Source organism: Motacilla alba, chromosome 12 (assembly GCF_015832195.1).
Source record: "Motacilla alba alba isolate MOTALB_02 chromosome 12, Motacilla_alba_V1.0_pri, whole genome shotgun sequence".
NCBI lineage: Eukaryota > Metazoa > Chordata > Aves > Passeriformes > Motacillidae > Motacilla > Motacilla alba.
The window spans coordinates 11181336-11445016 of record NC_052027.1 but is presented as its reverse complement, the minus strand read 5'-3'; the positions used below and the strand labels follow the sequence as shown (position 1 = coordinate 11445016).

Below are 263681 nucleotides of genomic sequence, written 5' to 3'. Positions count from 1 at the left end.
AGGTCAAGTTTGGATCATTTACTCTCCTTACGCTTAATACATTCGAGGCTTGCATAATTAATTTTCCTGTAAAGGGATATTTAAGTTAGGTAAAATGCTGCTTTAAAAATCATATCCTTAATGAATTAAGAATCCAAGATCATTAACAGTGGTGAACAGATCTGGTAACCACCGCTACCACCACCAAAACAGACAAGTAGATGAACACTGGGGAAGCGTGAGGGCAACAGACAAGTAGATGAACACTGGAGAAGCGTGAGGGCATTTCAGAGGCTAAGGGTGTGATTCCTTCACTGATTTAAGTCACTTCGCTTTACAGATTACCCAGGGAGATAAATGCTCTACAGGATAAAGCTTAACTGTGCTCAGCATTTCAACAGTGACTAAGGAGCCCAGAGTAACTCTTCAAATGATTACAGCTCTTTACAAGCCAAGAAACCAAGACTGTGTCATGGACTTGGACTTCCCACAGGTGTCAAAGTAGACTAGGCTTGTTACTTGTTCTATATTCTACTTATTTTATTTTTTTGAGGGCAGTGCAGTTGCTTTTCTGCTCACTCTGTGCAGTAGTACATATTGCTCATAGTAATAACATTCACATCTGAATAACTAATGAATGAGCTGGAAGTGTAAAATGGCTTGCCTGAGGCTATTGTCAACATCATGGATTTGGTTTTTAGGCTTTGACTCCAAACTCCAGGCTTTTTCCTATCCTACAAAGAAATTTGCTTTATTTACCTATACTTCCAATATAAAAGAGTTTGGGTTAAAGCTGGATGCAAATTACTCCTCCTTCCTAAACATGTGGAAGTCAAGATGACAGAATCAATGACTCAAATGAAAAAGGGGGGGAAATTTGCATTTCTTCCTAGCCCTCAGTGCTATTTGAGAGACAACTGTCTCCCTGAAGGAAAGACATGAACTCACAAGGAATACTGAGCTAGCTTAGCTAATCAGCTTCTTGAGCAGAATAGTTCAGCCTGATGGAATCTCTGTCATGGGAGCCAAATTAAGCATAATGTGACTTTTCAGACCAAGTTCCCAGGCTTTGAATAGTTTCCTGTTAAATCATAAGGCTCATATACACTTCCTTGTGCTAAATATGTTATATCAATATGCACTTGCAAAGGGAAGGGAAAGTTTACATCAATTCCCATAAGGCCCTAAAAAGTTAGAATCCACACAGATATCCCTGTATCATATAACCTGCCCTTTGATTCTTTTCTTTTAGCATTATTAGATGAGTTCAGAAGGAAGAGGTGGGAAAAGGTCTGATTCTCAACCAGAAAAGGTAGTATCCAGAAGTCCTCTCAAACCATCTAAAATAACAGCTATTTTTCAACAAGCCTTGACAATGTAGAAAGGTCTAAAACTTTCTACAACTCTTGAGAAAACTGGCAATGAGGTCAAAGAGGTCCCATTTCAATACTTATAGTGCAAGAGGCCACAGCAGGCCTCACCTGAGATCCACTTTGGTCTGCCAGCTTAACAAAGAGATGCATTTTGCTCAGCCAGAATTTAGAGGGATACTGGATAGAACTTATGGGATGAAAAAAATATATAATTCTTTCTGTTAAGGATAGCTAAGGAAGGAAGATAAAAATCCACAGGAAAATGGTTTTCATTCCACTCCTCACATAACAATATTGGCCCTTCTTTTACTCCTGAGTGACCTGCAAGAAGGAGGAATAGAAATGGAGGTTTAATTTTATTCCTTTAGACACAGAAAAGTTTGCAACTTTATAGATAGGGAAGCAGTTGCTTTTCTGTGGAGGGAAGGAAAAAATCTCAGTGCCTACACCTTTGTTGTTACCACTGAGATCATACCTCCTTCTCCAGCGTTTTAGAGCCTGGGGATCTGATTTTGCCACACATCACCTGAGGACATATTAGAGTGCACATTGTACCTGTGAAACGAATAACTTCAATCACCAATATCAAAGAAGAAATCTGATAAAGACAGACATGAGCACTTTTATTCAGCATTTAGAAAGGTCCATTCTGCTAGCTTACAGAGTTTTAGAATTAGTTACAAATTTGGAAATTAGGGTGTGGCATTCGGTATTCACATCACTCCTATTCCTTTGAAGAGTAGAAAAAGAATCAGTTTCTTTTGCAGGGAACAAAACAAGACATGACCACCATCCCCACCACTCCCTACCCCTACGCAAAGGTCTTGGTATTACTAAGAAGGAGAGGGGAACCTGGCAAAATGAGAGAATCCAAACTTCTCCAGATGTTTCTGTATCCCTCCCAAAATTTGTAGCATTTAGCTGTTTTCCTTGCTTTCCCATAAATAAACCATTCTCCATCCCAGTTGTTCTCTCCTGAATGGAATTTCTTCCTTAAAAATGTTCGCTTTAATGCTAAAGTTTATGGACTCGTGGGAGAAAGGGCAGGAAGTCAGACTTGGGATAGGGTAAAAATGTAAAGGTCATTCACACACACACACACATACTCTCTCTCACTCCAAAAATAATACACTCTTTGACAGTTTCAGGATTCAGCATGTCCCACTGAAATTTGAAAGCTTATGTGAAACTAGGCTACGTCCTGTAACCTCAAACATTTAGTCTAGGAAAACAGCTCTCAAGTCTCCAGCTCCCAGCTCGGGTATCGCATGACGTCTGTGCCAAACAGAAGACCTCAAACCAGGGGGCAAAAGAAACGTTGCTAAAATGATGGTTAAAGCTGAGGAATTACAGTTCAGACTGTTAGTGATAGGTATTATTTTTTCTGGTTAGCTGGCTAGTGAAATATTGAATTATACTCAAAGCATCCATTGAATGAGCTGGGCAGGATGGTTGTACAACTGACCTATGTTCCATCTGGTGGCCTGGACAAAGGAGGAAGAAGACTCATGCTTTACAATTGAATTATTTTATCCTCCCTCTCTAATATGTTAACTAGTTTAAAAAAAAATCACAGAAAATGATGTAAAAGTTGAGGTTTTCTATTTCCTCATACTGATGCATCACAACACAAGACACCAGCTATAAAAGATGATACACAATGTGGAAGTTTAGTTCTAAACTTCCCAGTAGTTCCACTTGTACTCTGCTCTTCCTGGGGAATAAACAATTAATCCTGTGTGGTCTAAAGGATTATTGTTTATTTTCCCTCATCTGAATATCCTCTTTTGCCCCTCTTTAACTGCAGCTTCAGGACAACGCTCAAAGAGCATATGGAATGAGTAAAACAGTCAATACAATGAGCAATGCCCAACCTGGCACTGTTAAATAATACCTGTGAGCAAATAAGAAGGAGAATCCAGACTTACATTTATCCAGCAAACTGTTTTTACTTTTATTTCTACTGAGGTATCCTCTTTTACTATAAACACAAACCCAAATAATTTTAATCACGTGGCAGGAGATTTTATTTACTGAACAGCAATCGTCACTAGCAGACAGAAGTTTTAGGCTGTAAATTCTGAGTTTGAGACATCTTATTGCTGTAGACAAACAATTAACACTCTTTTTCTTATCCACTTTAAGCAGGAAAAATCCCTAATTAGTATTTCCAGAGTTAAAGAACCTTATGCAGCATATATGATTTTTATAGACATAGAATATTTCTATCCTTCCTCCAAGGTACAGTGAAGATTAACAGCAATTCTCTATTCCTACCATCTACATTCCTGTATATTGAATTTCACCAAAAATAAATAAGCAAGTATTATTAAATAGACTTTGAAATGCCATAATCTCAAAAACAGGTCTTGTTGCAACTTCAAACGAGATAACATGGACCATATGGACAAGTTTCAGTCTAAGTTAACAAATTATTATGTATTTCACCCTTTTGAGAAGGAGGGTCACACCTAGCCTGAACCCCTTGATAGCAACACCACTGCCTTCAGAGCCCTTACCAGACTTGCTAATTATTCTTCCAGAACTGGCAGAAACTTGAACTCTGACCAGACTTACCCACAGCACTTGCAGCAGTTTAATGCACTGGAGAAATCAAAGTTGTATATTTGCTCTTTTACAAAGGAAAAAGTCTGCAGCTCACTACCATTAGGTGTTTGTATTCTGCGACTAATATGACCCCGAGAGGATGTAGAGAGTCTAATGACATACACACTTTTCTAATTATTTAAAGAATAGCTCATATTTGTTAGTCAAAAATTCTTAGCTGAACAGTTGTATAGCAGGATAGCCTTACAAAGGTGCTGAACCACACATGTGTGCAATTATACGGTAATTACAAATTTAAACTAGAGTATGTAAATACAAACTGACAGAACAATTAACAGAAAAAGCAAGCAACAATAAGCAAAGTCTTTTCTTTGCCAAATTACATTTATAACAAAACTAATGGAAGCTCTTGAACAAAGAGGGAATGAATAGCATGTATATGGTTCACTAACTTTTGCAAATTGAACCATAACTCCCATCCTCTCTAAAACTGTTCTCTGAGTTTGTGCTGTCACAGGACTGCTTGTGCAACTCCCCTGGCAGTGCACAGGAAAGCCATGATGGCACCAGACATCAGTCCTGCCTCATACCACATTAATCCACTGGTTTTCAACACTGCAGACACAGACATGGTTTTATAATCACAGAAAACTCTCTATATCTATGGGAAGAGTCTCCTGGGTTTTTTTTGTGGGAGAGATCACAACATCTACAAAGAGAACTCACTGGAACTGCAGGCTCCCAGATACCATCTACAATTTCACTGTGAGTGATCTCCATATGAAGCTTTTAAACCCCTCGCAGAAGGTGCAGCAGAGTCACCACCAAGCCCCCGTCAGGAGCTGGGACAGGCTGGAAGCTGTAGCATCACAGCCTCAGAAACACGGCTGCTTCTGCCAGGCCATGAGACCTGCTGGGAAGCTGGAGTGGTTTCACCCATTTCAATTGCTCGAACCTCATAAGGAATATGTGCTTTCAAGATGTGGAATAGAATTATTCTGCAGTTTCACTGAACACTAGAAATAGTGACCAACCGAGCAGGTAAGAGATCACCCCCGCTTTCCATGGCAGGGGAGTTGAACTAGGTGGTCTCCGGTGGTCCTTTCCGACCTTAACGATTCTGTGAATCTTTGACAAAGTTTTATAAAACGCCCTTGGAAAGCCTCAGCTTATTTTTGTGAGCTAAAGCCAGCCGAGGTTTTGATAAGGCTCAGGGCTCCTAGCGCACTGTCAGCGGCTGTGGGCGGGCAAGCGACAAGACATCGAGCAGGGACACGCAGCGCTGCCCCAGCCCCGGCAGCAGGACAAACGCTGGCTCCAGCGCCACATCGGATTGTCGAAAGAAAGAAGGAAAGTGCTCCTGGCGCTGCAGGGCCAAGAAACCTGCGAGCAAGAAGGAGCCGGTTCCGCCTCCACGAGGGCTCCGCTCGCTTCTCCCCAGACCGCCCTTGCCGATTCAGAGAATCGCAGCACCGCTTAGTTTGGAAAAGACCTCCGAGATCACAGGGTCCAGCCCGTGACGTGTCACCACCTTCTGAACCAGACCCTGGCACCGAGTGCCACGTCCAGCGTCTCCCTGAGCGACCCCGGGGACAGCCACCCCGCCTCCTCCCTCCTTCCCGGCCCTACTCCTCCGCAGCGCCCGCGCCCGCCCGGACCGGCCGCGCGCGCCGCACGCGGAAACGGGCGGGCGGACCCTAAAACCCTGAGCCCCCGCGGCTGACGGGCAGGCCCCGCGCCCAATGAGCGCCGAGAGCGCCGTGGCGGGGGCCAATGGCGGGGCGGGGGCGGGGCGCGCCGGCGCGCGCTGGGAGCCCCGGTAACGCGCGGGCCGCGTGCGAGGAGCGCGGGGCGGCCGGGCCGGAGCTGCCGCTGCCCGTGCTGAGCCGTGCCGTGCCGTGCCGTGCCGTGCCGTGCCGTGCCGTGCCGTGCCGTGCCGTGCCGTGCCGCGCCGTGCCGTGCCGAGCCGTGCCGTGCCGTGCCGTGCCGTGCCGAGCCGAGCCCCGCCATGAAGATCGAGGAGGTGAAGAGCACCTCGAAGACCCAGCGCATCGCCGCGCACAGCCATGTCAAGGGGCTGGGGCTGGACGAGAGCGGCGCCGCCAAGCCGGCGGGGGCCGGGCTCGTGGGGCAGGAGAACGCGCGGGAGGTGAGCGCGGGGCCGGGCCGGGCCGTGTGGCGTGACGAGTCCCCGGCAGCGAGTGAGAGTCGTGCCCGGGGTCCTCCGTGTGGCTGCTGCCGAGTGAGGCGCGATGGGGGCGGTCGGGGCTGTGCTCGCTCTGCTCCTGCTGGGCGCAGGGACGGTGGCGGTCTCCGGGTGTCGGCGTAGGAATCGGGGTGTTAGAGGCAACGGAACCGACCAAAAGGCAACAGGTTTGGTGCAGATGGGGATTGGAGCATCCGCTTCAATGCGGGGGCCGAATAAAACCATCATAGAGTGCCCGATTGGTTTGGTTTGGAAGGGATCTTAAGCATCATCTCTCGTTCCAGCCCCCCGCCGTGGGCAGGACACCTCCACTGGACCAGGTTGTTCAGAGCCTCATCCAGCCTGGCCGTGAGAGATCTGTAGAGGATCTGCGGCTCAGGCAGCGAAGAATAATTTCTTGCTTTATTTTCAAACCTCTCTCTGTGCTTGGGACTGCGAGAGGGAAAAGGAGTCGGGGCTCACAGACTGAGTTGCGTTTTTGTGGTTTTCAATGTCTGTGTCAGAGAAAATGATTGTAGAAAGTACGTTTTCCTGATCTTGTCTTTCTTTTTGTGTGCATGAAATCGAAGTTTTACTTTTTGTTAAACCTGTTATTTCTAAACACTTTAGGTAACATTGAAACAAAAGATACTGTAGCAATACTTGTGTTAGGAGTATAAATATTTATTTAACTTACAGGCATGTGGGGTTATAGTGGAGCTAATCAAGAGCAAAAAAATGGCTGGCAGAGCAGTGCTGTTGGCAGGCCCTCCTGGAACTGGCAAGGTATTATTTTTCTATTTTGTTACATAATGAAGTATTTCCAAATATATTTTAATTTGTTGTCAAAACCGTTTTAGGGTAGCAGTTACAAAATGTTTTCATATACCAGAATTTGTTTTCAGTCAATGTATTGATGTAGTTTTCGACTTGATATTTTTACTTTTGTGGTGTCCTTGACACTGCCAGTACCCAGTGGTGTGTTCAGCATCTTTAATGTGAACCCACCTCTTGTAGGTTGCTAAACACATAGGTAACAAGGGCTCTGAAAAAGTTTTAGAAGTTACTTTTCTATTAAAAGCCAGAATAGTTTTTGCTGAGTTTACTTCCCCCCCCCCATGCTATTTATGTATTTTTCACATCTGTATCAGCTGTCACATTCAAATGCCCAGTTTTGTGTTTTTAGGGTTTTTTTGAAGTCTTTGTCCAAGGTCACCTGTGTTGGAGAAGGGTTGTTATATGTGAGAAATACACGTCAGACAGAATAGTCTTACTATTAAATTGTTTGTTGATGTGTAGAAGGTGATACAATGATAAGTTAACTTTGTGCAAAAAGAATAGTTTCTTAATTCTCTCCAAAATTAATGTCTGGGTTTTGGGGTTTTTTTCCATTTAAAGACTGCTTTGGCTTTAGCTATTGCTCAGGAACTGGGAAGCAAAGTTCCTTTTTGTCCTATGGTTGGAAGTGAGGTCTACTCCACTGAGATCAAGAAAACAGAAGTTCTAATGGAAAACTTCCGACGTGCAATTGGTAAGTTTCAGGAAAAGAAGAATTAAGTATTTGCATGATACTTACTTTGCTTTTTCCCAGTCATCTAAAAAGGAAAAACTTTTCAGTGGTAAAGCCATTTTCAGGTTTTTTATGCTTATTTTCTTCAGTACTGATCTTTAGTGAATCGCTTTCACATTTAGTGGAGTCAAGTTTTCTGTTTACAAACTAATTTAATTATTGTATTTTGGTTAATACTTCACCAAATTCTTCTCTCATCCTCCACATTCACCTCTCTGTTTTGCCTGTGACAGAATAAAGCTGAAAGAAAAAATAATTTTTAGTTTCTTACGTTAGCAGAAATACTTTTAGACAGAAAAATGCTCCTCCTGTTTTTTGATTTTGTGACTTCACCCTACTAAATAAACCGACTGAATGAGGGGCTCCCAAACAGCAGCATTAGCCTGACTTACTGTTCCAGTGAGCACAGAGAAAGTTCTGTGCCAACTGAATAAACCCTGTAACTTAATGTCATCCTCAATTCTACAGTGCATTTACAAGTTTGATGTAAATTGGTTTAATTTGTAACACAGCCTCAGTGACTATCTAAAATCTCTTACACAGCTAAGATAAATGGAGATAGAAGTGGCCCTTGTTTGTGTGAGGATTTGCTAAAGAGAGCTCAGTTGATTTTAGCCCTGAACATATTAATTTTCCTGGTTCACTACCATGTTTCCTCTCGGGCTTCATCTGGCAGCAGCAGGGTGAGGAAGTCTCTCAGTTCTTCAGTGAAACAAAAGTATTCCATTGACTTTTGGAAGAAAGCAACTCTCAATAGTCTCTGGTCTTCTGGTTACCAAGAAACTGGCAGGACCTGGGGGAGGGAAGGCTCAGTAGTCTGCAAAATTTCCTTGATGTGATGAAGTTCCCTGTCAGAGGTTTGGAAACCTGAACCAGCAGGTGGAACTTAGGCCATCCATGTTGTCAGTTCTAGAGATAGCAGAGATTTAACAGCCAGTTACATTGTTAGTTCCCTGCATTCCCTGAATGTCAGTAGAGAGACACTTCCAAACAAATATCAGTGTTAATGAAAGATGGAGCTTCTTTTATTCCTTTCTGTTGAATTCCATGTCACATTTTTGTAACACAGCCTTTATTGAATATTGAATATTTATGTGTTTCAGAAAAATTCTCTAAATTATTTTAAAGGACTAGTAACCACCATTTCTTATAATGAAACACTTTCCAGTTGAGTTTTAATCTCAGGTTTTAGCTTCCCTGCTTGGTAAAGAAATATTTTACAAGGGTACATTTAAAAAAAATTATTCTGTGCAGTGTGGTTGGGTTTGGATGCAAGGGAAGCTTCAGCTCGCACATCTATCAGTACTTGAAAGTATTCATTTAGGTTTTATTAAGTTTTGTTTGTTTGTATGTCTCCTTGGTAGCAGGTTCTGTGTACATCATCATTGCTCATATGCATTTTGCTTTCAAGGGGTTTAGCCACCTGAATTTTTTAAATTATCAGAGATATTAACATCAATTTTTTTACTTAATGGTTGGGTTTTTTTTCTTGGAAACTACAGTCTGACTGGTTTGGATCACTTTATAAGAAAGTAAGAAGTACTCAGAGTTTACAGAATTTTTATTGTTGAGAGTCTTTTAATAACAGACTTGACAGAGTCTCATGGCCAAGTAATGTTTGGGATGCAGTCGAGAGATTATAATATGTAAGAAATCTAAAAGGACAGAGTGGAAATGTGGAGATTAATTTGTTGTATGGGTTAAAAGAAATTTAACCTGGGAGAGATTAATCCAGTATAGAGCTCATTAGCAGCTGGTCAGGATGATGATAGCAGCTAATGTTAGGAGCTCAGGTGCAGTAAGAAATAACTGCTGCAGTAGCCACTTCAGTGGTGTAACTCTTCCTTGTGTTGCCAAACTGTGCCTGCCAGTGGGTCGAGCAAGCCCTGTTCAGCTCCATGGAGTGCTGTTGAACCAAAGCATCAAACAGCCCACAAGTGCTGCCTTGGATTTGTGTCTGATTTGGAAGTTGGAGATCTCTCTCTAAGAACTCTTCTGAGAATGAAGGTTGTAGTTGACACATACATATTTGTTTGAAATCAAAGGATTATCAGCAGCGAGTTCAAAGCTTTGATTACTTTTGTTCAGAGCATGTTCATCTGTAAATATTTTCTACAGACACCTCTCTAAGAGCACATTAGTCTGGATTAGAGGAAGGCTTCTGAAGCAAATCCCTGGGTTTGCCCTCGGTGACTTGGCTTTGACTTGTGTTGTGGAACAGAATGAGCACATGAACTGGATTCTTTCCAGATGAAATGGAACTGGAAGATTCATTGCATGCTTCAGCAGCATACAAATCATACCCCAAACACAAACAGGCTGCCACATTTTCAGAGCAGGGTAGAGTTTGTGCTGGACATTTAAAGCAAAACAAAGAGGACAAGCAAACCTAGTCCAGTTTGTGGCAATAGCAGTTTCAGTGTGCAGATTCCCATGTTGCCTCACGCTCGTTGCTCATGAGCCAGTGTGGTGCAGCCTTGTCTAGGTCAGTTTTTTAACTCAGAGGTTCATTAATTTCTCTCTGGTGTTTTGGCATACCTGAAGAGCATTTTAAAAATTACTGAAATTAACTTTATACACAACGTTTTATCTTAAGTAAGAGAAAGCAAACATTTCTTACCAAGAACTTGTCATGTTATTCACAGTTAGGCTGTCTCTCACATTTCAGATCCTGGTCTGAATTCGGGCCCAGTAGAGGGAGACAGACTCATATTTGTCAGTTCTTTATAGCCTCTATCAGCAGCTCAAAATTACTGGTGAAGTGTCTGATCTATTTCAAAGCAAAATGAAAAGTTAGGGAACAAGCAAAGGTTTATAAAGTCACAATACCCTCAGACTGGGCAGGATGACTTTCTTATATCTTGTTACAGCCCATTCATTATTTTTGGTATGGCATGTGTGTCTCATAAAGTACTTCATGGAGTTTCTTTAGATGTGGATTCTTTGAACTTCTGTGTAGTTAGAACATCCATAATTGTAGTGGTGGTGATGATAGTGGGTTTGCTTTGAAACAGTCTGCCTGTAAATGTCTTCAGCTCTATTTTATTTATCAATTTAAAATAACCTAGTTAATTACAGAAATTGTGACTGGAACAGAACATAGCCAGATACTCTGATGATTGCTTGGCTGTCTGAAAATTAACAAAGTAAGGACGTAATTTTCAGCTATTTTGGAATAGTTGTAAATTTGCATTTTAGCAGTTTCAGCTAAATTTTATCTAGCTCACCTTTTGCTATTAACTTGAGAAATATTTTAAATTGTACATAAACCCTTTAGTAATTTTATTATGTTCTAGCACAATACCTGTTAATCAATTGATGTTATATTTTTAATTCAGTTGCTAAAGTACAAATTTTTTATGTCATTTTTTTTTTCTTCTATCTTTTTGTTAACTTTGCGGGGCTTTTTTGATGGTCCAAAAACTGTAAATCTCTTTTTTATATTAATGTCAGTAGTTTCAGAAGGTGGTCTGTGTTTCTGGCATTAGCATAGGGAGAAATCAAGCAAATTCCCTCTTTGTGGGAGAGAAAAGAGACAGAGGAGCCTGACATTTGCTTCAAGAACTAATAATAATGAATAGAAGAAAGTAATCTCTAAAAGTTTAATAAACTTTTTAACAGGCCAGAACTTGGGCTGAGCTTTCATTTTGGGGCACAAGATTAACATTCTCACTTAATATTGAAGAAGAGAACAATAATTCATCTTTCTGCCTTTAAAATTAAAACATTACCATGAAATGTAACACACTCTGACAATATATTACATTTTGTTGACAGTAAAGCAGCAGACTCGTAAGTGTATACTGAAGCTATTTAAAACAATTTCTTGCAGGGTTGAGGATTAAAGAGACCAAGGAGGTTTATGAAGGAGAAGTCACGGAACTGACTCCCTGTGAGACTGAGAATCCTATGGGGGGATATGGCAAAACCATCAGCCACGTAATTATAGGACTCAAAACTGCAAAGGGAACCAAACAGTTGAAGGTATGTGTGGTAGAGTCTCAGAGATTTTCTTAAGTATTTTGGGTTTGCAGCTTCTATTTTTAGCACTTCTTATTTCCATTGCAAGCTCTTGATCCACTCTGTCAAGTGGGGCTGCCAGGAGGCTGCTTTCTTTGGCTAGACAACTTTATCCTGACTGTTTATCTGCTTTATGTAGAATATTTAGATATTGGTCTTGTGTCCTACTAATTGAAATAGGAGATAAACCCGTCGCCACTTGGTTAGCAGCTGCTGTTTCTGTGTTTGGCAGCACTCACCTGTGTGTCTTCAAGGAGTTAAGAGTGAGTTATAATAGGAAGAGATCCTGATGCAATTTTGTAAATGACAAGTACCACAAAAAATGGGCTGAGTTGGCAATCTGAGCTTCATTCTGTCTCAGTCTGTGATACACTCTGACCCTGGCTGTAAATTAATGTTCATTGTAATAAACATATGAGAAAGGCCTTGTTTGGCTTTGTTTTCATGATTGTCAGGAACCAAATTTTTGAGGATGGCTTGGGAAATATTGCCTGTTTAAATATAAATTATTCTTTCTGTCACATCTTTTATTTCTACGTGGGGTGTCATGCTCTAGTGAATATTTGATAGAGAACTGGAAATTGAGCTGGTGTGTTGCCAGCTCAGGCCCACTTTCCTTTTGTTTCCTTGTCTCCATTCAATTTCCCTGTCAGACTTGGAGAGAACTAAAAGCTGTCTCTGTTGTTAAGTATCATCTTTCATTTGTTCACTCTGAAAACAAGGAAATGAAGAGCAAAAGTGAATAAACATGTACCGGGAGAAACAAAGGCATCTAGTATATTCCACACCCGCTCTCCCTCACAGAGCTCCACAGAGGATAAGGACTCAAGAAATCAAGGAACATTGATTCATATATTCATGTATTCAATGCTATAGCCAGATTTTTTATAAAAGTTTTCCCGGAAAGCTAGAGAACTACTGTTTCTTAGGTATAAATACATTACTCAGAGGTACATTTTGTAGCTGGTACCATTATGTTTCTGGCACTGTCACTTCCTTTTGGATAGCAGATTTTTTGTAAGACAGTAAGTCCTGTGCATCTTCCAGATTTATTCGCTATCCCTACTCCAAACGTTACAGCTTTATAAAATCCTAGAGGTATTGTCAGGGTGAGTTGCAGTTTAATTTCGTCTGATGGGAGTGAGCTTCAAACTGAATTTCTTTACCTTGATTACCATAACAATATGGAGCTGTTTTGATCAACTGTGCTGTTTGCTTGTCTCCAGCTGGACCCGAGCATTTTTGAGAGCTTGCAGAAGGAGCGAGTGGAAACTGGTGACGTTATTTATATTGAAGCAAACAGTGGAGCTGTCAAGGTAAAAAAAAAGTTCTGTACTTTTATGCAGTTGTATGTTTTTTGCAGACCTTTCCCTGCCTTTGTCAGAAGGCTCTCTGATTTATTAACCTTAACTGACGTGGTATGGTTACATGGAAATTTTAAAAAGAGCCCAGTGCTTTCCTTATCAGAAGAGAAAAGTCTCTTTTGCACCCAAAGGATGTGGAGATCTGGTTCACAATTAAGGTCATCTGGCAAGGAAGCTATCAGTGATGCTGTCTGGATGAGTTTTCTTTTCTGTAAGATCAAGGCACCTCTAAGGGAAGAGGGGAAGAACCAAACAACTTTAGTCATTTTCAGGCTGACATGTGCAGCGTATTTAATCTTTCTTTTATCGCTCTGATATTTTCTCCACAAGATATATACATGTAGAAGGGAATACTGCATTAGTTAGCATTCTTTTCATATCTGATTTAGAAAGTGTATAGTGATACTTGCTGTTTAATGGATGAGCATAATATTTTCTATCATAATAAATCACCCACCTACAAAGGAGGTTCTCCCGATCTCTGGTTTATCTGCTGGATTTGTCCTTTAGCAGGAATTGTGTACGGTAAAAGAAGGGGAGAGAGGAGTAGAATATTGTTGCCACTGAAAATATCAGGTGTTTCTCAACAGAGTTTTTGAGCTTTGATCAGCAGATAGGGTATGCCTGTTGCTAAGCTAGGAGTGGGATGTCTGAATTGTCAGCTGAAGCTTGTCAGAACTGGAATTGTGAACTAACCATGCTATCAAATTCATGTCACTCAAGGTTTTGGCACTGAAATTAATTCTATACCTGGGTTTCTCTTTTTTGTTCCTCAGAGGCAAGGCAGGTGTGATATCTATGCTACAGAATTTGACCTTGAAGCTGAAGAGTATGTTCCCTTGCCGAAAGGTGATGTGCACAAGAAAAAGGAAATTATTCAGGATGTCACCCTGCATGACTTGGATGTGGCCAATGCTCGGCCTCAGGTATCTGACTTCACAGATGAAGTCTTTACAGAAAAATAATTTGAAATAGATGTGATATTACCAGAAAAATTGAGATGGAGGAAGTTGAGCTAACTCACCCTCAAAGATTCTACTGTAGGAAAAGCAGTAGGTGTTACACCTGGCAGGCCAGTCTGGCTCTCCTCAGGGAGGTCATGCTGCAGCTGGCTGCCTCAGGGCCCTGCCATGGAGGTTCAAGAGGTTCAAGCAGTTGCTTCCTTGGAATTCACGCACCTGGTCATGGAATACTGGTCAGGATAACACTCCTGGCACTACAGGGAACGGTCTGGGAGTTGTAGATCAGCTTTCACACAGGTATTTGGGATCCACCACCTTCACAGTTAATGCAAAATCTAGACCCTGCTCTCTTTCCCTCCACCACTGTGCCCCGTCACTTGCAGAAAAAGAGCATTGTGGGCTGTTGCCTCTGACCAGAAAAAGGAATTACTGCTTTCTCTCTAGAAGGAAAGCTGCCTAGAGGTGTGAAGTAGCAGCAGCCAGACCTGCATAATTTCATTTAATGGAAGTTCTGAATGCAGATTAATATATTCTGCTCTGTTTATGGTTTTATAACCACGAAATGGAAACTGCAAGGACTGTGATAAAAGGTGTTTTAAGTATTGTTGATATTCTTACTTATTCCAGTAATGTTTCATAACCATTTGTTAAACTGCTTTGTGAATTTCAGTAGGGCTCTGCATGTATTGCAGCAAAAGAAACCCCAGAAAATAGAAGAATTACTCCTTGCTGTGTCTTAACATAAATCCACTCTTGAGGGAATTCTATCTGTGTCAAAACCAAAAGTTACTAACAAGTTTAAAGGCTGGAATTCCTACAGTAAAACAATACAACGCTTTAATTAACTAAATTTTAAAATAATTTGCAAAAAAATTATAAAAAATCACGATATTAAAAAGTTATAAAATTCAGAATCATTCTTCCTGTGTTGACAGGCTGAACACCTACTGTGCATGCAGGCAATCCAAGCCTCTGTGTTCCCTGACAATTTCATTCCTTAAGAGCCCCTCTGTGACAGGTTTTTCAAGAGAGAATATATCATTTTTATTTTTTTATGCTCTCCAAATGATGCAAGGATGAGGGGGTAGCTAGGTGATAATGTTTAGAATACTGCTGTGGTGAGGTGGCCTAAACTTTGACAGATTATCAAAGACTGCTGTTACAAAGTATTAAGCTAACTCTAAGAAATAACTTCTTTAACCAGTCCCTGATCTCTCTATAAAATTCCCAAGGTGTGTGCTTATTACGTGACCTGAAAGCTGATCTATCACTTTCTTTTCCTAGGGAGGACAAGACATCCTTTCTATGATGGGACAGTTGATGAAACCTAAGAAAACTGAAATAACTGGTATGAAACCTGTATGGCATTTTGAGATTATATAATCTGTGTGTTTTTCCAGTTCAACCCTTTTCCAGTTCAATCCTTAGAAAAGGATTGAAAATAGAGTTACTATATTTAAAGGAATGCATATGTAATACATAGTCATAAATACTCAGATTTCCAAAAGCAGTGATACAGTTGCTAGAAGTGCAATGGCTGGAGACAATACAAGTTACAAGTTACTGGTTCATGTATGTAGAGGTAAAATGTATCCAGGGCTCTGCACCCGTCTTCCTGGGAAGAGATCAGAATGCCAGTGCCCATCCTATAACATTCCTGCCAGTGTGATGTTCAGGCTTTCAGCAAAGAGCCAAACTGAATACAGCAGTAATACACAAATTCTAGAAAGTGATGTAGCAATCATACTGAATTTTGGTGGAGTAGAAGATGGCACCTCTGCAACAGCTGTCTAAGGACCTGATGCTCCACATGCACTGCTGCTCTTCCCACCTGCAGGTCTTTGGAGAAAACAGTATCTACAGACATATCTGCTCTCCTTTTTGCTTTGAAAGAAATGATGCTTCACTAAGTTACTATATAAATTTAAATCAAAATCTGTTTCAATACCTAACTGAATGGTTGTCTTTTGAAGTATTTTGTCTGTCCCAGAGGTTGCTTTGCTTATTCTAATACCAGCTGTATTGATGTAACATCTGGGATAGCTTTGAGAGCAGTAGGTTCACAGAAACCTATATAGCCTTTTTCTTTTTTGGTTAAAAGCAACATATTTGCTAAAATAAAGTAGCAAGATTTCATTCTTTCAGTCATGTTCTTTTCAGCCATGCTTGGAAACTTCAGTAAGTTTTGTGTTTAAAATGAGGTTTGACTTGACTTCGCCACCCCTACAAACTCCACCAACCTACAAAAATTAATTTTTTGAATGTGAGTATTTCAGTTAGAAGTACTTTGTTGCACAGATATCTCCCCAACACAGTATGAAATGTCACAGAATTTTAGACTGATAGGTATTTTCCTTGTGGCAGTAAGATACCAAACCATGGAAAAGTTCAAGAAGAATTTTCCTTGCTTCAAGCCTTACCCTCTGGCCTGCAGTTCACTAGCAGAACAATCAACAGTTTCTTTTTGTTCTCAGACAAACTTCGAGGAGAGATAAATAAGGTGGTGAACAAATACATTGATCAAGGCATTGCAGAGCTCGTGCCAGGTGTGCTCTTTGTGGATGAGGTTCACATGCTGGACATTGAGTGTTTCACATACCTACACCGAGCACTGGAATCTTCCATTTCCCCCATTGTCATCTTTGCTTCCAACCGAGGAAACTGCATTATCAGGTATGATGTCTAAACTTGAATTTGCCAGTTTGCATTGTTCCAAAAGCCATGGAATTAGCTGTGCCAGTAGAGTTACAATCTTTGAAGGCTTTTGTCTCTGACACTGACACCTGTGATAATCCTTTGCATGAGTTTCAAGCTGCATTGGCGCTCAAGAACTGCTCATGAGCTTTGTGATGGGACAAGCATTTAACACCAGGCTGACTGGAATTCCTCCTTTACCCTAACACATCTCTCCTTCTCTAACAGTCTCTGAATTGTTTCACTTTTGGGTGAACTGTGACATTACCATTCTCATTGGTACATCTGTTACCTGCACATTAGGGACATCAAAAGCACCAGAGCTATGAACCTCTAATACCATTGTTTCCTGCTTCTGGATTATTTTGCTGGTTGCAATCCTAATTCTGTTAGACTTCAGCTTCTTGTTCGTACTGGTAAAGTGTGTCACAGTTCAGCCTCTGGCTTTTCCTGCTGTATTTGTCTGGCGTTTTGTGATTCTTCAGTCTTGCCAACCAACTTGTTTTTCATTTCCACTTCACTTTGATATTTTGCACCCACAAAATGCATTCTTTGCATGTTCAGTAAAAGTTCTCTCCTCTGATTTCAGAGTCCTCTGTAAGTTCTACTGGTAGTTTGTGGTCTAGGTCTAATTATGTCTAAACAAGCTGTCATTAGCAATGATTGCTATTCTTTGGATAGATTTAATTCAGCTGTATAACCAGCTTTTCCTTTCCCTCTTGGTGGCTCATCTGGTATTAATCTTTCACTGTTTGCATTGCTTAGAAGTGAGAATGATAAGCCCTTCAAAAATGTTTAAGATGGACATTACTGCACTGTCTTTGCAAAGATATAAAAAAGCTGTCTTGTAAAAGTAAAGGAAGTAGAGATCTGTCAGCATGCAGATCTTGTTATGAAAAAGCTGTGATTTAAGAAATGAAATTTTCCATATAATAGTGACACCTAATATTGGAGAACCATGGCCAGAGCTGCAGCTACCTAAATACTAGCACTGAACTTAAAAATGTAATTCTTTACCAGCACTTCACTGTTTTGACTGCAATCTGTGTAATTCTCCTAAATTAAATCTGGGTATCTTTCAACTTCACAGTGAATGGCAGTGGTCCTGGGAAACCAAGAGTGCATGAGTCTGCAGGCTCTGCTCTTGGGTGTTGTATGTCAAACAAATAAGATGGTTGAGGCTCTAGATCCTGCCCTATCCTTCATACAGAGACCTAAACTTCTCAGTTTGCTGGATTGCAGGCATGGAATGTAAACCACCAAAGTATTCACTGGAGGGACTAGAGAGAATGGCTTGCTCAGCAGTGGAGGATATTCTCCAAATGGATGATAGTATATATAATTTCTGCTGATACTGCTAAACAACTTAGTAAGAATGATTTGTTCCTTGCTGGAGGATTCCTTGGAACATTAGATAAGGCTGTATTGTGAGATACAATACAAGAAAGCACCTCTCACTATATTTGAGAGGCATGTTTAAGGGCTCCAGTAATAGTGTTTGTTTCCCTGGGGCTGTCTGGAATGAACCTTAGACCAGAATGTTTCCTGTCTCTGACCCAGGGGGATGCGTCTCTGTGGACACACAACAGTTGTATACTAGTGTAGTCACTCTTTACTGATTTTAACCAAATCAATGTACTCACCTCCCAGTAGTGTCTGATTCTTTTCTGTTTGGTTTCTCTTCTAGAGGCACAGAGGATATTGTGTCTCCTCATGGAATACCATTGGACCTGCTGGATCGAGTCATGATTATCAGAACCATGCTCTATACACCCCAAGAAATGAAGCAGGTATGCACAGGATTTTAAAGAGCTTGTTACAAGTCCCCAAAGTTATGCACAGCTTCTGCCTGTTCTGTTAGTGAAGAGATGTTTGACTCTGGTCACCAGGGCTTGTACCAGAAAGCTTCCTGCTTGTTAAAAGCCTTTTCTGGGAGTCAATACAGAGAGCTGGTTAAAGCTGTGCACACAACTTCTCTGACTCCCAGCCACTGAGGAGTTGCTAAGCACATGTGGAGCTGAAGTGGCACCTCACTTGCAGGAAGGGATGAATTGTTAACTGAAGCAATCTCTTGCACAGATGCACTTTCCATAGTTTGCAGATTTCAGCAGGTAGTGCTTTTTCAGTGGGTGTGAGATGAAGTGTAACTTCATGGGACCTTTAGTCCCAGACCTCAGGCCTTCCCTCACATGAGAGGGATTGAGGAGTACAACCTCATGTGCTGCATTTTTGCCTTTGTACCCTGTACTGTAGCTTTAACCTACTGGGTCTGTCTCCTGAAATGGGGAGAATTTAATGCTCCTAGTTAAGTTTGCAAATGTAAGCACAGAAAGTGTGGCAGACATATCCTTCCAAATGCCTGGAAGTTTTCCTGTGGGGCCATCACAGTGTATTGTGTATTGATTATAATGCTGGGTGCCATTATGATGCATTGTGTCAAAGATCCCCCCTCATTAGCCGCTCAGTGCTGGGAAGTGACACAATGCAGAAGACATTAGGGTTTACCATGTCAATTCTTTGTATTATTTAAGAGATAGTGTCAGTGGAGGAGAGTGTTATGCCAGATAATGGTCTCCTGCTGCTGGAAAAGTGCCAAGGTGTTGTGGATGCATTTATGGAACAGAGGCAAAGCTTCATTTCACTTGGTTTGAGGAGCTTTTCATTGATGGTGTCCTGAGCTGTTCTCAGGGTGATTTTTTTTTGTACCTAAAGGACACTTTGAAGCATTGTGGTGTAGATTGCAGTAGAAGCAGCCTAGTGATTTAACAATACAATTAGGTTTAGTCTACAAAACAAACTTTCATGTGTGAGTTTTACTCAACCTGGAAGTATTAAAGACTGTCTGGATTTCCCTGTAGTGTGAGTGAATTCTGTGTAGTTAGTGCTGTATTACCGTGCAGGTAAGACACTTTCTGAATGCTGATGTTCAGAAGAGCTGGGTATGTGCTGGGATTTCTACCCTCCCCAGGGCTGAAGGAAAGGAAGTGTTCAGAGTAGCATTTCCTAAAGGTGAAAATAAAGTTCAGACATTTGGCCTCATAGATCATGTTCCCATAGTCAGATAGCCTCATTGTCCCTTAAATTTGAATGGCAGCTTCTCATGGGAGAGCAGGAGGAGCTGTTACACTTAACTGTGGCTTCTAACTAAGTACAGTTGGGATGGGGGTAAAAACAAGGCATAAGTAAGTTAGTTCTCTATTTTTGCTTTCATTTGTCTTTCATGTTAGGAGGAAGTTTCTGCTGCTGATGTTTCTGTGTGAGACTCTTTGCCTTCACAATTGATTCCTTTATCAGCACAGAATTTGGTCATGTATCTACTGAAAGTTTGTTCATAACCAGTTCAAAATATTTTTTTGTGCATGTTGATAAAGTAGAAATCCCATTGTGAAGTGCTGCTCTGAGACAAGACACACAGTAACCTTAGTGCAGCCAGAATAGGGAAAAAAATTCACTTTTATGCTTATTCTAGTCAGGTCGTGTTGTAATCAAACTTTTTTGCATATGTGCCTCCTCTTGGATATTAAAGATTATAACTGAGATGTTTTGTTCCTAATGTATCTCACCCGATAAACACTTGTTTTCCTATTCCATAGTAAATGTGTATGTAAGCAAGTGGTGGATTAATGGCTTGGGCCCTAGTAACCATCCTTGGGTAATGTTCTAGCAGGTTACTAGCTAAAAAGTTATTCTAAAAACATTGTTGAAGATGTGACATTCAAAACCTTGTTTGTAGCAGAGGAAGAACAAAGTAGAAGTGTTTGAATGAAGGGAAGGGGGGATGTCTAGGTGATCTACAGGTAAAAAAAAAATCTTCAACCCGAAATTGCAATTGGCAGCAGCATTGCCAATATTCAGTGCACATATCTTAGCACCAACTTTCTGCCATTTCAGGCCCCTCTCTTCCTCTGCTCCCTGAGCGCATTTTTATGGCTTTAATTTAAACGAGTGCTTCTTGATATCTTGTTTACAAAGCTGCCAAAGTGAAAAATACCTGTATTATATGAGGCTTGCAGTTCCAGAGTTATCTCTGCACTACAACACAACATCATTATCCAGTCTGCCCCTTATCACTCAGCTGGTAATACAGACTACCGAGAGACTTGTGCCACTTCTGTTACAGCTTTATATGCTCGGGCTTATTGGTGATATCTTCCTCTCCAACTTTGTAAAGATCTTCAAACTGGTACAAGCCTGAGACTGTTCTTGAAAGATTAGATTCTTCTTAGTGATTTTTTTTTCCTTCTTGAAGGAATAGGTGAATCATAGAAAGTAACTTTTTGATTTATTTTACTATCGTCTTGTCAGTTGAATAAAAAGTGTGTTGTGAGCTGCTAAGGAAAGGGTGTAGTTTTCTGTAGGGCTTTTTGGAGGGCTCCACTGTACAGCACCAGTGATACACTGCAGAATTCAGTAACTGGTGTGGCTATCCAGAAGCCTCCAGCTGCCACTAACTTCTAACATACATTTTCCAATGTTTTTTATAAGTTCTCATATTCTGCTCCTTATTAGTAGATAGGCTTTGCTAAGTGTGCAGAGTTACCATGAAGGGTTAGCAGTCCATATGTGTTACTTTACCTTCCTCATGTGATAACAGTTTTTTTAACATCATATTTGCCTGTTCAAAGGCTTAGAATTCTACAAACTCTGGTTTAGTGATAAGTCACGCCAGGGTAACTCTCCACCATCTTGTTTTGTAGTCTGTCTCTTCTCTAAGCTGATAGTTTACAGATACTAGGTAATTTGGCATGTTAATTGTTTGGGCACTTGCCTCACTCTTCCCAACAGATCACAAAACTTCGTGCTCAGACAGAAGGGATCAATATCAGTGAAGAAGCTCTAAACCACTTAGGGGAAATCGGTACCAAGACAACCCTAAGGTAAGATGGCCAGTTTTCTATTCAGCATGACTGGGTCTAAAGCCACTGTAGAGTAACTCACTGCTGGAAGCAGACAGACCTCTCCTTTACAGTGTCATGGTCTGTTAACAATCATTAAAAAGAGAGTGGTAGTGCTCCTCTTTTCTTCTTTAAAGAATGAATGTGCTGGAGTGCTTGCTGTCTCATACTGCTGGTAGAGCTGTGTTTCCTAGCAAATGTCCCAGCTCTGTGTATCATCAGTTCCCTGGGATGCACTGAATTGTAATTACTCATCTGCCTCTGTTTGATCACAGGTATGCTGTGCAGTTGCTGACCCCAGCTAACCTGCTTGCCAAGATTAATGGGAAAGACAGCATTGAGAAAGAGCATATTGAAGAAATAAATGAACTTTTCTATGATGCTAAATCTTCAGCAAAAATCTTGGCTGATCAACAGGAGAAGTACATGAAATGAAAAGCTTATCATGTTCCATGCTTTGAAGTAGCTTTAACCCTTAGCCAGGGCTGGCTTAGTTATTGAATGAGAAATGTTAATGGTTTGTCTCTTTTGGGACTGAAGAATATTTAAATGTTGGACTGCTTTGTCAGGCCAGAATTAACTATTGAGTGTTCTATTTCATTATCAACAATAAGATGCTCCATGGTTTGTGTGTAACATCTTAGTCTCCCTTTCATCAGTATATGTTACATTAGTAGCTCTTGGCCCATCAGTTTTGTCTTTAGATTTCATTGAGAAGAGCTCCAACTGAAGTTGATGCTTAAGAACAGTCTATTTTCTTTATGAATCCTGTTTTAAAATAGTTTCCTTTTACAGATAACTTTTTGGTTTTGAATCAAGGTTTGTGTGAAGTGCTTTATAATAAAACATGTCAAGAATATTGGAAGTGTGTGTGTGTTCGCTCTGGATGTTGACCTGTGTAAGAAATGGTCAAAATAAATTCAAATTAACAAAGCCAAATATGAGTGAAATGGATCTGCAACACAAAAATAGATTGCAGCCAAGGGAAAGATAGATTGGGACCTTTTGAAAGTGTTTACTTCTTTGTAACATTTGGGTCTTATTTTCTGAACACTTCCTTAGAGAATGCAGAAATACATAATCATTATCTTAGCCCTATTTAAAGCCTTTCCCCCAGAGAAACTTAAATTTTTCTTGAGTTTTCCTAAAGCAGATTTTTAAAAAATCATTTCCATTGTGATTAGCTATTTTTTGCACTATCCCCACTTTCTTGATCACTCAGGAAAAATTTTCAAACTAAAACTGAAATCCCTCTCTGCACAGTTTGGAAGAACTTCAGCTTAATCTTATGTTCACAGTTGTGTGGAGCATGGATACCTGATTGCTTCACAGCACTTTGAGGTTAAATGATTAATGATTTAGATCCTTGTAACACTGAAATACAAATCTGTAACCATGTAAATGGATGTATTGGAGAAAAAATGTAGAAGCCTTATCAAGTTACTAACCTCACATTACTTATTAGACCCTTTGGGGATTTGGAACTCTCTATGTATGTTACTTAAATAAGCATTTCTTGGGGTAGGGTGGGAAAAATAATAACTTATCACAGGAGGCAAGGTGTAAATGTCCTTTTTAGCATATGCAAAGTGACATTGAAGAGAATGACTTCAATTAACTCATCTAAATTTTAATCTCTGTTCCTGAATGAGACGCTGCCTCACAAGCACTGAACATACTCAGCCTTCCATGAGTCCTTCCCAGGAAGTCAGTGGTTCCTCGTGTGGGGAGAACCCCAGTAATGGCAAATTAGACACACTTTGGAGGGGTTTTTGTTGTTTTGTTCTTAAAGGTGAAATCTACCTCTGTTATTCATTTTGCTTTCCTAAGAGGTTTTCTGAGCCTTTGTGGTAGTTAAAGAAGCTAAAATTATCACAAAGCCATCGCATGCACATTTGTATAAAATCATTTACATGGGTTAATTGATACATACCAAATGTTACAAAGCTCCCTTGTTAAATCGGGGAATTCTGCCTCCTAAAACACGCAGGAGCTCAGTCATCATCTCCTTGGGGAAGGAGTCCAACTGCTAAAAATCTCTGTCCTCACCCCTTCATGCTCTAGAGGCTTGTCTTTTCCTTGTGCTGAAGTGCTGTTAGTAGAAATTGCTAATGATTTTTCAGCTCCGGTAACCGTGGACTGGACAGCAGAGTCAGCTGGGGAGAAAAAAAATAGAGCTGCAAGGAAGCTGGGTGGTTTGGATTAAATAATGTTTTGATCATATTCTACCAGCTCGGTCATGTAAAAACCTGTCCCATTCTTCAAAGTAAAATTCAGTACTCTTGTCAGCCAGCCCTAATTAGCTTTTGTACTTTAAATAATCTACCTAGTCCTTTCTCTACATCTGCAAATAAACAATAATGACAGATAGATTTAATGAATTATTTTCGGTTTATCTGTGAATGTTTTTGGCCAAGGAGCATTCCTGCTTTCAAACCTAAAAGTCCACTCTCTTACTAACTCCAAATGAATAAAGATTGCAATTAGACCAGCAGAATAATTTTCACAGTGCTTCTAAAATTTCTTTTTACTGTGGCTGGGTGGCACGTTCTGTTTTAGTGCTATGGCAGCACAGAAAGAGCCACGGTGAATTAAGCTGCTGCATGATCAGAATTGAACCTTCTTTTTTTCTCTTGCAGTTTGAAAGTCCTTCTTGGCAATGATGAATGTAGTTATTTAAGAATAAAAGTACCATTTTTCTTTGAGTTTTCTGAAATATCTAACTGATCAATTTAGAAAGAAGTTTGAATAAGCCCTAAATAATTCTGAATGCCAGAGCAGTTCAAAAGCCCAATCAACATTTGATGGCATTGGCTTTTTAGTGATAAATTTGTCTCTGTTCACTCAGCAGCAAAAGACCTACTGGGGCAGTGAAGGGTGGATTTCCTGTGATACTGAAATCTTTAGACCACTGTTGCCACTTACCATCAGCAGGAAGGGGCAGAAACTCTTGTTTCTACTTTAGCAAGCCAGTTTCTTTTCTTACAAAATGTTCTTTATAAAAATTCAAGCTCTGTAAAACTGGGGAGAAATATCTGTTCTCACAACAACAAAAGAAGTGATTCTCTGTAAAACTCAAGCTGGGTAGCCTGCCAGACCCCAGATACAAGCAAAGACCTGGGAAGAAGTGAGCTGTGTGCCACACACTGCAAAGAAGCAGCTCCATCTGACCCTGGTTTCACAGCAGACTCCATGACTGATGGTAGCTGTCACTTGGGACTGACTGCAGGTACAAGGGTACCTCAGGAAGAAAACAAGATCTCAAAATACACCCGAGGGGAGAGAGCAGCAATCAAACCAAATTGGTTTTCCCAAACCTTGAGCAATTAAAAAAATAAATCATTACATCATCATGTAAGACCATCCTCACATCTGCCAAGTCCGTGGCAGAGCAGTGGCTGGCCCCAAAGAATCCCCAGGAAGGAGCAAGGACCCCTCTAACAGGCAGATCTTGGTGCAGAGTGTGCTCAGGAGGGGCTGCTGTTACCCACAGGGTTTGCTCCTAGAAGGGCCCCACTTTTCCCTTCTGCACCTTCATGTCTGCACAGCACACAAGCCCTGGCCCTGTAGGACCCTGTCCCCCGGGTGCCACCTCCCTGATGGCCATTAAGTGCCTAGGGAAGATGTAGAGCTGTGCTACAAAGGGAAAATCCTTCCACTCTGAATGGTGAGCCAATGTTTATCTAGCCTATTAAGGGACGTCCAGCAGACTTACTGCTGTCAAAGCTTTGCCCATGAAAGAAGGTCTTTCATATTACTGATAAAAATAGTTCTGTTGAAAGAATCACTGCACCATGTACAATAGGTGCTGCTGAAAGATCTTCAAAAAAAGTAGAAATACTCTTGACACAAAGCTGCCCCTTGAAGGAGGAAGGCACAGGCAGCAAGGAACATTCCCACCTAATAAGTTTGGTTATTAATATTAAACATGAAAGAACAAACTATTATTTTAATTCTTTTCTTTCTATTTTCCACAAAGGTTGCACTTGATGCATTAATCTTCTCAGGGAAGTTTTTACGACCGATTGCCTACACACTATGAGAAGTTTCTCCATCCATTACTTGCAGGGAAACAGGTCCTGCTGTATAGGAAAATATTTGTTACATCTTATCAGGGTGACACATAATCTAACAACAATTACAGCAAGCCCATATTTTGTACTATTTCGTTTTCAACGTGAAAAATCGTTCTAATATTAAACCTGGGGTGGGTGGGGGTTCTAGTAACCAGTTGAATATTATAAGCTGTGATTTCCTTTCACTGTGGAGCGATGCCACGCTTGGATCCTGCTCTGAGACCATGGATACCATATATCCAGTGTACGTGCCTCCTGTGCAGATGCCATGGTCTGGTGGTACCTGAAAGGTGATTCCTCCTGTTTATACACGCTGAGGGCAGAAATTGTCCTGTCTTTAGTTTTTATGTGGCCAAAAGCATTTAAAACAAAATTAACCTTTAGGGGGAAAACGGGAGATAGTCTGAAAGCTGACCCAGCCAGGAAACCACCACTGTCAAGAAAACTCAGGACTGTACACATCCTGAAAACTTCCCATCTCAAAAATTGGTCCAGATGCCCTCAGTGGAAAAAGCTTCTTTTCCCTTGTTGGATTGGCTTTTACCATTTGAAATTGGGGTACCCACAAACAGCACCAGGGCGAATGCAGCAGCTCAGAGCATGGCAAGAGTTTTGCTGTGGGTCAGCAGACAGGTACATCCTTTCCTCAGGCTGCAGGATGGCCAGAGGACCTGCTGGTGTCACACCAGTGACCTGTTTTACAACCTGCAGGGCCAGCAAAACACTTCCCAAAACATTTGGGAACCCTTCCTCTGTACCAATGCCTGCACTCTCAGCTGGAGTGAGAGATGTTCCTCAGTCTGGGAAGCACTTCAGAGAGGTGAAGATGATGATGCTTTCTATTTCTTTTGACAGAAGACACCCTGGTATTCAAGAGTCATTACCAGCAGGAGATTATTTTAAACTCCACTGTTCTCATCCAGCCTCATAATGCCCTGAAGCAAACAGGAGCTTTCCCTACCTAACATTTTGGTTTCTTTGAAAGGAATGAACAAGTGCCATGCTCTGCACCAGCTCTGGGAGCTGGGTGTAAGCACACTTGGGGCTCTCAGTTCACAATTTGTAGCTCTTCTGCCAATTAATAGCTTTGGAGCCTGTGCATCCACATCCATTTTTAATTGTGCATGTTGAACTGAGTCATTGACACCAGCAAAGCAACAGCACTGATATCCTGGGAGTTACAGCCACAAAATCTATTTAGTGACAATATTTTGATAAAGCGAGCAGGCCAGGGAAAGAGCAGACTTTTTTTCCCTTTAAACAACAAAATTAAGAATAATTTTTATTACAAATCAGTCTAAACAACCTTCACTTGGGTTTTTATTTTGGGTGCCAATTAAGGATTTCCAAACAGAAGAGGACACTTGACCTTGTGACTGTGCAGCCTGTACAGCGCTGCTGGGCTCCCAGCCCTGGTCTCCAGCCCTGGAACCAGCCTCCCAACTCTGCCCCTCTCCACTGGCTGCTGGCCACATGACTCTGCCAGTAGCCAGGGGAGCTTGTGATGGTTTTCTGGTGTAAAACCAGGCAAACAAGGGTAAAGAGGAGAGAGCTGAGCACGTTTCAGATTGGAAACCAGGCATAGGAAGGGGCGCAGGAATAGCAAAGCAGCAAAGAGCACGCTCACATCTGCAGCTGATTCTTGCTTTCTTTCCCAAAGAAAGTTCAAATTCCTGAGTCTGCAATTGAAAGTGGGGAAATAGCACAACTTGAGGTTTTACTGCCAGCTCAACACGGCCTCTGATTCCACTGATTGTGCAGATCCTGTCTCCTGTGGGAAGCTGGAATCCACAGGGACTTTGGAGGCAGCTGCCATGAAAACAACATCCAGGCTGAGTTCAAGCAGCACAGGAGAGAGTCAGCGAGGGCAGCTGTGGCCCCTGGGCTTTGGAACACAGGGTGCCAAGACCATCGGGTCTGCCCTCCCCCAGCCCTGGGCAGAGCTCCTGGCAGAGGCTGCTGCCATGGACAAAAGCAGCATACCCAGCACATACCTGATCCCCTAGAACTGGGACACTGTCCCTGCAATTGTCACCCTCCCAGGGCACCGAACTCCCCTGGCCAGGACAAGCTCTGCCTTGCAGGGTGCTCAGCACACTTGATGTGTTCTGGGTCAGTGATTCATCCCCTTGCTGCCTGGCTTGCTGTTTTCTGCCCTGGGGTATTATTCCCCCTCAAAGGTGGTAGCCTTCAGGGATCAGCATGGGACAAAGCAGATTTTGCTTTCAGACAAATCTGTGGCTTCCAGGGAGCCCAGCTGAAGCCACTGCTGCAGTGCAGAACAGCAAGACCAGCACTGCCAGATCCCACAGACCACAAAACACTCTGGATTCGCTTGTGGGAGTGGAGGACTTGCCCAAGGACAGCAGCAACTGCCCACAAAACCCCAACACTCAATCACAGGCCCCCACATACACCCAGTGTGCCCCTGCAGAGGCTGTTCCACCTGTCAGAGCTGCTGTGGGGTCCTGTGACACACACCTCACCCCAGGGGTGCTCAGGAAACTGAGCTGAGCCCCAGAGCATTGCAACAAAGATGAGGCAAAGCAGAAAAGTTTAAAAAAACTGCCTAGTAACATTGTATGTGTCCTAATGGGACATCTGCTGTTCAGTTTTCAAAATCATCTTGAGCACTTGAGTAAAAGGTCCCTGCTCTTACAGTTTCAGGACTGCAGAAAATGTTACCAGACAAAAGCATTATTTACTCATTTTAGCTCCAGCAAAACATATCTAAGTCATCTCTGCGGAGTATATATGAAGGGTTCATCCCTTTAAGCATCCTCTGAGGCTCCTGCATGGCCAGACCAAACCAACAGTGCAGGACCTATTTCCTCTCCTCAGTAACATCTGCATGGAGACCAGAGCTCTGCTTCCCTGCGTGAGCTGTGCGTATCCATTCTGGGTCCAACAGCTCCCTTTGCATGAGGGAAGCATTCCCCGAGGACTGTTCTCACCACTCCTTGTTACCAGCATGAGGGAAACATTCCCCGAGGACTGTTCTCACCACTCCTTGTTACCAGCATTTATCCCATCCATATGGCTCCCACACCCACCAAGCACTGTCTGCAGAAGTTAGCTGCTTCCATGGAGAAGGCAGGGAGTAATCACCACTGAATTTTTGGAGACCAGATAGAACAAACTGCTTCTTTTGGAGATGCTGCCTAACCCTCCCTGCTTTCCTTCTGATCCTGTGGGATTTAAGACTGCAGACCACAGAGACCAGCACCTCTGATTTTACAGGCAACCTGTTTGATACAAATCTTCATGTAATCCCCACTTTCATAGGGAGAAAAACAAAACCAGATGCAGATTAGCAAATCATTTGTAGGGACAAGAGAGCACAGAATGAGAGAAGACTGCCAAATGCTAATGCTAAAGAATTCAAGCCCAGGGGCTTCATACCAGGGAGGGACTGACAACTGCAGAGCAGAGCTGGGCAGCCAGGAAAGCTGCTAAAAACCACAGGAGATAACTGCATTTGAGGACATTGCTGCTTATTCCTTAAATTAAAATAGACACAATCCCTAAATACAACAAAATGAGCTCCCTCAGTGCCTTTCACAGATTTGGGCACCTGCTGCTCTCCCCAGCCCCCCAGAACAGGGCTGACAGTGTCTCTTTTACACCTCATGTGGAATACACACCCATAAACTTCCCCAGATACCTCCCCCCCACAGTATTGCTTGGAGGAGCTGCTGGGTGTGCAGGGCTGGGCACCTGCAGCGGGATCCCTGGGCACCTCCTGCAAGGGCCCTGTGTCACAGCATCACCACAGCCCAGTTAATACAGCCACAACACACAGAGTGGCACCACACACTCCCAGAAGGCTTTCAGCATGCACCCATACACAGTAACACCTCACCTCATCAGAAGGCTTTGGATGTCTGCCCATGCAGAATAACACCACTCCAGAAGGCTGCAAGCCCTTCTTGTTCTTCAGCCCAACCTTTTATACCCTCATGTTCCTGCACTGCCCCTGTGTGCCCTCTGCTCCCTTTGGGGGTTGCTCAGTGCCCCTGGGCACTCCATGGCTCATTGCTGTCAGTGCTGCTCACCTGCTGCTCACAGCTGTGCCCACTGGGGTGAGCCTGGGCCCAGCCCCACTCCCAGTCACCACAAACTGTGTGCCTGCAGAACATGTGGGCAGTGCTCCAGGGAGAGCAATGCTGCAGCTTGGTCTGTAATCAGGGCTCCAGAGAAGCTTTGGGCCAATGAACAAGGAAGACCCAGAGCACCTGAGCCAGGGGCAGCCACGCTGCATCCTGGAGACAAGGGCGTCCTGCCCTGGAAGGCAGAACTCCTCTGGGGAGTGCAGGTTCTGCACGGTGCTGCTGCTGATGGCACTGGGGATTGAGTCTGGCTGGAACCAAAGGATGGACCAGAGTGGGATGTGAGCGGGGCCCTGCTGCAGGGAGAGTCACAGGACCTATAACCACACATTTCTTCCTCCAAGCTGCAGTGGTGAAGAGAGATCCCTGCCCAGCATAAATCCCCACACAATGGAGTCATTCCAGTCCATACCAAGGACTCCCAGCACACGGGGCTGCTTGCCAGTCCCTCCCACCAGCTCTGCCATGCAGGAGGATGGTGGCTTTCAAAGTTGCTCCTGTTCAAGGCTGGGCCAAAGATCCCTCTCCCTTCGCAGAGGGCCAGGAAACAGGACACAGCTTCAAATCTGCCGCTGGCTCCCCACTGGAGGCACAGGCACCTCAAGCAGCCAGCATCACCTCCAACTTCACTTTTAGATTAATGTTCTTCCAAACTTTCCTTGGCTCCCCGTGCTCCCACTTTCTGTCACCCTTCTCATTACAGATGTATCTTTGCATCAAGGAAAGCGGGAGGAAAAATTGTTCTTTCAGGGTGACAGCTGAGCGAGGGCTATATTATTAAAGGTACCAATCATAGGTGCCGAGCTATCATCGCACGATGAATGCACTTGTCAGGAGCCCGCGGCGCCCGGGGGAGAGGGAGGGAGGGAGGGAGAGAGGTGCTGGGACAGCGGCTCTCGCTTCCCCGCTCCTCTCCTCCCGCCCCCCGCTCTCCCTCTCCTTTAATGTTGGCCACCTCCGCTCGCCTGAACTTGGACCTTCAGCAGCGACAATTTCTCTGGCCTCGACAGCAGGATTAATTTCTCCTGCCCTCGGCGGGGCCTCTGAGTGCGGTGGAAGTCCAGCTGGCCTGCTGCTGATAAGATGTACCTTTTGATTTGTTTTGTCTTTGATTGCCTTTTCTGTCACCTACAATGGCTGGCCGCCTGGAGACCTCCACATCGCCTGACTGACGGATCTATTTATCTATAGGCTGCTCCCGGCTTCTCCTCCCCCTCGCTCCCCTCCTCCCCAAACCACCACCTTGTACCACTGAAGTCCCGGTCTAATAGAAGCCGTGAAGGCTCATCCACCATAAAATACATCTGCCATCCTCCTTCTCTCCAAGATAAAAGCCTGTCAGTGTTACTTTCCAATTCCAGGCAGCTTGATTAATGGTGAAAAGCCACTGCAAGATCGACTTCTGGTTTTTACAAGCGCTGTCAGCCAGCCCAGGGTTATGCGAAACACACTCTTAGAAAACAAAACAAAATGAGAAAAGGTTGGGTGGGGAGGGAGAAGAGAGATGGGAAGGAGGGAGCGAGAGTAACCAAATCATATTAGGCTGAAGACTAAATAAAATAGGAACCTGGAGCCATCAAATACCTGTCAGTCGGGAGCAGAAATACACTCCGCAGCTCATTGTACCAAGGCAAATTATGGCAATAATAAATCATTGTTGAAGGAAGATTGTTGATAATTTTTTTTTTGGATGGTGGCATTCAATAGGGGCTCTGGGACACCTGCCACTGGGCTTGGAGCGAGAGCCAGAGCAGGTTATTAGCCTGTCACTCAGCCCTCCTCCTCACACCCCGCAGGAATCACAGGCACTGGGACCGGAATAAAAAGTCTGGAAAGAGAGATATTAAAAAAAAATTAATTACATAGCTGAAATGTACTCGTACAGGAAAAAATAAAAAAAAGAGAGGGGGTCAAAAGAATTCCAGCCCTCTTTGCAGGGCTCATTTTTGATAAAGAATATTTTACAGTGGCCCAGCCTAGTAGTGCTTCAATCACTCCACTTCATCCGCCATGAAGAGACAACCATCTCTAGGGTGAAATATGACTGATGGAGCGAGGTAGTGCCACACTGGAAAAGTCTGGGAAAATATACAGCCCGGAAAAGAAAGTATAGAATGCTCCTGAACCACTAAGACTGGGCTTGAATGGTCAGGAGTGGGGATTCTTCAGGCTCAATCCTATGACAAGCAACACCATGAAGTGTGGAGGTGTGGGCTGTGAGGGTGGATCTCAACTGACCCACAGTACCTCTCCCAGCACAGAACTCTCTCTGTTATATGGGATTGTCACCCACATCCCACAGGAACCAGACCATCCTCAGATAAATCATTCACTGCAACATCTCTGCATCGGAGGCAAGTTTCCCATCTGAGCTGATTTATTCCAATATTTCTTGGGTGATGAGGTTCGACTGGATCACGGGTCAAGGTGCACATTGCCTAACAAAAAAAATCCCATGTCCCTGCTTTCACCAAGGGTGGGCAGGGCTCAACATCACTTTTTCCAAAGTGGAAGGTCAGGCTGATCAGCAGACATGACCTATCCTCTGCCAGTGAGAGGGGGAGCTGGGGGAGCTGGCAGGGTAGATGTAATTTCCAATGACCTCAGACAGATAAACTCCTCTGTTCATTCGTAGGATCCTATTTGCCCATCACACTGGACAGAACCTCTGGCCTGGCCGTGGGACTTCATTTTATTGCCTGTTGAGACACCCAGCAGAACACAGAACAGACTGAAGGAAAGGGCTGATAAAGAAGGAGCAGACGCTGCTAGGGAGGATGGCAAACCTGAGAGATACAAGGGAGAACGGAAAATAAAATTCCCCAAAACAGGAGAGAAAGTGTGAGGAAGAAGAAAGAAAATCTAGAGAATGAGGAAAGAAAAAGAAAAAGAGAAAGGCAGAACTATGCTAAGAAAGGCAAGAGAAAGTACAACCAGAGGGGAGGAATAAACCCTCTGTATAGCAGATGCAATCCCAGAGAAAGCAGGAGGAGAAGCACAAGTGAAATGGGATGTTTCAAAGAAGGTTGTGCATCACAAGACAAGAGAAAGGGAGAGGAAGAGTAGAAAGGTGAAATGGAGAAAGCAAGAGAAAGAGGAATCCCCTGGAAATGCAGCAGGCTCTCTGGCAACCTTCTTCCCAGGAAGCTAATGCAAATAAACAAATAAAGGGAAGGGGTGGGAAAGAGTGTTGAGTAGAGAAGCAAATCCACCCAAACCCCAGGCAGAGGTTTTACTTCAAGTTATGAAACAAATCATGTATTCAATTAGTATTAGAGACACTTTCTCGGACTCATGACTGCCAAATCTGTGTGCACGGGGGACCTCAAATCCTGCACCCCTTTCATCATTCTGCTCAAAACACTCCGTTCCCCTCAGTTATCTCACCAGCCAAAAGCAGTCACAATTCACTCCCCGCAAAGTTCTTTCCGCACATCTGCGGCATCAGTCCCGCGCCATCGGGCTCGTGCCCTGCCGGCCGTGGGGACACGGGGCTGTCGCTGTGCGGACAGGCTGGCTGCCCCAGGCAGGGCACCGGAACCGGGGTACAGTGTCCCCATGTCCGAGCGCTCCTCGATCTCCCCGGGGCACCGCTGATGTGAGAGACGGCAGACGAGGGGAGACGGCGGGGACGGGCCGAGGGGGCACAGGGGGACAGGAGGAAGCAGCCCCGAGGCGGGGGGTGCCGGGCAGGGCCAGCGCCCCCCCGAGCGCTCGCCCCGCGGGGAAGCCACCGCAGCTGCGGCACATGGGGGGAGGCACAGGACGATTCCTCCATGCGGGTGAAGCGAATGACTTCCACACTTCAGCTCTCCTCATCAGTCAGCCCGGAGCCTGCCGAGATGCCGGGACACAGGGGCTCCTGTCCCCGCTGCTGCCCTTCCCGACAGCAGCCGTGGGGCCGCAGCTAGGCTTGTCCCGGGGCTCCGTGCTCTGCCTCCATCTCTTTATGGCCCCATTGCCATATGGCCCCATTGCCCCATCTCCCCCTGGCCCCACGGCCCCACAGCCCCATGGCCCCATTGCCACATGGCCCCATGGCCCCATTGCCACATGGCCCCATGGCCCCACAGCCCCACGGCCCCATGGCCCCATGGCCCCATTGCCCCATGGCCCCATTGCCCCATCTCCCCGTTGTCCCACGGCCCCATCTCCCCATGGCCCCACCGCCCCATGGCCCCACAGCCCCATGGCCCCACAGCCCCATTGCCACATGGCCCCCATGCCCCATCACCCATGGGCCCACCAAGCCATGGCCCATCAACCCCATGGCCCCCTGGCCCCATGGCCCCATCACCCCACGGCCCCAGGGCCCCAGGCCCCAGCTCCTGCCTGTCTGTGCTCCACAGGCACCACCCGCCGGGCTTCTGAAATCCTCCCAGCCCCAGCACTGCCAGAGCTGTGCTGTGCTGTGCCCTGGGTCAGCCAGGTGGCACCGACCCCCACCTTTCACAGCAGCAGCATCGGGATCAGGAGGTGTCAGAAACAGGGAAGGCTCAACTGAGATAAACAAAAAGAAATTAGCAACACATGGTAATGTATAAAAATATATTAATTTTCAAAGTGATACTGTTACTTCTGTACTCTACTGTTTGAAAAGAAAGCCTACTATAAAGTGAATAAATACTTCAATTTGAGTTACTACGTTAAAACAGGTAACTACAGCTCCCACTTATTGTTGGCCAACTTTACTGTCAGTCCTTAATTTTGGACTCTCTTAACTACATTGAAAGGAATCTATACTGAAATCTCACATTGTTTTTCAGCTAGTTCCTCAAAACAGAAGTTTTTATGTATCTGCATTATTATGTCTGGAGGTAAGATCCACCTCAGAGCCACGAGATAAAACCATCTTTTCTTGTATATACATTAGCAATATTGATGCCTTTTATTTTCAATATCTTATTCACTCATATTTTAAGAATAAAAGCATTTAATTTCTCTGTCAATGCAAGAATCGTTGCATGAGATGCAATTTCGTTTCTAACATGGCCTGTATTTTGACAAGTATTCCAGAAATATGATTGTTTCCATGTGTTATCTAATTGCACCACACACCATTTTTCATCATTAGACAAGCAGACAAAGTTTAGCTCAAACAATAACTACAGGAAATATTTCACTTTTCCTAAGAAACTCAGGGGTTTTCCTCCAGTCACAAGAGTTTCTCCACTCAATAGTTGACTTCATAAAAAAAAAAAAGTATAAAATTCAGAGCTTTTTTCTGCGATAAGCCCTCTGCTCTGTGGGGCTTGACTGTCATGAGCATCCAAACCTGACAGACTATTCCTTACTAAACCAGACCATGGGAACACGATCATCATGAGCTTTGAACCAGGCTCAGAGCCCGTCACACATCGCTCTGTGATCACACAGAGATTCTGGTGTGCATGTGGGGAGAAGGGCAAAGGGGTCTGTGGTGCCATCACCCCTTTGCCCTCCCAGGGAGCACAGCTCTGTGCCAGGCTGGTGCAGAGCAGTGCCTCAGCAGCATCACTGCCACCACAGCCCGGCTGTCTGGGGAGCAGACAGAGATGGATGGCCAGGACTGCCTGATCAATAGACCTTTTGTCCAAGCCTTTATCACAAACAATAGCAGCTGCAGCAATCCAAAATATATTTAGGTAAATACTGGGAACAAGCAAGCCAAGTGGTGCCACAGAGGCCAAAAACAATTCCCCAGCACCACCTTTGCTGGGTCCCAGGTGGGGACTGTCAGGATCCTCAGCCCTGCTTCAGCCTGCCTGTTCTTTTATCATGCCCAAAGCTCTCCAGGTCTGAGAGCTGCACGTGGTTTTCCAGAGCAGTGACCGCAGGAGTGATGTGTTCAAACTCAGTATTAATGTAAGGAACTATTGCAGCAGCTTTATTGAATGGCTCCAGCCCCTCTGGACATCTGTATTGTACAACTTGGATGCAGGTGATAGGCACCTAAGATTACAGAGACTGATAACTATATGTTCCTAAAGGGTCCTGTCCCTCTGGATAGATTTTTTCAGAGGATGAATTTGCTTTGTCCAATCCAGAAAGCAGGATCGTGCCAGGGCTATCCACACATATCATCAGCAGTCCTCAGAAAAACCAGTCACCTTCCCTCACACAGAATCAGGGCAGGCAACCCCACCCAAACAGTGCCAGGGCAGCACTCATCCAATGGCATTTAGAGATCAATGGAACACATGCATAGGAACAAGTGAGAAAATTTAAAAAAAAAATAAAAATCCAGGAATTGCTAAGCCTTTTAGATAGAAATACAGCAAAATAGTTTTACATGGTCAAGTGCTCTTGCTGTTGCTGTAAGATGAAAACAAATTGTGTGAAGCTCATCTCACACCCTTTGAAAGGTCGTGTTGGATAAGGTCACAAAGCCCCCGTGCCCCATCTGATTTGGCAGCCAATGGCACGAGGCTCTTGTGCCCTCCAGCAGACAGATGTGTGTGCACAAAGCTCTGATGAGCAGGGAAGAAAAGCCACCTCTGATCTCTGCTGCCCACCCCTCTGGGCATTCTCCTGCTCCTCAAACCCCTTGGCTCTTCCTACCCCTGACAGAATTTGGCAAGAGCCACATCGTGCTGCTGCCAGAGGATTTACAAGAGAAAGGCAAAGCTGCACTTTATTGCTGCAGAAATAGCTCTGCACGGTAATGGAACACAACAGCACCTATTCAGATGACAGAGGTACCTGCTGAGGGGGCTCCAGGCAGGGGAACAGAGTGCTCCCCAGTGTGTTTGCATTTGCAGCACCACATTATTATGGGAAATGTGAGGTTTGGACTCTCTAAGGGTCACTTCCACAGAAGGACTGAAGCTCTGACATGAGAAATACCTGTTTTGTGCGAGAACTTCCCAGCACAGATCCACCTGGGGAACGCAAGAGAATAAAGTGGAGGATTTTGTTCAGGTCTTTCAAGTTGTAGGTTGGCGCCTGGGCTAAATGAAGATGTTTTTTCCCGATGATTAGAGGGTGCAGCTTCATTATGCTCACACAGAGCTCCCTGAGCTGAAGCAAAGTAACAGCCTGCAGGAAACTTCATTATGTCTCCAGTAACACCTTCTAGAATCCCAGCAGCATCAATCTGTCACCTCTGCTTAGGTGAAAGATCTAGATTGAGTTGATTTTATAGCTATTATGTTTAACAACCAAAACCATAGAGAAATAGTTTGGTTTCTCTTAAAGTGTTAAACTTGATGAATTGCAGGCACTCAAAGCTCTGATCATCATTTAATGGATTATGCATAAGGGAAACACTCTCTGGAGAAGCAGAAATATTCTGCAAAGGTGAAATAATATCAAGACGGTGATGCAACAGCAATTCTGCATGAACAAAGGAAAACATGACCATGGTGGCCCATGGACCACTCAGTTCTCTGACCCCCATTCTCCTACAGGTATGAGCTCACCAGTCACACACTGATTTTGGGATTAAGTACACATTTAAGGGTATTATTTCATTAATTAAGTGTTGATAGTTATGTTTTAAAGACAGCTGTTTTATATACATACATGTGTGCAGTTTGGATCTGTATTTCAGTCATTACAGAGTTAACACTTCTTCTGGTGCTTTAAGAAGAGGCAACATCAGTGGAAGAGGCAAGTAAAGAGGTGGCAGACATTGTTTGAGCCAGGACTCCTGTAATGATCAGCTGTAGGACTGGGGACAGGTCCTGTCCTGCTCTGCAGCTTTTTTTTTCTTTTTAAAAGTGGGAGGTTTTTCCAGAGTGCACAATTTTTTGGAACCAAAAAATCTCCATGATATTGTAATTACAGCCAGCACCCACAAAAATGAGAGCTCACATGGAGAAGAAACAACTTCTGCAACACAAACAACAGATGAGAACCCACTTCATAAAAATGGAAACACTTTTAGTCTATTTGCTCTGCAACTAGAAGTCTTCTCTTTTCACATGCCGTATCCCCGTCACCATTCCAGTTCAATGGATCCTGTGAGCTCCTTTACAAAAAGGTGGATACCTGTGTTTAAACCTAAATAAAAATGATTTGATGTACCTCAGTTGCAGAAAGTAGTGTCAGCCTCCCTGGCTTGTGCTACCGTGTTCCATCACTAAATTAGATAAGTCTTATCCCAAATGTTGGCTTGTTTCCGCCAGCCTGCACTGCTTAAGAAATGGGAAGCTCTGAGATAGGAGACAGCTCTTTTCTACCTGCTTGAGGAAATTAACATGTCCCCCCAATAAATCTCTCCTCCTTTCAAGAGTCACTCAAAGCAAGGGGGATAGGTTTAAAAAATGCTCTTCTAATAACTTAAAAATCAACAGTTAAAGCTTTATCCTCAAACATCCAAGATAAAAGTGCTTAGAAAAGGAATTATTTTAGCAAACAGACTTTTGTATCTTATAAGTTTCTACATCTGCATAGCACAAAAAAACTTTGGACAGTGCTAAGGAAACATGAGGTCAGTCTGGGATACCAAGGTTAAACAAATCATTGATTTCTATAGCACACAGGTATTCTGGGCTTGTCTGGCAGGGGAGATCCAGCAGGCAGCTGCCCCTCTGCATTTTAATCACCATCCACAGCCACACAAGGCTCTTACAATTTGTTGTCGGTGCTCTTCAGAATCCTGGAGCTCAAGAGCATTTTCAGATGCACTGATTTTAGGCACAGGCACATCATACCACCACATCCCAGCTCCACAAGGGTACATCCCCTGACTGCCCCTTGGCTCCTGCACTGCTTCTTCCCACAATTCCTTCATGGCCTCTCTCCACACAGCCTCTGGTTACTTCCTGCAGCTGAGCTCTGTAATCCCAAATCCTTGAGTAAGTGGCCACATTTGTGGTCACAGGGAGCCCTTGCTCCACCTGCATTAGGCATAGTTCTGCAGCCCTAGGGAAGCCAGCAGCAACAATTTCATGCTCTTGCACTGCCAAAAGACAAAGCTATTTAAACAAAAATAAAAAAATCACACTTACATGGCGAAGTTAATCAGGCAGAATGTTCTGCTCACTGTTCCCTGTTCCTATATTCCTGGAGCTGCCTTCTTCTTTCATAAATCTTCACACCACAGGTATAAAGAAGAGACACATTAGAGCAGTAAGAACATCAGAGAGCTTCAGACACGCTGAAGATTAAAGTGTGTAATACTTGCCTGAGATTTCAGATAGCTAATATTCCTCAGCAGTGCTCACACCATTTTTGGAACCATCCACTTTAGCCTTAATATCTAAGAAGGGAAATCTGGGATTTTATATATGTGCCATGTATCCTGATTTTCTTCAAAGCAATATAAAAATATCTGAAACAGTTTCTTAAAAATATGTAACCTTGCTGTTCTGTTTGTTCTCTCTGTTTCAGGCTCCCAGGTATTCCTATTTCTGAGATATTGGCCTAGTCTTCTTGTTCTTCAGCAAGAAATATCTCAGAGCCAGCATCCTGTCTCTGACCTTGACAGCCCCCTGTGCGATGACAAAGTGTATCATGTCTGTGCTCCTTCAGTCTCCAGCCTGTGTGACACAGCTGCCAAAGGAGGTGCCAATTGTCAGGGTATTTCCTTTCTGCCAAACGCTGCCAGCTTGGCTGGGACCACGCTGGCAATGGCCAGAGGATTGCTAGAACCTGGCCCAGAGAAGAGTTTCAATTTTAGCAGATCCATCCAGGAGCACATTATAAATCAGCAGCTTAAAGTCTAGCTGACTAATTAGGTCCCCAGCTTAGAATATTGATTTTGGTTTTAAATGCTTCTTTTCTTGTCTTCTTTCCAATCCCACAGACTGTCTCAGTCTAGGATTAAGTGGCAGAAGAAGACAACTGCCCCTTGGTACCCAGCATGCTTGAAATATAGTACAAAATATTATAAACGTTATAAACGCTATAAAATATTATTTTAAGCGTTTAATCTTAAAACAACCTCAATCCTGGCCGCAGCTCCAGGAAGCTTAAATAAATATTGGCAAACTCTGCTCCGAACTTTTTACATTGCACGACGCCCACCGGCATAGCAGCGAAGGAAAGGAAAGGACACGTTTGGGACCTGTGGGATCCGCCTTTCCCTGATCCCGAGCGCCGTGCTTGACTCGCAGGGTAACATTGCCACCCGGCGGGCAGAGGCTCCGGGCCGGGCTCGCAGCTGCGGGAGGCTCGGCGGAGCTGAGGAGCCGCTCCGGGACCGAGGAGCCGCTCTGGGGCTCAGGATCCGCTCCGGGACCGAGGAGCCGCTCTGGGGCTCAGGATCCGCTCCGGGACCGAGGAGCCGCTCTGGGGCTCAGGATCCGCTCCGGGACCGAGGAGCCGTTCTGGGGCTCAGGATCCGCTCCGGGACCGAGGAGCCGTTCCGGAGCCGCAGCCCCCGGAGCCGCCGGCGCTGTCCCGGCGCTATCCCGGCCGCTCTGTCCCAGCCCCGCACCCCCTTCAGGGGCAGGGGCCGCCCAAGGCCGGGGGGCACGGCAGACACCTGGCAGAGGAGCGGCGGGGAAAGGAGGTGAAGGACAGGCAAGGAGCACACCGGGTACAGCAGAGATGCCACCAGTGTCCCTCCCTGCCCAGAGGGACGCTGTCCCTGTCCTGTCCTTTCTCCACTGGCGGAAACAGCCTGCGCGGACCCGCAGGGAGGCAGCGGGGCCCGGGAAGGGCTGGAGTGCGCAGCCAGCAGCACCGGGAGCAGGTCTGGGATCCAGGCAGGGGTGCTGGCAGCTCTGGGATCCAGGCAGGGGTGCCGGCAGCTCTGGGATCCAGGCAGGGGTGCCGGCAGCTCTGGGATCCAGGCAGGGGTGCCGGCAGCTCTGGGATCCAGGCAGGGGTGCTGGCCCAGGACCCGGCAGTGTCACAGCACATCCGTGAGCACGCAGCTGCCAGGAGCCTCGGAGGCTCCCCACAGCAGTGGGGAAACGGAGAGCCACCTAAAGCTTGTTATTCCTCCTTGCAAGAGAGGGCAGTTAGGACAAGCAGTTACTGGGCCACTTGGGCTCCTCCTTTATCAAAAGCTGGCTAAAAAACCTAAATCATAAATTCCACAAATCAGTCTGTTTACAGTATGCGACAGAGTTATCCCCAGAAAAAATCAAGGGAGCACAGCCATGAAACATTTAAACTAAAGCAACAACCTTTACAGTTGCAGCCAAAAGGAATTAATTTAAATATAAAAACCCAACAACAAAACATTTGAGAAATTAAAAAAAATGTTCATTTGTTTGCCACCTCAAAGTTACACGGCTCTAGGAATAAGTGAACTAGAATAAACCAGATGATTTTTAAGGCTTCATGAATAACGACAAAACTTAAATAGTCAGCACTTAAATGCTAAAGAAACTTTCACCTCAAACCTGCAGTGCAGAAGGACATGTCAAGAATTTTGCACAAAGTAACCCCAGGAGAAAGATGTCATATGTTGCCCTGCTGTTGGTTCTCATCCAGTTCTTGCACATAACTCATCACACCTACAGTGACCTCAATTATTTCTGTGATCATATGTGTGTTGACATAATATTCCCACAGCAACCATGGTCACCAATGCAACTCTCCTGATGAAAAATAAAACAGCAAGAGAGAAATCAGGCTGCTGTTTAGAGCGACTTAAACGTGACCAAAATCGTGGCTGACTTCCTGCATCCAGTAATAGTATTTTAACTAAATTTGCTTTCAAGTACTGGGATATTTCTATTCAGGCAGAGGGCAAAATCTTCCCTTACTCTAAGTTTAAAAACTCAAAGGGCAAAACAATATTGGGAATAGCATCAGCTTTGAGTTTTGTTGTCTCAATTATCATACTACAAAAAGACTGGCACTGTATCTCTAATGGAAACAGCTTTTGTTAAAGTGATGCATCATTACCCCACTCACCCTCTATTTACTTGTGCAGTGCTTTTAGAATTGCAACTCAAAAAAAGGAAAAAGCCCAAAGGAATGGTCAAGATCCAGTTATTTTGGCAACCCACTATTGAGAGACCTTGGAGCAAATACAAATTGTCTTTATTTCACACTGACACGCTGATCAGGAGTTTTGAGGGTACCACTTTTTGTCAGTCTCATAGGTGGGTACCCTTATTCTACAAGTGTTAAAATTTAACAGTATCCAAGCACCAAAAGCCAAGCACTAGCTCCAAAGATGTACTTTATTTCATTATAAAGCAGATTTTATAGGCATTATTTCTTTTTGTGAACATCCATTGTATGGCCAGCAGGTTCTGCTTTGAGGACACAGCTGTTTGATAACAAAGATTCACCACTAGACCACAAAAATACAGATGCACAGAACAAGTGCTGCTTAGATACCAAAGAGCAAATGGACTAAACTGCAACCAGCCCAAACAGATATGGCCAAAATGACAAGAACAGCTCCAGCCCAGCCAGAGCAGCATGCACAGAAGTGGAGTCCTTTATAGTAAAATAAAGTTTGTATTGGGCTTCCTGGAAAAACAACAACAAAAAAATCCCCAAAGCAGAATTGTATCAGAACCCTTTCCCTCTCCTTATAATGCCACTTTTTAACTGTCCCCATTTCACATCACAGTTGTGTTGTGGTGCATTAGTACTTCATAAAAACCAGAAAAATTATTGAACATAACGCGACATCATAGTGAATGGCTGACAGTGACCATTTCATGGATACTTCATTCCAATTCTTTTATTCCTTTTCCAATTGTGATCCTCATCCCAGGCATTTGACTTTCATTGACAGGTGCATCTCATTCCACTTTTGCAGATTTCCCACGTGTTTGGTATCTGAGCTCAGGGTATTAACAAGGGTTTCTGGATGTCATCTGTGCTCCTTGGGTGTGTAACAGAGTCCCACCACTCCAGCAGGAACAGTGACTCACAGACTGTCTGCCCAACATGCAAAATGCACAGAAGGCATGTTGATGCAGTGTAAAGAAAAGTTCCAGCAGCCACAACTCCTCCTTCTGGTTTCCATGTTGTCCAATACTGATTGAGGAGAAGTGTATTTACAAGACTCATACACTATATAATATTTGCATTTGGTCCTAGGCACCTGATTAGTACTGACAACCTAAATTAAAATGGAAAATTAAGTTTTATTCTGGTCCATTACAGCCTTAACTGTAAACTCTCCATTTTGAGGGTGTGATGTTCAAAAAAGGAATCCCAATACCTTCTGAAAGAGTACTTTCCTATGTACCACTCAAATCCATGAGATTACAGGATGGAAAAGCCTTCTACATAAGCCCCTTAGTGGAATTATCTGACAAGGGTTTCGTATCTAGATCTACAGAAACAGACAAGCAGCATCCATTCTTTCCACTCTTTTGTGGTAATGAGACTCAAAATTCACTAGATATGAGTAATCAGATAACATCCTGATTGCTACGAGACCAGAATGCATTATCAAGGAGAGAAACTTCACTCTAGCAAGGAGCACAAGCAGATTTGCATCTAAGCAGCCATAACACTCATTCCTTCAGCTGGCATCAGAACTAGAAGCACAGCCACGAATGGCAATAAAGACTAATCAGAAGGCTTTACAAAGTCGGTTTAACCAAGTTTCAAAGTAGCAACTCTTAGGCACAGGTTCTGGCAGAATCTAGATTTACCTGAGTTTTCTGCTTGTGGAGGAGAGGTGGTGGGAAAGGACACATTCCTTTCTTACACAGAAACTTGAAAACAGTCTCAAGCCAACACTCAACAGCTGACAAAGTCTAGTGTAGTAATTACAAGACAAAACATTTGGAATTATAGATATTGTATTGTAGTAAAAAGAAAAAACTGCCTTTCAAATCTGCCACACTGGAAAAAAACCCCTAACACATGAAACACCATTTGTGCTTACAACCGTAATTATGGAACTTGAGCATCAGATGGAGAGATTTTTTTCACCATTACTGCAAAGGAGCTGCAAAAACAAGTTAAATGGAAAAAAAATCCCTTCCAAATATTCATTTAACAAATATTAATTAAAACCTGTAAAGGCTTCAGGTTACTAAATGTGAAAGGGGCTCAAAAAATTTTCAGGAGTCATTGAACTAAATCCAAGTCAGAAAGCTGACTCTCCTAACACATAATTAAAAAACAATTTTCTTAAAAAAATTTTTTGCACATCTTCCTCATCAATTTATAAAATGCAAAACTGTATGCTAGAAAAGTTTGAACATAAGGGAATGTGCTTTGGAAACATTATTAAAATATGTGTTTCTATAGAATGACACTATCAAGTTTATGATACTTCTTTTCCCCTGACTGGCTACACTTTGAGAATGTCCCTCCTCTCTTTCCTGGGTCCATGAGAAACTAGGTTTAGAAAAGAAGAGCTCCCATACTGCCAACTTCACTCTGTTCCTTTACAAAAATTTCAAAGTACTGATAAATGATGGTGACAGCGAGCAGAATTCCAGTTCCAGAGCCAATTGCTCCAAGGAAGTCTGCCAGCACAGAGAGGGCACCGATACAGAGCCCACCAAAGGCAGCAGCTGTAGGGATGTACCTGGAAAAGATGAAATGAGAATAGAAAAGGGGCCATTAGAGTTTGCTTAGATAGTAACAAAAAAATCAATGGCAAAATACTCTCTACCCTTGTGGGTCTGCAATCTGGATAAAAACATAAAATGCTCAACCTGACTGGAGAAGAAAAAAATGCTACACTAAGAAAAGGTACTACAGTCCACCATGCAATTATGCACAAATATTAAACTTTTGGCTACTGGCTCTTCAAATTGTCAGTAGGTGACTGAAATCCAAAGTTACAATAACATTACCATAACACAAAGGGTACATAGGTCCTGCCCTGAAATCTGAAAACCTAAAGACATCAACCCCTGCCCACCTCTGCACCTAGGAGATTTAAGTAACTACTTGTTTTAGAAGCAAGGTCTGCATGAAAACAGTCCTCAAGACTAAGAACACACGAAAAATTACAGTAAGAAAATACTTCTAGGTCAGCTTGAAGTAGTAAAGTACACTGAAATGCTCATTATTAGCTACCCTAAGAAGAGTGCATAAATCAAAAAAATAAAACAGAAAATAAAAGGTCCAGAATTTGAGGCAAATTCTTTAAATGCAAGGCAGAAATAAACCGTACTGCACAAGCCTTCCATTAATGAGATAATGTTCTATGCCATATGCATGTGACATCAAAGCTGAAATAATATCTGCGTTCTAGGATCTAGAAAATGGAAGTCAAAGCAAACTTTGCCCTTTGTTTGCCCATAACACTTTGCATGAAGAGCCAGTGAATATGCAGCTCACCTGTTGAGTTCATGTACCATTGAAGTTTCTCTGTGACCTCGCATTACCATTTGCTGTTCTTTCAATTGCTTGGCAACCTGTATTGAATCAAGGAATGGAGCAAGTAAGTTTAGTGTGATTTCCCAAGGCCATGGAATGTAGTAGTGTGGGAAAACAGAAGTAAATGATGGTGGGGTTGGGCATTCTTTGTATTGTTTTGTGTTTTGGATTGTGTTTTACATTATTCATCCGAGTTCAAAATATCCAGTATTTTAACTTCAGATGAATTATAGTCACAGGCACTTTTCTACCTGTCAATTATACAAAGCTTTCTGGATAATTCTAGTCCTATTGAGAAAAGGAAAATTTGGATACTGGTAGGCTCTCATACATGTAATTCAATCCCTGTTTTGCATCTACCCGTCCCCTGATGAAGGTTTCAGAGATGTTCCAAAACCATTCCTTGAAGTGTTCATTCTGTTTCAGTTTCCTGCATTCAGTTGAGTCAACTATTTATTTGTGGAGCCACACTAGAAACTAGACTTAGAATCCCTTCTTGGAGTATTATTCTTAAACTGGATTTCTGCAATTGAGCAGAGCTCTGCAACACTTTACTAACAACTGTGGGTAAGAAACTCTAGCAGGGGAACATGAAGGTGCTCATCACTGACTCCAGGCACTGAGAAAACACACTTTTAGATGAGTAAGCTGCCAGCTTTCCACTACACAGCGAACACTTAAGTAATAACTTATCAACTTTCTTTTCTGACCTTTTTTGCATGAACCTAAAATTATTTCACTTAGTATCAGGAAAAAATACTAAAGTGTTAAAAACTGTCTACTCTGAATACTGGATCGGTTTACTCTGAAATAAGAACCTGACTGTACACGGCTGTGAGTGCCTCCCTGCATGCCAGAGAAGCAGTAAGATGCAGGTGCAAAACAAGAGAGTGCCCACACTGTTACAGTAACTGGGCAATTACTTATTTGTTAAGGGAATGGATTAAACCATTCCATATGGCTGCCAGGCTTCACCTCCTACCCAGAACAACACAATACAAATATATGACAAAAAAAAAAAAAAGACAGCTATTTTCCATTTTGTTTTCCAACTCCAATTTCAGGATGATATAGATCCTGAATGTTAAATATCCTGTAGCAAATGGAAATTTTGAGAAGCTAGCCTCAGATACATCAATGCACTGCACTATATTCTCTATTGTCAGTGCACTCTAGTTGAAAATAACAACCTTTAGTTAGTTTTCCCACAAAGGAAGTTCAGAACTCTCTGTGTCAGGAATGACTGTCTGAGCTTTACCTGCAAATTTTTAAGTGGCAACTGCCTTGCACATTGTGCACCTGTCCTGTGGCACTGAAAGAGTTTCTACCTCTCCTGTTACCTTTCCTGCTCCCACACTGATCACATGTTTCTATGTTATAAATTTCCTAACTCAAATCAAAGCAATTTAAGTTTTGATGTTGTTTTGAAAAAGCAGTAAACAAGAAAAAATGACCCCCATTCTGTCTTAATCTTTCTCAACTAAAAAATTACACAGTCCCCTGTTTACACAAACAATTAATATTACCAACAATATTACCAGCAGAACAGCTTTTTCAGAAGAAAGTCAGTCTCATTCTTACAACTGCTCATCTGTTTGCATCATGTAAGCTCACATAATTTGTCATTTTAAACTTACATCTTTGGCAGAGGAGCCAGAGACTTCAATCCATGTCTTAGAGAAGAAAGCACAGGAGCCCAGCATAAATACAATATAAACAACTGCATGTACAGGGTCTTCCAACACCGAAGAAAAGGACTCTGGAGGTGACAGGTAGTAACAGAGTCCACCAACTGGATAAGCACGAGCAGGGCCTCCAGATGATGTGTCCTGGAAGAAGAAAGCAAGCAGTCAGTCACCAATCTTCTCACTATTTCTTAGCCATTAAACCAAGTCTTAGAAAAGTTACTATCACCTTTGTGTCACTTTGCATCATTACTACTGCAGCAGCACAAAAATTTACATTCATCACAGCAAGCCTCATATGCTACCATTAATTCAAACTAATTACTAATTTAGGAGTTTCAGTGTGTATGACCACCTATCAAAGTGTGTCTTACTTCATATTGAGAGACCATCTCTTCAACCCCACATTTCAATGGTGCCCTTGTAAAGATGTATGCAAGATGAGAAGGAATACTCACAGACCAGGTGCCCAGCAGGCTGACCAGCAAGTTGCCACTGAAGCGGGCAGAAAGCATCTGGGAGATGACATACAGGTTTGACACCAGGGCAGACTGGAGAATAATGGGAATGTTGGAAGTGTAGAACAACTTGATGGGGTAGGTGTTGTACTGGCCCCGGTAGCGAGCAGATTTGATAGGAAGATCCACTCTGAAGCCCTGAAAAGTATTCAAAAGAAAGTCCCCCATTACACCTGGATGTGAACCCATAGAAGGGATCATACATTGCAAGTGCAAGGCCTTGACAGCAAGAGAAGAAACCTGCAATCATTTTGTGCAAGTACAAATAATCTGTCCAGAGAGCTCTCCTCTCCATGAGAACCCTTCTGCAAAGGGTCTACAAAACTGCATGGCTGTTGAAACACACCGCCACACACAAGAAGGCATGAAAGAGTCAGACATCAGAAGAAATCTGAACAAAAAGCATCCAGAAAAAGAAACATTACAACTTCATATAATCTTCAGCAACAAACAGGCCTAAAAACTTCAAAGTGTTTCCCAGTAAAAAGCAATAGCATTTGTGCTAGACAATATCATATGCACACATGCATCTGGGGTATTTTTATTTCGTTCTTTGTTTCTTTTTTTCAGAGATCAAACTAAATCTCAAGCCTTCTGTGTGACTATTGTAAGTGTAGAAACTGATCAGGAGAAGGCAATGTATAAAGAACATCCAGATGCTGCATGTACAAAAATGAGCGTTGTGAATATATAATTTCTTGTAGAAGGAAGCAAATTTCAGACCTACTTCCATACAGTTTTGCAACCCTCATTATTCCAACTGACCTGGAAGTAAATGACAATTGCAAAGACAAAGATGGTGGCAATCAGATTCATGAGGTTGGGAAGGTTCTGACGGTAAAAGGCCTCACGAAGAGCTCGGACTTTGTCTGTGCGAGTAGCCAGAAGATGGAACAGAGCAATGATGGCTCCCTCAAACTCCATGCCTTGGAAAGGAAAAGAAAAAAGTTGGTTGAGCTGTGATTATCTCCAAGTTTCAGTGTTTTGTCCCATTAAGCATACTTCTGAACCACAGGATGCAGAATGGGATTGTTCTGAGTCTTTTGCATCTTGAGCATGTTCTCAGGCTTTTATATTGTCACCCTCTATGTCAGCTATGTTATTTCCAAGATTTTTTAAAAAATCCCTTTGTAGTGGCCCAGAAACTAAATCATAACCCAGCACAGGATAATTCTATTGGTCTCTAGAAACATTGACAAGCACCAAGTTCTTTCTTTCCTCCTGATCAAACAAAAAAGTAAACTTACAGGGAAGCATCAGGCTTTCTAGTGTCTGTTGTGGTAAGACACAAGTTATTGCCTGGATTACAGCAAATGGCATAACCTCACTTCTGTTTTCTACTATACAGCAGCAAACAGGATCATCTCCAGTGCAGTTTGGAGAATAAGCTCTTTAGGACAGAGTGTAAAAAAGGCAAGGAGCAGAAAGAAACAGCTAATATTTGGTCAGTAAGTTGGACAGCAACCATAATATAATGGCAGTCTACTACTGCTGACTTCTAATGAAGGCACTGTGAGAAACTCAACTTCAATAAATATCCTGTGAGATACTACAAATTGAGAAAATATGTCTTTGTGCTTGCACTTTGCACAGCAGCACCTGCTGCATTAGCAAGATTCACTACACAGCCAAGATGGTAGTAACAGCATCTGGCATTAACACTAAAAAAAAAAGTTGCCTTTTTTTACAAACTATTGGTAAAGAAAGCAGACTGTGCCATATTACCTCGCCCAGTGTTCACTGTGGTGGGGCTGAATGCTTTCCACACAATGGTCTCACAAATATTGGTAGCAATGAAGAGAGAGATGCCAGAACCAAGACCATATCCTTTCTGAAGCAGCTCATCCAAGAGCAGAACTATCAAACCAGCAACAAAAAGCTACAGTAAAAAAAAAGAAATACAGCATTAGTTCCATCTTTTTTTCATTTTGTTAGAAAAATAATGTCTATTAAAAGATTAGACTATATGTGAAGAAGCAGCTACACTTGGGCCTTTTTGCTCTGCATGTGGGACAGCCTGTCCATAAGGCTGATTTTTGGACCCTTTCAGGGGAAGAGTAAGTAGAGAAGACAAGAAATTACCTGGATTGTGATAAGCAAGCAGATACCAGCACCCATCTCAGATGGGTCTCCGTACATTCCAGTCATTACATACACAATGGACTGTCCAATGGTAATGATCATTCCAAACACTACAGAATAAAAAGAAAAAGGATGTATTTGTGCTGGATGCCCATGTCAGTGGGCAATTAGAGAAACAGAAATCACTTTTTTGTAGAGTATCTTGGTTTCAGCTGAGATAGAAATAATTTTCCTTGTAGTAGCTGGTAGAGTGCTGTGGTTTGGATTTTCCATGAGAATAATGCTGATAACAGGCTGATGTGCTGCTGTTTTAGTTGTTGCTCAGCAGTGCTTACCCAAGGACTTCTCAGAGTCCCCTGCTCTGCCAGCCAGCAGGTGCACAAGAAGCTGGCAGGGAGCATGACCAGGACACTGACCTTAAGTGGCCACAGGGAATATTCCATACCCTGGAACACCAGGCTCAGCAGGGAGGATTGGCCAGGAGGGGCCGATCTCTGCTCAGGAACTGGCTGGGCATCCATCAGCAGGTGGTGAGCATTGCTTTGTACATCACTTGTTTCTCTGAGGTTTTACTTCTCTCTCTCCTTTTTGTTACAGTTGTTGTTATTGTTATTATACTTTGTATCAACTATGGAACTGCTCTTATTAAACCCAAGAGTTTTTTTGGTTTTGTTTTTTTTATTCTCATTCTCCTCTCCTTCCCACAGGAGAGTGAGCAAGTGTCCCATGTGATACTTAGTTGCCAGATGGGGTTAAACCACAACATCTGGGAAGGAATACATAAATCACAGGGTGTTTAAATTCAAGAGCAAGTTAACTTTGTTGTCTGAAATTTGGCACTGAAATAGAATTACACCCAGACAGTGCAAATGCACTTAGCAGCAAGTGGGTCTGGTTACCAAAGGCTGCTTTAGATACTGAAAACTCTGAGAGGGTTAAGATATTACTGTAGCAATTTATTATTTTTTCCAGTACACATATCAGTAAATAGTGTACAGCATCAAATATCTACAAAACACCCTATTTTTTTTTCTGGAAGTAATTATCAACTGACCACAGAGAGCCCTTATTGACGAGGAAGACCCATGCATGGAGCTGCAAGGTATAAACAGCTACAACCAACATCTTAATCACTATGAAACACTCAGATTAGCACTGACCATCACAGTTCAAAAGCTGAGTCTCCAGAGTCTCTATTACAGCAGCAATGCCAATGGCACTGACACTTTTACTTTTCACATCTTTCTGAAGCTTAACAGCCAACAAGGCAGAGAGCTGTCAGTAAGAGAACAATGACATGCAGGTATCTGCAGCAGAACAGGACACACAGCACGACACAAACCCGAAAGCCCAGCTGCACCACTCATCCCAAGGTAAATTCACTTTCCACTGTCAGGGTGAGATACTCTCAACCACCAGTGCTCAACAGGAGCTGTTACTCACATTTCTGAGCTCCATTGAAGAGAGCTCTGTCCTTTGGGGTGTCACCAACCTCAATTATCTTAGCACCTGCCAAGAGTTGCATGATGAGCCCTGAGGTGACAATGGGTGAAATGCCCAGCTCCATCAATGTTCCTGCCAGACACAGGAAGAACAGTGAAGTTTTAGGTTAGTTTTTACCAACCTTTACATCACAATGAGAAGATCTAAAACTCCAACTTTCCATAAATGTAAAAATTACCAATGATAACAAAAGTTTGTTAGAAGTCAGTTTGATATGTACTACTCCTCAGTACCTCAGAAATACTGTGTTCCCTGAAAAAGACTTTTGCTGTCAAGAACAGATTTACTCTACATAAAACAAAGTATGATATAAACTGATAGATCAAATGATATAAAATGATAAAGAGCATTCAAGAAACTGTCATCATTCTTAATTCATAGCTGCATTAGAAAGCCTCCCCAAGAAACAGGAATTTATATCAACTATCATGAATTTTAACCTTCACACCTGCATTAAAAAGCTTCTACAAGAAACTGAAATTTATATAAACTACTATGCATTTCAATCTGTGTGGCAGACTCAAAGAACTCACCCAGGAAACCACAGCACTCAAGGAAACACAAATCACAAATCTTGAAGATTGCAACAGCAGCAATGCAGGTAATTAGGAACTGTCTCTTCCCTAACCATTTCCCTCCAAAAAACCCCTCCATTTTTGTACATATAATAGATTGCACACAGTCAACCATAAACTCATTTTGTCCAGAAAGTTGTGCCTTTCCCAATGCCACACTGATTTATGACTTTAAATAATACAGAGAAATTACTTTTCACTCTCCACTTCATTTTTATATTCATTACAATGGAGCAGAATGCAAGTCCAAAACCATTTTGATTTAAGCTAAAAAGATGCCCTCCTGGAAGTCTGGCCATACCTCTATTTGATGCCAAAATCACTCTCATCCAGTAGAAAGGATCTGCAGAGTCTGATGACATAATGCCAAACAAGGGAATCTGCATTTCCAACCAAGAGATTAAATCAGAGACTTCATAGCATGCTTTAAACATTTCAGCCCTTCCTTTAAAAGGGAAGGAAACATACCTGGCAGCATACTAAGAAGATGAAGAGTGTGATAGCTGTCCATAGTACCTTTTCCTTAAACTGAATCTAAAGAGAAAAACACAAAACCAAAAACCAACAAGAGATGATAAAGGTGTCAAGACAATAAGACCTAGTCCATCAAGCAAACTTTTATGGCAGCACATTTGTTTTTTTTTGTGGAGGGACAAAGCACAGAACACCCAAAAGAAAGTAACATACTGTTCATCCCTTTCATCCCACATAAGACCAAGGAAAGCTACAAAGCTTTATTCAACATTTAATCCAAATAAACAAGCTTATGTCAATACAAGATAATTCTGGTACTTCCACAGAAATGAGTCTTACATTTTCATAAGTAAGAGCTTATGATGAGAAAAAAAACAGTAATAGGGAGCAGCTTATCTCAGCAAATAATCTTAGATTAGAGCTCATGAAGCAAAGATTTTCATGTTGTTGCTTTAACTTACTCTAGTTTACACTTCAATCTGTACTGCCTTCAACATCTCACCATGCACTGCTGTGACATGAACAAATCTGCCCAACCCCATTTATTCTTGTTCAACCTCATCCTCATGAGTGCACCACACATGCACTCCACCAAAACTGCCATTCTCCCATCGGGGAAGAAACCCCAAATCCCACAGATGCAAACTCTGATTTTGTATCACACAAATACAAACCTAGGTTTTATCAACCTACCTTCCGTTCTGGCTTTTGAATTTCAGGCAAGATAACACAGAAGGGCTTGATCACTTCAAGAAATTTTACTGTACAGAAATAAGTTAAAAGAAAGTGAACACACAGACACAATAAAAACTAAAAAAAGCTCAAGCTGAACTGAATTTGGACACGTACTCTACATAATAAAAGTCCCAAATCTGGGGAAATTTTGGTTGGTTAGTTTGGGGCAGAGTGTATGTTTGTATTATTAAATATTTATCTGTTCTAATTACACAGAGATTCAGCTAACATGTTTTAAGTACAGTATGGACTAGGAACAGAATTAAAGAAAGTCAAGCGTTTTCCCATTTCACCAAGTAGACTAACAGCACCAAAAAATCTCTGTCATTGCTTTATATGAGTTTATCAACACCCTAGAACTTTTACTTCATAGTAGCTTCTCCTCAGCCAAATATCAGAGAAAAAAGTGCCTTGGATATATATATATATATATATATATATATATATATATATATATATATATATATTACTTTTGAGCCATACAGTTTAAGAATTTCTACACACTTTTGGGCCATCCAGCTTAACCGTTCCTACCAATGCAATTAAGAAACATCAATCCGAGTTAGTCTACAGAACATCCCATGCCATGATCCCCTCCTAGCCAAAAAGACACATCCTTAGGTCAGAAGTCTATCTTAAAATAACCATATCTTGAAGAGGGGGTTTGCAAAGTCACAAGTTCTCCCATAAGCAGTGCACTCTGAATTTGAACAGTTAATTCTAAATCCGCTAAGACAAATTTAGGGTTGCATCCGTATTTTGGACTGATTTGAACTAAGAAGAGTACAACAGTGCAGAACTGAAATTACTGGTGCCTTTCCACCTTCTCATGGATGGCTGCAACTTCAGCGGCAACTTAGGACCGGCCCACTAAAGATATTTTCTTAATTTCAAACGATTATGTCTGAAAAGCTACACTGGACCGCGACATTCAATTGAATTCAAATCAAGCTCTCTCCAGCATCCACAGTAACACAGCAATCGACTACGACGCTTTCCAAGCAGCTTTCCCTCGCACGGATCGGATCGCTGCGGGATGCGGACACAGTCTGCACCTCCCTGTGACACTGTCCCTGGGGGGTCATGCCCGAGGTGACACCGGCCCCCCCCCCCACCCCGGCACCCTCAGCCTGGCGCGGCCGGGCGCAGCGCCCGGCACGGGGCACACGCGATGAGCTGCCACCCCCGGGAACGGCGCTTTGGCGGCCGGAGGGGAGCAGCCAGAGCCCAGCGGGGCCGCGGGCTGGGGTGCCCGGTACTCACTGCCCATGGCGGCGCCGGGCGAGCAGCAGCGAGCGGCGGCCGCGGCGGGAGGGACACGTCAGGCTCCGAGCGCCGCCGCCCCCTTCCGCTTCCTGCCACGCGCCGCGTCCGCCGCCGCCGCGCATGCGCCGGGCCCTGGCCGCCCCGCCCTCCGCCTACAAATCCCATCGTGCTCTGCGGCCAGGGAGCACGATGACTCCCATGCTGCGGATGACGTCTGCAGCGGCGCGCGGCTTGCCGGGAGTTGTAGTCCTGCACCTCCCGCCATCTTGATGTGGTGTGGGGCTGGCTTGTGTGTCAAGTGTGTCGAGGAGCGCGTGTTTTAGCTACCACAAAGCGTAGCGCTGGTTTAAGAGGTTTCAACAGATAAATACATAAATAATAAATACATTTATCAACAGATGAATACATAAATAAGCAATGAAATTGGTTTCCTGGTTATGTGTTTTTGTAGCAGGATGTTGTAGGCCTTGCTCTGCACCTCCTTGCAGCGGGCACAACAAGTGTTGCATGTTGTGTGGTAGAAAGAGCAGCTGTGTGTAAATGCCTCAGCTGCCTCTGGCCATGCAGAAGTGATCTGTGTAGGTGGTCCTCCGGACTCTGTGGTCAATGGAGATACGAGTGGAGAAATACTCTGCTTGCCTTACATCTCTGGAGAAATCACTCTGCTTATCTCACACACGTTTTCCGATGTGAAAAATGCCTATCTGATGATTGGCTTTTTGCAAATATTAAAATGAATATTATATGTGTTATGTAAGAAAGTTATGCTGTATTAATTTTCTTAAGTAGTATGTTAAATATAGTTTTAGGTTATAACATACTGTTATAATAGAAACTATGCTATGTAAGATACTTTTTTTAAAGAGAGGAATGAGGTACTCACACCGAGACAGCAACCACAGGACATCTAAATCTTTCAGAGAAAAAGAATTTATTGCTCCCTTATCAGAAGAAACTAACTTCTTCCTGCCTTGCTCAGCCCTGAAGATGCCATCAGAATTCAGAGGAAGAAGTTGACACTGACCAGACAGAATCCTTTGATTGAATGGAATTTATGCATCATGTATGAGATGTATGAATATGCAACAGGCTTTTGCTTTTAAGGGTTAATCTTCTGTTAACATGTGTCCTTTTTCGGGCTTATTTTGCCCAGAAAAAGGTACACAGACTGTCCATAACTCTTTGTTTTAATTGTCTCGTATTATCCTAATCGTCCAAAATTTTATTACTCTAATTTTATTACTATTTTTATAACCATTTTATCACTGTTAAACTTTAAAAATTTTAAAACCAAGCGGTTGGCATTTTTCACATCAGATGAGATGAAACATCCTCCAGAGGTATTTATCTCCGTCATAGAGGGAACTCAGGTGACAACTTCACCCCGTATGTTGGGCGTCCGATGTCAGACAGCTCCAGGTGCCAGTGTCCCACAGCCCCTGCCTGCCCGGGCCCGTGTGTAACACACCCGGATCCAGCTGGGCTTTAATAAAATGGGAAACATTGGTGGAAATGTAAAGCTTTGGGCTGCGTGTCAAGGAAGTCACGGGCCAGCCACATGTCACTGTCACCCGGCAGCAGCGGCAAGGGACACGTGCTCCCAGGATTGTCTGAGGTGCTTCTTGCTGAGGAGCACTCAATGTCCTGTGTGTTTCCCAGGCCTCTGCAGGGGCAGTTATCAGCGGTCTGAAAGGGAAGGTAAACAGAAGTCAAGGGAAAGATTAAAACAAATAGTGGTGCTAATACAAAGCAATGAAAGTCTCTATGCACTCTATAAAATGCGTAATTGCTTCCACAAAATCTCCCTGATATTTTCTGAGCACTTAGGTATGCTTTGTTTGGTTATTTCATCCCTGCTTTTCTGAGATTTAAAAGACCAGCCCTAATTCCCATGTAATTTTTTTTCTTTTAATGTTTCTTTATTGTTGGATTGTATATTTGCCCTTCTTCAGTTTTCTGAAACCATGCACTTCATCTGTGAGTTATCGAAGACATTGCCAATGGCCGTGAGAATGTTTTAGTTCTTGTCCCGGGTTCCTTATTTCAAAATCTCCAGTTTATTGAAACTTGTTTCAATCCACCCATTTCTAATTAGAGATAAAGCACTGCTTTCCAACTAACATGCTGTGTTGCAGAGTTGATTTGATAAGATGGTTTTGATTTAGTAATGTGGACACTGTGCTGGTTTATCAGAGCTGGTAAGTGGAAAAGGGAGAGCCAGCAGTGGTTCTGTGAAGGTCTGGGTAGGGAAGCACAGCAGTGATCAGGAGATTGATGGTAGAAGCATGCAATGAGCTGCCAGAATTTGCACAGTCACACATGCTTTTTGTGCAGGTAAACTTTGTCTGTGCCATAAAAATAGGCAAAAAATATTTAATAGGCTGTTATTTGCATGCATGTATCACCTGTCAGACTTTTTGTGTTTCTGTTTTTATTTTTTAAAATAATTTTAGACAATAAGATAATTTGGTTCTCTACTGGAAAAAAAAAGTATAATTACTCAGAATTGTCTACTTTGGGAGGACGAAAACTCAATAGATTTTGCCTGCCTCTGTATTTTGTCCATCCTGGGCCTAAACAGCTTCACGTTTTGGGTGAAGAGGGTACAGTCCTTCAAGTGAAATTTGCCATTGAAGTTCAGTTCTAGGTAGAACAAATGGTTGCTGAAAGAAATCTTTCCTTGAATCTTACAGTGAGAAAACTGCTTTGCCAACTGAAGTAAAAAATACACAGAGAGGAGACAAGCTCAACTGCTTTGTATAATCAAGTGTCACTCTGCAGAAGTGAAAAGCAAAAGAAACTGAAGATTCAGTTCTTGGGGCACTATTACAGTAAAGCCATGTGAGACACTGAGTCAAATTTTGGCCTGGTATGACTCCCTGACCTTGACAGTTTAGCCTGGGGAACTATTTTGGCAGCCACAGTGTGACAAAAATGGAATTTTATACTCGAGGGCTGATTTTTACCCAGTTTTGGAAGCACCTACGCCTGCAAGAAGACTCAGTGTGGAGTGGTGCCAGCTGGTACAACTGGAATGATGATGATGATGAAGAGGGGAAGGATACCATGTAATTAATAAACTGCTCTGTAGAGAACAGCAGTATCTGAGAAAGGGATGTAGACTTAAAACAGCTTGTTCTTTCCATGTTTTGCTATTCTTCTTCAAACCAAATCAGTCTCTCTTATATAACCAAGGTAATCCTGCTTCAGAAATAATGTAATTTAGGACCATTAAAAACAGTAGTATTCACTTAGTGGCACTGAAGTTTGTTAGCCAGTGTCACAGAGTGCAAATCTTCAGCCTTTACTGCAAAACTATGTATCTCACTATACCTCTATTGCATTAGTGCAAAATTGACATTTAATCACTGCTTTGCCAATCAAGCTTTGCTCTGTGGTGACTGACTGCAGGTGCTGAATTATACCCTGATGCAAACAGCAAAGACTACACAATTGCTTCAATAGCCAGAGGTAGAAAGCAGAAAATGGGGGCAGAGAGCAGAAATGGGGAGACCAGCATAGATGAATTTGTGTCTGCCTTTAAATGGTTCCTTTTTGTTCTAGCCATTTCTTGCAGAAACCAGCTACAACCTCTCCTTGAAGAAATCACATTTTTCACGTCTGTGACTTGCTCACACTCTGTTCCCACACCAGCACATTTTGTCAGTGTGCCAAGGATTGCCTGTTGTGCTGGGTGAAGACCTTTCCTCAGCAGGGAGGATGAAGGAGTCCTTCCAGCTGTTGGGGTCCTGCTCTCAGAGCACCTGTAGGCTGGGATGGCCAGAGGGCATTGCAAAGCTGTTGTTTGTACACACGTGTGAGTGCACACACACACACACACGGATGTTCACCTTGCAAAACAAGGCTAGCTCGTATTTGTAGCATCAGTCTACAAGAGAGGTCCTGGACAGCAAGCTGGCCTGTGTCTGTTTAACTGCAGTGTTTGTATCCAGCTCCCTGCCAGTAGTTGTACGTGTAACCACAAGGTGGAAGAGCTGCTTTATTTATGGTGCCTTCCCAGCTTGCATGAAATGCACACAACTGTGTGGGCAAGTTTTATTGGTGTCATTATTTGATTGTTACAGTACATCAATGCCCAAGGGCCACTTTCAGGACCAGAAGTCCTTGTGTTAAGTGTGATGTGATCCAGCTCACAGTCCTGCACGGAGCTTCCTGCAGGCAGATCCCTGGGCCCTGCAGGGTGCTTCAGGAGATCACTGAGACCTCTCTGCAGGGTACAGCTGTACTGTGAGTCCCCTTAAAGATCCTCACGTGGGGAGCTCCATGAGATCCTGCTCAGATGGAGCAGCTGCAGCTCCAGTGCTCTGACAGCCTGTTCTGGAGACCAACCACAATGTGACATACTTGACATCCCCTTTGCCTGCCACCCCCATGCTGTCTCTCAGGCTGTTTGACAGGTGCTTGTTAGATGTCTCTAAAGATTTATTTATGCAGGTAGATGGGCTCTAGGGGTGGTAGCATGTGTGAAACAAGATCACTAAGTGGAAGCTCATGATCTGAATGACAACGGAGCACAGACATAAGGATGACCTTCAGGAAACCCTGAGTAGACAACATTCCTAAAGTAAATTGTTTGCTACTGACCTAAAAGAGACTTAGCTGCTGGCTCCTTTAATCCAATAGCCAGGCTCCATTGATTCCATAGAGCTAGAATCTTCCTTGTAGTCTGTAATCAGGAGAAAATCTCCCAATCTGAGGAGTCCCAAGCAGCAGCCAGTTACAAGTGGTGCTCCCCAGGGCTCCACACTGGGGCCAATTCTGTTAAATATCTTCATCAAAGATATCATCTGGTCCAGGGAGTGGAGGGCACCCTCCGGAAGTTGCAGGTGACTACAGATGGTGGGAATATTGATTTGCCGGAGAAGACACTACAGAGGGGTCTGGGCAGGCTGGGCTGATGGGCCAAGGCCAGTTGCATGAGGTTCAATGATAGTGAACTGCTGCGCCCTGCACTTGGTTGTTTCACACTTGTGTCCGTTTGGAAAAAATTCCAATTTCAATATCTAAATTGACATATCCAAACCATTGATTAAATAGAATGCATCAAAAGAAGTGAGCTTAACTTCTCTTCCAGACATAAGACCAAAATTGCAATGCACAAAAGCATTTCCAATATCATTATCAGGATATGAGAATTTAACTCAATATCTGCTACTGCTTTGCACGAAGTGTTTTGGGTCCTGAACTCTGTTATGAGTCACACCCCTATTTCTCAAATTTGTTCACCCAGGTGCTCCTAGAACGTCATTTTATTCCATGTATTTAGGGCAATGCTTTATAAGGTATCTAAAATACTGTACAACACTGTACCTTTAACGAGCTGTGCTCCCAGCTGGCAGCAGTACAGCAGTGCTTGCTCAATAATGAGCATCCTGATTTCTGGTTCTGATAAAAGAGACCTTCTACATAACACACACTTTGTGTAGCCCAAAGAGTCGGTGGCTAAACCCTGATCTTGTCAAAGAACAACAACAAAACTGCAATAGGAGCACTGTTTCATCCTGCATCTTCATGTGAAACCTCAATGTTTCAAGTGGAAACAAAAGATAATGTGTAGTTTTGCAATGAGAGCAGCACTATTGATTCAGAAAAAGCTCTGTTATAAAGCTACCTTCTGTTTGCTAAACCGTGCCACGAAGGGGACAAATTATGACAAATTATGGTAAAATTACGGAGATCAGCCAGCAAGGTCAGACAGATACTTAGCACCACCAGCTCATGCAATATGGGCAGTTGAAATATATGCAAGAGGAATGAAATGGTTTTACACCCTTCCCTGGGGGATGCAGTGTTGGTGACTGCTGGCCACAGAACTCCAGACTAGATTGATAATGGCTGGTTCCCAGCTGACAGCCTGCAAACTGTGCCTGCTCATGGTGAGCCAACAGGTGAGCATTTCAGCAGGACTGAAAGGCCTACAGTTAATACAAGGTTAAACTCTCTGTGCCATCTAAATGCTTCCCATGTGTTCTCTTCTGGCTTCTTCAAGGTTTCAGAAGCCTTCAGCTTGTTTTTATTTATGTTAAAACCCTCCTCTCCCCCATAGATTGGCTATTTTTCATGCCCTACTTTTTTTTTCCTGTGGCTTATCTAACTAGTTTCTGTAAAAAATGCTAATAGAGCTAACTAAAGCAAACGTTTTCGTATTTATAGGGATTAAGAACTAGCTTTTACTTATATGATTTGTTTTTCAGTCATCAAACTATTGACCTGGAACCATTGTTTAAAAAACCCCAACAAACAACAGTGTTTGGAACATTAAGGGAAAAAGTGCTTGTCTTGCAAATACTGATGCCAATTTCCCTTAAGGGCCTATAGACTAGTAACCAGATACATATAGCTCTGATAATGGACTAACTTACATAAAAATCACTGCCAGCTTGATTGTAACGTTCCCCATGTGCAAATTGGCCAGGGCTGGAAATCACCACTATTAACCTGAGAGCCTTTACACCTTTGCAGAGACAGCTTTTGGCACAGGACCTTAATTTCATCTAGAATTTTATGGAGCATTAGCAAAAATACTTTTTGTGCTGCAACCGCATTGGACCTGTATTTGGGAATGGAAACTACCGACGGAGGAGGTGTTTGGTTTTTAAGTCAGCAAATGTTACCTGACACTGGGTCCCTCTAGTCCAGCTGGGAAGTTCTGACAGTGGTCAAATAACAACGTGAACGTTGGACTTCTGCATCAGCTGTTGTTTTTCAAATCAGTGTTTGGACATTGAATTTGAATAACCTCATGCACACAGTTACATTCCCCTCTTGCACACAAAGCTGGACTGGTGGGGTGCACACAGAGTGGGGCTGAGCTCTGCCTGTAGCTGCATGGCTTTTTCATGCAAATTCAACCTGTAATACACTGACATTTCTGCATGCAGTAATTATCATGTGCATACTTGAAAAGAAAATGCTGTACATGTAAAATTCTGCTTTTGATCCTGGAATAGAACTGATTTCTGTTTATTTTATGGATATTTGAAATTCTTGCTGAATAATTCTGTGATTCTTTCAATTTTGATCTCTTGACAACATCATCTTTTAAATCCAAAGTCTTTGTAAACCACCTTTTGAGCAACTGTCTTTTTCTTTCTTCTGGAATTCTGAGCAGCAGCAGAAATTCATCAAGTAAATTGTCTTCCTGGCTTTAAAACCAAATCTGAAACCTAAGCTGTTCTCTTTGGTACATAGTGAATGGGCTTTGATTTGATTTTTATTGTATTTCATTCAAACTTTATTATAAAAATCTCCCAGGGACACTTGCATGAGAAACATTTTGCAAGTAAAACAGCATTGTATTTCCAGTCTTCCATTTTTAAAGTCTCTCCATCATTGTAGCATTTTTGTCATGCTTGCTTATCTCCATAATAATCCACTGTACGGCAGACAACTGCAGCTGTTAGGTCATAGAGCTAGATGTCTCTGTAGGTTTTTTTAATGGATTTTTTTTTTCCCCGTACTACAAAAGGGTTTCAATGTGTCATTAACCCAGTGACCAGCACTTCTGCAGTCAGCCTGTGGGCTGTCCCCAGGCTGCTATATTTCCAGTGTTCTTTGACTCCGGTTTTGTCTCAGCTGATTTACTGACATGGAATTTGGTGTAGATTTGAGATCCCTCAAAAAACCATTATGGTTTAAATTGAGCAGATGATCTTTATGGGTGGTTCAACAGTGAGTTTTATGTTGATCCTAATAGTTGGTCCCTTTAGAATTTATCCACCCATATTTTTCAGTGGAACGACGGTGACTTTTGGCAGATGGATAATTTCAGGTTTGGATTCAGGTTGGGCATACAAAATACATGTATTCTTGATATCTCTTGTAAAAATTGCAGTTTAAATCCAGACTAGATGTAAATTACAATATATCACTTCTTTTTATTTACTTTTGATTACTATTTATCTCTCAATCTCAGAAAAAGCTTTTTTAAATGCTAACAGTTAACAGGCTTGGTTTGATCTGGCTTCTATTTCCATCACTGGCCAAAAATCCTGCTGGGTCACATCCTCTGAGTAGACACCCCTGTGGATCTCCTAATGCACTTTATAAAATGCATCCAGTAAATCCAATAACAACAGAAATATGATTAAATACACAGTGAACACATGGCTCCAAAAAAAGCAGGTTATAGCTTCACTTTGAATTTTTACTTACAGAGATTTACTTTCCTTGTGAAAGTAGTCCATATAAATCTTTATCAATATTTACTTAGCTCAGCTAGGGAAATAAAACAGTAACTACACCCTGATCTGTGCAATATCAGAGAAGTACAAACACATTAAAGTCCTCCTTAAATGCAGTGGGCAGGATGCTGGCCAACTAGGCAGAGCGAGAGAATTGCTAACACGCCTGAGTTTTACAGACATGCCAAGAGGCTTAGCAGCCTTCAGTGAACATTGCTGTTACAGCAGCTTGCCTGAAATAAGAAACAAAGAAATCAGATTAAAGACTGAGCTGCTTAGGGCAGCAGCATTAGTATGGCAAATTTCCTGGCAAGAGACCTGTGATTTTGGGCATCAGATGGCTGCTTTATGCTGCAGTGCGGGGTAGCAGTGGATTCCTCATCCCTTCTGAAAAACACAGAACAATAACTGTCAGGAAGGTTTTATCATCTGTGAATACTGGAAAGAGGGTAAATTTCCTGTTCCTGTGGTTTTGTTCATCTGCTATTTGGCATCTTTGTGTAAGAGCCCAAGAAGCCATCAAGCAGTAAGCTATTAATGCACCAGCTATGACAAGGCTTTGGAGCAATTTCAGTCTTTGTATAGCCTTTGACTGTTACCTCTGAGCACTCCAAAGAGCTGGCTTTACAGTGGGCTGGCTCCAGAGCTGAGGTGAATGCTGGTGCATCAAGGCAGGCTTTGATGAGTGAATTTTCAAGTGGCAGTGCTGGCACAAGCAGCTGCTGTGCCACACACCCCTCAGTGAGCATTTGTTCTCAGCGCCTCTCTCTGCGCAGTGCTGGTGTAAGCAATTTGTAGCTTCATGGCAACAGGGGCTACAAAATGATCTGACTGCAAAATGCTTTTTCAAATCCTGCAGATGAACTACAGATTTAGTGTTTTTTATACTCATTTAGGAGTTCTGACTGCAGCATGAGTGAATACCTTAGTTAGCTTCAGCTGAGCCTGATAATTAATGAGAGCAGTGAGCATGTACAGCTTGGGTTCAGCATGGACTGTCCAAGCCAGCTAGAGATCACTCTGAATTGCTCTGACATCTGGCACCTGCACTATTGAATCTTCACTGGTAATCATTACATCTGGCTTGGAGACATCTATTCAGTTAAAAATCACATCTCACAGCAGCAAGATGGCCATAGCTTTGCCTAAATGGAGGTGTGCTCCTTCTGACAGACAAAGGGAGATGGAATCAGACACCTTTGAAAGTCACTTTTCTTCTTACTTTTTTATCTTCTTACCTTTCCCTATAAACTTTATAGTGTACCTGTGGACTATTCAAGTAGTTAAGTGGGCAACAAAACCGTAAACATGTCATTACTGAAGGATGCTCAAGGAATAAGCAAATTAAGAACCCCTTAAGTTTTACTTAGTTTTATTTAATCCAGTAGCTAAGCAAGTAGATGTCACACTGTTTCAGCAATATTGTAAAACCCTTTAATGCATATTCTGTAGGTGATTTCTTGGATACAGCAGGGCCTTTTAGTGGCTACTTAAATCAGTCACAGATTTGTTGCAGAACTCCCCAGAGAGCTGAATCTTTCCTATAAAACACGTGGTAGATCATCTAGATTCAGGTCTCAGTTACCCAGTAAATCTACTACAGTTCTGCAAAGCACCTTCTCTTTTTTTGCTTCACTGCAACTGTGTCTAAGTGGAGTGTTTTATTGAATCAGATCTGCTTTGAGAAAAAGACGTTCATTCATCCTTCTAATTACTACTGTTCAAATTTAGCCTCAATTAGTGACCACTCAATTTGCTGAGATTAGTTCTGCCTGTGTCCAAGTGAGACTGGCTATGAAGGTACATGTAATAAGCCCTACATTCCTCCTTCTACCTAACACATCAGCAATTAGATATGTGGTGTTGCTTTTCTATGAAGGAGTAAACAAAATGCCCTTGTGGGCTGCAAAGACCCAATCTCTCCTTTCCCAGAAAAGCTTAGTTTCTGAGTGCTAGGGACAAATATGTTACCAAAAATCTAGGAGGCGAGAGCAGTGCAACAGTGTTATTGTTCTACCTCTGTATAACTCTTTCTGATATGTGGATCTCAATATAAGGTTGCAGAGATGTGAGCCTCTCCCTCTAAACACACAAGGCAGCCCCCCAAAATGCTAGGGGATGTGTTCTGTTTCACATGGGTGAACCTGGGCAGAGAGACCAGATGCCCAAGACTAGCAAATGGAGTAATTGAACTGAAAACACACCCAGAGGTTCAAACTTCTGATCAGTGCTCTAGTTAGAAGACATCTCCCTGTGATCCTCCTCCTCATACTGGGGAGCCTGCAAAAGCCTATTGAATGGGTATTATAGCTTTTTATGTTTGGATTCAGCAGTTGTTTCAGCCGCATTTGAAAGGAATGAGTCAGGAATTTGTGTATGTGGGAAGTGGTTTCCTCTCACATTACTGCATGTATGGATGAAATACATTTCTTCTACTATGAAGCTGCTGAATGGGAAAATAAAGTAGTGCAGCTGACTGGCACTTTAGTGGCTGTACTTGGACCCTGATAATGAAAAGCCAGCGGCCTTGGGAGGCTGGTTTGGACAATGTATTCCCCAGAAAAGCTGGTGAAATCACTTGTATTATTATAAAGAATGACTAGAAAAGGACAAAGTGGAGAGAAAAATACCAATATTAAAACCTGAAAAATTAGAGACCCAGTTCTTTAGTGAAAGCTGGCCTGGCTGAAAATGCAGGAGGAAATCTGGCTTTCAGACATGAGCTACAAAGCAATAATGAAGATGCCTCCCTCTGTGCTTCAGGCAGTTTTTGTAGCATCCAGTGTTCAGGAATCAGAGATAATGATAATGGCTTGTGCCTGCAGCCATTACAGCCATGGCACACACAGTGTGTGAGACGTTGAACAGCAAACCCCGGGCACCGTGCAGCGAGGGCAGGGCAGGGCTGGCTGGAATGCAGGTCACCTGCCAGCCTGCTCATGGCCACAGCAGCTGTGACATTTCAGAGCAGGCAGAGTTCATCTGGTGAATGAACAGCAGAATTTGGGCTGGGGCTAGAAACTGCCCAAAAATGAGTGTCCACAAATCCAGGGAGCTGGTGTGAGCTTCCTTTTGTCCTTCAAAGCTGATGTGATGCTGGAGCTACAGGCTTCTGTAAGGTCTGGAGCCAGTCTGGACCACCCCAGTGGCTGTTCCCAACTCTGGGGAACTGGAGGAAAAACACGGGAGTTAAAGGACTGGTCAGAGAAGTGGGCTGAGGAAGAAATGGGATTAGGGGAAGAGAAACACAAGAGAGTCACATAAAGCTTTTGGGAAAACTCTGAGGAGAAAACTTTGAGAAAACTTCTGAGGAGAATGCTACAGCCAGCAAAAAATTGGAGAAGGATGAAGACATAGGGAAGTACTAAAATATTTCCCCATTTGTTCCTTAGCTCATCAAGGAATTTAAGGATGTTTTTGACTTGAAGCCCAGCATAGTTCCAATTATTTAAAGACCAATATATTTTTTAAGTACTTTGATGAGTTAGGCAGAAGACAGAGTTGCCAGGTATGCTTTATAAACAGAATCTTACTGCTGTCAGTAAAGGACTTCTGAAAATAATGTTATACATATGTATATAAAATACATAGGACATTGTGGAACACTTAAAGATAAGGTTTGAAGGTAATTCCTTAGGCAGGGCAGGGCAGCCTGTCAGGATCCACAGCTCCACATCATGCTGGATCCCTCCAGGAATGCCAACACGCAGCCCCAGCCTGGCCTGTGCCATGGATGCAGCCAGGGGTGATGAGAGAATCACTCCAGGAAACACCAGGCAGGGCTGTATACACTGAAACATTCACTGAGAGAGAAGGAAAGTGTACTTCTGCTTACTTTCTATGTGTATTTTTGCCATTTCCAAATATTTCCTTTGCTTTCAACCTCTACACATCAAATGATAGTAAATTGCAAATGTACTAGTTCCAGCTGAGCACAACTGGGGGTGAAATAGCTTTTCTTTGAAGCTGGAGCTAGAGTTCCCTTGAAAAGCTGCAGGGAGAGCTACAGACATTTGCAAATGAGAACTGAATTTCTGACCAGGGGATTCAAAGCATTGTGATTCATGAAACTTATTTTCAGAGGAGGTGCATAATCCATTAAGAGAGAAGCCAGTGAAAGGGACCACCCCCGTAGCTAGGACAGCAATCACTAGGTATACAGCTTATTAAAAGAATGCCATTATCTTCCAAATCAGCAGAAAAGCAACATAGATCTTTATGAATGTATCTTAACATTAAAAAAAAAATCTAGCTTTTAAAATTTTTTTTACTGATTGACACATGATCATGAATCTCAGTACACATCTCAAGTAGAGGGAAAAAAAAGCCAGGATCAGGATCCAGGGCCAAATCCACCACATATTGTAACACTCTGGGAGCACTTCCCACCTCTGTTGTCACCCTCTTGTATAGATGTTCACTCAGCCTCTTACCTGGAGCATATTTGGGAGTGCTGGTAGAAGAGCTGACAGCTCTGTGTGCACCAAGGCAATATTTTTTTGGCAAATCAAGGCTTTCTGAGTGGCAATGTGTGTCTGCTGGAACACAATACAGACGCTGCCCCATAAATTTCAGTACTGCACACATGCAAAATGTGTGTGTGTGTGTGTGTGTGCCTGTTGTGGGCAGGGACTGAGACCCAGGCAAGCAGCCCCAGCAGTGCTGTGTGATGGTGAGGAGTCAGGTGCCTGATGGTTTCCTTTTTGACCACATGTATGAAAACAGACATGAGAAATCTGCAGGGATCTTTATGAAGTCAGTTATCTGTGGACAATTTCAAAATAAAACATTAGCTGGGGTTAAAAATTGAGAGCTTCAGTTAGCTTTTTGTAGCATTTCACTTTTTTGCTTTATTCCCTGTATGCCACATGGCCAGCTACCATTCCAACATTTTATTTCATGTATGGGAACTAGTGAAGTACTTCAACACTTCAAGAGAAAGTGTGGTGTATGCTTTTGCTTCATAAACCCCCCACCCATTCAAACAGCTGGTAGCTTCCAGCACTTCTTGCCTTTTGGAGTAATGGATGATGTAAATTCAGCCTTGGTGGAACACTAAGCTAACTGCTGCTCAGATGGAAAGGGGCTGCAGTAAAATATTATTTCAGTGAAACCCACACTTGGTGGAGGTTGGAGAATGCATGCTCTGTAATATTTTTTTTTTTTTGTATCAGATTTTGTCATAGAAGAAATTAAGACTCTTAAGGACTTTCACAGCAATGTGAGATTACCCATGGACATAGCAGAGCTGCAGATTCTTATACTCTCAGAGGGATGTTGTGGATGATCTGTACCTCTCAAGAAGCATGCTTTCTGCTTCTGCCTTCCTCAGACAAGCTGCACTTTCAAATACTGGTTTGGAAATTTTAGTCATCCCAAGGGCAACCCAGGAACTGCACAGGGCCCACATAAAATTAAGTTAGTGCTGCAATTCTAGATTTTTAATCCAGAAAAAACCCCAAACATTCTTCTGCTTGATAAATAGTGCTAGACACTCTGGCTTGGGCAGAAACAGAGACAGACACATGGGGGTCCCCACTGGCAGTCAGACCCGTGGGCAGCAGGAAAGGTGATGCTCAGGGCATGTGAGGGAAGGTCACTTGGCCCTGCTGCATGAAAAAACCCTGTTAACTGCCCAGTGCAGCTCAAGCTCACTGATTGCAGGGCCAATATATAAAATGTGTGCCATTACTCTCCTCAGTTATCAAGAAAGACCTTCTCAGAGTATACACTTTCCTTCCATACAGCTCATTAAATATCAGTCTTAAAATCAAAACATATATAGTGAGAAAGAAACAGCCAGCTCACTACTGAAAAAAAAAGTTTAATTGAAGAGTGCCAGCTGAGTTTCACACACATGGTCAAATATTACTCATGAAAGGTTGCAAATATCTCCCTTCTTCTCTTGAAATATTCCAAATAGACTGTCTTTTAGGGAGTGAAATCCAGTAGATTAGCCCAGGCTTTAAACCACAAGGACTGTAAGGAATAGACCACAGAGCAGAGACCAAAGATCAAAAAATCCCTTTAAAGCAATCTTCCTTAAAGAAAAAAAAAAAAAAAAAAAAAAAAAAAAAGAAAGAAAAAAAAAAAAAGAAAAGAAAAAAGAAAAATCTGTAGGTACACTTGCAGAATTTGGAGTTTTACAAGGAAACCCTTAATGGATGCTCAAGAGCATTGCTTCCAGCTGCTCTAAGAGCCTTGTAGAGAAATTAAAACAAAATAACCTTTATTTCACAGTAACAACAAAAGTCAAAGAGTTTTCAGTATTGAATGGTTATTGACTGGTAGAATTTTCTACTGATTTTGTTTAAAAACCTATTAAAGCAGAGTTTGCCATTACACCTACAACTGCACTTGATGACCAGAGGGGCTGAGATTTTAGGAACTGGTTGCTGATTTGTACTGCTGAATTCATGCTTGTCACAACTCTGTTCTAGGCAGATGATAACCTATATGAGCAATGGCAAGAAAAAAGGATGGCTGAATAATGCAGAAATTATGCAAACACAAGAGTACATGTTTAGGCTGTGACACACATCCTGCTTGGGAAATGCAAAGGGAGAAAAGCAATTAGCTGTAAGGCTCATGGATTTACTGCTTTTCTATGTGTTTTCCTTCATTCCTTCCCCTCAAATCCCTTTTTGTCTGAGCATTCCTCAGTGTCCTACAAGAGTTATCAGGAAAAATGAGTCCTCTTCCTTCTTAAAGTTTTTACATGACAGCTTAATGTTCCCACTGGATATTTATAGAATAATTAATGAATAACACAAGTCGAAATTGGGAAAAGGCTTTTGGATCATCCTCTCCATCTCTCTCTGCTATAAGCAGAGCACTGCAGTCAAAAAAGCAACACAAAAAGCTGGCATTTTTGTGCCTAAAACATGATTGAAAGAGAAAATCGAGATGCTCTAAAATATAAATCCTGGAAGTAACTGTGGGTAAACTACCTGATGGACTCCCTCATTTCTTTGCCTTTTTTTTTTTTGTTCCACTTTTGTTGCTGCTTTTTGGTTATCAAAAGCCACTTCTTGCTGGCAATGATTATTCTCACACAATATCATAGTTTAGTCTTCTGTTTGCCTCTGGCATGCAGTCTGCATTGCAGCATGCTGCCCCTTACAGCTGTGGCCCAAGAGCACCATGAGATTTCCAGTTCTCTGGTCTGCACTGCCCAGGCAGTGACAGATACACTGCCAGGCAGGCAGCAGAGAACTGATGAATAGTTATTGGTAATTCAAATGGGATAGCAATTTTCACTCTAACCTGCTGTCTTCAAGCTCTACAAAGGCTAACACTGCCTTCAGAAGCACTGTTTGAATTGTTCCTCTTCCCTGTGATTATAGCCAATTCTGTGGGTAGAGAATTAGCCTTATTAGCCTCCATTAAAGCTATTATATAAACATTTATTGTTTAGCACATCTCTCCTTTCCCTGTAGCTGCAATGCTGATATGCAGATAATACTGGTCTCATTTGTTACTTTTTAGTTTGCAAACCCTTATTCATCTCTCAAGGGAAGTTTCCTAACTGAGCTCTAAGATCCTGGTCATACCAGACTTTGTAATAAATAGGATTTATGTGAAAATTTAAGATTCTTCTTGTCTTTGGTAGAGATTGCCTACCAGCCCTACTTGAAAGACTCATTTGTGATTTGCTGCCAAAGGATTCGTTTTCGACTAGCACAGGTTCAGGTCTATTAGCAAAGACAGGATGTCTTGACTGTAGTGTCTGTGCTTTAGATAGTGTTTGCAGGAGCTGGTGTTCTTGGCTAATGGACCTTGGCTAATGGGATTTTGTTTCAAATAAAGGCTTTTCTATGTTTTACCTCTGCATCAGTCAATTACAGTCTGGCACTTGCTTTTCATCAGCTGGCTTACTCTATTTCTTAGCTTCCTGGGTAGCTAGTCAATCCAAGTGGGATGAACAGCAAAGGAGGGATTTCCCTGCCTAGAGCTTTCTGTCATGTGTCTGCTGTGAGCTGAGCTGAGCCCTGGGCTGCCTCTGTGCCTGTCAGGCAGAGTCCCAGCAGCCCAGGCTTCACCCAGCACTGGAGCTTGCTCAGCCAGGCTGAAGATGTAGAGCCGCACGCAAAGGCTGGACAGCCTTGGCTTTCAAGCACAGAAGTCCAGAGCACCACCAGTACTATCAAATTAAGCATCATCAGAGAAGCACAGCTCAAAGGCAATTATATGCTTAAGCACGTGTTGCCCTTTCCTCTCGGTGGGACTCAGCTGTGATCCAGAGCCAATGCAGCACTTGTCTCCCCAAATTCTTCAGTCTCTGCAGAATCTGAGAAGTCTGAGAAGCACTGAGAGTCCCTGAACTTCTATTGGCTCACTAAATCTGGAGGAGGAGGGATGAGATCCCGTGGGTTCAGCCGAGCCACAAGACACACATCGTAACTGTCGTGCATGAGGACGTTGGTGGCCACCACGTTCCACTGGTTCTCCCACGTGTCCAGCTCCAGGATCTCTTTGGTGATCACTTCATGACGAGCTGAAAAACAAAGGCAACAGCAGCAGGCATCAGAGGGCAAGTCAAACAGGATCCAAGAGGTTTGGGCAGTTGTTATCATGAGCCTTCTGAAAGGGGAAAAAAAAAAGGTAATTTCTGTGGTACTGTCAATGTACAGCAAATTAAATAGTGCAGATGGAAATCTCCACAGTGCATTCAGTCCTCAGACTCTGGGTGCCAGGTGCAGCTGCAGAGACAAAAGCATCAAGTGCTCCATCTTTGTACAAGTATGCAGGTGGCATTTTATCCTGCAGTCAATTGTCACATGCTCATCTTTTAGAGAGAGAGTATTGCCTCTTGTTCACAAGCATGCCTGCATGCAGTGTGTTCTTTTCTTTGCCCCACCAAGATGCAATTCTCAGGCTGCAGGAAGCACTCCATTACTATGGCTTTTCTTGGATGCACAGTCTGGACATCCTGTGATTTAGGGAGAAATAAAGGCAGAAAAAACCCCCAAGGCTCTAGATGCACTTCAGATGTTCTGAAATGCTGAGGAATTTGTCATGGACAGGCAGGTTAGAAGAATGCCATTAAATCACAGCCAATCTCCAGACAAGAAGCTTTTTACAAAGACAAACAAAACATGAAAGAATCACCATGAAGCAGAGAACCAGCAGTGCTATATTAAAATTCTTACAAGACTGCAAACCCTTCCTTTGCTAACAACAGCCCTGAGCTCTGCAACAATTGTTACTCAAAGCCAATCTTTCCTAAAAATAAAACCATCTTTCGTTTCTGCTCACTTTTTCTTTTCATCTTAAAGTTGCTTTCTCACAGCAAGTAACTTTAGCCTAAACTTTCCTTACTTTGAGCTGAGGACATGCGTGTGCTTTGCTGCCAGATGAGCCTCAGGAGAGATGTTTTAAAAGCCAGGTCTCAGACTTCCAAGAACAGGCGCTTCACAGGTACCAGGATAAGAACCATCACAGCAAGAAACATTGAATACTCAATGCTGTTTTACCACTCTAAGACTGGTGACAGGATAAAATATGCAGGCTCCGGAGTGAGATTCCCATTCAGCTATCCCTTATGGGAATTTTTTAATACAAACAAACCCCCAGCAACAGCCCTATCTCACATCTATCAATTGCACCTCATGGTTTGGGCACTGCCCTTATGTGTAACTGACACTAAAGGATTGAAGAAGGGCAAAAGAATGAAAGCAGAAGAGCACCCAGAGACACAGATTGTTTCTCATGTTGGAAACAGACCATACTTCTCCAGAGGACAGCAGCTCTGGGGGTTGAGAACCCCCAAGACTGTGCTGTCATGGTTTAGGTTCCGTGCAAAATTGGTGTTGATGTTATAATGGTGTAGTGTGGTGGGAGTTAAAATACCCCCCAGGCTCCCCTGCAAGGAGATGTGGGGAGGTCAGATGGAAACAAGACTTCTCCTCCCAGGGGTGGCTTCCTTGCCGAGTGGGTACAGGACAGTTCTGTTCTCAGCAGGTCCTGAACACGCACAAGATCTGTGGATGTTGCGCAAGTTTTGTGGACGTTTCTGCACATTTTTCTTGTGCTTGTCTGAGGAATCCACTCACCACCCATTCACCATTGCCCTCTTTCATCTGGATACAGGAGGGCAGCACGGCTTTTCTGCCCCAGCTTCCATAACCTGTTCTCATTTCCCCACCGTGGTGCCACAATTTATTGTGGTATATTTTTTGTTGGTCCAAAGCCAGACCTCTGGGACTCTCATAGATCTCCACAAGCTTACTCTCCAGGAGCTTTGAGTAAGATTTCAGGATACAGTCTCATCTGAACAGTCTTTCTTCCATTCCTTTTGTGAAATAGGTTGTGATGTTTTGCTTTTTGAACCTGGACTTTATAGGAGGATAATGAGACATTGGAAGACTGCAGCCATTCAAGACAGAAGACAGCAAACTGCTAAAAAAGCCATTTACATGTGAAGAGAGAAGACACAACTGAAAAACAGCAAACAAATAACATGTGCCAGTACCAGCAGACTCCTGCATAACCCTGCAAGAGTGAAGAGGTTCTTCCTGAGGCAAATACAGGAACACAAACAGACCAAAGCTGTGACAGAGGAGGCTCCTGTCTCTGCGGTTTTTATTAGATCATCTCTTTTATGCAATAAATTTTTATGCCTGGATTTTCTTTGGCATGGATAATGACAAAAATGAGACAAACACAGGAAAAATAATCAAATGCTGGAACCAAGACCTTCTGTGAGTGATTGCAACACTTCAGAAAAAGAATTCATAATTAAAACATCAAAGGCAGATTCAGCAACCCTTCCTTACAAGCCTTGCTGTGTTTTTTCCTGACCCGGGTGACTCTCAACCTTTATGTCCCTTGTTTCCCTTTTCTGTGGGTTATTCTGACTGGTTTTGTTCCACACTAGAAATTCTGCTTTGCAGCACAAGGAGTGTTAGTTAACTCTTAACCTTTGGAAGATAAAAAGAGTCAAGGGAAGCAGTAATTTCTCTAGTCTTATCTTGTTTAAAAGAAATTAAGCAGCACCCTTTAGATGAGAAAGTTCATGTGAGGCAAAGCACTGCTCAAAATAGCCATACTTCAGAAAAAATTTACACCTTTTCTATTTAAAAGAGAAATGAGTTGACAAACTTCACTTCTCAAGCCTTCTTTTATATTTATTTTTTCTTCTGATTTTTCTTGGTAAGAACAACAGAAAAGGTGGTGCTTTTCAATGAGCACCTTTGATTCCAGGCTGTGATGCTGGATTTGGGCTTTAATCCCAATAAACAGCTTGAAGGTACAAATAATTCCTGATTCTTCTTCATTGATATGCCTTATTTAATTGCAATTTTAAAAAGGCAATATCATGGCAGCCTATTTTGCTCACAGGAGAATCATGTGACACCTACAAAATGAAATTGGCTGTGTTACAGATGTTACCTTCTTAAAAAGCCACCCCACACAACTCTCTGTCCTCATAGCATTATTCTGCCTCACCAGACCCACTACCTCACCTAATGAAAGGGTTTCACTCATTTTATTTCTACAAAAGGAGGCATTGTTTTTCTGCATGTTCTTGTTTAACCATGAGAAGTTTTAAGAAACTTTCTTATACTGTGTTTTTCTGCACAGGATTTAAACCACTTTATATTAGAATTGTTCCAATTGTACTAACCTAACCCTGATGCAGATCCTTTTCTAGCAGTAAAACAGTGATTTATTCATACTCAGGAAAGAAAGAGGGTAAACCAGCAAAGGGATCATTAATCCCAGTGTAACTTAATCCCCACCAGAAATTGTGGTGTGTTAAAAAGAGTCAGAACTCTTTTGGTACAGTTTTGCCTTCTTGATGTACAAGTCCAGACTGAAGGTTAACAGTGAGCCTACAAATCCATCTCTTCCCAGTGACAAGACTTAAATTTCACCTGAAAATGTTCAATTTATGAGTGTTAAAATTGTATTTTATATATGCAAATACAGTAGTCAAAGCAAAATAAGTCTTATCTTAAGATTAACTTTTATATTCTGGTCTGCAAACAAAACACTTTTTCACATTATTTTTTTCTTTAAATGCGCAGAAAGAAAAAGAACGAAAATATTAATTTTCAGTGAGTGATTGCCTGCACTCCATACACACAATCATGTTTTTTCTTGGAAAGGTTTGTGATTCATTCTCCAAATATGGCCAGACTTCATTTTATGCCATTCTTATGAAAACTTCATGCCAACTTATGAAAACTTCATAAGTTTTCTCATGCCATTTGAATAAGGATTGAACATAAATCAGGATGAACGATTCTTGGAAAGACACACAGTATGACTGCAGGCAACATAAATATTTCATCTGCTTTTTCATCTGTTTCTTTGTTGTTGTTGTTGGTTTTTTGTTTTGTCTTTAGGTTTTGTTTTTTGGTGGTTTTTTTTTTTTTTTTTTGCTTTGTTGGGTTTTTGTTTCTTTGTGGGTGTTTTGATGGATTTTTTTATTTTGTTTTGTTTTTTAACCACATTCCAATTCTGATTTGGAGGCTGGGAAGGAAGGAACAACTTCCCATATGACAATAGTATTTATTACCACTTTTTTTGACCTTTCTTTCTCATTTTTAACTGAAAATTCAGGTACAATTATTAGGTTTTTGAGTTGGGAGGGTTAAAGGGGAGCAGATGTAGGAGAATTAAGCAATATGCTTAGGAGGTAGAAAATCCATACTTCATCCAGGACTGCTGACCACACAACTATTACATTTGTAAGCCAAAATAAATAAATTCACTCTGCTGTAGCCTGCTCATTGTCCAGAGGATTGAACTAAAAAAAAATAAAAATCAAATCACTCTGAATTTCCATTCAGTGGAGTGAAATCTATGGCAAGTTTGCTGAAATGTGGTTGATATTTCATTGTTTCTTGCAGAAGCCCATTGACATCAGCTGGGAGGTTTGCTCCAGCACAGGGATGAGGAAGCAGAGTGGTGGAGAGCAGGTGCCAAATCACAAGTCGCGATGCCTCTGCATCTGTGAAGGGCAGAGACATCCAAAGTATTCTGGGACAAGTTCACCTGCCTTCTAGCAGTGACAGAGCCACACTGACACACTGTTAGATGGCCAGCAGCACCTCAGCAGCTTTATCCAGAGCAGGACCACCTTGTGTGCTGGGAAAAGCCTCAGTGTCACATCTGTCCTGGAGCTCTGTGCCCTAGGACATCCTCACACAGGCCACTGGTCTGAGCTCCTCCTGATGTTGGTTCTCAGGCTGATACATTTTTTCCTTTCCAGTTTGAAGGTTCCTAATATGCTCTGTATTTTTTTAGCCATAGATCAATTTACAGAAATCATTTTTTAAAAAATACTCCAAAACCTGTAGCAGTTGGACTGCTGTCTGCTCTGCTCTCGTCATGGAAAAAAAGCACCTGAATATCACAAGGTGCTTGCCAATTCAACAGTCCTTGAAATATTTACTCAGGTGTTTCTTTCACTTGTTTGCCCAGTTCTTGACACCAAACAGCCACCCAGAGCTGCCTTGGAGCAGTTCAGCCTCCACTGCTGGTTTGTACCTGTTTTTTATGCCATTATCTGTACCAGAGAATGATTTCAAACACATGGGACTAGCCTCTGCTACTTATCTTCCTCACCACTAATAGCTGCCTTCATAATTACGTGAGGTGGAGTTAGGTGACCTGGGAATTCATATTTGTGTTGCAATGGGATAGAAGTGCATTTAGATCATTACTACCAGATGTCCTGGCTCCTCATTTGCAGTAGGATAAATAATAAGTTCATCAAGTCTGTGGCCTTCAATCCCATTTGTGTGTGTGAGCTGCTCTCTAACTCCACCAGCGAGACACAGGCAGCACGCTCAGGAGGTCAAGGCCATCCATCATCTGTGCCTGTGGGCAGGAGCAGGCAGAGAATCCACAGGAGAGGGAACTTGGCTGGGCTGTTTAAGGCTGGCCAGGCTTCATGGTGTGAGGTACCAAGGCAGTGCATCCCACCAGACACACCCAAAGCTGGGAGGAAGGTGGGGGCTTGAATTTACCACTGTGGCAGCTTGCTGTTTTCCCAGCACCTGCATGGAGTAAGGTAAGACATTCATTTTCTTAGACAGGTCCCTCTCTCATCCTGATCTGCTGTGTAATTCTTCAGGACCAGTTTCATGAGCCCCCCATTCACTCACAAATCAATGGATACTAAAATTAAATATATATATAAAGAATGGGCTGATCTGCAGAAGGGAACTCCTAATTCAGTTGCTTCAACTGTTATCCTTGGGATAGACCTGGCTGCTTAAGCTTTTAAAATCTTCCTAGATTTTGCCTGCTCTTCATGGCCAAGGTCTCTTTCAGGCACAGTCTCACAAGCAGCTGATAGCAGGATCACAGGTTACAGAGGCAGCGAGTCAACGCAATATGAATTTATATGGGTAAAAACAGCAAATCAGTGAGAGCTATTTGGCTCAGCCTATCCTGAAATACTGTTTCTAAATGCCTTACAATAGGTTCATATATAATTTATAGAAGATACAAAACATGTTTAGACTGTGCACGACAGGCAGTTTTGAACACAGATGTCATACATGGCTACAAGCCATGTTTCTAAACAACCTATTGACCTTTTCAGCAATTAATTAAAATGCATTAAAATATCTATTAATCATTCATTAACCCTTTATAAACAATAAATGAGCCTCAGTAAGAAGCAGGACTGAATAGCTAATACCAATTCCAGAGAGTGAGAAGGTCAAATTTAGATGTGAAATGAGCAGGTGCTGCTGGCCAGCAATTCCCCTGACCTGATTTGGCCTCATTTATGGCAGCACATTTCCAGCTAATGAGCAGGGTAGATGAGCAGCTCACTGGGCAGGCAGCATTTGCAGAGGTCTCTCCCAGTGCCAGCAGCTCATGCTGGTGCTGGGGGAGAATTTGGTGAAAGGTCAAGCTGCATTTTTTGGGGTGGATGTGGCTTGTGAGCTGCAGAGCCATGGCAGTGCCTGCAGCCCTGAGCAGAGCAAAATACAAGAGCCCTGAATCCCCTCCGTTGGTGGGAATATTTATTCTAATGGCAACAACTGTGGGCAGGAGAACTTTAATTATTCATCTGCGCACACTAAATTTTAACAGAGGGAAACAAACAGTGCTGCAGATAAGCAGCCCGGGGTTTGAACCTCTGCTTTATTTAGCTGGGAACATGGGAAGGTGCTGGAGAACCAGGTTTTGTTCCAATCTCTCAACCCCCAAGCTTCACAAGTGCAGTATTTACTGTGCCAGACTCCTTAATATGTCTATATTTAATTCCAGTAATGTTCCATAACCACTATAATAAAAAAACAAGCACTAGAATGATTCTCCATCTAAATCACATAATGGAGGAGACTAAGGGGAACAACTTCCACTGAAGATTAGTCAAAATAAATAACTATTAAGTTAGTCCACTATTAGGAGTAGGCAGTGTGGAGATAAAAACTCATTAGCTCAGCTGGAATATAGTAATTGCTACACAGTTCTGCACTGCTGCAAGCAGAGCTGCTTCTATTCTAATGCATGGATTGCAGATTATGTAAATGAGGAATAGACTAGAAAATTAATCCATTGTTAATTTTTGTTGGTTTTTTTTTTAAGAATCAAAATTAGCACAGGTAGTAGGACTCTGTATCACTATCCCCTATCCTGGGTAACAGTTGCAAGCACAAAATATTTTAGATTCTTGCACATCCGTTTCATAAATATTTATTCCCTTTTCCCTTTCTCTGGCTGTAACACTATTCAAGGGAAAAATTTATTTCTACTTGATATGAGTAAGTAAATAACAAGACTGGATTAAGCAGCTCTGGTCCCACATGAAACTGCACACATTACAGAAATTTTCAACATACATGTTAGGGAAGTACATTCACCTCCTCTGCTCTAAGCTACACAGGAGGGAGATGGCAAAACTGCCACTTCAGAGACAGACAGTTCCACAAAAAACCCCATTACCTGATGAAATTATAAGACCTTTTAGGGGATATGTGCTGCTAAGAGCAGATCTGTTAAACATTTCATAATTTGCATTGAGGTGCTTGTACCTGTACTTTGCATGCCAGCTGATGTGACATGGATGACAGAATCACAGTAAAGGTGGCATTTTAATTAACATCACAGAGTCATTTAGGTTGGAAAAGGCCTCTAAGGTCACCAAGTCCAACCATTAGCCCATCACTGCCAAACCACCACTAACTCACATCCCTCAGTGCCACAACTACATGGCTTTTAAACACCTCTGGGGATGGTGATTCCACCACTGACCTAGGCAGCCCGTTCTGATGCTTGACAGTGCTTTTGGTGAAGAAATTTTCCTTAATATCCAGTCTAAACCTTCCCAGGTGCAACTTGAGGCTGCTTTCTCTTGTCCTGTCACTTGTTAGACCTGGGAGAAGAGACTGACCTCCACCTGGCTACAATCTCCTTTCAGGTGCTGTAGATCCATAAGGTTCCCCCGAGCCTCCTTTTCCCCAGGCCAAACACCCCCAGCTAGTCCCAAGGAGACTTGTGCTCCAGCCCCTTCCCCAGCTCCCTTGCCCCTCTCTGGACACGCTCCAGCACCTCAATGTCTTTGTGTAGTGAGGGGCCCAAAACTGAGCCCAGGATTTGAGCTGTGGCCTCAGCAGTGCCCAGTACAGGGGGACAAGCACTGCCCTGCTCCTGCTGGCCACACTATTGCTGACACAGCCAGGATGTTTTGAGTTAAAAAAAAACAAACCAACAACTCAGCTCAGGATTTCAGTTTCCAGACCGCTAGACCAACACCTATAGCCTGAAACTAAAGCTACAATCCCCAGCCACCAGATACAGGCTACAAGTGACAATGACAGCAGATGACATGGTCCCAGTAAGCAGGCACACACCTTTTCTTTCATTACTTTCACCAGAAAAATATTTATAATGCTCAGAAGCAGTCAAAAAGAAAGGGAACCTGATCTGGCAGGCATTGTACAAGGGTGTAATCCTGCATACCTGAAGAGCTGCTCCCCCCTCCATCGGGGAGCCACACTAATGAGTCTGCTTCTGCTGGGCACAGGCTGATGTCAGTAGCTGTCAACCTGTGCAGCTTGACAGGCTTTTGTTCAATGAAAAGAAAACAAAACATGTCAACAAGAATACTGTACAGTCAGGCTGTAAATGCTGGCTTAAAATCCTGAGTTACAGCAGGAGATGTGGCAGTATTTTAGCAGAAATCTGCCTGGCTGTTGCACACTGAGCCCTGCTGAGCATTCATACTCGGGGTAATGTTTTTGCTCTCTGCTGAACTATAAACTAATGGAAAAAAAATTAAAGCATGTGTGATTATCCTGATGAATGCTACAACAGGGCTAGAAAATGACATTTGTGACGCAAGGCTTCATGAGCTCAAGCTGAGACAAGCAGGTTAATGGCTCCTGTTTACCATAGAAGTTTTAGTAGAAAATGAGGTAATTTGTATAAACAACTAGACAACAGATTAAGTTTTGCAAGTCTCACTAAGGAGGAAACAGATTCAAAACAAGAAGTGTGTTTTTGCGTACTTATGACTGTAAAGACATACAACATTAATCAGCTAGTGATAACAATACAGAGGTCTCTCAGGTGTTTGCACCATCAAACCAGACATCAAGTTCTGATGTGTTTGCCCTAGGTAAGCCAAGTTAGAACCCCTCACATCCTGATTTAAACATGAAGCTTTAAGAGAAGGAGAGCTCCTCTGAATTCTGAGTTTCTTTCTGCTCCTTCAGAGCAGATATAAAGCACCAAGGATCTGAATCTCCCTCTGAGGTGTCTGTGCTTCTCCATCTGCTGCAGGGAGCCCAGGGTCACCAAGGTCTCAGTGTAGGCACTGCAGAGAAGTGTCTAAGCTTCAGCTGAATTATTCCCCTTTCCTCTTGCATGGCCAGCTTTGAACAAGCTTCTAACTTGAGCAAGCCTCAGCAGGGGAAGCCTTACAAGCTTTACCAACATACCTCAACACTGAGAAATATTCCTTGTAGTACAGAGGGAGCTTGAATACACTTAGGAGTTCACTCATCTTCTAGAAGGACTCCTATTGCTACTGTCACCTGGCCATGCTGACTTCCCTCTTGAGTAGCTGCAGTTTCTCTTCCTTTTCTCCTGGGGATGATGTTAGGGCTGCACCATTTGTCTTCCCTTCAGGCAGACAAGGACTTGTGACAGGCAGTACATATGGAACAGGAATCCTGCTATCACAAAACTTCAGTTGTCACATGGGACTCAGAAAAGGTGGTAGGTGAGCAGTACTCATCCTTTCTTCCAAATTTAGGGCCCTTTAAGCAGTTAACAACTGCTTTTCAGCTTTGGCTACAGCATCTCTGGGCTCTGATGATCCACTTAGGTCTATACACATGCAGGCAGGCACATGGAGCACAACACATACTAGTCAAAAATTAACATGCAACAATGTCTTTACTAGGTCAGCTTCCTGCTGGATCAAGAGTGGGCTTAAGCAAATGCAAAGGCAAGTGAAGGCTGAAGAGACTGGGACAGATCTATACTCTACAGGGGGTTAGTTTCAACCCTATAGGCTAAGACTTCAATTGCAGCAGTGATTTTGGCTTATTTTCCTTTTTTTTCTTTGCTATGATTGTTCTTGAATGATCACAGCAGTCCTTTGGCATTCAGCAGGCAGAAAACCCAAAGACTACAGCTGTGCTTCCAGCTTGTTCCAAGAACTCCAACTGGATGAAAATAAATTACAATGTTTTGTAAAATTGGAATATCCTCTTTTGGTCACATCCCTCACAAAAACCAAAGTGACATGCCAAGAAGCCCAAAGACCAAAACCAAACAAACACATCCTAAAATAATACTATCTTCTACTAAACCAGCAGAAGCACATGCTGTTCTGTACCTTGAAGCTGCTGAGCAGCTGTAATTGTGAAAGTGCAGGGTCAAGTCACCCTCTCCAAGCTCCCACGTGGCAGTAATAATCCTCTCTCACTCCAAAGAGTACCTCAGGCAAGAGCCCTTTCCAGCACGCAGAGAGCACGTGGCCAGGGAGAGAGGCCAGCCAGGTGACATCTCCACTTTCAGCTCATGGCCTCTGCCCATCCTTGTCTTGATGATGGCAGCCAGAAGCTGTTATTGTTGTGACCATTTAGAAAGCCCCTTTCCTGTACTAACTTGAAAGTCACTTTAAGAAGTCTGTGTTTAAGGCACAGGTTCCTCTCAACTCCTAAACTATGTGGTTACACTTGATTTGACAGCGAGACTCTTATTTTAGCTGCCTTGTTAATAACTGCCTAACAGCCCTACACACTACTTCTTTACTGGTGTACAGAATGCACATGTAGGGGGTCAGAATTCAGGTTGCACAGGTAACTGCAAAACTGGCATTTTCTAGCTTTGACTTCTTGTTTTCCAATCTAAATAACACTATCAGTACAGAGGAGTTCTATACATAATGATATAGACTGCAATAGTAGAGGCTGGAATCAGGACCCCATTGAGCTGGCATTATACAAATATATAAAAGACAGCCTTCTTGAAATCCACAGGAGGACTTTCAGCCTCTCCCAGAACAACCACTCTTTCTATATGACTCAGTGACAGAATGCGGTGATATTGTACAGAAAGTGTTTTTATGGCTCTGAAGTTACACTAGTCAGAAAATCTCATATTAATCTGTTAGTCATCTGGAAAAAAAATGCTTCATTTTTCACTGTTAATGATCACAGAGTCATCAAATTGTTTAGGGTGGAAAAGACCTTTAAGATAATCCAGTCCAACCATTAGCCCAGCACTGCCAAGCCCACCACTAAAGCATGTACCCAAATTCCTCATCTACACATCTTTTATATCCCTCCAGGGATGGTGACTCAACCACTTCCCATGATTAGCCTTTTGAAATTTTTACCCACTAACTTTAGGCTCTTTCATAATGTTGCTGAGAAAAAAACGCAACTAGAAAGGCACAAGGTTTGCTATGGAAACACAGTGATTTTTGATAAGCAAAATTTCTCTGACATCACAGAACTTCCATCAGAGATGACATGAGAACGTGCCAAACAATTGTTTTCAGGGAGCAGCTTCCTCAAACAGTAGCAAATGAAAGCAGAAGGCAAGTTGTGAACTAGCTGATGAAAATCATCATTCCAAAATAACAGCAGCTTTAAGTTTGGAGGCTGTTATACAAGTAAAACTGTAATGAGAAGGACATATCCTTAAGTGACACCATGTGACCATTCCTGGTCAACAGTGAGAATGACATGGTATTTATTAGCAGTGGATAACTGCTATTGCTATCTGAGCCATTGCTTTCTCCTAGAAAGGAATTTGGGGTGGCAGCTGTATGTAGCAGAATCATTTAAGTGTGCTTGTTTTGCAGTCCTTTGCATTTATAATGAAAAAAAAAAAATAGGTTATGTGCACTGGAGATCTAGATAAAGCTAAGCAAAGCTGGAAGGAAGAAGACTTCAAAGAAGAAAGGTGTCCCTGGGGCTAAGATTATTTAAAATCACCAGATCTGGAACTTCAGTCTTTTTGTATCTCAGTTCCCTACCCTGGGTCCTCATTAAGTACACAAGCTTTTTCAACACTGATTACAAAAAGCATGAGAGTAAGCAAGCAGAGTGAGATAATATGGCTGAGGACTGATGGACAGGGCCTTAATCTTCAACAAATATGCCCAAGTTCTTTAATGTCCATAAAACACTAAGTTCCTAATTTCTGTGACTCTAAATGTAAATCCAGAATAATTCTGCAGAGGTTTTAGATTTGGACAAGTTTAGAAACAGATCAGAAACATACTTAATTTTTTGTGTTTTGTTAAGGAAAAAAGCAAAAGTCAAACAGAACCCATTTCATATTGACATTAGGGGCTGGCAGTCCAAAGGGCAGAATCAGGTCTGTGACTCCAGGGCATGCCAGTGCCACCTGATAGGGCTGATCACTCATCAGGTCAGTCTGTGTCCAGTGGAACTGATTTTTAACTACTCAGAGAATGTTGGACTCATTTTAGTACCTGCTCCATGAAATCCTCCACAGAGGTACAGCTTCCCTTCCACGCAGCCTGCGCTGGTGGAGTTGGTTCGTAAGGAGAGGAGGGGAGAAGGCATAGGGGGTCCATCCCTCCAGAAGTCTCCATCAGGGTTATAAATCTCCACTGCATCAAGACATTTCCGTGTCTGTCCTCTGTCATAACCAAGGCACCCAATTCCTCCTGCAAAAGATACATAGGTGAAATGTAGCAGTCCCACGTTCTGCTGTAAAATACATTGGTGGGTGCATTTGCTGTTTGCATCTTCTCATTTCCGCTCTTTCCTCTTTGCAGCTTCAGAAGTTTGTGAGAGAACACAAAGCAGAAGCTACAGCACGTTATCCACAGACACCAAAGCAAGATCCCTTCTGAAGTCTTATATCAAAGGAAGGACAAGCAGAATGTCTTCAAAACACAAAGGTATTTTGTTTTGTTTTCTTCCCATATGGTAGAAATTGTCATAATTATTTGTTCTATTTGCTGGACAAATTCTAATGGATCAAAACCCATTTTTCAAACACCGTTGTTGGATTTGACCCTCGCACGTTACCAACAATTATTTGCATTTCTTGGTTAGTTTTCTTAAATAAAAGAAAAATAATTTTACCTATCTCTTATGGCAAATTACACTTATTTCTTAAAGCAAATAAAATTCCAGTAACAAACCTATCCAAGACACAGGAGAGCCAGCTGAGTTATTAGCAACAAGCCCTGCTGTTGAGTGGTTAATTAGGGTGCTTGAAGTCAGTATGCAGGATTGAAACAGATCCCAGTCTCCTCTTGCTGGGACAGCCTGCAGGTGTACCTGAGACCCCTATGCACACTGGAAACAGTGAGAGTACTTTGCAAACTCTGCCTTTCCAAATCCCTTCCAGTGATCAAATCCACATTTTGAATTTGCAGCCTTTAGTTCTCAGGAATTAATAAGCTGACGTCCCCGTGCAGGTTTTCCATCTGTGCCAGTGGACACAATACCCTGTAATGAGCACTGATGGTGTTCTTTTGTGCGTGTGTGTTTGTGACTGCTGTTAAACATAAAAAGGCTGCAATAGACAAGCTCTTTCCACTTGGAGGCTGGCATTCCAGATACACGTGTAGGGCTGCTCAATTGTGCAAGTCCAAAATGCATTGTAAGCATGTAATTATCCCTTGCATATGCAAAGGGAACGGACTTCAAGTGCGACCTGTGCTGGTTCAGCTGCTTTTAAAAAATGTTGACCCTAGTGCTGTTAAGCTGGTCTGTCAGAGAAATGAGCCCCGAGTGCTCCAAGTTTTACTTGCATATGATTTCCCACCTACCCCTTAAAATGGACAGTGTTATTTTTTAAGTCTTGTGTGCATTCCCCAAAAGAGTTTGGAAGAGGAAGCTCCCTATAAATGGGGAATGCAATGCTCCAAATTTGCTAGCACTGTATTCCTGATTTGCATTTTAAAGTCAGGCAAAGACAAAATCAGTTAAACCTGCATCAGAGCAGCAAAATCAGAATAAAATTAGTGTCCATTATCATCAGCAGGAAGTTTTCCTCTGGCTGAAATTAACAGGATTTTGTTCTGTTTAATATTTGAAATTGAAAACCTTCATCCTGTGCTTTTCCAGCACAGAGAATCTTTACTTGCCTCAATACCCACCAGCAAGGTCCTTGCAGTTTGTACTGGATACCCCTTAGTGTGTGCTTACACAGGGCTGGCATCGAGATGTGTTCAGTGTTAACACCCTCAAATAAAGCAGCTTTGCTCTCATGGGCTCCTCCTCTGAGGCTTGACTCACCTAAGAGAGCTGAGGTAGAGATTAACTGTGGTCGTGGGATTTTGCTAATCATTTCCTTGTCAAAAAGGGAAGCATCACCCTGCTGAGCCTTTCTCATGATGGAGTCTCACTGAGCTACTCTTTGGGGTATTTCAGAATCCAGACATTTACTTACTGTATTGTTCTTTACACCAGAAGCATTATCCTCTCCTGTGCAGACTTTTCCTCCACTCCTTAATGCCTCGTTAAAGAGGTGCCACTCTTAGGACAGGACAATATTCCCCGAAATTTATCAAGAAAAATTTTAAGACCTAATCAATTTTTTTTTAACTGCTAAGGCTATTTAATTGCTTGCTTATCTCATTTGGTTTCTGATTGTACAGCTTCTGCTGGCAGGTTCATAGAATACAGCATGCAAGACAATTTGCCACCAGTTTATGTACAGTCCACAGACTGCAGTGCAATGCAGAGACATTCTCAAGGCAGTTTTAACTGGGAACCAATAATATTAAAACTCCCCACAGACTAAATTGACCCTTTCAAAATACATCTTTGTGGTGCCAAAGACAGATGGCTGCTGGTTGTCGAGCTAGATATTTTTAAATTAGCCCAGTTGTTACTGTACCCCACTGCAGAATATGCACTCACCCAAAAGAAAAGTCTTCATGTGACAAATGAAAGAGGTGCTTGTTCAATCAGAGGAATAAATGGTACCAGTTAGGGAACGCATGCAGCATGTCAGAAGCCAATAACTCAGCTGATTGCCTTATTATTTCAAGCAGAGAGGGGGAGGTGAACAAAATGGCCCTGAACTTGTCTAGAAGCATAATAGCTGTTTATTTCCTACTGTGTTGTTATTGACATTTCCTAAATAGAGTAACTGTGGGGCAAGGTAACTTCAGAAAGAACACAAATCAGGTACAAAACTGACAAAGCAGTCAGTGACTTTTTGCAAAAAAACCTCAAACCATTACCTGCTAATGAAGACATTCAGCTGCCAGTCCAGGGGATCTCCCACCAAATATTTTTTCCTGTGTAGTTATTAGAAAAGTAGTTTTCCAGGACCTCTTGGTACATCTTTTCAAAAATTTCAAAGCTACTACATGTTTTCAAGCATTTATGAACCCTTTATGGGGTGGTTTAAGCAACTTGTATTTAACTCCTTTTAATCCTGTCTTTATCAGAGACAGTCCTGAAAGTACAAAACGTTTCCCTTTTTATTTAAACCCTGCACAGCTATTTCAGCTGAATCAAATTTCATATTCAATTTACAATAGCAAAACTAAGTTCTCAGCAAATAGAAAGGAAGAAGGAAAAATCAGAGGGGAGTAAAATTTAATTTTCAAGCTTAGAAGAAGAGCATTATGGAAAACAAATCATGAACTTCAACCTCCTCTCTTAAAGCAATGCTAACACTGACAGGTTGCTAACAGAGGAACTGAGGATATCAGACTCTCTGAGCACTGTTTTTCTGTGTTTCCAGATGCAGTAGTTGAGAATTACTCCTCTGAGAAAGTGTATTTTTCCCTCTATGGAAATGGATGCTCAGGACTGTTTCCAAAGAACTGAATACAAAAACTAACAACAACAAAAAAAAGTCTCAAATTTAAATCAATTCACATCTACAGCCAAGTGGAGGAATCTCACATTAATCAGGCTATTCATAACCTACAATGTATATACCATGCGAGGTTTCAAATTGGCAGAAAAAGCCCCCTTGCTGTGTCAGACAGCTCTCACCACTTTGTGCTCCATCACTCAAGAATCCAGATCATCCTGTCCCTTTGGCTTCTTGATTCATTTTTATGAAACCATCAGGAATTCAAGTGGAGTCACAGGGAACTATAGTTAAGACCACAAAGACTGTCTTTATCTCAGGTTCCCTGGATAGAGCAGCTGAAAAACTGAGCTCATGCTCTGCTCCTACAGGAGGCTCTCCATAAAATGGGCGTGACATTTAGGGAGCTAAGGCAGGCTGCAGAAGAGGTAGGGCATAGGGGTTTAGGTCATTAGGCCCGTGTTTAACTGATGCTCCTGGACCTGTGGGCAATAGGGGTGTGTGGAGGCCCCAGGTGATGCTGCTCAGGATGATCAGGAGTTGTTAGTGCCCTCAGGGTACTGACAGTGTTATTCTTTATCCTATAACTGAGTCCTCAGATCACAACAGCAAGCAACACGTGCTCTTAGTAGTGCCTCTTGGAATTTTTATCAAAGGAACCTGGGAAATGGGTAAAAAAAAAAAGGAGCTCTTCAACAATCAAATGAAATCCAAGATTTGTCTCCTGTAAAGTAATTTATTATTAAATTGATCTCTGGCATGCACAATGAATTTAATAGTGCTAATCTCTTATGTAACGTTTCCCTTCATTACAGCACTCAAGCTGAGTCTCAGCAGTTCTATTTCTCTCTCATTCTCTGCTAAGCAGGGCTGGATGGCAGAGAAATGAGGGAGCTATAAAGCAGCCCTGGCAGGCACTCCCAAAGATGAAACCAAGCCCTGTCATCCTTTGCTAACCCAGAGCATAGCAGATGAGGTAATGCAGCTTGTAGAAGACACAAGGGCATAAGATTGATTAGAAGCGGGGCTGAAAAACCAGATTATTGTCATCCTAAGCATGGTCAATGTTTCAGTTTCAGCTCCGTTTCTCATAGAATGCCTTTTCTAACTTCCTTTGAAAATAATTAAGTGTGTAGAAAGCAGTTTCAATCTCATCTATCAGACCAATTTATCTGCCTATTTTTGTTCCTTCCTGCACATGGACACTTTGGAGGCTGTTGCTCAGGTATAAAAGCTCAGAATCAGACCCATAAGCTGCTACTTGTCAGACATCCAAAGCATATTTATAAATAGACATGTTTATTTTAAAATAAAGTGTTTTTCAAATGCACAGTTAATACTCAAGCATGAAAGCTAAAATGTCTCCTTCCAGCTCCTCCTACACACACTTTCTTTTCCAGAGAGACCCCAAAGTACACGTTCAAATAAGTATTTTATGATCAAGACATTCTGTATTTAATTGAACCTCATTTAACTGTTTAAAACTTTAAAAGAAGCTTTCAGCAAGAACCCAAGGGGGAAAAACCCAAATTGTAAGAGGTAGGATGCCAGCCTGAGGAGGATAAACAAAAATTCTTTGGTTCCTAAATCTTCCCTAATAGGATTTCTCATCTAAGTCCTTCAATACATTATTATTTATAAAGCAGGAATTATACAGCATAAAAGCAACACATGGTTGAAGCTGTCATAGTGATACAGCTTTTTTTTACCAGTGACCTGTATTTCACTAGCTTTACTGAGTGTGTTTTAACAGAAGTAATGAATAGATTCAAATAGATTCATTTGGATAAATTTTCCTGATCTGTATGTTGGCTGTGATAAGTTTTCAGGGAAGTAGCTGGAAAGGATATTTTTTTAAGTGAGAGATTAAAATGCATGACCTTAAATAGAGCCCTCCCATCTGGTTTTCTTCCAAAAGTGTCTCAATTGCCTCTGTCATTAAGAACACAATACTGCTCTTTCTTGGGCTTTCCAACAAATATAGTTATGCTCCTGGGAAAATATGGAGAGAAAGAGCTGAGACCAGTGAAAAGAGATGAATAGGAGAAAGGATTTTGAGCCTTAGGAAACGCTGTTCATTTACTTATGAGGATTATGTATGGTGTATAAATAGCATGAGAGTCCCTAGGAACATGGCACAACAAACAGACAATTATGGTGCAGGACTGCTGATTAAGACACACGGTACAGGTTCTGGAACAATGCTATTACTCAGACCAAAAACTCTGATCTACTTTCTCATTTTTCTTCCATCAGCTTGACTCTAAAACAATTCCATTTAAGTCATTAGGGTTTCACATGCTGGAGATGGTAATTAGTCTGGGAAGGGTTTTTGGACAGTGACTACATACTCTGCTGTGCCAATAGGACTTTTCAGAAATTAACACTTCAAAGGCTAAGCAATCAGATTCTGATCTGGGTGAGAATAAAATGATCTTAACACAACTGCCATCAGCAGATTACGTACTACAGATTTACACCTACACGGATGAGAACAAAAATTAGTAGTCTATCAATGAGACTGCTACTTCAGCTTATTCAAAGCTAGTACTCAATCAATTCTTTCTACTTCATATTTATGATAGAAATTGCATTTATACATCACAGACATTAGAGAGGATCAACTTTCTTTGCAATGATTTTTCATCTGTGCTCCAGAGTCCCTCAATGGGCTGACACCTGTGTAAGAGATCCTGCTGGAAAGAGCTCACAACCTTACTTCATTTAAGGACTTTGTTTTCAAGACTTGCTTGAAAGAAGTCTTATCTCTCTGTATCACTATGTGCCCAGCTAGAACTATCTCTTTATTTCATGCTTTTATTCCTGGGAAGCAGGGTGTGGTCCTCCAGGCACACAGAAGATATCTTGCATTTACCTATTTCCACCTTGCCTTCTTTCCTTTCCCTGCTCTGTCTCCAGCAGCCCCCAGTGGATCTCCTTAGCTGACTGCAGGATGCCCATGGAGATGATGCACCCCAAAAGGAACAAGAACAGTAGAAGCAGAGGATCCCTGTGGCAATCCAAGCAGTGCCATTCCATGCCCCTTCACAGAGTGTCCCCTGACTGGGGCTACACAGGAGCCTGTAGATGTCCAGGTTCTGTGCACACACGCTTCACCATGAGAAATTCCCATTAGCATTAGGGAGGGTATCAATAGCAGAGACTCAACAAAAGCCTCTCTCTCACCTACAGCACAAAAACTTAGACATTATGCCTGAGCTATCTCTGAGGCCACTTCATGAGAACAACCCATGGTCTATCACAGCTGAGACAGCCACCATACACACAGCAGCACCACGCAATTTGAGAAGGCTTCAACCCATACACAGGAACACCATACCACATCAGAAAGCATCAGGCATCTGCCCATACAGAACAATATCATGGCACTTCAGAAGACCACAAGTATCTGCTCTTTCTTGTTCTTCAGCCCCACCTTTCATACCCCTCATGTCCATGCACTGCCCCTGTGTGCCCTCTGCTCCCTTTGGTGGTTGCTCAGTGCCCCTGGGCACTCCATGGCTCATTGCTGTCAGTGCTGCTCACCTGCTGCTCACAGCTGTGCCCACTGGGGATGAGGCTGGCCCAGCCCCACTCCCAATCACCACAAACTGTGTGCCTACAATGATGCTCTTCAGAATGTGTCTTTTTGCACAAATCACCCTTGACAGCATCTTTCTAGACTCCCAGAGTGCCTGACACTCATGAAGCAGGGTGATGTCCAAGGGATCCACAGCTTTGGGGAGCCTGCAGTGGTTTTACCGCCTTCATGACAGTTGCTACTCTTTGCTCAGTCACTGTCAACCCCTATTCTTTCCATCCCCATTCTCTCCTGAACATCATCTCCATGACCAAGTGCCACATCAGCCAGATTAGGAGCACTTTCTCTTCCTCTCAATGCCATGAGCTGCCCGTTCCCCCAGCTGGAGTTACCATCGCAATTGTGTCCGAAGGGGAGCTGGACCCACCTCACAGCCAGCAGCCTGAGAACTCACGAGGTAACATGAACCTATCACCACAGATAAACCATGGAATGAAGCTTTTCTGTGTGAGGTTCAATTACAATTGGTGAGGTTTAATTACAGCTGGTGAGTGTGAGTTTACAGCTGGAGCTGAGGCCTCCTGCGGTGTCTGCAGAGTAAGATGCCAGGATCATGTCTGTATCACTGTTTCCAGCCAGAGTTCATTTGGAAATTGCTTCATCACTTTGAGAGGTCTTGGAAAATGCTTTAATCTCTCCACAGAGTTTTCAGACTGATGACTAACATATAGCAAGCATGTTGTCTTCTTAATTTTAACAGATAAATCTCTCTTTCCACCCATTCTCTTGCAGGTGGATTTAAACCAGCATATTCAAAGGCAGAATGTGTTGACCAATCACTTTTGGCTCAGAATTTTATTTCAATTAAAAAATTACTTGTAAGATTATTTAACTTCCCAAGAAAACAAGACTTATTCTATTATACATGTGGTCTCTATCTACATTTACATTATTTTCTATACCTTACATAGCTTTTGTGCCTGTTGGCCAGTTTCAACTAAATTTTGCAGATTTATGAACATTGAAGTTTTTACAAGGTTTATGAAAAAATGGCAATGGGGAGGTTGTGAAAGCAGCCCAGACCTCAGTCAAAATGTCTTCTCTGCAACTGATATTCCTGCTACCTGATGGTAACTGATCTGTGTCCACACTTGCTGCGGTTACACCTTGGGTGGGCAGAGCATCAGAAGGGAGGCAGGCTCAGAAATGTGATGGTAAAAATAGCCCAATCTTTCTCAAAAATCTGCTGCTTGGAGCAGCATGTGAGCTTAGGTACCCTTGGTATAAATCACAAGCAAGTTTGTCCACTACAGTGAAATTACCCCAGGTTTACACTGTTAAAACTGAGAACAAACACTGCATTTATGAATGTTTAGTTAGACTTAGTGGCAAGAGTGAAGGGTCCAATGCAACAAACTGTTCACCTAAGCACTAAGTGCATTGGTTCTTTCAGGAATAGGCTCCAATAAAGACTACCATGGGAAGGCATGTGAACCAGCAAAATGATGGAGACAGAGCAAAACCCTGTTACCATCCATGTGCAGATCAGATTGTAGCAAAGTTTTTCTCTCTCACACACACAGAATTATTGGTATGGGCCAGCAGGCAAGAAAGAATCGAAGCTAGTGTTCACCTCCCTGAGTACTGCAGCACTGACTGCTACAGGTACAAAACCGAGCCTTTTTATTTTTTTTAATTAGCAAAATGCTTCTGAAGGTCCATGAGACCATGAAATTTCCTGAATGTCATTTAAACAGGCATTTTTTTTTATTTAAAGCTGTGTTTTGTGTTTAATCTGTACATTTCATTACTGTAATCGCTCACATGTGCTTCTTGATTTGTGAGATTTTGAGAGGAGAAAATGGATGCTGTTTTCCCCATTAGCCACTCCTTTTCCCTGTGCCAGTGTCAGGCTTGCTGGGAAGAAGACTGTCAATTTGTTTTATCACATGCATCCCAAGGCAGCTGCTTTTTTTTGCTCCCTGACTCCCTGTGTCATCACAGCCTTCAAGGTCTTGATCTGGGAGCACTTCTTACCAAGACACATGAATGCTGCTGTTCTCTTCCCAGCTATTCCAGCTGCTTCTGCTGCCCCATTAGAGCATCAGTGTCAGTATAAATAATTATATGTATTTAACCTTTTACAAAGCACAAAGTCTCCATGTTTTCAAAGCACCTTTGAACCTGGGCAGCCAACACTCTCATTATTTAACAGCACACTGACAATCTCTATCACTAACCTTTGACAATAATGACCCAACTTTCTGCTTGCAAAACTCACTTTTCCATATGAGCTTCTTTCACCCTTCCTCCTGGTTGTGCCTATGGGCGTCTCTCAAATCACTTAAGAGAAAGAAGTTTCTCTAAAAGAAGACAAATGTAGCATTAAAGCCACTTTCCTCTTCTGCTTCAAAGACACCTTTCCTGCGCACCTCCCTTTCTGTATGATGAGCTAGGAACAAAATGCTTTATCTCTGGTATGTAACAACCGAGACAAAGCCAGAACACCCTGATATAGGAGGTGTATTAAGCTGATAACACTGTATTTTTGTTCAGCTTGTAAGCAGGAGTAGTTTGAAGCAGAGGGGATTGAAAAGTCTTGAGATGCTGATAAAATTTCTGTTTTTTTGAAGCAGAGGGAATTGAAATGTCCTGAGGTAATGATGGAATTGCTGTTTTTGTTATACCTAAAGCTGCCCAGGAGACCTTGGGAGCATGGAAGGGCACGAATCACTCACAGCTCGCCTGTAGATTGACTGGATGAACTTTATTCCTTGCTTCCCCAAGAACTTTCCAGTCATAGATCTATCTACAATAAGATTTCGGGGCAAAAGATTTTGGGGTAGATAGGAGATTACTGAACTCATTTGCACAATTTGTGAAACTTTTGGTCGAAGTACTGTTTTGAAAAAAAACCTGAAAGGATCCAATGAAAAATTGACAAAAAGATTTTTTTTTTTAAATGCTCTCTGTTGAGGTAGGTGGAAGAAAGGTATTCACTGAGTTTTGTCAGGAGACACTCATGGTGTTGATTTTGGGAAATCAAAGTTTTTTTTATCCTTATGCCTTTCCTTCAGGATGCTGCATATATTCCTTAGCATTTCACTGCTCACCTGTGAAATCGTGCTTCAAGGCTTCTCTACTCACCTTTTAAAATTCATTGTTTATGTCACACACACTGACACCCCAAAGAAAAGTATCTTAAAAAGTGAAGTATCTTTGTTGCATGAATCCAAAACACTGCACAGTCACATAATTTAATCCACATAAATTACAGAAGTAAGAAATAATGTGGGGAACAAATAACTTTAGAAAAATACTCCCCATTTAGTATGAGGTACTTTGCCCTACAGTACGTAACAAAGGGTGAGATATTTCACTTCACAAAGGCAAATTGCTGGAAAGTAGAAAAAGTCATGGTGCTATCTGTTAAAAATCTGTTTCCTCTTACCCAAGACATAAATCTCCCCATTGACCACGGCTGTGCTGAAGCGGTACTTGGAGAACTTCATTGGGGCTCTTTCCACCCATTTGTCTTGGGCCGGGTCGTAGCGAAACGTTCTGTTACTTAATCGATCCGGCTCCTCGTCAGGAAGATCCATCTGCATGAAATATGACAGCCATGTAATAACACAACATTTGGAGCCCTCCACACATGCCTGCAGGCAGTTAATCACGGCAGACAGCTCGGCAGATAAATAGCACAAACACATCAATTACAGCTGGAGGGGATTGTACTCCCCAGGGTTTACCAGCACCCATGGCTGGTGGCTGAGACTCTGCTGGAGAAGGAAAGGAATAAGTGGATATCTATATCCTGCAGCAGTAAAGCCAAGGATTTGGGTCCTAACAATACATTCAGGATTAGGGTTAAGGTTCCCAGCTCTGGAAGAACATACCCCCTTCCACAAGGCTGCTGTACAGTCCTAATAATAATGAGGGAAAACCAGTCTGTCTTTTTTTTCCTGATAAATGTTGAAATCTCTTTCCACTGTTACTCAGACTGTACCATGAGTCTCAGTCAGGTACTTTGCTGGCCTTTCTCAGTCATGTATATGTATATGTATATGTACATATATATATATATATATATGTGTGTGTGTGTGTGTGTGTGTGTGTGTGTTTATATTTATTTATATATATTTATATATCCTATCCTAATAAAAAATTGCATATTTATTTAGTCAGTCTAACCACTGTAATGTTGTTGTTCAACAGCTGTAACTTCAATAGTTTTCATAATAAGCTCCTAACCCCCTCGCTATATCTTTGCTGCCATAACACTTTTTATACTCACTCCTACTCCTCTTGTTCTCTCTAATCTTCTTCCCCCTTCTCTGCCTGTCTTATACAATGCAGGGAATTCAGATGCTGTTTTCTGGGTATGACACCCTTGAATGTTAGAAGTGGGATGTGGAGGGAGGATTCTGAAATATTTTGGGAGGAAAGTTTTCACATAGAGACAGTGAGAAGGAGAGAAATACTTTGCTTACTTGTGATGGCGTTACATGTGTCCTTGTTTCCTTGTTACTTTTCTTTCCCAAAAGACCTTTCCAACACTAATGTCGTGGACAAGACAGTAGGAGGCAAACTAGAGAGTAAATATAAAGCCCCTTGGTTATTCCCTGTAAGTGCCCGGGGCATGTTCTTTCTCCGTGGTAAGTGTGAAACGCTAATTTATTCACTGAAAGAGGGGTATTTGAAAGCTGAGTATTTTCAGCACAGACTAAACATGTACTTCAGAGAAGACACCACTTGACATGCTGTAAATTCACATCCAACCTCATTTTTGTGGTAACGTTCTCCTTGGAGTGCACCCTGTTCTTTCTGTGTACAGAAAACATAACTTCCAGCAGCCCTTCTCTGTGTCTCAGGGGTCTGAAATCTTGCTCTCAGCCTCACCAAATACTTTCTGCCATTTTAACAGCCCCCAGTTAGCAAGGCTGGAGTCACTCTGGATTTTAATTGTGCTGGCATCAGGGGCCAGCCCGGTGCTGAGCAGAGCAGCGCTGCTATGAGTGAGTCCTTGCCCTCCTAAGCTGTTATTTTATGTCCTGGCTTGACTTTGTCTTGTCTTATTTCAATTACAAAGCCTGAGTGGGAAGGGCATTTTTCTCTGTCCTGTAATGGACACAGGCATTTAGGGCACTCTGTCAATGCTGTTGTTGGTGTTTGCTCAGGATTGACAGAACATTCAGTGCTGCTTCAGCTCAGGGACAGCCCCTGGCTTGGCCAGCTCATTTGCTTTCCCAGTGCAGCTGTGGTAACCCCACATATGCAATCACTGCATCTGACAGGGGGAAGATAGATGGTACCAGAAAAATTCAGCAGACTGTAGTGCTGGTCTTGAAGCACTTTTTTGAGTACTTTAGCTAATTTATTCTGGTCTGTGCAGGTACACCAGAATCTTACACAGCTGTGGGTTTTGATCAATTGCTGTTAGTCTACTCATCTCAAACCTATTTCTATATAAACTCAGACACCCATGCATTGTTACTGAAAGTACTGGAAGGCAGGTATCCACTTTAGGTGGGTTTTAAAAAAATTATTCTTGGCTCAATATTCCTGACTTGTGCTTCTAAGCCACTCTTCCCTCTCACAATCTGTTCTGGAAAAAAGCTTAACAAAGCTGGTTGTCTGACTTCAACATCTATCTTTGTTATATGACAGATCTTTCAGTTCAAGTCTTTTTTACAGACAGATTGTTTCTGCATTAAGTGTTTTCATATTTTAGTTCTTTACATATGAGATACAGAAACAACTGTGCAAGGATATCAGAAATACTCTCTGATCTTTCTGTTGCCTCCTTAGGGACTCCCGCACTCAAAATAGTCAAAGAGGTGGAAGACTTGTTAGCTGAATGCATCTCACTTTTAAATACTTTGAACAGTAATTTATCTCAAGGGGACAGAAACCATTGGGTTGTGATGACAGTCTGAACTTATTGCAACCAAGATTACAGATGCTCCACTTCATTGTCAAGTGAATGTGGGGCTTTTTCCTGAGCACTCAAATTTGAAATTCACCAAGCAGTAAATAAAAGTGGGCTATACTCTTAAAAAAGGATATTTTGCACTGGGAGCAACTGGAGAAAGTGAGCACTGCCCTTGACATCCATCTTCCTTGTAGCATAGCTCTGTATAGTCTCTGTATTACTGAACATGTATCTGTGGCCCTGTTGAAAATCCCTGTAAAAACTTTACATGGCCAAGCAGTGCAACAGAAATAAAGAAATGGATTGGTTAAAGGACTCTGTTTCCCAGAAAATGCTTTGACTTTTCATTTAAAATGTAATGTAATGAAAATGAAATGAATTAACTTCAGTTAACCAAGAAAGCTTCCTGAGAAATCAAGGTGAACTTTAAATGTCATGTAGAAATCTGTCCCTGAAGTGTCCTTGTGTACACACTTTTTGAAGACAGGGCATAGTTAGGGTCCCTGTACGATTAAATGCCATTATTTATTATACATAGAAAAACTAAGAGGATGGTAAATAAGGAATAGAAAGGATGGAACCTATAATGACAAAGGAGATGTATTTTAAACTCTTGCCCACTGTCCACATCTCTATGAATAAAAACTGCCCTTCCTGAAGTTGGTATTTACAGTGAGGATGGCATAGAAGGATGTTATTCTTCTTCACCATGTTTGGTTTTCCTACCCAGAATATGTTTAATCAGAGGAATGTGAGCAACTTATTCTTCTGTTATCACTGATGCATTTTCCCATGCAAGAAGCACTGTAAAATTACACAACAGTTCCTGTTAGTGCACAAAGCAAACAAAGTAAATGGGCACAATGCTCAACCTGTGGTGTCCATCCACCCAGCACGTACAGCTTGTCCTTCACTGTCACCACCACGTGGCAGGCCAGCGGTACTGGCAGGGGTGCCGTGCTTCTCCAGGTGCCTTGCTCCATGGAATACTTCTCCACACAGTTTGTGACCAGATACTGATTTTTCACTTTCATTTGCCCTCCTATTACATAGAGGTCGTTGTGGGCAGTGCCCAGTGCGTAGAGCTCACGGAGCTGAGTGGTGCACAGACTGTGCCAAAAGTGGTTTCCTCGCTGGTGGTATCTGTAGGAAAACCCAGAGCTGTGAATGCCCTGGTTCACCCAGGTCCCATCAGCCTGTTTGGAAATGTTACCCCCTTTAATTGTCAGTGTTTACTCAGTACAATGAAAAGAGGAGCTCTCTCCTTCACAGAGAAGTTATAAAATCGAGCTCAATGTTTGCAAGATCAAGCATGTTTACTATGAGGAATCCTAGGTGTCCTTTCAAAGGTATTTTACCCTAATTAAGATAAGAAGACGCTTATTTCTGCATGTGCTGCTCAATCACAGTTTCTGCTGAAACTAATGGGAGCAGTGAGAACTCAACCCTGCTGAAAAGAAAGGCACTTCACCTGCCTCACTATGAATTTATTTCCTCAAATTTAGGCCTTTGCATTTGAAAATGCTGTCACCATTTTAAAATTTGATCTTTAATCCAGGAAATGTGTGGTTTTCTTTAAATGCGTGCATCTCAAAAGGATATGAGTAAAAACAGAATGAGGTTTTTGATCTATCAATCATTATATTTAATCTATGAAGCATTATCATCAACATCAACAGAGAAGCATGTTTTCTCTGTGTTACTGGGCTCATTGGATCATCACTTGGCTCATTTCCCCCTGCTAATGACCTAGAAAAGAAATAGTCAAGGAAAATACTGAGATTTGGGTAAAGAGAATATAAAATCGACATGCATTGATCTAATTGAGCTCATTTACTCAGAGATACTACAAGAGTAACTCCTCATTCTTTCAGGAGAATTTGGTTGTATGTATATAAATCAGAGCTGTGAAAGTAGGTTGTAACAAATTGATTAAAGTAGTCAAAATCTCTAAGAAAAAAAAATCAAGTAAAAAATGCTTTGTGCAATGGTCTTTTTTTCTTTTTTGTCCCCAGGGACATTATTTAAAATTTTTAACTAATTAGGGGATTTCTGACAGAGGGTACACACCTATAAATTTCAATGTTCCTGGTCCTTTGTCTAGACATTTTGACGGCGCTTGCCTCGCCTGCCACAATGATATCATTTTTCTCAGTGACAACACCAGTGCAAACACATCCCAAGCCCTCTCCATACTTCGGGGAGGAAATGAAGTACGTCTTTCCTGTCGCAGGGGCATAACAAAAGCTGGCATCTGCATAGCTGCCATGCCTGGACCTGATGCCGAGGGAGTTGTTGCCGATGCAGAGCAGGAGATCCGTAGTCTCCATGCCGTATCGCAGGCTGAGGGAAGGGTGCCTGGACAGTTGGATGGTTTTCAGTGCTTCCTCGAACATATCATTGCATTCTGAATTGCACAGAATAATTGTGTTCCTCTTCCGGGCTTCCACAAGGAAAGAGGGGCTGACAAGTACCAGTCTCACTTGCTTGAGGAGCTCAACAAGGTGTTCTGAACGTGACTCTCTGCTGTGCTTGACCCATCTAATGACGAGGTCCAGAATGCTCTCCTCCCTGGAAATGTTCAGATCATCTGATTTGATGAGAGTCAGCAGCTGCTGGAATTCAATCTCTAGTATTTCTTCCTGCAAGCTCACCTCAGCAAAATGCTGATACATGTATTTCCTCGCTTGGTCACATAAATCATCTGCCCCGATGTGGTTTGCAAAGTAATAGATGCCCACGCAGTTGGAAGCATCCATATGGTCCATCATGTACTTCTGACACATGTTGCAAACCTCTTCCATCTGCATGAAGTAGGCAGCGAGGGCGACAGTCTGCACGTTGAGGCTGGTGAGGCGCAGCTCGGCGCTGTACACGTAGTGCAGGATCACGGACACGCTCTTGGCAGAGATGTCGTGCAGCACCACCTCCCTCTGCGTGCACTCTGCCAGGCCACACGTGAACATGGCTCTGAAATAGGCGCTGAAGGCAGCCAGCACCACCTTATGGCAGGGGAACTTCTCCCCTTCTGCGACCAGCACCACATCGATTATCTGTGTTGATTCCCTCATGCTCTTTACTTGCTCCAATAGAGTCAAGCTGTGGCGCTGCTTTCTCTTCTCCTCAGCCTTGTGATCCATGGTGGGTCTCCAAACTTCCTCTCTTTAAATATCCTCAGAACTAAAAGTCTTCATTGGGAATGTTTCTAGGGGTAGAAGCACAATACTGTCTGATAAGAACAAACTATTGGGCAAATGAATATTGCTGTAATTACCTAAAGTTAATAATCTGTATGGTGTGATATGAATCATGTCTAAAAATCGTGCAAAATTATGGTGAGGCCTCAGGTTCAAGGCCTCTAAGACAAAATATAAGAAAAATCAACACTTCAAATGACCTTCAGTATTCAATACCTACCCCCCAATTCTGTGATTATTTGAAGACAATTACAGACTTCCCTTCAAAGCAGCCTTTTCCACCTGCCTTTTCCCTCTTTTCCCTGATCCTGACACAGAGCCTATAAAAACTGAGCTGAGAGAGTCAACACAGTGTTGTGGGTAGAGGCAGCTTTTACCCCCAAAGACTGGTACTGAAGTTGCAGGAAGCAGCTTGGTCCAACTGGACAGATTCTTTTCTCTCTCACACCAAAGCATAGGTCACTGGTTTCTACAGAGTTGCTACCAGATTCCTTTGGAATAAGTAAAGTAAATAGAGTAAATAAATTCAGTAAATAGAGGCCAGCCTTCAAAATGTCCTCCTTCTTCTCAGCAGGATGTTTATGTGCTGCAGAGTCACAGTTTTGGTTCCACTCACTGTAAGCTCAAGGGACATTTTAAATTTAATTGTAATTATTAACATGCTCCCTCCAGTTTTATTTATGGGGGGAGAAAAGGGAAATTCGTGGTCTCATTTCTGTTTGGTTTTTGAGGGTTTTTTTCTTTTTTTTTTTTTTTTTTGAAGGCAGATCCTTTAGTGAATCTCTGTCTTTCTGCAGAATGTGAGGTACAGGTGTAGAATTTCAGTGGGAGAATGACATTTACCATCACTTGAGGGATACCAGTCCTTATCACAGTTTTTGACTGTAATATGGTAATGAGACAGTTCTGTTTTAGAAATGCATTAAGGACTCATGTCATGAGTCACCAGTACACGAACAAGTCCTAAAGCTGTGGTATAACCATGTTTGAAACAAATTGTAAACATGGTACAAAGTGCTTAGTGAGACTGTTCAAAGGAGTAGCATTCCTCAGCAGCTTAAATACTTGCAGGATCAAGGGCTTGTATCACTGATTGAATTGGTTTTCTTAAATCCTGGCAGCACAAAGAGAAGTCTTACTTTCATTAAAGAAACATGCATCAACATAAAAAAATGAATATATGAAATTCTTTGAAATTCCTCTAAAGGTATTTTTGCAAACAGTCCAGATTTTTCTACAGATTTAGATAGATAGATCTTTAAAAATATTACAGTTATTTCCCAGGTGGAAAGGAAACTTACAGCTATATCACCAAACTCAAACCCACTCTTTTAGCTGTTCAGTTGTTTTTGGAACTAGTCCTCATTCTACAGTTAGGTAGATGCCTCACTTTGAGTGCTAATTTAAAAGCCAAGCATGCTTGAAGATTGGCATTTCCTTGATTTGATTGAGTATTTCCATATTCTAAATATGGAACCAGAAGCAACAAATCTAAGAAATGAAACTGGGTTATTACCAGATTTAAAAAAATGAATTTGGAAGACTAAACATTAACATCTGGATGTGGGCCAGGCTCTGAGCTCTTCTTGTGATATCTCTAAAATTCAATCAAAACAGCAAGTTTAGTATAAAAAAGACAGAGATGGTGTTTCAAAATCAAGATTTTTTTTCTGTCTCCTTTGAAATTAAATACTACATTTGAGAAAACATGGGTCTTAATCCTGTATTGACTACCTCTGGAGCAGTCTTTACAGTCAGTAGAAGCCTTTAATGAGATAAGAAATGTTCTTTTTTTTTTAATCCTACATTATAATTAGACCATTTATTGTTTTCCCCTTGTGCTATTTCATAATTTTGTGATATTTGATCTTCACTGCGTTTTGATAAAGGAAGCTCCCTATATCTCAGAAGTTATGCTTCCCATCTCAAAGACCATAAGCACAGACCTCTTAAAGAAGATGAGCTGTAGTGCCCTGAACCAGGCTGTTCATCTCCAGCTGAAATCCTTAGTAAGCACCAACAAGCCCCAATCCTGTTTCACCTTCTGACTAATCATGACTTTTCCTCCAAAATTATCAACTTCTCTCCTTTCTCTTTTATGATGTCAAAACTTCATGCATCCCCCAGCTTTTCCATAATGGTCAAAATGTGTATTTTTAATGTAAAGAACAAGTGAGATAATTAATCCCTGTCATTTCCCCCAGACTTTTGTACAGATCAGGAAGAAGCTGCCTGTAGAACTGAGTTGTGATTTCATTTCCTTTGCTGGTCACCTTTAAGTTTTCTTTCACTGTTAATTTAGCTTTCTTAAGAGCAACACTTCATCAGTGATTACACTGTTCATTAGATTTGTGAATTTTAAAGTGTTCATGCCAGCAATCAGCACATCTGGCACAACAGTCTGGCAGCCATCTCTTCTGCTCTTTCATCTGTAGGGCCTCAGCAACAGGAATGTTGAGGAAAAACACAGCTCATGCCATTAGTGTGCTACTTGAGGCATTAATAATCTGATGGACAAGTCCCACAGCCACTGCCCAGGCAATGAAGGGCAGTGTCCATCTGCACCCAGGGCAGGTGGTCTCCTCTGCCACCCCAAAGCTGCTGGCTCTGCTCTGGACGCCCTCCCCAGGAGCAGCAGCAGGACTGCCCACAGCCCAGCAGCAGGAGATGGGCTGGGCCCCTTCTCCTGGACCTGCTCCATACCCACCATCACCTCATCCTGGGCAAAGAGCCTGCGCCTTCCAGGAGGAGCACTGCAGCCCTCCAAGCTGTCTTCACCCAGCTCACTAAGCTCTGCAGAGCTGCACTGCTTCCCCAGGCAGAGCTGCAGGCAGAGTGTGGCTGCCTCACTCTTGCAAGAGGACAATATTCCCTTTTTCTTGCCAGAACACACCTTCCTTATCTCTGTGTTTTGGCAGCACAGCCAGCTCCTGACAGAACTGTACTCAACAAAATCATGCTGTTGACTTGCATGTGAGTCTGCTTTCTCCATTCTACAGCTGAGGAAACTGAAGCTAAAAGGTTAAAAAGAAAACAGGATTAAAACCCAGGGGTGAAATCCTTTCATTAACTTCAGAAATTCATCCCTGTGCTTTAGGTGCAAACTTGTCACTTTCCTCCTGGCTTTTAGCAGTGTTTAGGTGAGGTCATTGGAAGGATATTAATATTCTCCTTTATATCACTGGAAAGACTATTAAAGGGCAATAATGAAACAGTGTTGCTTTGATTTCCCTCTGGGTTACAGAGGGAAAAAGATGGTAAGTTGACAGTAAAAGAGAGGATAAGTGTGATACAAATATAATTTGCAGTGAGACACTGCTCTGAGATTTTGTCAGAGGCTGAATTGTCATTATAAAACTTCCAGTGCAAGGTTCAAATTCTTTATAATGTCACCAGGAGCTGAAATCAGAGCTAATGCCTCATTCAGAATTTTGGGATACTTTTTTCTTCTACTGTTGAAAATGGATTCAGGTGCAAACCTCCACTGGATGTTTCTTTATTTGAGAGCTGGGCTATTAATTTTTCTCCAGTTCTCTCTGCTACTTTAATTTTTATATCAACCATTTAGTTAGTCTAATTTCATCTTTTTTTTCCCCTTTTGTGCCATGAACCTTATGAAGAGCCATATATAATGGTATGCAGGAGCTCCAGCATACACTTTGCGAGGCAGTAGCGTGCTGCATGAGCAGTTTAAAACATAAATAAGCACACTGCTGTGAGCTCAGCTCTCCAGCTTTTATGAGGCTATCAAACTATAAATAAATGCTGTCCTCAATTCTCAGTTACACTGCAGGCTCTTTGAACTGCCCCAGTGCAAAGGGACTTAAACCAGATGGAAGAAGCTCATCAGGAATGTCCCTCAACCTCTGGGGGGCAAAAAAAGCTACCCTGTAATAAGAGACATTATTTTGTCTGTATTTTTTGTCTGGGACATAGATTTTTTTTATCTTTTCCAGAGGAATCTCCTGTTTCCATGTCATGGTGGGAGGGTGGGAGCTGCAGGACCTGGCCCAGCAGAGGTCACAGCACCCAGCGTGGGGGGCACCTCCTGCATCCTCCTCTTCTCCCTCTGCTTTTTTTTTTTCTTTTTCTTTGCCTTAATGAGGCTGCCCTGCCTTCAGCTGGCCTCCCTTCAGGTGCTGAAAGGATCAGAGTTCAATCACATCAAAGAACCAGTGCCTCTGCCCATTAATTATTTGTGCTTCCTTTGTTATCAGTAAGCTGAGAAGCAAATCTGTTAATTGTATGCATTATGACATTTGGCTGACAGCCACAGTGAGGCAGAAATCAGCACCCAGATGATAATAATGTTATAATCTCAGAGTTCAATTATGAAGGCTGTGCTGGCATTTAAAATCAAGATTTTAAACTGTGAAAAAGATCCCACAGTGCTCAAAAAGGGCAAATAATAATGCTAATCTTGATACAAGGAACAGGTATAATAAGATATATAAAGGAAGCTTCCAATGAATTATAGATGTTCCTGTATCTATAGGATAATAGGAATCATTCTCTTAATTCTGACACCTGGAATGATGCCAGAAGAAATTATTATGTGATTGAATTATAAGGATTTAGAGGGTAACAAGGTGATAAAAGCAGTTATGGCGCCTATTTATCAAGAACAAATTGTGTCAATCCAAGCTAATTTTCTTCATTTTTTTCAGGGATAATAGGGGATAAATTAGATACTTTGTCTTAAGACTACTGATATGGTCATATGTGACAAATTGTGATGAAATCCACAGACTAAATCAAGATCAGTTAGGTGCCCAGCTGGTTGCAAAAGCCAATTCAAATGATAGTTATTGGTGGTCAGACTGGGAAGCATCTCTAATCTGTGGCTGGAGATCTGTGCTGAAAAGGCCACTCACAGTTTCAGGGAATGCTTACTTTCTTGCTTTGATTCAGATACAATTTCTTGAATTAATTTCATCCATTCTGTCCAGATAAAATATACAGACTTGTGGCAGAACATTAAGAATCTCCAATTAGAATTGGAGAACAACCAATTATTTTAGGATATTTATGTTCATATAGGCATACAGGTAAGTGTCACTAAAAGATGGTTCTCTGTAACAATGATACATTTAGTGCATAGATGTGTTTCAAGAATCACTGTAGCTACCAGCAGCCAGGGTACCTTTCTGGAAGTTTTCCATATTAAGGCAGTTGCCAGTTACTTAGAGAATTAGGATTTTCAGGCTTTCAGAGACATCTAATTAAGTTAAAAGCCCAGCTCCTGCTTCAGCTTGCAATGCAGGAACTGAAGTGTCCTCATCACTTTTAAAGGTGAAACTTCAGCCTTAAATAGCTTAGGGAGTTCTAAAAGATTTGCCAGATGATGGGGTCGCCTTGTATTAAAGTCATTGAAAGAACCCTCCCTGCTCAGCCCTCTCGTTCTCTCAGGATCACTGTAGCAGTGGGGAACAAAGCGACACAGACCCTCTTATGCATCCAAAGGAGATTGCTTTATTGTAACATTTGGTCCCTTTTTATACCTTTAATTTTGACCTGACGTAACTGAAACCAAGCTGAGACCTAACAGAAATTAGCAGAAAGAAGGCGCCCATTGGCTGGCCCAGCTGCAGTGCTGCTGTCCACGCGTCCTACCATCCAATCAGCTTCCTGCTCATACACTATCCACGCGTCCTACCATCCAATCAGCTTCCTGCTCATACACTGTCCGCGCACTCCTCGAGCCAATGAGCTTCCCGCTCCTACACTGTCCGCGCACTCCTCCAGCCAATCAGGTTCCTGATAATAGGCTGTCAGCATGTTCCTCCAGCCAATCAGCTTCCTGCTCATACACTGTCTGCGGGTTCCTTCAGCCAATCACAATCTCAGTTGCAGCTGTCACTCAAGTGGCTCTCACCCCTCAGCCCGCTCCCGCCCATCCAGCCTGTAGCTGTGCCTTTCCATGGGGCCTTGCGGTGACCATGAGCCTTACAGCTCTAGCAATTGTAACCCCATTTCCTACAGCTCCCCCCTCTCTTTTTATTAGCAACAAAAACCAACGAGTAAGAAACCTGAACAAGTCCTAAGACATTAATAACCGTGACAACAATAATAACTATAACAACTTTTCAAAACCTGTAACGTGCTTATAACACAGTAGTGACGGAATCCACTTCCCACGATGGCCTGTGGACATGCAGACATAGCCTCTTCCCCATGTCAACAAGTCCAGTGTCCTTGCCATTTTACAGTCAGTAAATCCTTTACGATCACCAGAAGGTCCCAGATGAGCCTTCATGTCAAAAGAATGCTGCCTTTCACAGTTTGTCCCGTCTCATCATGATTTAAAAAATTAAGGACATATAAGGCTTCAGCTCCTGAGGGCGCCTCAACTCCCACCCTTTTTGTTTTTAAATACAAAGGCAGCGCCTGTCATCCCTTCTGTGGGGCCCCTTGCAGCCAGGACAACAAACACAGTAAAATGTATAGAATAATTATAGTGATACAAATTTGCCTTGTGAGAGAGTGGGTAACTCTGGTACTGTGAGAAACACCCCATTGCTACAGGAAGTTACAAACTCCTGGCGCTGCGGGCCACCTGCAATGAGCTGAGCACTGCCAATGTGGCTGCCAGGACCGTCCCGACCCCCACTCACCCCGATCCCCATCCCAGGGCTGGGCCTGCCCTGACCCCCACCCATGTGTCTGGAATCCAGAAATGTGTGGCTAAAGCCGTGCCAGAAAGTTAGTGTTATAAGCAGTAGTTCCCACATTTTGGCATGCTCTAACCATATCTGCTATGTTACAAGTGTGTGGGCTATGAACAGCGAGCAGTGCTCTTCTACAATTTTCATTTGTGTTAGTAAAAGCAAGCTGCCACAACAGGATAACCCTGCCCTCATCATTGTCCACCTGTCAGGAGAGTATGGCTTGCAGTCTGTCCAGGAGCTGCACGAACTACTCCACTGGACCCTGTGAGATCTTAGCAGGGTTAAAAGACAGGTTAGAATCGATACCCGTCCCCGGGAGTCACCACAGGGCCTGCAGGGCTAGGCGAGTGATGATATCATATTCATCACACGGGTAGCCTGCCTGGGCTGCAGGGACTGCAAAGGCACCCTCTCTGCACAACGGCAGTCAGCTGCAAGGTCAGCTGCACCATGGTGACTGGTGGATTGCTGTCCTGCAGCGCTGTCCCCCAGCCTGGGCTGTACACAGCTCTCCATAATCGGTGAGCCAGACTACAAACTGTGTTGCTGTTAGAATAGTTCTCATTGTGCTCTTCCAGTCATGGGATATAAGGACGTACACAGTGCGGATGGGTTCCAGGTAGCTTAGGGCGTGAAGGGAGGATAAGCTGCTTTGTTTTATTATTGCTCTCAGTTCTTTAATTACTTTATAATCTAGCTCTGGGTACTCTGCCTGTTGGTTTAGCACCTATATTACTGGGCAGGCCATAATGACCATCAAGTCGCCCTCCTTCATGGCGGCTTTCCAGCATTTGTGCCAATACTGAAGTAGTGCATCACCATCTTGGGCAAGAAATGAGTCCACTGCCCGCTCGCGATGTGGGAATTCTGCGCTGAGGGGTCCTGACAAGCAGGGATTTTTATCTGGGTGAGGCAGGCCCACGGAGCCTGGGTTGATCTCAGGGTAAGGCAATTCTATGGGGTTTGGGTCAGTCTTGGGGTCGTATACAGGTTCTGGTGGCACTGAGGATTCAGTGGAATTAACTTACGAAGCCACAGAGTGGCTGACATTCACATGACTTCCTTTAATGGCCGCCATTATTGTCCCCCATGGAGCCAGGTGCCCATAAACTTTGGCATCACCATCCCTGGCGATATCAAGAAGTCTCTGGCCTACTGTTTGCCAGGCTTCTAATCAAAGGGGCCCACTAAAGAGAAAACCTTTAACTTGATTAGACACCTAGTCCAGCACAGTGCTTAGTTTCACATCAGCCATGTTAATGGACTGTTGATGTAGGAGCTGTCTGACTTGGCCCATGCTCCTGCTTTGTTCCTGGGATATTCCACCTCCCACATTTTCTCCCACTGGTCTACTCAACCTCCCGGTGAGGTTTGCACACTTTAAATTCCCAAGTTCCTTCCCAAACTCTTCCCAGATCCTCTTCTTGAATCCTTCCCCGGATCCTTTCCGGCTGGTTCCATAACCTAGTGAGAGCTGCCACCAGAGGGGACTGCACACCCTGCACCGCCTTTATAGGTCCCTGTTCGGGCACCCTTTGTAGCAGCGGGGAACAAAGTGACACAGACCCTCTTGTGCATCTGAAGGAGATTACTTTATTGTAAAAATCAGCCCCTTTTTATATCTTTAATTTTAACCTGGTGTAACTGAAACTAAACCGAGACCTAACAGAACTTAACAGAAAGAAGGCACCCATTGGCTGGCTCAGCTGCAGTGCTGATGTCCGTACGCCCTACCATCCAATCAGCTTCCTGCTCATACGCTCTCCGTGTGTCCTTCAGCCAATGAGCTTCCTGCTCATTCACTGTCCGTGCGTTCCTTCAGCCAATCACAACCTCAGTTGCAGCTGTCCCTCAGCTGCCTCTGACTCCTCCATGGACTCCCGCCCATCCAGCCTGCAGCTGTGCCTTTCCCATGAGGGGAAAGGCTTCTGGTGAGCGTGAGCCTTACAGCTCTAACAACCATAACCCTATATCCTCCACAGCCCCATGGCAGGAACAGTTCAGGTGATGGGAACTGATTTATTCCTGGCAGGGAAGGAGGAATTTTGAGGTTTTGAAACTACTAACACTGCAAATCCAATGATGTCATTGGCCCATATGAGATGAAATCTGACATTCCTTCTGAGAGAGATTTTAACTCTTTTTCTCCCTCCATCCCTGTGGCACCTTGTTTCTGTTACTGAGAAGCCTGGGTCAGGGCACTCTGAGGTCTCACTAGATCCAAGCATAGGCCGGTTCTTGCTGGGATGTGCTGCTAGGCAGGCTCCTGGGAGCTTTCTTAGCTTGTTGCAGTCCGCAAGTAGTGCAAAAAGAGGCTCCTCAGTGCAGGGACACAGGCTGCTGACCTGCAAGCTGCTTCTGTAGATGTAGGCAGTGTTGTTTTCCCCTGTGTACATCCTTGCATCCCTGCTGCTCCGAGCATCCCACTCCAGCACAGCCTGCAGTCATCTCCACTCAGACTGCAACAGACACAGCCTGGCCTTTCTGCAGAAGCTTAATTTTCCTTCTCATTGCATTGCTCTTAATTTAAAATAAAAATAAAATGGACCTCAACAGGGTTCTATGAACTAGGAGAAACCTGGTACCTACCAAGGAGATTTTCTAAGCTGTCTGCAAATCTTCAAAAACTGTGTTTGGGAGCTTGATTGACCATTGGAGACCTGAAGATGCTTTGATCAGTTTTCAAAGCCTTTGGGTGGTCTATGATTCTGGGAAGATTTGACAGTTTGAGCTCTGTGTACTGCCAACTCAGAGGCCTAGATGTGGGATTGGATTAATATTGATCCTATCTCAGCAAATACCAGGCATATTTTTTTTCTTTAAACTGTTACAGATTCATGAAAAAAAATCAAAGCAGCTGGAAATGAAAGACCCTATGGGCCATCTTTTCGAATGTGCCTTCACCTGACTTAATCTGGTTCAAAGCTCAGTGAAGTCAGTGAAAATAATTCCACAATTTAAGTAGAAAATTTATGTGGCTCTGTTAACAAACAAATGCCTATGGACAAACCCCAGTCTGAGCCAATTATGTGCATTAATTGTATGAGAAGAATAGAACCTAAAGATATACATACCAAGCCCATTTCTTTTACAGTTCACACATGCAGATCATTTTTCTTGCATATAAAAACTAACTGAAATGGCAAAGTGCTCATTCACAGAAGGAGGATGCGCAAGTTTTTTACAATGACAGATGCCAGCAGAAGGAAAATGTATTTCTAAAATGCATTTCAGTAGCTCTTTAGGCAGCCTGACAAGGGCCTTAGTAGTTTCTCTTTTTTGCATTTCTCTAAATATACTGGCTAGTATAGGAAAGGCTCACTTTCCAGAACAGTTATATAATATAAACAGGACTGTATCACAATTAAAATAAACATAATTTAATAACTGTGCAAACTAGGCCCTCTTTGCATTTTTACAAAAGATTGTGAACTCTAATTGCTAATACTTACATAATTCAGGAGCATGCATCCCTCTGGTGAGCAAATGCTAGTATGTAAAAACTTAAATAACACTGTCATTCAGCAGTAAGATTGTAATAATGTGCAAATTGTAAACCCTTACAACTCGATGTCAGGATTCCATTAGTTACTGTTTGAATCCAAATTTACCACTGAATTTCTCCAGTTCCAATTTCAATCACTACCAAGCAAATATGTCAGTATGTCCGTATTCACACAGTGCAAAATTCAGAGCAGCCCATGGCAGCAGCCCACCATCACCTCCAAAACAGCCCCTTCACTGACACACACATTCATCTCCTAAATCTGCAATCCCCACTGAGCCTTCATATTGAAAATGTTCATCCCTTTGGCAGGGGTCAGTCCCAGGCCTGTATAGATACCCTAACTGAAGAGGCAAGAGTTTCTCTGAGCTTCCTATCTGGAAGCAAGTCCAGATGTTTGCAGGTTTGTGGAGTATTCAAATCTCCCCATCGTGCACAGACCACAGGCACTGAAATTCCTGCATCCACAGGCTGATCCTGTTCCCACACTGCTGGCAAATTCCATATAGCTGCAAACAGCCCCCAAGTTTGATGTTGATCAATGGTTCCTGCCCTAGTTTGTAATGAATCTCTTCTGATTCCTTTCTGAACCAGACAGCAGGCACTGTGAGGAACTGAGAGGGCTCCGTTTTAGCACCAGCAGTGGGTCCTACAGCCTCCTCCCCCTGCTGCTGCCTTGCGGCTGGCCCTGTGTTTATGCTCCTCCGTAGCACCTTTAAGGATTCCCCAAGACCAACATTCAGGTATCCCTGCCCACAAGTTTCCCATGCATCCAGCAACCCAAAGCAAGCTTGGCCCTGGTGATTCCACATTGCCCATCTGTCCCAAGAGCAAACACCCTTCCCTCTCCTGTTCCAAGTGGGGATGGGATTTAAATGTACCTTTTCCACGCTGGGAGCGGCAAGGGCCTGTGAGAGTGCATGGGAGAGGGAAGCAGAGCTCTCACACAGCACACAGAGCTCCTGGTAACAGTGAGGTGCCAGGGCTAAAAATAGCCTTGCTTTGGGCTCCTGGCTGGGATAAGGAGCTGCTCTAATGTCAGGCACAGGGCACATTAGGACGCAGCCGGCAGGCACCGTTCTCCTCACCCCCTGCCCATGTGCTGCCTGCCAGGCGCTGTGCTAGGGAGCACCAGACTCTGCCTTGGGGTGGGGCAGCTGCAGTTGGTGTTGGTGACCACCTCAGGAATTATGTTCCCCACAGACCTTGCACAGAACCAGCCCTATCTCTGGATGGCAGCTGTTCCTGGGTGGCTAGAGCAGTTCCGGCACAGGAGCACCCATCTACCTCTGAGGTGTGGGTACCCAACCACAGCAGATGCTGTTGCTTGCTGACCCTATCCAAGTCATTCCCAAAACCAAGGCCACTGTCTCCATAGCTGACAGAAATTTTCCCAAACTGATGCTCCTGCCCTGCTGCGAGGTTGCCAAGGGCTGAAGCTGTACACAAAAGAAGGATTGTTGACCAAATTGAGTTGTTATCTGTATATTTTATGGCTTCTTCTTGTTTGTGCTGGTGTAGATCAGAAACAGATCAACTAGATAGGTCCAGAATAGTGGGGCTGCACTGATGTACATCTTATACTCTGAAAATTAAAGAGGAGCAGAGAGGGCCATAATATGCTATTTTTATTTCCATATGTTTAAGCAAAGATGGAAAAAAGACTAAGCAGAATTTAGGGTTATAAAATTGATTAATGTTGAACCAATACTTTTAGTTGAGAAAGACATTAAGGGGTTTCCAGACTGTTCTTTTTTAAATAGCATTAATGTATTTATTCACCATGCTAATTGGTTGATTGATTGTAATAACTTCTGCGAAAATTGAAAATGAAGTGTAGATTCCTTATCTAGATTTTTATTCTGATGATTTTATTGCACAGTTTCTCTAAAAGCCATAGAGGAAGTTTGCAGAAACGTTCAACTGCTAATAGCAGTTTGTTGGGTTTAGAGGGAAAATTAAAGTACATTATTTTAAAAGCATATTTCATAGCATTTGTGAACAAAACTAGGAAAAAATTACCAGTGATTAAAGTTTATTCTTGCCCGAGAATTCGATAGACTAGATTGCAAAGATACATATTACAAAGATACATAAGAGTCTAAATTCCCAGGTTGTTCTTATTAAAAGTTCAGATTTATCTTAGAAATAAAAATAACCAGTCTGATACCACAGCTCTCACAGAAACCAAGATAGAACAGCGTTCTGATGAAATGCCACAGCTGTGATAAAAACGGACCATATTCTGTAGATTGCCCTGTTCTCCTCTAACTTGGAATGATTTATAGCATGGCGCTGGTTAACAATGGAGCATTTATGTAGTTAGTTTTATTTATATGAAACCAGTCCACTACCTAAATAATAATCATGTTTCTTTATGGATGCATTTCTTCTTATAATTTCTATCATGAGCCTGTTTCACAAAAACACTAACACTTTTAAGGAAAATTTCTCTTTATTGCTAATGAAATTACAAGTATTTCTCTTGCACTTCACTGAATTAACTGGGACACCCCGTCATGCAGTGGGGCAACCCCTGGGCAGCTCTCAGCAGCACTTCATGATGTCACAAATTGAGTGTGTGCTCCCCATATTTTTGCTGGAATTAAAAGCTTTTTCTGCTGTAAGCCAAGCCTGTTTTCACCTTCTTCATGTAATTAAGTAATAATCTTTTCATTCTGATATCATTATCTGTTGTCATGGTAATTTTTATTATAAAAATGAATGGCTGAGATGTGGGCGAAGACAAGTTTTTCCTGAACTTTGTTAAGCTAATACCAAGAGAAGAGTATCTGTGATAATTCAATAAAAGTGTGATCATTTAGCACCGTGTATTTTAAAACAACAAGAAGGACTAGGCATCAGAGACAGAAAAGGCACATTTAATGCAAATTTATCTGTGTTTAGGAAATACGTGTTGAATTTAATGTCTTAGAACAGTGTCTGCACAATACCAGTCATACAGTACACCCTGGTGCTGCCTGAGCAAAGACATTCCTTTCTAAACCTCAGCTCTTAGTGATTCACTTATTTGAAGAATAGCCCTTTTTTTAGGAGAAAGTCTGACCAGTTTACAAGTGTGTCTTTACCATAGTCCAGAGTTTGGGAACAGCTACACAATGTTCACACTTCACCTGAAAGCAGGACACCTGTTCTGGTGGGTGAGTGTTCATGGGTGAAGCTTTGCTCCAGTTTGCCATGAGCAGGATCATGAGTCACAGTCAGTTGTAGCTGAACTTCAGAGGAGACCTGCATCAGCTCAGTTAAACTCTGGCAGGCATCAGGACATGGTTTTTCTTTTCTGCCACCGAAACATCACAACTGAGGTTCTGAGCTGAACTCATCTCCTCTGTCCCTCTTGCCGTAGTTCAGAGCAGAACCTCATTCTCCATTGAAAAATACACAGTTGTGTCATTAAATGGTGGCACATCATCATGGCTTGGGAGAGGAGACTCTCATTCTTGGAGACTCCATGCCCATGGGTGGCTCCCCAGCATGGACACTGCTCCTCTCATCTCCCATCTCAGCAGTTTCTCAGTGTTTCTCAGCCTCTTTTCCTGGAGAGTGAGGCAGCCTCTGGTTTGGCAACCGGTACCTCACATTTGCTTTACTTCCCACATGAGTGGTTCTGGCGCGTTCGTTCCTCCATGTGGCATCAGCTGAGTGTGGAGGTGCCTCCAGGCTCAGCCAGCGCGCCGGCCGATGGCACTGGCGCCGTTCATGGCACTGCTGCTCCCTGCTCCCAGCACATCCTGTGTGGGCAGCTTTGGCATCTCCTGCCTGGGCAGAGAGCCCGAGTGCCTTCAGCCCTCAGGGTGGGTCTGGACCACATTGCAATGGTTGCTCTACAAGCCATTTGTTGTCAAAACCAGAATGTTCTGGTTTTCATGTCTGTATAAACAGTGCCAGTTTGGGTACACAGGGACAAAAAAATCAGAAATACAGAGATTTCAAGTTTGGTTGTATTGTATATTCTCTTATGACAGTCCAGATACGGTATTGATTTGGGTTTTTTCCTTGGGGTTGGTGTTGACCTTTAGAGCCGACCAAGGGCAATCTGGAGCTTGTCTGTGACCACAGGTCCTGGAGGCAGCACCCTGCAGCCCCTCTGAATTGAAATCTCTTTCTGGCTCTGTCAACTGATTCCCAGTTGCCTGACGGATAATGTAGCATGCCAGCAACCCGCTGCTTTTCCATTTAAATTAATGATAAAGTTGTGGTTAAATTAACACTCCAGCAGAGGTAATAAGGACCAACTCAGCAGCTGCCATGATGTATGCAAATTGCAGTTTCACACATTAGGAGCTAGATGTTGCTTAATTTGTAGGTCTCTCTGCCTTTTAAATGACAGAGCCTCCATCAAGTTCAGGCAATCTTAAAACAAAAGGCAAAAGAAACTCCCCAAAGTCAACCACTCACCAGTGCTTCTAACTACAGATTTTAGATTTTTTTTACAGATTCTAACTACAGTTTTTCTTCTGGGGCTTCCCTCCTGACCCCCAATAAACAGTTATTACTGAGTTACACTGCACTGCTGGGTGCTTTTAGGCAAAATATCTGCTGATTTCCAAAGAACAGACAGCCTGATTAAGGAGGTACTGCCGGTCCTTCGGTGTAAACAGAAGCCTCATTTAATTTGCAGTGGTGCCACAATCCTGAGGCTCAATATCCATCAGGGCTTTTTCCTCTGGAAATGAAACTGTAACAGAGCAAAAGAAGAACTGTGATAGCTGCCAGCTAATCAGACAGCAGGAGCAGGCTGATTGGAGGGTCAGAGTCCTTTTTCTCCTTTTAGATCAGTAGAGATGGGAATGGAGATGCAAAGAAGCATGTAACTGGATGGGGTTCTAGGAAAGGTTGGTCCCTACATTAGTTTTAATACTTCTTAATCTCTCTAAGAAAATTATGTAACTCTTAGAGTCAAAATATTTCCAAATTGACACCAAAAGTGCATCCTCAGAACAGCAGAACTTGGGGTCATTATGGCCACAGAAAAGACTAATGTCCATCAAGGTGTGCTCTGTGAGAAGGAGCAAAATATTAAAGCATTCTGAATCAAATTTTAGCTGGCTTAGAAATGTGCAGTTGCTGTATATATGGCTAAAAATATACTTGAAGCTCACACGATCTTTTCCAGGTTTTATTCAGAAAGGCAGAGATTTAATTCTAAAACAAATCCCATCCACATGATTTAGGGATTTGCCTATCTTTTTTGCCCTTCTGACTTGTGTGGTCAGTTCTCAAAAGCTATTGCTACAGGTCTTTGAATACCTTTGGAGGAGATTCTCCTTCCTCTGCTCTTGTTACCAATTCCTCCATGCTCTCTTCCTGATCCTGGATGTCATCTTAGCCTCCACCTCAGCTAGAGATGTCTTAGTGACTCCTGGCATTCCATTAGCAAAGAAATAACAGGAACTTGCCCTGTCTAGTCATTATTTGGCTGCAAGTGTTGAAACAAACTCTCACAGGAAAATGCAAGATAAAAAGCTGCAATGAATTTGTGGACAATAAACACTCAGACTATAACCAAAACACGGGTGTCTGAGAGTGATTCCCAGTTCCCAGAAGTGAATCCATAGTCAGGCTGGTTTCCAGCTCCCTGCTGCAGTCAGAGCTCTCCATTGCTCTTACTTCTCAAGGAAAGGAAATCTGAGCAGTCAGGTGGGATGAGAGCAGCAGCCTGCCCTGAGCTGAGCTCTTGGAGACAGGGATTGAGGGAAAATCCCCAGGTGCCTCCATTCTGCTCTTCAGATGCAGGCTTGCCAATCTTTTGTGGTTTACTGTTCAGAACACCAAAGAAGACTGCAATTCTGTCTGCTCTGACTCTGTCACTCAGTATAAGCCCCTGCCACTCTCTTTGGTCTTTGTTTCTCATTGCTGAACTGGGATAATGATGATTTCCTAGCAGCCTGAGAGATTAATTAGCATTTACTAAGCTGCAGGGCCCACTTGCCAATTGTGCAAATACATGTTTGTGTATTCCAATAAATTCTGCATTTGCTGCAGCCCCCCAGTCTGGGATACAATGGAACCACAAAAAAAAATTTAAAAATTAGAAAAAAAGCATTGTTCTTCTGACAAGCAGAGGTAATAACCCTGAGAGACACAGAATACTCCCATCGTGGGCTTGTGGCATTTGTCCCTAAAGTGGAATGAAGATGATGTTGGTTCATACATGTCCAGTCCTGAGTGTTCAGTTGGAGGAGGTTCCTCTCTCCCATTCCTATGCTGTCCCAAAGGTGACTGGGATGTTACATGGTGAAACTCTGTACCAGAGACACACAGAAAGCCTGGGCTGTCTGTCCAACCCTGGGTGTCAAGGTGACTGGGAGACAGATGGTCCCAGCAGGAGCGTGGAGGAAGGACCACCAGCAGGGCCTTACCCTCAGAGCCCTCAGGAAATGGTGCTGGGCACATCCTGACAAGTTGGGCACCAGATACCCTCCTTCACCCCATGATCTGAGTCACAGGCTGCAGCTTTGTGAGTTCACCTCTGCGTGTTCTCATGAATTAGGAGGTAAAAACTTGAAAAGATCTGCAATGTCACCACCCTTTGAATTGCCCACCTACATTTGCCCATAAACATGCAGCTGATTTTGCTCAAACCTTGCAGCTGACCATAGTGGTTTATCCTAGAGCAGCATAGAAAATAAACAGGAATTAGAATCCTTAAAAAAAAAAAAAAAAAAAAAAAAAAAAAAAAAGTAAAAAAAAAAAGTAAAATTTCTTCTATTTCTGTTCAGGAAAAGAAAAAGGATGAAGAAATGCAGCATCTTCCAAGCTACATCCCATGTGGCAATCTTCCAAACCTCTATCCATATGTTCCTAAGTGTTGAAAGCCCAAATGTTCCCTATCTTGCTGCCAAGTTCTCTGCATCAATCCAAATGGCTCTTACAATACAGTTGGATATTGTCTAGTGAAAAAAATCCCCTCAGATAGATTGATAATTAAAAATATATTTGATCATCAGAGAGATATGACTGGCCAAGGGGTGCTGTGCTGAATGGATCATTCATGCTCACATATTTCAAAGCAGAAGGATATCCTTCTGATCTTAATGGAGTTGCCCCAGAAATCCTTAATTGTTACAGAACATATTGCTGAAGAGGTTTGAAACTGGGCACTGAGGAGGAGGCAGATGAGCCACAGCAGAGCTCTGCACTGCCGGGTGCAGTCTGGGGAATGTGTCTGGCTGGCTGCAGAGGGAGGCTTTGGGCTCCAACAGACATCAATGGATTGGTCTCAACCCTGTCTCATTTCAGACAGCCCCACAAAACTAAAGGCTAGGAACTTCTCCTTGTTTTAAACCACAGCATAGCTGCTGCTGTAATCTGATCCCTGCAAGTGCTGGGGTACTTGGCAGAGGTCTTGGGATGGGGCTGAGGCTACGTGTGTTGGTCAGTGCTTCTTGTACACATTTCATAGCACGGGAGGAAAACAGAGGCTCTCCAGCTTAGGAGCTGAATGTTGCAGCCTCCCATCTGCTGTCCTCTTCCTCAAACCTCCCAAGGTCTAGGAATGATGAAGCTTCATGCGGATATCTCCATCCAGGAGCTCTCCTTCCTCTTGTGTCTGAAAGCGTAGCATCTCCAAACCTCAGTTTCCATTTAAAAACTTACTGTAACTCCAGAGAAGGTTCAGTAATGCACCTGGAAAAGTCAACAAGTGAAAATAAACATGTGCTGATGTCAGAGCATAGTACTGTGGGCTGGAAGGTTCCCAGAGCATAGTACTGTGGGCTGGAAGGTTCCCATCTGCAAGAGTTCAGGAGTCCCCTCCAATGGGTCTGCAACAGGAATATGAATTGGTGGAATTGGTGTTACGAGTCCACAGCAGCTGCAGATGCCACTGCCTCCAGAGCACAAACAAAACCAGATACCTGTGCTACATGAGAGTCAGACTGTAGCCAAGATACAATGAGTAACTTGTGTTGGAGGAAACAGGATGAGGTTTGAGGACCAAAATCTCAGATGCTGTAACTTTTGATGTTATTAACAGTACATTTTAGAGTAAGATAGATGACAGGTGTTGATGGCCTTGGGGATTGAAGACACATCTCTAAAGCATTGAAGGCTCTGGTAACCATCCCTTCATGTCCTGAGATTGTCCAAGAAGCATTGCCATCTTACAAAGGAGATACTTTGGGATGCTTTGTCCATTTTTCACTGCAGTGCTTCTCATTTGACTTCTCCTTCCTGTGTACTCTTGGGTCAATTACCACGTGCATTAATTCAGCCTAGGAGGAAAACCAGTGAGTGCATTTTTCTGTGCTAGAAGGTATAAAGTAATTGTAGCAGACACTGTAAAAATTAAATAACTGAGAGAGAACAATTATGAACCAGATGCCAACAGTGATGGGTCTGGTACTTAGTACAGAATAGGTCACCTGTGATTTCATGGTATTAGGGCACAACACTGAGCACAACTGAGCCTTAGTTCTGTTGGTCACCTGGTGCCACCACAGTAAAAGAGCCTTCCCATGAGCTAGCAGTGCATTTGGGGTAAGGTTTCTGCAGGATGTTAAGATCCTGCCTAACACCTATATCAGGATGGCAGAGTATCTGCTACAGATCTTTTGTTGTTTCATAGCACAATGCTTTATTTTTATCTGCAACCTATATTTCACACTAGGGCTATTTTTTATTTTCTCTGGTACTATTCCTGCTTTGCATCAGTGTCAGCAGGAGCAGGATCAGGCCTCCAGTTAAATAACTAATGCAGCTGTTTTGCTGAACCAGCTTCCTGGCTGGGAGATGAATCCAGTCAGCTGTGGATCACAAACCCCAGTAATGGAGATTTCAAAGATTTCATACATTAATTTTTTTCTTAATATTTGAAGAGTTACTTTTCTTACAAAATCTGTTAGGCAGATGTTAGGAAGTAATTACTGTACATGAATCAGAAAGAGAATGCACATCTTATATTGAACATGAGTGGACTGAGTAAAGAAACTGATGATAGAGGGGAAAAAAGCTAAAATATATCTGAGTGAAACATGCCAGAATTTGCCTCAGGATTAAAAGGAGGAAGGAGCACAGGGCAAGCTGCTCTCATGAGCCACGTGTTCATTGTCTTTCCAACACAAGGAGCCACTGTTCTTTTGGGTTTTGTTTTTTTGTTGTTGTTGTTTGTTTGTTTGTTTTTTTATCAACAGCAGAACCATTGAGAGAAATTTGCCCTGGCTGGGCAGGGAGAGTTGCCATCAACACCTAACATCTAATTGCTTTCCAGACAATTGAATCATCTCTGTCCAGTGTGCTGGACAGAGCTCAAAGATCACAAAACTAAAATACTCTCAAGTGTCCCAAAGAATCCTTAGATCATGGAGCACATAGATATGGCTGATAGGACTGATCATATCAGTTAAACTCTTGTCTCCATGTACAGATTTATTGTTATTTTTATGTATAACTACAAACAATCTTCAAATGATGGTGTCAGGAGTAATGACACCAGAACAATAGGATGGAAAGCAAAACTGTAGGGAAAATGTTGCCCTGAGTAATGCAATTGTCCAGGCCACAATATCCCATATATTTACAAACCTGGGCAATCTTCAGTGGCTGAAAACATTGCTGCTTCCACTGTACACAGCGCTCTGATGGATAGATTTTGAGATGAGGTGGGAGTTAGTAATGGTATAATTGGGTAAGCAAAATCAGGAGCATTAAGAATGGATTCTGCCCTCAGCTTGCCTCCAGTATTGAGCCCTACTTTTCTCTGCACTGGTTTCTCCTGTGTAAAATACAGAAATCATTCTTCCTTTCTGAAGTACTTTAAAATCACAGGTTCAGAGTTCTACATTAGAGTTAAATAAAATATCTCAGCAACTGATAATAAAAATACTGTGTGTCTTTTCCCATCGCTAGCAGTTAATGCCCTTCAGAGATGGGGTTTCTGTAATTACCTTTATGTCACAATGTGGCTGGAGCAACTGAGGCTGTAATCAAGGAAATTACTCACCTGTACCATGAAAGCTGCCTTAAGATGCTTTTTAGGTACATAAACCAGACCTTCAGATTGTGCTTATTGTCACACATAAAGCAAATTTCATTCAAAATACAAATTTCACATCAGTGACTACAGCCTTCTAAATTCAATCCCAGAGTCTATAACCTATAAACACCATAAACAGAAATGTTACAAAGGAAGCCTTTAAAATTACAGACCAGACAGAATGTTGACTATTTCAAGTCTAATTTACAATATAAAACCTAATTTTGAGAAATGCTATGAAAGCATCAGGGTTGGGTGCATTTTAGAGCAGCATTTGTCACAAAAAAGAGCTTGAACATTTGGGTTGCCAAGGCAGAAACAAGCACCACAGACTCTTTTTACCCTTATGGGGATTCATCAAGGTTGTGCAGTGCAGCTGTTGTCTTAGTAAAAGAAAGTATCAGCCCCTGGCTGAAGGAAACAGAAATATAATTATGTTATGATGAGCTGGAAAACGTGCAAAGAAAAACTGGAATGCAGAGCGTGATAAATGATGCTTTGTCAATTGCAAAGCAGCAAGAAAAGCAGGGAGCACAATAACAGCCCTTCTCCAGTCAATGCTTCCAGTTCAGCTACCAAAATAAAGCACCACTCTAAGCATGGCAGGATAGTGCTAGCTTTTGGCTGTAGCATTTAGCCCTGGTGCAATAATGCTGTGTTTGTAGAGTGGATTATGCAGTCAACCTTAGGAATGAAAATGAGAAAACAAATGCTCAGGTACTCCTCAGAATTGAGACCATAATTCCTGCCAGAGAAAATTCATAGTGTCATCTTACTCTGATTTTTATGCATATTAAAATTCCAAGGTTTGGACCTTCTCCTTCAGATTCCTCTTGATTATGTTTCCTGCCCCCAAAACCCTTTTTCTTCCAAGGTGACCAACAATTTATGAACATTACAATGGCCACATGCAAGGAAATGCCATTCTGTAAAAACATCCTTTAAGCTGTCTGTGCTCACATTGACAAGGGCAGGATTTCCCTTCAGGTAAGCCACCGAAGTTCATTCTAGAGATGAGTACAAATCCAGAGGGAAAATTGGGCTAATTATATATATATAAATAAAATATATTATATTTATTTAGAAATTGCAAAGATAAAAAGGGACAAATGTCTAAAGGAAACCTCTAGATAAAATGTAGAATGAATGAAAACAACACAAACCAACTCAGCTGAGCGTTTTTTGGTAGGGCTGCAATGCTCACATGCAGCCCTTGTCCAGCAGAACTGAGGCTGTGCCCTCTAGTGCTGGCCACAGAACTGAGCTGAGGCACTGCAGTTGAGCCTGTGCACTTCCAGACCTCTGTGAAAACCTCTTCATTCCCAAGGCAGAGCTATTCTCAAACCAAAAGGCTGCTAAAATAGCTCCATCAAAGTCCCTCCTATGGAAAAAAGCTCTAGGGCAGAATTTCCACTCTCATTTTGAATTTCCTGCCTTTGGAAGATGCCTTCCTTTTAATACTAAAAACATCTCAGAATCTGGTATTAATCATCTTGTGGGGTTTTTAATAAAATAAAAAAAAAAACCTGAACAAAAAACCAACTGAACAATGCAACAAAATATGTATTGCTTCTTTAATGAAAAACAACCAGTTTAGCATCCATGTAGGATAGCTAATCTTCTATACATCAGTTTAAAAGGCTGAAACTGATATTCAATTACTGTATTTTTAAGTGTGTATTTTTTGCCCTGTCAAATAAGGAGCACAGGCAAGATAATGATCACTCCACCCATACAGCTACTGTTTGCAGGTCACAGATTTGTGACTTTTCATTACAGCGTGATTTGCAAAATTTTATTACCTACAGAAAATTAGGAGTATTTTTACCACTAATTATTTTTGTTTTCATGGTAAAATTGTTTTATTATTTGACTGTAGTTTACATCTAGAGGTATTAACCACTTGTAGGTTAATCTAATAATTTTATTCCTACTGACTGGGGAAGATGAGATTACTGAGAGGCAACAAATTAGTGGAAACCTGCAAACAATTTCGGTGATACTCACGTATTCCCTGTGCTTACCCTTCAACCTGTCTCCATTTCACACCAATTTGTGAGGTGGTCCATAAGGCTGCAGAATTTTGCAGAACAGTCTTGAGCTACTTATAATTCCTCCTGACATTGTTAAGATTAACCTGATCAAGACAATATTTTCCTCTAGTATTTTCTTCCTCAATCTGGTTTGCCTGACACCAAGCTTCTATTTTGGCTGCAAGACATTTAAAGAGATATTTTACAGGCAAGTGAGAACAGTTCATCCCAGCCCCCACTCCTGCCTCATCCCCATGCATGTCTCATTCAGGAAAACCAACAGAAAAGCAAAGGCAGATTACAGAAATAAGTAAAGGTGAATGCCTGGACTCTGTCTAAGGATTAATAATAATAATTTAAAAAACAGCCAAAGAAAAGGGCAAATCCAAATTAATTACTCTAAACTGTCAGCTTTAGTGGCATTGGCTTCTTTGATTTTCACTTGATTTCAATTCTTCCTCTTCATGCTTCATTTCCCATCATTTCCCAGATGTTCTATTGCTTGTGCTGTCTGTTGCTCTCTCCAGCTGCTCCCTGACTACTGTAACTTGCAGCATTTTTCTGGTTTTGCAGCAGATTCTTCCATAACCACATATTCTTAATATATTTTATTATTCTGTCCTCCTTTGATATTTTTTTCCTCCTTCTTGTCAGCCAAAGTTCACTTTGTGGTCCTGGTGAGCAGAATCCCAAATGGTTTAGCACACACAGCCTATCAAATCTACTCCTCAAACAAAACCACTGCTTTAAAATTTAGAAACATGGTGCTGTCAACAAGAGCAGAAAGATCTCATACAGTCTATTTACCTTTGCATGCCAACAGGATAGGATCCGTTAAAAATTCATTTTGGGAGCAAAAGCCTAACTGCAAAGAAAGTCCTTGTTCCTTGTTCCCTTGCCCTACTATCAGAGCTACACACCAGCCTGCTGTGCTCTCTTCATCATCCTTCTCTCCTCTCTCCTCTCCTCTCCTCTCCTCTCCTCTCCTCTCCTCTCCTCTCCTCTCCTCTCCTCTCCTCTCCTCTCCTCTCCTCTCCTCTCCTCTCCTCTCCTCTCCTCTCCTCTCCTCTCCTCTCCTCTCCTCTCCTCTCCTCTCCTCTCCTCTCCTCTCCTCTCCTCTCCCCTTGCTGGGATATCAAGATGCATTACATGTATTTACTCTGTCATCCCAGCAATTGATCCTTTCCCTAAAATTTGTCCAAAAGTGTACCCCTTTTCTCTATATTCCTGTGCATACCTTGGAGGTCAATGGAGGCAATTAATTAAGCAGAGCTCAGCCTTTAATAAACCAAAAATCCTTTCCTACAAGGACTGAGTAATTGCTGAGTTAGTATAAAGATTCACCAAGTGTGAATCTACCTTTGATTAGAAGTTGATTTAGCCTAAGCTCTATTTCTGAAACGTATTTCACTCTACCAAGACAAGAGAAGATGTTGCAATCTCATAAATACTGCATGCTCAGGCATCCCTTTGCTTTCTCACAGGGAGGCAGTATGCAGCAATTGCTCTGCTGAAGCCTGGTGTATAGTCTGGGTATCAGGCACATGAATTCCCCAGACACAATCCAGTTTTCTCCAGTGGCTTTTCATTCACAGCTTAAACTCTGCAAAATGATGAGACGACAAATCAGGAGTTGCTCCTCATTCATTTTCATGTTGTTAACATTGAGATGGAGGAGTGTGTATCACCCAGGGGAAGAAATGTCCTCAAATTCCTGGGGTCTTAGGGAAGCTGGCAAGAAGGGAAGGAGCTGTTGGTAGATTCTTCATTCCAGTGCTGTGGTGAGGACCTGGGCCTGCAGAGAGGGCAGGCTGCGCCACAGTTATGCTGTCTCCAATTTTAGCTACACTGAGGTTAACAGGGTATCAAGGGAATCATATATCTGGACTGACCAGGGCAGGCTCTCAAAGTCAGGATCTCACCCTTGTGTTCCAACAAAGGTCATTTTCCTTGAGATGTTATTTTTATCCAGAAGTTAAAAAAGAGATTTTTTCCTCAACTCCCTCCACCCCTGTGTGGCCCTGGGAACTCTGACATTCCCAGCACCACAGCAGGAGAGGAGCCTGTTCCTGGCATCAGATTTCATGGATGGCTGTGGGGAAGCAGTAAAGTGTTCCTGGCAGATAAACCCTGAATGGGGGAAGAGGCTTCTTTCCTTCTTTCTTTTCTTCTTAATCCAGTTATTATCTGATCTGTATCATTTAAATAATTATATATGTCCTTGCTTCTACCAACTCTGGAGCTGGCTTGTGATAGCTCTTTAATTCCACCCATTCATACTTAGATAGTAACTGGCCTAGCAAATGGTACAGCTCCAGGTACAGCTCCCAGGGCTCTGCTTAAGAGCCATCTGACCTAAATCTCCCTCATTATAAACAACCATAAATGTTGGTTTTGTTAATTTTTTTTCCAAACAACAGGTGTTACAGGAACAAGTAATTTTGCTTTTGCCATTTATAACTAACACCACCCCCCCCGCCAAGCATTTAATACAAATGACACCGAAAGATGAGTAAAATAGAATCTGGATTTGATTTCCTCTTTATTTTTATATGGCTCATCTCTGAGGTTTTGTATTTATTGTTATTAGTGTTAGCATGTATTTATTTCCTTTCTTCAACCTTTGTTCACAGATTTACACTTGATGAGCATATTGCTTCACTTCAAAAATAAGGTGAATAGCTGCCTCTTCTGAGAAAGGCTTGAGACCTCTAAGCATATGCAGGCATGTAAAAATGAAAGGAGCTGATGAAATGTAAAAGGCATGAATCTGTGCTCAATCAATGCTAACCACTTAGCAGTATTAAATGACAAAATTCTCTATTGGGATAGCTCCCCTTAAATCTGGGGAGCTATTTTGGCTTCAGGGAATCTTGCTGTGACAATTTTTATAAGCAAGTATCATATACCACCAAATAGATCTCACATTACAGAGTAGCAGCACATGTATTGCATATAGTCTGTAGTGACAGAATGATTTATGTGAGTATAAATCATATGCTGTGTTTATAAATGGCCTTTACCCTGAATGAGGCTGCAAAGCTTGGGCACTTCTCCGAATTAGTGTGGGAGCGATCTCCCCGGTATGGCTTCAAAGCCTGAAGAGGTGCACGTTAAACGCAAACAGCGAAGTTTGGTGTTGGGATCCCAAGGAGCTGTTCGGAGCGGGATGCCCAGGAGGCAGCACGGCTCCACGACATCCTCTCTGAAATTCTGCGCGAGCAGCCCCCCCCCCCCCCCCCCCCCCCCCCCGGGTGTCTCGGCTGTCCCCCAGCCCGCAGCAGCAGAGCGGCCGCTCCTGTGCCCAGGTGCCGGGGCCGGGGGCTGCGGGAGCGCTGCGGCCGCTCCTGTGCCCAGATGCCGGGGCCGGGGGCTGCGGGAGCCGCATCAGCCCACGGGGCGGCGGCGGAGCCGGTGCGGAGCCCCCGCGGGAGGGCAGCGAGGAAGGGGGCGGCCGTGCCTCCGCCCTCTCCGCGGCCGGGCAGCCCGGGGGCACCGCGGGGCTCCCCCGCTGCCCGCCCAGCCCGGCCCAGCCCAGCCGAGGGCGCGGCAGCGCCGCCCGCCCCTCCATCCATCCTTTCATCCATCCACGCATCCGTGCATCCTCCATCCATCCACCCACCCGCCCGCCGCCCTTCCGCCGCTGTCTCGCTGTCTCCGGGAGCAGCCCGTGCGCACCGTGCGGTGGAGCCACCGCGCTTCGGCTCCGCGGGCGGACGCGGGGCCGCCGCGCCCGGCCGCGGCAGGAGGATGTGTGTGCGGGGCTGGCGACCTGGCATCGCGTCGGTGCTTGGATCGTCCCTCCTCCCTCTCCTCCTCCTCCTCCTCCTCCTCCCCTCCCTCCCGCTCGCCGCCTGGCAGCGCGGGGCTGGGGAAGTTGCGCTTACACGAGAGATGGCTTCGCAGCGGGGATCGCTTTGAGGAAAGGTCTCCCCCTCCCTCGCCTCCCCCCGTCGCCGCGGCCTCCGAACTGTAAGTGGCAGGAAGGAAGTAAAGTTGCAAACAACCTGCCGCGGCAGGAACTTTGTGAGCTGCTCCAGCTGCATGTGTTCAAGGTGCCTTTGATGTACGTGCAGCAGCTTCTGGAAGTGGACTGCAGCTTTCCCACCCGCCAGCCCTCCCTCTCCCCAACCCTTCCCAGCCTCCCCTCCCACCACCGCCACTTCAGCCCGCACACGCAATTTGTTTGAGAAGAAAAAAAAAAAAAAAAAGTGATGAACCAGAAGTGGTGAATTACCCAAGCGACTTTCCTCAAAGAGCGAGCGAGCCGGGGAGAGGAGCCGGGGCGAGCCCCGCGCAGCGCCGGGAGGGACCCGCCGGGCGCCCGCCGGGAGCCGCGGGGCTGCCGGGCTGTGAACGCGGCTCCGCAGCGCGATGCAAAAAGCCTCATCTGCTTGCGTTTGACTTGCGATGCCGGCTCCTCACTAGAATGCAAACCCTTGCACAGGATGAAAACAGGTTTGTGGCAAATTCTCTTGGAAATGTTTTGCTCCCCGCCGCCGCCACCTTCCTGTCTGAGATGTCAGAGAAGATCTTAATGATGACACGGTGGCAGATACCTCTGCTGTGTACCCACCACTGTTCTTTGGAGATGTTCCGCCAGAGATAAATCTTTTATGCAGCTGTCTTTTCATATCTGTAGCGATTGCTGCATAATTTGCTCTTGATTGCAGTTAAAATATTCTCTTTAGGATTCGCTTCACAAAATGATGCAAAATAAAGTCAGATGGGAGAAGTGTGGAATAGAAAGCTGTAAATTAAGTACTGATGGTGGATTGCCCTTCCCTTCTTCTTGCTCCCTCCCCCCCTCAATGCTCTACCTCTAAATGTGAGCCTTTTCTGAGCAGAAACATTTGCTACATTTCTGTTTTAAAGCAGTGATTTTGGGGGGCTTTGGCTGTTGTTTTGGGAGCAGCCTCCCATCAGTGGTACTTGCCTTAATGATTGACTTTCTTGAGTGTCTGTGGCTGCCAAGCCCATCAGCTTTTATCTTGTTTCCACCTATTTTAAAGTATGTCTTGTTTCTTCTAACACCTTGCAGGTCATTCTTCCAGAATGCCAGAGGAAAGTTCGCCAAAGCGGAGTCCTCAAAACATCCCATACAAGGATCTGCCCCATATCATCAATGCTGATGGGCAGTACCTCTTCTGCAGGTATTGGAAGCCAGAAGCATCTCCCAGGTGAGCACTTGCAAGCAAATGTCCTTTCTACTATCACTAAATACGACTCTGTTAATGCAATTATTGTTTATAGGTTGACTGGCATTACAGGGCCGGGTACATGGAGCTTTATAGAGCCCCTAAGCGAGCTTTCTCTCAACTGAGAAAGTCCCTATTGTAAAAATTGCATTCTCCAAACCTTAACTTGCTCGAGTCAGCCTTGTAGATATAAAATGTGGAGCTACTGTCATTGCATGCACAGCTGGCTTGGTTGGCAGTTCAATATTCTACCAAGCGGCTCTGGCAGGTGGCTGATACCTATTAGCAGTAAACAGCTATCCCAAAACTAATAGCACAGGCAGTCAGGGAGGACACAGATACAGGCTTTGGAATGTTCACTCTTCCTGATTTTCTCATTGTCAACAAACTTTAAATCAGCATCTGAATTCAGTTCCAGTAGTAATAGCAAGGCAACAGGCAGAATGTTTGACTGCATTGCTTTTTGACTGGTTTTAAATTATTTATACTTAGTAAATGATTCAGGGAGCTCTCTCACTGGCAATTGCAATTTCTAAACTGACCTGACACAGACAAAGTATCAGATTAGAATTTTTTCTAATATTTTTGTCCTAATTTAAAAAATCTCTTTAACAGCTTTCTGTGCTAGTTGTGATCTGATCCTGTAGTTGTGATCTTTCTTCTTCCAGTATCTGCTGTCTTGGCATGTATTTGTGCTGCCACTAGCTCTGTAGGTATCTACTTCATAAAAATCTGGATATTGCTTAATTGTTTTCTTTTTCTGCAAGCCAACAGGAAGAGCTGTGTTGATTTTATATAGCTAGAAAACAGTCCCGGGAACAAGTTGTTCAATCTGTAGTAGGGAGTTAAACTTTATCCTGATGACCCAACAGGTTAGACACCATCCTCTGCCCAAACCAGCCTGGCAGCTGCTCTGAGAGAGGGAGACGCGTCCAAGTTAGCTGGCCTTGGGGCTTATGCCTACAAAACTAAGGGACAATGGGAATAACATAGGGCTGGGTTAACATGCAGGCAATATAGAGAGTGGGCAAGCACCAAAATATACTGGCCCCAGAGGGGAGGACAGTGCAGCCACCCCACCATAGCTCCATTGCCCAGGTTGGGCTGTAGGACACAGTTCTGGTTCAAGATCTCCTGGTCTACAGGGCATTTTATAGTTGCTTCTACTCGCTGCCTTTCAGAAATAAGGAGGAAGGTTTTTGGCAGTGATGCATTACATAGTCTTTGCACCCACCTGAAGATTGCCTTTATGGAAAAATAATGCTATGAAATCAAGGTTCTACAGTGAAACCAGGTTGTTTTGTATTATAATGGTAATTAATCATTAACTACACATAACATTCATCACCCAGTTGTGGAACTGCTTTTTTATCACATTTAATTTCTTACCAAATTAGTGGTGGGTGGATGGGTCTTTGTTCCAGTAATGATAAGGAGCTGAGAATGAAAACTTGGTGTCTAAGTCCTCTGGGTAGTTAATTTTTTTTAGCGGTCTGTGCACCAAGCAGTTAATTAAGAGTGAGCTTGTCCCAGTTTTGTGACAAGAAAAGTGGATGGGATCAGTGTTGCTCATTTACAAGGAGCTCCTGTGTGTGTGTTTGCATGTTTGTGTATAAGGAGGGGGCGTATTGTTTATTATTAGCTCTTCATGTTATATATGAGAGATGGTAAGTGACTGAATAACAATTCAGTGCCTGGATCCTGTGATCAAGATTGCTCTTGAAGTGCTTTGATAGGCAAACCAAAAATACATTATTTTGCCCCCTTTCACTTTACATAAGAAGATCTGCTTTTTCTTCTTCCTGTGTAGAGGCTCAGCAACTTTCATCTAATTTTAAGCATTCAGCAAAACCAATCTCTCTCTATATATATGTATAGGGAGAGAAAGCAAGACACCTCAGGGGACTTTTACAGGCCTGTTACAATTTATTTCAAATACTGAAAGCAATTCTTTCAATCTTCTAACTCAATTGTTGATTCAGGTTCAAATCTTAACACTAATGAATGATGCTATAACCATCAAACGGTGAGATCTTTCATTGATCCATTATGTGCCTAATCCCAGCTAGAGCTGTAGAAATACCTCTTCACTGCAGATGCCCAAAGATTATCATTGACTTGTCTTCTATTAGAATAGAACTTATCGCCCTTGATCCCTCCCCCAGGGAGGGGGAAAACCCAGGATGTCTGCCAAAGGAAATATTAAAAAGTAGTCCTAGCCTGGGCTTGAAGAGCAGACAATGGCCAGGCAGTCTCTGAAAGTGGGGATGACTGGCACCACCCCTTGGAACTGGTGCTTCTTTTTTATCTCGTTGAACAGACTCATAAATGTGGATAAAATCTGTAGCAGATAAATGTGTCATAGCATATTTTAAAAAAACAACACCAAAGAACCTATTTTTTCAGGAAGATGGAGAAATTTTGTGAGGCATTATTGCTTCACGTTCACAAATACCCAGGCTCTGATCCTGTGTGGTGTTGATCTGACTGATCAGCCCATACTGGTGCACATATGGAAGCTTTGTTAGAAGTGCCACTGAGGCCAAGGTTGTCCTGCCAGTGAAAGGCACCTATTGTGAGTTCCTCAGCAGGGTCTGCTTTGTTTCAGAGAGGGATTTAGGTGATTACTTCACAGGAAGCTGACACACAAAGGCACTCAGATGTCATAATGATTAGATGGGGTAGATGGAGTAAGGAGTAATGGGACTAAGGGAGAAGAAAGACAGTGTTTTCCACTTGTTTTTGGCGTGGGAAGTCACTCCCAACAGCAGAGCTGGGGCCTGGGTGTCGTCTTCTCTTGCTGCCTGCTGGCAGCAGTGCAGGTGCAGCTTCCCTGGCCAGCAGCCCTCAAGCTGCCCAACTTGTTGAGCCAGTTCCATCTTAAAGTGTAATTAAGTGGAAGTGGTCTCCCCTTGCTGAATGCAGTAGGAAAGAAAAGCAATATGTTCTCTGGTGTCATTTTCATGTTTTATGCCAACAGCAGAACTTGTAGACCATGAAAATGGGTAACTCTTTGGCACCAAGTGCTCACTGCTGAATGCAACGCTTAGGATCTGGGCAAGGCATGGCACTTCCAGGTCTTTGTAATGTTGTTTGAAGGAATTAAATCATTAGAACCAAACAGGACTGATCTCATGCCTATAGCATGTCCCAGTAGCCAAAGAAACTCAGCCTAATGGGAAAGCAGTCACTGTGTAAACATAAGCCACAGCTCCATGGAAGGCTTAAACCTCTGTCACCACCCTGAGCACTCTGAGACAAAATATGAGGTAACAGGAGGTGAGGAATTAAGAAACCAAGTTCTTTTCCCAGTTCTCAGACAAAGCTGCTAAGAATAGAAGCTGATGAGGAAGGGGAAGGAAAGTTGGGAGGAGAAGTCAAGACATTTCCTTTGAGGCCCCTGAAGGGCCTGGGGAACTTCAGAGGTGACCTTCTTTCTCTGCAGTCTATATCCCTGTAGCCTTTTCTAGATTCTTCCTCCATTCTTGTCACTACCTAGATAAGCACAAATAGGTTTTTGTGGGGCACTTTTAGCCCCTCTTCTTGATCTCAAGTAAATCCTGTAAGATTTATTGACTCAGAGTAATTGTTTCAAAGGTGCTCATAGCTGTAGCTGCCGCTGACTTCAGCCAGAGTAGAGTGATGCCCGAGTCTCTCCTGGCAGATCAGTCACTTTAAGCTGGACACTTGAGACACTTGAAGCTAGAGGATGCACTTGAAAATGTGATTTCCAGACATCTATGGATGTGAGCTTCCTCAGGCACCAAAGAGAAACTATTACCTGGCTAGTTGGCGTGGTGCTAGAGTGTCTCTCACAGAGTGGTCTCTGGGTGGCCTTAGAGGGTTGCCAGGATCCGCTGTGGCTCTCTGCCTGCTGGTCACAGAGGCATTCCTGGGCCATTGTTAACTTACACTGGAGTGGGTTGGCTCAACTTCAGACACCGTTTAAGAGCACAGTTTAAGTAAACAGAGTTGCAATTGTCTGAGTAAACAGTGCCTTTCTAAGAGTTCTTTCTGTTCTACACCTGAGATGTGTTCAAAAATACAAAATTAAACAAACAAAAGGCACCCACTTCTCTATTTACTTTTTACATTTCTTTTACTCTGTGAAGAGCGCCTGCCATTCTTTCTGAATTGTTAGTAATGCAAGGCCAAGCCAATAAGGAGAAAACAGATTTCTCTGTTCCCCAAAGATTTTGCAGATGTGCCTGTGGTGCAGAAATACAAATTGCTTTTGTATTTGAACTGGCCATTAAATTGTAAATATTGCTTGATGGTTTTGGCATCTCATTACCAGCACTTCCATGCAATTTCCAGAAGAAGAGCACAGCTCCCAGCATGAGCAAACAACAAAATTGGATTTGACTTTCAGACCTTTCCAAAGTGAATGAACAAATAAATACATAAGGCAGAGTGAAGTCAGAGAAATCAAGGCACTGATTATAATGTCTTTAATTATAGCGTATTGTGTTAGTCTCTAGAAATACTTAAAGCAGTTTCTAATTCAGGGTCATTCTTGAAGAACACTTTGTTTGTACTAATGAGGTCAGCTTGAAATTAAAGCCAAATCTGTAGGATGCAAAGTGACTTATGTCAGCACAGTTTGCCATAGGATGAATTCAGCTCCCTCTGTTTTTTTTGATCCCATTGCACACACTGCAAAGGGAAATGACAATGATCATTGTCAAATCAACATTCCAGGCTTTGCTTGCTGTATTGCTACTGCCTGAGTTTCTAAAGCATCCCTTCTTCTCATCAGCTGTGTATGTGTCCCTTTAATGCCTCTGTTATCTTTGCTCCATGTGACTGTGTTATTCACTGTGAATGGAGACATCCTTTTATGATTCCTTATGTGGTTCCAGAGGATGGGCAAATTAGCAAACCAGCTTTGTGTGAGAGGGCCTCTGACAGACAGGGGAGCTGCTTTGGTTCTCACTGCAGATACTTCCAACAGGCTTCTCTGGTATCATAATTTTTTTTCAGTCTCCACAGGAATGTCCACCACAAGCAAATCTGCCTTCCTTGGTTTCTGTATTCCACAGAAACCAAGGGAAAAGGTGAATAGCAAATGGAATAACAATTGCAATTAAACTGTTCCTTTTGCTCATTGCCCTGTTAGGATCTGCTTCAGAGCATAGGTGTACAACTTTGTGACATCAGTATCTGGGAACAAAGTGACTTTTGGAGTTCCCCGTTGTGAGTCACAAAGCAGTAATATTTCGTCCTGATCCCGAAAGCAGCAAAAAAAAAAAAGCAAAATCAGCATTGGTTCTGTGTGCTACCTGATGAATTTGAAATAATGCTGTCCAGCATGGTGAATATAAGAAGCAGAGGTAGAAATAGGAGAAAAGAAGAAAAATGGTCTAAAGATAGTGTTGTAAAGATAATTTTTCTGCTCATTATTCTGCCAGATACTGAAGGATAAGCAAACCTGGCACCTGTAAAACAAACAGTTCATTTGCTTTTAATTGGAATACAAGCATGATGATCATTACTGGCTTTGTGCCATGACTCCAATGGATGCCCAAGTTGGTCACTCAGCATTTAGAGATCTTTAACCTGGGCAGACCCTCCACTGACCTCTTTTTATCTCATCAGACTGGGAATGCTCTGAACCAGCCATTTGTTGGTAGTGACACAATAGCTGAAGCAGACAATTCGGTGATCATAGTAAGGTTCCAGATGCAAGAGCACTTTACTTCACTGCTATGAGGAATATATGGGTTTAGTGAAAATAATAAAAGAGCTGCACATAGTTCCTTCCTTCAATTTCTCCAGCACTCTTGGAACATCTCTTGGGAACACACAGCAGCTCTTTTAGATCAGTGTGAATACATCTACAAGAACTGGCTGTACAGATGTTCTGGCTGGAAGAGGCTATTTTTTCTAGATGTCTGTAGCAGAGGAGTTGGCCTTGCAAGTTCCCTTCAGACTGCTGTGACTTTGTCCTTTTTCAAGTCAGGGTGAACATCTGACCTCTTTGTTCTGCTAGGGAAATTGCATTGTTCTAAGAGCTGTCCCTGCAGACATATTTGGCTGAGCTGCCTTCCCTAGGTTCAGGCGTGTCATTGTCCTAATGTGTTCCCACTTGAATGGAAGCCACCAGTGTTTGAACCCTCCTATTGTCCCTTGTGCAAGAGATGTGACACAGCCCTGATAGCAAATGGCTGATTATTCCAGGTATCCAAGGAGATAGTGTTGCATCTTGCCCATGAGGTTCCTAAAGATATGCTTAGGCAGGTCTTTTACTTCATCCCACCCCAGTTACATCCTTAATTACACCCAGCCATCCCTGTCCTGAACTCCACAGCACAGACATTCTGACGCTGTGTCAGTATGACTTATTATCCATAACAGGAAAGAAGGAAATCAGCAAACATCAGGATAAGTAAAGTTTTTAGACATCATTAGAATTATATGTCCTCTAGGGTTTCCTCTTGCAGACCAATACAGTTTCACTGATGTTAACTGAAAGAAAAATACTGGTGCAGCAATCCCAAATACCAACCTTGGGCCAGTCCCAACCTCAAATGTCTTCTAAAGCAACCAGACTTGGGGGAGTCATTGGGTGGTTGTGGCAGGAAGGCATCCCCAAGATGACCAGACTCACTGCCCAGACAGGGGTACCAAGGTGTGGCCTTGGAGCCACGAAGGAAACAGCTGGTGGAAGCTGTCCTGGTGGCCACGGCACTGCAGTCACATTTACCTGCCTCCAAGCATGCCCCTATGGGATATCCCCATCAGCAGGAGAGAGGATAGGGCTCGGTCTTGGTCTTTTTCTGCTTAGGAATGTGTTCATTCCTCTCAGAAAGATGCAGTATGTTTGTGTCTGAAGAGATTCACTCTTTTTGTAGCAGTTTTCAATGTCCCAGAACCTTGAGTAACACCAAACTTCATGAGTACTTCCACTGGCATGAAAGAGTCCCCCCTTCTGTGTCAGACACTGGCTCTGCAGCCAGAAACTATCTTTGTTTCTGTTTGGCAGGCACTCACTTGATGATGGAAGGCTCTGAATTCTTCCATACTGAGTGGTGGCAAAGGCAACTTGCTAGACCTTGAGAATTTAGTGTCAGAAACAGAAAAAAAGGAGGCAAGGAGGAGCAGAGAACAGGCAAAACATGGTCAAGACAATCATTGGACACAATGACCAGTGATTTACAGAATCAGACTTAGAATTTATCCATACTTTTATTTCCTTGTCTACAATTGTGTGTAGTCATCCAGTCAAGTGATACAAATTGAGGCTGGAGTCTCTAGATGAAAGTTGCCAGAGAAAGTGAGTTATTTCTTGAGCAGCTGGTGGTTAAAGAATGCTTGATGTTTGAAGAGAGATTTTAAATCAAATCTCCTAAGCGATGAATTAGTTGTTCTCTGCTGAATTAGTTTACTTCTGCTACAAGTAAATTGTCTCAGTGGCAATTGTTGAAAAGAAAGAACAGGGGGAAAAGGGGGACAAAACATTGACAACTGGGCTAAAGCCAAACATTCAGCAGTAATGGGGTAGTAATTGTTTGCTCTGGTGTTGTGTACAGATAGGTAAGGAAAAAATGTACAAACTATTATAGATTTGGTGTGCAAGAAAGATTGCTGATCTTTTTCAGATGTCTGTCTGACCTGTGATAAATGTCTTGTTCTGTATGTTTTCTTTCTTCCTTACTCGAGCTTGAAGCTTGCAGAGTGAGGGAATAAGACCTAAATCATTGGCCTTTCTTTAAAACAGAATTTGGTTTAATTTGCAGTAGATATCAGCAGGTTAGTTGGTTCACCAACAGACAAGATTAGCTTATTTTTATAATTTTTCAACATAGTTTTAACTTTTATTTTCAAAACTATCTCAGTTGGCTTTCAAATTCAATTGTCAATTCCAGAAATCTGCAATGGTTTAATTTGCTGGGTGAAAGGCATTAGGAGTGACAAGGAAGCAGTAAGTAATTAAATTTCTGTAAGATAACATCCAGCTGACTTAATGGCTAAGCTTTTTCTTCATTTTTTTCAATTTTATGTGAGAGCTAGTCTACAATATTTGGAGCATTAAAATCTGTATTCTAAGCAGCATTCATAATCTCACGTTGTTAAAAAGACATTCAAGCAATCAGCATTCAGTCATCCTCTGTCCCTCCTCAAACGAGGGATGTGGAGCATCTCAACCCAGCTTGTCCTGAAAATGCACAGAACGTCTCTCTGACATTATTAGATGCCCACAAATTCATTAGGACAGAAAGATTTTTTTTAATTGACTTTGTTTTTTCCAGGTTCACTGTGGCCCCCTTCCATGTAGCACAGGGAGCCCATGGTGATACCTTAACTCTGCTGCTAAGCTCCTGCTGGCTGCTTTAGAGTCAGGTTTTTACTCATGCTGTGTGCCCATCATTGCCTCTGGCATGCTGTGTTGCCACAGGAAAGGCTTTTTACCTCTGTGCTTCAGTTCATGTGGCAGTGGGAAGAAGGGTTGATCCTTGCTTGGGATGGGGTAATGGATCAGAGAATCTCTTGAGGTGCCACTCATCTCTGCCTTGTGTGACCTCTGCAAGCAGCCTGGTTGTACCATTTGTAAAGCATTTTGGGTTTTCTGTATGAGGAGTGTTGTACAAAAGCCAGCTGCTGTTATTATTTATCCTGTTTATTTACTGGTCACATTTCTCAGAGCTGGGGAATGGAAAAAAACAAGCAATCAGCAGATTCACTTTGTTTACATTTCATTTCGCTTTCGGTGTTTGGGGAATGCTGATTTGTTAAACTCTACTCCTTCCTTCGAAGCCTGTAATTTTGCATAGTGGAAACATTGCCTCATTTTTACACACAGGTTTACATTTCTCTTCTGAAGCATTATTTAAGGGTTCTGCCCATCAGAAGTTTGCTTCCTGCTGGGCACATTCTCCTCCACACCAGCTCTCACTCTTTCTTTGTCAGGAATGGAAGGAGTCGAAGCTGGCCTGGCTGGTGGGGTTAATAACCGTGGTATTGAAAGTATTTGCTCTGGATATTGTTGAGACTTTTTAAAAATGGTCAGAAATATGTGGTACAGTCTCTGGTGAAGTGTTCCACATGAAACACAGCATTCCTGCAGCAGAATAACAGCTTGTGGTTTAAATAAATGTTGTTATTTCTGCTCAGCTGTAGGTGTACATGTATGTTTTGGTTCAGTGACTGCCAGATACTGTAAATGAGTATTGATTTCCTTTTCTATTTTAAGCTTTTCTGCAGAAAAGACATCCCACATGCCTTTGGCTTTCTTTGCCTGTATCTAAAATGATTGCAGCCAAGGACTCATCTAACTAACTAGTCTTTTTTTTTTTTTTATTGTTACCACCCATCTTTATTCTAGTAGTTGCACCTCCAGTTGGACAGGTCCCCATTCACATTCTGGAGCTTAAACCTATTACATCCAGCCCTTTTTGAGAGCAAATCAACAGGGCAGTGATTAAAACTCATGGCAGGTAGGTTCCTTATATGTGTTAGCATGGCAGCTCTCACTGTGAGAGGTGAAGCTGCCTGGGTGTTAGAAATGAAATAACATTTTAGGAACCAAGCCTGCAGTAACTAAAGCCTTTGGATGCCCAGATTGGCTCAGTGCAGACAAGAAATAACACACATTGATTTGGCAGCCATAGGCTAAAGTCTGTATCCAGCTCTTAAGTCATCTGTAGGTAAGCCATTGAACCTCACCTGTGACTAAAATTCACTTTGGTCCAAAACATGAATAAACATTTCAGCCTTTAAAGCTCCTGTTGCAGTGATCATTGTCTTAGCAGCATTCCATGTCTCATGTTTAGCTGCTTACAGTCAACTTTCCCTCCTACCTCAGGTCTACAGCAAACATGGAATAGTAAATTAATTGGAACATGCTGAAAGCCTTGGCAAACGCTTTGCCTGTGACATTCCTAATTTCCCAGAGGAGTAGCTGCTGATATTGATTTTGACAGAGCCTGTAAAGCCTCTTGCTGCAAAGATTCCTCTCATAGCTGGGCAAGGCTGAAGTGCACCACTGGGATGTGCCAAGATTTCATTGGAAATTAATGTGTTTAATCTCAAAATATGTTAAAATATACATAAGCCCTTTATGATTAAGAAATAAATCCTTGAGTTTCTGTCTCTAAGTTTATGGGATAATTCCACCCTAGATTTTTGGAAAATCATGTGGAAAAACTTGGCAATTTAGAGACTCATGCTACCTCTGACATCTGAACTTATAACGAGTTTGTCAGTTAGTTAAGGAAAACCAATTAAGATCTCTGCCAACACAGAAGGCTGCTGACAAAATTGGATCAGGAAGGCAAAAGTGAGGATGGGCAATTGACTCAGTGCAGGAAGCAATCAGGAGTTGCACATTAGGAGTGGAATTGCCTGGCCACAAACAGTATTATTGGGTCTAAGTATTTCAGGGAATTGAAGTCTTTCTTTAAACCCTTGCCATACAACTAGGAATTGCACAGACAGGGCTTTATTAAAAAGTTATAATAACATAGTATCTTGACTTCACAGAGCAGATGAAGTGTCACCTTTCTTGCTCCTTCTTTATTTACATCTCTCTTCCTGGAAGGTGTCCCTGACCATGACAGGGGGGTTGGAGCTAGGTGATCTTTAAAGTCCCTTTCAACCCAAACCATTCTATGATTCCAAGCTAGTGAAGATTTGCTCACATAAGCCCCAAATGCCTGATCAAAGCTCTTCAGTCATGCAGGAATAGCTCAGAAATGTTCTGACCCTCTTGTGCCAGGTGCATGCTTTTCAGCCTCTTCCCTGCACAGGTGCTGGGGTGCTGAGCTGAATTCTTCCTGAAACAACTTTTTCAGTATTACTGGTCATGAGTTGTCTGAACCACTCACTCCCTGAAATAGCAGCCTGAGACTGGAGGTGATCATTCATGGCTAGAGTCTGATCCATGGAAAAGCCCATTTTTAAGAGCCATTGATTTGTGGGGGGGATTAACTATGAAGAACCTCTGGTGCATCTGGGCTCAGACTATGAGTGATATCCAGCATGAAAAATTCCTTGCAAAAGAACTGAGGTCAGAAGAAGCTTGCAGACTTGTCTTAGAGGACTTCAGCAGGTGCCACTTAACCTTTAGATGTGGTATTCTCTGGAGCACTTGATTATTTGTCTCAAGCCACAAGCCCTTCTTAACAGATATTTTAAAACAACCAAGCAAGCAGCATGTTCCTAAGGACTTAAACGTTACAATGTGCTTGTGTGGATCTAACCAGGGGGATGGCTTAACTAAATAAAATAATTTCCATCATTTGGAAGCTACAGAGGCGTATCTAAAACTCCTCACCTCAATAACTGAATACTGCTGTCTATTTCCATCCTCTGTGCTATGCCAAAATGTGAGATTAAATTGTAAAAATGTGGCTGGGATGCCATGTAAGGAGCATTCTTGCATGGCTTGAGCTCATCCCTTAATGAAACACACCTTGTTCCTTTCTAGGAAGCTTCCCTTCTATTAGGGTTGAGTTGGATTTCAGGCTATGAACTTACAGCAGCAATAATGACTTGTCACTGGAACAGGTTCCAATGCTCTGAATATGCCAAGACTTCAAGGGAGTTCAGTAAAAAGGAACTGGTTTTGCACAGCTACTTTGAAACAGAGACATACTTTTATATTAAAAAAAACCCTTTTTGTTCAGAGAGCAGGTGTAGTACTGAACTAGTGAGTAATGCTGAGTTTCAGTGATAGTGACAGTGCAGAAGCTTCTTGCCCTTCAACTGCAGCTTTCTCATGCTTGGAAAGGACAGTCCATCTCACCACACAGACTTTTCTATTTCCAAGGCTTTGGCTCACTAGGCAGTGTCTGCATTTTGATTTCAAGAAGAAACTGCTACATGACTGGCTAAACAGTCATTTGTGTCCCTGTGGAAATCATTAAACATTCAGGGCAAGTGAAGAGGAGGGAGAGTCTGTGAAAACTGTTCTTGCTCTTACTCCCTGTCTGTTGGTGCTCCATTGAGAACGGTGGCCCTGCAGCCATCACTCATCTGCAGTGGCTGTGCTTCCAAGTCAAAATGAATTTTTAATAAAACTAACCAGAAGTACTTTATTTTTCCTGATTTCCAAGGGGATCTGTGCCAGAAACTCTTTCATTTCTTGCCATATTCTCCCTCCACACCCTAAAGCTAATCTAAAAAATTTGGGGGTGGTTTCAGGTTGACTTGAATTTTGCAGCTGATGTCTTCTATTTAAGGAATGTTTTGCACAGTTTTTTTAGACAGACACTGACTACTTTGTGCATCAATCCCTGTAGCTCCCCTTGGGAGATATGACCTCCATTTTATCTCCCTTGTAACCCTTGTACTGAGCAAGGGCTGAAGCAGAGCAAAGCACAGAACTGGGATGTCCAGTTCCAGCATTCCTCCCAGTCAGGTCCTGGGGCAGTTCTGTCCCCCCACATCATCCCTTTCTTGGTCTTGTGTGTGTGGCAATGCCTACCCCTTTTCTTGTTGGAAGCAGAAGTTATAATCCTTCTTTCAAAGCTTCCTGCACTCTGTAGAAGGGCAGCAGCCACAGGAAAGCTCAGACCCAGCCATGGGTTCCCCATGTCCCCAGGGATCTTGTCTGTCTTGCAGGTTCAGAGCAGCAGGTCTGGCAGGCAGTTCTGCCAAGGCAAATCCCATCTCTGATATCAAAGTGGAGGAGTGCCTCCCCAGGGCAGTCCATGTAACCCTAGAATCCCTCCTCCTCACTTTTATTCAAGAACGGGGTGGGAAGATCCAACCCATGAATTTTAAGCTACACACCAGGCATTTCACCTCTGAACTCAGCTTCATATCCCCTAAAATATTACTGCAAAGCCTCCTTGAAACTAAATACAGCTGATCTTAACAGTTAACTTTGCAGAGATTTAGCCAGAGCTATGCAGTTGCAAGGACCCAATAATTCTTTCTCTCCCACCCCCTCCTGAAATTTCCTTCCTCTCTTCTCCCTGTATTAGACTGCTCATGAGTTATTCTCAGTGAGGGCTTTCTTTTTGAAAAACTACAATAAATCACCTTAAACTATTTCTGCACATTGTTTTGTGCTGGCTGTAGCTGGATCCTGTTGAACCTTTTGTTATGAAATATATTTGTACTAACCGGATCTGTCTCTGCTCTGCTGTTTTATGATGTCTGCACTTTCTGAGGTGGTTGGAAAACTTAGCCATGTTACTCCTTCTGGACAGTTTCAGAAGATGGCAGTTCTGAAATGTCCTCCTAACTCTGTTCTTGTGAGGGGTTGTGATTTTGAGATGTATGATGAGGCCAGGCTTGCAGACATGTTGCAAGAGGGTTGCTCACAGGAACAGGCACAGATTTTAAGACTGAGCCCTAAATCTCTATGGTGTAAAACAGCAAGATGGTGCTTAAGCTAACAGCAGCCCCTTTGGAGGGGCTTGCATGGGAGCTTCCAACCCTGAGGAAATGAGGAAAGAAAGCAGGAAGCAGAGCTTGCTGAAGAGGCTTATTTTTTAATTGCCAATTTAAGATCTGGACAGGAATAAAGCTACTGATTCTACTAGTCTAGATCAAACCACATCAAACACAAATGTACAGAACCCTCAACCCTCATAAGCTCTGTACAGTCAAGCAGAAATTGTGTATTGTGAGCACAGTGCAGGTTCCTCTGACATGTTCTTTCATGCATAAAGGTTTTTCTAAGTTAAACCCCAGAGATAAACTCCTCCAGATCCAGAGCTCTGTGAGGTATCCATGCTAATGCTGTATGGTCTGTGATTTTGAGAGAAGGTTGATAGAGACTCAGCTCCAGGCTATTGACATTCTGATTTGCTTTTTTCCCTGAACTGGGAAAAATAGTGATAGAGCTGCTGGAGAGAGGTGACTCCCCAGGGCCTGGGCCTGCATGGCAAAGCTGTGGGGCAGTAGGGTAGAGGCTAAGAATGGCTAAGGGGCTCAGGCAAAAACCTGAGCAAGAGAGCAAGAAACGCCCTTGGGTGTAATGCCCCCTTGAAACATGGATTGGACTTGGGAGACAAGTCACTCCCTCTTGCACCTTCAGGGGGACATAACTCAGATGTTTCCTAGAGGCAGAAGAATGGCATGAAGGGACACACCTGGCTCCATAAATATTCCTGTCTAACTGGAGACACTAGGCTGAACTCATGGCTAAGTGTGTAGGTCACAAGCATTCATAACACAAGTGAGATTGCTATAGCTTTTTGTAACCCCTACACATGGCCCAAGTTTTTTCAGGGCTGTCTTGGGGCACAAATCACCTCCAGAAAAAAGAATGCAAAAACTGACTCAAAGAGCAGAGACAGAGACAGCCTCCTTCCAAACTTCGGGTCTTACACCCAAAGCAAGGGCCTGAAGAACCCTCCAGAAAAGGAAAAGATCAATAGTTTAGATCACAAAAAATTTTATTCTTCATTACACGTTCTTGTAAATTATTAGCTGGATGTTTTTTGTAACCTTTAAGCAAATGCCAAGGGGAGAAAATTAGATTGACACTTAAACCCCAACAAATCTTATAATATGATAGATAGTTAATCCTTATAGTGAGGCCCATTCACCCAGCTAACACAAGAATGAACACCCTCCAGTGACTTTCCATTATAATATACTTTGGAAGCAAAATACACACATAACATTTTTAACACACTAAAAGATCTGTGACTATCCACTTGCTTGTCTAACAACGTCACCAGTTTTTGGTAAATAAAAGTTAATTGTTCAGCTACAAAGGAACTGATAAATCAGCTCAAACAACACAACAAAATGTAGTACTTAAGCCAGTCATTTTTCTGGCAGCTTAGCTGGCTCAAAGCTTTCCTGTCAGTTTGTTTTTAAAAATTACTTTAGGAATTTAGCGTCTGGAATTCAAAACTGTGCAAGTCAGGTGTTCTTTGTTAAAGCTGATCTAGTTCTGGTAACAACATCCATAAGACCAAATGAAAAGCACAGTTGCCTAACATAGAATATCATGGTAGTAGCTTAAGTTGTGAGGGCTTGATTCAGGAAATCACTTCTGCATGTGATTAAATCAGTCCTTATTCCGCACAGCATTTATAAATCCTTTTTTAACTTTCATCCTGTACTTGGAGAGTCCTGTTGACTTTCATGTGTTGAAGAAAGTTTCCTGAGGTTAACGCAAGTACTTAAATATTATTTTTAAGAGGGATGCTTTTGAATAGGGGGGAAAGATTGCATTTTTCATATATGCAGTCATAGGAAGCTTGTCTTCCGTTCTTTGGTTCAGCCCTAATGTTTTGGGTTATTTTCTGGCAATAAAAGAGCATGCAAGGGGTCCCAGAGAAGTGGCTCTGTCCCCAGAGAACACAAGATGTTAAAGTCACACTATCCTGCTTGCAGCCTTCTTTGTCTAGCTCAGTTTCAACATGAATTTTGTTGAAAGCAAAGCAAGAACATGGGTCTTATGCCCAGCAGGACCCAAGCCCTGAGTGGTGTTTAAGGCCTGCAAAGTGTCACAGCACAGCAGGTTTTTGGGTGTGCTTTCAGTGTATTTTTCTTCTAACAGTCTTGGTTTAAGAGAGCTCTTGCTCATGAGTGTAAGTCCAGAGCTACAACTTATTTTCCCTAGAATTATTTTCCAGTTGACTGTGGAATTGTATCTCTGAACAAATGTCAAAAAAAGACAGCAAAAGAGAAAGTGAGAACCTTTAAACCTGGTACTGCCTTTCTACCTAGAGCTGCAACCTAAAGCATGACCCTGCCTGCAAAGCTGCTGCCCACACAAGAAGAGAAATATCAGTGGATGTGAAGCTACAGTGAGAAATAGGGAAGGCTTGGACACGGCTAAAACTTGGATCAGCTGGTAACCTCTCCAAGAGGAAGGACAGAAGAGAATAACTCCTTCACGTGGCTTTGTGCACACTGACTGTTGCAGCCTGGCCTCCACAATCCCCACCCTCCCTAATAAAGGACAGGGTATTTGCAGGTGCTTTGTATTAACTGCAGGTGTGGCATTGCTGTGTTTCACAAAGTTAAACAGGCTGCAGCTGCAATATAGGAGGGACTGATACCAGTCAGGGGAGATGTGGGAGCAGGGACAGGTCACGGGTGCATATCACCTCCTCTTGGAAGAGGACTAAACACAGCCAGTAGTTGATTTGAATATTAAAGACAAATATTATTCTGCCTTCTTGTTGTAATAAGCAACTGCATCTGTCAAGCTGTGCAGTACCAGGAGGCAGAAACCTGCAGTGGGGATGGGGGCAGGAGGAGGAGGTGATAAAGGCTATGGGAAGGGCAGGAATCTACAAAAACCATCTGTTGCTTTTGCAAACGGCAGGCAATAAAGTGGTTTCCTCTAATAGCCCGTAATTGCTGTTGCAGAGCTGGGTGAGAGCAGGAGCGTGGGACTCAGTCACGCCCCGCTCACACCTTGGCTTTGTGTTCAGACACAGCCCGGCGAGGCGGGGGAGTCCTGCTGCTGGGGGAGGAGCTGCTGCCCTGGGCAGGTGCCAAAGCCTTGCTATTTCGAGGTGTTCAGCAATCACAGCTCCACCAGCCAAAACCAGCTGAAGCATCCAAAGCTCCATGAGCTTTCTGTGCCTGTGGTCAGAGACATCAGAACTAGCAGGGATCCAGGCGCAGGTCGCTTTGCAGAGAGCGTTGCAGCTGTGCACATTTTCTACCTGCTAGGTGCAAATTTCCAAGGATTTCAGCATCACAACTGCAAGAGCTGGAGGTGAAGAAATTTCTCCCTGTTACCAGTTTGATACAAGCCTTTTTTGAACAAAATTCTCATTGAGACTGCACAGGAAAGCATCACAGTCCTGCAAAACCACAAACACTGCAGGATCCATATTAATTTTAAATGCCTCTGTTGAAAGCAATCTCTGATTATCTGTTATTCCAGCCATTGTGGTAAGGAAGGAGAATACTGTGACTTAAGAGCAGGGATATCTGCAAAAATGTTTACATACAGGAAAGAATTGCTGTCAGTCAATCTAATAGTTTGTTGTATTTTCTTGGCAGCTTGCAAGTGAAAATACGTTAAATCATATTTGTTACACTGCCTTCAGGTATTATTTGCCAAATCTAAACTTACTTTGTAATGGAAAATTGGAGATTAAGTGAAAGAGCCAAATCCTTCAATGCTTGTTCAGATGATACTTATAATAATTTCAGTTTTTGAAGGTTGTGTTCAATATGTGGCCCTTGTGCTCAGACCTGAAAGCTGGAGCTAAACAGCTGTGTAGATGTGACCTAGTTTTTAGTCAGTAAAGCCACTCTCACTTTTTATTGAACAACAGGACAGGCTGATTTTGTTTCAGTGTAACAAATTGGAAATTTTATGCTTTGTTTATGATTATTGATAGGACAAAAGTTTCAAAAGTATCTAAGTCGTTTCAACAGCTATTGTCATTAGACCTCTTAAGGCACAAACCGGCTCAGGGATTTTATTCAGCATTTTGCAGACAAATAATAACCCAGGTCTGTTCCCTGTGGTGTGCAAAGGCTCAGTTCTATGACACCTGGAAATTCTGTTCCAGGTGGGAGAAAAGGTCACAGGAACACCTTGCCTCTCTGAAGCTTTGGGTTTTTTATCTTTTTTATCTTGGTTTCACATAAAGTGAGGGCTCTTAGCATCTAGAAGGATGCTGCAACAGTGTGAATAAAAGCAAAACAAGGGCTTTGCTCTCTCAGGGATGAAGAACTAAGAATTTCCTGGAAGAGATCTCTTTGCCAGCTTCCCATTAGGTTTCATTCACTTAGTGCCATTTAGTGCATAAATTCAAATAATATTTCTCTGAGAAATGAAGGACTTTATTCAGTCAGCCAAGTTGCCTCTTTATCTCTGTGCCTAGTCAGCAGAAACAAATATAGGTCCCCTAAAGAGCTTAAGTAAGACATTGAGCAAGGAAGCTGTCAAGCTTGAAGGTAGTAGGAGGAATGGGAGTAGGAGGAATGGGAGTAGGTATGGCAGAGAGACTTAGCCTGGCTGAGTCTGTTGCATATCAGGGCAATGGGCCCACAGGAAGAAAGTTAATATTCTCCACTGGGTAAGCAATGTCTCACTTTCCTCAGTATTTGGAGGTATAATAATAGATCCTGCACTCCAAAAATCAGTCTGTCTGTCAGATACATTGATAACTTGACAAATCAATTGATCAGGGACAATGGCAAAGGAAGGAATGACTGCTCCACACGGATTGTTTTGCAACCTTCAGTGACACTAAAGAGGATTTGTAAGGCACGGCAAGTTAAATATGGTACATGACCTAATGTCACCCTTGCTAATTGGTGTTAGATACTAAAACATCTTTGCCTTCTTGCTTTTGTGTTTGCAGTGGACTCTGTGCAGTCCTTCTGGTCTGGATGGATGTTCTTTTAAATTGTCCAGCTGGGCAAATGCTTTAAAGCAGGTGCTAATTAAAGAGCTAGGACAGGAGTTTCTACATCATCCAATGTGTTTTTTAAGTTTAAATACATTAAGACCTAAGCAGTTCATTGCTGTGAATACACTGAGTAAAAAGGTATTCAAAACCTCAATTAAGATAAAGTTGAGGAATTCCCTAGCTGTTAACTGCTGTCATTATTTTATGTTGTCGGTTCTTGTAATATTTCATTGTTCATATACTGAAAATGTCAAACTTGTAGCCTTCAAATGGTTTTGTGGTTGCTGATGTTGCAATGACAAATGGTCCTTTTAAACAAACAAGTTATGTTTATGTTGCTAAAAGTGGATTTTAAATAGTCACCTGTCAAATCCAGCAGAACTTCTGTAATCTCGTTGCTATTTCTGCTACCGTTCTAGCCCAAGTCTGTACTAATTTTATCTAGCAGAAACACTGGGGAGGTTCAAGTTCAGTCACTTTCATTTCATGACATTCCAATAAAAGTAAGGTATTATTCATAAAACTGGAATATTCAAAGATAAGTATTTGCAGAAATAAGTGTCTATTAGACTGGTTTTTTATTATCTCTGTCTGCACAGTGGCTATGTAAGAGTCACTTTAATCATAGAAGTGAAGCAACTGTTTTGGGGCAGAAACTGGAATGGTAAAATTATCATAAATGGGTCAAAAGATAAAATTCCAAACTCCCAGCAAAGTGCTGGAGACCTATTCTTTGGCTGAAATTCCACTTTTGAGTGTTCTGGAGCATCAGGCAATGTTTGAAGCTATAAAGTTAAGGACAGTGTTGGTATTTGAATCACAGAGAGATACCAGTCCCAAAATAAACAGATGGCATCACTTATACTGCAGGAGGCATGTAGAGCCTCAAGCCCCCATGGAGATATCCAGCTCAGGACTGATGCTGAGGCCCACCTGCATCTTGAACTTGCAGAAGACCATGGTGACTCTGGCCCATGAGCAGTTGCCTTCCCTGGAACCCATCCTACAACAACCTCTTGAAGGCCAGGTCCATGGCAGGCCAGGGTGACAATGGTTTCCCCTGTATTCAAACTGCAAATTCTGTACCTGCCTGGTGTTTGCTGATGTCTGAAATGCTGTTGCTGAATTGAATGGTTTCCCTTGCAGCTCTGCAGCATTTGCAGGGTGATTGCCACGTTAATGATTTGTACGTTGATGCTCCATTCAGGGCCCTCGTGTTCATCGCCCATGGCGCTGGGGAGCACTGCGGCCGCTACGATGACTTGGCCCAGAAGCTGACAGGACTCAACTTGTTTGTGTTTGCCCATGACCATGGTGAGTAAAAAACTGTACTTGATTTACAGCAGCTCAGGCCTTTGCTGAAGTAAATGCCATTACAGCTACTCAGCAGTGAGAGAAGAGCCAATAAAATATTTACAACCAGACATAAAAGAAAAAAGGATTATCTGTTGCTTTGTCGAGATCTGCATATTGAATCTGTAAAAGCTATCCCTGTTTGCTTGGAGTTTTCCTTAGCCTTTTGACCTCACTCTACAGGATTATTTCTTCTTCACCTGTCTCTTGGGGGCGAAGTGGTATTTCCCACTGTGGAAGTGGGACTAGGAGCCATTTCTGCTGATTTCAGTCAATGTCCTAAGTGATCCCAGATAGGAGGCTGAAATGTCAGCATAGCTTTCGTATACTGATACAATGAGACAGCTGCACCCTTGAGACATGGAGAGGCAAGAAGACACCTTTGAGCACATCTCCACAGTCCAGCAGAACACATCACAGACACCTTTGAGCACATCTCCACAGTCCAGCAGAGAGGCTGGAGCTGGCTGTGCATGCCTCAGCTCTGAGGGAAACCCTCTGAAAAGGGTGCAAGGCTGTGGCAACACAGCAGCACCCCTTTGGCCCTCAGCCAGCAGGGTGGGGCAGTGCTGGGCCAGGCACGCTTAACTGTCCCTGCCTCTTCTTGCTTGAAGGTCTCTGCTCTGTGCCCCATGCTGTGATGGAGATGTGCTGGGTGTCACCAGGTCTCCTGCAGTGCGTGGACCAGGACATCCCAGCAACATATTTGAGCCACCCATCCTGGTTCTCTGGTAGCCTCCTGTCACACATAAACCCTTGCAACTTCATAACTTCCTTGTGCTTGGAGATCTTTGCTTTGATTTTATCATTGCAGATGACTGCTCCCTGTGAGAGCCACTCCATCAGTATCAGTATCAGCAAAATGAATCGATGGGATTGATGATGAGAGCAGACAAAATGCAAGGCCAGATTCTGAGCTGACAGGTTGAAATGGGATGAATCTTGGTGTAAATCTGATGTCCTTTGGGCAGATTATCCACTGACATTGGGAAGTATGCTGCAATTTACTTGGCTGAAGCCAAGACTAAAACCTGCCCCCAAGGTCTCCTCAAAGACAGGACTGTTTAACTTGAGTTTGAATCCTGAATCTACATGAGTCATTGCACCATTTATCTGTGAGAGGAAAGGCAAAACCTTACTTAATCTTGGTACCAAGGCTTTCCCTTGCTCTTGCTTTTGTGACTCACTTTTGGTCACAGCACTGCACTAGATATGCAGAAATGACCCCTATATTTTCTCTGAAAAGAGAATATCTAACCCTCAAGACAGTTTATAAGGAAAATAAATAAAACTTCTGTGACTTTTTTTTTTGGCACAATTGATCACATGCTGTTTTTGAGGCTGGCTTTGCAGAGAGAGTTGACCTGTGCAGAAGTATCCTAACTCAGCACCTAGGTGTCTTTCTCCCTGTGTAGGCAGAGTGTTTCTGAGTGTTGATTCATTCATTTTGATGCACTTCCTTCTGAGCTGGAGGTAGGCTAGCAGGAGTCTGCAGTAATCTCAGTAGGAAGTGTCTCCATCCCCCTCTGTTTGTCTGTATGGCATGGAGTTCATGGGAGGGGGATGGAACAGGCCCATGCTGCTCACCCTGCAGCTGCTGTTAGCAGACCACAGCCAGTCCATACAAAAAGTCACTGAGCTCCAGGACACACAAGCAACTTCAGTCTCCACGAGCCTGTGAGGGATTGCAGTTGCTCTCTGTGCGTGTTTAAAACCATGCCTTAGTTCTTCATTCACATAAAGCTTGATAAGGGTTTTAAGAAGTAGAGTTAAAATAGCATTAATTGAAGTGACAAACTGAGAAGAAATGATAAAACATTTATTTACTGCGTGGGTTTGATGCAGAGAATGCCTCCTCTGTTGATGGAGAAGGGTCTTTGAGGTGCATGTTCCTGTCAGGCATGTTTTGTGCTGTGTGACTATTTGCTCTCTTTTTCCTTGAACATCTTTTTCACTAGAGAAACAAGTATTTATTGGTGTTTTGGGCTTTTTTTTTTTTTAATACACTAGTATTGCTGGATTAAACAGTGCAATTAGTACAAATCTGGTTTCTCAGGTCAGTTAACAACTTTGTTCTCCCTGTCAGACCTACAGTTTTGTTTGTCAATTCCATTTTCCTGATCAGTAAAGTGGAAAGGGTGAAAAGGAACCTGAAAGCAGAACAATGGAAACACAGTTGTGTTACACAAAGAGCTGATGTAACTGAGCCTTGATTCACTGGAAGTTAGAAAGACAATTAACATCTTTTAGGCTCTGTATTATAATCTTTGCACTTAAAGAGGCAACCACAAAAGATAAACTTTGATGAAATACAAATTACAGCCTGAACTAAATGCCAGTGAAAGCTGAAGGACATAAATGCCTCCATTGCTAAAACTGCTCTGGTCAGACTGGGAAGCTTAAAGTTTTCCTCCAATATTTTATCTATTCCAAATCACTTCAGCAGTGTGTTCCCTTTTGTGTCCTTTCCTTTGGATATCTTTGGATAATATAAATTATTCAATTGTGTTAGCACTATAATAGCTGTCTGTTCCCTACCTCATACCATGGCTCTTAGTCATGTGAGCTCAGTGTAGACTTCCTGACCTGGATATTTGTTCAGGTTCTGGTATTCTCATGGATAAAATTCCCAATACAGGTGCATTATCCATGAGATCATTAATGCAGTTCCACGGCGTGGCGAGAGAGATTTCCCAAATGACTCGGGAAGTTACCAGGCTTGGAGTATGTGTGACTTGACTGATTTATGTTGTGTCTATCCTTCAGTCAAAAGGAGGAAAAATAATTTCCATTTTTATTGCTGACTCTGTAGGAGCTCACTCGTGGGCTCTAAATCTTGCCAAAGGCTGCTGTGTGCCAGTATTTCCTCTTATGCAAGGCTTCACCAAAAAGGTGCTTCACAGAGTAACAAACACTGTGCACTCCAGTTTGTGTCTTAGTGTTGCCCCTTAGTGTAAGGTGCCTCTGGCTCACTTTTCTCAGTATGTGAACATTTGGACATTTACTCTTTGGGATATTTCATTGTAATCACAAGACTGCTGGACCTCATAGATATGTATTAGAAATTTTCCATGGTGACGGTGGAAATTGAATTCCAGAAGACCTCTTAACCTTACCTTACATCTAATATTATTAAATGGCTTTGGTTTATATCAGCCCTGTGAAAGAGGAAAATGGAATTTCTGTGTAACACAGCAATTTTTTTCCTGTGGTCTCTTAAAAGGTGTTTTTAACAGGCAGGTAACTGCTTCCCCTGATTTCTGGGTTCACTTGGCATGCAGCTTCATGAGGGTTTCTGGGTTCACTTAGCATGAGCTTCAATTAAGGCTGCTGGGATCACCTGGCTATTTCTGCAAGTTTAGGTATTTTGAAACAACATCTCACCTTTTCAACTTCATAACTGTACTACTATTATTTTATTAGGGCAAGATTCTGATGACAGAAGAAAGATACAAACATATTAGGTTATTGGCAATCAATTTAGGAAAGCTCTCAGAAAGAATAACTGTGGGGGATTCATCAAAGTGGAGTGATATTGCAGTTCTTCAGTCAGCAGCAGATTGCAACTCCTTTAGTTTTAACACAGTAATTTTAGGGATCTGTAAATCTGAGAGCCAAGGAAAACAAGAATAAAGGCTAGAGAATGTGGCTTTGTTTTCTCATACCAAGCATTTTGAGTTGGTAAAGCACATGATGTTCCAGCCATCCTCGTCTGTCTTCCTGTAACATCTCATTTGCTGAGATCTAATGCACTATGGTTGCATTACGTGGCCAGAGCCCAGAAAAACCACAATTTCACCTTCAAAAGTACATGTCAACTAATAGCAGTCAGAAACACATTTTCAAGATACAGAGACCACAAAAATGTTTGCTTTTTTCTTACACTTTTTAATCATAGTTAAAATTAGCCCTCTTTTTCACTTGTACTTGCTCATGCTACTTATGGGTATTGTGTCTGTTTTACATAAGGATGAGGAGGATGAAATACTCAGCCCTAACCTAGTGGCAGTTCCTAGCCACCAGATACACTTTCATCCTACTTTCTCCAGGAGGAATAAACCCTCTACCTGTCCTGAGTCCTGGTACATGAAGACCTTTGACCATTTCACCCTTTTTGAAGCTGTTGAGTTTCTCACTCTCGAGTTATGTTTAATGTCAGATCAAAGCAGAGGGGAAGGTTGCAGCTCTAACAGCTTATTCACATTCCTTAGATGTTTCTAACTGAAGTTCAACTTGCTTTGGCAGCCCTGCTGCTGCTTCTTTGTGTGTGGTGAGCATTTCTGATGGGTTAGCAGGTCCCTCTCAGACACCCACTGGTGCTTCTCCTCTCCATTAATTTTTTTTCACTGCTTTCTCTGTTTAATGAAGGATTTATTTCTAAAATGTAGAAAATAGCTGGAGCAGATATTTTTAAATGCATCGAATACTAGCTGCTTTTGTTTTGTTTTTTTTATTCCAAGTGATTGCTATGTTGTTCTTGCAACTGTTAAAAGACCATTTTGTTGATGAGAACAGAAGGCTTTTATTTATTCATAGCACTGGGAAGGATTGGTCTACACAGAAATATTAAAAAGAACTGAACATGGTCAAACTGAGAGGGGAAAATGACAAAGAAGGATGTCAGGAACAAGAGTTAGGGTAGCACTGCAAGTGTGAAGTAACAGCTCACGTACATTAGCATGCAAGAATGTTCTGAAGAGCAACAAACATTGGGGTTGGGCAGGCTTCAGGGCAGTCTCCAGGGATGGAGTCAGGAAAGCCTTGGCAAATGTTATTTGGAGCTGGTTTGCCCATGGAGCAGCACCACTGCTCCTTGGTGCTGGTGTGGGCCCACTAACCCCAGCAGTCTGCTCTCTGCTTCCTCCGGATGAGCCCACTGCATTGGAGCAGGGAAGGTTTGAAGCACTTTTCTGCAGAGCTGTGGGAAATAATGGCACTCGCTGTTTCCTTTCCTTTGACGGGAGGCTTACAATGGGTTGTGGGCATTTTCACTTTTTTCCAGCTGAGAGCTATAGGTTCCTCTTAGAGGGGACCCCAGAGGAGATGGCTCTTTGCCCTGGCTGGTATAGCACTGCCAGTGCTGTTTTATCCCTGTTTTGACTCCCTACTCGGTACCATCCCAAACCTTTCCCTGCCTTTCCTTCTCCAGATGCTGAATGAAGGTAGCAGACAGGCTTGTCTGCCTTCCAGGCAGTGGTGAGGAATGCTATTCCTGTGTGGGGCACACAGGAGCTGAAACCACAGCATGCAATTGCAGGGTGAAAGTTCAGATACTGCAGCACACTGTGGAATTCCTTAGGCAGTGAGACAACTCCAAGAACCTGGAGAAAAGTCATCCTATAAACAAATAGCTAGTGAGTAAACTTAGTTCTGCCTTCCATCTCCAACTCTCTTTTGGCTGTGGGGATTCTCATGGAAAGAGATGAGCTGGGATACCACCCTGCAGCCACCAAAGAGCTCCAGGCAAAGTGAAACTAGTTGTTTCTGAGCTTCAGCTCTTCTGGAATCACTGGTCTTGTAACTCTGGATCTCAGAGTAGCAGTCAAGCTTGCTGAGGAAACCAGGTCATGCTGTTTTAGCCTCTTGGAAATAATAGAAATTATAAAATTATTGCTACAGCTAAGATGCAACTTTTCCCATGCACTGAACAAGCTCTTGAACACAATCTTTCAACTGGATAGTCTATTTCCCCTTGCTTTCTCCCAGGTTGCTGCCTGAGCCTGGGTTCTTTTGGTGGTTGTGAGATGGTACCTCCCAGAGGGACCACAGCTCATGCAGGAAAAAGTCCTCTGGATACACCTCCTATAACATAATGGCGCTGAAATGTGCCCATAATTGTATCATAACACAGTGTAGCCCAAGGGGAGTATCCTGTGGCACAACAGGCAGTTGTAAGCACTTTGAGATGGGCTTTATTAAATGGAGGTTTCCGCATTATTCTTGTTATTTTTGAGGAGATCATTACAGACTTCTGCAGCCCAGTCTTGCCCTGGTGAAGTGATCTCTGCTGCTTTGGCCCTCACCCTTCATTCACACTGGGATCACACGGTCCCAAATCTCTGCATGCACCACATGGCATCTTTCAGGGCAGTCAGAGTTGTTTCCATTTGAAAGGAGCAACCACACAACAGAAAGAAAACTCTGTGTGAGTCATGAAAGCACATACCTGCAGTGTCTCTTGCTCTAGAGGAAGCCACAAGCCAGGACTTGGAAAGACAAATGCAGCCTTTGTTTTTTTATCGTGTGAAGGCAGATGAAACAGCACTGTGGGGCCAGGAAGCAGCTAGACCACAGCAAACTAAAAATAAATAAACAGTAAGGCTCCACACAGCTGATGTGTCTGATGGAGCACACATATGCAGCAGTGTAGTATTTTGCTTTAAATGTTTGTGTTAGGAAAGCTGCAGGGAATACTCAGAGGTGTTTCCTCTCTACTCCGCTCAGGGGGATGAGACTTTATTTGTTTCATGGACTTCCCTGCTGATGTAAAAGTGGGAAAACATGGTCTTGCACCAGTCTTTTAGGCAAGGAAGTTTGGAAATTGTGAGGACTGGATACACCTTTAGCACAGATGCATAGAAGAAAGAGCACCTGGAATCAGACACGTAATGTCATCTACTGTGAGCTATGAAAACTTGCCAACCACACCCAGGCTGCTCAAAGCAATATATTTGTTTATCTGACCCTGACCAGTTATTACTTTTTAAGTCAGATTTCATTGTGATACAGTCAGTGGGGTAAGACAGACAGGTTAGCTCCATGCTATAGCCCAGAGCTGGATGCAGGCACTGTTGGGACAGGGGGAAAGGCAATGCAGATGTTCCTTCATCACTGCCCCTATGTGTGGACATCACTAGATGATCATGTTGGGCTGCAGCAAAGATTGCAAAAGAATGGTTGTGGTTTCCTCAGTTACTCTGCTCCTCCCAACTGCTCAGCCATTTCCTCACTGCTTTGTGTCCACCCTGTAACAAAAGGTTATTGAATAAACAGCAAGTCACCCAGTTGAACAGGATCTTTGGCTCAGGCCCTGGCTGAACTGAGCTCACTTGTCATCCAGCAGAGATGTGGTGTGAGCTCTGAGGGAAACAGAGCTGGGACACATATTAATCCAGTCATGCCCCATCCACCTTCTGGCATGAACCAGTCTCTTTCCTTGCTCCATCAGGTGATGAGAAGAAGGTGCTGGAGAGCCAGCTCCCCTGGCTTTGTTTCAAGCCCACTTTATGAGGGAATCCCTTTTGGGGCACACTGAGATCTGAGGTCCTGGCTTTTTACTCCAAACAAAATGGCCTGGCAGCTCACCCCAGTTCTCCTGATAATTCACTGCTTACTAATGAGCAGGGGGAGAAATGTCAGTTGGTCATTCCATGAGACAGGACATCTTCTCAGCAGCTGCTTCTTGAACAAAGCCTCGCTGTTGGCCTTCACACAAGGAGGCGTGAGGCTGGAACAACAGTCCCAGTGAGTGTGGACACGGCAGCAGAAGGAACAGAGTGCTCCCTTTGAGCACAATGGCTGAGCTGGCACTGTCAGCTCTGCCCACTGCCCAGACCGTGCTCCTCAGCCTGTCACTGCTAACTGTGAACTGTTGACAGACAGACAGCATGACAGAAGAAAGATTGGTCATCCACTCGAGAAACTTAAAAGGCTTTTCCTTCCCATGAGGGTTCAGTGCTTCTGGCTTCCCTTCCACAGTTCTGCCGCTCAGGTGAGAGATACACTCCATGAGGGGAGTGGACCACTCAATTTGTGTGGGGTGCTGAAAGTGTTGGGCCTAAGCATCAGACACTTTGAATGAGTGGTCCCAATAATCAGAAATAAAAAAATTTGTCCTTTTTGGAGAAAGGTTTCACTTTGGTGTATTTGAGAAACTAAAGGGGAAATAACCCTGACTGAACTCAGCTCATTTCATCTTACAATCATCTTACATTCATTTGTTGTTTCACTCTTGTTATTTCAGGATTCTGTGCAGTTGTGATCTGTACTCAGTCTTTACCTGTATAAATTAACCCCCAAATCAAGGGTCAAGTTCTGCTTTCACAGATGCTCGTATAGATCCCAGATATGCTATGGATATACATAATGTCACTATGTTCAAACTGCAACTTGTAATTGCATTTTGTATTAGTGCAGAAGGGCTGGCAACCTCATGTAATGTTTTCAACAGCTTTCTTGCTCTCCCATAACCAGCTCTGCAGGCTGTGGGCGTATGTCTGCATGCAAGATGCTTGAGGGTGGAAGGACAAGGACCAGATGGTTATTAGAGCTAAGGCTGAGAGAACAGATCCTTTTATGTTGCCAGCTATGTCTGTTATCTGGGGCTACTGGACAGATGTCAAACTTGCTTCAAACTTTGTTCCTTGACTGACTTCTGTGGCAGGACATTAGTTCATACCATCAGGGACTTTGACCTGAAGAAGCATCAGAGAAATCTGTATTCTTGAAGGGAAAGAATAACAAATCAGTGTTGCATATCGTATCAGTGGACCTTTTTCGTTAATGGTGTGGATGATGGGATGGAGAGCACTTTCAGCCAGTTTTCAGGGTGGAAATGGAGCATATGCTGGAAGGCTGCTATTCCCAGGGATCTTGACATGCAGAAGAAAGGGACTGGCAGGGACCTTGTGAAGTTTCAACAAAGGCGCTTGGGGAGTTCTGCATCTGTGGTGGAGTAACCCCATTCAGCATTAAAGGCTGGGCACTGAATGAATGGAAAGCAGCTTTGCAGAAAAGGACCTGGGGATCCTCACAGACAAGCTGAACATAGGTCAGCAGTGTGACCTTGTGGTGGAGAAGGCCACCCCATACTGAGCTGTATTGAAAGATTATAGCCAGCAACCAAAGAGAAGTGATTATTCTCTTCCATTCAGCATTTTTGGGACTACATCTGAAACACAGAGTCCAATTTGCTCCCCAGTAAAATGAAAACATTGACATACTGGACCAAGGCCAGAGGAGGGCTGTCAAAACAATTAGGGTACTGGAGGACAAGATGTGCGAGGAGAGGCTGATAAAACTGGGCTTGTTTAGCCTTAGAAGAGAAGGAATCTTTAAGAAGACTTATTTAGGCTTAGAAGAGGGGATCTTGTTGCTGTCTACAAGTCTCCAGTGGGAGCATGTGATGACAGCAGAGCCAGACTCTTGGAGGTGCCCAGCGATGGAATGAGAGGGAAGGGACACAAGTTACAGCACAAGAAATCCCAATTATGTACAAGGGAAAATGTCTTCACCATGAGGGCAGTCAAATGTTGGAGTAGGACCCAGGGAGCTGGGGACATCTCTGGCCTTGGAGATATTTAAAATCCAGCTCAGTAAGGCCCTGGAAAACCTGGTTGAATGGGAAACACTTTGAGTAGGGGCTTGAACTAGATAATCACCATACGTCACAGCATCAATTATTTTTTATGAACTAAAGAGCATCCTAGCTGCTAGTGTTTGGGATGTTGCTTCTAAAAATAAAACATGGAGGGGTTTGAAATGGGTGAAAAACTACCTTCTTAAAAGCAGACTTTAATAGTACCTATGCTTAAAACCAGCTTCATCTTCAAGGAGAGGCTTTTTGACCTTTTTGCACTACGAGAAAAAGAAAGCATGTTGATTTCCACCTTTACAGGAACAATTTTTCCATAGCAACAGCATTTCATTAATGTGCTTAGCTTTCCTATTGTTTTTCAGATGTCTTATTTGGATGAAGTTGCTTCAGAAGCTAATTACTGATGATTCCTCACCTACACATGTATCTTCATACAGGTGTGGACTTTGTCATCCAATTGAGTTACAAATGACTGTTCCAAGTTACTGAACACCCTTTGAAAATTAAAGGGAAAAAACATACTTTGTTTATATAACTCCAGTTGGATTATTTGCAATTATAAAACATTATTTGGATTCTTTCAGTACCTTTTTAGATAGATAACAGGAGTCAAAGGAGCACAGTCCAGCTCAGATTAGCCCAGCTCAGATTAGTGCCTGTTTCAGCACTAACCTGGAGAAGAGCCTTATTAAGGAGTGGGGTGTGCAAAGAGAGCTCTTACTTGCACGAGCAAAGGCAAAGGACCAGCAGATTTACAAAGAGAAGTAAAACATATAACCAGTCAATAAACAGACTGACCCTGCAATTTTGTCTTCATTTTTAATGCTCTTTGTGCCCTTCCCATATTGGAAACTGAGAATAAAATCCTTCCTGCTGAACTGAACAGCCATAGAATCAGGGGAAATGATTCACTAAAGCAGCAAAACTTTCCAAAACTTCCAATAAGAGAATAGTTTCTCCTTATAACCTCCTTCTGAAGCCATGGGAAGGCTCTCTTAAGTTGAATGCATTTGTGTTTTGATCAAAACTGTGGCACTCAGCCTATTTTTCACCAAAACTTGCTATTAGCAGACTTCCTTGGCCTACTCCAGGCAAACCTACCACACTGTGTGTGTTGGCACAGTGTGAAATGCCAGGAGGTGGTGCAGGGTCTAAACCAGCTCCAGGCTTCTTCTAGGCATCAGCCTCCTACAGCTTCCTGTTCCTTCATGGCCCAAGCTCTTGAGTTCCAGAGCTCCACTTGACAAAATAAAGATGCAGAAGCAGCCCATATACTGCTTTTCATAATTTGTAGTTCTAGTGTTCATTGTTTGTTTATTTGTTCATTCATAAATTGTGGCATGTTGTTCCAGAGCTGGAATTTCTGATTTGCTCCCTGGTGGATTTGCTCCCTGCTGATTTTCCTGGGAGTAGCTCTATTTGTTACAGACTGTGAGCAGACCTTTTAAGGGACTCTCAGAAGTCTTAAAACTAATCATCATTTTTTTTAATAACAAAAAGTGTAGAGTTTTTTTTTAAAAAAACAGAATGTTCTCTATCAGTGCCTCCAAACAAGTGCATATTGCAGCCACAAGCCCCAGAAGGAAAATAATCAGTGAACAATAGGAAAATTAATCCTTTGTTGATTCACATATTCAGGTTCTTCCCTCTTCAATAAGTCCAAGTGTTGCAGAGAAACAGGTTTGGTTATGCAGTGTCTGGTGGATTTGATTTAATTTAATAGTGCTTCTCCTATTGCATTTTCATTTTGAACATTAAAAGAGGGCATTTATTTTATTATGCAGACATACTCCTGTTAGCAGCAGGGGCAGGAATACACTCCCTGCATTATCTAGGCATTTGTTCCTCCAAACAGCATCCTCTGTCCTCTTCACAAGTGGTCAAAGATCAGTTTTTAACCAAGTCTGGTTGCCAGCAAACACTGTTGCTGCTGAGCAGGCTTTCCAGGCTCTTGCCCCTCCGACTCTTTGAAGGTCCTCACTTTGTGTCCCAGTGTATTCCTGCCCACATTAGGGCTGGATGCCAATGTTTTTCTCTTCTCCATCTATTAGTTACCCACAACATGTCAGTTCAGAGCATTTCTCTTTTGGTTGTCTGTGGAGCATGGCAGAGCATTAACATAAACTGCTGTCATTCATAAACTGCTGAAAGCTGATGTCTTTCACTTCTGTGCCACAGATCCCATGGCCCCTTCCTGGTTCTGCCTCTCCTTTCCTCTTTGAGACATCAGCTGATCCCTGCTGAGGGATCAGATGCCATCAGCTTTGCCCCTCTCTCCTCCAAGGGTGGTGCCAGTCCCTGTGTACCCAGCTCAGCCCTGCAGCCCCTCAATTCTTTCAGAATGCCTCCAACTTAAAGCCAAGTTTATAATGTGATTCTTATGTAGTTTGGGGATTTATTTCTTAGTTGCTTGAGCCTTAATTGCTTCTGTGCTGCTGCACACAGAATACATGCTTGCATCCTCTGAAGGCAGTAGCTAAATGCCACTAACTTCAGTAGGACTAGGATTTGACTCATAGGTTTTAAGGCTTTTTTCCTATTTTAGTAAAAAACTTGCATATCTTGAACTATTATTTTAGAGAATAAAATATCATTTTAGCATTTAAAGTGTACAGGGAGCTATACAATCACAGTTAGTACTTTGGGAAAATTATTTCAGAATTTTAGGAAATTAACCCTGATAATTGAAAGCCTCTGACAGTGTGATCCTCTTCACTTCTGAGGCCATTGGTAAAGTAAAGCAAAACATCTGGTTAACCTCTGGTTCATTCTCCAACCCAGATGAGATTCTCCAGCACCCCAGTAACACTCCTTTTGGCCTTGAGCCTTCTTCAGAATAACAGAATGAGGATTGCAAAAGATCATACAAAACCTAAGGCCATCTGGAAGAAGTCTTACCTGAAGATGTGCATAGAGTTCACTTTGAAGTCTTCTGTGCATTCTGGCAGTGAGGGAGCCATGTGCCATGGGGGGATTTTGGTTCCATAATGTACTAAGACATCAAATAAGGACTCATCAGCACATTTCTGTAAGTAACAGCCAGTCCTCAGATGGGAGCATGTCATGGTCTGTGCCAGCTGTGGCCAAATTTTAGTGACCTACACTAGAAAAGCTCTTTTGCTTATATTTCTGAAGACTTCCCTAGATTTCACACCACTTTAATCTGGCCTGTGTTCTGATGTGTTCCATCAGTGCTGCAGTTCTAGCTGTGGTTATCTCTTGCAGGTCATCCTTGCCATTAGTCCTATGATCAATCCTGTATGGCTCAGGCCAGGATGTGGCTCATTCTGTAGCACAGTAGTGGGCTGTGCAAGGAGGTGTTTGGGAGCTGCCACTTGGCTCTGCCACAGGTTTGTCTCGGCTCTCAGGAATAACACTTCACCTCAGTATATCTCAGGTTATTCATGAAAACATCTGAATGTGATGTTGACCCACTTCCAGGCAGCTTGCAGCTGAGAAGCCCTGAGCTCCAAGAATGCAAAACCATTACTGTGAATGGTTCTTCACAGGCTGAGAGGAAAATTCAGCCAGTGAATAGAGCAGCTTATAATAAAACATCTCACCAGTATTGAAAGGGATGAGGCAGAAAAATAGGAAAGGTTAAATTGCACCTGTATAACTTTTCCTTATATCCAAATTCTAAGCAGGTGCTTTCAGAATTGCTGTGGAATGGGCTGTGGATGGAAAATAAACAATCAGATGTCAGGTAATTACGAGCTGCTTGACTAGTTTGGTAGTTACACATCCTTTGGTTGAATTTGTTTTCAGGATTCCACCTGGAGATTTGACCACTTCACCAGCAATGCAGGAGAGTTACTGTGTCAGCCATTCTAAGTTATCCTAAGCCTGTGCTTTACTCCACCCTTCATCAGTATTGCTCCATGAATAGGAGAAACCTGTTCTAACCACAAGGTGACATTTCCCAGAGCATTGAAACTGATGCTACAGAGCCTGTCCTGTGGCACTCGAGGGTTAATTTCTCTGGAGATACTGTCTGCAGATTCAGTTCATGGGGAGAGCTGTTATACCCACAGCATCTCTAATGCTGGGATTTATTCAGGGCTTGGCAGTACTCTCTAATCTGAGAATTCTTGCTTAGCTACAAAAATAAAGTTTAAAAAAAAATGCTGAATTGTAGATGGTACAAAGACTAATGCTCTCAACCCAGATCTCTTAAAATTGACATTCTCCATGCTACATTTATTTTCTGGTTCTGAATTTATCCAAGACAAAGCCTGCTGACAGATCCTGGCAGTTTTTCTAGTGCTACAGAGCAGGCAGCCTGACCCATGGTGGTGCCAAGTTCATGCTCAGCAGAGGGCTGGGGGAAGGGAGAGGAGGCAGAGGACGCTTCTGAACTGACCCTGCCTGATACCACCTGTACTTTTGGCTACAGTCCTGTGCCTTCTCATGGACCTTGCACCTCTCCTGCCCAGATTTTGTAGCGAGCTCTCCCTGAGCTGCAAATACACCCTTGACGGCTGATGGTGACGCAGCTCTCACAGCCCAAAAACAGCATTTGGGTTTGTAACCTTCAATAGCTCAACACTTGTATCTGTGCATTGTTTACTGAACTGTAGACCTGCCAGCCAGGATTCATTGCCTACTGTCACCCAGCCACGGCTTGAACTGAGTAATAGAGCACAAAAAGCAATAACCTGCCTGTTTGATCCCAGGTTTTTTTGGTAAATATATATATAGTGAGGAAAATTTCTGAGTTGCAATGGGGAAAGATACAGACAAAAGGGTATGAAGTGGTAAAAAGCAACTGGAACACTAACTCTGAAATCAACCTCTACCAAGAAAGGACAACAGCTTTGCTGGAAGACAGATTTAGGGGAGCTATTTTCTGCCCTGCCACTTCCCCGTGACTTCCCCTGTACACCATCTAAATACCACTCAGCCATGAGCCAACTGGCAGCACTTATGCTCTGGCACACTGGGCAGGATTGACCCACCCAGGAATGCCCCCTGCCAGACCTGCTTCATCAGGAGGTTTTTTCCTTAATTGTGTTGCCCTCAGATCTGTTAGGGTTTGCGTGAGCTACAGCTCTGTGCGGATGTACCCTGCTAAAAAAAAATAAATTAAAAAGCCTGCCCTTATTTCAAATAATCCACCTGCTGCTCACCCATTGAGCTTGTGCAAAGTGGGTATAAAAAGCTATTGGCTCTGGGAGAGTGGTATTTCCTTCGTGCCTTGTCAGGAACAGGGACAAATCCCATCTAATGAGGGTGGCACTGCCATGTGGCAATAGGAAGAAGTGAAGCAAAAAGTGAAAATCTTTTTAACTCTGTGAGAAAGCTCCCCTTGGACAGGGTGATTGAGAACTGGAAGTGCAACCCATGGAGAGAGCTGACCCTGAATGAAGAATCTTGAGATCTGAGGTTTGTTAATGACCTTTTGGCAGATTAATTGGTAAAACACCTTACTGGTATCCTAGAACACGAGTCACTCTTTTTAGAAACATTATTATTCATTTGCCAGTTGCTTAAAAAATTATATAACCAATAATTCTGTGCCAAGATTGCTTTGGAATAGAGAAATGCTGTATTCTGGTGCCAAGAATCTCACAGACTAAACAGAACCCACTGGGAGCCCTTGCTGTAGATGGGAACTCGTGTTTATTTTAACATGTAAATAAATCGGATGAAAAATGGGTCTTTTAAATTCTTTTTTTGTTGTTGTTTTTGTTATTGATGTGGGTCCCCAATGGGTGGTCTGCATGGAGAGGAACCTTTTGAAGAGAGCTTGAAAGGAAGCTGTGTCCATCTCCCGAGACATTCCTCAGCAGCATGAAGGGAGCTCTTACACGATCCAGCTTTCATCTTCTTTTCTTTGTGCTGCCTAAACTACTGTAGGCAGGGAAGAATTAGGTCTGTCTTTCCCAAAATTAATTGATTGGATTGTTTGCCCAAGCACAGAGCTACCCAAGGCAGTGTGAGCAGCTGGGCTGATGCTGTGGCAGTGAGCGGGGCAAGGCTCCCTGCTCAGCCACCTCCGTTCACTTGGGGCACTCTTGGAGGGGAGCAGTCAGCAGTGTGCACACTCCCAGGCAGGCCAAATGGAACCATCTTTAAGCAAACAGAAGAGCAAGAAATGAATGGCCTTTGTTAAGGAAAGAAATGGAAATGTTTTCTAGAGGAACAAGCTGTCATTTAGGAGTTAATGGCATGTGCGTGTTGGAGAGGCAGCCCACATGCCAGCCGTGCTTTGGAATAAATGGGCAGGGAAAGGGAAGGGGAGTGTGCAGCTCCACTCCAGCACTGGCTATTTCATTGAAAACCCTGACATTTTGAATTGGTGCCCCAGCTGTTTTAAAACTGGAACTTGGATCAGAAAGTTAATGCAAGTGGATTTTCATCCTTGTTTTCAGCTAGGAAGAAGCACAAGTTGCACTTGTTTTTTTAATTTTTGGGATTGAAACAAGAGAAGAAAATTGTATATGTTTTTAAAGCTAAAATAAAATACCAAGGGAGATATCCCTTGGCTGCTTGCCTCTTCCACTGAAGGTGAAACTCTAGCTACCATTAGTGCTATCTCAAGTCACACATGAAAAGCAGGAAAAAAGCTCTTCTCTTCTCTTAGATCAGCAGCATATAGATCAAATGAACTTGTGAGACCCTGGATTAACTCCAGCAAAGTCCATGCTTTTTTTTCTGTGGTATCTGGGCATTGATACTGGTTCTATGTCATGCCAGAATAAATCTTTGAAGACCAATTCCAATACTAAATAAAGCCACCTCACCAATTCTCCAGGAAATTATGTGCTCCTCATGAAAGAGAGCAAAAGCTCAGTGCAAAACTGCAAGAATAACTGTTAAAAATTATAGTCCCTTATAAAAATTGTTATAGGCCCTAAATAAAACCCCTTAGTGCCTGATTAGTTAGTGTCTTTGACTCCCTAGAGCTGCTGTGAGTTGTGCTTTGCTGATTATATATCTTATATTGTGTTGTGATCTTCATCCCATAGGACAAGAGATGAGACAAGAATAATTTCATTCATCAGCAAAAGAAACTCTTTTGCAGAGGAGCTCAACAGCTACTCAGTCATCTACAGTGGCTTTGTGCAATGTTTTCAAGCCACTGATCCCAGCAGCCAGGTAGAAAAGGATTTTTCTGCCAGCTGCCTTCTGTTTTTATGTTCCCAAGGGCCGGCTCAGGAGGTGGCACTGCAGAAGGGCCTGAGGAAGAAAGTGGAATACTGCTGTGAGTGTGCTTTGTGGAAGAGGAAGTGGGCTCCATATTCCTCTTTCATGGACCTTAGCTTCACCAGCCACGGCCCAGCAGCTTCCTGATTTTGTGACAGGGATGACAAAGCTGCCCCACTCCAGGCAGTGTGGGAAGTGACTGTGCCATGTGCAGATTTTCATACTGCCTTGGGCCCTTCATCTCATGGCATCCCAGGAGACACTTAGGTTCCTAGCCTGGCCACAGTGACTGCTGTTTGTAAATGCAGCTCCTTATTTTGCAACACAAACACTCAGATGGGTTTTTTCAGCATGTTTGCATGAGCAACATAATGTTCCAGGAAGACTTTTAAGGAACTGCAGTTCAGAGCCAAATTCAGCAACTGCATTAGAAATGGGCAAGTCTTCTAAAGCCAAAAGAGCCATGTTTGTATCCATTAGAGAAGAATTGGCTCTTAACATTGACAGAAACAGTTTGCCTTGTTAGCCAGAATTAACGACTGCTCTGATACATACCAGGTCATTTTGTTTGTCATCTCTGGAGTACAGAAAAAATTTCAAACGGCTTTAGCAAGATGACTGGTTGTCTGCTCCCTAGCAATAAGGCACAAATAATTTTAGTGTAGAAAATTGACTGCTGCTTTTTTTTTCCCCTAACCAAGACAACAAACAATATATCTCTGTGTGCACTATTCTAAAAATATCTCATCTCTGCAAATGTGTCTCTGATGTGGGAGGAGAATGCTTTCAGTTTGCTGCACTCTTTGTGTGAGGCAAGTGAATAAAAACTACCCAGCAAATGCTGAAAGGAAAATTATTTTGCTAACCTTGGAAGGGAAAAGGGAAGCTGATGGACTTGTGCTTTCAAGACAAGGCTCTCTCTTGGTCAGAGTGAGGCAGAATCCACCTGTAGTTCTTAGTTACATGCTTCACACATAAAACACCCAGGGGAAGAGGTAATTCTGTTGGGTACCATATCAAGTGGTTGCATAATGTGCCTGCGTGGGAAAACCCAGTGTGTTCACTGCATCTCTGCTGGAGGTGCTAAAGAAGGGATGCCCAGGACTACCCAGCTGTTGGTAAGGATAAGCATGTGTTGAGCTGTATTTCAGGTTCTCAAAGAACATAGAAGTGGAAGCAGTGATGAGAGAGAATCTTCTCCTTTTAGTTCCTAATGGTTCCCATCTGATGTGAAAATAATCTTCCTGGGAAAGACCACAGGCTTGTGTCAAACTGGTCTGTGTTCCAGTGGAAACCAGAGCTGTGGGAGAGGAGGAGAGTGCACAGCTGAGGCTCAGTTAGGTGGGCACTGAGACACTCAGCTCCAAGGTTTAGCTACAAAATAAGCACAGCAGCTGACCTAGATGGCAGCTTGATCAGAGTCAAGGGTGCATGGCCTATGTCCTAAATCCTAGGACAGCTTACCCTGCTCTCTCCTGGCTCAAGTGTCTCTGTCCTGGTGCCAATGCTCTCCACATGCAGCAACAAGAAGAGTAGGTACAGATGGAGGGCAGAAATTTCCTAGTGCCCTCTGTGCATCAGGCTTGATTTGGTTGAAGATTGAGGAAATCAAACAGGAACAAGCTCCCTTACTGTGATAAGTCTGTTCTGAGGGCAAGAAAGATGCTTTGTTGAGCAGGAATCAGCAGGATGATCTCTGAGGTGCTTCCTCTGTGTATTTGTTCTGCCAGTGGAACATTTGCTTTATGTGTTACTGACAATACAGGCACAGTCTGTTGACTTTTCCAGATGTTGATTGTCCTGCTTTGAAGATTCTTCCTGTTATTTTAGTTGTTTGTGTGTCTGAATGGTGGATTAGATGTATTGCTTGTTAAACAAATAATTAAACATTGAGAGCTTTGAAATCCAGTATGTTTAATTAATGAGCTTTGCTCACTTGATGAAAAATATGTGTTCTTATATCATTACAAAACAAGTTAGTTTTTTAAGTAGTGAACTGTTATGACAATTTGAAGTGTTTACTATTTCATTAATAATTTTTTCATTAAACCTTAAAAAGTCACCAAGCAGAAAATCAAGGCTTCATAGAACATTTGGTGTGTTGCCTTTTGTATTGTGTCCCCCAAATTCTCCATCTATGTGCTTTCTCCAAACTCCTCCTCTGCAAAACCATGCTGCCTTATAGCCTGGGATTAGAGTTAATTATTACTTTTAAATCTTGCTGTACCTTGGACCAAGGTCTATGGTGATGTCCTGTGGTTCTGGTGCTGTACAAGTGCTGGAGAAAAAAAAAGAAAAAAAGAAGCAGTCCCTGCTCAGAGGAGTTTCAGTAGAGCCCATAAATACAGGCATCAGCTGCAATGCCTTGTGACACACTTCATTAACTGCTGCACTGGCTGCTAAAGCTGAAACACTCTGCAAAATTGTATCTGCTGCATCTTGTGCTCTAAGTTTTATCTCCCAGCCTGAATGTATTTTGTAAAGTGCAAGAAAAAGTAGGAAAGCAGAGGCAGGCAAGGGCCCCTGTCTCCCAGTCTGTGGGGTTTGGATATAAAATCAGCTGCTGAAGTGCTGCTTTCCTGTGGCACTGGGGTCTCAGGATAGGTTGGGGGCCATCACTGTGAGGTGTCCACCTGAGCAAGCAGCTGCAAGCTCAGGGAGATCGTGGGTGAGGGCTTAGGCTGGCACGTTACACCTTGAGCACCAGAAGAACTATCCACATTTCTGTCACTGGCATCTCCCTCCTGTGGGCTCCAGACCCAGCATCATTCCTCTGTGTGGTCATCTGCAGAGGGAAAGCATCTATGAGAACTTTTAATTATGTGTTTTATTCCCTAGGCCAGACAAGAAGCAGGACACAACTATGCTCATGTCTCTTACCAGCAGTATGACCTGTGGTGGGGTGAGAATAAAAAAGGGTGAGGTAAGCTCCCCTTCCCACGTGTCACAGTGTCCAACACCAGTGAGAGGTTCATTCCATCTCCAATTTTGGGCAGAAAATAGAAGCAGAGGACTTCAAGAATAAAACAAATCTTTCCAAAAGCTAATAATCACATAATAGTGATTCTTCTTTTCCAAAAGCCATCTGGGCATTTGCTCCAAATGGACAGATCAGATTCCAACAAGCTTATTGATGAACACGGCAGTGAAAGAAGAGGATCTTCAACCTGAGCTTGGCTGTGGGCTCTAACACAAACCCTTCTGCTGCACACCACTGTCTGTGCTGTAACGAGCTCTGCCCACTGCTGTGGCAGTGCCAGTGCTAAAGCAGCAAAATCACCTTTTCTGGCCTACAGCAGCTCTTTGGGAATTGACTCACATCATGCTCCAGCTTATTAAATCAAACACTCCAACACCAAGCCTGGCTAATGATGGCCCCTCTGCCATCACTAAGACATTTCTTTCCTCTGTGGGGCTCTGAGGTACCAGAGCTGCTCCTCAGCTCTTTCTGGGAATCATTGAATTCACAGTGGTGGCACTTCTCACCTTTAACCACTGAAAACTCCTGACACTCCTCTGTTAATACCATTGCAATTCAAAATGTGTCTGGGCTGAGAGAGTGTTTAGCCTGGAATTCTGGAATTCCTGACCTAACCCCTGGCTCTGCCTGTTCCTGATCTCCCACTCTAAAATCTTGGAGTTAGACCTCTGGAGAGGAAAACAGATAGTATTGATGAGTCCTGAGGCAGGAGTCAAACCCTGCATTCCTTCTGATTGTTTCTGCCATCCGTTGGCAGGGGAGAACATCTCATCCTACAGTGGTGGTGTTCTCACTACAATAAAAATGGATCCATCCCCTTTCCCCCAAAGCTGGAAACACCAAAATATGTGAAAAGCCAAGATACAAATTCTTCCTGAAAAATTACTGTTCCCTTGGCAGATTTCTCCTGTCTTCTGTCTTTGTTTTATGGCTTTTCCATAATAAATAGGGGGCAAAGGCTGAAAAAACAACATGGTGCATAATTTCTGCTTTCCCATGACTGTAAACTTTAAGGAACAGCACTGAAATTGGTGAATTTACAGCACCATAGCTGAACTCAACATTTGACCTGCATTCCCATCACCTCATTTTCCATAGCAAAATGTTCCTGCTGAAGGTCAGAGGGTCAATTCAGTCCTTACTTGAGCATCCAGGGTCAGGCTCCACTTCTGTCAGGAGGGTTGAGCGCTTGGAAAGAGAAACAAATATGTTTGGTGTGTGGCTTCTGTAAAAGTTCATGTTTAGAACAAAACCAGAGCAGGTATGTGAGGGTGGACAGGGTGTGCTGCCACACTCACCATCCCTGTGGTGCCTCCGAGGGCTGGGCACTGAGGCACCCCACAGTGTGCAGGGACAGGTACTGCCAAGCTCTCCTCTCTGCCTGATATTCTTCTGGTCTTCTTTATTGCATTTAAGGATGGATTTCTTCAGCTCTGATGTGGCCCCACAGCCCCAGCAAAAAAGCATTGTGCTGGTAGAGAGCCAGCCCAGGTCCCCTCATCAGACTGAGTCTGCCCAACGAGCCCAGAGCTGGGCTGCTTTTTTCTTCAGGCAGTTCCCATTTGGCTTTTAATGAAGGGAAAGGAGTGTCAAGTTGGACTGCTTTTTATTTACATGTTTCTCAGGATATCTCCAATCTGAACAGGACGTAACCTTTCTTTGAGGCATGTGAGCCAATGGCAGCTGAAGAGCCTGGCTGCTTTGGAGTGGTTTTCAAAAGCAAGCCCCACAGCATGAGAGAATATGGGATTTGAGGAATGAAGGGACTTGTAGAAGTATGTATTTCCAGGGTCACAGCATCTGTTATGCAGGCAGAGTCATATTTACATGGTTATAACTGACTCCCCAGAGACTTCACACCCTCAAATACTTCACTGCTGAACTCTCAGCTTTGTCTTCCTGTGCAGGCAGTCAGTATCGTTTTATCCAGAGAGATGGGTAGTTCTGGGTGATCTATAATCATAGGTGGAACCCTGCTCTGAAGTCATGCTCTCTGACAGGACTGAGTTGTTTGTTGTTCTTGACTCCAGGGGCAGAGCCACAGTCTGAGCATGCTCATGCTGAAACCAGAGGGAAGAATTTAATAACTGTGACATATTGGGCCAGATCCTCAAGCCTTTATTCAGATTTTTTTTTAGCAAAGTACATTATTTTGCAGTGGTGTGTTTGGTTGGAAATGGATGCTTAAACCTCCTAATTCTAGATTTGCAGCTTGAAAGTATGTGGTTTGGATTCTCACTTTTGAAGACTCGTGGAAAGGGTGCCTGCAATTAGGTCAGTACACACAACCTGAAATGGTCCCTGAGCCACAGCACAAACACAGTACTGGCAGTGAACCACAAGCTGGGTGTGAAGACAGATAGATGGGAAGCAGTTTCAAAGCTTTTGAATGCTGAGTGTGCTGTGGGGATGGGCACCAGCAGTCACAGCTCTGTGCACTGCACCTCACACTGCCCTGCTGAAACCAGGAGCCCTGTGGGGAGCTCCTGGAGCTGTGATTCTTGGGACACATCTCTGTTGTCACCCGCGGTGTTGTGTCACTTGGGTGTGGAGCAGTCTCTGGTTAGTTCCAGTTGCTAGGGGAAGGTGGTTTCCCTCCTCTTGCACCCACTGTTTTGCCACTGGCACTGTGGAATCACTACAGCAGATTCACTCCCAGCAAAACCCAAAGCTAATAGCTTTACATCAAGGGTGAACCTGACCTTTCACTCTTAATAGCTCTAAAGGCAAAGGATCAGAGAAAAACATGTCAATATTCTTGACTGTATCGATGTTTGGTTGTGCAAGTATCTTTCATCTAATAGAAGGGGTCTTAGTTCCTCACCCTGAAGTTTGTCAGCTGGGGAATTCAAACTTGCAATATACTCATTTACTGGGGGAAAAAGTTTGATTTCTTGGAGGGGAAGAACAGAAAATAGTAAAATAAAAGACCATGACCTAGCAATGCGCCCTGGCTAACCTTGTGCAAGGGGCAGGGAGAGTATCAAAGCAAAGACGTGCATGGAGTTCCTGTCCCACATGTGCAGACAAACTGCTGCTCAGGCTCTGTGCCATCTGAGTGGGGAACAGGAGTTTAGTATTTTAAACTGGGGTTAAAAGGGGGGTTCATTAAGATATTAATAAAAAAAACCCTGGAAAAATTCAAAGAGGAACTTGTCACAGCATTTCCCAGGTATTTCTTGGATTCCACAATCGTTGCTTTGACTGTTACAAGCAGTGTCACTGTTATGTGGCAAGAGCAGGGGGAATTCTTCACACTGGGAGCCAAGGAGGCTTTCCAGACCTCCCTCAGTCTCATCCAAAAATAGGCCAAAGACTCACAGTTCCAGAGCAAGGAGTCATGGCCCATTTACAGACCTGGGCCACGGGGGTTTGCTGTCTCTGCTTGCACAGCTGTCTGAGCACTGGAGAGAAGGAGAGACTTGAAGCAAGTGAGGCAGCACTGGAGAAAAAAAACTGAAGTGCAGAGCTCTGTTAGGGAAAATGTTCCTCTCTCTGGACTGTTCAACTCGTATTAACCTGCTACATTTAGAGTTGAATAGTAGGCAGATAACACATTTGAGGACCATAAAGTGAGTGGACTAAATGTGTATAAAAATTGTAATAAGCTTACTTTCCATCTGTAACAAAAACCAGTTTAAAGTCAATAGTTCCTCTAGCCACACACATGGTTTCACTTCTGGAGATTATCATGACTTGTATTTTAATTTGCTCCTCGATTTGTTTCTGGTCACTGATCCATGGAGGATGCTTGCTGCACCATATTTTGGCAGGAATTGGAGTGTGTGCATGGAAAGCAGAACTGGTAAAATGTTATTTATAATTGATCAGCGTGAAGTGTATGGGTTTTTATGGCAGCCAGGGTGGCTGATTGCAGCCTTCACTGCCAAAAGACCCAGCCATGGAGACCACCTGATAAAAAAAAAAACAAGTTTGGGTTCCATTTTTCCTAGATGGAGTGAATTGAGTCCAGATTTTTATTAGAAATTTTGCCTAATTTGCAAGGTGATTTTTTTGGGTGGTTTACAAGAAAGTTGAGACCTACTGATTCCCACTGGTATGACCACTGCCAGCAGATGTGACTGACGACCTTTGTGGCTGTGTCAGTGGTGCTTTTCTTTGCTGATCACTGCAAGGGGAACCATCTAGCGTGTCAACAATTATCAGCTTCACCTCCTTTAACAAGCCATTGTCCCTTTGTGTCTATAAATGAGCCTCAGTGCCCACTGGAGAAGGCCTAAGGAGACACCCAGCAGGAGGGAGATGTTCAAGCCCCCCATGCCTTAACCCATACGGGTGGGATGCATTTTCCCCGTCACAATTTTCCTTAACAACCTGCATGGAACAGAAACAAAGGGCTGTTTCTAAGGACAAATCCTATTTGTGATAGACAATAACATGCATGTGTGGTCAGGTAAGCATGCAAACTGCTTCCCCAAGGTGGTATTAATTTCAAGCCTTTGCAAGCTCAAAATTGCTTGGGGCTGTGTTGGTGGTGATGCTGGCTCCACCTCTGCCAGGGATGCCACTGTTCCCATGGCAACTCACCATCTCCCATTTTAATCTTCCCCTTCCCTTCCATTAGGCAAGATAATTCCCAGACAGAGTGAGGAAACAGTGTCCAGGTGTCCAGTTTGCATTTACACTTGTTTAGGAGGAGGTTGCCACTGGATACTTGCCCACTGTAGGCTGTTGCAACCTCCATCACCTGACCCCTTACCTCACACAGAGGAGGTTTCCAGCCCACCCAGCGCTGCAGGGTATCATGAGAAAAAGCAGGACTGTGGAGCTTGTGCACATTCAGGCCCTGGAAAAGGCAGTGTCCATGGTCCATTAAGTTTATAGCAACTGTATCTAGTCTTCAGAATCTTTCTGTGTCTGGCCAAGATGCTACACAGCAGTTACAGCTGTACAGTGGGCCACCAGACCCAAAGCATATGATCCCTGATACAAATCCCCATTTCCCAGGATGCAGTGACCCATCAGCAAGGCGAGACTGCCCTTCCCCACCCTGATGATAGAGGTTGCCAGAAGTAAATTGGTACTCTTAGTTTGAAGAGCTGATAGAAACATGGGGGAATAGAAGTCCAAATTTAGAGGCCCCTTGCAATCCCTTAACATTCTATGATTCTGTGGTGTTTTTTTTAAAAAAAGTCAGGTCATGGACAGTATGGCTCTTGATAGCTCTGTGCAGTTTCCTTCGCATTTCTGCAGCACTTTTTATGTTGAGAGATGACTGCAGGAGAAGGTCAAGTTAGGACAGAAACAGTCCAAAAGGCTTATTTCTGCCAGGTCCTTTCTGACTGTAACCAGTGCTTGAAATGACTTAGCTGTGTATTCTGCTTTTCTCCTGCAGTTGGCCATGGGCAGAGCGAGGGTGATCGTATGGTTGTCTCAGATTTCCACGTCTTCATCAGGGACAGCTTGCAGCACATTGATCTTATGAAGAAAGAGCACCCCAAACTGCCTGTTCTCATCCTGGGGCACTCCATGGTAAGCACCATCTCCTACCCCTCCCAGCAGCACCCAGGACACGTGTCATAGCCTGGTGGTACTCATGGGGATGGCAGGAAACAACTCATTCCACAGCAGGAAAACAAAACTACAAAGAACCTTCCCTTCCACTTCATTCACTGATTGATTTGCCAGCATGCTGCAACCCCGAGATCTGCCTTGAGTAAAGACAGTCCTTAACTTTCTACCCCCACCATGGCCCTAATTAGCCATTTGCAAGGAGAAGCCTGCTTTTTAACATGACCATTCATTCCCGTGGCTGTGTGGTAAGTCTCACCAGCTCCCTGCAGCATCGGGTTTCCCCTTTCATTTTCACCAGTAACCAGGAGGTTAAGCCCTCCAAGGCTTTGTGAGCAGCGTGGGGATGAAGCATGAAAATACCCTGTAGCCTTATTCTGTTAAACAACCTTACAGGAAAATGTACCAGGGATTAAGGCTGCAAAAACAAAGGCACTGATTTGGTGAACAGATCTGAAGCCTGATTCTGACAGCACGGGCCAAATCCCTTTATTCAAGCTAACAGTATTCCCACTGATGTCATTGATCTGCCCTCCCTGCCTTCCTGGAGGAGAGGAAAATGAATGAGTACTTTGGGATTCAGTCCATGCTCAGATAAATAAGTGTTCTGGCATTAGAAGGCATGGCCTGCTCTGAAGGGCTCCCTTGCTCCAAAGCCACCGTGTAACAAGGAGCAATTTCCCAGTGAGGTCTTTGAGATGCTTCTCGCTGCTGCTCCATTTAACAAGCCCCTGGTTCTCCAGGAGTGTGGAAGTTCACCAAATATTTCCCTTGGCAACTAATCCTCTGCAAAGTTTCCCAAGCAAGCCCACGGGATCCCTTCCATCTGCACCCCTCACTGTCAGCCCGTCCTCGTGCGGGATGGCTCAGCCTGGCTGGGTGTTTGCTGCCAGGCCCTTGGCACGGCACTGTGGGGCTGGAGGGGCTCGGGACACTGGGGAGAATATTTAATTCCCATTAATTAGTGAAGATTTTCACGTGCCAGTGGCAGCATTGCTGTTGCCCAGGTTACCAGTGGCACAGCACGGAGCAAGCCCGGCTTCATGGCATCTTCCCCATGCAGCACCAGTCTGTCAAGCTGACAAACCTTAACTTATTTTACAAGTCCCACCTGAACTACCATTTCAGACATTTTCTTCTTCTCAGTCCTTTAAAGTAAGGAGTACACAAGGCATCCTGGGGAGCTGATGGACAATGCATGGAGAGTTGTGTGACATGAGGGTTTATAGCAGGAGAACAGAAACCAGAACTCTTCTCCCCCACAAAACCCAGACACTTCCAGTGCTTCTACTCCTCCAGCCTTCCTTGCTGACCCCACTGAGAGTGCAGTGGGGCAGAAGTAATTGCTTACTTGGACTAAACCTCTTCCAGTAAGAGGATTACTATACAAACAAGATGTTGGCACCTGTATTAAGCTGTGGGCTGTTATTTTGCATTGCAGGGGGGAGCCATCTCCATTCTGACAGCTAGTGAGCGACCCAGTGAGTTTTCAGGCATGCTGTTAATCTCTCCTTTAGTGGTAGCCAGCCCAGAAGTCGCTACTCCCATCAAGGTAAGAGCAAACCCGCGTTGCACATGGCCACCTTGCTCTTCTGCTCAAGGAAAAGTGTTCAGACCTCTGGCCTTGAAATGCAAAACCCTGCTGGGATCTGTGCCGCCCAGATGCCAGTCAATACTTTTCTTCTAAGTGCCTCCCCTATAGTTCCACCTACTTTTCAGAGGGGAAGTGAATCCTGAACCTGTCCAGAAAAAACCTATTTAAGCAAGACTTGGGTACCGCTGGTAGCAGACTGTGCTTTCTTCACCTCTCCCTGTGGCAGCCCACACAATGCTGTCCTTTCCCTTCCTCTCCTACAGCTTTCTTCCTGACTCATGCAGAGTCTGGTATAGTTGCAACACAGGCTGCTGGCTAAGTCAGGCCAGGGTTATTTTTGGTATTTGGGGGATGACCAATTTCTGAACAAAACTAGAGCTCCTCAGTACCAGAACTCCTTTATGAGCCTCAAAAGAGGCTCCCAGCTAAAGCATCAGTGCCCCAGCTGCATCCCATTTGGCCTGGTACCATAACTGGTTCTTGTCCAGACCATCTCTTTTAGTTTCAATTTAGGCTTTATCCCCCCTCCCATTTACATCTGCCCTCCAGAGCTGTTTCTGATCCACAGTTGCATTGCCCGGTTTGCCCTTCCCCAGGGAAGTTCTGCAAGGCAACTGAGCCTCAGTTCTCTCCTTCTTTTTGCATTCTAAAAAGAATAAACAACAATCCTAAAAGAAGCTGAAGCTGGAAGCAAAGGGAAGGAGCAGCTAAACCAGCACGAAGGACAGAGCCTCTCATTCCCACAGGACTCCTTCCTTTATCCTCTCTCCTTAGACACTTCTCCTAGGGCTAGCTTCTTGTTTTAATTTACTTCTAAGCTATTTCCCCTTTTTTTTTCTTCTGTGAGGAAGGAGACAGATTGCCTCAGCTTTCAGTATGATCCTGTCCCACTTTCTGCTGTAGCCAAAGCCATCTACGGACCTCATAAATCATTACAAGCACCAAAGGGTGCTTTCTAATCACCTCTTTTCCACTGAAAAAAAATGCATTAAGACCTCTAGCCTTAAGACGCAGGACCCTGCTGAGAGCTGCACCACCTGGATGCCAGTCAATATTTTCCTTCTAAGTGTTTTCCCATAGTCACACCTAATTTTAAGAGTAGAAGTGAATCCTGAAGTCATCCAGCCCAAGTAAACTGATTTAAATAGGAGCCAGAGTACCAAAGTCTGGTTTTAGGAAGCTGGTTACTGATTCTTCATGTGAGGCTACATCTGGCATCAGTGTCCTGTGAGCACCACTGGCCATGCTTTTCTTATCTGGGAAAGCAAAAAAAAGAATATTTATTAAAAAAATAATAAACAGTCTGAATATGCGAGAGGCTGTTAGCCTTTTCTTTCTAATCAAGGGAAATAGAGAACAATTCCTATAGCATTACCTTTTGCTAGATGCTAAACCCTTTCTGAAACAAGGATTCACCAGTTCTGTGGGAACTAACGTTACTGCAGTCTGGTTTGTTGCAGATCTGTACCAGATGTTGTTTTATTTCCATGTAAAGAAATAAATGCAATGATGCATTACTTAGGTAGGAAATCCTATTCTCTAACTGATGTATTTTGGAGGTTTTTATATCGTCTCCTTCCTAGAAAGTCTCTCACATGCAGTATTGCAAAAGCACAGTCAGTTTCTTTCTCCTTCAAATCTATTGCATCTCAACACAGATAAAAAATTAATTGTTCCTGAAATAGCTCTGTTCTGTCACACTCAGTTGAAATCATTTCACGAGTTGAAAAGGTATTTGCAAGAGGAAGGATTCAAAACAAGCAGAGTATTCCTGCATAAGCCACATTTTCCCATAAAGCTGTGTGGTTTTTTTTCCTCTGAGAGTCAAAAAACATTTCATGGTGATTGTGCTTCTGAGGAACAAAGGCTTAGTTTTCCCTTGGAACTGGTACGACTTCTCAGCCCTGGGCCATTTCCCAAGGACCACCGCATTCATCCCTTTGCTGGGGAAGTTTCCAGCTGAGCAAAAATTTACCTTGGCCTGAACAAATGAGGGCTCAAGACAACAATAAGAGCGAGCCAGATAACACACTGGGTCCTTCAGACCCTCTTGAAAATACCTTCCCTGACTGCTGAGCCAGCCCTGGCAGCAGCAGAGGCACAGCACGTTTGCAGGCTCTGTGCAGGAAGATCAAATGCTGCTCTGTGCAGAAGCTATTTCATCAGTGCCCTATAAATCCTGTGTCCTGATAGAAGCATCCAGTTGCAAATCCGGTAGAGTGAGAGGGATCTTGCTGCCTTCCCCCTTTTCTTCTCAACTGACCTGGACAAAATTCAGCTCTGAATCTTTGCAGTTTCAAAGGCTGCAGAGACAGGAGTCACATATCCTGGCAAAGGGCAGAGCAGGGGTGAAAGAGCATCTCCCTCTACATTTCTGCTACTGAATGCTTTGAAATCAGATGGGCAGGACATCCTCTTAGGAAATATTCCCTGGTGCTTAATCCTGTACTGACCCTCAGCCTCTTGTTTAAGGACTCACTACACAATATTCTCTCTTTACCCTTTGTGTTCTCTCCTATTGCTGATCTATTGCTTTCTAACCTGACTGAGCATCACGTTGCTCACTGTCTTTCAACCTGAATCTGCACCCAGTAACAGAACAAAGGACTTTTCCTAAGGTGTAATCAAACTGGAAGAAAGTACTATGTTAATGTTGTGGTTGTTGTTGTTGCTTGATTCCTTTATGCTGTTCAGCTTAGCAGAGATGATAGTCATCAGGTTCAGAGCCCATAATCCTGCCCAGGGTACATGAAGGTGCATAGCTTACATCACCACTGCCTGGAGTTAACATGAAATGAGGAAAACCCCATTCCTTCTTGGATAATCATAAACTCATACCTGCATTGTTTTGCAGTAAAAATTAACTTTGCTGACACAATGTCATAGCCAGTGAGAGGCTCAGTACACTGGCAGACAGTGACACTGGTTCCTACTCGTGTCTACCCCAAGGTACACACGTGTTCCCAAACCTGCTGTGGGTCTTTACTGCTTTTCCCTCCTCAATGACTTTGACTTCAACCTTGTATTATTGCTCCAATATCATAATTAATCTGTCATGTGTCATCTGTGATCTGAAGTGCCAGGGAGTGCTTCAGAAATGATTAGGTATCTGCAGAAACAGAGGGCATAGGGGACAGCCTCCCTCCAAGTGTTAGCTGTGAACACCACAGTGCCATAAACCAGACCAATGAACACTAACTGTGTATTTTCAGACTTAAGCAGTGATCACTTAATTAAAGGCAGCTATCAAAGATCAGAGCAGAACTCTGGTATCAATGTGCTTGTAGTGCTATTGAAATGAAAGATGTTACCCTTTCTTCTACCAGCAGCTTCCAGCCTAGGCTGCTCAGTTCTTTTGTGTGTGGTTCCCAGGAGACGTGTGAGAAATGGATTCCCTTAGCCAATGCATGCACACTTGGCTGTTGTTTATTTACAGGTTCCCTGGAGAATACGCTTATCAAAACGAGTGCAGCCTAGGCAACTGCTGCAAAGGGCACCCAACATCACTGATGCACTGCAGCCTGAGATCAGAGCTGTGGCAGCAAGAAAAGGGCAAAAAAACACCAAAACCCAGCCCTCTGAGAGCTGGAAATGACCTTTTCCTATCAAAGTACTTAACTGAGGCCTTTCAGAAATTAGCTTAAGGATGAGGAAAACCACAGTACAATAAAGTTGTGCTGCTGCATGTGGACGGACAGCTGACGGCATTTCAGTCTAGCACACCCACTCCCTGCTCCCAGGAGCAGTTTAAACACTTTCCTTGTTAAGAGAAATGGTTTAAATATAGGACAGATCTTTCTCCAGAGTTAGTTGACAATTCTCAACTGTTTAACTCCTGTGCTGATTTCCATCAGCTCAGGATTTGGGCTTCTGTGTTCCCTCTCTTCCTCTAACTGGCTCTTTGACTGCTTTCTTTTCTCTCCCACAGGTTTTTGCAGCAAAAGTGCTCAACTTTGTGCTCCCAAACCTATCACTGGGGTCGATAGATCCAAATGCAATTTCCCGGAACAAGAAAGAGGTGAGAACCCTAATGCCATTTTAACTCACTGCACAGTTGGTATCTTGTCCTGGTCCTGCCATTTTTCTTTTAGAAAAACCCACAAGTGTTTTTCTAAATCAGGAGGGCAAAATGTGTGCTGGCGCAGAAAGGTGACATATCTCTGAAGCCAGTGGAACTGACTGCTCACAGAAGGCTGTGGGAAACCAGCTGCTCCTCTCTGCCTTGCACCCACAGTTCCTCTGGGTACCAGACATGACAGAGAGCTCCAGGAGCAGGGGGAAGCACATGGGAGCCATGTCTTAGTCTCTGCTGCACCACCAACACTCATTACAGCAGCAAAACCCAACTCAGGGAGCAAACACATGCTAAAGTCAGCTTTTCCACCCCTGCTCTTTGCAGTGAAATCATGAAAAACCCTACAGTCCTGGGGATTTGTTTTCCTGCTTCCAAACCAGGATCACATTGTGCCAGATGCATTCAAGCAGAGGACAAGAGCATGCTTGAGCCAAAGAACTTATTCCAAGGTCTCCTGGATCACACTCTGACTCTGCTACAGCCTTTCCAAACAAATGATATATCCTTGCTGCACCCAAGAATAATAATTTAAGGATCTGCAATTGAAGCAGCTGTTGTAACAACACAGCTCCAGCCTCACCACTGTGAATGTGCATGGAACTGTCCTGGAGCTGAGTTTTTATAGTGCCCCAATAGCCTGGGACTGGGCTCCCACTCCCACTCACTGCTGGTAGTAACAGTGTCAGCCTGTTCATGCCATCACTGCACTAACAGGTGTAGTTGCATCTGCTGCAACACAGCCTTATGAGGGTTCTTCCTTCTCACCATTGTGGGAGGAGTGAAAGGAGATAATCACAAACCAGAAGTGAATGAAGGTGCTTAGGCTAGGCCCAGAACTTGGTGCATTTCAGAAAGCACCATTTTTCCTTGAATTATAGAAAATGGCACTCAAGGGTGCCTCAAGAGCTTTGCTGGTGCAAAGTGGTCACTCGTTCCTAGGCTGCCATGCTCACATCTCTGACAGATACTGTAATTTTCCCTGCTGTTCATGCAATGGTTCATACTTTAACTAGGAATTAATAAATTGCCTTTCTCTGGGGAGGCAGCTTGACCAGCATTAGAATTGAAGCTGAAAGGATCAGGGGCAAAGATGGTGCCAACACCTGTTTGAGTGCAGTGCATTTGGCCTCGGCATATCCCACATCTTTGGCTCACCTATTCAGAAAACTGGAAAGCAAAGAGTTTCCCAGAATAGCCTCAAGCCTCAGGGTTGTTTCTTGGCACTGCCAGAGGGGTTTTTTGTTCCAATGACTTTCAGCTCACTTATCCTTGAATAGAGCATAAGATTTCACTGTGTTGGAGGTGGAAAGATCCAAGGAGCTGAGGAAAAGAAGACAGGACTAGTGTGGAGTGAGATCATGTGCATCCGCTGATGCACCATGTGACATATGCTCCAAAGTACCATATGAGGCTGCAAAATATATGCCTGGGAAGAAGGCTGACTCCAATCTAGCTGTAGAAACCTGTTCTTAATTGTATTCAGCTGCCATAACTCGTTGCATATAATTCAGAGAAAAGGTTTAAATTAGACAATCAATTCACTAAAATGACACAGAGGAAAGTTTTCACATCTACATTTGTATTTGAAGGATAAAAGCAATCAGTGCTCTGGAGGAGAGGAATTGGAGAGCTTTATTCCCTGCCTGAAGAGTGACTGTGTCTGGATGTGTGGGTCTTTACCTGCTTCTGCACTGATTTGTTATGTGACACCCGAACTCTGCTGCAGCTGCATTTAAAGGATGTTTAAATTTAAAACATTTAAAGATGTTTTAAATACACCTCCAAGAGCTGGATCCTCTGCTGGAAGATGCAACTGCTGCACTCAATATCTATGTAGGAGAAAAGTGATGATGTAGGGACATCCTAAATAATACTAAATTGAGGGAAGTGTCAGAGAGCTCCTGGAACTGGCACACAGTATTGACTGAGCACTTCCGTGCTGTGGTGATGTTAGGAATCACCACAGCAACCACTGGACATACTTTGTAGTAATTGCTATTGTGTTGTCTTTCTAACCACGTATTTGCTGCTGCTTCAACTGTTCTGTGATGCTTCAAGTCTCTAAAGGTTCCTTGGAGCATTGTGTTGCTCTGCCCTTTCCCTTTCCATGGAGCAAGGGAGAGCCTTTTGCAGTGGATAAAGGTGTAGGTCTGTTTCATTAGAGCCTGCCCACAATGGAGACCTCTTCCAAATGAGACACCCTGTGTGCTGTGCTGCCTTCTCACCTCCACGTGAGCACACAGCTGACATAGCAGCTGTGGGTAGTGATGCAAAGCACTTTCCTGACCCCCTTCAAACACCAGGAATTTGAGGGTCCAAGCACTTACTGAAGACAAGACAGCATTTTGGTGCTCTGCCTGCCTCTAAGCACACTCCACCCTCCTTTTGGATTCAAGACGCTCAGATTTAAAGCACACAATGTGCTGGAAACATCCATTATTTATATGTTACACATACTCTCCTGCCAGACCAGCTTTCTATTCACTAGAAATATTTTTGGGACAACATCCAAGAATTTCCTAATGAGTTTGTGTTCCCAGAAAGCTGTCTTCAGGCTATGGGGACTGAAATATGGAATGGATATAGAGATGTTTGTTTGATGTTTGCTGTATCAAACACAAGAGAGAAAAAAGAGAGCAAGAAGCAACCTTAAAAACCAGTCCTGTTATTCCAAGGAGGAATGACATCACAGTGACAGGAACCTCTTTACCCCAGTAATCTTTGTTAGCTGCTGTTGACCTAGTGGAATGGTCCCCCTGACTTAAGCCTCGCTCCTGCCAAGTCCACATAGGATCAGGCTGCAAGAGGAGGTGCAGACCTCTAAACAGGTCAACCTGATGGTTGCTTCTGTCTTGGAATTACATAAATATAAAAACAGCTGTTGTGAGAGACCCTGGAGAGCCTTTGCCTGACAGTGTCTGGAAGCAGTCACAGGCTCTCCTGGGATCACCTTCTGTTCTTGCCCCCTATTTCAGAGCTTGGTGCAGCAACAACAGTTTTGGGCTTGAAGGGTTTGCAGATTGTAGCCTGCAAAATATAAAGCCCATTCCCTTCTTTCCTCCTTCCCCAGAGAGCTGCTGCTTGGCACTCACCCCATGCACTGAGCATTAACTCTGACAAGGATTCCTGTTCACTGACTACAAACAGGATACTGCCCCTGCACTCCTGATCATTTTGGGTTGGGACTGGATTTGATCTTTATTTTTTCTCCTGCCATCATCTACTCAAAAATATTTGTTGGCTGCTCAGTAGCTAAAAAATCCCCATTCTTTCAGACAACAAGAGAAAGAAAGAAACGCTTCAGGTCATTCTTGTAGCATTTATGTGGCTGAAGCCAGCTCACATGAATTCATCAACACTGTTTTACTCCATGGGAAGGGACCCTCTGTCAATCCATCCACCCACCCCTCCTGAATACCCGCTGCAAAATCTCTTATTTATTACATTCAATTAAAAAAAAAAAAACCAACCAAACAAACCCACCACACTAAAAATTAATAAAACCATTTCAAAACTCTGTTGCTTTAGCACAGCACTGTGACACAGGTCCAGATTAGGCTGAAGCCAGTTGCTAAGTAGCAACACAATGCCAATGCACATTTTTTTTGCTCAAAAAGCTGATGAAAGTCACCATGTTTGGCTGAGCATACCAGGGTGGACCCAGCTGCCAACAGGAGAGTGAGCTGCACCCCACCAGGTGCCTGGTGTTCTGAAAATCAAAGCTGAACTTCTTCCACGAGCACATTGACAAGGAAACAATTTATTCTAAACACAGGTGGCTTCTTGCCCTGTTTGAAAGACTTTGGAGAGCAGGGAAGGTACAGCTGAACAGTGTAGGGGATGAAAGATGCAGATGGAGCTTTCTGCACCAACAAGCTGGTTGGGCACTGGGATGGTCCATGCAGAGCCAAAAGGACTGTGAGCTGTTCAGTCTCTGCTTCCCAGGGCCATTAGCAGGAGCAGAGGATGTTTACCTTGTCTCACTGTCTTGACCAGTCTCACCTTTGCAGTTGCCTCTCACACACAGTTTTCCAGACCGTCAGCAAGCACATACTTCTTTGAAAGGGAGATACCATGTGTAATATCCTAATATGATGAGCTGTGATGATTATCTTTGTCTCCCTGCCAAAAATTACCCCTTACTTCAGAGCAGACATAATCTAGCACAGAGACCAAAATACAACAATAGCCTTAATCAAATCCTAGAAACATCCACCACTTCCAAGGATCCCTAACTTAGTTCTGTGACTACTTGAATTTTTTCAGTCCAACACAAAGTGGAGTGGCTGTACAGCTGTCCCTCCCTGGACCATCCTCAGTACTGTGGGCTGGGTCTGAGTGGTGTCAGCCACTAATATTTCCAAATTTCCCTCCACATCTTTATCTTGCTGCATGTAGGGATAGGAACCATGAATTCAAGCAGTGGGAGATTGTGGGGACTGGAAGGAAGAAAGTGATGGGGAAAGACTTGGGAGCACCGGGGTGCCACTGCCATCTCCATTTCCAGTGTTTTGTGCTCCAGCAAAAACCAACACATTTGAGATGACAACAGGAGAAACTGGCTTCAAACCCTCTGGCAAGTGAATGCACCCAGGTGGGAAAGCCCCACCATGTTCTCCTCCCCTGAGAATCTCATCTCACGGGCAATTGAAGACAGAATCCACCCCAAAACCTTTCTGTCCTACAGTGCCTGCCTGTGCTACACCTACACATGGCTACATGTCCTTGGGTGGCCTGTTGGGTCACCTCCTACCCATGGTCCCCCTCAGGGCAGGCACAGGCAGAAGCAAAAGGACCTCAAGTTAATGCCTTCCAGATAGCATTTGAACAGACCCCAGTGCCTGTGAGGAGAGGAGGAGACTGCTTTCAGCTAACCTATAAATAACCATAATTTCTATAAACATCTGCCAGGGCTGGGAGAAACTGGAGGCTGTGCCAGAGACCAGCCCATAATCAAAGCATTCTGGCAAATATTGCCATAGTGGGGTCTGTGTGGGCCGTCTCACATACAGTATACAAATATTTACTGTAGATTTGCCTGCTGCAGTAACTACTCCTTCCTAGCAACTTTCTGTACCAGTTCTTGAGCATTTTTATCCCCTCACAATCTGGCTGAGCAAGTTGTTGACTACTTTTTTTGCCTACCACCCAATACCATCATTTGCTGCCTTGTCTGTCACGCTTTGCAGCCAGAGATGAGCCCTTGGCTTTGCAGTCATCTCTGTCAGTTGTCTGGAGGTGTAGGTCACGGTCACCACCCCCAGACAGGGAAAGAGAACATTTTAGTCCTCAGCAGAGAGGATATATTGGCCTGGAGAACATCAGCTTTCAAATAACACAGTCTGAAGAACCCTCTGTAGAAGAGATATCACATTGGAATGACAGAAAGGCACAGCAGAGGAGAAAAATGCAGGCAGGAGCCGCTGTGGGAATGGTCTTTGTCCAACACTGGTTGTTTCCCTGCAGGAGCTCCTGTCAAAGAGCTTGAATATTTTCTAGTGGTGTAAGAGAGAAACATGCAGCAAAGAGCATGTGAGGTTGTGTGAGCAGTGCTGGCAAACCACAGTACCTTGACCTTGACTCTGATGGCCAGATGTACTCAGAGAGTAGGGAACCACTGTGCAAGCCCAGGGAATATCTTCACTGCCTGGCTGATCTGCTTTTCCTCTTATGCATGAAATACTGCTAATCTTAAATCACCTCTTTCTCCCTGCCAGATGGAGTCTTACACATCTGATCCCTTGGTCTACCACGGCGGCATGAAGGTGTCCTTTGTCATCCAGCTGATGAATGCCATTGCCAGAATTGAGCGAGCCCTGCCCAAGCTGACTCTGCCCATCCTGGTGCTACACGGCTCTTCCGACAAGCTCTGCGACATCAGGGGCTCTTACTTGCTGATGGACACGGTGCAGAGTCAGGACAAAACACTCAAGGTCACCTTGCTTTCTTGATTGTTAGGAGATTGTGCTGTCAGTGTTGGCCTGAGCATGAGTGACTGTGAGGGGTGGGAGCCTGCTGACCTCCAGAGAGCTGGAGGCAAACAGAGCTGGTGGATGGGTGAGGCTGGGCAGGTGACAGTCCCTTTCACTGGGAGGTAGCCCAAGCCCAGCCCTCCCTGGGCTCAGTGTGGTGGCCTTTGACCAGCTACAGCCAGGCTGCAGGCAGGGGCTGGTGGCTGCATGCCTAGAGGGTGTCTTGGACATGAAGCAGCTTGGCGTAGAAGTAGAGGAAGTCTCAAAGGCAGGTAAAGCCTATGAGACCCAAAAAGCTCTTCTGAACAATGCCAACTGTGTGAGCACCAGCCTTACCTCATGTCCCAGCGTGTAAAGGTACAGGAAGGTCTTTCCAAAATGCTGGACAACAAGAGCCACTTCACATCTGCTCATTTCAAGAGAACCACAGCTGATTAACCAATTGTTAGCACATGAATAAACCTGAAAGAAAAGGGAGGCAGACCAAGGGAAAGCTTTTGTCATCGGAAAAATAACTGGATAGTCTGAGCATAAAAGGAGTAAAATTGCACAAGGCATGATGGGAACATTACCCATTGTCCTTTACATTCCAAGGGCAGGATAACTATTTCCTCCTCCTTAGTGGAATGGGGCTGGGACATGCATTATGCTCCTAAAGAGCTGCAGGGTGCTCTGGTACCCGCAGATGTCAGGCAGCAGTGCCAACACCTTCCTGCTTGTTGAGGGCCAGCACCACCAGTGGCATCTCCTTGATTTCATAACCTGCTACATCTTGGAAAAACCTGACAAGTTGTGGGCAGGAGGTGTTGGACCTGTGGGTGTTGATGAGAGGGGACTGAAGGCTGTTTTGTTCATGCAGATTTATTTTTTCTGTGCTAATCTGTACTTCTCCCATGTTGCAGGTGTATGAGGAAGCCTATCATGCCCTCCACAAAGAGCTGCCTGAGGTCTCTACCTCTGTCTTCACAGAAATACTGACATGGATTGGCCAGAAGGTCTCAGCAGCTGGGGAAACCAGCCATACTTAAGAGCAATTGCATTTGCAGCTCTTACTGGGGTTTTCTAGGAATAGATGTCTTTCTTACTAGAAATCTCTTGGGAAAAGATCTAACATGGAGGGATTCTTGGAATATTTTATCACACACAGCTTAAGGGAGGGTGGGGGGAGAGGCACAGGGTGGGGCATTATTTGCTGATGTAAATGGCCACTGCCCTAATCTGGAGAAGAGTTGATAGCTGTGGGATGCCCCTCACCCACCAAACTTTCTCCACAGCTTCCCCTTCTCTGCTTTCGCTGTGGTGACTGGGGTGTGTTTATACTGCAATAATTATTGGTATGTAAAAGAAATCAGTATCTTCCACTTCACGGTTTTGATGCCAGGTGCGTCCCTTGTCCCCACCATCCAGCACCTTAAAAACCCTGGTCCTTGAGAGGAGAGCACTAACGAAGGTGCTGGGTGATGAGGAGAGGCTAAAGATGGAGTTGACAGCTCCCTGAAGGTGAAAGGCTGATTTTCAAGATCAGACCCCTTTGGATACTACCTTTTTGAGCAGATCAGGCCAGGGGATAGAGATGCCTCCCCCACCACCCTGCACATCCTCTGTGAGTTTGCACTTGGGGAAAGCACGTTGAACAGTGCTTTCATTTTCATCATCCAAGCAGGGTCCCAGAGGGAAGAGCAGGAATGTGGAATCAACCCCACTTAGCACATTCAATTCCCCTGCTTTTCCCCGTGTCAAACCCCATCTCCTCTTCAAGATGAACTATTCTGTAAATATCCCTAGGGACAGGGTTTTTTCCTTCCTTCCTTTTTTTTTCTTTTTCTTTTTTAAACTCCTTTTTTTTCCTTTTGGAATTAATCACTTGTGCTACTGAAACTGAAAAAGTAAAGTCAAAGTTATAAGAGAATATAGTAATATAATATATGATATAGAGGTGGCTGGAAGCAGGGAAAGAAATGGGAGGAGAGTAAAGAAGGGAGGAGAGTAAAGAAGGAGTTAATAATTCCTTCTCTTGGCAAGGAATGATGTTGTCCTACCAGGATCCGGTCCTTTCACCATAACTTTACAGTCATAATCTGTTGTTTTCCTTCATCAGTTGGAAAGTGTCCTGAAAATAATGCTAGAGAGAAGTGCAGAGCATCTGGTGGGTGGGGAGTAGCAGAGGGTGTCCTCATGGTCCACTGGTTTAGCAGGAGACCCACGGCATGAGCAGAGATCCTGTCCAAGCCCATCCCAGTCTCCTCCTAATCAGCACCGGGGCAGATCACTGAGGGGCTGAGCTCAGCCCTTCAGGACACGTGGGGAGCTGAAGGCAGGGTGTGGAGTGTGATCATCCATCCAACCTCTACCTTGTGTGCTGGGGCACCCACAGACCCTGCTGAACAAGCTGCTGAGGAGGAGCCTGTGGACAGGGCCTGTGGTGCAGGTAAGCCAAATTCTGGAGCTGCCTGAGTCTCTGCTAGCAGCAGGGTGAGAGGAAAGAGTTTAGACCCTGGATGAGAGCAGAGACATTGTACTGGCACAGTAAAAGCTGCACAGTGATGACAGAGTGGCTGTGCAGGCTGATTTATCCAGCATGAGGGCCCTCAGCATGAAAATACTATTTGGCACTATCCAAAGGGAAGGAGTTTAACCTGCACCTCTCCCCCTGCTTTTGCAAGAAGAGAATGCAAATGTTGCACTATGAGAGAGTGGGGCATCTCCCCCAGTGACAAACCAGCCCTTACTGCCTTCCCTGCAGCAGCAAGAAGCACCAACCACTGTGCCTTGAGCTGCTGTCCCCAGGGCTGGATCCCTCCTTTGACAGCCAGGGGGTCACCCACCTCTTCTCCCTTTGGAAGCAGTTCTAGCAAGGTTCAGAAAGGAACCTCTGTGCAATAACAGTCAGATTCAGGGCTCAGCCCCATTCAGTCCCAGCAGCACGGATGGATGAAAGATGTGTGGATGCAGGTTGTATCCTTGTAGTTGCCCTAAGGGGCCTAAGTCAGGGAAGATCTTTTATACAGGTTGATCCAGGCACTTTGGCATTTGTATTTTCTTGCCTCTAAAGAGAGGAAAAAGCTGTAGTTCTCCCAGCAAAGTTAGCTTTTAATTGAAATATTATTCCTGTGCAATCGGCTGTTCTCAGCAGCCCCTGTGAAACCTCTGGTGACACTTACTCTGGGAAAGAGCAATGAGCAGGTCACCTGCTTTCCATCTTCCAGCAGCCTGTCTCGAGGCAACTTCTGTTGCCTAAGCAAGCTCCCCCCTGGCCAGATGCTGCTAGAGAAAGACAGCAAGAAGAGAAACACTCCAGCAGTGATAAATCTCACCTGCTTCTTCAGCTGGAAGGGGAAACAAGTGGGTGTGATCCAGAGGTGACAGACATTGCGGGGGTAGTAGCAAGATGATGATTTAAGGATAGGATTTTTGAAAGCACTTTTCTTGAGGAAGTCAGGAGGAGTAAATCAATGCCCACAATTTTTACATCCCTTCCAAAGTGACAAGCACTTTGCAGGAGGGGAGAGGGAAGTGACCCTTCAGTAGAAAGGTCAGAGCCCTTCCACTCCCTCCAACCTGGCTTCAGGCAGAGGAACGTCCCTTGTCAGTGCCTTTGCTAAAATGTGTCCTTTCACTCAAGAAACATCTGCAGCTGAACAGAAATAAAGGGAAACAAGTTACATTGATCTGGGGAAGACTTGTCTTTCAGTCTATAGCTAAACTCAGCAGTGGCACACGGCCTGGGGAGACTGTTTGAAAAAAAAAAAGGTTTACAAACAAAACCTACAAAGAACAGCAACAAAAAAAAAAAAAAAAAAAAGAAAAAAAAAGCCAAATGACCCCAAAGCCATGGCACAGCAGCAGGTATTGCCACCCTCAGCCAGTTTTCTGAAGAGTTACCTTCTGAGGCAATTAACACAGGGAAACCTATCCAAAAGAAGCTGGACACTGCCTGTGCTGACCCCACAGACCCCTGAGCTGGCTGCTGAGCAGAGGGGCCACAGCTCCTTGGCAGGTGGGGAAATGAGTGCAGAGGGAAGGAGCCAGGAACAAATCAGCCTGGGCCAGGTGAGACAGCGATCTGCACATTTCAGCTCTCTCTGCTGTTGCTGATCCCTTTCCCTGCCTGTAAGCTCCTTTATACTGACCTAGTTAGGTTTCACCAAGCCCCGGAGGAATTCTTCCTTGGCTGACCAGATTAGCAATGAGCAGAGCAGCTGCTGAGGGAAATGTAATTACACTCTATTTCCAGCTGGCAGGTACCACTTGCAGGGAGCACAGCCAGCCTTACGAATGTTGCTGTGCAGAGCTGCACCAGAGTCTGGTCTGCCTCGGAGAACAGGTGGCACTCGTGACTGAGCAATAGCAACGTGTAACTACTGTATATATCACCACCTGTAGCACTGAGAGGCCATTTCCCACTGCCTAACCCATCCTGTTTTCTATTTAGCCTGTCCTTTTTATACCACTCACCTTAGCACACTGCCAGCACAAACCCGTCGGGATCACGTTTCCTTTTACAAGTAATTCCTGAGGTTGTCTCTCTTGTTCTGTTGTGTTCCAGTTCAATAAAATACATTATATATATATATATATATATATATACATATATAAAAACATATATACATACACATGTATTTTCAGTGGAAAAACCATATACAAGTTTAGGATTCTTAAAGGAATACAATGTATATTGCAACTAATAATAAAGTTATGTTTTCTGAACAGAGTGTGTCTGAGGGTGTCATTGGTGACCACTCTAAAGTGCTTCCCACACCCCAGGTTAAACAAAGTGTGGAGCTGTTGGAGGACAGGCAGTATCAGGCAAACTCAGCCTGCTCCAACACCTGGTTCCCATGATTTTAGAAAATGTGATGTTGGTCCTGAACTAAACCCAATTCCAACAGGAAGTATCTGCACTGTGGCCAGGAGTAACTGCTGATTAAATCCTGCATTTTGACCCCAGCTGTGACTGCAGGCTGGGGAGTGGCTTTGATGCTCAGATAGTACTGGTACATTTGGTAGTACTCAGATGCTGCAAGAGCTCCTGCTCCATGCAGAGCTAGGGTTGGTGCTATCACAGTGCCCCACATTGCAGAACTGTCCCCCCTGCCCAGACAGTGGGGCTGGGCCAAAGAGCAGCCACAAGCTCCTCTCCTGCTCTCCCCTCCATGCACATTTCAGGACAAGTCACTTGTTTGTAAGGGCTCCCCAGCCACTCACACTCCAAACCCTGTGACAACTGCTGCAGCAGGGGACAGACAGAACAGTCTGCTCTTGTGCCAGCCCTCTGGCCAGAGCCATTAGCAGCACCAGACCCAACCTGCAACCTTCATCAACTCATTTCATCTTCCTTATGCCTCAAGTCACTAAATCAAGAGAACAGTATTCTCTTTCTGCAGTCCTGTGCAGGCTCTGTGTCTGATCCCACCCCAGCTCACCAGGTCAGGAGCTCTGGCCAAGGGCTTTGATGCCCATCAACACAGACAACAGAGCTGGGGCTTCTCACCAAGCCAGCAGGCACACCATGCTAGCGAGGAACATCATTAGTAACAACATTTGCTTCAATTCTGGCAAGCCCACAGCTCGCTCTTCTGATATTTTGGTGGTTTGTTAAGCTCAACCCAGTTTTGAGGGTCACTGGAGGGTGCACACCATGGTGCTGGGACAGGGACTGAGCACGGGAGGGAGAGGACAGTCCTTCACAAGGCAGCAGCAGCAGCACAAAGGAGCTCTTTTGGAAGTGCACTTCTCCCAGTGTCACCTCCTGATGGCTGGCAAGCTGTCACAGCCATAGGCGGCCTTCCTGTTTTTAGCCTGTGCTTCTGCTCTGATCCTGCAGGAACCCTGAAGCTTTTGCCTTTTTCTCTTGCCTCAGCCTGGCGTTATCCAAGGCTGGCTCTGGGGGCAGCTACCACGTGGGGATCAGCCAAGGAATCGTAAAGCAGGAGCCAGAGCAGTGTCAGGGCCAGGGGGAGAGCTCCTTAGGAGTCCTTTCCAGCCACCCTGGCAGGGACAGACAGCCTGCATCACCCCTGGGACACGAGACAAGAGGTGCCATACCCAGCCACAGTGCAGCAGGGACCATGGCTCTGTCACTGGCACCACCCAGGCTCAGGCACTGAGAGCAGGCAAAGGCTGCAGCTCCAGGGAGAGGTGAAGAATTTTAATTCAGATCTGCTCAGCACATAACCCACAGTGCTTCACTTCCATTTGCTGCTGGTTAAGCATCAGAGGAGGGAGAAGTGGGGCTGCAACCCACTGCAGAGCTGCTGCTGGGGGCGAGCAGGGACTCACACCTCTCCACCTGCCTGGCTTCAGGCAGAATTTCATCCCAGGAAAAGGGAGATGGAGCTGAAGGGTTGTGCAGGTGCCACCACACCACCAGAGACCACGGGTGCCACCCACACGCTGCAGCCTGACCGCCTGCCAACACCACTCCTGCTCTCCCAGCCCCTGGGGGGGCAGATGTTGATCAGTCATTTGCTCCTCTCTCCACATATGAGCACAAGTCTCCTTTGCACGCACAGAAACAGGGTCATGCTCTCCCAGCTTATCCATCTGGGATGCTCTCTCTCCCTCTGTGGTGGGGAAGCTGCTGGTGTGGAGCTGCCACTCACCTTCCTGCTGCTCTCCAAACAGCTGCCTTATTTAGCAGAACTGCCACAACTAAGCAAACACTGCAGAACCCACATCTCCCAACAGGCACAAGCCAAACAACAGCCTTCCCGTGGCCACCACAGGGGAGTGACACAGGATTCATTTCCCTTCTCTCTGGAGGAAACTCTTCAGTGGATGGAAACATTCCAGGAATTCAGATGAAAAACAATTCCTAAGAGATCAATTAAGGGTTTGGATAGATTGCATGATATGTGCTATCCAAAGGAAACTTGGCAAAGAAAGCTACTTGGCCTGGGGGGGAGCTGATGGGAGGGCAAGATGTCAAGCATGGAAAACACTTGTCTTCTAAGAAAACACAGAGACAAGAATGGCAGAGGGCAAGGAATGGCAGCTCGGGGGCAAAGAACAAGTGGTACCTCAGGAAGGTTCATGACCAAAGGCAAGCAGACCTCTGCCAGAGCACAGTAAACCCTGGCATGAAACAGAGCCCCAGGAAAAGATGGGCTTTCCAGACCTCCCAAAGTCAGCAGCCTTTGTGTCAGCATCTTGTCTTCATTTACATAAAAAAAAAACAAAAAACAAAACAAAACCAAAAACAAACCCCACATTCAAAGGCAACACCAGCAAAGCTCTCTGCAGGCTGACACAGTGAACCCTGGAACAGACTTTTTCGGCAAATAAACAACTCGGGTTCCCCATACAGAGGAAAATTTAAAAATCAGCTTTTCCCTCTGGCTGGACTGCAGGGTCAGCCTCATGCTGGAATGAGAGCAGTGAGCCATTCTCCCTGTGGGCTGCACAGGGCAGCCCTTGTCTTTGTCACATCAAAAGCTTCCAGGCTTCACCCCGTGCACTTTTAACACCAAATCCTCTCCTCCCATGCTGAGTTATGCGCATCCCATGCTGAGGCTGGTCTGTGCCAAACCCAGCCCTGAGGCACTTGAGTGACTGGCGAGTCCTGGATTCCCAGTAAAAACCCGATGTGCCCCCTCACTGCAGCACCACGAGCCCTGTGGTCAGCAGAGCAAGAAGTGCTGACCCCTGGTGTGCTTTCAGACTGGGAAGACTGATGTTTAATTGCACGCCTGATTGGAAAAGGTCACAAAATCAGGAAACAAGGAATACCATCTTCCCTGCCCCCAGCAAGAGAAGGAGCAGTCACCCCAGAGCAGCATGGCCAGAGCCAGCAGCTTGAACAACTTTGGAGATGCTGTGCCTGATTGGCACTCAGACCAGAGAAGCAGCACAGCAGAAAACAACTCACCTGAAGCATTTTCAGCTTCTCAAGAAGAGCTTTTCAAAACAGGAAGGAGATTGAACTGTCTACCAGCAAACTTCTTTGGAAACTCCTGGATAATTTGTAGTTTTAGATCCATGGAGAAAGGGGATGGAAGGAGCTCTAGAGAGCAGATTGCTGCCTCCTGTTACGGAAGCACGCTTAAGAAAATTAATAGAAATATTGGTAGTTCTGCTATGCCGTGCCAAGAATGTGTTAGAATAAAACCTTCTGAGCAGACAGGAGAGATACCATGTCAACTCAGCCTTGATGTGAAAGATCAGCCTGCATCTCCTAAAGCACCTCCCAAGGAGTAGTAACTAACACCAGCTTTCCTTCCCCTCAGAGCAGGTCTCTGCACAGCCTGCCTCATAGAGCTCATCACTGTCACAGCCTTGTACAAAGAGTACTGGGATGACCCTGGCTCACAAAGTTGTTATAAAAGAATAAAGAGGGAGGCATTTTTCCTTACTGGAGTTTTAATGACATCACAGGCCAGCTTGGTTTCCTCCATGGGAAAGCTAAATCAAGTTATTTTGGACCAAATCTTTCCTGAGCTTATGAAGAGAAGCATCTGGCCACACCACAGCACTTCCTTCACCTCCTTTTCCTAACCCAACATGCCAAAGCAACAGCCTTGCCTTCTGCCATACCAGCAAACAGAGCAGGCAGACTGCATGAGTGAACAAATCCTACTTTCTAATCCTGCTCCTTCCCCTTGAGCTTGCTCTGCTGGTAACAGGAGGAGGGAGAGGAAAGCTCTCATACTCATTTTCAGAGCTTATTTTGGGAACTGGCAGCCAGACCCTTGGGACTGGAACTAGTTGTTTGCATGGTACTGATTCTCTTCCAAGGTTTTCTATAATCTGCTGAAATGCCCTTCAAAGCTTGCCCTGCACTTTTATGCTTACAAAGTTAACCCCAGCCAGGAAAAGCAAAGGGCATGTGCGTGCTCATCCCCTTTTCCCCAGATGCTGATCACACGTAAGCTTGAAGTTCACAGCTTGACTTTGGCTTAAGGATCTGCATGTCCACAGCTGCACCCAAATGTGGCTGCCTGATTAACTGCCCCTCTGCAGCCCTTGCCTTGGGTATTGCCAATAACCCACCCCCAATTTCCAACCTAAAACCCTTGAAATTATTTGCAGCCTAAAAAAGGGTTCTCTGTCCTTCTCCCTCAGCACTTCCTCAAGGCAGGCAGCCATCCCAGCAGAGCCAGCACCTTTATTCAAAACAGGCCCTGAATATAATAAATGGTTTGCTGGTGTGGCCTCTCAATACATTTGTTCTGTCAAATCTATTTTAGCTTAGAAGGTAAAACAAAAACCTGCTTCTCAGCACACCCATCCTGTGAGCTGAGAACCGCACCAGGATTTGCCATCACCAGCTCCAGCCAGGATGGCTCATCCCTGGGAGCTGGGCACAGACACACTCCAGCTCCCAAAGCTGTGCTGGGCTTTGCCAGGCTGTCCACAGCAAGAGAGAACAATGTCACCCTGAGCAGACGAGTCTGTCAATGCACACTGACTGCAAACTGCTACATGGGAAGTGCCATCTCCACTTTGACCATGACTGTACAACATGAACAGCTCCAGCCTCCTGCAGGAGCTCATCCTTTACTCTCACAGCACAATGCTGCTCCTTGTGTGCACTGTTTGTTGAGTCCCAAAAACCTGATTAAGCCTTGAACGTTCCCGAGCCCTCCCTTCAACAGCATTAGTCATTCAGACGTTATTAGTATCTCCTCTCTGGAAATTTCATGTTCCTACACAGAGCAACGGGGACAAGCTTGTTCCCTGAATGCCAGTCATGCTCTGAAGTTAACAGGGGCTGAACAGACAGCTCAGCTATTGCCTTCACCCAAAAAATTGTAGCCACTCAGGCATACAAGAAAGCAGACAAGCGAACAGGTGCCTGTGTGCTCAGAGAGGAAGGACTGCCCAGACACTTAGCAGAGGCACAGTTTTGGAGAAAACGCAGGCTTCCCACTCCAGGAGCGCGCTGAACAAGTCAGAGTAGTTAAACACAAAGGCTGAAAAATCTCCATCCTTTGCATATAACACACAGTTATCAATGACAGGGGCACAAGATGACAAGAAAAAGGAAAAGACAACTTATTTGCTAGCAACAGCTCACAGCACTTTTCTAAGACAAACATCACCTCCCTGACAGCAACCATGGCAGTGACCAAGCCTGTGCCGTGGTGCTGCTAAAGAAAGGGAATAAAACAAGTTAGTGCTTCACTCACCTGTTCTATCAGGACTGTACACACTGCTTGGGAACCACAGAGTGCAGAGCCAGTCCTTGGCCTGGGTAAGGGAAGATGAATGAGCCCACAAAGCCCTTTCAAAACGAAACCCATGCTGATGTTGTCAGTCAGTAACAAAGAGACCACAGCCAGAGCAGATGTAGTGAAATAGACTATTTTATTGCTGCACACGTGCTTACACATTTCTTCTTAAATATAACGTCGCTCCAGTAAATTTTACAATCTTCTTGATTCAGCAAGTGGGTAGTAGTAAATAAAAAGGACAGAGACAACAAAACACAGAAAGGACGCTGGCAACAGAAGAAAAATCAGAAGGTTTTTATTTTGTGATAAAATTATTTGCAGCAAGAATAAAATGAATTAAAATCTAAGTTTTGTCCTGGCTCATCTTAATTAGAGAGCTTGCCTGCATGCTGACCATCTGCTTATGCATGCTTTTGGATAGCCCTATTTTGCCAAAAGGGATGGGGGGGAGTTAAAGGATCCTGAGTAATTGGACAATCTGACAGGCCTCACAGATGTGACCACTAAGTGCACACAGACAGATGAGGCATTTGCCTGGAAGCCCACGTGGACTTGCACTGCTGGGGAGGCAGATCAAAAGGCCACGCTGACCTTTTCTCCCACATGTACAACTGCAGCCTCACTAGCTCCACACTTAAGGACGCAGGAATGGAATTATTCAAGAGCAGCCATATGGAAAATGCTTCCCAGCACTGCTGCTCCCCCTCTGCCTTCCTCCTGCTTTCCCCACTGCCAGTGTCCATTTGCTTTAGCAGCTGAGGCATCTGCAGAGAAAAGCATTAGCACATTCCTTGATAATCCTGCTTCTGCATCTCGCTCAGTACAAGCAGAAGGCAAAGGCCACGTCCTGTTCTCTGGTGGCTCTGTGCAAGCCTCGTGGGCTGTCACAACCACTGCTGTGGAAAGCCAACTGCTAAGATGTCAGAAGCAGAATTTCTGCTGGAGGAGGAGAAGAGATATGATAAACCAAACATCCTGCTTATGTTCAGTGTTATCTTCAGCCATATACAGGGGAGAAACATAGGGGAACTGAACGAACGGAGTTAAGCTGCTGGTTTCTGTAGCAGATTTTCATGAGCCTGACACTCCACTCAGCAAGAAAACAAGCAGTTCTCCTTTCACCCTTCTTTCTCCAAAATATATGGGACTTCATATTAAAGCTTCCTCAATAGCCCTTCCCCCTCCCTGAGTCCATGGGGATATCTTCATCAGTTGTGCTGGGCTCTTTGGTGGTCCTGTCAAAGACACACTGAGCTTAGAGGTGGCCATGGAGGTACATTCCACAAATCACAGAAGAAATGCACAGCTCCTCTCCATGTTACTGTCCCAAACAGAAGCACACACCTGCTGCTTCCTGATTCCAAGCAGCAACACACTCCTGTGGAGGGATACATGTTCCATCCTCATCCTAATATGACTGCAGGAAACAAACCACAACAACTCCTTGCCCTTCTTCACAAGGGTTTTCAAACAGAACTGAAGCACATGCTGCTTGATAGCCCTGCCACCACCATCCCCTGCCCAAGGGACTTGATCTGCAAGAGACACCACTTAAACCCAGATGACAAAGCGCACAAGCATCTGGGGTTCAATTACATCAATGAACCTCATCCCTGCTCCCCCCACCCCAGCTCCATCCATAGCTTCTGCTAAGTGCAACTCAGTCCTGACACATGATTTTGCCAAAGTCTGGCTTCCCAGACTTTGCTCAGAGTCCCCTCCACACAACTGAGTGTGGCCTGCCCAGTGCAGGTGGTGCCTAGAGCCTGCCCATGTACCTGCCAACAGCTTCAGTGCAGTAGAGGAACAGGCAGTGAGGCTGCAGCTCTCACTTGCTGTGGGGTATCAGTCTCTCATCTGGTGAGATTAGCAAAGAAAAACCCATCCTCCCAATACCTCCACACCTGAAGCAAGTCCCTGCCAAACCCCAGATCTCCTAACCCCTTAGCCACAAGAGGCACCCCCACCATTACAGAAAACAACAGCCCAAAGCTGCAGGGGATCCTCGCCCAGTTCCCACATCACATAATCAAAGCACCTCTGGCACAGTGTATTCAAGCTCTTGCCTCAGGAAGTGACCAAAGTGATTGTATGAGGTGGTCACAGCAGCCCAGTGCCTGTGCTTCACTCAATGCCTCTCCTCCCTCCCAAAGCACAGCATGGAAAGTACAGCCAGCTTGCACCCTGGAGACCCTTCCAACACATCATTCCAGAGATGGACAGCTCCAAGGGCAGCCTATTTGGCAAGGCAAGGTCATGCAGGGTTATCATCTGCTGATTAGTGCCAAGGAGAAGGAACACCATAACCCTCATTAAGAACCCAGGCAGACAACATGAGATAACATGACCTACTGCAAAATACAGATTCAAAAACATTCATTAGTACAGACAGTGAATTTTCTGGAGAACAATGAAGCTACAAGGCTCAAGGCTGAGCAAAGCCAGAAGGTCACAGAGTGGGACAGCAGCCCCATGACAGACCCAAAAGGCCCCTTTCCTTTTGAAAAAGATTTCCAGTGAACCCTCTTCCTGGACCCACCAGCAAGTCAGCCTTGCCCCACCACAGTGGACAAAAATAAAGGGAAAAGTGCTGTTTCCAAGAAGAAGGTGTTTCCATCTCCTCTTAAAAAGGGCTGTTCTTCCTTCTTTTGTGCATTGAAAGCTACTGCTTTCTAAGAATGGAAGGATTCTGGTCTCTACTGTATTCCCAAAGATGCTTGTTCAGAAAGCAAAGCTTTTAAACTCTGAGCACTTCAAAGCAATGAAAAGCTAGGGAAGACCTGGAAATCACTTTTTTTGTTGTTTTTTTTTTTTTTTTTTTTTTTCCATCTAAGTACTTAAACAGCAGATGAGGACAGTGCCTTCCACATAGCCAAGTACCTCTCTGTCCTGTTAGGAAAGCACTGCCCAGTTCTGCCAGTCTTACAATGCTGACAGTGACAGTGCTGACCTCCTTTCCCATACACTTATTACGACTTTAATCCAGTTTTCTTCCTCTGCTGCTGGTAATTCAACAAATATGCTGGCATAAGCCAGTGTCAGAAGTGTGTTGTATTGAACCACAGAATGGGATGGGTTCTAACCCCAGGCAGTAGGAAGTCCCCAGAACAGCTCCTTCACCATTCCCAACAGCTCACAGTCTCCTCTCCACAGTGTATTGTACAAAGGAGCAGCTATTGACTTAGGCTGAGCTTTGGGAGCTACTTCTGAAAGGAGAAACAAAAAAAAAACAACAAAGTAAAACCAAACACAAACCAGAAATGCAAATGTCCAGACACAAATAAATTAAAAAGAAACCATGCCTGAAGGTGGATGGGAAGGAGGACAAAGAATGGGAAGTGGGACATTCAGACTCAGATGTTCTTGCACTCCAAGCCAACGCAGTGAGGGCTGTGCAGGCTGCATATGACAGGCAGGGTTTGCACACATCAGCACTCCAGCCCTATACTGGCCAGGAGGTTTTCCAGAGCTTCAAGTTTCTGGTTGGCTTCCTCAATGGCACTGTAAGTCTGCACGTTGCTGGTGATGTGGAAGCGGATGTCATCGACCAGAGGGATGGAGTCAGTCTCTTGCCGCTCCTCCACGGCCTCTGCGTTCTCCTTCACAGCAGCTGCAAACTCCTCCAACTCCACCAGCTGGACCAGAAGCACAAGAGAACCACACAAGAGGACACATAAAGAGATGCAAAGGGTTGGGATAATGGTTTCAGGCACTGTTAAAGGATCCCACAGAAAAGAAAGGAAAGCTAGGATACATGGAGACACAAATCCTCCTGCAGACACCACTTGGAGATGCATCCTGCCATCCATCCAAAGGAGACACTAATACTTCAACAATAAACAGTCTCAGCTGAAGGTAATCTGCACCTCTAGCACTGCCCTGCAACACCCTCTAACCAAGCATCCCTGCTTCCAGTATTGAGGCACATGCACATACATGAGATTCCTCCCAAAAAGGCTCCCCAGCAGGAACCAGGAGATGTTGCCAGACACTTGGGCAATGTCTTCTAGCACAGAAGCCAGTGGGTGCTTTGCCCATTTCAGAACTGGGAGCCACAAATTACAATTCTCCCTTGACTCAGGCCCATCACCACCAGCAAGGCAGCTGCTCTGCTCGGCACTCAACCTGACAGAATAGGGTCACCCATGAATGATTCTGCGCCAGGTTCCCCAGGAATGTGTGGTGAGCTGAGGGGTGAGAGGCACCTTCCATCTGTCTGTGCTACTGAACTGTGCCTGGGCACAGCAGGTTGCTGAGCTCTGATCTGCTACCACACTGCCAAGATCTCTCCCTGCTGCCATCAGTGCATCTCCACAGGATGCTGGCAACCACTGATGTCTGAACATCAGCTGGGGTGGCTCTGTCTGTGCCAACACCCTTAAGAAGAAACCCTGCCAATGCTGGGTTCAAGGACTCCCACTCAAGCCTAGAGAATGGGAAACACACAAGCAAAGCCCTATCCTGGTCATTACTTGGGATATTCAACATCTTTTAAATCCTTTTTCAGAAGCCAGAATCTGGGTACATGAGGATGTCTGTCATTCCCAAGCTACACATTGAACAAAGTAACAGCCCAGAACCATTTCCTTTGTTGTTTTCTCACACCAAAAATAAGTACACACCTTTCAAGCTGCAGGTGAAAATGTTACATTCCCGTGTGAACTGCACAAGCCATTTATAAAGATCTGTCTCAGCACAAAAACCCTTCATAGGTTCCAGTTTACCTTTCTACATGGCAACTTTCTCCACGAGTCCTGAGTCTAAGCTATAAGCACTCAGGATAACACTTAAATTGAGCTCCATAAAGAAAACTTCAGCGTTAAATCCATTACTTCTTGCTGTTCGACAGCAAATTATCCACTGAGCAAACCCCTACTATTTGATTTGTCATCCTGGAGGAGATTAGAGGTCACATTGATTTTTCCTATCTAGAGCATTATGCCAGGAAGAATTTCCCCAACTAACACTGAAAACCATTTCCTGCATAGAGCTCTCCTACTCACCCCTTTGGCTTCTCCAGGCTGCAGCTGGTGTATTCAGGCAACACCATGGCTACTTGGGCAGTGGCTGAAAGTTCAGTGAAAATCACCTGCCCCTGGTAGCTGCAAAGCTTTTTGGGCAACTTGTTCACCCTACATTCTACAGGGATGTGCTAGCCAGGGACCAAAATCTTATTGTGGTGACATCAGGTACTGCCACACTCCTCCTCTGTCCTAACTCACCATGTGCCTTGCTACTTAACTGCTGCTCATTTCCTGGAAGCACACCAATCCAGAGAGGACAACCATTAATTACAGACCAAAGTACACCATTCAATCTGTTGTCTCTGCGGCTCAGATATAGGGGCAGAGTTGGCCACTGCCATGGGGAGTGTTTCAGTACCTTCTCGATGATCTTGGCCATGTACTCCGTGCACTGGTCCTCCAGTCGGGTCAGCTGGAACAGTTTTGCAATCCTCCAGATGCTGATGATGTTGTCCTCGTCGAGGATCTGCGCCAGGGTCCGGCCACAGAGGCGCTTGAGCCCGGGCAGCAGGTACATGTCTGCCACACACAGCACGTCATAGGCGTTCTCTGGGGACAGCTGCAGCGCACGGGGAGTTACTGCCCAGGCCCAGGCAAGCTGCCTGCCACTGACAAACTAATGTGCTGTTTGGCCCATTGCTGGGCAAGTGCTGACTATGGAGAGACAGGAGCTCTGTCTTTCAGCCTGCGTCTCCCACTCAGTTACTACAGAGGAATTTAAAGTGCAGCAGGGAGTTTACTACAGAGGAATTTAAAGTGCAGCAGGGAGTTTCTCATGCAGCAGCTAACCCCAGGGCAGTGCCGAAACATCCAAGTGCACCTGGCTGCTAAAAAATATTCAGTGTGACAGTGGCAGGTCACTTTTACCAGACATACTTCCAAGAGACAAACACAAGAGGCTGGCAGGACAGAGAACTTTGTCCCCACATTTTTCATCCCATTTTATACTGCTGGACACGCATTTTGTGAAAAATATGCAAAATTCTCTTAAGAACCAGCACGACCTCCCTGGCATGGGGGGTACACTCAAGGACAGAAAACTGAACACAAACTGTAGGTGAGGCCCAATTGGGTAAGAACATATTCTGCACATCAAATACTAGTGGAGCTCTAACATGCATTCAGAATGGACTAAATTAATGGACCAACAAATTAAAACTGTTGTGAATGGCATTTAATGTTTTAAGCCTCTTGAGCAAAAGAACCACCTTCCCATTTCCCTCTTGGGTACTTGGAAGTGATCTGAGGATAAAAAAAACCTGTAGACAAAGTTGGAGACACCACATCCAGCTTCACTCAGACTCTTCCTCTTGGCCGGGCAAATCCTATTTCTGTCAGCCATCTGCGTCAGTAACCTGGAACTAGAGTCTCTCTCTGTTCCTCCTGATGTGAGCTGCAAAGAGCTCAGTTACCCACATCCATTGTAACAGTGGATCTGCAGGACACTGCATGCCCTGGCTGTGGAGGAGGCAAGGGCCCTTGCATTTAGAGACAAAGCCACACTGGTCTGGATGGAGGAATGATAACCGGTGCAGCCTGGTCCACTCTCCTGATAACCACTGAGCAGCAAACACACTGCTGTGCACACTTATATGTGTGACTGTTCACTCTGACAACTGCAAACAACTGATTTTTTATTCCTCCACAGCTGTCTGCACCTGTGCTTGGAGAGACAGCCCCCAGCAGTGACCCAGCTGTGTAACACCCTGCAGCAGCTGGGCAGAAGAATGCAAGATGTAGGAGAGCCATGCCACGGGGGCTATGTATGCACAGGAGGTAATAAAGCCCCTGGGATTATTAATCAAGTGCTGCTTTGTCCCTTCATAAGCTGTGGAAACCTCAGGAGTTGGAGGTGTTTGAGCCAGTAGCATTGATGACTGCAGATCCCAACTGCTTCATCAAGGACAGACCTGGCAAATGTTCCTTCAAGAACTACCCTTGAGCCTACACAAGTATCCTGATCAGCAACTTGTCTTTGTGCCTGGAACCCTTTATGTCCTCTGCACACACTCTTCCCCATAACTGCAAACACTGTCACTACTGCATGGCAGAGAGACACCATAAATACTTTGCAAAGAAAAACATGGAATTGAGAGCGCTGATACTTGGCTGGAGAAACACAGGCCAGGGAGAACACTCCACATGTAAATGTGGAACTTGAGCTATATTCCTGTTTTCCTGACCATTTTTTCTGGTAGTTTCTCATGACAGGTGCACTCTGCAGAAGCTCACATCTTGGCTGCTCGGTTTGAAACCCAAGCTATGCACCATTCTACACATGAAACATATGAGTAAGATCCTTTTAACTCCTACACATTGTTGCTGGTGTGTCCTCCTGACCCAAGCCCAGACAGAGCAGCTGAGGCACCCCGTGGAAAAGAATAGCTGCTTGGGAAACATCCTTCCTGTGAGTCATCACAAGGAGAGCAGGCAGACTGGACAAGTGCAAAGCAACAGGGTCAGGCTGCAGTGCAAGGGAACAAGGTCAGGAGGATCTTCAAGCAGCTTCTTTCCCTCTCTGCCTGCCCTTTCAGCAAGGGGCTGAGGGAAGAGTGCAGGCAAGTGAAGGATCAGCTCTCTGGCACACCAGCAGCAATGCAGCCCTTACTGCCTGCCAAACACATCTCTCCTCACTGCTACCCACAGGTGAACAGATCAGCAGAAACAAGGTCACAGCTGTGTGCACTCTCTGGATGTGGCACCTAACCTAGAGCACAAACACTGCTTGGGGGAAGTGACACTGGCAGGTGCAGCAGCATCTCCAGTCACTGCCCTGATGCCAGAATGTGTTCTGGGATCTTGCAGCGAGACCTGCTGAAAGCATTTGCCACAAAACCAAAGCAGGAAGCTAATTAAACACTGGGATTTGCTGCATCTTCCATTAGGCTGAAAACTAAGTGGGTTAGGGCTATTTTGTTACTGCCTGCAATACTGAGCAGAGCAAGGCACTGGTCTCACAGTGGAACCTTTGCTCACTCCAGTAATAAATAACAGTAGAAATAATGACTTGCTACAAATGGAAAAGTAGGCTATGAGTAAGGTTATTTGCCAAGAGTAAATGAGCAGAATATCTCAACCTGTCCAGATCTCCAAATGGGTTCAATCTGCCATCTACTGGCAGATGCTTCCCTTATCTTTCCACAGAGCCCAAGAGGGAAAGCTGCAAAGCCAAAGAGCAACCCTAATTTCCAGATTTTCATTGTGGGATAAAAGACTACAGATTTGCTTCCTGAACATCATGCACATGAACTACAACCCTGCCTGATGAACTGCATACCCCAGTATGTGGATTCCTGAGACAAAAGTGAAATAGCAGAGTAGGTCAGTGAAATTTAAGAATATACACACACACCCTGCTCCAGATTTAGAAAAACACTGCTGAAAACACCTCAGAGCTCACCACACTGAAGGAAGGACCAATGGCTCACCTCTGTATCATCACTGTAGATGTAGTAGAGGACCCGGATGAAGATGTCTTCTGAGATGTTGTGCAGAGTCACCACAGGGATGCTGGGCTGTGTCTGTAGCTCCTCACTCTCACTGAAATGATCTTCAAGGAGGGCTTTGAAATAATCACTGCGACCACAGAAAAATGCCTGGAGAGGAATGAAAAACCAAAACACTGACACCTTGCTCACTGCACCAAACCAAAGGGTACCACCAACCAGCTGTCAGAGCAGCTCAATGATATTTCAGAAGTTCAGATTCCATAACTTTGATTTTCCCTACATTCTGAAGCTGTATCTCCAATATTTTTCCAGACCTTATTCTATCCATGCCTACCCTCAGAACCACAAACACAAACGGTGAACTCAAGAGATTCTAAAATAGCATGGCACTTGAGTTGAGGTTGGATTTCAAAATTCATTCTTGCTGTTCATCTGAAGATCAAACACTCCTCTCTCCAGATGCTGAACTCAAAAGCCAGCAGCAGCAGATTTTGCAGCTGTGAATGCCACAGCTGAATTTATAAATTTATCTCCACACCTCTGCAAGAAAGGCAGGCTTTGCTACTTTGTTAAATGCTTTAAATGCAGTTTTCCAGCTGAATCAATGCTACTTCTGCAGAGTATATCCAGCACAGAAGGAGTGGGGGACACAAGCAGACTAGATTCATGGCAAAAAGGGAGGAGAAGGAAATAAGCACAAGCACATACCTTATGGCACAAGAAGTTGTAATCTTCCACACGGAAACACACGTCAGGACAGCTGTTGAAGTTGTCAGTGCTGTCAAATGGCAACTCCCCAAAACCAACCTAGGAAGAGACACCAGAAAACCCTTCCTTTAACACTCCTTTAGACACACTCAGGGTCCCAAGTTCAGACTCCTATGTTTTCCCAGAAAATGCCATCCCTCTATTCCCTCAGCACAGTGCAGAGCACCAGAGATGCTCTGAACACAGATTCCAATGTCAGGAAATTAAGAACTTGCACAGCTTCTAAGAGATATTCCTGGTACAAGTTACAGCTGCCTCCTTCATCCATGGTAATTTCCTCACTCTCCATAACCCTTTGGAAAGTGTTTCTCCGCCATCTAACAAGGCAGATAACCAGGTGGAGGTGAAGTTTACTTCATGCAGTAGGTATCATAAGCATACTGAAGCTTAGAACCAGCCTTTTACTGGGTACATGTAATAAAGTACAGATTACATCCATGTATACAACAGTTTGAAATGGTTTGGCTACAATTATTGCTTTACTTGAATAATCCAACATTGCTAGAGCACATTTCAGATTTTTGATTTGATTTGCAGCCAAAGATAGTGTTGTTGCAGTATTAATACTCAAGGGAATTATTTTAACAACACACCTCCACCCAATCCCACATGCCAACAATGACAGCACGCACCAAAAAAAAAAAAAAAGCCTGTTTGCCTTATGTTATTTTAAAGTGACACTTCCAAATATTTTCCCTTTCACCTTATTCTATATACAGTGTAATTCAATGGCAAAAAAAAGAAAAAAAAAGAAAAAAAAAAAAAAAGAAAGTTTATATCCACAGTCATGTGGCCACAACAATCTCTGGAAACAAAAGTTTCCCCTGGTTCTTGCTTTCCATAAACATGTCCCTGAGGTACCTAGGATAAGCAGTTTATCCCTGCTGTCTCTCATCCAGGAAAATTACATCCCAAGTTTGCACCCAGGAAAACCCTGGGCTGACAGTAAAGATTGGACTCACAACAGCAGACTGTCCATTTCCAACCCACCTGCCTCCAACAGGGCTTCCAGCTCCACTGAGGAGCCAGATGACTCCTCCCTCCTGAGCTGAACAAAGACACAGACTGGAACACACTGGGTGGGAGCCCTCAGCCAGGCTCAGTGAGGTTTCTCACAAAACACATTCTCGGATGTGGCAAGGCACCAAGCCGGCAAAAGCTCACACCACCACTGACCATGGCAATCTGGACCCAACCACCAGGCTCTTTGTCCACAGCAACACTTGGCAGCTTCTGACTCCTAATCACAGGAGAAGCCCAGTGATTTAAATCATGCACTAGGCTGTTGCAGTAATGCTGGCTCTCCATAGCACCCCTCTCCTGCAGTCCTGCTCCACTGGAGCTCCTGTTCCAGAAGAGATGCAGCAATTCAAGGAATGTGGCCCACCTGATCTATCACCTTTTTTTCATATACTGCAATACAAAGGGCAACAGCTGCAACACAAAGGGCAGCACCTCATCAAAACGAGATGAAATTGTCCCATTTGTAGATTCCCTAGGCTGCTATTTTACTGTTATCTGTGTCTCATACCTCAAGGCTTTCGTCTGTGGTCCTTGGTCTGGGGATCTGCAGCCTCACTCTGTGGCAGTATGTTACAAACATCAGTATCATGATGAAACTGCCTGCTCTGTTTGCCTTGCTGCTCTATCCCTCCCTATGCCCACAGCTTCCAGGTCCTCTCCTACAAATTCTGACAGAAATCTGAAGACTACAGATTTGCAGGCACATCACAGGTAAAACAAACCTAGAAACAAACTTTGACAAGATGCCACTCTGTGGCATAGGAATTTTAATTGAGATAAATGCCACATCTCCTATGTGCATCCTCTCTTTGCTCTCCTTTCATTGCCCAAAGGTAAATCTGTAAAAAAAAGTCTATCCCTCTGGAATGGATATGGGAGTTTTATTTGTCTCAGTTTGTCTCCTGAATTATAAATTCCTCTGGGCTCAATTTCCTGCTTCTAGCCTTGCCTGGTCCCCACTCTGCTGCTCAGGTTTACAAGGTTATTTTCAATTCCTACTACAAAAGCAGGTTTATGTCTTTGTTTCTCCTATTCAGCATGAAGTAGCTCTGCAGAATTTTCCCTTTTATTCCCTCTTCAAGTCTTTACTACTTCTACTCTCCTCCCTTGTCATGCTTGAGGAATCTAGTCTCCTTTTCAGGATCTTCCTGCAGAAAATTGGCTTATTCCTCCCACCACCCCTATTCATACAACCTCCTTCACAGACCTCTGTCCAGGCAAAGCACAGCTGCCAAAGTCAAGTATTCTGCCTGAGGAGCACAACACAGTCCAGCCTACAAGGTCCAAACACATTCACAATAACTCAATCACCATATAGAAATACTCTGAATACTCTCACTCTCCACCATCACACATGGAAGACCAAGTTTTGCTGCTGCAAATTTCCTATTAGAGCTTAAATAGAAATGTTGCTGGAGGCAAAAACATAGAAAACGAATCCGTGGCAGCAATTTGTACCTTGGCTAGATTATCTCAGCAAGAAAATTGTAAATAAATTACAACACAAAATACAGGGGTTGGTGATCAAAGAGATTAGCAGCTCACAACCAGATGCAAGTGGATTGGATACAAAAAAAAAAAAACCCTAAATTGGAAACATGTTGTAAATATTTCAGTTCATCTGCCTCTGCCAAACAGGCAAAGCAAAGCACAGGAGTCACTGCCTTGGACAAGCACAGTACACAGATGCAGACAGACAAGATGAACCCACCTACTTGTTTCAAACTGTTCTTCCTATGCATGACAAAATCTAGTTTTACCTCCAAAGTGGCAAATGGTCTCTTTTTTGCAGCCATACCATGTGTCAATATGGATGGAAAGAACAGTATTTATTTCATGGCAAACTCTGATCCTTTAAGTCTGATTTCATCTTGGTTTGGAACATAAGATCTCAGTTAAAAGGTAACTGATAAACAGTTACAAGGAGAACCAGGCAGACAGTGGGAAGCCACATGGTTTTTTACAGTTGCCTGGCTTTTCATGGTATTTTGCTAAAATCTGTCACTGCTAAATTTTATTGCAACAAACTGAGGAAGCAGCTGTTGTGGACAGAAAAATCCTGGCCATTACTACTTTAAAACAAAACAGAGACAACAACCACACTTGTAAGAGGAAACATTGGGAAAAAAAGGCTTTCAAGCACAAACAGGAAAGAGAAACAAGGTACCAGAATTATAAATGTGTTTGAGATTTCAAAGAATAGATAGTTCTCAGTCTAGAAAATAATAATGAGCTGTAACTGGATATCAAACATTCATTATATTGTTAGTCATGCAAGATACCACTAACCATGAAACCGAAATGCGCAAACTTTCATACATCATCCACATATCAAAGATATTACATGTAAATTATTTGTTTATACTGAAACAGAATATAGAGAAAGCTGAATACATCCCCATTTCATATAATATGGCATTACATGACATGTAGCAGCTCAAAATGTTTCTTGCCAAATTCTGGAAAGGCTGGCTTTTATCCAGAAGACAAATACCTATTTTGTTCTGCATAGGCTGGAAAAAAAATCATGTATGCTTCTCTTCAAAACACAGATGTCTGTGTGTGACTATTAACTTGTTCCTGACATTTTAGGTTACATCGTTTGTATCCTATTCCTTGAATGGCAGCAAACCCTGCAAGAATGAGGATGTGCAATGCCTCTGTCCCAGAACAAAGATGCCAAATTCATAGAATTTAACAATTTGAAAACATTAAAGTAAAATATAAATGGCAAACAAACAAAAAGGAACAAACAAAAAGTACCTAGAGAGAGAAAAATGGGAATCTTTTACAATTTTTCAGGCTTAAACAAAGCACCCACACATGTGCATGGCACACAAATTCCCTAGTGAGCAGGTATGCATGCTCATGGCCTCTCCACTTGTACAGCTGTAATAACTTTAATGCTGCCTTCATTCCAATCTATGAACACAGCAAGAACACCACAGCTCACAACTCACAGCACTGTCAGATGATTACACTACTCCAATTTCCTCCTTTCCTTACAGCTCCTATTCTACATGAAAGAATTAAGAAGGAAAGCGTTTCTAACTCTAGAAGAACAACTTAGCAGGAGTATGCCATCAAGGTCTGGAAACAAGCAATCAATCAGGAAGTATTCTTTTTATTTGTGAAGTGACTTAAAATGTATGTAAATCTCACTCTTTTGGGGTCTGTGATCCTTTTTTTTAAACTCCTGGGGAGGTAATCTGAAGCTTACTCATAGTATCACCTCCCTTTAAAGCCTGCAAACATGCAGAAAAGCATGCTGAAAGCCACAAAAAATGTACAGTTACTTGGAACAGGAAGGTTAAGATTTCTGAACTGGAAACTTGATGGAGAAAAAAACTCCCTCTACAGTGAAATATATCTGAAAACAGCCAGCACAAAACATGTTGGCTTATAAAGGTAAGAAAACTTATCCATGTACACACACACACACACACACTCTGCAGACAAGGGAGGTCTATTTGGCAGGAGACAGAAAGAGAAAAGGCAACAAAACTTTGCTGTATCACTCAGTCATACAACCTCTGGGCACAGCAGCCACCTAAAATGAGTCCACATTATTAAATACAGTGGTTGGTATAAAAAAAGAGGACAAAAAAAGGACATATATGAGACCAAAATGAATCTGCTGATATTACAGAGAACACCTGATGCAGAGAGAATGAAGAACAGTTATCCTGTTCTGTAAACGGGAGAGAAGATCCACACATGTGATCCTAACCAATGATACGATGGTATTTTAACAGAGTCATCATCAACCTGGGGGCTATTTCTGAGGGACAAGACATAGTTGGGAAAAGCAAATCTACTGCCAGTCAATTAAATTCTCTTCAGAGGGACTCACATTTCTGCTGGAAATATTTTCAGGGTTTGGAAGCATCCCTCCATTGCAGTGTGTCAGTTCCTAGCAAGCAAGCCCAGCAAGCCAACCTTCACCTATGTATCTCTTTGGGTACCAATGCCTGCTGCTAAAACATTTCTAATTCTCAAGAAGGATGGCAAAGAGAAGAGCTGGGAGCCTTGTCCCATTGTATTCAATGGAGAAATCCCCACCAACCATATGGAAAGGGTTTTATTTACCAAGATCCCTGCTGGGGGAAACATCCAAGGGGAAAGACCAGCACTGACAGCCTCATTACACAATTTTACAGCATTTCCAAGTGATAAAAGCCTTTCAGTATTTGGAGCACCAGGAAACAAGCCAGCACTAAAGTCTATATAGCAATGATATGACTGGAACAAGTGAGCAGATATCCCAGCCCCAGAGAGCCCACAAGGAGGAGAAGTGCTCCCTACCCGCAGTTCAGCTGGCAGGGCGCAGTCTGCCAGGAGAGCCAGATCTTCCTGCAGCCGGCAGTTACCTGTGGGCTCAATCGTCAGCACTTTCACACAGGTCCCTGGCTTGGAAGAGACTGGAAGAAGCAAAAAAACAAAAGAGGAGAGATTCCTGAATTCCTCTACAAACATTCTCTCCCATTTAGATAAAAGACATGCCAGGAAAACCAGTATTATTGCTGTTCAGCTTTTACTGCAAAACACACACAATTCTTCTATGCACACACACATTCAGCACCCCTCCGTGCAGCCAGTGAGCAGGGCTAGAAGGGGATGCATGTATTGTTGTCTCTCCTCAAACCTCCACTTGATTCCTCATGCTAGAATATCAACTGTGGGTGGGAAACAAAGTTGACACAAGCATATTTCAAGCCCAACTTGCTCTCTGGAATCCATGTCATCCATTATAGTTAAGCACCATGGATCAGGCTGCCCTGATCCCTGCAGAAGCCACTCACACACTGCCTTCCTCAACTACTCCTAGAGCTGACAGTGTCACCTAAGGTAAAGCCCATGCCATAGAGTTTTTAAAACTAATCTGCTTCCATGCCTTTCTGCTCTGTCACATGCTTTCACGGGCTCCCACTTCAGCTGTGCCATCCTGATTTCACTGCAAGGAACACAGGGATTTATTCTTGTTCAGCCAGTAAGTTCAGCAGGTATGAGTCTGTCCTCTACTCTCCATCTATGGATCCCTAAATCACAAAGATGCCAAAGTACCCAGACTCCTGCACATGCCTGACCTAAGCATCACTACCATCAAAAAGCTGAAACAGACCATTCAGAGACAGCAATTTCATTTGCCTTTTTCAGACCTAGTGTGTCTTCCCATCTTGTCTTATCAGCCTACACAATAAAACAGCCCATTAAAGGGAAAGTAAAATACATGATCATACTTTAGTGGTCTTGCTATGACAAAAGTTGTGGAGCCCATAGAAGCCAACCCTAACTTCAAACAAGTGGCAGCCCAAAGCAGACCCACTATGATACGATGTCACTCTTGGCACAGCTTCCCTTGTTTTGGCTACCTTGCTCCATCACCTGAGGTTTGTCACCAGGCCAGCAAGGTTTGGGGGAAGAACTGGAGCACATAAGACATTCAAGAGTCCCTGGCATACAAGGAAGCATGTGAAAAAAGATAGAGCACCACTGGAAAATGCAAAGTTGTGGTGAGGAAGCCTTAAGATACTGTTGGGAGCCAGAGAGACACAGAGTTAACTCCAAAGCATTCAGAAGAATTTCTGACAGGTATGATTCACCACATTAAAACCCCTCACAGGTGAATCACGCCACCTTGAGACCTCATTTCTCCTGACATTTTGCACAGCATTACATGAGCTCCATCAGATGACTCCACTGGGTCGTGGGCGAAACAAGACCACGATGTGCCACAAAACAAGATCTCCACCCCCACCTCCACATCACTGCTGCACCCTTCAAATATGCCACCGCTGTGCCTCTCCATAGGCTGCATATCCCAGAGAGACTGCTGGAAAGGGAAGGATAATCTGCCAGTACAAAATAGTCAGGTACCATGATTGGGTTCCATGATTGCTACACACAAGCTCACCAGCAAGGAGACAGGCTACCCTCTTAGCACGAAATGCTACCCTCAGATAGATGACTGCCAGGGCAAATAAGCTAAGAGGAGGCCTGGCACCAACACAAACCAGACTGAGTGCATTTTCTCAAGAAGCCCTGATCACTTACACACCAGCATGAGCAAAGGAAATTTCTTACTTTGCAATTAGAAATTCTTCATGGCAGAGAGAAACATTTGTATATTGTAGTACTTATTGTAACAGTCACTAGGTCAGGCTCTCTATGTGCTAATGGACTCAGCAAGTTTCAAGCAGTAGTCAAGGCAAAGAGCCCTTCTCTTGGGACCCACAGAGCATCTGTGCACTTTCCCAGTGACACAAAAGAACAGTGATTTTTCTGAGAAGCAAATCTATTCAGACACTCCATCTCAAATCCAAGGGCACGGCATTTGGTATCACTCAAAAATCTTTCCTAACAGAGACAACAAAAAACAAAGTTGTGAAACAGGAATAAGCTGCCAGCTGCAAGGAGCAGGGACCATGAAAGAGGAATGCAAGAAATATGAATGCAGGGGGTTCTGAAAAAAAGCAACATAAACAACACAAGGATCTAAAGGGAATAACCAAACTGTGGTTGAGATTCAGATTGGGTTTCTTCCCAGTCTAGCACAGCTGTACAGCACTGAACATCACCTACTAGTATATCAGCTGCCTTGGTTTTCCTGCTCAATACTTTTTTGCAGTCTTCTGGTTAAATTGAGCCAATGGACCACAAAACATAAGAGCCACAAATAAACCACACTACACTCTCAAAACCTTCAAAATGTTCACAATCAGGTGCATCTTCTTCCCAATGGGATAATTAGCTATAACCATAGATTCTGAATATGCAGCATCTTTGCTACAAGGGTATCTCAAACCTTGCTCTCACCCTTTTTGGCCTAAAACTTGCTGAAGTAACTGCAGAACATTTATTTTCTAATACATAACACTTCTACAGGAAGGATGATGGCTTAATCTGGACAAATTGTTTGAGCTCTTTGGAACACTGCAATAATTTTTCCTTTTATAGCCACAATATACACACAGGGGAAAATAGGCAAGCATTCACACCCAAATATATCTCAGGTGCACAACAGAAGGCACTGGGTCACCCTCTTCCTGTACTACTGTCTGTGCATGCCAAGATAGTAAGTGCTCTTGAAATACTGATTAACTCTAGATAATGAGATTGCAGACACTGCAATTATCCAGTGGGGCTGCAGAGGCTTTAGTTCATCTTGTTTTCTTGTTTCAACTTCATAATACAGATGCAATACATGAGCCTGCTCTGCAAACCTGAATCAGATGTCTATTCCACAGCATGCACTTGGAACAGGCAGAGGTTCCTAAAACACTCAAAGAAACAGATACACTTTGTCAAGTGCCAGACATGATGTGATCCAAGATCTTTCCAATTTTTTAACTTCAATAAATCTTACACATATGCCTTTCTGCAGAATCAAGTTTTCCTGGCTTCCACATGAGATTTAAGAAACAAACTTTTAACAGTTGTTCTATTTGTTTGAATCCAACCTGTCATAAATAAAAACCAAGAGTAGAACTTCCATCAGTGCTTTAAACCACCCATTGATAGTCTTCTGTCAGGCCTCAAAATTGAAAAACTGGTCCCTCCCCAAAGAACAAAGAAGTTAAATTATTTGTCCAGTGCCATTGTATTTTCAAGTGGTGCTTTTACCTAAAACTTCCAACTAATCTGAAACTTAACTTCATTATTTTCCATCTGAAAACCCACCAAGAAGTCATCTTTTTTGCAGTTCACAGATTTAAGCACCTTCTTTTCCTTCCACAATATAATATGAAATTTTAACCAAATTAATTAATATGGAATGTCTCAGCTAGACCCTGGGAGAAAAAGATAAAAAGAAAAAAAAATCAGATGCCTGGCATCTCATTGAATTACTCTGATATCAAAAGATGACACAAAATAATTTTGTTACCTGATTTCTGAGTAGCTTTTATTTTATATTCATTCACCACTCCCCTTTTCTGTCACTTACTTCATACAAACTGATACCTTACAGTTTTTGTAGATCTCAAGAAATGCGTTTCTAATCTCTTCAGGTCCATGTTTATATTTGTGTTTACACAGCAGAAGTAAGACCTGTGACACAGCTTCTATAAGGACTAGCACCCTGGTCTACATGGGAACAGCTGTACCATGCTTGTACCTCAGCACCACCAAACAACTGCACATGTGAAAGGGACACCTGCACAGGCTAATATCTTCCATGTGATTTGCAGATGAATAATTTCTTGAGCCAGATGTATTCTACCAATTATGTCCTGCAACTTCAGGAGGCTGAATAATCACAACTCCTATTCAAAAGGAAAAGGTGGAACAGCTACACCCCTGCCTCTTAGGTCAGGGAAGAAGATGCTATTGACTCTAAATTACAGACTGGAGTATCTTCTCAGAAAAAAATTAACTTGATTAAAGTAAAGAAGTTAACTCAGCGCACAGAATGAGAATCAGCAGCTTTCAGCCTGAAGGTTTTGTTATCTGGTAATTTTTTCTGCTTCGTGACTAACACCGCTTGTGCTGCTCTGATTGTTCTTCACGTGTGCATTAGCCTCAGCTGAGGAGATGAATGATAAACCCCAACTGCTGGTCTTCATGAAAAAAGCTCTGGATAACAAAAAGTCCTAAAATAGAGGATTGTTTCATTTAAGGCTTGGCACATCCATGTGTTACTAATATAGACATGCTTTCAGAAATACTTCTTTGCTTTTAAAAAAAAGAGTTCTATCTCCCTCTGCACCCATTTTGGGCCAATTATCAAATATTTTACTTCGGTTAGGGCTGAGACAAATGCAGAAAATTAACTGTATATATTTTATCTTTCTGGGGATTTAAATAAGCTCCATGTTCGAAGGCACTTCCCAATATATACTCCACTATGCTCAGCTGAATGTCTGGCAACCATGGCAAAGTCCTGCTGCCATGGCTGCTCTGCCATAAAGAAAGCATTCAATATAAATTATAAACATGCAAGTGTCAGAAACTACTACAGCTACCCTACAGAAAGGCCATGACTGAAAACTGTCGTGCAAATGTGCAAATTCCACAACAGAATCATTTTCCAGAAGCCTCAAGAACACCATGGAAAATCCACCATCACACTTTCCTGTTTCTCCCTGGAAGGGCACACAGGCACAGCAGAGACAACAGCAAGTCAAATGCTTACCAAATTCATAGACTTTTTTACATTTGGTCTCCAAGTCATCAATGAGGTCCTGCAGCCGACACTGCTTGGCCAGCCTCTTGCAATCACTGACATATTCCACATCAATATCCAGACGACCTGTCAAGAAGAAATGCAGTCAGCTCACTTAATCCACAGGATTTAGGCACAAAAATGGCAACAAATAGGGATGGAAGACTTCATAGCACAGAAATTTAGTAATTAGATACACTGCCTCACTTTTCAGCATCCACTTACAACTCAGTCCCAGAAGCTAAGACTTGGTATTCCACCACCACCCATCACTTAAATCAATAACAGATTGGCATTTAACTCACATTTCCACTCTCCAGGGTTTACCCTAATAGCTTCATTCAAGAGTCCAAAGACCAAACAGGCTATACAAAACATGTCTAATTCCCCCAGAAAATCAAAATCAACAACACAGCAGCAGGCATGACTGCCACCATTGAATATCTGGCTTTGGGCAAGAACAGACTTTAGGCTCACAAGTTTTCTTCCCAGGATCTTTTACAATCACTGAAAATGTGGCAAGAGACATTTCTGAACACACTGTATTGGAAAAAAAGAGCCTTGAAGACAATGTTAACTTCTGGCACCACCTCCTGGCCTGAGATAGTTCAGCATTTAGCATGCCTACAATACAACACTGGGTATTTTCATAGAAGGTTTAGGATTAACTTCTGTTCAAAAAAATACTAGAAAGTAGTCAAAGCATTCAGCACACATTGCTCAGGTCTGCCAAACTGAAAACATCCTATATGGGAAATTGGCTTTTCACCACCTTACAAGGCTGTTACACCAGATGACAGATTTTCCTTCCTTAAGTCAAAAATACAGTCTCCAAATCCATCCAACCAATCAACCTAAGCTGATTTTGGTTTTAATTGACTGCATAATTACTGGCAGGACAACAACTGGCAAAAGGTACAAACATCTTGGAAGAGCTGATGATTGCTCACATTCTCCCTTTCTGCCAGCAGAGAGGATTTGTTTGCAACTCAAGCACTCAAACACTGCTGAATGCAAGGCTGTGCCACTCAGTGCAGAGGCACAGACAGCTGCCCACCAGCCATGTAAAAAAAACACCAGAGGGCAAGGTCATTTACCTGTGTACAGATACTGCAGAAGAGCTCCAAAGGCTGCTGGGTTAATCTAAAATAAAACAAGAGAAAATCACATTTGAAATCACCACGGATTTAACAATAAGTTAGAAACATGATCCTGAACAAATAAAAAAAACCTTTAAGTAAGAACTCACACACTGCACATTATTTCCTTGCTCCTCACATAACTAATGGTGCCACTCCACCTGGCTTACACAGCTCCTTACTGTTTCAACTGATACTAATCCCTCAGGTACCTCAGGGGACAGGACCTGACTAATGGAGGAACTCAAGAGACATGGTTGTAATACAGGCTCTGCAAAATCCCGGTTTTTACTGATCATAAACATTTCCATATCTTCCTAATTCCAGGGGAAAGACGTTCTTGTACAAAGAGAGAGGAGAGCAGTGTTCTGATAAACTGGAATGATGTTTGTCACAAGAGGATTTGCACTGCCAGAGTCAAGTTACAGAAATGTGTGCCAGAGTATTGGTGGTTAATGGATGGAATGCACTTATGGTCTATTCAGTTCTTGCTGGAAGGGCAACAAAAGGGACTCAATTAGTGCCAATTATGGAGGTGATGTCTTCACCACAGACCACCTGTCCACCAGGAATTAGACAGACTCAACTCATCCCAGAGAGGGGTCGTGATGCAGCTGGCAGATGGTAACAGCTACATGCTACTGCAATTAATTAAGATATGTTTGAGTCCATGACAGAGGGAACAAAGGGAAGGTATGCAGCTTTTTGTCATCTGAAAAAGATGCAATCTTACTGCATAAAGTGCCTCCACAAGCCCCTCTCCTCAACTAGGGTCATTCTGAGCCCCGGGAGCTATTCACTGTGGAAGTTAACCCTGAAACTCACTTTCCTCACCCAGCTGGAACAGCAAAAGAAAGGAAAGAGCTGGAAGCACAGCCTTGCTCACCAGTGGGTGCTTCAACACTATCATGTTTTTCCCCTTCCATTTGGTCTCAAACATCTCTGCAAAGTAGGCGCTGCGAGCGCTGAGGATGCAGCGGTGGGCACAGAAGGATTTGCCATGGACGATGAAAACAATGTCACTCTGGTAACCCTGCTCCAGCAATCTGTGAGGAACAGAGAGAAGGGAAACTCGTTGCTGGATGAAAAAGGAAAGAATGGAGTAATGCTAGTGGGGAACATGGTACAATTAGGGCTAAATGAGCAAATACTCGTGGGCATTGCAGTGTCTCCTGCCCAGCAGGAAGGCCAGCACGGGGCTGGTACTTCACATACTGGAGTGGGATGTCTCACTCCCTTCCATAACTCAAAGAAGTTTTGTTAGTGCAACAGGGAGGTTGCAGAATGAAATCTTCCTGTCTTAGGTGAACACCTGAACACCGGGAACAGATTTTAAAGTGGAACTAGTTGCTGCCAAGCACATCTTCAAAAGTTAATACTGCTTTTAAATTGTCAGATGTCAAAAAAAAGCCCTGCCAAATTACATACTTTCAAAAATAATTACCCTGCTACAAAGTAAGATGCAACTACCCTGCTCTCTGGGCACTGTCATTGTGCATGCTTTAACCATGCAACAAATAGGAAAAGACTTGATGTCCCCCACCCTCAGAAGAAGGAAGGATGTGGCAGCCATGAAATACAGGCAATTACCACATAAGAGATGAAGCCTTGTTTATGCCTGCATGCCCATACCTTCATTCTTCAAAAGGAAAAAACCAAAACTGCCCGTTTTAGAGTTTACAGCAACCATCACCAGTGTTTGTGTTTCTAATGCCCATCAGTCCTTCCATATATATCCTCACAAACATCCTCAAGAGGTCAAACCAGGTGGACATCAAGCATCATACACCTTCTAGAGAGCTGGACTGGTGCACAGAAAGGTGTGGAGTCACACACAGAGATCTTGTCAGAGTCTTGAATGCCAATCTCAATCTCTTGCCATTAGCACACCCTTCCTTCTAAGTGTCTTGCCCCAAACCAAACAGAAGCATTAGGTTTTTATTTTTCTGCCCCCAACTGTTGCCCTTTGTTTCAATTTTAACACAAGGTCTATTTGAATGAGAAGGAGAAACCAGCACATTTTAGCTTTCATCTATGCTCAACCCTGCACATCTGAGCCACAGTCACTAGGGCAATAATAAATTCACCCTGCAAAATTCTGCTTCCCTGGAACAAAATCTGATTTTACTCAGATAAATGAGTTTCCTTCCTCCCCTCTTTTCCTACACCTTCAGGAATTAGGACACTGTAGTACTGGGAAGATTGTCAGATATTTCTAGGACTTATTAGCACTCCAGTTTCAAAGATAAAAAAACCCCAAGGTTTTAACATTTGTAAGTCAGTCCAATGGGAAATGAAAAGAAAAAAACCCAAACAACCAGCAAGTCTGAAATAACATCAGAGTTACCAAGGTAGAGAAACAGCAAGAAGAAAAGCTTGAAACTATTCCTCTACTCCTGAGCAAGTTAGGCTGCCTCTTGAGCTCTAGTACAATGTGGAACAGGCAATTTTCAGAAGTATCTTAACAAATCATAACAACCAAAAATAAACAACTGGACAATGTCACTGTGAATCAGTTTGAGGCTTCTTAAAGTGCCCTGTTTCACAAATGAGAAACATTTTATCAGTGTTGAAAATTTAAACTTGCAAGCTATAGTATCTTCAGGCCTGAAACTTAATTTCAGTTGACATATTATCCTAAATTGTTGATGTGGTTTTAGTGATCAGATTTTGGTTTGATAGTCAAGGATGACAGCTTAGAGCTTCTGCATTATAAAGACCAGCTTTCTGTCGACTCGAGTGTGTACCACACTCACTGGAGGCTATGCACACACACACCTGGAGATCATCCCTTAGGGCACAGAGGAACACCCCTTGGGAAGCTCTACATGCCCAGGAATGAGAGGGGGTACTGATCAGCTGCCTTTCAAAGCTGCCCTGAACAGAGAGCTGGAACATGAAAGAGCTCAGGAAGGCTGATGGGCTGCTCTGCCCGTGCTCCTGTCCTTACCTCTGCAGGAACACATCGTAGTAGTCCCTCCTCATGCACTTGGCTGTGATCTGTTTGTACTCCTTCAGCAGCCGGCGGATGGCGTCGCTCAGAGCTCCGTACAAACAACGCTCCCCATCAAAAGTGTTCGCCTCACACTTTGCTCCTGTAAACAGCCACAGGCCAGCAGGCAGAGTTAGAGCCTTCTCCAGTGTCCCCAAATGGTCACTAAACAAGTATGACTTCTCTCTGCTGACATGCTTCACTGTGGTCTCCTCTGCTGATGAGCCTGTTGACAAAAACTGAGCTTCCCTCACATGTGTACAATCTAAAGCTGCTCTCCCACAGACAAATCCCTTCCTGGGGAAGTCATGGCTTGTTTTAACTGACCTGTGCAAAAAGCCTCTCAGCATGGCTCCAGCAGTGCTCTGGGAAGACAAACCTCACTGAACAAAGAGTGCAATCATTTCTTGGACTGTTAAGAACTCCTCCTAGAAAGCATTTCTGCTTTGTATAACCTCTTTAGGTTAGAACATGCTAGAAATGGAGGGCATTTGCATTTTCCTATTTAGAATTACACAAGTGGTTGATTAAGATGCTGGGAATGAAGTAGAAAACCAAACCTTTTGAGATGTGACTCTGCACTCTGGTTCCTCTGGCAAGCCACTACCAGTGCCTGGGGAATGTGGGTGCTGAGAACTGAACGGGCAGGCACTTGGCCTGAAGAATTGGTCTCACTTTGTTTGAGACTAGCAAAATTCCTTTAAAGTCCTGCTTACAAAGCCAGGCTATCAGTAGAGAACAAGAAAGTTTTACACAGACAATTCTTCCTATGAAGTACAACTCTTGGATTAGCACATTCCCAACACCACTGCAACCTCACAAAACATCAGCTGTGGTTTCAGAAAGTCATGATGCCTTGAGCCACCACAGACAGCTTCCCTTTCTCTGCATTTTCAAGATTTCAAGTAAATCAAGAAATTTTAAGCGATTTCAAGAAGCAAATTCAAGCAGCAAATGGTGTGCAAAAGAGATCACGAAGGTGTGTGCAGGGCTCCCTCTGTAGCCTGAGATCACTGATCAGATGGTTGGTTGTAACAGAAGAAGTTTCCACAAGGGACAGCTAGAAGGACATACAATCCCAACGGACCAGAGAAAGACACTGGACCCGTATCAGGAGGACACTTTTGCTCACCATTGGCCAGAAGATAACGTACAAGCTCCTCATGTCCACACAGACAGGCGTAATACCTGACAATAAGGAGAGAAAGAAAATTAGAGATGCAGTAGGAAGCAAAATTCAGTGTTTTGGCACATCACCACACACAGATCACAGCACTGAGCATCCCTGAGAAGCTTGGGAGACAACTCCTAATAGGAGTGAGGAATCATTACCAAATAGCAGAGAAGCCTGATGCCAGCAACAGACTAAGCAGGATCTGTTCTCAGCAGTCCCAGGCACTGCAAGGAGATCTCAAGGTCCCAGTTTGGGTTCAGCATCTTCTGCTGCACCACCAGCTGCCAAATCCATCCTCATTTTAATGGAGATCATTTCATGGGCACTCAGCAGTCCACTGAATTCTCAAAAACACTCCTTGCTCCTTCTGTTGTCAGCCTGACTGCTGCACGCTATGCCAAGGAGGGAACAGCACCCACACTGGGTGTGCAGCAAATCCACCCCCTGAAGTTCTACTACAACGAGTTTTGTTTTCTCTTTCACAGTCTAAGCCTTTCATGATTCTCTTTCACAGGGACCTCAAATTATCCTACAAATTAGAAGAATCCTGCAAAATGCATTGCAGCAGCCAAATGTTAGTCTACCTTTACTTTGGGAAGATATTTTGTACTCTAAATATAATGCAGATGTGTAAATGTCCTTTGGAATTGTGGAGAAGTAACAAGCTCACAGCACATGCCTCAGCACCTCCAGGGGGATTCCTCATTACCTACTGCCAGACAGACTGTGATCCCACAGTCACTTGGAACTTGATCAGGCCAAGCTTTCACCCAAAAAGACATGCTAGAATGCCATAGACTCTGGTGGGGGAAAAGTCTCATCCAGCCAAGAGCAGAGTGCTTAATCCAGGTAATTTGGCCACAAAATCCCACTTGTCAGCATCACTACAGCAAGCCCCAGACAAACTGGGAAACAAAAACACAATTTAGCACAGCACCCACAGGCAAGAGAAGCAGAACTACATAGCCAAAGCTCCAAAAAAGCAGAACCTGAGACATTTTGTAACAGTGCTCATGGCTGCTGATGCAGAGACAGTAAAGGAGCTCTGAGGCCCTACCCCCCGCCCAGCCAGTGCTCCAGGCTGCAGCACTCACAGGGGTGTACTGTCCCACTTATCACGGACATTAATTTCCACATCTCGCTGTTCAAGAAGGTATCTGGAAGAAAAGGGAGAGAGCAAAGTTATAACTTCATGCAGCTACTCACTCGGTCACGTTCTTCTCTTTCAGAAGATGTAACTTCAAGTTCATGGAGTAACTTCCAAAGGTATGACAGGACCTTGCACTGGACTTGGGGAACTGTCAGCTGTGGCTGAAGGGGCATCAGCCAAATCTTCAACCCAAAGAATGGTGCTCTACAGCATGGCCTGGGAGCTCCCTTCAATTTTAAGCAGTGCACATGAGGAAAGAGGGTAATCAAATGCATCTCTAACAGGGCAGCAATCTCAAAAGAAGCCTGAGTACTTCTGCAGTACCTTCACATTCCCCAGCAATGCTCCCAGCCTGGATGATTACAAGTAAATGGCCAATTTTATGAAGCCAAGGCTGGACTCCGCTCCTGCTCATGGCTTTTCCTGACTAAAGCAACAACATCAGTGTCACTCCAGATTGCTCTTAAATCCTGCCACTTCCTTGTCCTGCATGTTTAGGCTGGATCCAATGCTGCCAACACTCCCTCTCTGACATCTCTAGAAGCCAGGCTTTGCCTTGCAGACAAATCTCCTGCACAGCCTGGCTCTTGTTAGAGCCTGTACTGCAACAACCAGATGTAAAAGTCCCTCTCAGCCTTCACAAAAGACTCCTGAGTTTTGGTTTTTTATCACCCACCACATGAGTCCTCTCTTTCACTCGCTTCAGCTTTGTTGTCTCAAACTTCAGGTTCCTCTGAACACATTCAACACACCAAGCAACTCAGCTCCTTTCTGCTCAGTCCCATGTAGCCACTATGTCTCCCTGCTCAGACAGCACCCTCAGACTCCCATTTCTCCACCATTACTTCTGTACAGGTCATCTTAAACCTCTGTAAGACCATCCCCCAGACCCCACCTTCTGCAGTAAACCTGCAATTTAATCTAACACAATCACAACAAATAACAATGTTCCCCAGACCTTATCTATCTGCACACTTACCCTTCACTAGCAAGCACCTTGAAACAGAGGTTGCTTTGATTATCTAGTATATCACACATTAAGAGATGGCAGAATCAAGTAGGATAAAGGGGTGAAGAACACTTTAGATTCAAACCAGGAGATGCAGGGAAAAAGCTTGTTGCAAACGCTGAACCCTGCATTCACCCTGCAAACAAGCCCATCTGCCTCCTGATCCAAAATCACTGCAGTTAAACTGTGCTGCTTTGAGATGAGCAACGAAACTTGACATGAAGTATTAGTATCCCCACATTTCTCAGACATACTCCCCCAGCCTACAGCACAAGGTGTCTAAACATTTCCATGACGATTGCGTCCCAGGGATCCAGCTTCCTACCAAGGCAAATACCACTTCCAACGGTAAAGAAGAGCAGCTGGAGAGGAGCCTTGTGTAAGGACATTTCCCACGGGCAGCATCCACACCCAGAAGCACGCAGCGACCGTCTGACACTCAGACACCTGCCGGAACCGGGCACACCTCGCCGGAACCGAGTCACCCCGGCAAAGCCCCGCTGCACACCCACTCCTCGGGGTGCAAACAAGCGGCATTTCTGTACGAGAAACAAACTCTCCCCTGGGGAGCCCCGACGCTGTGACAGCAGCCCTGGGGAGGCCCGGGACGAGCTCCAGGTGAACGCGTCGCGGCGAGGCCGCGCCGCCCCGACAGGCCCGGCCCCGCTCGCCCCGGTGACCCGGGCGGTTAAAGCAGCGGCGGGTGCGAGGGACCCGCTCCCCGGCCCGGCTCACCGCACGCGGCTCACGTCGCCCTTCTTGCAGCTGGTGAACAAGTCGCTGGTGTCCATGGCCGGGCCAGGCCGCGGGGCGGCGGCGCCGCATTGACGCGGAGAGCGGAGGAGCGGCCGCGGGGCCGGGCCGGGCCGAGGGGCAGCAGCGGCGGGGCGGGCACGGCGGGCGCTGTAAACACGGCGGCGGCACCGCCCGCCCGGCCCAGCGCCGCCCCTCCCGCAGCGCCCCCTGCGGCCCGGAGGAACAACTGCGGGCCGCGCTGCGTGCGGACCCCCGGGCCTGAGCTCGGCAAAGGGAACCGGCCCTGAGCAAACCGGGGGAACCGGGGCTCGGGAAAAGGGAACCGGCCCTGAGCAAACCGGGGGAACCGGGGCTCGGGAAAAGGGAACCGGCCCTGAGCAAACCGAGGGAACCGGGGCTCGGGAAAAGGGAACCGGCCCTGAGCAAACCGAGGGAACCGGGGCTCGGGAAAAGGGAACCGGCCCTGAGCAAACCGGGGGAACCGGGGCTCGGGAAAAGGGAACCGGCCCTGAGCAAACCGGGGGAACCGGGGCTCGGGAAAAGGGAACCGGCCCTGAGCAAACCGAGGGAACCGGGGCTCGGGAAAAGGGAACCGGCCCTGAGCAAACCGAGGGAACCGGGGCTCGGGAAAAGGGAACCGGCCCTGAGCAAACCGGGGGAACCGGGGCTCGGGGAAAGGGAACCGGCCCTGAGCAAACCGGGCTGGAACCAGGGCTCGGGAAAAGGGGAACTGCCTTGAACAAACCAGGGGAACCGGACTGGAATACACCTGAGGGAACTGGCCCTCCTCAGAACATGGCTGGGATGGGGTTTGGAAACGTGGCACAGCTCTCTCTGGACTCCGTGCAGTTGCAACGAGAGAGGATCTCATTAATCCATTCAAGGGCAGGTGCCAAGAGGATGGTGCCAGACTCTTTGTGGTGGTGCCCAGTGACAGGATGAGGAGCAAAGGCCACAAACCAAAACACAAGAAGTTCCACCTCAACACGAGAAAGAATTTCTTTAGGTTGAGGGTGGCAGAGCCCTGAACAGCTGCCCAAGGAGGTTGTGGAGTCTCGGGAGACGTTCAAATCGCACCTGGATGTGTTCCTGTGTCACCTCTCTGGGTGACCCTGCCTTGGCAGGGGCTGGGCTGGATGATCTCCAGAGGTCCCTTCCAACCCTGATAATCTGTGATTCTGCCGGGGTCCAGGTCTGCAGCAGCTGATGGTGGAAAGCTGCGAGGGACACGTGGCACAGGGCACACAGGCAGGCCTCTGCTGTGGAACAGAGGCTTGTGCTAAGCCTCTCTAGCAGGAAAGGTGTCCTGGGCTGGTCCTGTGGGTACTGGAGGGGTAGAATACTCCATGGGGGAAGCCCTTTTCCACAGCCGGGCACCAGGGATGGCTCAGGGCCTCCACAGCAATCTGTGATGGGAGATTTAAAGAGTGTACTGTGGGGAAGGGGAGCCAGGCTGACAACCCCCATCCTGGCAGAGAAACCCTGGCCAGTACTGCATTACAAATGCAGCAAATATGGATTCAGGCAGATCTAACCAAGCAAAGCACTGCACTCAGTTCAGTGTTCAGACACCCAGGAGGTGTGTTTTATTGCAAAGAAAACAAAACCACAGCCCTGCTATTTCCAGGGCCAGACACAAGTGTTTCTAAGTGTTCTCTGGCAGCAATCCTGAGCAGAGGCCAGGGCTTGCAGTTTGTGTCCAGCAGGAATGAAGGTGTTGAGAACAGCTCAAAGCCTGGCTGTCAGCTTAGATGAGCACATGAGGCTCTCATGAGCCAGCACAGATGAAGGTGCTTGTTGTGTCTGACTGTTGGAGCTGTCCCAAACCTGCTGTAAAGGATAGATGTGCTCCTGCATGGCTGCAAAGGCAGATGAGAACAGACAAGTTGCTGATGGCAGTGGCTGCAGTGGGACCCTGCTGCAATGCTCTAAGGTCATGCTGCAATAGTCCTTAGGATAATGTACCTTCATTTCACACCATATCCTCTGCCAGAGGGATCCTTAAAGTGTCTTGAACTGTATCCTCAAGCTGCATTATATCCTTCACAGCACAATTACTGGGTCACTCCTCATTGTTTCTTTCCACCCTACATACCCCAAGGTGGTGTGCAGGATGCAGAGTCCCAGGACATGTTAGACTCCATGTTACAAGCACAGTTCCAGATCTCTGAGTGACACCTTGGAGTAATCTGCAGCTTGGCCATCCCAGATCACACCTGGCCATGATCCCCCAGAGATGGAGAGCCGCTCTGCTCTTGGCCGTGCATCCAGACGATGCTATCGCCGGTGTTCCCCGAGGCACTGCACTCCTCACAACAGCACCTGATGCTCTCTGAAGAACCAGCTCCATTCCAAGGCAGAGTCCCTGCATTCTAGCTGTGGTCCCAAGGAGCAAAAGGAGCAAGTGGCACACAAAGCAGGAAGATGGAGATGAGAGCCTGTGTTGCTACACAGGGCCTCTACACTGGTGACTCCATGGAATGTCCCATCTCACTACTTTGCAGACAAGGACATCCTCACACAAATCATCCTTGACATGCCTGGTACAAGCCCCTCTGCTCACAGTCGAGTCCTGCAGCCCCTCGTGAATAAAGCAGGTTATCCTAGGCAAGTCACAGGAAACAAATATCCAAAGCTAAGAGAAAAGTTTTGTTGTGTTTTTTTTTTTAATTTTTCGTTTCCAACTCCCAACCACCACCAGGTGTCAGTGCGACCAAACATTTGGCAGATGGAATTATGGTGATGTCCGAGTAAGTTTTCCAGGAATTGCTTTGTGTCCTCCATCTGCTCTGTCACCTGGCACGCTGCTCTGAGAAGTCCAGCTTTCACAGTTTTTATTAAAAAGAAGTTTAACTACATTAGGGTGATAGAAAAGCTTCCTGTTACAAATGCTAAGACAAAGGTTTTCTTCCTCTTTACATCCTCCCTGTGCAGAGCTGGAAATGCAAGCACTGGACAGAGTAAAGTGGGCTACCAACAACCTCTCTACAGTGCTTCCCAGCCTGCAGGTCCCTGGAGATGACCCATCTCTGCAGGGCTGGCAGGAGAGGGACAACAGTGCAATCGACTTGACAAGATCAGCCTAGTGCAAAAAAATGATACTGAAAAAACAAACTGTAAAAGGATAAAAAGTATCACCAGACTAAAGTGAAATTCTATCAACCAGTAGATTTCTGAAGCTAAACTGGGATCATACAGCCAGGTGCACCCTGTAAGAGACAGCAGAAAAGTGTCCTCAGCCTCACAACAGCCACCCTTAAAGTGTCTCTTAGATTATCTGGATACTCCAGACAGAGAGGAGCATCTCTGGAAAATCCTCCAGGCCACGAGAGGCCAGAAGAGCAAATTAGGAGAACTTGCTAGCGGATTATTGCACCCACATAGCCCCCTTGGTTTCTTTAAAGTTTGAAGACTTTACACGAGATTGGGAGGTGCTGAGCCCAGCCAGAAGCATTGCTTTATCAGTGCCTTGTTGTTTCTCTGAATTAGGATAGTGGAGAGAAAACAGGGCAGCAAAGTAGCTCTTAGCAGGGATATGCACCAAGGAAGCGATTTGTGGGTGAAATGATTCACATCTGATTGGTGGCATTATCTTTTTAACAGCCACTGGGCATTCAAAACATATTTGATGAGGATTATTGGACTTGGAAAGATTTACACGGTGCAGCTGCCTAAAGGCCACGGGCATGCCAGGCCCCATTATGCTAAGTGCTATAAAACCTCAATTTTTAACTCCATGCTTTAATTTACTCACCATAACAACAATTTGCATTTAATCCTCTGAGCCCCAAAGTGCCTTCAACACAGCCAATGGACTTGTGCAGTTCTACTGCACAGACCCATCAAACTCAGCAGGAGCCACCCAGTGAGGGGTGGTCAGAGAGGGCCATGTATGGCTGTCTGTATCCACGGACTGTCCCCCACTACCAGCTGCTGGGGCAGGAGAAGGAACTCTGAGCATCTCTGCAACCCTACCAAGGTACAAAAGGAGCTGATGATCACTGTGTCCTACATAACACCAGGAAAGATATGGACAGGCTAAAACCACTGAAAATTGGAATCTGGATGGGAAACCAAAGGTTATCACCTTTCTTGAATCCCTAATAAACTGGTATCAGAGTGGTCCCACATCGAGGTGATCTGTGATTCAGTTTGCATGCAAAGCGCTACACAAACTGCAACAACAGACTCTGGCACCTTGACTTCAGGCACACCCACCAGGGGGGAACATGCTAGAGGTCTCTATACATACAGTGACAAATTTACAGGCTGCACATCTGGGGCCTCTGTGTACAAAGGTTCCCTTCAAGACCAAGTGTGAAGCTGCATCTCGCAGGAAGCAAGCATGCAGATCACCACCACAGGGAGAGAAGTACTGCCTCTGACCGAAGCAAGTCCCTCAATCCCTCAATGACAGAAGAAACAAATGTTCTGGGATTTCAGGCTTGACAATAGTTTAGGCAGGGCTCAGAGAACAATTACACATATTCACGTGCCTTTAGCACACATCTTCAGGGAGCTGGAGCCTCAAAGTTGCCTGAGGCATGCCTGAGAAACATTCATTGGGGAGCTCTTACATCCCATTCTCATCTCATCAGAACTGGCTCTTTCATTGTTTAAATGCAGTGATTTTCAAGATGTTACCCCGATTTATACCTGTGGGATATTAAACACTTCTACCCTTCCCTCAGGGCAAGATGCTGAAATTGAAACAAAAGGATGAGAACATTACTTGTTTCCCTATTTTAAAAGTTTCACATAGTCTTTATATTTACTGCAAAATTACCAACTGAAACCAAACTAACCTGAAAATCAGAACTGGAGTGGAAAAGGCCAGCCAGTTTAAAACTTACACAAGACAAGGGACATTTTCCTGCTGATTTCCCAGGCTATTGTGGAAGAGGCATGTAAACACCATTTTTGAGCAACGCTCTAACCTAAAGGACATTTCCATCTAAAATGCTGCACCATGGCACTGAATTCTCTGCAATCAGTCAAGCAAGGGTAAAGTGCTCAAACTTTGCAAGCTCAGCTTGGAGTTGTGGAGCTGAAAAAAGGAGTGGGGCTGTTTGTGGTACCAGGGGTGAAATGAGTTGACAGCAGGGAGTGGTGGGAGGGGTGTTTTCCCCAAATGTAAACATCAGCTCTCATACAATTAGTAGCTGAATGCTAGAGCACTAAAAAAACTGTTTTTCACATGGGGAATGCAATCTCTGCCCAGAACATTGACAGAATCTTGGCTTCCCTCCATCCAGAATGCACAGGTTTTACTGCACCTGCATGGACTGAATGTGGTCTCAAGGTCAGTATCTGGAAAGTGAATTTACTCCCCAAATCTGGACTCTTGGTGGCAGGCAGCCCCACCAGCTTGTTTCTCCAATCCAGACAGTCTCAGCCACTACCACAGAGCTACAGTAAGTGCATTTAAAGGTGATGAAAGCATTGGTGCTACTGATAGGAACACACATACAGAGATCTATAAACCCACCCCTCCCGCTTCCCTCTGTTCCGTGATCCTCCTGGCTCCAAGCCTCAGATGCAGGCTCAGGACTTCCATAGGGAAAACTTGCCCAAAGACATGTTCAAAGGTTTGAAGAAGTTCCTGAGAAGCCACCTGATCCCATGGTCCATCAGTCAAGATTGGAGAAAAACAAGTGTGTTTAAGAGGGTGGTTCCCTCCTTTCTTTTTCTAAAGATGCGTGTCTTCCTCAAACACATCCACATCTTCGCTCGCCTGCTTATTGATCAGGACATCCCAGCTGTCGGGGCCATTGATGGTGTTCCCTCCGTTCACGCTTGGCTTCTTCTCCTGCATTTCCGACTGGCTGTCACTGGCCACGTCCAAAGTGGGGTTGTCATGGCAGCCGTTCTCAACAAAGCGCAGCTCCTCGCCGTGCGACTGCCAGGGATGAGAGGACACAAAGGGAGACAAAGGGGGCAGGTCTTAATGCTGCTGAGGAGCACAATCAGACCAGGCTATGAGGGTCACTGAGACCTTAGCAGAGTCAGAGGGAAGAGGTAGATTTATTCCCAGCCCAGCCCTCAGAGTGGAAATGAGCTGTCCTAAGCACATTTGCACCTCTCTTACACCTGAATGAACTCCACTGCTGCTCCAGCAGTGCATCTAGCTACGCCCCATAACTGGACAGGGGAAAACAATTGCCTTCTTAACTTTCCAATCTCCTCCATCCCAAGGGCTAAGAGTCTGGGCACCTTCTCCACCCATCCCACGCTCACCATGTTCTTCATCTTGGGCAGGCGTCTCTGCCAGCAGTTGTAGATGAGCCCCAAGACGATGATGATGGCGCAGATGGAGCCGATGATCACCAACACCACAAAGAGCTTCCCATAATCACTGCGCGTCTGGTTAGGGTGCGACTGGCAGCTTGTGGTGGTCGAATAGTTCTGGATACCAATCTGGAAGGAAGGAAGCAGTACACTAAAAGTCCCGACCTGCAGGTAGATAGAATCCTGTTTCCAGGGTCCAAGTACAGGACAAATGTGGGCAGAGGAACCAAAAGCCAGGGTTGGGGACTCAGGTTGTACACAGCCTTACATTACTAGGAAGCTCATAACTATAAATAACACAATTTTTCATGAAAGCTGATGCATGAGCAAATGACAGTAGGCACAGTTTTATTTTGCTCATCTGCACAAGGATATCACACCTTTGTGTATGACAAGGAGGCTTTCATGGGAGCAACTGTCCAAGATTGAGAGTCCCCAAGACAAACTACAGACCACTGATGGGTGCTGAAGCTCTGGTAACAGCTTGGCAGAGAATGTAACCCTAATAAATAGGTTTCCAGTAAAGCTCAGGTCCTAAAAGGGCATAGTGGTCTTTACAAGGTCTTGAAAGTGCACAGCTGCCCGCTGAGCCTAAAAGCTTAGGAATAACTGTCCTAGAAACTGGTTCCCTGTGGCTGTCAGCAAACAGCCCAGGTTGGTCCCAGTGACTTGGCAGATTTGAAACAGGTTATGTATCAGTTCAGTAGTGTGACAGGTGTAAGAGAATATCCTCCCTCCTCCTTGCAATCTCACGCTGGTGCAAGGGCCGCACTGTGAGCAGAGTTTCATTACTGACAGAGCCAGAGAGCCAGAGGCATGGGGCAAGGAGGCTCTGGTAGAACTCACATTAACATGGGGTCCCTGTTGCAAAGTCAAACCTTGCATCCACACAAATCCTTCTTTCTGGACAGTTCTAGCTGCTGATACCTCAGTCACACAATTTCTACGGGGTTGGCTTTTTGCACTTTCTCTGGTGTAAGCCAATCAATACACCACTGAGCAGTTAATTTGCTTTGTCTAACTGCACCAGTTTGTTAGGTCAGGGAAAAACCTGAGAGCAGGCAGCCAGCAAGGCAGTGGCTCAATCCTGCTGCTAAAATCAGCAAAATTAATCCAGTGGTTGGCACAAAAAACTCAAGCAGAATCAGGTCCTCAGTGCCTACATACCCTGTAGGACAAAGGGGCAAAGCCAAAGATTGTGGGACTGATTTGTCCTTATCTCTATCCTCTTCCAGGCTACCCAGGGTTAGAAGGGAGGAAGATGGCAGAGGAGTCTGGCATCCATTGAGCCAGGCCCTCTGCCTGCCCTGTGGAGCCAGTTGTTTAAGGAGTGAAATGCAGACCCTGGAATTGTAGAAGGTGTGTGAATGTGTCAAGAGAAGCCAATGGGTGTAAAATAGCTGGAGGCTGAGCAGGGCCAAATGTGGGGGTCTGCAGCACCCACACTACTTCGGACAATAGTTTGGAGGTGGTGACATTGAGAATCCCAACAAAATGAATGTGTGAAAAGCAGTCTCACAATCAAGCCAGAAAAGCAGGGAGGGAATAACCCATAGTTACTCTCTTAAAAGGAGCAGACATTTGAGGGCCTGGCTACTACCAGTGAGGGGAGAAGGGAGTTTGCCAAGCATCTGACTCATCTATTTGCCTGCTCTGGGTTCAGCACTTGGTTAGACTGAGGTATGCTCCCAGTTTTCAAGTTGCTTATTTTAATTGTATAACCAGTCTTAACAAACAGATGCAGGCAGACAGGCTCTTACCTCAGCTAAGCTCCTCTTAACATCCCCCAGTGCCATGAGAACATCTTTTGTAGGGATAACGCCTGTAAAGTAGAGGAAGAGATCAATGCTGCTCTCAGCTCAGGTTACTCAGATGTATTCATCAGTATAAAATCCCCCACACAATGGAGGCAGGGAAACACACATTTTTGTTCACTGGTGTTTTATGTCAGGAGGCTGAAAGAACACAGATTCACAGACAAGGGTACCTCCAAATTCTCCTTAAAGGAGTAAAAATATCCAGGGATGAACTGATAGCAGAGCAACTTAGGTACCCTCCCCACCACCACAGAAGCTCTCAGGATCCGTGTCTGCTCTGGGAGCAAGCAGCAGCACTCAAAAAATCAGGGAGACAGGCTCACAAAGGTCATAGAGGCCATAATGTCAACATTAGAAACCTCTGTCAGTAAGCAGGCAAGAAAAAGACCCCTGTACAAAAACAGGAATAAAGACATGGTAAAATGTTCCAGTCCAGCCCATGTTCACTGTCAGCTTTTGTTTCTTTGGGGATGAAGGAGGGCACTGTGAGGACCATCCTAGTTCAGACAGGACTTCAGAATTGATAGGTTAGGAAGTGAACCAAGAGCAGGCTGTCATATCCTACCATGGAGGGGAGTACATAAGGAGAAACTTGACAGATGCTCAGGGAAAAGCAATCCAGGGAGGCAGCAAAGCTGAAGGCAATGTGCAGAAGTGCAAAGTGCAGTGCTTTGTGCAAGCAGTGAGGGACAACCCAGAAGGCAGATGTGAAGAAAGATGTCCTCAGTCCCTCTCCACCCCTCAAATCCAGTGAACACTGAGAACCGGTGAGATTGAAATGGACTGGAAAGCAAAAGCTCCTTCCAACATGGCCGTGTTCCTCCATTTAAACACACTCCCCATCACAGGAAGGCTCCTTCTGCCAGCACTTACCCTGTTCCCCTGCCAGCGTCATTAGCAAGTGTTTGTCATTCTCATTGGGTTTGCTCAGAGAGATCAGCCAGCGGTCCTGCAGCCCCTCTGCCTGCCTGGAGAAGGCATCCTCCACCAGTGCCAACAGCTGGGGACCCCTCTCCAACCGAAATTCCTCCTGCCACAGGAAAGGAACTTTGGTGAGTGCATGGTAGGGACAAGGCAGCTGTAGCACTGCAGGGCTGGCACAGTGCCCCAGGCTGGAGCCACAAACACCTCCTGATGCACCAAGCTTCCTCCTCAGCTCCTGTGGCTGCCATATGCCCCACACCAAGCTCTCCTGGCACACAGGGCTCCTGAAGCAACATTATGGTGTAAGGTGAGAAGGAAGCAGCCAGGCTCCTGCCCACAGCCAGCACTGGGTCAGCAGGTGCCGCCCAGCCCGACGTGCTCCAGCCATCCCTCAGCAGGCGCCTTTGCTGCTTTCTCACTCCTGTGTTTCTATTCTCATCTCCAGTTGCCATGCCAACCTGAAGGCCACACGGATGATTAATAAAATGGAGAGTTCTTGTTGCCATGGCAATTTGAAGCGCTCAGGGCAGGCACAGGCCTGTGCCAAAAATGGCCTAATTGGAGAAGACATCGATGACTGGAGCCTGAATCACAAGAGCCTGGCAGTGCCTCCTCTCATGAAATGATGGGTTTTGGTATGGGGAGGCAGGAGGAGCTGCGTGAGGAAGCAGCACTGTGATGCATCACCACAATGCTGCAGCTTCAGCTCATGGTCCCACTGCCAGTCTGAGGCTCTCTTTTGGGGGATGCAGAGGAACAGGGAGCTGCTGAGCCAGGAGCAGGAGGACAGAAGTGAGATGTTTCTGGTGATGGGGAAAGCAGAGGTTGCCAAGCACTGATCAATTCTCCATGGTGGAGAGGAGGGAGCAGTAAAGGAGCTCGAATGCACCTGTGCCAAGGTGGAGGTACCTCCCAATGCATAGCCAGGTACCACTGCTGGGCCAGATCCTGCAGTCCTCACTTGGGCAAACTTTCCAGGTATATTGAGCAGGAGATTTGCCCAGAGAGAGACTGAAGTGACTCCCTTGCCTGGAGCCCACTGGGAAGACAAACAGGCTTCCAGCTGAACCCAGAAATACAGACATGATCCCTGCAGCAGGTAAAAGCCTGGTGCCATGATGTGTATTGAAGCTCAAAGTGCAACCTTCTGGAAGGAGCTAAGCACCCTCCTTGTCCCTCAGCTTTTCAGTGGGACTCTATACACACCAGATCATGGCACCAAAACATTGAAATATGTGAGGAATACCCACTCACACTAATTTAAACTCTAGCACTTGCAACACAGGTTCTTCCTCAAAATCCCAGAAACCTAAACACCACAGAGCTCCAATACAGACACCAAAAAACAAAAGAGACAGGCAGACAGTAGGTGAAGTGCCCAAACTGAGCAAATTACCAAGGGTAGGAAACAAACTGCATCAACACCAGAGGAAAGATGAAGAGCTTGATTCCAGCTTCACTCATGCAAAGTGGTAATGGGAGGCAGGGAATGATGAGATGCTCATGTTAAATATGTATGTCGACAAATGTCCCTTCGAATAAGGGGTAGTACAGCACAAATCATTCACTGGGAAATATGTTTTGAAACATGAAATCAAGTAGAAAAACAGTTCAGTCCTGCCTATCCCAGGGCACCATCTTCCTCCAGCAAGGCAGAACCGAGGATTCAACAGCAAAGACATAATTTGATCAAGAGACATCTGCACATCTGCTTTTCAGTTCTTCCCCTTACAGAGGTTTAAACAACACAAGTGACCACAGAAAGGAACTTACTACATATTACAGAATTAACTAGTATTTAAAGTCCACAGAGATGGGAGAGAGTGATGGGGACATGAAGGAAACAGGGCAGAAGGTCTCTGGTTTTCAAGGACTCCCGTTTTCAAGGACTCCTTTTCTGCATTACAATTGTGAACTGTAGCAGAGATACTTAAAGCCCTCCGCACTGGTTTGCCAAAATCAGGAGAGAAAAGACTGACTTTTCATCTATTCTTAGAGCAGTCGGCATACCTTACTGTGTATAGGAATTTCCCCATTTTCCCTGTCCCCAAAAAGGTCACCTTTCAAAAAAAAGCAAAACAAACCAACCAAGAACTCACCAGTAGTGGCAAGAGGCGAGTGCCAGAGAGCAACCCTGCAGTAACAGAACCAGCTGGCTCTGCCCACAGCAGGAGCCCCACAAAGCAGGAGTGCAGATGCACGAGGCCAGAACACAATTCCTCAATGAAACATTTTAGTCTCAGGTTGTCAGGCTTATAATAATTTCTTAGAATTATGAAAGGCACCTTGACCCCAGGCCTTTCACAACTGGTTTTTAAGTGCCTGATGAAAGGCCCAGCAGAAGTGAACAAGCCCTTTTGTCAGGGATCCACAACAGGCTCTGGGCTCATGAATTAACTGCAGCTTTATGAGGATGGATGGACAGGCATTGGATTAGCAGAGCATGGCTGGTTAACAGACACAGATAACACACAAGATAATAGGGTTGGGAGAAGAGACCCTTAAGGAAGATTTAGTGATAACTGCTTGATACTTATCCATGCACAGTCCAAATGGGAGTCTCTATTCCTCTGAGCCATCAGAGGATTGTTACTATATGCTGGAAGGAATGGAAGGAAAAGGAAGAGAAGGAAGGAGAACTGCATTCAATCCTGTAAGAGGTGCAATGTTAAAAGTTCTCATGTCTCATGACAATCCAGGTATTGACTGGCACAGACTAGCAGCCAGAAGTTAGTAAAAAATCCAATATGGAACTGACATGTGCTAGACTTGGAGCAAAATCATCTCCCTCCACCTACTCTTTTTCCCTTTTGGAGAACAGAAATATTTCTTCCTCCCCTTCTCTTCACAGCCTATATATTTAAAGATTTGGTGCTTTTAAAATGTTTTGTGGTGAAAGCAGACAGCAAGAGCTGTGCCTGCCTTCACTTTCCTAAACACCATTGCCCCTGTGCCATGAAATCTCTTTGGACTGACTTACACAGTCAATGTTGTCGGACATATTCAGGATGATATAGTTCTTTCCCGCAAGGTTACTCCAGTCTTTACAGATCACCTGGAGAGACAAGACACAGACAGTTGGGTTCAGGTGTGAATGTAACTCTGCTGCTGAAAGCACAGGGTACACAAGGGACAGGAGCAGGGCACTGTGCCACACTCCCAGAAGCACTTCTCAAAGGATGTGGCTGTCCTTTAACTCTCTGTTCTAAGGAGCAATCACCATTTCAGTGCTAACATAGAACAGGGACACAGTTACTCTGCCAGCTTGCCTCAGCTCAGCTTGACCTTCCACTTCTATCTAGACTCAAGGAGGACACAGGTTCTCAGTGGGAAACTCTCTAGCCTGCAGCCTTATCAGCACTTAACACAAAACCTAACCAGGAGCCTCTGTGGTCCTTAAACAAACTGGTGAGAGAGGGCAGCACTTTGCAGGCAGATAGAATGCAGAGGGACTAAGTCACTTGCTCAGGCTCCTGAGTACCATGGGGCAGAAAGCAAAATTAAAAGCTTTGCTTGGTACTTTCTCACCAGTCAGCTTCTGCTACATTTCTTCTCTTAACAGCTGCCAGTTTGCTGGATTCAGGAACTGCAGTTCACCCCTCCTCTCCCACAGGCTGTCCTAGACCAACAACCTCACACAGAACTGTACTCAGCTCCACCCGCTCTGCACCTGGTCCCTGCAGGCAGCAGTAGCAAAAACAGCACTTTCTTCTCACTCCCTTTCCAGAAATCCTTGGGGCCATGTTTGTCCTGACACTTCCAATAATGCAGGCTGAGGAAACAAGGAGTTTTCTCTGCTGTGCATGCTCCAGAAGAAAGGTGTTTAGCTTCTGTTTATCAGAAGCAGGATTTTGTGCAGCTAGGAAGATGTGAGGGGCCAGGGCTTTCACCAAGGATGATGGATACCCTTAAGAACTGCTGTGAGGAACTCTCCCTGAAAATTCAGTTTTGACTGGGTGAACAGAAAAACATACTTCCAGCAGTCAGACTTGGGGACAAGCTTAAACAGTCCCCAGGAGTGAAGTACCCAAATAACTTCACTGCAACCTCCCAGCCCAGCCCCTGCTCCCAGTGCAACCTGTGCAGAGTCCCAGGGCAGCTCTGTGGGCAGCATGGCCATGCGGGCGTCCCCAGCCTGGGGCGACGAGCTCCTCTCTGCTGCTGCAGTCTCAGTGGCTGACTCGGTGTCATTCCAAAGGGGAACCAGCTCAGGCTCATCAGCTCTGTCCCACAGAGACACAGAAGAGGGCTGCTGCTCACTACCAGGAAGAGTCTGGGTGCCTGGGGAGCTGCTTGCAGGAGAGGGTGTCCCCACAGGCATTTCCACTGTCTGCTCCGTTTCAGTCAGCATTGTGGGCTCCAGCATCTCCCACCCCACCGTGGGCTCTGACACCTCCTCCCTGGCTGAATGCTCTTCCCCACCAGCCTCCACCGTGGTCTCTGCAAGCTCTTCTCCTGCTGTAGCCACAGCCAGATCTGAATCTGCTTCCCCAACAGCCCAAGTGTCTCCAGTTGTCACCTCAAAGAGTTCTTCCGAATCAGTGGGAGATCTTGCACCAACTGTAGTAGAAAAGGTAGAGGGCACAGGTAGGAGACCTGGTCCCATGCTGCTCCCAAGGTCTAAGCCTGGAGAAACAGAGTCCTCTTCTTGCCCTCCTATGGCTGCCTCAGTCACAACACCTGGCCTGGCAGAGGCTGTGGAAAACAGAAGGGAGAAGGAGTCCTCTTGGTCCACTGGCTCAGAAGATGTAACCTCTGGTCCAGAGGTCTGGAGACTCTCCATTCCTCCTCTTGAGTGGTCAATAGGGAGCAGCCCCTCCTCTTCCTCTAGTGTGGAGAAAGGCGTGTGTAAGTCAGGCTCCACAAATTCTGCTGGTGGCTGGACAGTGGCCACTTCCCAGTTGTCTACTTGTGTCCCATTTCGTTTCAGCAATGCCTTCTGAGATGAAGCAGGAAAGGTATAATCTAAAAAGAGATCCAAAAGACTTCATGTTACATCTGAACTAAGAACTCTGAGAGGCAGAGAATATCCCATTATGTGTCCAGCCACAGGTGGGGGTCAAATGGCAGAGACCCTCCAAGGGCAGGTAGCCTGCCACAGCAAAGAACCATTCCATCCAATATGTGCACTTCTCCATCTACCCATCCCATCCCAGTAAACCCATATTCCCAAGGGATAACTTCCATCTTTGTTCTCTCCACATCTGTCTGTCCATAGGCACTTTCACACATAACAATAAATAACAGTTTTGACACTTGGCATCTTTAAGTTGAGGTTATGAGTGTTAGGAATCAACTAGAACCCAGAGATTCGTTGCAGATGGGAGTGAGAAAGATATGGGGTGGTACCAGCAGTCAGCCACAAGCTAAATGGGAAATACTACAGGAGAGAAACTAAAGCACAGAAAACCAATTCCTCCTCCCTGGCACAGCCAAGTAATACCACCAAACACTGAATCGACCTGGGCACATTTGAAATGCAGAATTTTAGTTTGTACAGCACTTCAGAGCAGAAAAGTCATCCCACAAACATCTGCATTAGTTTTGCTTTGCTACAGCAGCTGAATCTAACTCCCCTCCCTCCAACTACAGCCCCTGTTGTTCTGTGGCTCTGACCACGAATGGAAGTGTTGTTGCTAGACAAACACAGATGCTGAAGGAGAAGAAGCTCACAAATGTAAGGTCAGAGCAGGCTGGGGTTTCTCCTGGAAGCTAACAAGGAGCTAGGGACCCAGGAAAAGGAACATATCTGTAAGATCAGATACATTTAGCTCAGGGTGGCAGGCATAAATCCAGCAAGCATAAATCAACCTTCATCCTTCTTGAGAAACTGCTCATACCCACGGAGTTCTGTTTCAGGAGTCTGCACCCCAATTAACTCCCTTTCTCCCCCAGCCAGGCACAGCACATTCTCACTGAGAAGGGAAGGAAGACGATCCCTTCACAGCCAGAAATCAACCCCCTGCTCTGTCTATGGTTATTAAGTAAATGACTGTCTGAAATTCCCAAGGCTCCCGTCTCCTCTCCTGCCTGCCAAAGCAGATGCTCCACTGAGCACAGTGGGCAGCAGCTGTCTGGATGCCTTACAGAGATCTGCACAAAAAACCTCCACATATCCCCAACTCCAATCCCTTGCTCGCTGCTGCCAGAGCGGGTGCAAGCTCCCAGGCAGAGAGGCCATGTCAGCATACACACCCCCTGCCCTGGGTATTCCCTGGCAATCAGGACAGCCCATGCTACTCCTGCCCAACCCTCCTGAGCAGAAAACACACTGTTCCATCCACCCCAAGCAGGAGGTGTAAAGATCCTCCTCTTCAGCAGGCGAGTGACTTTTCTAACCCACAGCTCATTCCCTTTAAGGTGTCAGCAGCTCCTCCCAGATGTTGCCCAAAGATGAGTGTTACCCAGCTGCTGACCTTCAGAGCCATGGTGTGGAGACTGGCTCCCAGTTCTGTCTGCAAAGAGGCCACTGGGATTCACTGCTCAGAGCAGGCAGACATCAAGTAGCTTTGCTGCTGTGTCTCACTAGAAAGCACCACCCAGTTGACACCCTACCCAAAGACCCTGAGGATTAAAAGACTTTTGCTTCCCAACAGCCAGCTGCTGATGCCTCCTCATAGGCCAAGGAGGCTGGTGAGAACAATCAGTAGCACCACAGACCAAAAAACTCCATCTCTCCTCCACTGCCTGGCACTGGTCTTCCCAAAGGCCTTCCCAACAGGTAACATCCCAGTGTCTGCAGACATGGTCACTGCCTTGCTGGATGGATGGCAGGAACAGCCACAGGCCATGGGATTGAGGAGGCTTGGGTGGGACTGTCTTCAGACAGATAGTAAAGCTTAGTGCATCTCCCAGGGCTCTGCTGCTCCTGCTGCTGCAAGGATAACACAGGGTTTGCACCAAGAACCCCCTCTCTCCTGACATGCTGCAGGTGAAAACTGAGGGGTTTGCCCTTTAAAACAAGGCCCTGTCAGATAAGATGTTATTTTCAAGGATCAGTGATTCAATCTGCCACCTCCTTTGCCTAAAGACATTCTAAGATATTCTCAAGTCCTTTACACCTTCCTCTCTTCCTTGCTCTTCTTTCCACCAGGAGCAGAGCATGAACTGGCAGGCAGATGGGCACAGCAAAAAAACAAACCACGAAAAAGCAGCATGAAGTTCATCCCACAGGACCAGAAATGCTCCCAGCCTGTCAGCTCTCCTTTGAAGTCACACACTCAACCTTTCCTTAGAGTGCTCTGTCACACATTCGTTGGCTCCCATGGGGGAAAACCCCACATGGTGCAGCTGTGCTGCCTTTCCACCAACAAGATCTGAAGATCTCAGAGGAACTGCCACCTCTGCCATCTCTTCTGGGCAGAGAAAGTTTAGGACCTATCCCACTCTCTCCCAGCAGACTCTATCTTACAAGGCAGCCAAAGATTGAAACTTGAGCTGCTTCTCTAGCCAACAAATCAACAGGGTAGAAGCAGACACAGGAATCCTCACACTTGCTACTAACTGGGTTAACATTCCCACTTGTCATCAGTTTCCCCACTACCCTGCATGTTAAGCTGGGAACATCCTTCTGTCTGGTTCATAAAACCCCACTGATTAGAAACTCAACTCCTCTCAAATCCTGAGAGGGCTATTACTCAGATTCAAGCAGGGAACAGTGAAACTTGAGGCACAGGGGTGCTGCATTGTGCTCCTTAAAACAAGGATCTCTCCATGTAACCCAGTTACCAAAGAGGTTCACTCCCTTTCCAGGTTCAGGAAGGATCACAGAATCATCAAGGTTGGAAGAGACCTTCAAGATCTAGTCCAACCATCAACCCAACAGCACTATTATCATCCCTAAACCATATCCCCAAGTGCTACATCCAGATGCCAACTATGATGAGTCAATTCTTCCTTCCAGACTCTTCAGCTAGACAGTTCCTGTCTGGAATCAGCTCCTCCTGTCTCACTAACAAGGGCATCTGCCAGCTTCTCAAGATTAGATTTAAGGCACTTTAAGGCATTCATATTTCTTTTCCTTTACACCCCTGTTCTGATTTGAAGGAAGTTTTGCACCCTGTCCATCTTCCTGGTATGATCCCAGCCCCTAAGCTGGTCCCAACATATTCTTCCCAAGCCTCCATCCAGATAAGCTGGCCTGTCACTCACCTGTGCAATGCAGAGCTAAGAGCTTGCCCATTTGAAGAGTCCTCTCAGCATTTCCCTTGATTCCTATTCCCTCCAACCCTAAGGGAACTCAAAGGGCATCTCCCATTTTTAGCATCTCTTCCAGCATTCAGGCAGCAGCTCCCCTTCAGTGGTGTGCAACCCCCTTGGCCCACCTGGCTGTCCTCTACCTTCAGCAGACCCAATACACCTGGTTCCCATGCCCTGGGCACATGGCAGTGCACCCACAGACCTTCCCACCTTCCAGTGCCAGTGCCACCCACTTCCCTTCTCACCACTTTTGTGGGGAGAAACAGCAGCCATGGAACAGAGAGGCAGAGAGACACAGCAGCCTGTGCTCCTGCTGCAGGAATGGGACGGAGTCTTCTGCTAAAGGAGACAGGTGTTATGGAGCCGGCTGCAATGCCAGATTTGCCTGGCTCGTTTATCAGCTCATCTAATTTCAGGGAGGAAGCAGAGCTCTGCCAAGCCCAAGGATGCCTGAGAAGGGAGAAGGTAGTAACTGCACACAGCATCAGCTCCTTCCCTGACAGGGTCTGCTGTCTGCCACCAAGATCAGCAGTAGGCTGGAGCACAAGACGAGCTCGTGGCCCCACACAGACATGGTGCATGCCCCTTTCCCACCACAAACAAGAGCAGCCAAGCTGCAATGGAGCCAGCCTGATCACAGGGGGGACAGCTCAGGAGAACCAGCCACGGGAATGATGAAACTGTCCCAGCACCTTTGGCACACAGTCTAGCAGGGATGGACCAGAGGAGTGTAGCAGGCAGACACAGCTCTGCAGCATGTACCCTCCCCAGATCTTCTCAGCCACACCATCCCCCTGGGAGTCTGCTTCACCAATATGAAATTACACACCTCTGTCTCACCTCTTTACCACCACATCCTTAGCTTCACCCCTTAATGGCTTCCATCAGTGGTGATATTATGCATATTGCAGCATCCAGCTGCCTCCCAGCTTTTCCCTTCCAAGCTCTCTTACAAAAACTCTCAGGCAGCATTTTTAAATAAACCGTCTTTCACAGCCTTTCCAAGTCTTGCCCTTTTGCATCTCCAAGCAGACCCCGGTCTGGGTCACACAGATCCATTTTCTTTGCCTGGGGAGATGATTTTCCCTGGGAGAGGTGAACATTAGCTTCCAACCTCTGCAGAAGCCACCATTCAGGCAATGTCCTGCTTTCTCCAAAATCAATATCAAAACTTCCCTGACACCAGATGGACCAAGACATGGCACTGTGCCAAAGCACAATTCCCCAGCCAGACATTTAATTCATTACATTTCTGCTTCTCTGTCATTCAGAAGAACTGGTCTCAGTTACTGCCCTTCAAGGTTCCCTACCCTATATTTGCTATTAACTGTTCAAAGCAACTGTGACAACTCAGGAAAAGGGTAATCCTCATTTTTTTAGTACATATAACCTGACCATAAGGTGTTCATTGGATTAAACTGGGAGATCATGTTATCCAGTGATTGAATTACTGATAACTAGAACGTACTGTAACAAAGACAAGACCATTCCTGGGCTCCAATCACAACACATAACATCATTCACACTAAAACATCTGCCAACTTTGGGAATCACACGATGCACTCCACTGAAAATGCAGCCAGGTCTGAAACTGTATCTGCTCTCTTTGTTGCAGTACAGAACAGTAAGGCTTACTGCAAAAAAGTCATACTCCAGCTGATTGAGACCACAGGGGGATTTCAGAGAGGCAAAATACAATTACTGGTGCTGGAATTAAGCCAGTTGGGGCTAATATACTAATCTTCCAGAAGAGCCAGGAGAGGTTTTTATCTGTGAATCCGAGACAAGTCCACACCCACAAAAGAGAGACCCAAAGTAGCAGTGATTAGGCCACTTATAGTTGAATTTGCTTGAGGTACAGACCAGGACTGTACCAGACACCAAGGACTACAGCTGTTCCCAAACAGCCTCATAACTTATTCCAGCTCAGCACACAGACTGCAATAAAGGCAGAATAAGCCATCCTCACCCAAACACCCAGTCAGTCCCTGCCCAGAGAAACCCTCTGTCACGGGTCAGCCTTTGGCAGAAATGGCTTCACAGAGCTGGCTTGTCCCAAGATAGATCACCCCTGTCCCTGTACACTAAACCAGGGCATAAACAAGAGGCATCCCGGGAGCTGAGCTAGGGCAGGAGGCTGCTCAGCACAAAGCTGCTTATGGAGACAGTCTTTACCAGGTGCTTCATTTCATTAATGATTGGCTTGAAGACGGTATTAAGAACTGCAGATCTGCTGTCAGTCTGGATGAAGAGGCAGTAGATTTCCGTAAGGCTGAGAGATACCAGGATCTCTCTTGCCAGAGGCAAGTAATTCATCATGGAAAGAAGTGAATCTCACTATCAGAGAAGATGGAAGGTATTTTATTCCATTAGCTGGTGAGAAAACTTACTTTTTCTTGAATATAATCTTTCTAACATGTCTATCCCACTACCCTTCATCCTAATTCCCCTGGGAATCCCTTCTGCTAATTACTATGAATAATTAAAAGATTACAATTTCCTCCCCCATCCCACAAAGCACCACATGCTTTCCTAGGAAATCACCAATCTAAAAGACTAGATTGGATGGCTCCCAGTACAGTCATCCCTTGGTCTTCAACCACCTTGGAGCTAAAACAGCAGTCCCTGGCTGTAATGAAGTGAGCTTCATGCCAGCCCACTGTAACGCTGGAAAATGGGATGATGCACTCCAATCCTTGAGCACTCAGCTGTTGGGCAGGGGAGGAGAGGGACTAAGTGCCCTCATGCAGTAGGCATTCACAAGTCTTGTGTCCATTTTCAGCAGCCCACACTTCCCAGCAATTAATGATTAGGCCGCCTCACACTTGAGCCTCCACTGGAAGAGAGGAACATGAGGGGCAGTGCATCCTGACTGAGCCAAAGGAGAGCACTGAGAGCTGCAAACAGGGAGAACTCCAGGGTGGATACAGCACCATGCAACTCCTTCACCAAAAACAAGGGATTCAAAGAGACCTACAGCCCTACTGACTCCCATCTTCTAGCCCTAAAGCTGGATGAGATGTTTTACCTGCTGCCAAGGACATCTGTGTAACAGCAGGAAACACAGGGAACTGGAAGCCTCCAGGCAAAACAAGATGGAGAAATGGGAAGAAAGGAAAGGAGGACAGGAAGGGCCAGACGCAAGACCCTGCAGGTCCACTGAGTAATCTGTGGCTCGGGCCAATTTGCTCTGCTACCAAAGGTGAAGCAAAGCAGCCGAACCCAAACTACAACCAGAAGCTTCTGCGTTCCCTGGAAGCCTGAAGGGATGCAGAAGTAACAGGTTCACAGCTCCACTGACTTGCTTTTTAGCTGCAGTACAAATCACACACTGGTTCTTTCCATAAGGATATAGTATCCACATTCCCACCACACCTAATCCATCTCCTCCACGTCAGGCTCCACTGGGGAGCAGCTGTGCATGGGGTGACACACATGCAAGCGCACACTTCTGTGCACCCTCAGACAGAATGAGACAAATGTCAGGGCCCTTCCAAAGGATGGTGCTCACTGATGTCAATGCAGAATCACTCTTCTGTAACATAAACCAGCAAAAGCACATTATTCAGGAGAACCAGAGTCCCAGGCTGAGCTGTGCTCTCCCACTGGGAGTTTGTTCTCACTTTCTAATGGACTAACAGGTGGCCCTAGAAATGCTTTCTATAAATATTTTTAAAGGATGTTTTTTGTGCACTTAACAAAAAAAAAAAAAAAGCAGCAGCTGCAGATTGTTATTACTTTTTAGCTCTTGCAGCCTTGAAGTCGCACAAAGGCAGGGCAGTCTCCTCACACAGGGTTCGGATGGACATAAAAAAGGAGAGATGGAGATAACTCATATGGCTTTGGAATAGCAGGAAATATGGCCTATCTGCAAGATCCTGTACCTGGACCAGTTCAGGCCCAATATCTTTGTATAAAGACAAAAAGAAGCCAGCACAGGTTTCCTTTCATAGCAGGTAATTTTCTGTCTTTAGGAGTACAACAATCCTGTTCTGTGCCTTGATTGATGCAGTGTTTCCAGTGTGTGCCTGGGACAGAGCTACCTACTATGCTGGGCTACGCTTCACTGAATGAAATCTCACAGAAGGAAAACTTACACTATAAACTTTTTTTTCCTTAAACAGCAGCTGTTTAAAACTGTTTAATGGGTTTATACATTGAAAATAACCTAACAGATGTCATCACACAGAACCACAACGTATCACATGGCATCTGTCACACATGCAGCATGTAAGTTCCATCGGTTGGGTGCATCTCTCATACAGAGGCTTTGCATGACAGGAGAAGACTGCCCAATTTAGGGATGCTATTACAATATCCTTTATTGTAAAATGACACACGGCAGGTTTCTAATTAAATTTTAAGTAGAAATGTGCTCCCAGCTCTTGAATAATTCAAACTGTTCTATTAACCAAGGTTCTGAAATGCCATTGAGACATGAGCTCTGGACACAGCAACTGTCAGGGGAAGAAACAGCACTTGGAAGCAGAGCAGTGGTTAGCTGGGCAGCGGATAGGGCAGGGTATGCATAAAGGACAGCTGAAAGAGCACATCTGCTCCTGGAGGAAAGAACTGCAGGCGAGAACGGAAGGAGAGAGCAGCGTGTTCTGCATGCAAATGGGGCAAGGCACGTGCAAGAGGCAAGGCTGGGTTCAGTACCAGTCATCTCTCTCTCAATGCACAAGCACATGCTGTTCTCCAAGTCACGTCCTGATCTGTGAGGACATGCAGGTGCCTGCTGGCACACCAAGAAAAGCGTCGCTGAGCGCTGCCAGCGCGCGACAGCAGCTGAGCCAGAGCGCGTCCCAGGGATGCGCGGCAGGAACGGCACCATCCCAACAGCTCAATCCCAACGGCACCATCCCAACAGTGCTATCCCAACGGCACCATCCCAACGGCACCATCCCAATAGTGCTATCCCAATGGCACCATCCCAATGGCTCCATCCCAACGGCTCCATCCCAATAGTGCTATCCCAACGGCATCATCCCAACGGCGCCATCCCAACAACAGCCCCGTCCCACTGGCACCATCCACCCCCAGCACCGCTGCATGGCAAAGCTGCCCCACAGCCAGTCCTGCAAGTGCCCCAGGGCAGACAGAGCACAGCCAGACAGGTTTAGCAGCACTGCCAGTGAGCAAAGGGCTTTGGAGACCTAAGCTGGGATGGCCCTCGCCCCACACAGCATGCGCTGTGCCCCAGTGGGCAACCCAAGCCACAGCTCTGTGGCAGCTCTCAGTCCTGTGTGAGCACAAGTGTTTTTTAAGGTCACAGAAATAGGAGAGGAGACAAAACAAGACTTGTGCTTTCTAATTGCAGACCTCAGTCAGATCTACCGAGAGCGATACTGCAGAAGGGAGGAGGGATAAGGCAGAAGCCTGGCCCTTGGGTAACACTTAATACATGCCCCACATGACACTTAAGAGCAGGAGCATGTGAAATAATCTCCTAAGCTACTGGAAACCCTGCAATGCACCTCCTCCTTCCTCCCATCCCTCTCTCTGAGAGCATCTCAAAGCCAATGAGGGGCCTGGGGAGAGACTACTGAGGGGACTCAGTGGTCTCAGAAAAACACTCCAGAGAGGGAAGCGAACTCAAATGCCAAAGAAACCCATTTTGGTCATGACCTCTCAGGAAGTAGCAGGACAGGGTAGGCAACAGGACAGCTGCCCAAGGGACAAAACTTGCCATTTTCTCTTGGACAAAATCTCCACTGAAATCACAGAGTGAGGAATCCAGAATTTGACACAGGGAACTCAGTTCTGACTCAAACTCTAAGATGGCCTTGATCTCAGTTGGGCTCTTGAGACCTTAAAGTTGTGCTTAATAGACAGCAACAGAAAAAAAACAAGAGAGAAGAGAGCATAAAGGGGAGAAAGTGAAAGGAGGGCATGAGGCAATGGGAAACTAGATGGAGGCAGTGCTTTTCCCAGCTCATAGCAGCTCAGGAATAAAAAGCTCAGCTGTAACTTGGTTTCTAAAGCCTGTGCTTGCTCAGAGTTCACTGGGGACACATCAGGCACTGAGGTGAGAAAATAGAGCTGACATTTAATCTCAGGCCCTCTTAGCAAGAGTTGTGTCAAAGCAGGAAGATGGATCCCTGTATTCTTCTGCTTCCCCAGAGTCCTTGCAGAGTGAGAGGAAGAATGGGGTAAAATGAACTTACCTGTTGCTGGTCCCAAGTCCAGGCTGGAGTCGTTGAGCTCTCCTCCATCTTCCCAGAAGTACTGTGGGGGCTGCAAGATCTTGGACTCCTCATTCTCCTCACTGGCAAAGCCTGACCCTGGAGCAGCATGCAGGGAGCCAGTGGCAAGATCTGGCTCTGCAGCCTCTGGTCTGGTTTGCTCGTGGGAATTCATGGCCTCCAGGTGGGACATCATAGCAAATTCCAGCAGGGAAGTTGATGTGAGGCCATCGGCAGTTGGGTCCTCCGAGGAGGCAAGGCAGAGGCACAAGGTCCCTGTATAATGACAGAAAACACACATCAGAGACAGGAATGACACCCACTGGGCTTGTCTTCCCCTTGAAGCCTATTCCTGCCAAACCAACCTGCCCTGAAGATGGGCTGTGCTCTCAGCTGAGGAGGAAAATTAGGGTATTTTGGGAAACATCCACAAGCATGCAGAGCAGCATTCACATCCAGGAGGAGTCAATACCAAGCAATCATCCAGCCTGGGGCTCTTCTTTCTGGGGTGATGATTCACCCTCTCTGAGGTGTTTTTGCCTCTGTTAAAGGATGAGGTGCCTTGTTAATCACCCATCCTGGAGAGGAGGTGGAATGTCATATACTTCAGCTATGAAACTCTGGCCTTGTGAGAACAATGACAGTTTCTATCAGACTGTCCTGATCTACAGCTATATTATATGCAGGGAGACTGATTCAAACCAATATTATCTACAACCAGTATTAATCATGTTTTAAATCTGTAGGGTGAAAATCTATTTTTTGGTTTGAACTTCAGTGCACTCACATTTTTGGTTTTCATAAGGAAGGGCTGACCGTTACAGGTAATTATATTGTGACAACAGCAAACATCCACCTAACACTAAGCAGGAAAGCAAGCTGCATTTTGCACTTTTCTATCAACATTACACTCTTATTATTTCCATTTTAACTATTAGAAGGATTGACTGACACTTCTTGATAACTAGATGAGACTTTAATTGGGATTTGTGTCAAGGTACATTCACATGCATATTGAATTCCAATCAAAATGCAAGAAAACAGCACCTGGGACTTGGCTTTATTCAGCTACTAAATACCATTATAAATATGGAGGCATAAGGAAAAAATAAAATTACTAAAAGCTGTTTTATATTTAAAACAGTTTTGTTAAGCAAGTGAAGTAACTAATCTGGGTGAACTGAACCACTTGTTTTGCAGCCCTCTCTCATTCAGCACATCAAAACTAAAAGATCTCATCCTCTCACAGCTGATTTTTATTCATAGATTAGAAGGAAAAAGGACAAGTTTTCTTGCTTTCTCAGCTCAGACTCAGTTCCTCAATTGTTAATGAAGTCGTCACTGAACTGAACTAATTGAATAAGCTGAAATGAAGACTAATTTGGTATTTTTCTTTGATAACTGATTTTCTAGACAACAGAAATGCAACAGCTCTAATCCATCTGGACTTCAGTCAAACATCTGATACAGTGCCTCATGAGGAATTACAAGAGACACAAAAAAAGACACCTACAAGCAGGAAAACTGTAAGGCATTGGCTATACAAAAAAAAAAAATACAGAGGCTTGTGCTGGAGGGAGGCTACTAGTGAAATTCCTCACAGTTTGTCTTTGGATCTGCTGTTCTATCATATTTTCTTAAGTGACCTTGCAACAAAAAGTAGGAAGGCGATAATGAAATTAGCCAAGGACACAAAGCAAGGAGACATCCTCACTGCACAGAAAAACCACAGGTACAGCTAGGTGATCTTGAGAATGGGAATAACAGAAATATTATGAAAAGAAATAGCATAAAGTGATAAGCCCCTTGAGAACAAGCACAAAACATTTCTGATACAAGCTGAGAAAACATCCATCAAAAGTCTTAAGAGGAGAAACTCCTGTATTAGGAACAGCTCTGAGATGTCACTGGAATGCAGATGTGAAAATCCTTGCAGAGTAGTGAAGTATTAGAAACAGAGATTTTACAAAGCACTGCTGAGACATCACCTGGGTGCTGCACACAGATCTGGATACACAAGGCTTGAAATGATTTAAGCAGAGCTGAACTGCCTTCAGGCAAGGGCACAGACAGGCAACCTCCTGATGTTGCACCTCACTGTGCCCTACAACTCCACATCCCAGAAGCACAAATCCAAATCAGGGCAAGTGCTACGATGGGCTATGGGGCAATGGCAGAGGGGTTGGCCCTGGTGAGTTCATTGAAAACATTGGCAAGTTGGCACAGAAAGTTTGGGAGTCGCTGCTCACCTGACAGACGGATTACTAAACCTGTCCTGGGAATAGTGGAAGCCCAAAATGTATTTCTTAAGTCTTCTGCCTGCTCTGACCCTCTCCACCTTTCTCTACTATTCTCTGAACTCATCAAAATCCAATATTGGTTACCCTTTCACATGCACACTTGGGCCAGGCTTCAGCACTTCTCAGTCTTGTTTATTTTGCCCTATTGATCCAAGGCAAGATCAGCTGAGGCCTGAGCAGCAACAAAAAGGGAATAGCAAAACAGGCAGAGTATCAAAGGGGAAGGAAGCTACTGCAGCATGACAGAGCCAACCAAAACACCTCAGGGCATCTCTAGGGATGTGCCAACTCCTGAGCCAAGCACAGTGAAGTCCACAGCTGGAATCAAGAGCTCCCATACCCCTTGTGTGTGAGCACGGACACGGGAAGATCTGGCCTGGACAGCCCTGTGCTGGTTCTGGGGTGCTCAGCAGGCTCCAGTGTGAGCTTCCCCAGCTGACAGACATCACTGATGGAGCACCAGACAGAGCACTTGTCTTGAGGAGCTTACAGCTTAAGCAAACATGACAGAGAGCAGCAAGGAGGAGAAAAGAAACATTATTCTCAAAGTTATCCAGCAAAGGAGAGTAGAAGGATTGGAAGAGACCATAGCAGGTCCAAGGCCATATGGAATATTTGGTTTATATGTGACTGCAGCTGACTGCCTGGATCCTGAGCAAGCTCTTTATCCACTCCAATGCCTCAGTTTCCCCTGACTCCCATTTACAGAGACATGGCTGATGTGGCACCTCAGCTTTCCAGCCACACTACAAAGCACATCCTGGGTCTCCCCAGCAGCAAGGCAAAGTCTCAAAATGTACCTCTGTGCCAGCATCTACACTGCCTCAAATCTCTTTTCCATCAGCTACACTCTGTTAGGGCTGCCTACAGAACTCAGGCAGAGCCCATCCCACCCCTTCTACACACATCTCATGGCAGGTGAACCTGGTAATCCAGAGAGCTATTTCCATCCATGTGGGAAGCTCAGATGCTGGGAATTTGTTTACCCTCCTTTAACGCTGAAGTGTTTACCCAGTTAAAACCCCCTAAGCTGCATTATCTGGTTTACTGGGATGTGTGCTTTCCTCAGCCCAAGATAAAACTACACCACCTCATCCCTAAGAATGAGTCATGCACAGCCTGAGCACAGCAGGTGTCTTGTCCCTGGGGTGGATGTGAGTAACACTTTGGGGTCTGATCTACAGGCACGGGATGCAGAGACTGGGGGAACCCTCTGTGCCAGCACCAGCCTGAATGCCCCAGGGCATAAAGAACCACCACACCAGGGTACAAATCAGTACCTCTCCAGACACCATCCTGACATCACTTCATTCATGCCTTCTGCACCAGCAGCAAAAGCCCAAAGGCTTGGGGTGCCAAAAAGCAGCCCGAAGATTTGCCATCTTCCCCCTCTCTTTCAAGCCTCACATAAAGGAGCTCCACGCAGCTGTCAACTCCAAGGCAAAGAAAGAATCAAAGCATGAGCTGAGCTGGGAGGCAGGGGAGCACAGCTGAGAAAGGAAATCTAATGCCCAAGACCTCAGTTGCAGGCCATTTTCCTCCTAGGACGGGTAACAGGGATTAGACAACTTCTACCAGCCATCAGCCTCCTGATTTTGTATTCTGAAATGCAGATCAAGTGATAGGAATAAAGAAACAAACGAATAAAGACCTGCAACTGTAGATGGGAGGGAGCAGGGAACAGAGCCAGGGCTCACCAGCTGCTTCAATGGGGCGTTTGTCTCTCATTTCTATTTTTGCGGCACCTCTGCGTAACCTGGAGGAGATGAGGCTCTGCATGCTAAAAAGGGCAGCCAGCCTTCGGGGAAACAGCAGGGCTTAGAGCACGGGAGGAAAACCCTCCCAGAGCAGACAGAGGAGGGGCCAGAAAGCAGAGAAAGTGGGAGAGGTAGATTGAGAGGGGAGAGGGAACAAAGGCAGAGAGCACCAAAACCGGGATGGGAGCTCCTGCGCTGGCCGCACGCTGTCCGGCTGCCAGCACCCACAGAGGTGACGTGTGGAGGCAATGCAAAAGATGTTTCACCTCTGTGAGGAGCAGAATGGGGCGATTCCAGCAGCAGGGAATAAAGCTGCAGTGCTACCTTTCTGAGGCCACTGAAAAAAAGCCAGCCAGAAGGATACAGATGAAAAGAGTTTGCTAGTGCTGACCCCAGTGACCCCTCAGGAAACAGCTCTAAGTCAAAGTGGCGAAGCTTGCTCTGTTCAGCTCAGCAGAGGATTCAACACAACAGCCTCAGACAAGGAGATGAGGGAGTTTCACTCAACAACAGAAAAAAAAAATCTGAAGAAAGACTATCTGCCATCTTTCTCACGAAGTGCTGTGAATAAAAGCAGTTTCACAATTCTAAATAATTCTAAAAGAACCCCAAAGTGTTTTCTACATTGGCTGACCAAAAATCACTTCTTCCCTTTGCCACAAAGCAAGTCACCTCTCCATGGGACAGGGCAGCTATTTAAAAGCTCCCAACTGGCTTACTGAACAGGACTAGAAATTAAAGAGGAAATAAGTCATTTTTGTGTCCAGCTGAAATGAGAAGAGGGATTTGGGGAGATGAAATGGAATCTAGCTGTTGAAAGCTGTGACTGTGTCAAAAAGCCTTTAATTTTTTTTTTTTGCTTTCTAATTAGTAACAAGCAAACGTCAATTTCTCTCCAAGGAAACACACAATCATCCCTTAAGATGTCACCACATCAGCTTGATCTGTAGAGGGGCTGGAGTGCTCAACAGTTTACCCAACAGAAGGTTGGTTTTACCTCTCCTTCCTGAGTGTTGTGGCTATATCACAGTGCCAAGGAGGCAGGATCAGCCTGCTGAAGAGAAGAACATTTGCCTGGGGCACACTCTGACTTACCTGTCTGTCACCACCAACTAGCAGAGCCTGCGCACCCCACCCAAGCACACTTGCACAGGGAGGGAGGTCAGAGCATGGTGGTATCGCCAACGAAGCAGCCACAAGAATGTCCATCTGGCCCTGCTACCGTTGACCTTCCTTTCAAGCCCACCCCACACCCAGGAGCTACCCAACAATGTTATTTCCTGGGAGAGCTGGGTCAGGAATGGGTCATTTACCGATAATCAGTTAGGACAGAAACACAATGACCAGATGAGGGAAGCATCTGCCAGGGATATTCCCTCCCCCAGACCACTGTGCCTGGAAAGGCTGGGGAGCAAGGCCCAAGGGCAGCGAGGAGAGAGGCCCCACGGCAGAACGGTCAAGGCACAAACCACTTCCAGAACACAACAAAATGCAGAGTAATTTCAATAACAAAAAGGGATCCCGACCATGGCCAGTGGAGGAAGAGGCAGAAATGTTGTTTGACTGAGGGATGTCCAAGCTGATTCCCACACAGTCACCTGGAGCCTCTGCATTCCAAACCTCCACAGCTTGCAGGGAAGCATATGGGATGACTGAGTATCAGACACAGTCTTTTGGTCCTCATTCAGAATTACAGACCATAGTGCTCTGGGACACACCACCTAAGAGAACTCTCCCACTGTAGCTCCCACACAGCCCTATTGCTGCTCTCCCACACTGCACTAGACTACTTACACACCCAGCCATGGCCCTAATCTCAGAGATCATTTGCAATTAGGGCTTCAGAAAACAAGATCAGACTGCCATCCTCCTCTGCTACTGCCAGAAACCAGGTCCCTTACTGAGTGTCCTTCTAAAACCATCCACCTTCCTGTGTCTCCAGCATGTTTTAGAAAGCAATAGGAAAAGCACTCGGTCTGCAGGGAGCACATACTTACCCACCCACACCAAGAAGAGCAACAAGGCACAACGGAAGAAGCCCTTGCAATGGGACAGCTCTCTAGAGGGATGTTGTGCCAGCATCTTTGAGCTTTTACTGCTCCTTACAGCAAGCACAATGAGAGCTCCAGCTCCACCCAGCTGCAGGGAGTGTGTGTCTGCACGTACTGGGTGGGCACCACCTCACAGAGCACTGCCAACATCTGCTCCCTCGGTACTTCAGCAGAGAACATCCACGGCACGCAGGCCCAGGTATACCCATGGGAAACAGCAAGGCACTGCCAGGGCATGCACCTGCTTTTGCAGATGTGCCCTTTGTCAGACTGGGGCCTGGTGTCCAGGGCTGCTGGGCATCCCCATCCCAACGCCAAGATGTGTCAGGTCTCCTGTGGTTAGGATCTGTAACATCCAGACTGCCTCAAACACCTCCACCCATTCACCCACGAGAGACTCCATGCAAGCAGGTCACAGACACTTCAACATGCCGGCCTGTCCTCCCCCCTCTGCTCAACCATTCATGCCTGAAGCCACAATCTCACTTGGTCGCAGTCTCCCAGACTGTTTGCCTTCACTCCCTCCCTGGATTGTCTCGTAGCCTTCACACCTCCCTCCTCTGCTGCTGCAACGTCTGCTCCCCTCCTCGATTCTTGCTATTGACAATGGCAGCTCCCAGCTCGGGGCCAGGGAGATGCAGCCCCTGGGAAAACAGCACTGGGTAGACAGTTCTACACAGTAGAAGTGAATTTTCTTTCCTCAGTTATCCTTCACAGGCCTCTTCAAGGAGCCCACAGGCCCCCAGGGGCTAACAGACCATGGGATGAAAGCCACTGATCTAAGAGAAAAACCATAGCCCACAGACTTCTTTGCCCTCTCACAGGCCCAAAGCATTTCATCTGACCCACCAGGCCTATGCTGCTTCTCCTCACTCTGTCCCAGCCTGGACTGTGTGCCCCACAATGCTCACTCTGATTTCCAGCACACTCAATAATGACACTTGCCCGCTTCTTCTGCAAAGCCTTCCTACCCAGGCAGAGCAAGCAATACCCCAGGTGCCTGAGGGACTTCCCTTGAGACATGGTCACCTGTCAAAATGTAACTGAAACCTTTTACACGCCAAAAGGTCCTTAAATCCCCTGGCATAACACTGAGCACAAAACACTCCACTGCAGCCCCTGCAGCAGAGCAATGACAACCACCCTGCCACACACTGCATCCCCAAGAGGCTCCACTCCCCAAACAGCCTCAGGTATCCTAGGCAAAAAAAGCTCATGCAAAGGTTTGATGGTCCCAGGGCACATATATAGGTTCTGACTACCCTCACAACACCAGGCAGGACAAGAGGAGCCATGGTTGCAGCTGGCATATAGAGGGAGGGCTGCAAAGCTGGTTTCCCAGCAGTAACAAATTGACCCCAACCAAAAATGTACATCCAAAGCCTGGTAACCACAACAGGGCTTCACCAGGCACAGGGACAGTGAGGGACCGATCTGAGCCCCAGCAGGGTGCACCTTCCTTGCCAGCATCCCTGGCCCTCTGAATAAACCAACACACGTGTTTTCTTGGCCTCGGTGCAGGCTGTGCTCGTGTGGCTGACAAATAGCCTCTCTCCATTCTTTTGGGATTACGTGTTTCAGTAGTGCCCTGGTTTCAACAAACAGCCAGCAAGAATGAGGAGCCAGTCCACCCAAGCACCAGCTGGGAGCCATGGTTTACCTTCCTGCAGCCCCTCTGCCCCAGCCCTGCAGCGGGGCTGTCAGTGCTGCTGCTCGCCCAGGTACCCACACAATGCCACAGCTTCTTCCCCGGCAGAGCAAGTGGGAAAACTTCTGTGCACTCTGATCTGCAGCTCGTCGCCGGCAGCTTCCCCTTGAGGGCTTAATGTGGTTATTTCTACCCCTGATGCCTGTAATTAATTGAACATTTCCTTATGGCAGTGAGGCGGCCAAGGAAAAACTGACTACAGGGAATTTTCATTCATCCTGATCTATACTCCCTCATCTCTGGCTCATTCACACAATGCTAACAAGACATCTTCTAAGCAGGCAGAAAGAAAAAAAAGCCCTTAAACAGCCCACATGCAGACAACCACCTGGGGAGACAAAAAGAGGAAGGAGACCAATTCCCTCCTTCCCCCCTGCATCATTTTTCTACTTGCAAAACCGAAGAGGCTCAGATACCCTAGAGCCTGGAGAGATGTTTCCAAACTCTGCCAACAGACTTGTGCTGCCCAGCAGTCTGATGGGACCCTGATGAGGCACATGTCCCATTTCAGCACACCCTGCAGGTCTATGGAGGCTCCCAGCTCAGGGAAATGTGGGAACTGCACACAGTCAACCCAGCTCTCTCTCAGGTATTAACTGTTCCTGTCCTGTGCTCCTGGAGAAGTGAGGCCAGAGTGCACTGAATTATTTCAGATTGAAACTGATCCTGAACCACCAAGCAAAGTTGCTACCTAGAACAAAGCTTGAGGTGCAAATTCCCAGCAGTCTGCATCTCCACTTGTGACCTCCCATCTAGGTAGAAGCCCACTGGTCTGGGGAGACCTGGCCTACCAAGTCCAGCCCCACAGTACTGCCACAGCCCACCAGGATTACAAATTTCACTAGATTAGGAATTGAGCTGTCCCTGGAAGCTACTTCTCACCTCCCAGCCCTATGCCTCTCCCTGCTAGGACAGCAGAGAGGATCACAGGGAAAGCCAAGGACCCAAATCCTCCATATCACCACCAGCTGGACAACACTACTAGAAAGTTTCCAGCAGCCTCAGCAGAATAGGAAGCATAACCTCCCCTCAGCACAGCAGTACCAGTGGTGGTCCTTTTGGCTGCCACATTTTAAAACCACCATGAGCTCCCTCTCCTTCCTGTGCAGAGCAAACATAGCTTTCCAGCTATGGGGATGGGGTCAACCCTCGCTGGCAGGTTGGCAGGGTGGGATTGTGGAAGCTCCCCCCCCCCACATCTTACACTCTTCTCTGGAAGAGGCAGAGGTTTGGCTGAATTTGGGCACAGGGGTTTCCTGCTGAGATGCAGCTGAAGAACCTTTGCCAGCTGTGCCCAAGGTATTCCCTTAGTGTGGAGAACCTGCCTGGAGGAAACCACAGAACTGGCTCCCTCCTCAGCTCCGGAAAGATTTAGTGCTTCTGTGCCACAGAGTATTGGCACAAAACCCCAACAGGTTTTCAGATCCATTTTGCTCTTTAAGCTCACTATTGTTTGCGAACCTATAAGGCTTTATCTCTTCTCTTTCAGGAGCCTCAGATGACAGAGACTAACAGCCCATGGACAGAGCGGCTCTGCAGATGACACATTCCCCCATGAACATTTTCAGGAGATTGGGGTAATAAGAGAGATGTGCCAGGGGACTGGATGTCACTGTTTCACAGCTTGGTCGTGCTGGAAGACAGTGACTGGTTGGTAAGTCAGCCCTTCCTTCCCTGTCAGAATGACTCAAGACAAAGACTCCCCCACACTTCAAATGTCCCCGTTCAGAACTCCTGTTCCACACTAACCAGATTTCTGTACAAAGGGATGGATTAGGGAGGAAGAGGACAATCTCAGCCTCATGGGTCTTTGGGGGATCCCTTTGTTGGGAAATTTCCTCAGACTTTTTAAAAATAGAAGCAGAGCCTTCACAACTATTCCGAGTATAATTTATTCCTGCACTTAACTGCCTTTCCCTGGCACCCTACCTCTCCTCCAAATTTCAAGAGAAGGCTCTTGGGGAATCGTGGAGCAATTTGTGGTGGCCCGTTCTTTGTATCAGTTTCACGGTAGTTCGCAAAATCACCACGACGCCAGACGAAGCCACCGACACCCAAACGGGCGGTGTGGGGCAGCGCTGCCGCAGCCGAGACCGCCCCGGCCGGGCCGAACCGCGACCGCCGCCCCCCGCTGCCGGTGCCCCGCGGGTCCCGGGCCGGGTGCCCCATCTCCGGGGCAGGAGAGCCGGGAGAGCAACCCACGTGCATCCAGCCCACCATGCCGGGAACGCGGGGGGGCCCTGTCAAGCCCCGGGGGTCCCGGCGCAGAGAGCGGCTGCCCCAGAGGGCTCTGATGCCCGGGTGGGGGGCAGTGCCAGGCACGCAGGGGTGGGAGATGGGAGCCGCCGCAAGTCCCGGTGCCCGGGGTCAGCGGTGCCTGCGGGGAACGGCGGGGTGATGGAGTCCTGCCCGCTGCAGAGGTCCCGGCGCCCCGGGGCATCGGAGCCACGGCGCACCGCTGTTCCCCGGGATGGGGGGTGAGCAGACCCGCCTCCCGCCGGGGGTCCCGGTGCCCGCGGAGGGATGGACACCCACCCGCCGCCCAGCCCGTAGGGATGGCAGCGACTCCCCCCGCGCCAGCCTCACTCACCGGCGGCCAGAAGCAGCAGCAACGCCGGGGCCCGGCGCAAGGGCTGCATGGCGGCGGCCGCTGCCCTGCCGCACCGCCTCTTCACGGGGAGCGGGGCCGCCCCGCCGCCCGCCGGGCTCTGCCCCTCGCCGCCGCGCCCGCCCGCCGCCCGGCCCCGCTCCGCATCCCGCCGCCCGGCGCCGCCTCCTCCCGCCGCCGCCGCCGCTCCGGGGGCGGGGAGCCGGCAGGGGGGTCCGCACTGCCCGCCGGCTGCGCGGACCGAGCGGCGGGGCAGGGGCGGAGCGCAGCCTTCGGTTTGCTCCTAATTTCTGGCTGCGGAGCCGCCGCCCACCCGGCCGGCGCCCCCCGGCCCCGGTCCCCGCACGCCGGCCCCGGTGCCCACAACGAGTGCCGGCGGCGCGGCTGCTTGCGCCGGGCGCGGGTGATCAGCCCCCGCCGGCGGCAGGGACAGAGCCCCCGGCAGGGCAGAGCCCCCGGCAGGGCAGAGCCCCCGGGAGGGCTGAGCCCTGTCAGCCGCAACAGCGGGGCAGCGACGGCCCCCAAACCAGAGACCCTCCGCATCCGCCTGCTGAGCTTTCTTTAGCTGTCCGCGGCTAACGGAGCCACCGCTTCTCCCTCACCCCTCAGCTCCCACCTCACTTCATCACCTGGAAAACTTCTCCCGCTGGTCAAATTAATTTCCCCACCTCTGGAGGCCATCTGGTCCGAGCCCCTGGTCAGGTGGGTCACCTACAGCCAGTTTCCTAGGACCATGACCAGATAGATGGCTTTTGAGTATCCCCGAGGTTGGAGACCCCACACCTTCTCTGGACAACTTATGCCACTGCTCACCCTCACAGTGAAATGTCTTTCCTGATGGTCTGAAGGAACCTCCAGTCTTTCAGTTTGTGCCCATTGCCTCTGGCCGTGTCACTGGGCACCACTGGAAGGAAATGTGGCCCTGGATACCATCAGTACCGGTATGGTAAAGGCACATCTCTGGCTCACATTTTATTTGGTGTTGCCACAACCTCCAGGTCCTTTCCTACCAAGCTGGTTCCCAGGTGGGTGGCTCCAGCATATTTTGGTGCATGAGATTGTTCCTCCCCAGGTGCAGCCCTTTGAAAGCCTTGCTGGACTGCAGGAGGTTCCTGTCAGCCCACTTCTCCAGCCTGTCAAGGTCCCTCTGGATGGAAGCTTGATCCTCTGGTTTATCAGCCAGATAAAGATATGCAGGTATACAGCTCTTCCCAGTTTTTTGTTGGGATCCTGAACTCCACCGTTTCAAGGTCACTGCAGCCAAGGCTGCCTTTGACCTTCACAGCCCCAACAAGCCTCTCATCGATGCTTAGTAGGAGATCCAGCAGAGCATCTCTTCTTGTTGGCTCCTTTATCACTCACTGCATCCTGAGGCTTGGGGTGTTGCATCTGTTTTCTGAAGCTGGGTCTGTGTTGGAGCCTCTGCCCTAGCAGGGACAGCTGCTTTGACATCTGCTGGGAAAACCATCCCATGGTGTGTCACCACCATAGCCGAGACTGTCACATTGCTACTAATTCAGCTGATGTCCCCTTTTTCATGCCCTTCTGTGCAAACTGCTGTGTGCTCTATTAAAAAATAATATGTATTGCAGCAGTTCTTGGGTTTGTAGCTCTTGCAGCAGTTGTGGTGGATAGCACAGCAAAGGAACATGCTGAATATCCTGCCGAAAATCATTATTACAGCAGCAAGACCAACTGCTCCAATTACACTAAATTTCAAATTAAACACATCCTTAGCGGCCTCAGGGCACAACATTACAGTAAATGACTCAAGCGAGGGCTTTGTCAGACAGGTGTCCAGAAATAGGGCTCAAGAGCTCCTGCAATACCACAGCAGTTGTGAGGGAGCACGTGCCAGCTCCCTGCACTTCAACCCCTCTTGCCAGCTGGATGAAGTACAGCCATCCCACTCCCCTCCTGCAGGCCTGCAGCCTGTGGCTCCCCAGAAAAGCTGTGCAACTCTTGGTTCAAGGCCACAAATATAATATGACTCCAAACCAAAGGACCCAAAAGCATTGCGGTCCCTTCTCACTAGGCACTCAGCTCATGTTTTCAGGTTTTCCTCAGCAGTGGCTAGGAACCATTCTCTTTGGTTTCAAAACAACTTTCTCATCACACATTCTAGGAGGGCAGGGGATGCTAAAATCCAACACTGCAAGTTCCAACTGAGGAAACAGCTGTACTGTCATGGCCTCACCAAATGTCTTCATGCTTGCAGGGTACTGTGTGCCTGGTACTCTGCCTCTCCCACCCAGCATGTCACTGAGACAGCAGGACATAGGTCTGAGGGTGATCAGGATTTTAAATTCAAGCATTCTTATTCCTTAAGTAAGTGTTCATTAAAAACACCCCAGAGTCTTTATTTCTCTGTAATACATTTATTTTTTGTTGTTGTTTGAAGAGTGAATCTCCCAAAAGAAAAATTGATGGTATTTTTTTTTCTGTCATGAACTTGCTGTTTTTCAACAACTAAAGAAAGAAAGGTGTCAGTGTGGCATAACCTGCTGAACTCTGTAATGAATCAAACAGCCACCTGAGGGTACTTGCTATTATTGATACTGACCTTAGCAGCTCCTAGCAGGCTGGCCCAGGGACACGTCACCCATTTGTGCAGTTGCTAGCCTGTTTTTGCCAGCTCTTTCTTTCCATCATCTGCTCCAGTGCTGCAACTTCCCCAGCACGACCAGGGCAGGTAACAGACTGGCTGCACCCCTTCCCCAGCCTGGCACGGCAAAGCTGACAGGCTTGGACCAAAGCACTTGCTTTTGGCATCTTTTAGACCACATCCATCCAGGGCTCTGAAAGTCCTTTTTATCCCAGAATCAATGCAGCCCCCAGCCCCCACCAAGCAGGAAATGCAGCAGGAACTACCGAGCTGTCCTTACCCATTAGATGAGATAAAAACACTTTAGTGCACTGAGATTCTAGCCCAGGCATGGCATTTAATGAATGCTCTTGTCATTTTTCACTTTGTTGCTGGTAATTTGGCTGTCTTTGCATGCAGGTGGCTTACTACAAGTGGGTAACTAAAAGCCTTTCAGATCTCCTGACCCTGCCACATCCAGCTCCCAGATCTCAGAAGCTCATGGCGCTCCCTGGATTTATTTTGACATTATACATCAATCTCAGACTGAGCAACAAAGGGGGAGTATGAAAGGAGAAGATACATCTCAGGCAAGAAAATTAAATAAAATTAGTGGCAACATCGATCAGCCAGGTCAGCGCTGCCAGTGGAGCAGAAAACAGCCAGCAGAGATGGGCAGCACCAGCTCTCTTTAAAAAGCAGCACCAACTTCAACCAGCACAGCCCCTGCATCTCCATTTCACACTCCCTGGAATAGGTGCAGCTGGCTTGGCTCTCTTCTGAGGCATTGACAGCTTTATAGTCAAAGGCTTGTCATTTCTCATTTGATCTCCCTCCAGCCTCCCTACCTGGGGTATATTCTCATACGATGTTCAGAGCACTGGTAAAAGAGGCTTTACAATTGCACTAAATGCTTTTTTTATAGCTGCTTCAAAGCTGTTCAGAAATTTTTCTTGGTATTACCATTATCTGTGCTTTTCTCTTCTTCCCCAAAATTGTTCAATTTCACAGTTACGTCTGTTAGGCAGAATCAGAAAGCAAGTGTGTATTTTAGGCTGGCAAAACTGAAAATCCTTCTGCTGTCTCCCCCTGTGAGTTACTGTAACGGCTTTTGCCTTCAGGAAATTCAGCCAGCTTTCCCATTTCAGTGTAAGGGTCACATTTTGTTCCAAAATGCCTGCAAACAAATACTACTGAGGTAGAGGAACGAGGTGATAGCTAAGGGAAAGAATTTGGTGACTAAGACTTGTCAATTAAAAAAGAAACTAACCACAAAGTCTAATCTCAAGAGAAATTTAACTTATTTTGAAACTCCATATGAAAAAAAAACAAGCAGCAACTCATTAACTTGAAATATGCTGGTGAGATGTTTTATTCTCCTAAATACAGCAAAACTGAGTTCATCTGCAAAGGTGAAAGTGATCTATTGCCTGTGCTCAGCAGAGCAGGAAAGTAAACAATAAGCAAAACAAATAAACAGTCAGATGTTAAGTTCTGGCAGTGTTACAAAATGCAATATGTCACTAGCATCAGGAGAAGGGTTTAACCCTTCTTTCTTTGCCCACTGACAATTGTCAGGGCAACAAAAGGTGATCTGTGCCCATTCTTAGATCAGAAGGAAAAAATGGGCCTTTCCCATTACCTTGATTGCCTGCTCTTTGGGGCAGAGGCTGGGTGACACAGCGGGCTTGTGGCACACCATGCAATTTAACACAATCTTCTATCAACTATACAGCCTCTTGGCATCTCATCCCTCCAGAAAAGGAAAATTCCCTGCCCTGTCCAGCCCTTCCTTCCTTAGGCACAAGGAAAGATTTAACCTCTCCCTTTTTCCAGAATATGTGAATTTACTTCAGAGCCTCTGAAAAGCTTTGTATAAGCTCATTTGCTGACTTAGCCTTTTTAATTCTGGGACACCATGAAACCTTTTGACTGTACCAAGCAGGGGCGGGTACCTGCTCTATTCCTGCATAGCCCAGGCATGCAGCCATTCTCTGGGCAAAACACACAGGTCCTGCTCTCATCCAAAATCCTGCTGGGGAAGATCTATAACAAACACTTCAAGAGGAGAGACGTGGAGCAACTGATGCCTTCCAGAATAGGCTGTAATTAGGAGAGAAGAGATTCTGCTCTGTTTAGAGCCCCAACAAGATTTTCTCTATCAGTTTGAGACTTTCTTCATCTCTGCATCAGTTTGTTCCCCTTAAGGGACAGCACACTGCCCACCTGGGACACAGTGCTGCTGCCAGCCCTGCTTCTTTCCCATCCCTGGTGTGCAGGGCAGGGCAGAACAAGCACAAGTTGTGCTTTACTTCCCCGTTTCCACATGCCCCTGCTGCCTCCCACCCCTAAAGGTTCGCGTTTCTCTCCTCACTGAAGTGGAGCTGATTGCTGCACTAACAGCCACTCTGACAGCAAACCTCAGCGGATTCTTAGAGGGCAGAGCAAAACAGAGCTCTATTGAATTTGATTAAGGGGCCAGAATAACCTTTAACAGAGTCACCTGGGGCAAGGAGGCAGACAGCTCTCCTGCTGAAATCTCACACAGGTTTCCTCACAGCCCAGGGGACAGGGCTCCTCACTTGAGGGCAATGGCACCCAGGTCACACTGCTCTGTCACAGCTGGTGTGCAGAGGGATGGTCACAGCCCTCCATTTACACAAGTGGTGACTTCTGCGCCTCCAGCCAGGAAGGAGAAAGGAGTACGTCTGTTTAGGGCCATTCACATAATTTAATCTGGACCTCTCTACAGATTAGAGAACCCCTTTATCTCTATGGTGAGCTTATCAACTCAGACAGTAAACAAATTCCTTTCTGGAAGGGATGAAAAATCTGCAGAAATGAAGATGTCATGAGGGCAGCAAGCCTCAGATCTTCTAAAGCTTTTAGCTAGGGCAGAAGGACAAGCAAGATAAAGCCCAGGGGTTGATGACAAGGCACAGGAGGTTTAGTCTTAGCTCTGCCTGTTCTAGAGATATGACCAGAGCCTGAAGAAGTTACTGTCAAATCCTCATTGTACCAGGTTTGAGGAGCACACAGCAGGGAGCTGAGCACAGCAGCCAGCAGGACAGCCTCCCCAGTACCCAAGACAGATGAGCAGCTCAGAGATGAGACCCAGATTCAACCAGAAGTCCAGATCCCCAGAGAAGCTCACAGTGATGAAGCCAGACCAACACCAAAGCAGCCAGTGCCTAGGTCAGAGTCAAGGTCTGCTGATGGCAGCCATCATCCAGGAATCACTTGGCAGTTCCATAGTAGAAGATGACCAAGATCAGGAAGGCAGTCTGTGGAGCACAGCCCAAAGCAATAGGTACTTGGAGCAGGCACAGGGAGACATATACCCATATTTTCCCCCCTCAAAGTTCACATAAGCCCCAGGCTGAGCTTAAATAGAGCACCAGGGCATAGATGTGGATAGAGGCCCTGGAGAGCCTGGTCAGGGCAATTAAGGCTTGTTAGTAGCCTCAGAGCCCAGACATAAAACTCTCTCCATGAACAGTGACTTAAGAAGGTGAGGGGGAGTTCCTATCTTTTAATGGGCAAAGTATCTTCACTGGGTAGAACCCAGAGGTGGTTTGTAACTTTTCTTACTAAACTGAAAAGGCTAATGTCATCTTCAGAAAAACTATTTTAATTGCTGACTAAGCTGGAATGTGGGTATGTATTTTCAGAGTGGAGGGATCAGCCTGTACCCGAAAAGGGCTGGTAACTCTTGCCTCTGAGGAGAGCCAGTCACTGACTCATAGGCTCTAATGGTACTCCTACATATGTGTTTCTGTGGGATTTGGTGGGACTGAAGCTCTTCAGCATCTTTTAGACAGGACAGTTACTGTCAGATCTCCCTGAGCACTAGATCACCCAGAGAAGAAACTTGGCACTTCCTCTGGGTTCCCCCAACAGCCTTACCTCTCCTTTAGAGAGAAGTGACTTGCAAAATGAGCAGAAGGGAGCACAAGCTCTTCCAAGGTGCTTTTGCTGTAAAAATGCTGAGCTCAGCAGCCCCTTAAGGCTGCTCACAAATGTTTAGTAGAGGCCGAGGGGCATGCTGGATGGCTGGAATCCTTGGCAGACCAGTGCTCCATGATAATGGAGACATTAAATCAGTGATGGCAGCAAGAACTGCATAATAGATGCAAAATACAGCAGAAGCCTGATCCAATTTTGGCTCTGCTTTGTTAAGTAGAAAAGTATTTCAGGAGATGGAAAAATACTAGGAAGTTCAGAGTGCATCCCTGCTGCAGCACAGTAGATGTAGCTGTTTGCAGTGACTCACCTGTATCTGTGGATCCACACCTGCTGTAACATATTTCCATACTGTCTTCACGAGCTGGAATTCAGGTGAGTTGAGGTCAACAAAGGCAGAGCTGTAAGCACCTGAACAGCCCTCCTGGCTGGACTGCACTAGGATGGGAAGATGGCACTAACCAACACAACTGCTGCATCCTGAGCACTGTTACACTGCAAGTTCTTGTCACCCAGTTTCCAGACAGCTCTTTAATAAACAGTGGAGATGGACAGAGAAGGTTCCAGCCAAGGTCTGGCATGGGAGAAAGTGAAACACCGCTGGCCCAGAAATGATGGATATGCTAATTTTTCCAAGAGGCTTTGGCATTAATTTGGGGAAAAACACACATTACAGAATGTCGACTCTCACCTGTTCAAGGGGCATCTGCCATTGGACAGGCAAACTCAGAAACAACCACTGGCACACTGGATGAGCCCGTGACTTGCAGATGTAGTGTGTTGGTTTATGATCACAATAAAGGCATAAGCTAAACCCTGCTAGAACAAACTAAAAGCCCTTTCCTGCAAGCTCTGTCTTTCCCTTTTTCCCAGCTCACAGATGCTGATTGATTAGCTGGTATCTGCAGGCACTTGCTCATACAGCCCCAACAGGTGCACTGTTTGTGTGCCTCTGTGTGTGTTTGTTCCATGCTCAGCTCAAGTCAGTTTATTATGAGATGCAGAGAGCCCTGCTGCTCTCTCAGGAGTTTGCACACAGCATGTTCAGATTGAACTGCATCAGGATCTGGCCCATCATGCCTTTTTCAAATCCAGATGCTCTTTCAAGCCAGACTGACCCAGCCTTTGCCAACAACCACAGTCCCAAGGGGAAGATGATCACAAGAAGGGACACCACTTGTCTCCATAAAGCCCTCTCTCCTTTACAGGGAGCACCTTGATTATCCTCCATGTGAGCCCAGGCATAGCCTGCTGTGAACAGACCTCACCTCCCCCAGATTCTTGCCTTTGCCCCAGGCTGCCCGGGGCACTGTGCACTTTGAATCACAGCAGCAAGAAGCCAAGTGCACAAGCTTGGCTAAACTCAAGGTTGTCAGGGGAGCAACTCCTCATTCCATGAGTGGGGCTTGGCTTGCTGAGCTCCAGAGCCCTGCAGCCAAATCCTCACTACCTTCAGCAGGAACATGGCTGCTGGCAAGGCATCCCTGCTTAGAGCAGCATGTTTTCACCCATCTGCACCCTTATCCAGACCAGACACCTGATGCTGTCAACAGGCAAAGCTTGCTCCAGGGAACCTGGAAAGCTCAGTGGCCGTGAGAGGAGGAACATGCCTTCAGACTGGCATTAACACTCCAGTGAGCAGCTGATGCCAGCAGTAGTGAGGGCGCAGCTGCAAGAATACATTGCGCTGCTGGATGCTGGCAACACAATGGTGGGAGGGCACTCTGCCTTTGTGCTGAAGATATGGGAGGCAGAGTGAGCAAAATGACAAACAACTGACTCCAACAATGGCATCTCTCTGGCTGCCACTGCTCACTTCACGTGCCAAGTGAGGTGGGACCAGAGCACAGGAGGCAGGAAAAAGCTGTAGGACAAAACTGAATGGTGCCTAACAGCTCGGTCCAACAGTAGGGCAAAGACTTGGGAAAATCAGGAGTCCTGCCCCACTCCTGTGTATCTCTCGTGGTTTGCAGCGACATGTTTGGCCACCTATTTAACTGCAGGTCACTACAGGCATAGCAGAGGCTTCACAAACTTGCAAGGGTTTAGGAAGCATTTTATATTTCTCTAGTACGACACAAAGCCTCTTCCCCCTCCTGCACCCAACATTCATTGACACAAACACACCAGTTTGCTTGACATGCTTGTTTCATCTCTTGTTATTTCTGGTTTTGCTCTCTCAGGGCCAGGACATTCCCCAACAAGGTATGCGGGTTCCCACAGAGCTGGGCAGTGTGCAAGCACTTGCAGTTGCTGTCCCCAGGGACAGTCTCTGTGGCCTCTGGCATTAAGATGAAAGGTGCCAACAGCTGTGTCCCTGAGGAACCACACTGGACCTCACCAGGCAGGCGCAGGCACACAGCAGCTTGAGCATCCCCAACCCAGACCTGATCCAGGCTCACATTCAGGGGCAAAGGCTTGCTCAGGCAGGGAAGGAATACCAGCAAGTGTCTCTATGGGCTGTCTGCAGAAAGCCCTGGTAGACAGAGACCCAGTAGGAAGGGAAAAAAACCAGCCAAAACAGTTAAACAAATACACAGGAGGGAGCTGGCAGACAGAGGAGGCAACCACAGAGCCAGTTTGAGGCTGAGAGTCATGTGCTCAGCCCCCAGCAGGGCTCAAGCACTGCTGGCCCCTGGCTGGGAGGACACACACACACACACACATCACTGTGACAAACCCCAGGGGTCAGTGCTGACAGCCAGGGACACCTCTGCTTGGCCAGCACACAACTGCAGCAGCCAGCTCCCAAATTCTCCTGCACTCAGGCTGGAGATGCAGTAAGGTCCCACAGCTCCAGCCAGGAAAAAGCACATTCACTGCAGAGCTCAGCTGTGTCCTGCAGAGGGGTTACTG

At 44.7% G+C, this 263681-nt stretch overlaps 6 protein-coding genes across 12 annotated transcripts; 2 read left to right on the top strand and 4 right to left on the bottom strand.

The window, feature by feature from the left end:
• Nucleotides 1-5714: 5714 nt before the first annotated feature.
• Nucleotides 5715-22471, top strand: RUVBL1 (RuvB like AAA ATPase 1). Its single transcript, XM_038149466.1, has 11 exons — nucleotides 5715-6069; nucleotides 6805-6891; nucleotides 7504-7636; nucleotides 11508-11659; nucleotides 12922-13011; nucleotides 13836-13985; nucleotides 15306-15369; nucleotides 16496-16694; nucleotides 18403-18505; nucleotides 21501-21592; nucleotides 21886-22471. Exons 1-11 carry the CDS (start codon nucleotides 5929-5931, stop codon nucleotides 22043-22045), a joined length of 1371 nt encoding a protein of 456 aa, XP_038005394.1. The 5' UTR covers nucleotides 5715-5928; the 3' UTR covers nucleotides 22046-22471.
• A 19232-nt stretch (nucleotides 22472-41703) lies between these two features.
• Nucleotides 41704-53956, bottom strand: SEC61A1 (SEC61 translocon subunit alpha 1). Its single transcript, XM_038149420.1, has 12 exons — nucleotides 53823-53956; nucleotides 52518-52585; nucleotides 51819-51884; nucleotides 51652-51730; nucleotides 50716-50847; nucleotides 49273-49382; nucleotides 48916-49069; nucleotides 47956-48116; nucleotides 47131-47328; nucleotides 46625-46816; nucleotides 44949-45025; nucleotides 41704-44187 (listed from the first exon to the last, which is right to left on the bottom strand). Exons 1-12 carry the CDS (start codon nucleotides 53827-53829, stop codon nucleotides 44001-44003), a joined length of 1431 nt encoding a protein of 476 aa, XP_038005348.1. The 5' UTR covers nucleotides 53830-53956; the 3' UTR covers nucleotides 41704-44000.
• A 13892-nt stretch (nucleotides 53957-67848) lies between these two features.
• KBTBD12 (kelch repeat and BTB domain containing 12) lies at nucleotides 67849-115786 on the bottom strand. Its single transcript, XM_038149367.1, has 6 exons — nucleotides 110009-115786; nucleotides 97828-98962; nucleotides 96630-96900; nucleotides 93274-93424; nucleotides 82962-83159; nucleotides 67849-70526 (listed from the first exon to the last, which is right to left on the bottom strand). The coding sequence occupies exons 2-6, from the start codon at nucleotides 98895-98897 to the stop codon at nucleotides 70357-70359; spliced, it is 1860 nt and encodes a 619-aa protein (XP_038005295.1). The 5' UTR covers nucleotides 98898-98962; nucleotides 110009-115786; the 3' UTR covers nucleotides 67849-70356.
• Nucleotides 82884-187329, top strand: MGLL (monoglyceride lipase). 4 transcript variants are annotated; one of them, XM_038149373.1, is made up of 9 exons: nucleotides 82884-82986; nucleotides 83271-83396; nucleotides 126199-126337; nucleotides 145859-145965; nucleotides 170806-170942; nucleotides 172423-172533; nucleotides 176504-176593; nucleotides 182368-182583; nucleotides 183525-187329. In XM_038149373.1, the coding sequence occupies exons 2-9, from the start codon at nucleotides 83378-83380 to the stop codon at nucleotides 183648-183650; spliced, it is 945 nt and encodes a 314-aa protein (XP_038005301.1). In that variant the 5' UTR covers nucleotides 82884-82986; nucleotides 83271-83377; the 3' UTR covers nucleotides 183651-187329. The 4 variants fall into 4 exon arrangements, with proteins under 4 accessions (XP_038005301.1, XP_038005302.1, XP_038005300.1 ...); XM_038149374.1 differs by lacking the exon at nucleotides 82884-82986 and adding an exon at nucleotides 83030-83176; XM_038149372.1 differs by lacking the exons at nucleotides 82884-82986; nucleotides 83271-83396 and adding an exon at nucleotides 124787-125129.
• A 5579-nt stretch (nucleotides 187330-192908) lies between these two features.
• Nucleotides 192909-220613, bottom strand: ABTB1 (ankyrin repeat and BTB domain containing 1). Of its 4 annotated transcripts, none has more exons than XM_038149370.1 (12): nucleotides 220421-220613; nucleotides 218584-218683; nucleotides 217485-217540; nucleotides 216311-216455; nucleotides 214247-214406; nucleotides 213319-213364; nucleotides 212192-212308; nucleotides 207364-207479; nucleotides 201976-202074; nucleotides 201247-201414; nucleotides 198177-198377; nucleotides 192909-196429 (listed from the first exon to the last, which is right to left on the bottom strand). In XM_038149370.1, exons 2-12 carry the CDS (start codon nucleotides 218661-218663, stop codon nucleotides 196223-196225), a joined length of 1395 nt encoding a protein of 464 aa, XP_038005298.1. In that variant the 5' UTR covers nucleotides 218664-218683; nucleotides 220421-220613; the 3' UTR covers nucleotides 192909-196222. The 4 variants fall into 4 exon arrangements, with proteins under 4 accessions (XP_038005298.1, XP_038005296.1, XP_038005297.1 ...); XM_038149368.1 differs by having other exon boundaries at nucleotides 218621-218683; nucleotides 220421-220612; XM_038149369.1 differs by lacking the exon at nucleotides 220421-220613 and adding an exon at nucleotides 220011-220411.
• Nucleotides 220614-221997: 1384 nt separating this feature from the next.
• Nucleotides 221998-254629, bottom strand: PODXL2 (podocalyxin like 2). The gene is made up of 8 exons (XM_038149441.1): nucleotides 254261-254629; nucleotides 243837-244130; nucleotides 233549-234435; nucleotides 232451-232525; nucleotides 229420-229576; nucleotides 228490-228551; nucleotides 226679-226858; nucleotides 221998-226340 (listed from the first exon to the last, which is right to left on the bottom strand). The coding sequence occupies exons 1-8, from the start codon at nucleotides 254307-254309 to the stop codon at nucleotides 226131-226133; spliced, it is 1914 nt and encodes a 637-aa protein (XP_038005369.1). The 5' UTR covers nucleotides 254310-254629; the 3' UTR covers nucleotides 221998-226130.
• Between the last annotated feature and the right edge of the window lie 9052 nt (nucleotides 254630-263681).

Bases quoted from the DNA above. Each gene is read 5' to 3' on its own strand.
- ABTB1 (XM_038149369.1), bottom strand. From the start codon at position 220,074: ATGTCCTTACACAAGGCTCCTCTCCAGCTGCTCTTCTTTACCGTTGGA. The intron at 216,456-217,484 runs GTGAGCAAAAGT...GGCTGTTTACAG, and splicing joins ACGTTATCTTCTGGCCAATG to GAGCAAAGTGTGAGGCGAAC. The intron at 201,415-201,975 runs GTATGTGCTTGT...ATTCCTCTCCAG, and splicing joins ACAACTTCTTGTGCCATAAG to GCATTTTTCTGTGGTCGCAG.
- RUVBL1 (XM_038149466.1), top strand. From the start codon at position 5,929: ATGAAGATCGAGGAGGTGAAGAGCACCTCGAAGACCCAGCGCATCGCC. The intron at 6,892-7,503 runs GTATTATTTTTC...TTCCATTTAAAG, and splicing joins GCCCTCCTGGAACTGGCAAG to ACTGCTTTGGCTTTAGCTAT. The intron at 16,695-18,402 runs GTATGATGTCTA...TTTCTCTTCTAG, and splicing joins CGAGGAAACTGCATTATCAG to AGGCACAGAGGATATTGTGT.
- SEC61A1 (XM_038149420.1), bottom strand. The intron at 49,383-50,715 runs GTGAGTAACAGC...TTTATTCTGTAG, and splicing joins CTTCAATGGAGCTCAGAAAT to TGTTTGGAATGATCATTACC. The intron at 46,817-47,130 runs GTGAGTATTCCT...TTCTTCTTCCAG, and splicing joins GCCTGCTGGGCACCTGGTCT to GACACATCATCTGGAGGCCC.
- KBTBD12 (XM_038149367.1), bottom strand. From the start codon at position 98,897: ATGGATCACAAGGCTGAGGAGAAGAGAAAGCAGCGCCACAGCTTGACT. The intron at 96,901-97,827 runs GTGTGTACCCTC...GTTTTCCTACAG, and splicing joins AGGAACATTGAAATTTATAG to ATACCACCAGCGAGGAAACC. The intron at 83,160-93,273 runs GTAAGAGGAAAC...TATCTTTTGCAG, and splicing joins TGGGGAGATTTATGTCTTGG to GAGGAATTGGGTGCCTTGGT.
- PODXL2 (XM_038149441.1), bottom strand. From the start codon at position 254,309: ATGCAGCCCTTGCGCCGGGCCCCGGCGTTGCTGCTGCTTCTGGCCGCC. The intron at 226,859-228,489 runs GTAAGAGCCTGT...CCTTCCTTCCAG, and splicing joins TTAAGAGGAGCTTAGCTGAG to ATTGGTATCCAGAACTATTC. The intron at 226,341-226,678 runs GTGAGCGTGGGA...CATCCCTGGCAG, and splicing joins TGCCCAAGATGAAGAACATG to TCGCACGGCGAGGAGCTGCG.
- MGLL (XM_038149373.1), top strand. The intron at 176,594-182,367 runs GTGAGAACCCTA...TCTCCCTGCCAG, and splicing joins TTTCCCGGAACAAGAAAGAG to ATGGAGTCTTACACATCTGA. The intron at 182,584-183,524 runs GTCACCTTGCTT...CCCATGTTGCAG, and splicing joins GTCAGGACAAAACACTCAAG to GTGTATGAGGAAGCCTATCA.